This window comes from Hesperophylax consimilis, chromosome 9, assembly GCF_061612785.1.
Source record: "Hesperophylax consimilis isolate HC1 chromosome 9, BYU_Hcon_1.0, whole genome shotgun sequence".
Taxonomy (NCBI): Eukaryota; Metazoa; Arthropoda; class Insecta; order Trichoptera; family Limnephilidae; genus Hesperophylax; species Hesperophylax consimilis.
The window spans coordinates 5,488,997-5,777,354 of record NC_142844.1 but is presented as its reverse complement, the minus strand read 5'-3'; the positions used below and the strand labels follow the sequence as shown (position 1 = coordinate 5,777,354).

The 288,358-nt window shown below is 34.0% G+C and overlaps 1 protein-coding gene across 1 annotated transcript; it reads left to right on the top strand.

The window, feature by feature from the left end:
- The first annotated feature begins 143,797 nt into the window (after positions 1–143,797).
- LOC149420840 (pyrokinin-1 receptor-like) lies at positions 143,798–288,068 on the top strand. Its single transcript, XM_089635130.1, has 4 exons — positions 143,798–144,488; positions 237,694–237,800; positions 269,967–270,074; positions 288,060–288,068. Exons 1-4 carry the CDS (start codon positions 143,798–143,800, stop codon positions 288,066–288,068), a joined length of 915 nt encoding a protein of 304 aa, XP_089491256.1.
- Positions 288,069–288,358: the final 290 nt, after the last annotated feature.

The window sequence follows — 288,358 nt, the reverse complement described above, 5'->3', positions numbered from 1 at the left end:
TTTCAATAAAATAAATTTATTTGCATACACTACTAATTAATCAAAATAATCGACATGTTTTGAAACCAAAGGTGTCTTTGTCAGGATAAACGTATTATCAAAATTATTAAAAGTAGACAAATAATTACCTATAAACAAGAAAATATTACAGTTAACCGTCATGAGTTAGTTATTGTTATAAATAATCATCAAAATTTCTGATTATAAAAGTTTATTGCGATATTTCATTTGTACATATTTATAGCATTATTCTTCTACATAATATTATACGCATTCTTTAAACATATACAAGATGTCAAGGTGCAAGGGTATACGACTAAGTTCAACCAATGACTTCTGACACTAGTTTCAGTTTGAATACTTTTTTTTCAACCAAAAATAATTTTAAAACGTAAAAATAGGACAGTTAGGGTCAGTGTGGGGGGTTAGGCGATTATTTGGCCGAGTGACCAGTAACGACAAGTGAAATTTTTTTATATGTTTTTAATAAGAAACTAAAAGTAACCAAACAACAATTTCATCGGAGACCAAAATTTAATTTAAAATTTCTACTCCAAATGATGGAAGGAATCATTGGTTAAGCCAGGCGTTTCTTTCAACACCCTGATAAAATATTATTAGTTTAATTTTTATGTTTCTTTATTCGTCAAGTGCCCGGTTTTATGAGGATCGGGAGACATTGGTTGACGGAGAACCTTTGACCTCTTAAACGGGACTCAATCGTCCTATCGCCTTGCAATGCGATGGGAGAAAATGATTCATATATTTTTTTTATTTTTTTTTTATTAGGTAATTTCAAGTTATGATGAAGTTCAAATATAACATTAAATTTACAATTACATGTTATTACATTACATTGAGTTTGTTTTCTTTTTAGTACAACTTGATACACCTTTTTTTAGAGAAAATGCTCGTGTTGAAAAGGCGGAAAAAAACGCGTGTAAATAATAATTTAACATAGATATAACATAATTATATCAAATAGAAAAGAGAAAAGGATGTAAAAGAAGGAAAGAGATAAGAATAAGAAATAAGAATAAGAAATAATAAAATAAGAATAAGAAATAGGAGAAAAGGATTTAAATATAGTAATAAAATGAGAGATTATATTGTGTTTTTAAGTATAAACGATTTTTATATGTCCGTCACTCCCGGACAAACTGACCCCCAGATGCCAACCACCCCCATAGCTGTTTCCTTCCCAGATTTTCTCTTTTTTATTTCATTTAAAAGGACCTCATCCCCCAACACAGCATCCCAAAATATAACATTTGACATTATATTCTTAAAGGCTATCTTTGTGGAGCCAATGCAAAAAAATGTTATAATTGAATTACTTTAACTGTACAATAAATAGAAACGCAAATCTAAATTAAAAAAGTGTAAGTTTTCACCATCCACAAACAAATTTTGTCGAATCCTTTCAACCGTACAATCTTAGATTACATTCCGCATTCAACCATTGAGTTATATACATACTTTGTTCTTCCTAGAAATGAGCAAGTAACGACGGTAATACTTAAGTATTTTTTCAATCAAGTTTCTTTGGCTGTTACAAAAAGAACGCGCTGCTTGAACTTAACACCGAAATACATTAGAGGTCAAATATTTTTATCGTAACTATAAATACTAGTATCAAAGTACGACCGTTAAATAATAGTATTCAATCTACTATTACTTGATATTCAACAGAGTTCCTCGGAAACTACACAAAATATCATTGCCTTGGACTCTAAATATTTTTTTAACAGTGGCGTCTCATAACTGTTTTGTGTGATAGAGTACTAACTAAATAACTAAACATCATATATCCTCCGTACACTTCTATCTTCGCTCATTCGCTCTACATGCCCAAACCATCTAAGCGTCCCTTTCTTAATCTTACTCATTACGCCTACATCAGCATTGCACTCTTTGCGGATCTCCACATTCCTCACACGATCAAACATGGTTTTACCACACATACGCCTCAGGGATCTCATTTCAACAGCATTCAATCTACTTTCATCCTATCTTTTCCAGTTATATGCCTCACTTCCATACATCAGGGTAGGTACCAGCCCTCCATTGTGAAAAAATATAAAAAAATATTTTTTAAAGTTAAACTGCTACGACAGCGCCGCGAAATATGAATTATTCACTATTGCTATTTTTTGTATTTTTTAAATTTTGATTTTTCCTCAATCAATGTCAATTTTCCTCAATTGAATGTGTTCCTAGATTATACGTAGTAAAGACACTTTCGGCGGAGTAAACATATTTTGACAATAAAAGGTTGGTGTCTCCGCTGCGATAAAAAATATATTGTCCATATCAGGTAATGAAAAAACTGTTTTTTTTCAAATACTTATTTCGACCAAAATCTCATGTTTTTTCCTTAACTAATTAAATAAGCGGCAGCAATTAAATAAATGTTAGCCACGTAACAAAACCTTACAGCCAAACACAGGACATATTTCAAATTCCAGTTCGTTCAGCATCATGAAGCAAAAAACAAGTATTGTTTTAGATTGTAGATAAATTCGTATTCACCAATAGATTTACTGAAAATTTTCATACAAAAATCCGATTTTTCAAAAAAAAGCGTTACTAATGATGTGATTTTTTTATGTAAGCACTCCAGTACACAGAAAAGTCACGAGCCGCCTACTTAAGTACCCACGGAAAACACTTATTTTTTCATCTAATTGTATGAATTGGCAATAAAACACTATCATTAGACTCTGACCGTACAGAGCTTGTATACAAAACGTGAACCTGGTACATAATTTGCGAGGAACGATGTGTTTACAGTTTGTGATAAACAAAACATAATTCACTCAATGGACAAACGAACTACTCGCATTATTATTATTACAAAGTGAGCTAGCTTCGAAACGCTTTATAACAATATTTTAAAACGGATCATTTATTTACTTAGCTTTCAATATCCTATGATACACAGAATAGATTATGCAAACATCTTCAAATAGAAATGCCTTCCATGTAGACGCAAATGGAAACCGATGTCTTCACTGACTTATTACTTTCATATTTCGACTATTAGATCGAAGCAGTTAATCAACAGCACTCGGTCTCTCTCACACTGCCTTACATCGTAATTTAAATTTAATAGACCGTTATGTTTCTTAAAGATGCTGCCAGGAAGTTGAAGAATTTATGCATATTTCTGATTGGCAATGAAACCCAAATAAAAGGGATATGTCTGAACGTATGACAGTAAGAGCGACACTACAATTTACACAAGATAATATGAGTTGTTACCAAAACCGAACAAATCAACTGTACGGGTAATAGATGATTCGCAAAAATGAACTAATTATTCTGAGGGGTTAAGCCCCCATATTCCCAATTTATTCAGATCATAATTAGTTTCCCTTTACATCTTAGTTTATAAGTTCCAAAAAATGTTTCTTTCGAAGATAATAGCTGTACATTTGTTATACCGAAACGATAATTATATGAAATTCCCCGGTTTGAAAAAAATGCCAAAATAAGCTTCGAAAATTATTAAAAACACGTTTCGATCTGTTATTTAACATTTTATAGGCATGAAAAAATTCACAGTGTATCTTTAAATGCAACTAAAGCATGAATCTAGAGATTTTTGATGTATCTCAAACAAGTCGTGTTTTATTAAATATTTTCACCATTTTCGCTTAATTGTTATCGTTTTTTAATATTAGCGCACTCCCTCTAACGTTAGTATTTACATATCTCCATTTCAAACTGTTGTGTTCGTACAAACAGGCCTCCAACTCGTCTTGGAAGGAGTTAATGAATAATTGGTTCTTTTAGGTTAAACAGGATTTATTATTACTCCTATGATAGTCGACCTAACTAGAAGCCTGCTACTTGGAATCTGAAACAGTAAGTTTCTCCAAGAGCCTTCGCACTGGCCCTGGCGACTACTGGCCACTGGCTCCATCTTGCGGACTTTCACGTAAACTCTATGCACTGCCATCTGTGCGACCATCTATGAAGCTCTTACTTCCCAACACAAACCAACTTTGAACTCTTACCACGGGGCCTTAAAGTCAAATTTAACCATGAATAAGAAACACACGCATATCGCTATTCTTGTGTCCTTTATTCATTCTCTAAATAAATGTAATATAAAAAATCTTCGCCTTTATTACAAATTCAAATATTGTGCTAACCGTGTGACAGTTTAATTTGGAAAATTTATTTTTTTCGGAAAACGATTTCTTTCATCATTTGAAATAATTAGTGGCATCCAGTTTTTTTTTTTAAATTTTGGTATACGAATGTTCATCTTCTAAATTACCTACATACCAGCATTTTTAAAGTTTATTTATAAATTTCGATTTAACAGATTAATTAATTCAAAGCCCGCCAGTTCTTTTACATTATGTATTTTATAAATCTTTTATAGAGTTTGAATAAATAAATACGATGGAAATCTGACGAGGTACGCGTGACGTCATATGTACCTCAATTTGTCGGTTAACAGTAACGTCAATCCCACTCGGGACTCGGGTGTGAAAACAAAAAAACTTTATTTAATAATTTTTTTAAATAGCAAGATTTCTAAGAAATATTAATTCTTTTGAAATAATTTATAAAACACAGTAGTGACCTGTGTGCAAGTATACGCATTATTATTTTTTGCTCAAGTTCTCTATTCAAAATGTTCGTCGGTATGGATTATTTGCTTAAAATGGTCACCGTTCAATATGAATATGATACACATAGAATTGAGAGTGTAAATTATTAATCGATTTCAAAATGTTCATAAATTAGAATATACTTCAATATAACAATATCAGTACAGGAATTTTTAAGAGAATTAAAACTAAAAAATGAGCAATAAGAAAAACACTCGCAGGTACGTAAATTAATTAACACTTTAAATATTGACCACTCCAACTGCTCTATTGACTAATTGTCTTGCGCCACAGCGGAAAGGATATATTCATATGTCCGCCATTCCTGGACACATTTATGCCTAGATTCACCCCTTATACATTTTCCTTCCAAGAACTTCTTTTCCTTTCTTTTCTTAAAAAGACCCACCACACAGCATCCCCAAAGATGACATAGGCTTTGAGGGAAGTTGTTGTAGAGGAAATTATTTTATAGGGCCTTTTGCGTGGAGTTGATGTAAAAAAAAGGAAAAAAAATTTTTTTTTTATTTTTTTTTTTTTAAAAGAAAGACAAACATTCCCAGGTTACGAATAACCCAACAATGTTTGAAAATCTCCTACTACCACCACAGAAAGCCGAAAATGTTGCTTGTGTTGTGATGGAGGACTTAGCCAGCCGAGGAATCGAACACGCGACGCTCGGGTGAGACCCAAGCGCTATGCCCACTCAACCACTGACCGGTCAAAATGCTTGTTAAACATTATTTATATTTCATTTATAATTTTACCAACTCTCCTGTTTTGTATATGAGCACCAACGTTTCTTGGTGAATTATTTTGTATTATACTGATCACAATTTGGTACAATTACGATGAATTATTCATGTCGTATTAAATACACAACAGCAGCCCTTTTCAACTCAGCTTAAAATAGTAATTTGACAAAATGTTTTATTAGTTACCTACTTTGTTCAAGAGTTGAATAATAGTTAGTTGAATAATAATTCTAGTGAGCTTTAAATATAAATAGCGTTTGAATGCTAGTACAGAAAGTAAATGGGTCAAAAGTAATAAGAAATAAAAAAGGTACACGTACTGACTTATGTATTTGATAACATACGTATTTTTAGCAGTAACTCAAAACAAAGCGTAAAAGTATATTTTATTAGATTAACTAATGAAATCCCCGTTTTCGATATAAAATGTAAGCATTTACCATTCTGTTGTTCAGAAAATATACAGAAAATCAGTACACGGTTAATACGCACTCTTAATAAAAAAAACCATTGCGTATCCGTAAAATAACAATGAAAAGTAAGTATTTCAGTTTCTGAACATGGAAAATCATGTATTTTTTTTAAATTTTATATATACCTATAAATTACAAACAATACAAAATAAAATGTCTTGTATTGTTTGTAATTTATATAACTCTCCTTTGTCTGTTCAACTGGGAAGGATTCCCGTTTCAGGACAGCCAAATTGTGTATTTAGTACATAATATTCTTACAATGGAATGGCGATGCTGTCAAAACAAATTTTGAGAACATTGTTGATTGCATTCGAAGTGACAGAATGATTCTTTATCCTTGAAAGAATCGCAAAGATGTAATTTATTACCAGGGTCGATTTGGAAAACATTAATAATTGCATTCAGGACAGATGAATGGTTTCTCTCGGGACATCACAAGTCTGAGATTCTTTCCAGGGCATTTTGGAGAACATTTATATACAAGATATTAGAAAAATGTATAAAAAAACGAATCATCGATTTTCTGGAATCTCATGCACTCCTATCAGCTAACCAATATGGCTTTAGAACCAAACTCGGCACTGACGATGCTATATTTAATTTAACCAATAGAATTTATTCTAACCTAGACTCAAATATTAAAACCCTAACAATTTTTTTAGATTTGAAGAAAGCCTTTGACACAGTCAACCATAGTACTCTCATAAATAAAATATCCAACATTGGAATTAAAAATAAATGTCTCATGCTTTTACAAAATTACATTTCGAATCGACAACAATGTACAAAAATTGGAATGTGTTTGAGCAATTTTGATACAGTAAAACACGGTGTTCCACAAGGGACTGTATTAGGGCCGCTACTCTTTTTAATCTATATAAATGATTTATGTAACATTGTTATACCTGGTAATATTTTCTCATTTGCTGACGATACTGCAATAACAGTCCAAGGAAATACATGGGAAGACACAACTAATAAGGCTAACAAATGTATTACTATTGTCAAAGAGTGGCTAGATAGAAACCTTCTTTCTTTAAATTATGAAAAAACTCTCTGTATTCCTTTCTATAACACACTGAAGTCAGCTCCCAAAACTAATCTTAATTTAAGATTTCATAATGTAAATTGTAACCCTACCGCATGCACAAACTGTAAAGAGATGAAATCAGGAAAAAATATTAAGTACTTAGGTGTAACCATAGATTCTCAACTAAAATGGACCAGCCATATAGAAAAAACTGTTAACAAACTGAGATATTTAAATTATATTTTTAAAAGAATGTGTAATATAGTTAATATAAAAACCATAAAATTAGTTTATGATGCACTAGTTCATTCATCTATTTCCTATGGAATAATTGGTTGGGGAGGAAGTTACAATAATCATCTCAAACCATTAGAAATTGCCCAAAAATCAATAATTAAGATTATGTACCAGAAAAGTAAATCTTATCCCTCCAAACAATTGTTTAGGGAAACCTATATTTTGGACCTTAGACAAACCTATAGTTTTCAATGTCTTAAATTTATCTATAAGCACCCAAACAATTTTATTAAAAATTCTAATCGTTCCAGTCGAAGATGTGGCGCCTGTGAGTATGTTGTACCCCACTGTAAAACTAGACAGGCCCAGAGACACATCAGTTTTATTGCTCCAAAAATCTATAATTCAGTATGTTCAACCCTTAAAGAGACCACTCGTCAAAATCTTCATTCATATAAAAAATATATCAAAACTTGGCTCAAAACAGCCAAAATAGATATTTTTTTCTTATAAGTTATTAACAAAGCCATTAATTATACTTACAACTAATTAGCTTTAAGAGTAGATATATAATAAAGTCTGCTATGTGTTTGTTGTATCAATTAATACTTGTTGTACCAATTGATATTCATTGAGCACTTAAATATTTTTGGAATTTTAGTAAAAAGTAACTGAAATTACGGTAAAATCAATCACCATGTACAATATTTTATTTTTATTTAAACCACTGTTTTAAATATCCACATACAAATAATAATGCCCACGCACAGGCCTCGCCTTTGTGGGATTTTTTTTTGTTACTCTCTTTTATTTTTTGTTATTATATATGTACCTATATATATATGTATCAAAAAAAAATTTCAATAAAAAAAAAAAAAAATAAAAAAAAAATTTACAATTTCATAGTTAGAATTTCCACATTAATAAATCAGTATAAGAAAAGTAGCTATTTCGTAAAAAGATGGATAGTTAGACGTATTTTATTCACCCCTTATTTTTACATATAATTGTTTTTTTAAGGCATTTTTTAAATTTATTTGTGTTTTAATTAAACCAAGGGTTTTTAAAAAATAGTGTGATTATAACTTAACAAGTATATTGTATTTCATGCTTTATTTTTTAAATCTTATTTATTTATGTTATTCTGTAGTTATCAATTTAAGAAAATTTAATTTTTATAAATAATTCATTTTTATAAAGGTTATTTAAAAGCCCATTATGATTTTACTAAATAAAATAATATAATAAGATTAGTTTGTTTAGCTCCAAAAAAGTACTTGTTGAGAAATTGGCAAACAACTGATGTTTTTCTAGCTGTTTTTTATACTTCTAATATTTGAAAACATTTTTTTATAGGTTTGGTTGTTGAACTTTTTTGCTCAGTTTTGAAAGAAACGCGATATGAATATTTCAATAAATAAAAAAATTGATGTTAAATAATGAAAAATGGAGATTTTTATACCCTTTTAGGTGTACTAAGGAATATACTAAGTAAAAGTCTGTGGGAGTCAAAACAAAATGGGGAGTAATATTAATGACACGTCTGTTTAGGAGCTCGTTCATTTATTGACTGAGGTTGCTAGTGGTTACTGGTAAGTTGCTGTAAAAACAATGTTTATGTAGTTTTTAAAAGAAAAGCAAACATTTCCGGTTATAAATAACCAGACAATTTTCGAAAATCTCCTGCTACCACCACTGTAAGCGGAAAATGTTACATATCTCGTGATGGAATTGAAATCTTGACACCTGGATCGGAGCAAGACGAGACACTAACTCAGCCACTGACCAGTCAAAATATAATATAATATCATAGACTAAATTTACATCAATGTATAATGTAGAATATATGCGGCACGTTCTGGAGTGGTAACTGTTTTTGGTATTGTCCCGTTGAAAGACCACCGTTTAGAATTGAAATATTACTTTAAATGGCATTAGCCGTATTTGGTGACCAGATCTGAAAGCTAGTTACTTCCTTACCTCCCTCTTCTTATCTCCTTCCCCTCCCAGTACCTTCAGCATCGCAAAATACCCAGTTGGGGATGCCATAGTCTCACTAGCTTCAGACGGTTGGGATGGAGTAGTTATAAATCTGATGTGGTTGGTACTCAAATTAAAATTAAAATACGTAGCTCAGAAAAATTGTTCAAGGTCTATGTCGTCTTTGGGGACTGCACATAATCAGTTACTTCAGTCAAGGGGCACCCAACTCTTTTCCGAACAATAGGACCAATTTTTTGACAGTTCTGTATTCCCCGACCACTCCACTACAGCAATAATATACACAACATAAATTTCGTAGATATTTATACTATTTAATATACAACTTAACGTTTTTAATTGACTGAGCGTTGAAAAGTCCAGTTTAAACTGGACTATTCTGCATTTCGTCTGCTTTTAAATTTGTATTTGTAGGTTCCGTAAACGTTTCAAGACGATGGCCATTTTAACGTTTAAGTAATGTTGTTTATTTGGAATTTTTTATTCGCATTTTTCTTCAATATTATAGTACCTATCTACTTACTTGAAGAAAGTCTCGAAAAATAATTGTCGTTGTGATAGTGACGTTTCTTCGGATAAAGTTTATTATTTCGTATTTGAAAAAAAAGAGATATAATAAAATATTATGGTTAATAATTAAGTGGGCATAAATATACCTACTTACGAAGCTTGTAATGTTGGATGTGAGGTCTACTGTTGAAAGCTAATGGTGCCATATTGTATTATAAAACATCAATATTGATAGAAAATTTAACTATTGTAATACAAAACATAGTTATTGTATTATAAAACAATAAAATATAAATTTGAATTGCCAAAAATTGTATTTTCTAAAAAAAAAAATTTACTGCTGGCCATGAATATTTTAAACGTATTATAACGTATCTGTTATTTTCTAGTCAGTCAGTCTAGTTAATTAGTATTAAGAGTTTTGAGGTGAATCTTTACAATTCTGCGTTTTATGTATTAAATATTATTATTATAAATTTTGTGTCAGATAAAGAAAAGTTTCAATTCTTGTGTTTAAAAAAAACGAGATCTGGTATTTACAGACGTCGTGAACTGACAACTGTCACTAATTAGGGTATATCGTCGATCCAGCGGGTTTTTGGGGTGGACTTGATCACACAGATATCTCTCGGGGTTTCATAATGACGAGATTTGTCCTTCGTTCGTTCGTCCCGCCAGCAATGGGTCCTGCCCCTTGCCACAAACGTTTCGGGGGTTTAGGATCGCAGGGGCCTATCTTCAAAAACATAGTTTTAAGATAAACGTAAATAAAGATTAAAATGCTCATATGTCCAACTGATATGCTCAACCGTATCTTTTAAACGGCTGTGTGTACGAGGTAGAGCTTCATGTCGCGAATAAATATATTAATGGCTTTACCGACACCAAGCTTTAATCAAAACACCGGTTTTTGTAGTTAGGCCCCTGTGATCCTGAGTCCCCGGTTTTTTGTCGAATTCCATAATGTAGCTTACTTTTGTTTGCCCCGTTAGAAGCAGCCGAAGTATAGAACCCTTGAATAGGGGGTGTTGTGAGGCGAAGAGAAATAGGGCACTTGGAAACGTGAAAATACAGAATGTATGATAAAACCTGGTAAATTGACCTGTTCACCTAATAAATATGGCCTGCGTACAAGTTTAAAATCGATTGTTTCATTCTTTTTTTTAATAATTACTTCCAGGTACATCTTTTATTGATTTTATTTCATATTCTTTCTAATCGTCATTAAAAATATGCTTACATGCTGCGAGATTTAATGTTTATTTCTGATTTTAATAGCATAAATACCGTGCAATTTGGGTGGCAGGTTTTGGTACCGCCGCCCCAGGAGCCTTTAATTGTATAACAAACACCTCTGCCATATGTCACCCTATTTGGTTGGCTACGTATGATAACTTAGCGAGGGTGCCCGGGTTTATGGGGTGAGGATTGTCTAGGTCTTGGCGGCGATCCTGAAGGAGATATTTTTACCTACACAGCAGGACTCCCTCGACCCATCACCTTGCACCGCAGTGAGAATTCACTCCTGGACTCACTGACACCCAGATTCCTACCCACCTACATGTTCATACATGTTCATTCCCAGATCTTTATCTCCTTCCTTTCAGCTTCCTTTTTTTTGATTTGGGAGGCAAGTAAAGTTACCGCCGCGGAATTCATATATTGGATAACCAACACCATAGGCCACTTCAAGTGGTTCACTACTTTTGGTGACTTAGCAGGGGTTCCCGGTTCATCTGGGTCTTGGTGGCGGATTTGTCTATCCACCAACTACATAGCAGGCCGGAATAGGGAGAAATTGGTTAAGAGAGACTTTTTGACTTCTCCAACAGGACTTTCTCGAAACATCGCCTTACGCCGCAGTTGGAGAGATAGTTTCATACGTCTGTCACTCCAGGAATCACTAACTCCCAGATTCCTACCCACCCCTTATATGAACCTTTTTCCTCTCCGAAAGTTCCCATCCTTCATTTCCTAAAAATACCCTCCACAAGGCATCCCCAAAGATGACAAAGGCTCAGAGGGAAATTATTTTCCCCAGGGCCTTCTGTGTGGAGTTGATTGAAATTGTATATTTGCGTAAAAATCAAATTCGATTCTTTGTTATATAAATAAATAAATAAAGATATAGATTAGGTATGTAAACATTTTAAAAATACATTTAAAATAAGGTAAGCACAAACAAAATAGTATTTACACTGGGTTTTTACACGGAGAAAAAATAACCTGTTAGAAAAGTGTCATTCAGAATATATCGAGAACATGTGTTCTTTTCCGAATAGATATCATGACGGCATGCTACAATATAAGTATGTCAGTATCAATATAAGTATTTGTATGAACAAGTGTTCAGCCGTCCTCATAAAACATTTCCTTTGGGCTGATACTTCGTCCTTCATTATGATATTCTAATACTTCTTTTCTATGGAAGCGTCAGCTTGTTGTTATATTGTATTATTATCTCCCTGTTTTAATATTTTCAAGGGCATAAATAAAGGTATTATAATTTTACATACAACAATCAGGGGTGAATCGTCACTTAACTGTGTTTAATATGTGCATTTTTAAAGTTAAATTAAATGCAATTAGTTAAATTTTCAAATTCATTACGAATTTCGTGATCCTTTATGGTGATACTAAAAGTGTTATTCTTGCTGTTGGTATCTTTTTATGAGAATACTTTACTAGAAATCCAGCTTCTTCCCACAGTCTGAATCATTGTTTATGAAGTGAAGGAACTATTTTAAAGAATGCCTGACATCATTAAATTAAGTTCATTTGCTATATTATTCTTTTTTTTTAAATTTAAATTCTGTTTAAACTTTCTTTTTAAAATAATTTATTAATTTATCTTTATTTTTATCTCTTTCTTATTTTCAGTTAAAGTATTACATATTTTACAAATACATTGCATTTCACAAAATAATATATTAACAAATGAACATGTATTACATTTATATAATTATACACAACTTTCGACTACCATAATACGGACATGTGTCTAGTGTGGTAGTCGAAAAGTATGTAAAAAACTGTATTCAAATATATTTTATGAATAAAGAAAAAAAAATATGGCATCCCCAATTGGTATATGTTGTAGGGTAATGAAGAGAGGAAAGAGATGGGAAAGTACTTGACCGAAAGTACTTGAAAGTATGTACCTACCTTAAATAACTGTGCAACCTGTGTTAAAATGTATTCATTTCAATAATTAAATTAAAACATGTCGTATTTTCACATTTTAGAACATAATATATGTTTGAACACGTTTCCTCTTAATTCATTCGTTAAAGGCCAGCAATCCCATCTTTAATCGGATTACCAATAATTTGAAGAAATTCTTAAAACTATAGGAATACTGAATTTTCTCCGTGTAACTACTTTGCAAAGATTGCGTTAGTTGTATTATTGGTTGAGTTTCAATAGTGAGTGTCATCATCGATCCAAATTCAGTATTTAAAGGATTTCAGGTACAAAAGGTAGATAAACACTTATTAATGTCTTACCTACGAGTATTCATATATTTAAAATTAAGTAAGCCTTTATCATAAATTACGAGTAATAATGATTTAATTCATTAAGCCTCTTTCTTAAACAAAACCCATTTTGACCTTTTTTTGACCATTGTAAAATACGTCATCCCTTGCTTGGTAAATAAAAAATTAAGATAATTAATCATTGAAATGTTTTTTTAACGAAATATCTTTTGACCCTTACTTTTTATTGTAAAAACGTTGTAAATTATTGTTATTTGGAAGAATTATATAATTATGATTTGCTTTGTTTAATCCCGTTTACATAATTTTTTTCAGAGATCAAAAGAGATTTTCTTTACAAAGGCGCAGATTAAGGACGGGTTGTTTCGGAGAATTTGAACAATTCATCAAATTTCAACGTTCATTTTCAAGTTCTGTGAAAGATTTTTTCAAGTTCTGTTTTTATTTCAGTTTTGTCAAGCAACTAGCCTACAATGATATAATAACAGAACATGAATAAGTCTTTCACAGAACCCGAAAATGAACGTTGAAATTTGATGAATTGTTCAAATTCTCCGAAACAACCCGTCCTAAGTGATTAATAACAATGTTGTAATTCAAATGAAAATGTTGACACGTACTCCCCTGTGGGTGAGTACTATACTATCCGTTTTACTAATTAGAGTCTTACACGCCCGTTCAACTTTGGTGTCGAAAAACCGAGCCTGGTTTTACTGAGCCGTTTTAAGACGTTTCAAACTCAATGTTAATAAGGTTTTCACTGTTACCCTGTTGCCTTACGCGCCGCGTAATATTTAAACCACGTTTTTTAGTAAGGCTGTAAGTATTAGGCAAAATCAAATCAAAGTGGTAGTTTGGGCTAAATGGATAGTTGGTTGTTAAGTTTAGGCTTATTATTACTTTGAGTAGATATGTTAATGTTTTTAATGATATACAAATGATTAAGAGACAAAGTTTTTTGTGCTTTGCGTACTTTTAATAATCCTTCGTTCGTTCATTCATTTATATTATATAAATAAGGTACCAATGTAATGAATGCCGTTTACATTATATGCTAATAAAGAAAGATCTTTCAAAAGAACATCTCCTTTAGTAGGTCAAAATGCCATTATTTTTTAGAAATGATGGCAATTCCTAATTCTTATTTCAAAATAACCAATGCCCAATAAATCAGATATTGAACAGTGACACCACTTTTTTTAAACTATCTGTGTCTTACCACCAGAGATGTGCGAAATCGGTACCCAAAACCATTTGAAATGCAAAATGGAAATGGGTCAAAACTTTTCCATTTTAAAATGCAAAATGCAAAATGGTTTTTAGAAAAGCATTTCAAATGCAAAATGCAAAATACCTATTTTCAAAATGGATTTAAAATGCAAAATGGTTTCTCAGGTCAAACAATTAAAATAATTATAGAACTTTTAAACAATATTGTCATTTAATAATGGACATCAATGTAGAACAAACATATTACATGATGGTAAATCAAAAAACACCACGACTACAGATTATGAAACCACAAAAAAATTGCGCGGGACTAATGTTGCCAACGTAAAAACGTAGAAACTGCTATCTATGATTTAATATTACAGCGTCATGGCCCCATGTTCAGTATTTGAATCAGTATTTTTTGTAATGGTATCACTCAATTGCCAGGGCTCCTACCAGGGAGCAACGTTACAAATGTAAATTATCTCTCGTAGCGAGGTTGAGGACCGACTGATATTTGGGGCTTATGAAAAAAAGATGAGTGGAGATAGTAGGAAGAATGTAGCGAAAAAGCATTCAAAATGGAAAATGCATTGAGAAAAGCATTTAAAATGCAAAATGCCAAATGGTTTTTAGAAAAGCATTTAAAATGCAAAATGGAAAATACCCATTTTGCATTTTGCATTTCCATTTGAAATGGATTTATTTGAAATAAGGCACATCTCTGCTTACCACGCGTTGCTTTAGATAAGTCTGTCTATGCAGATAGAGAAAAAAATAGCACGTGTTGCTTTTACGTTCAACAGATAGCGCTGTTTTACAAATTAAGAATAATTGTTCAACAGATGGTGGTGTTTAAAAAAATCTTGTTGGGGAGACACCACCATTTATATATTTATTTTCTTATTTTTATTTGTTGCTAGAGCAATCCCGATGAGTAAAAATACTCATTGTTGGACGAGAGGAACTTACATTAAATATATGGGAGTTAAAACGTACATTTTTACATTGGTATTTTGATATCAAAATTATAAGTTTCACATATAAAACAGTACAAAAATAGAGAAATATCGTAATTATAAGTTTCACATACAAAGCAGTACACAAATAGAAAAAGGGAGGTTTAGTAGAGCAAACAAAAAATGAAACCTACAGGGATATACACATAAGCACAGAGCCAAGGTAGGAATTTAGAAGAAGGTACTTACCCACTAATACATTGGTAAAAATAGATAATGCTCTATTACAAATACAAGGGATAGAAAAGGAGAGAGGAACAAACTACAAATAATAATTTTATGATTTGAGATTTTCATGACCAAGTATTTTAGTGATATTTTGGGGGTATTGTGCCGTGTTACGCTACCTCCGTCTTTAACAGCAATGCGTTTTAGACAGCATTACAGTGTCCATTAAGTGCAGATGTTTATAAATTATAAAGTAATAGATAAGATTGTAAAAAAAAATTATATGTATGTTTATATTTTTTAAATTTATAAAATTAATTTTCAAATATATGTAATTTATGTTTTAAATATGTTTATATATTTCATCTCTCTTATATAATCCTCTGAGAGTTGACAACCGTGTTGTCAACTCTCAGAGGATTGGAGTTGACAACACGGTAACACATTTACATACATAAACGCACACTTCACTATAATTTTTACACTTCTTCTATGATTATGTACATTGTAATGCTTTCCGAAATATTATTTTTTTATGACAATTTTTTTCACAAATCTGAAAATATATTTTGTGTGTGAAATCGATGAAGTTTAATGACCAATCAAAAGTAATTTTAACACTCATGCATAATCAAGTCATGTTAAAGTACATGAAATGAATTAATTTAAAAATGAAAACATTATATAACCCAAAACAAGTTTAGAATTAATCAAAGAGGAATATTCAGATAATAAACACCAAGTTGAAATGTTGATGCACGGAAGTACCTACATTGTTTTGAGGCCAATTTTGGGTTATCAACAGTTTATCAAATAATTTAGTCGATTAGTGTTTCAAATATAATTCAGTCCTTAAGTACGAGTGTTAGTGATTACTAAAAGAAGATGTAGAAAACCTGTTCCTTTAAAATGTATGAAACCAGTTTTGAAGGTCTGTTCAAAGTTGTGCCTAATTATGGGTTTGTTCAAAGGTCGAAAAATTTCGTCGAACAAAATGCATGTTTACGGAAGTGGCGCTGTTGGTTGGGTCAGTCATTTGTTTCTAAAATACTGGTAGGTATAGGACTGTTAATTAATCCTAAGTTCGAAACACTGGCATTAAACATATGCCTTATATGGTGACCTAATGACAGAGATGATACAAGCCTCAAGCCCTTATGCAATGCGTACATTGTACAATGAAACACTATGATTAGAAGCCAATTGTATTTTAAGATTGCTATCGAGATACCAAGTTTTATGGAACAATCAAATGCATAATTCAAAATTACCACACCAATTCTACATCTGTATCATTTTTTGTCGTTTTTCATCACCTTCTTTGATTTTTCTTCCTTTTTCGTTCCATTTCATTAATGGTATATTTCTTCATCTATTTTTTAAAAATTAATTATCCATTTCCATTTTTGGTCATTATCCATTTGATCAAGATCATTTACCAACGGAATCGCAATCCGAAGAACGTATGAAGCACTTGTTCGCAGTATCTTGGAATATAGCTCCATTATTTGGGCCCCTTCTGAGCAAAACCATATTCTCGAAATAGAAAAAGTACAAAAGAGATTCATGCGTTACCTATATATGAGGGAATATATGTACTACCCTTTCCTGTATCCATCCTTATTCTTAGCAGGAATGCTCGATCTTAATACATTAGAAGCCCACCGAAAAATATTTTTAGGAAATTTTTTTTTTAAGATAATCTCTGGAACTATATATAATCCACCTATTTTGAAAGAGATTAACTTATATGTCCCAGACAAGTATACTCGTGGAAGGTCCCATACCCTTTTTTATGCTCCAAAAGCGAAGACTTCTGCCTATCAGAACGCCCCAGTCAACAGAGCGACTGAACTGCTCAACGAGTCTGCATTGACCATCGACATTTTTAACGTAACCTACAGGCAGTTTAACAATTATCTTTTGACGTATGTCACAAAGTAGTGAAACTGACCTTTTTATGTGTTTTGCTATACTTTTTGTCTAATTTGTAATCTTCTCCATAATGTATTGGTGAATAACCGTTTTACGGAGAATATGAAAAATAAATAAATAAATTTGTTATCTGTTTGTACTTCTTGGTAATATATTAATTATTCTATTAAATTATTTTTTCTTTAAAAATGAGTACAGCTTTTTATCAAGATACTGTTAAAATATTTCTGCATGACCATTTTTTAGTAAAATATTAGTCATTCAGAATATATTTGAACACGTGTTCAATCAACGCAGGTGGCCTTGTCCAAATAAATACAATTTATTTATTTATTTATTTATTATAAGAACTTTTTGAACATTTATACATATTTTTGATAATTCATCCGCCATGCTAGGGATGTCCCTGTGTTATGGCGGGTGATATTTACAGATTGGATTTATAAAATAAGTTAATTATAAGTTATAAAGTTATGCAATTTAGATTAAAATATAAGTTAATTAGATTATACAATTAAATAATAAGTAAGTAATAAAACTATACAAATTAAATTAAATTAAAAGTTATTAAATTATACAAATTTAATTGCATTACAAATATTAAAATCATGGTTTCTAAATGTATTTATAGTAATAAAAATAGTATTAAATATTAATAATAATTGATAATTAGTTGATAAAATTATAATATAATTTAATTTATGTACCAATTTTTATATATTGTGGTCTCCAAGTGAACTTATCCATTTTGATATTAGTTTTTTAAATTTATGGGGTTGGGTTTCGGTTTTTAAGTTTTCAGGGAGAAGGTTAAATATTTTGGGAGCTAGGTACATGAAATGTCTTCGAGCTGACGTGGTATGTAGTGTAGGTACGTTGTAGTGTCGGTTTGTTATTGTTCTGGTGGTGTAATTGTGGTGTACGAGGGTTTTTTTTCTTATATTTGTACAAAAAATGAATTAGAGTAAATTTTATGTGGAGTTGCCGTATGTTTAAGACATTGTATTCAGTGAAGAGTCGAGTGGAGGAGTATCTTGTCGGTCGGTCGGTCGTTTGAACCGTGATGTTTAGTAAGTTATCGATAGGGTTATTTGGGTCCATTATGGACCATTATATTACAATGGACAAGATGCAAAAATATTACACATTTGAAGAACGCGTTTTCCAACTTCCTCATAACATATTCGTGCTTAACTGATGGTTAGTTATGAAATTTTTCAAAACATTCGTTATAGGCCTCTAGTCTCGTTTTTAATAGGAAAACTGAAACTTGGACAGATTTTTAATAAATTAACAATACTTGATATCAGTTTGTTTTCTCCGTGTAATTTTGATAGTTCGTGTAGTGGCTGTTCCTTCTCAACGGTCTTGAATTGTTTTTTGTTCTTTCATAATACAATCCTATCTTTTGTATCGTTTTTTTTAACATGTTATCAAAGAACCTACTTCCAGAAAGTATCCTTGGGTGCTTACTAAATAAATCACAGTAATAATGGTTTTATGCAAGCAGCAATAATGGATTAGTGGCATAGTTATGTATGGTAGCTTGTCTAATAAAGAATACATAAACTCCGTTTAACCGCATATTCTGTGGGTAATATAACGAATCGTATTTAGCAGGTTAGTAGTCTATAACGTGATGTTTGAAGTGAGTTCCTATTAAAGTTCAGTAGGAATCCGACGGATTCTAGTTTGATTGCAAACAATTCCAAGGTAAATCCTTTGTCAACGATCTTTGATAATTTAAATAAGCCCAATTGAGATTGTCTGCCCATCCTGAATCTGGATTGAGCTTGGATTTGATAACAGAACCATGCTGATTCACGCAGTTTGTTTCGAAGTACAAACATGTTATTCATAATCTCAGATGTATTACTAAAAGAGTGTAAGGAGAATATTTGAAAGTAGAAGAACGGGGGCATCCGAGGAAGACATGACACGATCAAAGGAATCACATACTAGAGACGGGTCACGTCATAAGTCAGAATTACAGGAGTATGAGGCGATGTATGAATGTGAATGAAATGAGGAGTTTATTATGCCAAAACACAGAACTTTGCGCTACGGTCCATCCTCTCTGCCTATCCTTGCGGAGAAATGGCGTGGTGGTATGTTCATTAGCTATTCATGTTTCAATAGATGAATACTTGCGCAATATCTATTCGATCACTATAAACATTCGTAATAACTAATAAATTTGTTTGCTTGTGTTTGGTGTACTTACAGCCTCACAACAAGCCATAGTCTCACATGATCCAGATGGTTGGGAGCAGTTAGTACTCTTGTGCCTTCTCACATAAAAATAATCATCGGAGAAAGTAACATAACTATCAATTATTTAACGTTTTTTTCAATAAATTATTGAAGAAGTAAAATACCTATTTATGTTCAAATTAATTATTCGCAGAACAAAATGTGTTTTGAGAACTGTATTTATAACCTTACGGTATTAATATTATTTCTTGGCAAATATGTCATTAAATATAAATTATATAATATTATTTATATAAGTATAATTATTCAAATCAAACACATCATTCTGCTAACTATAATAATTAATATTCCCCTCGTTTAGACTTCTGACGAGAATATTTCCAACAAAACACATTGAAATTCTGCACCGCATTGGCTTTGAATTTGCAGGTAAGCATAAATTTAATTAATATGCGGGTTTCTCATAAAGTCATGAATAAAACAAATGATTTAATGATCAAAATTCATTAATTAATTAACATTTCAGTTGGATACCTATTTCCGTTACATTCAGCTTGCCTGCTGGATTTTGGGTAAACACTTCGTAAATATTATAGCATTAGCATAGCATTACTATTTTAATGACTGTACAGTTTAGGATTATTGTAAATGGAATTAGTGCCCTCTGTTATTTTCTAAAAGAACCGTTTAAGTTTTCGAAACGCGGCAGTGGGTTTTGACAAACATTGATTCAAGAAAACAAGAGTACCTCGGACACTATTGCCGCTGTCACAGATTTCATTGTTAAACGCCTTGATAAAGGGAAAAAATATATTTCAATCTTTTTAGACCTTTCCAAAGCCTTTGATACAATATCATACAGAAAATTAATAAACAAAAATTTTCTAATCGGTATGACGGGAAACGAACTTAACTTTTTAAAAGCTACATTAAGGCAAAGCTTAATGCTAAATCACTATTTTAATTAATCTTTATAACAAATTGGTGTACATTATTAAAACCGAAAAATATGTTATAGATAAATTAAAAGTTTTCCTATCGTTTCGCTTGAGTAGAATACAAATAAAAAAATAAATTAACCAATTAAAAATATAAATGTAAACTAATAAAATAAACGTAAATAAAGTAAACGAATTGTATGAACTCGTAAAGGAAACAACTTAAAAAAAATACAGTATTAAAGCTAACATTATCTGTGACAGTTTCACTTGATTAACTTTTTTGCTTTCTTATAAAATAATTTACAAAATAAATAAATAAAACAGTTTTGTGCTTGAAATCGAACGATTCTAGACTCCGTTTGTCAAGCGATTTTAATGCCTATTATCTACAATATAAAGTATACTAAGAATATATACAATTTTGGGTTGTAGCTTTCTCCTAATGGAGGCAAGCAACAAGTTAAAATAAATAACAAACTTAGCAACACTTGTTCGTCTAACTACGGTGTACCACAAGGAAGCATATTAGGTCCGTCTTTGTTCATGTTATAAATTTACGATTTATGCAACATTAATATTCAGGGGAAAATCGTTAGTTTTGCCGATGACACCATCTTACTGTTTGAAGCTGACACTTGGCTAGCTATTTATAAAATAGCTAAAACGGACATAAGCATGGTAAAAAAGTAGTTGTATATAAATACGCTCACACTGACCACCGAGAAAACAATAACAATATGTCACATCAAGCATTAATATTACTGGTATTACTCTTGACGATGCCTCCATTAGAATACACTCATGTTTGAATTCCGATGAATGTTGTCAGTGCCCCTACATTGAGCGCTCTACTCAGATGAAGTACCTCGGCCTCACCATTGATCCATATTTCAAATGGAATCTACATACTCAAATAATTGCAAAGAAAATAAGAAGAACCATGCAATTTATCAGAATCATACGATATTTTCTCGGCTTGCAACCCCTGAAAATGATTTATTTTTCAGTCTGTCAATCTATTATTGAGTATGGTATCAAAGCATGGGGAGGCGGCACTTCATCTGCACTAGACCCAATAATAAAGGCTCAGAAAACAATTTAAAAAATAATTATTAGGCTACCTATATTCACAGACTCGAACCTAATCTTTAATGTGTTCGATGTTTGGCAGCTAAATGCAAAACTATCTTAATTCATCTGCGCACAAACATACATAATTACTACAAAAAAAGTTCAAATACACGATGTACTCGAAGCAACAACAAAAACTTACTACAAATACCGATAACGCATACTAACTTGGTGCAACGATACTTTAAATACTTTGCGACAAGACTCTACAACATTCCTCCAGACAGTACAAAACCATGTGATTTACAAAAAAAATCAAACACAGTGTAAAAACTTGGATCAAAAATAAGAAAAGGGCCCTTACCGGTGCATTCACCCAAATTCGCAGTTATTGAAGTAACCGCATTATTGAGCTAATATAATCATAACACAAATATAGGTATGTTCAAAGGCATTAGAAAGTAACTTGAAAAATTCTGCCTCAACACAGGCTAGCCTAGTGAGGCGGTATTCAAGAAACCTTAACTAAATGTATTTTAATTATTTTTATAAGCAATAATTGTTATCCTTTGTGCTATGCATAAATAAAATCTTGTCTTAAAAACATTAATTTATCAAAAAAATAATAATTAAATGTATTTTATTTTCTTTTTTACCTTAATTATATTATTTTTGTATTTTTTTGATTTTATAAACTCAAAAAAAGTTATAAATCAATGTAATATGAATTTTTAGTTGTAATATGCAAAATTTCTTAAATAAAGATATAAATTATTTTTCCGACTTTATGTCCGGGTTAAATCTTCCCCACAGGAAAAACAAAACCCTTCCACACACTTTTCCACAAATGATCATCTAGTCAATCCATATTATGCAAGTGCATTATATAATCATTATACATGAATTATAATGTGTTATATGTGTTATGTTATGTTATGTTAATGTGTTATATGTGTTATATAATGTGTTATTATTATTGTAATATTTTGTTTTATTATTGCGCAAGTCATTTTAATGGATCCAACTGCATCTTTTTTGAAATGTTGTGATAGTTTGAACAAGGTAGCATATATTTTGAACCTTGTTCTAGTAACTCATAGAGTTTATAAAGTTCTTTCAGGGATGTCTCTAGTATAGATTTGCCTTTCCATATTCAGAACGAAAATCGGCTAGCAGGTGGGTTTCTAGCATAAGAGCGATTTTTAAAGCACAAGAGAGACGATGTTGAACCCCAGGCCGTTCTATACACTTGTTCCAGATTATTGATTAAGCGTAGCGAAATCTTGTGTTGACTCGACCACTTTGATATCGTCTGTACGTAAATTTCTTTGTATGTTTCGTATCCGGTTAATACTGCCTAGATGGTAGCCATGTTTGATAATACCATTTTATTCCACCAGAGCGCATGAACGTTGCGGTTGTTGTGAGCTGTCAACTAATATTAAAACAGTAACAACAAATATATTTAAAAAAAACCTGTAACATGATCTTAACCTCACCAAAAAGAAAAACGTAGTCTCATAAACCATTATAAAAAATACCCTCAATTTTCAGACTACACAAAATGCCCGAGACTTCGGTACATAATTTGCAGCACACAAAAAAACTAAAAGAAAAAATGATCCCACTAATTGGTTATTTGGTAGAATAGTTTATCTTCTACCAGTTTAATCCAGTTTCATCTAAATTATCTAATAGGGAAACACACACACCACATTTTAAACGACTTAAAAATAATAGAGAATAAAGCGATAACAAAAAACTGTTCAACTATAACCTCGATACCCCCTTAAAAAACGTATACAAAGAAACGACCTAACTGAAAATCATAAAATTGCAAGAACATAACATGTGCCTATTAATCCATAAAATCCAAAACGGATTTCGGAACAAATCATTTATAAAACATCACTAATACAATACAACATAATGAGTCATACACAAATTCAGTAAAGACTAAAAGTGGTAAAAGAAGAACAGAGCATGAGGATGTACACAGGTACGATCTTCTTCCCGATAGCCTGAAAACAGAGTTTTTTTTACTTGAGTCAGCCTGCCAAGAGTCAGAAAAACATAAGAGTATATATGAATGTGAATAAAGCATGAATTGTGTGCCAAGACCGAGTTATTTGGCTATTTATCCTCTCTGATTACCTCTGCAGTGGAGCGACGTGATGTTTAGTTAGTTAATTGGTCTCTTTAGACCACTTGCAAAGTTATCTATGTTAAGCTGCATTTATACACAAAACAGCTACGTCGCATCGTGTGGTGTTTTTTAAATTGTGGAATATAAAAGATTAAGACATTTGAGTGAGTAAAGTTCTTGGGTATAGGATATTTTGCGTTAACCTAGATCAGAGGTTCCCAAAGTGGTATATATGGACCCCCAGGGGTCGATATAGGCTTGCTGGGGGTCTATGTCAGCGAGAATAAAACTTGGGGGTCCACGATTTTCAAATGGGGATACATAGGAGCGGACCCAAATACCAACACAAATATAATAGACTGAGAAATTACTTATTTGATATGAGTATTTTTATATTTCGTAAGGTTGTCAATTGAGGTATATAAATATAGTCTACGTTTCTTTTCTCGTCAGAATTAATATATTCAAGCAAAACATTGTACATTTGAAGCCTCGATTTTCCTAGTTCCCCGACTTGTTTTTGAAAAACGTCCAGGGTAATAATGACGTTCAACATTTAAATGCACTTCAAACAGACTTCAAAACTAAGTTAAAGGACATTTTGACTAAATGACTGGAAATGGAACCTTAAAGAATCGGATATCAAGTGACAAGAAGAACTGACCGGAATAAGCACCGACAAAGAACTTAAGGAGCAGTTCTGTAGGGCCAGCTACAGAAAGAAATTCCCGGTTCTTATCCTGCTTCATTTTCATTTGGTGTAATACCTCACAAGGGCACCCCTGTCTGCACAGTGTAAAGATAGAGGAACTATACCGCCACCCAGTTGTTGAACAGGCAAGGGAAGGGGATCTTCTTACGAAAAAGAGAAATGATTATCACATGGGACGTTAATAGTTTTTGGAAAATTCAATATTCGGCAGACGGGGGGGTCTATGGAAAAAAATATATTTGGCAAGTGGTCTACGGGGCAAAAAAGTTTGAGAACCTCTGACCTAGATCAATATGGATTTCTAAGAATTTTTTGATGTATTTTTGTTTTTTGTCAAAGCTCTTATTAAAAAAAACAATGATGGAAACAATTAAAATTCCTGCCCGTAGTTAAGCTTAAAAATAATGGTTACCTGTATTTTAATCTCAGAAGATTTTTGTTTTTGTTTGGTTTTGGATTTACTTATAAATGCTATTATATTGGTATCTATCTCCTCAACCCAAGTTAATGCTTTTTTTAAATAAATATTAAAGGTGGTGTAAGGTTATTACTAAGGGCGCTTTAAGCTCGCGATAAATATAAGATATAGCATTATCGTTTCCCTGTTGAAAATTGATAAAACATTATAATGTATGCTTTAAAGATAGTACGTGATTACCAAAAGATGATAAAAATAACTGTGTTAATGATATGATATCGACCGAAAGCGTAACACGATTTTCGATAATATTTGCTTCGTATTTTTGAAGTTTGTACCTGGTTCCGATTTTTTCCCAAAAGAAAAGAAACAATCGCACCGAGATTTATAAATCAGAGCATTGGAAAAGTGTCAATAAAAGAAATAATAAATCCGAATACACTGCCTACTTAATTTAAAAAGAGAAACAGTAAATTCAAATAGGAAAACTTTGAAATTGTCAATCATCTCTTGTACAAGAATAAAAAGAATGATTGTTTATTGAAACATAAAACACTGTTCTAGATAGTCTGGGATTTGAATAGTTCGTCATTAAACTTGATACTTTTAATTTTATTTATCTTTCCGGAAAATATACTTTAACGGGATGTTCATTCTTATTTTCATGTTATGTTGTGTCTTGGGTTATGTTGAGAGATTGATAGCCAAGAGGAAGAGACAACGATGGGAAATAAGAAGATTATGTATAACCTACGTAACTAGATTAGCCCAAAACATATTAATTTCGAAGAAACCATGTTGCGTTAAAACATTAACTATTATAAAAAACATGAAATTTTGGCTGATATACATTGAAGTAGACAAATTTTTATAAGTCAACTGTAGTAGTATTTACAGTTGTGCAATGCCATAAATTCTTGCCCTTGTTTGAATGATATTCAATTCAAATTGGAACAACTTTGCTTTAATATTTTAAGCTTATACCCACCAAATATTCAGTGATATAGTTATGTTATCTTCAAAGAAAATTTACACGGTGATTTTATGTTTTATTCTAAAATGCCTTAAATTATTCGCTTAAAAACGGAATTGCAGGCTTTTAACGAATGAATTTGACAGGTTTCCTATTAAATTTTTCGCATTTCAAAAATTATATAATATCAGCACAAACGCAACTCCATAAAAACATGTTTCGATATGTTATGAATGTACTTAAAGTTTTTTAGGAAACGGCCTGCAGTCCCGTTTTTAACAGGATTTAAATAAATCAGCAATTTTTTTCTCCGTGGAGAAATGTGAAAATAATTAGTATAATACCCACGCACAGGCTTTGCCTTTGTGGGATTTATGGTTACATATAACATAGTAATTCTATTTTTAAAACTCCTTCCAACTATATTGATATCACACCTGTGATAGGCAAAGCATGCTTTTTTTCTGTTCGACAAACACGCTTTTTTTAAGAACAGCGCCATCTGTTGGACGTAAAATAATCATTTGGATACGCGTGTGTTTTATGTACTTATATTATATACCGGTAAAAAAATATTATTGCGCTATTGTTTCTTCATCTGCACAAACAAACAGAGCCGTAGTAACGCATGGTGGGTACAGCTAGTAAAAAAATAACATTTTGATTGTGAACGTTCGGTTTTCACCAAGGTGAAACTGGCAGTATCTACTGCTCAGATGATATAAATAAACTTGCACTAAATTGTGACTTTGAATATTTATGGGCAGATGCCAGCTTAGGATAAGTTAGGTATAATAATTTATTATTCTTCAGTAAGAATATTTTGTAATTCCGACGGGCCCAGGCGCTAAAACCGAAAATGAGTTTTTCAATCGCCAAAGTTCGGCTTTTATAACTCCAAATTTTATGTTTTCAATATTTTCGGGTGAGGCGCAAATTTACGTTCGTTGGTTTTCTTTGTTCCTGAAACTTTTCCTTCGTGATGGTCGATTACTGCAGTTTTAATCTTGGAAATTCTAATAAAAATAAATATACCCACTTAAGTTGGGGTGTTCTAAATTTTTTAGCTATATACGGCGCAATATTATCTTTACATTATTTTTAGAGTGGAATTTCTTTCGGATATTGAAGGTCACCATTATAGTACTTATTTTTAGGATTAAATAACAAGTAATAACCTTAAATATACTTAAAATGTTGGGGAAGCGTTGTTTTACCTGTAACTAAAAAAGTAAATCCACCCTAAATGCTGTGTACTCAAAACATAGTTTAAGGGATAACTGTTCCAGTCTGAAAATGACCAAGATCGCCTGAATGATTTTGTTTTTTCTAATTCTATAACCAACATAAGGCATCGTCAACCATTTCAGTTAAAATGATGAAGTGTTTTGAATATCCCTGCACCACAGTGGGAGAAATGGATTCATACGTCTGTCACTCTTGGACAGACTGATTGCTTTATTCCTACCCACCCCTCATACCTGTTTTCTTCTCAGAGCTTCCTATCCTTTATTTCCTTAAAAGATCCTCCACACAGCATAACCAAAGATAACATAGGCCATGAAGAAAATTATTTTCCTCAAGGCCTACTGTGTGGAACTATTTTTTTTGGAAATCCATTTAAGTTAAAATATTAAACTTTTGTATTATTAGATTTTTTTTCGTTATTTTGTTCATTTGCATAATTCTAGCAAGGTAGTCGATGCGGCAAAGCAATTTCATCCTTGCGATCGCGCACAATGTACCATCCTGTATTTTCCATTTTCGCATTTCAAAATTAAATCTTATTAAAACATAAAAGTTAAAAAACATTTATTTGACTTACTTTCAATCACCTTTTACCTGAGTCCTTATGTATTTTTAAACAATCTTCTAGATTGCAAATAAAATTATTGCACGGCACCATGACACTGTATTATTCGGTCTTGTGCCAGTACGAATCCATGGTTATCTTGATTAGGATTCCGGCGGAACCCTATTTCAAGGTAGGGACTTTTGACTTGTTCGTTGTTAGAGAGACGACATGTTTTTGGTAATTCCTTTGTACCTATAGAAAATGTACGGTGTGTTGTCGAGCTCGCAAAATGTGTTTTCATCAAATGGCAAAGCTCTTCAAAGGGTGCATGAATTTTGATTGAATAATCCAAGAAACATCTTATATTTTACCGTATATACAGTAGAAACGTATGACAGTACGTATTTTTCCAGGAAAAGACTACTGTATGTTTTTTTATCCTGTCTGGTTGCGTACAAAAACAAAACCTTCATTATATCGACCAACTTTATAGAATTCATTTGTTTAATGAAACAGGATGATAGAGGAGGTCAGCATGATTAAAATTGTGTTGTGAATCGTTCTGTAAACTTAATGTTTATTAATTATAAATGTTCAAAACGAGCCAACTTTTGGGATTGTATTTAATTTTTTCATTTATTAAAAAAATAGAAAAAAGGGAATTCTGGGGACTTGTGCAGCTTCGTATTTATAATAAATAATAAAAAAAATCATGTGAAATCTCTCATTCAGATCTATTTCGAAAATTTTCCCAGTCTCCACACCATCTGTCTCTCTCCCACCCCAAATATTATCCCTCCCAGTCGTACTCGTAATTCAACTTCAACGCCTAATGTGTTGACCACATTGATGTATTATACTAGATTGGCCCTGTCTATATTAAATCCATTTTAAAAATGACCCCACATAGCGCGTACGTCACAAATATGGAGATGAACTTAACAACCCAACTCTGTTTAAACTCTTTGTACAACCGTTCAAACTCGTAAGCGAAACCACGGAGAATTTGTTGTCAGAGGTGTTGTAATATGGACATAAAACCAAAAAGAAACTAACACTTACAGCAAATTTTATGTGCTGAATAAGGGCTGAATCAGGAAAAGAATTGATAAAAAACACAAAATGATTTTAATTTATTTTATTTGTGTTTTTGAATTTTATACAGGTCCTATAGAACCAAAAACGTTTATATTTTTATTACTGTGCATAGGTTTTTTTTTTAATTTACCATAGTTTTTATATAGAATGGTATATAAATATTGAAGAAAGCAATCACTTTGTGACTTGACATCATTTTATTTTCTTTGGTTTTATTCCCAGTCGGGCTTTTGCATGCATTTTAATACAGAATATATCTAGTAAGCTATCGAAAATTATACAAAATAATTAAAGCTGATGAATATAAAATAATATTAGTAAAACGTTTAACAGTAACATAAAAATTATAGAGACTAGAACAACACTATGTAGCATTAAATAATTATACCACTATCATTCAATTAAAAGTTATTTTGTCTTCAACCACTTTGTTAGAATTGAGACATTGTGTCAAATAGTCTATCAACCTTCTTCAAGATAGCATTATTGAAAACTAACCTAAGTACTAAACGACTTTTCATTAAACATAATGTAAGATTAACATAAAGAGAGAGATAAATCATATAATGTTGCGTGTTCACAAGTGAGCTGAACCACGACTTATTAAGAAATATAAGATTGCTTCGTTCCTTTCCCATAATTCGTAGTTCGGCTCGCGTTCCGGTTCGCAAATGAATAAGCAGCAATGATGAGGACAGAGCTTCAGGGATCGTATGGGAGAGGGGTAAGGGGGGAGGGGGTGGAGGTTACATGATTACAATACATACTTATTTATTTATTTACGCCCGTTAAATAGAATTTTACGTGTTATTTACGGCATTCACGCACATCGGTTGTTGCAATTCTGGTAGAGGAACAACCGGCTTGTCGATTACAGAAGAAGTTTCAGCAGGATCCAGAACCAGTCCTGTTCGAGAAGAAACAATGACGGTATCTCCTTTCGCAGGACCTGTGGCCATGGTGGACAGCAACTGTCCAATAAACAACGACATTATCAATTAAAACCTGTTTAAAAAAAAAACTTAAAAATTAAAATCAATCAATACATAATAAACTTGCTTAAGTTTTCACACGAAAATCAAACCAAATAATTACCGGAATAACAGGCAAAGCTTTTCAGTCTACACGTCGGAAGCCGCTTGCAGTTGAATAAATATGTTTGGCGTGAAAATTATTAGAGCAAACGCGGTTTCCTGCTGATGGTACCCAGTTATTGTCACATAATTGAATGCGGATTGCTTCTAACCATTTCTCCATTTTTTTCCGGTTTATGTGGAAACCTAAGCTAAAATACACAAAAAATAAATGAAGTTATTAAATGACGCAATTTTATTTCTATCAATTCTTCTGCAAAAAATCGAAAAGGCGAAGCCCGAAAGGCAATGACGACTTAATACAACCCTGATTAGCAAAATGCACGGACCAAATAAATCACACATACACATGAGTTGTCGCGCCTCTCAATGCGTGTCAACGCTAGACGACTAATACATCCATAAGTATCACGCGTTGGTTGCGTGATTTTCGTATGCTCACCATGTGATAATAATTAACTTGAATCACCCTATTGGTCGAATCACTTGGAGGTGTGTTATGCATGTGACGTCACAAATTTGCCGGAAATAAATCTAATCTCGTTGAATTTTTCACATTTGTTAATACGCTGCCCTCAATCGATCTGTAAGGTACTGATATATTTTTGTATTCAGATAGCTGATTACATTTTCTAAAATAAAGTCCGTGATATGTACAATCTAAAATATTTGGAACTGGGTTATTTTTGTGATTGAAAAAATGAACTTGCCCAGCATAGCTGACAAGCAAAATAGCTTAGCTCTAGACCAACAAAAGGTAAAACGCAATGCACAGTTGCAATTTCGCATTGCGACACAATGCGTGCGCCTTTTCATAAATGTGCACGTGAACCAAAACAAAATTGAGTTGGTGTTATTTTTCACTGGTTACACCTAGTCTAGTTGTATTTAGTCTATGGTTGACCATGATTATGTAATAATGTAAAGTCGGTAAATATTTAGCCCTGATGAAGGGACGGAGATTCCGAAATTCTCTTCAAAAATTGGTGTTTTAATAAGACCCAGTAGCTTCGCAAAAATTTGTGTTTTAATAAGACCCAGTAGCTTCGCAAAAATTTGTGTGTTCCATTCAGCGCCACTTTTTTTGACAGTTGAAAGATTGTCATTAAATTTCGATTCTAACAAAAAATTCATCAAATTCAAAATCAAGTGTAAAAGTTCATTCTGTGAAAGTTCTATCGAATTTCTGTCAATATATCATCATGGGCCTATTACTAGTTTCACTGTACTTGGATAAGTACAGAACTCGAATAGGACTTTCACAGAACTTGAATATTGACTTTAAAATTTGATGAATCGTTCAAATTCTGTGAAACAACCTGCCCTCCGTTTCAGTTTTTGAACAAATTGTGATCAGTAGAAGAGAACAACTATTATTTTGTTAAGCTTGTCAGCTTATTACAATTTGATGGAAAGCTGAAACGGATCTAGAATCAGCATTTAGCGGGGACCTTTCAAATATTTAAAAAAAGCTGCAGAATGGCTATTCGACGATAATGTTACTAAAACTGTATTTATTTTATTACTGTGATTTGTACTATTCATTTTTAGATGGTATCTAGTATAAGACTGATTACAAGTGACTTCAAATTTTCAGTCAGCATACTCACTCAATATCAATGAATTATTCAATATTTTGCACTGGTCTATTATCTGTATCTTTTCTATATCGATATCTTCCCTCGAGCAAGTCTGGCTTGTTTATATGTAAATATAAGCAAGCATCATCTCACCGCACAAGGCCAGATATCACATGGGGGAATTCCTGCTTATGTTGTTTATATCCAAACTTTTCACCACCATATTATTCTTCCGAATGCCCGTGGAACGAATATTTCTTTTCATTTCACTTTGGAAACAACGCACGTCCAAATATAGTTTTAAGGCCAGTAAATCCATTTGGCCTAAAACTTGTGTATGTTTTCTGATTTGAATAAATCATAATAATCTAGAGGCCTGTCTGCGGATACTATTTGATTAAAATTCGAAGAATTCCCCTCGGCACTATTTCTTATGATATCAAAGTTTTCTGAAATTACTTACAAATATCTAATGAAAATGTATGATATGAATAGTTTTGACAAACCACTGTCGTGTACAACGTTTATTGAACAAAATAGATCATATTTTTATCAACGCAAGTTTTTACGAATGGATGATTCCGTCAACACGGCGCTCACTGAGCCGCTCCCAAGTAACAAATGAATATTCAAACAGTGAAAAGGACAAAATAAAGCGTAGGAAATCAATTGTAACAACAATATTGTATTTGGGCGGTCTCTTCAATTTTTAATTAATTTTTTTTGTGAAACAACATTAAACGTAATCGACGACGAATTAAAATTTTATTTATTTATTTATTTATTTATTATAAGAACTTTTTGAACATTTATACATATTTTTGATAATTCATCCGCCATGCTAGGGATGTCCCTGTGTTATGGCGGGTGATATTTACAGATTGGATTTATAAAATAAGTTAATTATAAGTTATAAAGTTATGCAATTTAGATTAAAATATAAGTTAATTAGATTATACAATTAGATTATACAATTAAATAATAAGTAAGTAATAAAACTATACAAATTAAATTAAATTAAAAGTTATTAAATTATACAAATTTAATTGCATTACAAATATTAAAATCATGGTTTCTAAATGTATTTATAGTAATAAAAATAGTATTAAATATTAATAATAATTGATGATTAGTTGATAAAATTATAATATAATTTAATTTATGTACCAATTTTTATATATTGTGGTCTCCAAGTGAACTTATCCATTTTGATATTAGTTTTTGAAATTTATGGGGTTGTGTTTCGGTTTTTAAGTTTTCAGGGAGAAGGTTAAATATTTTGGGAGCTAGGTACATGAAATGTCTTTGAGCTGACGTGGTATGTAGTGTAGGTACGTTGTAGTGTCGGTTGGTTATTGTTCTGGTGGTGTAATTGTGGTGTACGAGGGTTTTTTTCTTATATTTGTACAAAAAATGCATAAGAGTAAATTTTATGTGGAGTTGCCGTATGTTTAAGACATTGTATTCAGTGAAGAGTCGAGTGGAGGAGTATCTTGTCGGTCGCTTGTTGATAGTACGTATTATCGTTTTTTGAGCTTTTTGTAATGGATCAATAAGATAATGTGCACAACCGCCCCAAATTATGATGCCATATGCTAATTGGGATTGGCAGAGAGCATAGTAGACTGTTTTCATTATTTTAGGAGTAAAGATATTTCTTAATGTTCGAAAAACATAGCAGAGCTTGCAAATTTGGGGAGTTAGGCTGGCTAAGTGCTGATCCCAACGAAGATGATGATCAATTAGGACCCCTAGGTATTTTATATGGGATACTTTTTCTAAGTTTGGGCAAGTACAGGAAGAATAAGGTCTTGGACAAGAGTGAATTGTTATTTTCTGATTGTTAGTAGGTTGGGTTGCAACAGATAGACTGAAGGTTAGGAATTTTGTTTTACCAGCGTTGAGTGTCAGGAGATTGTCATCTAACCAATTCTTTACAAGGCCTATGTCGTGTTGAGCTATGTCAAATGCTCCTTTCCAGTTTTTATGACGAGCTATGAGCACAGTGTCATCTGCAAAGGATATTAGTTTTCCGGTTATGGGTAGGTTACAGAGTTTGTTGATGTAAATGAGGAACAAAATAGGGCCTAGGACACTCCCTTGTGGGACTCCGAATTGAATTGGTAGAGGGTTACTTTCAGCTGTGTTGTTAATTTTTACAGTTTGTGATCTACCAGTTAGGTATGAGGAGAACCAGTTAAGAGTTGAGTCCCGGATGCCTATTTGAGATAGCCTTTCTAGGAGTATGGGATGGGAAACCGTGTCGAATGCTTTGGCTAAGTCTAAGAATATGGCTAGACAGGAATCGCCTTCATCCAGGCTATTAGAGATGTTCTCAGTCAAATCTAAGATTGCAGATTCTGTACTAATTTTTTTTTGGAAGCCAAACTGATTGGGCGAGAGAATCTTCTGTGTTTCCAAATGGGAGATAAGTCTACTTTTGACAATTTTTTCGATGATTTTTGATAGGACACTTAGCAAAGAAATGGGTCTGTAGTTTTCGATATTTGTTTTGTCGCCACTCTTATAGATTGGGATAACCGTAGCATGTTTTAGTTGGTTGGGGAAGGTGCCACTTTTGAAACTTCAATGTGTTTTAACGGTGTGGTAATGAAGTGAGCTATGTGTTTTAGTATGTAAGGTGAAATTTTGTCATTACCTGCAGCACTATTTGTTTTTATAGAGAGTATAGTGTCAACAATTTCTTTGGTGGATGTGGGGGCTAGGATAAGTGTGAGATGTAGAAAGTTCTGTTGTCTTACCCTTGAAGCTAGAAAATTTTGTGTTTTATTTGTGGCTTTCAGAATTTTGTTGGCTAAGTTTGTGCCGATATTACTAAAATAATGGTTGGCGTGATCAGCTAAGGTTTCTGGGTCTTCGTGAACTTGGATATTTTTCCCATTTATAACTAGTGATTGAATGTTGAGTGAGGTTTTTTTTATTTTCTGATATGTCGTTGACTACGTTCCAAATTACTTTGCTGTCATATCCTGATTCTTCAATTTTTTTCTTATAATATTTTTGTTTGGTTATTATTATCAGGTTATTGCAAATGTTACGATACTTTTTATAGAATCGTGAGAATTGGGGGTCAGGGTTATTTAGTGCTTGTTTATGGAGTCTGTCTCTTTTACGTATGCAGAAGATAAGGCCGTTCGTAATCCAAGGTTTCAACTTCTTGTTTTTGTTGGAGGCTGTTTTGGTGGGGAAAGACGCGTAATTAATGTGGGCAGTTAGTGATGCAGAAAACGTTTCAAGAGCTGTGTTGACATTTTCAGAAAGCAGGGTAGACTCCCATTTTTTAAGTTCTACTGCCTTTATCAGATGATCCATATTTACAATTTTATGAGTAGGATTACTGGGCTTAGGGGGAGGAGATTTTGAATTATGTAATTCTAGGATGGTTGAGTAGTGGTCTGTTACAGTAGATTCGAACACAATTGATTTAGCAGATCGCTTTGTTCTAACCATGATGTGATCTATGCATGTCTTAGTAGTGAGTGTGACTCGGGTAGGTATGTTGATGTATGGTATAAGGCCATGCAGGCCCATTCGGTTTAGGTATTTTGATGTATGAGGGCTGGCTTCGTTTAGTATGTCTATGTTGATATCACCTATTATGATTAGATCTTTAGTTAAGTCTTCGATTTTTTTTTCGAGTGAGTAGAGAAAAGGGGAGACATTATTGAGCTTAGGGGAGCGATATATGGCGAAGACATTTAAGTTGTCAATAGTAACTTTGAGGCAATTTGCATGGTCAACTGAAATTTCAGACACTATAGGGTTTAAGTAAGATTTGACATAAACTATGACCCCATCGGATTGGGACATGTGCCGAGTTGTATTGAACACGGAGTAGTTGTTGATTATTTTCGGGATATAATTTGCATTTATCCAGCACTCTGACAGCACAATTATATCAAATTCATTCCCTAATTCAGTTAGGAGTACAAGCAAATTGTCAAAGTTTTTATTGAGGCTGCGGATATTCATGGCAAATATTTTTAGTACTTTAGGTGTGGAGATAATTTTTTTATATTCATTTATATCATTTGTCTTTTGAACCGTGATGTTTAGTAGGTTATCGATAGGGTTATTTGGGTCCATTATAAGCGTCTGTGTATGGTGGGGGCTCGAATTCATCAGTAACATTGTGAGTTAAGTGGATGTATAAAGATAAAGGAAAAGGAAAACCATAGAAATTGATAATTAAGATGTATTTTTGCAGATGTTTAGTTACTCTAGTGCTTAGTAGAATTATATGAATTAACGGAATTAGAACAATAGGAAGAGTGTTAAAACAGATATATATAAAAATAAAAATGGAACAATTTAAGTTCATCGAAAAGTAAAAGACACTGAGATAATCAAAATAGTTAAAACAGGTATTTATAAAAATAAAAATGGCACAATTTAAATTCATTAAAAAAAATATGAGGCATTGAGATAATCAAAATGGTTAAAACAGATGTATATAAAAATAAAAATGGAACAATTAAAATTCATCGAAAAATAAAAGACAATGAGATAATGAAAATAGTTAAAACAGTTATTTATAAAGATAAAAATGGAACAATTTAAATCAATTGTAAAATAAGAGACAAATAGATAATCTAAATTGTTAAAACAGATATTTGTAAAAATAAAAATGGGACAATTTAAATTCATCAAAAAATATGAGACATTGAGATAATCAAAATAGTTAAAAGAGATGTATATACAAATTAAGATGGAATAATTTAAGTTCATCGACAAATAAGAGACATTGAGATAATCGAAAAAATTAAAACAGATATTTATAAAAATAGAAATGGAACAATTTAAATTCAACGAAAAATAAAAGACATTGAGATAATTGAAAAAATTAAAACAGGTATATATAAAAATAAAATTGGTATAATTTAAATTCATCGAAAAATAAGAGACATTGAGATAAACAAAATAATTAAAACAGATGTGTATAAAAATAAAAATGAAACAATTTAAATTCATTGAAAGATAAGAAAAATAAGTGACACAATAATCAAAATAGTTAAAACAGATATCACGATTTAAAATAATAATGCATAGGAAATGGTTGAAACAATTGTTATAATTATAGTTCATGCGACAGTTAAGAGAATTATAGAAGACTTTAGTTATTTGGAGAAGTAGAGTTTTTAAAATTAATAGTATAATAATTACCAAGGGATGTAAACAAATTAATAAATATACCACATTTAAGAGCATTAGCAAAATTAAAATTATTAGGAAAAGTGAAAAAAGTGCAAGAATAAAAACAATCACTAGGATAGACGGAATCAAGTGGTTCGAAATTATGAAATTAATTAGAATAGTTTCCAATTTTAGAATAGCATTATTAAGAGAAGTTAAGTGAGGTAATTGATTTAAGTAAGATAATTTTATTTGATGATATGATAGGATTAGGATTATCATGGAAATATAAGGAGTTAATTTAGTTGAAATTATTTTATAATTTAAAACAATTGAATGTATCACATGTATCATATGACATAAAGTAATTGAGAAATTAAAAATATTTAAGTAAATTAAGTTTGGTATAATAATTCGATAAATTAGCACAGTGGAAATAAATGGATGAATTGGAATAATTGTAGAATAGAATATAGAATAGAACATAGAATATATATAGAAAAGAATATTTGAGTGATTTAATATGATCAGATAAAGGGGAATTATGGAGCAAGTTACGATAAATATTTGAAGCAAGTTGATACGTTTAGTAAGATTATTAATAATTATAGATAGATTTGTGATGTGAGCAAAGTTGACTGAGAAAAGAAAATAAATAAAAATTATTGAATTATTACAGATAAGCAGATTAGTTAATGGATTTTTTTTGTTGACTTCCAGTCAAATTTTTTTAATGTCCGATTCATACGAGATTCTAAGGATTTTAGAGTCCTCAGACTTACGAACATACACCTGACCATTTTTTGTCCATGTGAATTTATAGTTTTTTTTATTTTTGCCTGTCGTTTTGTTTGAGCCAGGAGGAATTTTTTTCTTGAAGTTAGGTGGTCGGATATATAGATGGGTGTACTGTGACCCATCTGAGTATGTGGTAGTCCTATGGATGAAGCAGTAATTCGGCCTTTGGTTTTAATGTGTTCTTTTAGTTTAGCCAGGAATAAATCTCGCATTAGTTTAGAGCTGAGGGTGATTATTATATCTCTTGGTTTTGAACGAGAATCATCGGAGCGGTTTCTGCCTCCCACCCGCACCACAGAGGTCGCGTCTTCGGGCTGTACTACCGATTTTATGACGTTTGTGGATAGGTTGTGAAATATAGTAACTAGATTTTCATGTGGATTTTCCGGGAAGTTGCGCAATTCTAGGTTGTTCGGCTGAGACTCGTATTCCTGATTATCAATTTTATTCTCCAGGTACTCCACTGTTTTTTTGAGGTCTTGTTGTTCTTTTTTGAATTTTTCGAATTCAGTTTCAATTTTTTTGTTTTGGATTATGGTTAGATCGATTTTTTTTATTAGGTCATCGTATTGTTTGCTGATGAAATCAATACTTTTTTGCGTTTCTCCCTTGAATAATTCGATTTGTGTTAAGATTTCTTTTTTAATGTTATCCATTTTTTTATCGATGTGTTGAGTTATTTTTTCAATTTTTATTTCATCGAGTTCAAGCGCACTTTTACCTCTGGTTGTCATTGTTATATTAGGTAATGTGAAGTTGATTTAAATTTTAAGTGAGTTATTTATTGGAATAGGTTATTTATAATTTTTATTTGAATAATTTATGCTTTTGTTGATTTATTTATTAACTTGTAGTGACATCTGTGGTTAAGACTTTGCAGTAGTGCTTTTGATTATAAATAAAATAAAAATAAAAATCCTTTTGGTTTGGTTGGGTTTCGAACGTCCGCCCTCCCCGTCGATTTTAATTTCAACTGGTGTGACCGATTTATCCACCGGACTACTCCCGAGTTGAGATTTAGCGACAGTATAGTTCTTTATATATTATAAATCGCCTTTGGAAGATGACAATGTTATTTTAGATTTTTAGTTTTCACTGTTCAACTGTTTTTCATAAACAATTAACTATTGTTTTTTGTTTGTTTTATATGATATTCACTTTCACTGTATTCTTCACATCCACTAATTTCTTTGACTAATCGAGGTTACGACAGTTTATTAGTAGAACTTTAGTGTTGGTAATAAAAACAAAGATTTTAAATTATTAAACTAAACAACTGAGTCTAAAAACATCAATTTCAAACTGAAATAACACTTCCACAGAATAAATCGTGGACGATTAATCCAATAGTATCACTTTTCACTTGTTAATTTGCGTTTTTTGTTGTTTTTTAGATATTTTAAACAGAAGTTTTGACAGAATACGTCGTGATTGTTATTGTTGTAGAACAAACGCCTCCGACTATAAAAAAAAATATATATATTAGCTACACTTTTTTATTAAGTATCTTAAAATAGGCGTATGCTTATGCTTCTTTATCAACTGTTGCGATCTTCAGAGTCTAGTCAATTTAAGAGTACGTTATCGACACAGTAGGTATAAGAACCAAACAAATAATTCAGCAAACTCGCCACTTCCTCGAAAAGAAGTGATAAATAATATTAAATTGATTTAGGACATATTTTTGGATTTTCAAAGGGCATTCGAAACTATAGGTAGAGAAATACTGATAAGAAAGCTCGAATAAATTGGTTTCCCAGCTATATCCATTAAATTAATAAAGAGAGTATTTGAAAAACCGAAAACATGTAGCACAAATAAATAAACAACTTTCTAAGCCAATGTAGAATAAAATAGAAGTACCACACGGAACGGTCTTTGGGCCTCTATTGTTCATAATCTACATTAACGACCTGTTAAAAATATTGTCATAGTGAAAACTCGATTTTTTGCGGACGATAGACTTATATTTATCAATGGAAACGAAAACAAATGAAAATTTTATAAATATTTTTAATAACGAACAGAATAATGTATAAAACAGGCTAAAAATTAATGACTGAAATTAATTATTATAATGCGCTGCCGGAAACCATAAAGTCTGCACTAAATGATTCAAGTTGGACTGTATCAACCATATATTTAAAAATATAATGCTATGGATACTAAAAATCCATTTAAATTCTCTAAATAGTATTAAAAAAAGTCACTGTCTCTCTGTTAAACTATGCAACATAATTTGATAGGCTCTTCACTATAATTTAGAGAAATTTTTCAGGAAGGCTTATTATACATATGGATATTATATTTACTGACAGTAAAAAACTGTCAAGCAACGCCGGATGCACGTCAGCTAGTTATAAATAAAAAAATGTTGCCTTCAATGTACAAAAGTTAAAATAAAAATAAATAAAAGAATTTATTAAATTACTTGCAAGTTGGGAGCGGCTAACTGGGTTATGCAAATGGCGTGTGGACGGATCTATTGATGACAATCAACGACTGAAAAAAGGTTAAAGGTAGATATTTTTGTGGTAAATTCTACTTAAAGGCTGAGAATACAGATTTTCCATGATTTCAACATTTCAAAATTGAAAATTTCTTTAGGATTCTGAACTAATCATTATACTTTGTGTGCACCTTGTATAGGTGATGACGATGACCTCTCTCTCTGGTTTCAATCCTGGGATTGGTTTGCAGCAATTTTATCTAATCTCCTCTTCCATTCTTCCCTGTGATGATGACCTAGGGAACGATTAATATTATGTTCATGTGATACATTACGACAAATATTAAACCCATCAAACTGCATAATCTGATAGTATTATTATCTAATGACTGTGCAGTTGAGAATTGTTTTAAACGGAAGTGGCGCCCTCTGTTATTTTCAAAAAGAACCGTTGAAATTTTCGAACCGCGACAGCGGGTTTGTATCTGCTACTATACAAATAATTACATTAAAAAATTACTTCAACACAATTTATCTATTTCATTCCAATTATTCATTAGGTGGATCCTTATGTGATTGAAAATTGACCAATAAATAAATTATCACAACTTAAAAAGTTTGCTTATCCGTCTTAATTCCTTTTCACTGCCAGTTTTTCTGTCTTACGCTATTGGGAAATATTTGTTCAAAATTATGTATTTAAGTAAAGGGTTTTAAAGGCGACACAAGTCTCTTGACGGGGTTTGCTCGAGGCTTACATTTTAATTAATTCCGACAAATTCATAGAGATATTTCTTTAGACCGATGCCTTCAGATGTAAAAGATTATATTTAAGATTTTACACCAGATTTTATTTTTCTAGACAGTGAAATAGTACCAGAGGTTTTTGTCTAGAAACATCCGAGATTCGAGTAATAATGAAAAACGTCAATTTTCTAGGCCTGCTAGGGCAAATTCGACCGTAGGTCCGCCCATTACGCTGGGCCGGGAGTCACATATTTTTGTGCATGACTTCTTCACTTACGTCGTTAAGATTCCGACTTTATTTTAAGGTATTGTCTCGTCTGAAGACATATTCGAATGAGCGTAAAACAATTGAGCATGAACGAGCTTGGATAAGCCATAGTTAAGATTTCCACTTTATTTTAAAGACATATACTGTAGTAAATTCAACCGTAGGTCTGTTCAATACATCATGGCTTATTCACTAACGTTGTAAAGATTCCGACTTTATTTTATTGTATTGACCCGTCTTAAAAAAACAAAACTGGTGTAAATAAAACAACTAATACTAACCAAAAAAAATAAACGAATATCGAAACAAGTTATTATAAGCAATAATTAGTCGCTTGAAATATCAATATAAATTGAAAATATCTCCCGCGTAAAAATAAATGCCGCCGACGGGAATTGAACCCGTACATTCTGATCTCCAGTCAGGTGCTCTGGACTACTGAGCTACGTCGGCTTATTTCCAACACGCCAAATAATTGAATATGTACTAGTACTTCAATCAACAATTACTGCTTATTTTATTTTTTTCACCTGTGAACAACCAACTTTATTTTTATACGAAAGGCTTTGTTATTGCTAAATTTCCCAGTAGATGGCCTCGAGACATATTATATCTACATTTTTAATGTATATAATAATTTGTTATTCTTTGTGATACGCATAAAAAACCTTGTTTTATAAACATTATTTTTGTATATCATTAAAAAAATAAGAATATAGAAAAATTTATTTGTAGGATATTATATAAATAATCGATTTCAATGAAAGTCAAAAACTAACTGTAGTGCATTAATTTACAGAAACGTAGTTTAGAAAATACAAGTATGTATTTTTATTTTCGTACGTGCCTTTATGAGATAGGTAAATAACTTACAAATAAAGTAAATCGTGCAAGCCCTTTGTTTTCGTGAATACAAGTAAAAAGATAAACACGCGAACCGTTATGGCATGTAAAAGATGTGGACATTATTGAAATATTAAATCAAACTGATGCCTAGAACATTTCTCGAACATCTGGCTCATCTTGGGTGAGAGTCAGGGCTGTGCTAAAAAGCTAAATTATATATATTTTTTAAATATTTTTAATAAGAAAACTTACCTACAGGTTTTTTAAGAGATTTATTTGTGAAAGACCTTTAAAATATCGTTGAAGAAATCCTTTTTATCGATGCATGTCAAATGAAGAGATTTTACAACGGGGCTATAGTTTTTATTGAGCTATATTTTTGTAGGTACGATAGTATTATTAAGTTTAAATTATAATTCAAAATGAGCAGGTAGTATTAAATCGGAAAAGTTAGGGTCCACAAAAACCCTGTAAATATTAATAAGGACAGCACATAATGTTTTCAGTGTGCTGGCTGTATCATTACTTATATATCCACAGTCCACTTTAATGGGATAGCAAAAATGCATTGCTAATGCAATATTAAATTACTATGCTACTAAAGTTATTTCATTTGTATTTGAAAAATACACAGGAAAAGGTTAATTCCACTTTTGGGATTCGATTGTCAGAACCTTCCCGGACATTTTTTTATCTTTATTTTGAATGGTTATACTTGCTTAAATAGGAAATTTGCGAATCTCGCATTGGCGCAGCCATCAAATTGCTAAATCACTTTGGCATTGATAAGCATCACATCGATAAATTACCAACCATTCTTGAAAAAAAGTATTTTAACTAGCTTTTCCTGAGCATATTAGGTGTAAAAAATAAGGATGTCATTTTGCTGTCCGATATACTTTTTGTTTAAATTAAATTTAAAAAAATTCCATTGGACCCAAAATGTTATCTACGTTGTTCACATCAAATGTGCGCAGGAGTTGCTGGTTAAAATCCTGTCTTATCATGAATGTTTGGTAATTTCTATGCCTTCCTTATCAATGCCCAAGTGTCCAAGTTATTGGAAAATTGATGGCTGCGACATTTCAGTATTTCTAAAGTTGCTGTTTAAGGCAGTATTAAAATTATTCAACGTTTATTAAGTGACGTAAACCGAAGAAGATATGAGATAAGATAAGAGATAATATATGATCTACCAATAAATGCCTTTATAATATATTTTACTACTCGCATATTTTCTCGCCTGCACATATCTTCTTAGGTATATACTAATTACAATCGCCCATATTCTAAATTATCTGGTGTCAGAGATTTACAAAATCCAAAGTAAAAGGTAAAAATTACAAGAACAAGGTCGTCAATCCCTTTTTCCACGCCCCTGAATATGATATCATAAATCTTAAGTGCTATCTCGGTTTCTTGCCCGAAATCTGATGGCGACAGAAACCATTAGTTATAAAACACAACGTCACATTCCAAAACTAATGGCATTTTCCAATCGCGAAAAGAACACGTAAACACTAAACAAAATGTAGCCAATATTACAAGTAATTGGGTCAAGTAAACATGGAGGAACGCCACAATCAGATTTTTTGTAATAGGTCAGAGCAATGAAAAGACAATTCCTAGAAAGATGTTATTATATTATATACCTAACAATTTGAAAAAAAATTACTAACATTATAATAAATAAGACCTTTCGGTTCTCGTAGGATAATGCTACGCTGTATTTCTCACGATTAAAGTACAACTTAGCATTCAAAATAAATACTATGGTTCTATTGATGTCAATTCATTCAATAAATCATAGTTTCACCGTTTATTCACTGAATAGGTTAAAAAAATATTTTTAGTTAAGAATGTTGTTATAATTCAAAATTAAACGTGAAATAACGTGCTATTTTTACAAAAGAGTTAGACCTTTGCTGTTTTTCTTCAAAATATGAAGAGAATATACAATGAAAGGAGGAATAAAAATAACAATTATTCACCAACGTCAAACGGTGATTGATTATAGCATACAGCGCTAAAAAGACATTTGCGCCAATTTGAGGCTCTTAAAAAAAATCTCGTGGACAAAAATTGTTGTTTTCGACAGTAAGAAAGACATCGTTTTTTTAGAAATATATTGCTCACCGTAGCAAGGACCTATAGACACCAAAAAATAACAAAATACTTTTTTTGGAAAAACGTAGACCTATGAGGTTTTTTTCCCAAGTTCTTCACCAAGAAGCGACAAGTCTTGGTCAACTTTTCGTATGGTATGTGCTATATTATAAGAAAAAGTTTATTTTACGAAGGTATTTGTTTTGTAAAACGATGTAAATGTATCTTATTTTTATTGTATCTTTATATTTTTTACTGTATTTTATATATTTTTCTACTAGATGTACAAAAAAAACTTTGATCAATTTTAGCAGATTTAATTTTAAGTCAGGAAATTGAGTTTATTTCTGACACACCGACACGCCCATAACACGCCTCAATCTATTCGGCTGATGATAACAACTTTTATCGACGTGCGTTTGATAAATCAAAATCAATTAATTGTCGATACACATCGATTACTTTACCGGTCTGCGACCTATTTAGGGTAAGCATCAAGATTAAAAGTATACATTCTCATTAACACATGTACTCACGAATATTGGAATCGTGCCTTTTATGACTCAGCTAATTATAACTAGTAGCACCAGAGGTAAAACTGAATAATCCATTTTTAAAAATGAACATTTCTGAATACAAATTCTTAGTTACCATTGAATAACGAGTGGAAGCCAAAAAAATATTAAAAATAAAAATAAAAAATCAAATAAATTTAAAAAAATCAAATAAATTTAAAAAAATTGAATAAAAGAAGATTTATTATAGTTTCAGTGGGCTTATATTTTCTGATTAACATTACAAAAAATAAATGTAAATATTCGAAGGTCTGGTAAGTTTTTGTTGTTGAAATCTCTGCTATTTTTTTTCTCTTTTTATTTCATTTGAATTATTAATTATCTTACTAATTTATTGTTATTGAATTTTATTCGTAGAGCTCATTCAATTTATTTTAAAAATTTATATACCTAAGTCAAATTAAATATTTATTAAAAAGTGTAATATTGGTTGTCTATCTGCATGCAACTCCGGATAAATGAGCTCTTGTTATTGAGTTTAATTCGTAGAACACATTTAATTTATTTTTATAATTTAAATAAGTCAAATTAAATATTTATTAAAAACGTCTAATTTTGGTTATCTATCTGCATGCAACTCCGGGTAAATGAGATATTGAACTAGTCTTGGCCCTGAAGGTATCAAGAGTCATTTTAGGCAAGGACTCTTAAATATATTATTGTCAAATATTTAACTTATCTGAAACGTATTGTAATGGGATTATATGAATCTGTAATAACGTTTTTCAAAAATAATAAAAAAGTGTCATAATCATCGAAATTGATAGTGTTTATTTGGAGAATTCAGAAAAGCGAGAAAGTTACTACCTTCTTATTATAATGTAATATTTTTAACAATTGCATTTTTTTTAAATGGTACTGATTTATCAAGAATTATTCAGACTGTTCAAGGTTTTTCATGGGACTTCGCTAGTGTTTTTATTAAGCTCTCCACTTCTTTTAGTTTTTTTTTATTATTGTGACAGCTATTTCGGCATTCATAAATATCAAAAACATAAATAATAAAAAATATTTTTAGATTTATCTAATTTAAAAAAAAATAATTATAAATATCGTAGCCGGGCAACTTCCGAAAGTGGCAAATCAACACCCTTAAAAAAATTAATATAAAGTCATGAAAAGTGATGAAAAAAACTTAGTGTAGGTATGTAAGGTATACATATAGGCCATTTATTTCACTTTAAATGACTTAATATCACTTTTCAAAAGTGTGTTGAATTGCCATTGTCCCGAGTTGCCATTGAGCCAAAATTATCTTGTATTGTGTTATTTGTATTACGTATTTTTCATCAAGTTTTTAAACCTTTTATAATACATGAGTTGACGTGTACCCAGCATTGCTCGGGGAGGCTGTAAATTCTAGTGAACCTGTGAACTGGGCGCATCAAAAAGTGAAAATACAATTATTGATTAAAATAAGTATTTGTTTGACTTGATCGTGCCATGTCTTCCTCGGGCGTCCTTGACTTCTTCAACCATTCCCTTCCACCTACATCTCTACACTTTACACCTCTTTCTTCGTTCATCACGTTAGTATCAATTTACCACGAATAATTATTTGATTCGTCTCTTTTCTGCCATTCACTTCATGTAATAAAATGAAATCCATTTATCATAACAGTGCAAAAATAAGAACTAAGTTTTTCTCGGGCGTCCTATTTTCCACCATTCTATACTGTATACCTCATTGTTACTTAAGAAAATCTACATTACATCATATTAATATTTTTTTGGTAAACTAATGTTTAAGACAAGATTTTTTATGCATAGCACAAAGGGTAACAATTATTTTACAAGCAATAATTATTCGCCTGAAACACTCATCCACATGAATGAAACACTAGTATATATTGAATTATTTCGCGGATAAGAAATAAGCCGCCATAGCTCAGTGGTCAAAGCTGTCGACCGGAAATCGAAGGGACACGGGTTTGAGTCCCGTTGGCGTCATGTTTATTTTATCAGGAGATTTTTCAATGTGGATGAGTGTTTCAGGCGAATAATTATTGCTTGTAAAATAATTGTTACATTACATCAACTTGAAATCGACTCCGTATCTCATAACCGTGTAAAGATAATGATTAAAGTTTTCATCGGGCGTCCCCTCCTTCTTCTACAATTCAAAATACTCTCTAAATACTTCTGGCACTAATGAGAACAAACTTGAAATTTTCATCGAAATCGATTCAGTAGTTTTGGAGTCTATAGGGGGCAAACAAAGAAACATTCATTTTTATATATAGAGATATGTAATAAATAGATTATTTAATCTCATTCTCACGTGAAAAAAATTTGTGATAAAACCTTAAAAACAATAATAAATAACCTTCTTATTTTGGTAGTACCACGTCTAAGAGGATAATGGCAACAAGATGTATATGTAAATACCGCCTGAATCTGTGAAGGAACGTAACACTCAGCTTAGTTCTTCATGATCGTAAACTCTCGGTAAATAACTCATTCCGGTTCAAAAATTTTCCTTCAATATTTACTTATCGTAATATATTTTGGGGAAACGTATTTTCAACACTGGGGTTATGAGTTATGATCATGATATGCAGTTTGCCATTTCCTGACAGGATTTTCTTTTCACTTTTATAAAAAGGAAATTTTTTATTAAAACACAAATAACTTAGTTTACATCACTTTATTTCGATACAAAATCTCAACATGTTTCGTGAACCAAGTTCAAATCATCAGGAGCACAAGTATACTAAAGTTATAATTAAAAATTAGGTCTAGAAAGAAGAGGTAGAAGGAGCGGGAGGGGTAAGAGTGGGGTGAATATGGAGTGAATAATGCCATCACAAAATGAAAAACAGTTAGAAGAAGTTTTCTTCGAAAAAGGAAATCCTTTTTTTATTTCCCGCAAAATCGACCTTTCGTAAATTAATAAAACCCACAAAAACAAGAATAAAATAAAGTGTAAAAAATGTATGTACAACGTTAGTGTAACCGCAAAACTCAACACAATGACAATTCAACACACCTTTAAAAAGTGATGAAACAAAAATAAGGTATATACTCGTATAATAGGTTACGTAGGTTAGGTTTAGGCTTATGCTTACGCTTAGGCTTAGGTTAAGTTAGTTTGTCATTGTTAATGACTTTATATCACTTCTAGAGGTGTTTTGAATTGAAACTGTGTTGAGTTATCATGGAACACACTCCCCACTAGCGCGATTTCACCTAACTGCTAAAACATTGCTAACATATGGTTAAACCGGAATCGAACCAGGTAATTAGTTGGCTAAGCTCAGATAAAAAGGTAGGCAGATGAAACTCGTGTACTATCAGGGGTAGGCAGTTCCTTTGGTCATCAGCTCGTCCGTCGGTTAGGAGGTCGGACAGGTTTACACACAATAATAACACATGAGTAGAAAGGCACAAGGTATATTAATCATCTCGAGAAATACAGGGGTGACATAGATCACTCTACTCTCTTCTCTAAATTGACGACAGGGTGGAACGTGGATTCTACATGAAGTTACAAGAATTGAACACAAGAAAGGGGATAGGTTGAAAGCTTACGATTTGCCTTGAGATGCGGTACAACATGTTGACTCAGGTTTCCCGCGCTCAAAAGCAGCGGTACTGTTGATGTGGTGATATGCACTCGGGATTTTACACGGGAACGGGACTCCATTGAGTTTAGTTTGAGCCGAGATAATAATCATGATTGGTGATTGATAGCGAAAAGCGTGTTGTTTTAACCAAGGTCGGTTCTGCACTGAGGAAGCGCGCCGAGGCCGGCCCGTGTTGGCTGCCAGCAGCCTGGGTGGTCCGTGCCGATCACGTATTTGACCATCTGGCCGCGTGTGTTTGAACACGCCGACTAGCTGTGAGGGGAAGTTGGGGCAACTATGCCTTATTCAACTTAATAGGGAGACTGTATTACGTAACACATTCCCCCTCCGCCAGTAAAAGGCGACGTGGTAATGAAGCTTTAGGCGCTAAAAATCCTCTTCACCTTGTCGTGAGGGGAGTAGAGAGAGAAAAAAGTGTTGATTTACAAAAAAAACAAGGAAGAAAAAATACATGGTTATGCAATGGTGAAAAGACAACATACAAGGTTATGCAGTGATGAAAAGACAAACATACAAGGTTATGCAGTGATGACAAGAACAACATACAAGTTTATGCAGTGATGACAAGAACAACATACAAGTTTATGCAGTGATGACAAGAACAACATACAAGGTTATGCAGTGATGAAAAGACAAACATACAAGTTTATGCAGTGATGAAAAGACAACAACCTGACTCTAAAATTTCATTGGTCTGTAAGCTAAGTTTGAAGAGCGTAGTGTTTCGTTGAGTACCAAGTAGACGTAATTTCACTGAAGTTATTAAAGTTACATTTTCACTGTAACTTGACCCATTTGAGATTGCACTCAAGTATCACTAGGGCCATAGAAATTGAACTGTGCTTCTTGGTTGTGGTTGAGAGATGGTGATGCTGAGGGCCAGAAGTATCCGGGTTCTGTTGTTGTACCAGCGTGAATTCCATTATGCTGATGTGGTGGAGCAGTGGTTGTCAAGGTGAAATGAAGTTGGTAATATCATGGAGTAATACCAGTAAGTTGATTGATGATTGATGCGTGTGATGGCTATTATGTTGAGTTTGCGCATCGGCAAGTGGTTGATTTGTACAAACGGCAGGTAGTTGATTGTACAATGGCAAGTGGTTGATTTGTACAATCGGCAAGTAGTTGATTGCACAATGGCAAGTAGTTGATTGCACAACGGCAAGTAGTTGATTGCACGACGGCAAGTGGTTGATTTGTACAAACGGCAGGTAGTTGATTGTACAATGGCAAGTGGTTGATTTGTACAATCGGCAAGTAGTTGATTGCACAATGGCAAGTAGTTGATTGCACAACGGCAAGTAGTTGATTGCACGACGGCATGTGGTTGATTGCACAAATGGCAAGTGGTTGATTTGTACAAACGGCAGGTAGTTGATTGTACAATGGCAAGTGGTTGATTTGTACAAACGGCAAGTGGTTGATTTGCACAATGGCAAGTGGATGATTTGCACAATGGTAAGTGGATGATTTGCAGGAACATAACTAACCTTGAACTGGCATGCTCTGAGGTTGGTTCTTTTGAATGTGGTTTGAATGATGAGACAACTTGATTTGCAACTGCACGCACGACTCACACCTAATTTGGGTGCGGTCGGGTGTTTTTGGTACGCAGAGATTGGAGAGAAGTGAGTGATGGAAGTGAAGGCGGCAAAGAAGTGAAGCTCAGCTTGCAGGTGATGAGGAGGGCTGCTGGTCTTTTTTTTTTTAATCCGGGAATTGGTTATTATTATAGTCAAAATTCTTGAAGTTTACCTGCCTGGTAGACCAATGATGAAAAAACGTTTGGAGAGAAACAAATTGTGTTCAAGAGAAAAGACAAAAAGACAAAAAAAACGTTGTTGGTTAGAGAGGAGAGAGTAGAGAGAGATCTAATATGCTGACTATACCATGAGTATCCCGAGATTGGGGAGACAAAAACTATCACGACTAGCGTGAGGTTACCTATTTGATTTACAAGGAATAGGTAGGTGGTTGTACCGTAGTAACACCAAGTTTCTGGAAGAAGTTGGCCTTCCATGGCCGGTGTTAGCGCTTGAGCGATAACAACTTACGACTTTCAAAATTACAAGAAATGTGTTGATAACCTAGGAATGGGGTGAAAAAGGAAGTTTTTGAAGCAAATTTCATGGATAAAGATTGTCTTATAGACAGACGATACGCTATGTGCGTAGGGTACACCTTCCAGATTCATGAAATTAACCTCAAAGATAATGAGGGATGAGAAAAAAAGGTTGAGCGAGAAGGTCTGCTGGTGATGGAGCTGATTCTCCGTTCGATCTCTTTCAGAGAACGAAATGTGGTCAGCCAGCAGGTTTCCTAACTTTTTATAAATGTACATGAGGTTTGATGGAAGGGTGAAGGATGGAGGGTTTGAGCAGCGAAAATTGATAGTGACTGAGCTAATTCTCAATTCGATCTCTATGTGAGGACGAAATATATCAACCAGCAAATTTCCTAACTCTTTACACATATACATGAATTTGATGAAAAGGTGAAGGAGAATACACAGTAATAACAATCTAATCTTTCACGTGTATTTGGTGAAAGATTAGGGGTCGTTTTAAATCTTCTACAGTTTGTGAGAACATGACAGACCCTTGCTCAAGCTTCACAAACCTGGGAGTTTTTCTTATTCGTCTCCCAGACAACGAGTTAGGTGGTTTTGTGTCACTGTCTCAATTAACTCCCACGACACGATACCTCATAACCAACAGTAAGGCTGATGGCTAGTCCATGGTCAATGGATAGTGGATGGTTCTTGGGTCCGCTTGACAAGAAGTCCACAGGTATCAGTTAGCGTAAAAAATTGCTGAATGCACAGCTTTATGTTTGTTTGAATAGAACAAAAAAAATCTCACTACAGTGAAGGACATTTCCCTCAGTGTCATGAGTTATACGAAAGGGTCCCAATTAAGGGCGACAAGTCAGGGTAAAATGATCTACGTCCGGTAGAACAAGTACATAGTGTCAACTTATTTAAAGAAAACAACGACAAGATATTGTATCGTTCGCACGAATCATGGTAAGTATTATAACGTCTCCACGTCTCATGTAGAAATTGAACGAATTACGAAAGAACCCTAGTATTGAAAGGACGGTACAACATAGATATTTATAACCATTTATGGAACAAATTATCTCTTTGGCCACAGTGTATGTGAGCCAGTAAAAAAAGTAATTATAACGAACTTCTCGTATCATGGTAGATATTATAACATTCTCATGTATAATGTTAGATTTTATAACGATCCCTCGTCTCATGGTGGATATTGTAACATTCTCATGTATCATGAAAATAACATATCAACGTTCAATAATAAAAAAGTACCATTTCAATACCGGAAAAAAGATACATACACAATGTCAAAAACAATAAAGTAGTGGCTATTGGTATTATCAAAAATGACGATGGCATAACCTTTGGTTGGGTTTATGCGTTTAGTTGGCAATAATACAAGACATATGCCTATAAGGATGTCTTAAACAAGACATACATATAGCAAAAGAGACCTACTCGGTTTTACTTACTCTTTGCTTACAAAAAAGGTTTGTAGTGGTTTATTTAAGACCTTTTAGGGTTTTACTTACTTAAAATGACCAAACAAAAACGGGAAACACACTTGGTGTTGCCAAAATTGCCACAAACACGAATGTTGTGAACTTTATGATACAAATTGATACAAGAGGCACCTAGAGACACAGGATGACTTAATATAAGTGACCTGGCTCGGTGTATTTGACAAGGCAAATTAATGCTATTTAAGTCAAAATATAGTACATAATATAAAAAATTGGGGTCAGAAAGTTGAGATCTTAAGATTTTACATACTCAATGTGACCGAAAGGTGTTATGTGCGATACATTGTTATTGATGAGGGGGGCAAAACGGTGTTTGTTTTCCTTTACAACAACCTTTTTCAGAATTGACGTGTCAATATCAAATTCTGAAAAACAGCAAATTAGAGCAAATGGGAATGTTGAGCGCCATTCAATTTTTTAGACAAAACTGAAAAAACTTTAAAAAAAAAGGTAATTGTAACTTTTATTTGTTACACCTATGTAAACTTGAATCAAATGACGATACCAAACTGGAATTTACACACGCATTATGATTACAAGTTACAGGGGTAGAATATTCACCTCAATTGGGTGTATGTTGCAAAGGGTCATTGTTTTATGTACGATGGAGCCCAATGAAACAAATGTGACGAACAAATGTGAAAGAACAATGTGAAAAAACAATGTGGATAACAGAGAACATGAAAGAATTAAAAACATTTACATACAATGTTGTACGTGACTTTTGTGGTAGTTATGACAAAAAATAGTTATGTATTTAGTGTCGTAAGTGTCAGAATGGTGACGACTAACAATTAATGTCCAGGGTCATGACTCCGGGAGCATCAACTGTTTGGGAAGCAGAAAAGTCTCTTGACTAGAATGATCAGTTCCAGAGAAGAATACGTACAAAATATGAGTACAATTTATATACATTACACGGTGAGGTGTGACAAAGAAACAAAAATAACAAAAGGTTTATACAAAAGAGCATAGTAGTACATGTATGGGTGAGAAATGATTAAAAACCACAGTTGACACTTCTGTGTTTTTAGAAAAATGAGAAGGTTACCTTGCAGAGGTCGAAATGCGAGTTTTTATATGAAACTTACGCGATAGGACATGCTGTTTGTCTGCACAAGGGCCAAATCTCGTAGGACAAAGGTAGAGCCAAAAGTTTGTTAGTTATGAGTGTAGTGTCCTAGTGAAGGTGGTGTCCATTGTGTCCACACTTCCTAGTTTGACAATATCTTTCACGTGGTAGTTACCGATGTGTTTACCAGAGGCGTCCGATAGGGTATATACTACATCTGAGATTTTTCTCAGCACTTTTGCTTTAACAAAGCGAGGAGCTAGTTTTGCGGAGAAGTACAAAGCACCTTGTGAGAGTGTGTTGTTGCGTCTCCAAACTGTGTCGTTTTCCTTAAAGGTAACATGTTTCCTGCGTAGATTGTGTCTGTTTGTGTGAGCAAATATACTGCCGGGTTGAAATTGCAGCCCTTTTATGTATTTCCTGTTGTAAAAGGCTGCGTGCTTAATCAGGACGTTTTTGGTTTTGTTGAAAGGAGAAATATTCCTGTCTTTTAATTCCTTTTCTAAGCTTTGAGTACTTTGAGAGCAGATGTTGGCTATTATGCCTAAGGTGTTGTTTTGAGGATTCATTTTGTGGAAGTTGATTTAGACTTTGTGAGAAGAAAAAGAATTGTCTGAGTGTGTGGCTGGTTGTTTTTTTAAAAAAAATACCAGGAGTTTGCTTGTGGTGGTAGGTGGAGAATTTTGTGAAATTTTTCAAAGTCCCAGTATGGAAAAAAAAAAATGGCCAGCGGTTTCCTTGTGTTTTTGATGGAAAAGTCCCTGAGATGTGTGTTTTTGAAAAATTTCGGAAAAAAAATTTCAAAGTTCTAATTTTGGAAAAAAAATGGCCAGCGGTTTCCTTGTGTTTTTGATGGAAAAGTCCCTGAGATGTGTGTTTTTGAAAAATTTCCGAGAAAATTTCTAAGTTTCAATTTTGGGAAAAAAGAAAAAAAAAATGGCCAGCGGTTTCCTTGTGTTTTTGATGGAAAAGTCCCTGAGATTGTGCGTTTTTGAAAAATTTCCGAAAAATTTTCAAAGTTCTAGATGAGTGAAGAAAATTTTGAAAAAAAATTACCAAGTCTTTGATTTGTGAAAACAAAACGGCCAGGGGTCTCCTTGCAATTTTAGTGGAAAAGTCCCTGAGATGTGAGTTTTTGAAAAATTTCCGAAAAAAATTCAAAGTCCTTGGTTTCGAAGAAAAAATTTTGAAAAAATTTCTTCCGAAAAAAAACAAAAATTCAAAGTGCAGATTTTGAGAGAGTATTGTTTGTTTTTTCAACAATTATTGGAGGGTTTGTTTGTGATTCGTGACCAATTGTCTGAATTTAAGCAGAACCAATGTTTGGTTATTTACTCGTAAAATTCCCTTTCACTGGAAAAACGACTGGCCCATTTGCGCAGAAGTGCCGAACGTCAGGGTTTACGTCAATCGCGAATCTCAATTATATGTAAAGGGTAAGTCGGCTTTCAAGACTTTTCTTTCGAAAAGGATACTCTACCCACCTTTATTACATATAAAGCGGAATTATCAAATGACAGAAGGGCTTTAGTTTCCTTGGTTGTGTATTTTGCAGAACGATGCTGGCTTATGGTTCCACGAACAAGGAATTTATTTTGTATCATGTACAAGATTTGAAACTGTTGAATTGTAGATTATTGTAGCTCATTTTCTCTAATAGTTGCACTTGGAAAGTAAACCATTGTGGTTTTGGATCACTATGTGATGTTTGAGATGTCCGAAAAGAAGTAAATGTTGGTTGCGCACCTTGTGATAGAATACCGGTACTTAAAATTTTGTCGAGTGACGATTCGTAAAACTTGTAATTTAACACCGAATTGTTTTAATGTGACACGGTTGTTTTAGATTTGACGCGATGGTTTGTAGAACAGCTATGATTTATTGGAAGAAAACATTGTTATACAAAGGTTAATACAAAACAAGGCATGAAAACAGAGTGAAGGAGTACAAGATTATTTCCAATTTGACCTCCCGATGGACGATTAATTAACCAAAGAAAACCCACGTTTTTGCGCCAGTGCTAACATATGGTTAAACCGGAATCGAACCAGGTAATTAGTTGGCTAAGCTCAGATAAAAAGGTAGGCAGATGAAACTCGTGTACTATCAGGGGTAGGCAGTTCCTTTGGTCATCAGCTCGTCCGTCGGTTAGGAGGTCGGACAGGTTTACACACAATAATAACACATGAGTAGAAAGGCACAAGGTATATTAATCATCTCGAGAAATACAGGGGTGACATAGATCACTCTACTCTCTTCTCTAAATTGACGACAGGGTGGAACGTGGATTCTACATGAAGTTACAAGAATTGAACACAAGAAAGGGGATAGGTTGAAAGCTTACGATTTGCCTTGAGATGCGGTACAACATGTTGACTCAGGTTTCCCGCGCTCAAAAGCAGCGGTACTGTTGATGTGGTGATATGCACTCGGGATTTTACACGGGAACGGGACTCCATTGAGTTTAGTTTGAGCCGAGATAATAATCATGATTGGTGATTGATAGCGAAATGCATCTAGTTAGGAAACTGGAACGAGATCGCGTCCGTTATTGCGTAATTATGCAAGTCATGTCCGCGAGTAGATTTGCCATCGCGAGCGACCGTGTTGTTTTAACCAAGGTCGGTTCTGCACTGAGGAAGCGCGCCGAGGCCGGCCCGTGTTGGCTGCCAGCAGCCTGGGTGGTCCGTGCCGATCACGTATTTGACCATCTGGCCGCGTGTGTTTGAACACGCCGACTAGCTGTGAGGGGAAGTTGGGGCAACTATGCCTTATTCAACTTAATAGGGAGACTGTATTACGTAACAACATATACAGACATTGTCGATATTTAAAACCTCTCTGTTGTACATCATATGAATGTAAAATGATAAGTATTTACTGTACTGATATGTTATTTCTAATTTTCGATATGTATTATGTGTGGAAAAACACTACGGGTGTTCAACTAATAAATAAAATGACAACCCTGGATAGTTTTGAAAAGGCACTGCTGTCAAAGGCGAAACTTTGAATATATCCCAACAGGCAGCTAGCCTTATACTTAATGCTTACAGCAGCTACGTACCGCCTAGGAATCATTTGTATTAGTTTTACGACTGGCAAGCAGCTTAAAATGAAAAGTGCTTACGTTTGATTATATATAATATGAAGTTTAAAAACACGAAAAGAGTTCGTAGTATTTAATTGTAAAAACGTGGATCTACACAAGCCCTTTAAATATTAACAGGGAAGACGTACAAGAAATTTTGAAGCTTTGATTATGTAGGAAACACAATATTGCATAATGTCCCAAAAATCTCTTGGATATTATTTCCTGTGTAGAGTAAATGTAAAAAATAAAATTTTACGTGTAAATTGTAATTCTTGTAATTTTTTTTGTTACCTCCTACAGTATTCTTTATCGTCAGATATTTTGATGGATCTATGAATTGCTTTTTTTTGCTAGGTCAAAAATCTCTGGTGCATTGTCATGGTGAGATTCCGTTAGATCTCGACTCAAATATATGTTACATCGAAAAACATTTTTGGGATTTTTCCGTTATTTTATACTCCGATTAAACCTCCTATAAAATAGGTCACGAACTGCAACTGCTTGCAACCACAAGTGTTTCAATATCTAAGTTTTGACAAATATAATCTACTTCCGGGGTATAGTATATCCGGTACACTGTGATATAACTGCGTTTGGCTTCGGACCTGACTGCAAATCTCTCCCCCGTAGCAGATTGCACTACGTTTTGAATTTTCATAGAGCCTCATTCCGGCGCATCAGTGGAGTATTATGGAGGATAGCGGATAATAAGGTAGGCTGTGCTGCCATCTATTTAACATAATTGAACAATGGATTAGAAAATAGGTTTACCTTTGAGTTCCTAAAATGCCCTCATTCTCTAGGTCTGGTTTGTACGGTGGTTAGACTTTTGTGTGCCGTAATATATATCAAGTTTCTGATCAATTAAAAAATGACATGAGGCCCTGCTAACACATAATGTTTTTAAAACCTTTATGCATAACCAATTCGTGAGTACGTAATTCTTTATTTTATTTCTTTGCACTTTTCTACATCCTTCTCTACACACACTTTCTTTCTTGTTATTATTATTTCTCACCAAAATTAAGATGTTGTATAGAAATGGATATAATAAGGAATAGGTAACTACTCTAGGTATGTAAATAAATTATATCTCCTAAATGGTATTACAATAAATCAATGAGTCGGTAACATGAATTTACGATTTTCAAGGTGGGTTTGGGTACCTTCGCCCCGGAATCCATTTATTGGATAGCCAACATCCCTGCCGTAGGTCAGTTCAAATGTTTTGCTACGTTTGGTGAGTTAGCATGGATTAACTTGTTCGTGGGGTGAGGTTTGCCTAGGTCTTGGCGGCGAATGTGTTTGTCCACCTGGGTGGTGGACCGGATCGGGAGAGATTGGTTGAGGGATACTTTATGAACTCTCCAGCAGGACGCTCTCAACCCATCGCCTTTCACCGTGGTGGAAGGTATTTATTAACACCTTTCATACCTTTTCCCTCACCAGAACTTACTGTCCTTCCTTTCCATAAAAAGACACTCCACACAACATCCCCAAAGATCACAGAGGCCCTAAGGTAATTTTTTTTCTCAGGGCTTCCTGTGTGGAGCTATTGTAAAAAAAACTTTATTCAAACTGTTTTGGTTCACCAAACACATGAAAACGAAAAATCTTTTCTTGTGTTAAGCATTTTTTTAGTAAATAAGTCTGGCATCAATAAATCGATGCAAAGGAGTTATCTTGAGTTCCAGTTTGAGTTTGCGTCTGTTTGTTTTAACGGAAGTCTGTTGAAAGAGTTGCAAGAGCGAGAAACAATAGTCCAACACTTGCCACCATAAATTAATATAATCAAAGTTACTTTAAATGCGCAATGCGAGGATCTCTAGTAATGTGTAAAACATTAGTTCTTTGTAAATTTAAGGTTAACTGCGCCACCTGAAGATGTCATCGCAAGTCCAAAAAACTCTGTGATTTTTCTCATATAGTACAGGATCATTCGTTAGTCAAATAGGGATTAGAAATTTTAAAAATATTATCATTTTTCATGTATGTTAAAGATAGATTTTCAATGAATATGTGTGTATGAACGAAATAGATATTGAACCGGTCGGCTTTTCGTATTTGAAAGTTGCGTATCTGAGAGACTTACTTACATGCTGCAACGTTCGCTATATCGCTTCCTCTGTTAGCTCTTTAAATCTTCTGGAAACACTCGAAATGATTGTATTTTTATAATTATAAATAATTGGCGTGTAAATACAATTAATTAATTAATTCGTAAATACGAATAAAATGTAATTCTTATTTTTCGGAATGACTTTATTGAGTAAAACCTCTAATTGTAATATTTAAATATTGAAGACAATATTAGTGATTTCTAAACGAAAATCTGAAACAGAAAAATCAGAAAAAGAAACGGTCACATCTGGGACTCGAACCCAGGACCCTTGACTTTCCGTGACAGTGCTCTACCAACTGAGCTAATGGGACCCTATTCCCCTCGGTCATTTTTAACTGTATCATACTTCGAATAGTTCGGGTTGAATCTTGCGATCATACATAAAGATAGTTGCCAATAAAAATGTGCGGTGAAAAAATGAAGACAATGTTGGTGGTTCTTATTCGAAGTATGATACAGTTAAAAATGACCGAGGGGAATAGGGTCCCATTAGCTCAGTTGGTAGAGCACTGTCACGGAAAGACAAGGGTCCTGGGTTCGAGTCCCAGATGTGACCGTTTCTTTTTCTGATTTTTCTGTTTCAGATTTTCGTTTAAAAATCACTAATATTGTCTTCAATATTTAAAAATGTAATTCCTTGGCTTTTACTAGTGTTTGACTTGTAATGGAAACATTTTCTCATTTACGGAATTTGGTTATAATTCTGATGAATTATATGTCAAAAATACGACAATACGACATACGTGTTTCTCGCATGTCACTTTTGAGATCTCTACAAGTCTAGCATAATAAGTTGTAATAGTGAAGATAGTGTATACATCAAAATGAATTAAAAAGTCAGGTTTTGTCTCTTCACTTCACAACAAATCCTTATTAGCAATTTTGATCTATTAACCATTTTTGAGTTCAGTGGTGAGATTTGATTCGCCATATGCATTGGCATCATATCAAATACAGTAGGTACAAGCTATGTGAATGTTCGTTGCCCGCATTTGTTAGTAATTTTTAGAATGGGTTATAAGTTATTGTTAGTTTCACCGTTAAACTTTCTAAAATCGTTTTTCTTAAGCTACATGTAAGACTAGAAAACTTTTTTTTGTCTAATTTTCGAATAATTGAAATAAGCGGGTAATCAGAATATTAAAAGGAAGTACGTAAAACGAGCACGAAAGGCGAACATCCAATAAATTACTTTAGTTCTTCCAATAAGTTTAATTAAATTGCTCGAAAACACCTGTATTTCCACTTTGGCCAATAAACACTTTGAAAGTATGCGCTTGGTGTAGAATTTACAGTAGATGATTAAGACAAAACTTTAGGTATCTGAAAACCATCATCTTATCATGTAAATAAAAAGATTTTAATATTAAATTAATTTGTTCAAATCCCGGCGTGCGCAAGGAAATTTTATTCGATTTATTTGTGTTATTTCACAACTTATTAATTTAAATTAGTATAAAGTATACTTGTGGCATGTTCCAGAGTGGAAGATACTCTCAGTATCGCCCTGGTGTAAGACTACCATTCAGAATTGAAACGTTGCTTGAAATGGCTTTAGCCGTGTTTTGTGACCATATCTCAATATTCAGAAACTGTTCCATCATCCTTTTCTCCATCTCCTTCCCCTCCCCACTACCATCAGCCTCGCAATACCCCAATTGGGAATGCCATAGTCTTACAGGATCTAGACAATTTCGTGGCAGTTGGGACTATTGTGTGATATTCACATTCAAACTTATTCTTTCAAATTTGGATAAGCTATCGGAAGAAATGTTTCAAATTCCATCTCTTCAAAATCAATTAACCACACACAGGAAAATAATTTCCCTCAGGGTATATGTCATCTTTAGGAATGCTATGTGGAGAGTTTTTTCGGGGAAAAGAAGGAGAGGAAGTTCTAGGAAGGAAAATGGCATGAAGGTGGATAGGAATCTAGGGATCAGTGTGTCCAGGAGTCACGGAATTATGAAACTATCCCCTATCAAGGCGATGAATCGAGAGACCTGTTGGAGAGATCAAAGGATTTAAGGAGAAAAAACAAAATACATTTATAAATCAAACAGAAATAAATATTAAACTGAACGTATAAATTAATATTAAACTGAGTGTTTAAATAAATATAAAACTGAACCTATAAATAAATATTAAACTGAACGTATAAATAAAATAAAACTGAATTTAAAAGAAAATATTAATTTACACGTTTAAATAAATAAACTGAATGTTTAAATAAATGTAAAACTGAATGTTTAAATAAATATTAAACGAATGTCTATATATATAAAAATGAATGTTTCATAAAATAAGAATCAGAATATTACAAATTTAAATTAAAATAAAACATGTAAAATTACACCAATTATTTCATATTCAAAGATAAATGAGTATTGCTGATTTATTAAAATTCTTACTAAATGTCAGTACTTTCAGAATATATCGGAAAACGTGTTCATGAACCTGCGTTTGCCATGTTAATATATTATGACGAAATGCGAAAATATAATGATTTATTTGAACTCGTGTTCCGACTTCACGTTAGTACTTTCCTTTTTTACTAAAAGTTTAACATGAAACCAATCAATTCATTCGTTTAGGTCCTTCAGTCCCGTTTTAAACAGGCTTCGAATAAATTGAAGATATTCTTAATAAACTAGCAATAATTAATATAATTAAGTTTTCTCCTTGCATGAGACAAACATTTTGACGCAGGTTAATCGTGGTAGGTACCTCCTACCTATCTAAAAGAGTACCAAAATGTTCATACTTTGTATTCACATTGTCATTTAGGACGGGTTGTTTCGGAGAATTTGTAAAATGTATCAAATTTCAACGCTTACTTTCGGGTTCTGTGAAAGTTCTGTTATTAAATTATTATAGGCTAGTTGCTTGAGAGAACTGAAATAAAAACCGAAAAACTGAAAAATTTTTCACGGAACTAGAAAATTAACTTTGAAATTTGAAGAATTGTTCGAATTCTCCGAAACAACCCGTCCTAAATGACAATGTGAATACGAAGTATGAACATTTTGGTACCTAGATAGGTAGGAGGTACCTACCACGATCAACCTGCGTTAAAATTTTTGTCTTATTCAAGGAGAAAACTTAATTATATTAATTGTTGCTAATTTATTAAGAATCTCTTCAAATTATTCATAACCTGTTTAAAACGGGACTGCAGGACCTAGGATTATGATTATTTTTTAAATAATGTTAGTTACTCATGTATTTTTAAATCCCGTGATAAATAAGAATCTTCAGCCAATATTCTACGACTCCAATTAAGATCGCTGTCTTCAAAATCAATTTGTATTTTCTGTACATCTGTAGGGGTCTTACATGGCATTCACCCCACTTCTAGCTTTTAGCTATCGGTGGTCATGTCCGGAAATTCAGAAATAAGTTCATTTGACGTTCATGGGGCATGTTTAACGTGACCAGATTCTTTTTACCATAAAACGAGACATACGTGATAATAGAAATTATTGACATTGTTGATTCACCCTACATCTGAGAATTTTTGTGTTTTCGCGGTAGGGGGTGTTGTTGTTTTATTACGTTTAAGAAACATTTTATAACTACTAGTTGACGTGTACCCAGCGTTGCGGGAGTTTCCTAGGAGATATTTCAGAACACCCTCGTAACCTTCACTAGCCCTGAAATAATCCAGTGCAAACTGTGCTGGATGGTGTTTAAATCCATCAATGAAATGGCCCCACCCTACATCTCTGAACTGTGCGTCCCGGAAAACACTGGTCTGAGGCAGTCAACTCTTAGATCAGCAACATCGTCAGCTGTAGGCAGACTGAAAGAACCTAAGCGCAAGCCAAATACTAAGTTTGATGATCGCGCTTTCGGAGTATCTGGGCCGAAGGCTTGGAATAAACTCCCTCCGGAACTAAGATCCATAACAAGTCCAACATAATTCAGGTCTAAACTAAAAACTTACCTTTTTAAGCTGTTAACCCTTAAATTAAATAAACCATTCCTAAGAAAAAGTCCAGTTATATTCAATTTTCCAATTATGTCCTCAATCCCGTATCTAAATTTCGCTAATAAACAATTAGATAATGTTCATTAAGTGCAAATCTCAAGTGACCTACCAGGTAAGTATTGTACTGTATATTATCTACATAAATAGTTATTAATAACATAGATTACTGTAGAAATGTATTTTAAGTTTGTACAGCGCCCTTAAAGTGATTTTTTTCCAAAAACGGCGCTATACAAGTCATCCAATTATTTTATTTTATTTTATAAACTTCCGATTTTATGTTCGGTTTAAATCTTCCCCATAGGAAAAACTAAACCCTTCCACACACTTTTCCACAAATGATCATCTAGTCAATCAACATTATGCAAGTACATTATATAAGCAAAATAAATACAAAAAATACAAGAACAACACGTCAACTCACCAGAGATCAAATGGGAAAATAATTCACCGACTCCAGATATTTTTATATCAGAGGGTTCGGCTCGGTAGAACTTCTAACAGGGTCTATAAATCCTACTGATCCCTCAACATAAATATTTGAAAAATCTTTCGTTATCCTACATGTATTCAAAATACATGTATTCAAAATACGGACAGTAAAATATGCATGTATTATATATATGCTTCTGAAAAAAATCTTATATACTATTTAGCCATAATTAGATCCCATTTAAATATCCAAGAAAGTCGTTCTAACTTCTCGCTCAAGTTTTCGATTCAATAAAGCCGTGTATCAAAATTCAACCAATTAAGCTCTAATTAAATTAATTTATTCCATAAATACTGAAGCGGAGAGTATTATTTTCCTGTTTTCACAGAGTTAAGGTGGCTCCATTTAAAACTTACCAATTCCGGGGATACTCTCAAATTATCCCCCGGATTCCGGGACGTCTTTTTATCAAACTAATTGCGTTCTAGTAATTACGAAAGAATTTCCTAATGGTCTTATTCCTGCATATTGTATTTTAGCCTTTGACAAAGTTTCACAGATGTTTCCAAGCTCGAATAATAATAATTGTACATCGAACATAATTTTATACAATTTAGCTAATTATATTGGTGAAAATTTATCAGAGAGAATACTAATGATATTAAATATATGGACTCCATTAGGATGATTGGTTTCAAATGATGCTTCGACGATTTAATTGAATTAAAATTTCATTTATAACTAGCTGTACCCCGCCACGTTTCTGTGGTTCATTCCAACTGTGCAAATAGAGAAACAATAGCTCGTGTTGCTTTTACGTCCAACAGATGGCGCTATTTTTCAAAATACGCCTGTTTTACCTGTCACAGGTGAGATTTATATAATTTAGGCATATAAAAACATACGCGTATTTGAATGCAACGTTTATCAACATTTCAAAGCAATCAGTGAAGATCTTTCTGAGATTAAGGATTTTGAACAATCAAACATTTGTATTTTTATTTATATAGATGATTTAAAGACTCAATTTGAATTATGATACTACAACACTTTTAATCGATAAATCACAAATATTTTGTTTTAATTGACTTAAGATGTAATTAATCTAGCCCGATTGTATGCTTAGTCAGATTAAATTGTTGAAAATTTTTAATACTCTATAAATGAAAGTGTTATCATACCTAGCTCTCTAATTAAAAATTTAGGCGTATTAGATCTATCAAAAAATTTATATATAAAGATGCAAAAGTCGGTCATTTTGAATACATGTAGGATAACAAAAGATTTTTTAAATATTTATGTTGAGGGATCAGTAGGATTTATAGGCCCTGTTAGAAGTTCTACCGAGCCGAACCCTCTGATATGAAAATATCTGGAGACGGTGAATTTTTTTTCCCATTTGATATCTGGTGATTTGACGTGTTGTTGTTCTTGTATTGTTTTGTATTTATTTTACTTATATAATGCACTTACATAGTGTTGATTGACTAGCTGATCATTTGTGGAAAAGTGAGTGGAAGGGTTAAGTTTTTCCTTTGGGGAAGACTTAACCCGGACAACTAAATCGGAAGTTTAAAAAAAAAAAAAAAAAATCTATTATAAAGCTATCTAGTTGTTTATGTGAATAACGCTGCCCGCACGGAGATATATACGGTTTTTTTTTATCAAGATACTCCTATATGTTCCTAATAAAACATTAAACTAGTCTTTCAGAACATACCTGAACACATGTTCACGCAGGTCCCCATTGCCCGAATAGGAATATATTCGGTTTATGGGTGAAATTCCTAAAAATTAAAACTAGTTATTTTTATACTAACTTTGGGCCGGGGAATCCGAATCTGGAAGAATTAGGTGGCGGCAAGCAATATTAACTGAATTACACGACTTTAAAATTTCGACGCACAAAAAATTTAACTGGCCATTTTGAACGCTTTCTGACAATAAAACTAGTTATCTTTATACTAACTTTGGGACGGGGAATCCGAATCCGAAAGAATTAGGTTGGGGCAAGCAATATAAACTGAAATATACGACTTAAAAATTTTAGATGCAAACAATATACAACGGCATTGCCGATGCGTTTTTTTGACAGTAAATCCATAGAAAAATAACCAAAGATATATAAAATTAAGTGTTGCTAGTAAGCAATAATATCAATAACGTAAAATAACATGTTTATAATTTCAGTAATATTTCATATTCAAACAGTTAGATTTAGGTTTATTATCACGAAAGGTGAGTTTTTATGTCGGGGGAGACGAAAAAATATGCATTTTATATTTTAATTTTGCTAACATTATTTCAATTACGTAAGTATTTACGTATTTCAGTTTTCAAGTAGTTTAGCGGCTACGCTAGGTTTGTGTAACATGGTTTGTGATAGAAAAGAAAGTGCCCCCTTCGTAGCGCCTACTCGCGTCAAGGCAAGAAAACATCCCAGTTTTCAAGTAGTTTAGCGGCTACGCTAGGTTTGTGTAACATGGTTTGTGATAGAAAAGAAAGTGCCCCCTTCGTAGCGCCTACTCGCGTCAAGGCAGGAAAACATCCCAGTTTTCAAGTAGTTTAGCGGCTACGCTAGGTTTGTGTAACATGGTTTGTGATAGAAAAGAAAGTGCCCCCTTCGTAGCGCCTACTCGCGTCAAGGCAAGAAAACATCCCAGTTTTCAAGTAGTTTAGCGGCTACGCTAGGTTTGTGTAACATGGTTTGTGATACAAAAGTGAATAAAATGTATCTGAATACTTTACGTAAATGAAATAATGTTAGCAAAATTAAAATATAAAATGCATATATTTTCGTCTCCCCCGACATAAAAACTCACCTTTCGTGATAATAAACCTAAATCTAACTGTTTGAATATGAAATATTACTGAAATTATAAACATGTTATTTTACGTTATTGATATTATTGCTTACTAGCAACACTTAATTTTATATATCTTTGGTTATTTTTCTATGGATTTACTGTCAAAAAAACGCATCGGCAATGCCGTTGTATATTGTTTGCATCTAAAATTTTTAAGTCGTATATTTCAGTTTATATTGCTTGCCCCAACCTAATTCTTTCGGATTCGGATTCCCCGTCCCAAAGTTAGTATAAAGATAACTAGTTTTATTGTCAGAAAGCGTTCAAAATGGCCAGTTAAATTTTTTGTGCGTCGAAATTTTAAAGTCGTGTAATTCAGTTAATATTGCTTGCCGCCACCTAATTCTTCCAGATTCGGATTCCCCGGCCCAAAGTTAGTATAAAAATAACTAGTTTTAATTTTTAGGAATTTCACCCATAAACCGAAGCTTACCCCCCGAATAGATAAAATGTACGAGATGCGAAAATATTATCGCTTTGAAGAACACGTTTTCCGACATCCTCATAACATATTCGTGCATTAATGATAATTTGTTCTAAAATTAAACAAATTATTCCTTATAGGCCTCTAGTCCCGTTTTTAACAGTAAAACGATTAAATTGACCAGATTTTTAGTAAATTAACAATATATAGGCTGAATAAGTGAATATTGGATTGTTGGAAAGTAACTGGCTGTTCAAATCTGGCCACTTAACACGTCTTAGGCCATTTCACATAGTGCAAGTTACGAGTGTTGTCATGAATAACTATGGGTGCATACACACAGTGAAACATAAACCAAATCGAATTCTTTATTTGCGTATATGATTTTATAAACACCACAAAATGTGAAATCTACGTAAATCATAGCGAATTCTTTATCCGCCTCTATGAGTGCATGAACACCACAAAAAGTGAGAATTACTTAAACTTAAGAGAAGTCTTCTTCCGCGTGTTGATAAATTCCTGCCGATATAGTGATTTTTTGATTACTTGTTGATAATTAGTTTTCTCTCTCCATTTTCCTGAGTGTTTTAAATTATGAACACTTAATTTTCCGACCTACAGCATTAAAACGTTGACACTTTATTTCATCACGCCCGCATCACGCCTTTTGAACGTGATGTTCTCTGATATACTACCTACGTGGCAACGTGGCCTCTACCTTCCCTCTCAAACACCACCTCCAAGGCTATATTAAAGTGGCAATTTCTATTTTGATCAACTTGATGCTACCGCTGCCTTTCCACTCACGTCAATTAGTTTTATTTCTACCTTCCTTTTATAACTCAAAGACAAGAGCACAGGGTAAAAATATTTATGTATTCATATTTTTATTTAACTATCCGTGAAAAATCACGTGATAGATATTATAATTGTAGAATTTTTGAGGCTTTAAATGTCGAAATTGTAAGGTTATAATTGTAAAATTTGCGAGGAAAGTATTTAAAAAATATTTCATTAAATAAACCTTATCGGAAATATACTATGTACCAAACAAAATGTAAATATAAAAGCCAAATAAAGCAGCGACCCTTAAAAATCGCTTGGCAAAATTAATTAATCGAATGGAGATGAGAAATAGGGAAATACTACCAAACAGTGATTTTTTTAGGATGCTTGAGTACTTTAGGATCAATAGACTCTAAGACACACGGAAATTTGGCAGCCGGGGATCAGGAATTTCTCCTTTCGATCCTGAAAAAGTTCTTCGCAAAATTCCCCACAGAGAAGATAACTCTGAAACGAGTGGCATAGACCAATCTTAGACAGAAGCTTTCACATCTCTGCTGGAGGGTGCTAGATCAACTAAGTCTTAAATTCACGAAATCTGTAAAAAAAATCATTTTCCGTATTCACGCCATCAAAATTTGAAATTTTCTAAGCGAATTTGAGTTCTAGAGTTAATAGAACTAAAGTTATAAACAGACATAACCTATGTGTAATACTAGTAGTTTTTTGATACCCACAGATGTGTCTGCCTAGCTTATAATATGTCTGCCTAGGAAATCCTTCGTTTGGAAGTTTGCTTCACAATTTTACAAAAATACTTTCACACTTTCCGGAATTTAGGTAAGCTACATAATTTTATTCCCCCTTTAATCTGGGTTGGTTGGCCGAAATGGCCACCGGACAGTAAGCCCACCTTTATAAAACAGTGAATAAGAGTAAGTATTTGAATAATTAACCAATCACGTATTCACTCGTTTGTATGGTTATAAAGTGTTGTTTAAACTAATGAATTAATTAATTAGTTAATTCACAATTTGGACCCCAAAATTTAGAACCAGTGAGACTGTTTTTGCCGCCACTATATTCAATTACTCCAATTATGAATACAACAATGTTAAATTAAATTGAAGTAAAAATACAAAAAAAAAGCCGGACTGTTCGGGCATATAACCAATTGTTATTTCCAATAATTATTCACTACCTTCCCGTCCTTGTAACCTTGTCATCAGGAGACGGGAAGTACCAACAGTACAATTTCAGCTCTCTGTTAACAGGTTGTTAGGTTGCAATTCCGAGTTAAGTGCAATACGCGGTGGAGTTCTTTTTTACGTTCTGGCATAAATAAGGAACATTAAGGACACCAGGACCAAAGGTAGAACTTTTATTATTCTGGTGGCATCCTCTCATAGTTTCATTTCGTTCTCCTTTCGATATTCTATATTTTACGAAAAAACTCGCGGCCGGAAATATTTCCGGTAATTTCCAAGAGCTATCGAAACACGGACTGAACTCTTTAGTGTTCTGACCCTTAGGGCGGCTTGCACCATAAGTTAAATTTGGTTTAAATATCATTTTAAACACATTATTTGATTTAAGTCGACTTGGCGTCTTGCACCACAAAATTTAAGTCGTTAAATGCGTTTAAAGAACTGTCAAAGTTAAATACCCAAAAGGGGCTGTTTAACCGAGTTAAACGTGTTTAGCCCTACTCATAAAGCAGTAATGTCAAATTGTTTTAGGTTATCCCTTCGATTTCTGACTGTGGTTAAAATCTATCTCATTTTAATTTGTATTCACAATGAACATTTGGGATTTGTATTCTCACGATGATGAAGAAATTATAAAATTTTAAATAAATTATACTTATATAAGTAGACCGTTTATAGTCAGATAAGTAAACACAAGAACAAATTTATTTGAAACACTCAGTGCAAAGAAGTTTCAAAGAAGATTTCGTCTCAGTAAAGAAACGACATCATTATTAGTGCAAGAAATTGAACCTTAGTTAAAATTCAACACCAATAAAAACATCAGCGAGGTGCTCGTAACTTGGAGCTAACACTCCTTATCGAGGAGTACTTTGCAAGGTTGTAAACTTCTAATCATACCTACAGCATTCTTATAATACTTTAAAACAATATAATATGTAAAAGAAATAAAAAAACAAAATTACTCAGATAATTGTTTTATTTTTAATTCCAACAACAGAAGCTCTTTTTGTCTAATTTCATCATTATGTCTATTTGCTTTAACTTTTTCTTCATAAAATAAATGAACACACTATTAAATCACACACTACCACAAAATACTTTGACACTTCAAGTAAAATGAAACATCGTAGCTGTTTATCGACTCGTTAATGGCAGTAACCACGCGGTAACTGTTTTACCGACGCGTTAATGACGTTTAACTAAAATTGCCACCGAACTGCGTGGTGCAGGACGCAACTAAACGCATTTAAGTTAAATGTATTTAAGGTCTTAAATTCGTTTAGTTAAATAAAATTTAAGATAAAATTTGCCATAGTTGGTGCAAGCCGCCCTTAGTATCGTTTATTATGAAATTTACTTAAAATAAATTATTTTTTATCGCCTGCGTGAAAAATAGAGACATTAAACAGAAAATAATACATCTGTCATGTATTTCTATTATTATTAATCTTACAATGATTGTGTATTTTCCTCCACGCTAGGAGTTCAACGGTATTGTGGAATTTTTATGAAAACATGTTACGACATCATAATAATACATTCCTCCTACTAAAAGTTCAACACCTATCAATTTATTCGTAAAGGGCCTGCAATTCCAGGTTTAACCGAATTACGAATAATTTGAAGAGATTCTTAATAAATTAGCAATACTGATTTTTCTCCGTGTGTACTTCAAGATAATAATAAAAAAAACAAATAAAAATAAAACTTGAGAACAGTACAATTTCAACACATTAAAATATCACGATTTTTTAAGGATACATTATAATTAATGATTTAAAGTTTCTTAATGCATACTGGTAAAAATATAAATCGTTTCCATTTCTTTAGTTCCACCGGGAAGCTATTTAATTTAATACTTTAATCTACACCTTATAAATTGAATCGAGGTGTGCGATTTTACAGCAAGCACTATAATATAACAGTAGTTTGTGTGCGTAAAGCGAAATATTGAGAAATAACGAATAAATCATATTTATTACGTGTGTAAGAGTTGCAATCGCGTAGTATTGATGCTAACGATTGTACAAGTACGTTACTTTACTCAAGGTTGCATTTGCCTTTTATGCAAAATCCTATAATCTTTAATACCTGTAGGTGTGTACTACATATTTATTTATAAGTGTAATGAGTTAATCGTACCAAACAGTAAAGTTTTCCTAAGTCCAAAGCTTATGAAAATATGGCACTCTTTCAAATTATACTATTTTCTTTACATTGAAAATCCACATAAGACATTGGATTAGTTGTAAGTCCATCTACTCAAAAAAGGTCGCAGGTATGATTCTTTGCACAAAACTCGAACTGGTGCTTAAAAAACTTACTAGTCACTAGCCAAGACAGTACAAACATTAAAGATGAACGTCTACTATGTAGGTCACCAACCAAGACAGTACAAACATCAATGATGAGCGTCTACTATGTAGGTCACCAGACAAGACAGTACGAACATCAAAGTTAAACATCTACCATGTAGATCACCAGCAAAGACAGTAAAAACATCAAAGATTAACGTCTAATTTGTAGGTCACTATCCAAGACAGTACAAACATTAAAGATGAACGTCTACTATGTGTGTCACCAGCTAAGTCAGCACAAACATCAAAGATGAACGTCTACTATGTAGGTCACCAGCCAAGACAGTACAAACATCAAAGATGAACGTCTACTATGTGTGTCCCCAGCTACAGCACAAACATCAAAGATAAACATCTACCACCAGCAAAAACAGTACAAACGTCTACTATGTAAGTCACCAGCCAATACAGTACAAGCATTAAAGATTTGTTTAACGTCCTTATAAGAAATACTAATGGTGGGGAAGATATTGATTGTTTTTAAATACATATATTTTAATTTCACATTTGTTTTTGTGAATGAATGCAAATCTTGGATGTGGAAACTAACCCGACTTCCGATCGAGCTGAAACTCGGCATATAACTTCGTTATCGATGTTAATGCAATGCAATGCATTGTATCGGCTATTGGTGGTAATCATGCAAACCCATGCTGACATACACGCCTTTCTCTGAAATTGGATGACATTACAGTAGGTAGTTAAAATACGTGTTAAAATAAATGTCGATCTCAACTAACGGTATTTAGCTCGTTGGCAGAGTTGTCGACTCTACTTCCTGTGAAAGAAGATTCTTGATATTATAGTAAAGATACTTTCTTTTATATTGTTCTGGTTGTTTTTTTTTTGTAAGCCGTAAAATGATTTCATGTAATATTTGGTCATAAAGTGCGCCTGCTCTCAACTTAAGATTTTCTAGCAAGACAAGCACATAACCAAATAATATGTTGAAACAAAGTTGAGAAAATAAAATAAAAGAATAAAAAGGGTACAACACAATTCAGCCCACGAAAGTGTAACAAGGTTAAAATTTTTGTGTTCACGTGATTATTTTTACAATAATATTATATTATTTATCAAATTTCTAGCATAATAAATGCAAAGCATTAAATAAAAACATGATTTTCCATTAAAATGTTTTTATATTCAGATTTCGTGCTCAAACTCCCAATAAATGAAAACAGTAATCACGGAAACAAAAAATCGTCGAAAAAGTGTGAGATTTATTAAGTCCCAAAGTGTGGCTTTTTATGGAGAGGCGACACAATCGGATTATTTATGGTACCTTTGAACCGTGACTCGTCTGGCTCCGCTGATTGAATCCGAATTATTACGGACGTTTTATATTAAATGCGTACTTGAAAATAATAAAGCTTCAAACGTGCAAACATTACTGATTTCGATTGCTCTTACCTTAAATTATACAGTGTTTTCCAATAAGAGGTGTTATTTTGAATAGCCCGCTATTTCGGTAGATGTTACTTTTGAAGCTGATATTTTTTGACAATTGACAATAAGAAACTACGCCATTAATAAAAATGGAACGATACACGCTTCAAAAATGCATTGAAATTATTAAAATTCACTTGAGTGAATCAAATGCAAATCATCTTGAGTGATGAGGCCCATTTCCACCTCGGTGGCTTCGTCAACAAGTAAAATTGTTGCATCTGGGGCTCGGAAAACCCAAGACTTATTGTTGTAAAGCCTTTCTATCCTCAACGTGTGACTGTTTGGTGCGGTTAATGGTCCGGCGGAGTCATAGAACCTTACTTTTTTTAAATGAGGCTGGAGCAACAGTTAAGGTGAATGGATTGCTCTATCGAGAGAAGATTAATGATTTCTTATTGCCGGAATTGGATGGTATTGATTTGAAAAACGTTTATTTTCAACAAAACGGCGCTACGTGCCACACAAGCAACGAAACCATTGATCTTTTACGATTATACAATACCGGCCATAAAAAATCATTAATCATCTCTCGATAGCGCAATCCATTCACCGTAACTGTTGCTCCAGCCTCATGTTCTAAAAAGTAAGGTCCAATGACTCCGCCGGACCATAAACCGCACCAAAACAGTCACACGTTGAGGATAAAGAGGTTTTTCAATAATAATTCTTGGGTTTTCCGAGCCCCAGATGGGACAATTTTGCTTGTTGACGAAGCCATTAAGGTGGAAATGGGCCTCATCACTCAAGATGATTTGCATTTGCTTCATTCAAGTGAATTTTAATAATTTCAATGCGTTGTTGAAGCGTGTATCGTTCCATTTTTAAAAATAACGTAGTTTTTACTTGTCAAATGTCAAAAAATGACAGCTTTAAAAGAAACATCTTCCGAAATAGCGGGCTATTCAAAATAACACCTCTTATTGGAAAACCCTGTATGTCAGGTCACTTTTCCATCAGAATTTTGGCAAAGTTGAGTGACGTCAAAAATTTATCGCGGTGTACTGTTCGGCTGGTATAGCGACACTTGTTAACTAAATCCAACATCACTCGTGCACCTTGACTCACTTCACAATCAGCACCTGGAATTTTTCCTGTGTAAATTTGACCTCTGACCGGGTAGTTGGTATCCGAATCGCAGACCCACCAGACCTTGATGCCGTACGCGTTGGCTTATCCATGCCATGTGGTACAGTCCTTGAGTTTTTTAATTAATTTTTAATCCTACCAACTAAATGCAAACTAAATAGCACCATTCAACGCAGCTCACCGAATTATATAGAGCCAAAAAGTAAAAAAAAAAAATTGTAATAATCCAAATGGCCTGACCAGGCCAGATTGCCATCGGAGATTTAAGGGCACTGTACAATGTTTTCAATTATATAATACATTTCTACAATTCTCTATCATATTACTAACCTACTAATAAACGCATTTTAATATTAAATGACTGATAAACAACTATTAATGTATTTTAAAAGATTGTTTATCCGTTGTGTAAAATTTAAAACGGGCTTTTCAGTAGAGAGTTTAAGATATACTAACTAATTATTGTAAGTATAAGCTTAATTTTTTGGAAGTAGACACTGATAACATTTAAATTAATATGTTTACAATTAAATATAAATTATTATAATAAAATATTGCATACACGTATTTTATTATTTGACTAAGCAGTATTTTAAATCATATAAAAATGTTTGCAAAGGTAATAAACATTTTTTGATCTCATAAATTAGTGCAGTAGATAATATTGTACGAAAGAAGGCAAGTGGTCTACGGCAAAAAAGTTTGGGAACCTCTGATATAGATCAACAAACGCTGATTCTGAATATATAAGTTTCGTTATATATAAATACGTAGCATTCAAATCGTCAATTAAAAATGACTAAAACCGCAAGAGATTTAAATGCCATGTAATTGGTCGGCGGGTAGGTACTGACAACTTAAAACGCTACCTCAAAGTTCAAACTTCCGTGTGCATTGGATGTGGACAATTTTGTGCAAAGTTGCGCCGCATATACTTGCACACAATTCTCCACTGAGGTACACAAAGTATTTAAAAAGCAATATTTTGAAAATCTTGCTAAATATTTAATTCAGATTTTTTGATTTCATACCAAACCGATTGGAATTGAAGTTTATGTTAACCGACAAAATTGAGGTACGTATGACGTCACGCTAACCCTTCCAGATTTGGATCGTTTTGGCGCGCTTTGAAAAATGCAAACTTTATAAATAATTTAAACCATGAAATCGTCATTTGTAAAAAAAAAAAAATTAATAATTATTTTCATGATAGAAGGAGAACATTCAAATATATATTTTTTTAAGTTGACCTGAATTTTTATTTTAATATTCTTTGATTTTTCACAAGTCTACGATAGTATACAATAATAATGTTCATAAATGAATAAGGTGGATGGCTGGTTGAGTATTTGACAGGACAATGGCTTGAAGCTTCGTGTTATCCAATACTCACTGATAAATGGGGTAGCTGTATAATAGTTAATTCAAAAATGGTTCGTTATCTCGAAATAATTAAATTCATTAATTTTAAATTTAAATATAAATTGTGACGAAGACAGAAAACGAAATGTTACGTCTATTTGCGTCACAAAATTCAACATGTTAGTAGTTATGGAGTGAGAGTGCCCATTGGGATTTACTATAGGGAAATGTAAAGTAATACCACTGTATGATAGCTCACTGATACGCCCCTACGTGATTTATATAATTTAGTATCGTATTCATCAACGTCAGAAGTCACCGTTTTAAACCGAACCAAGATAAAACATTAAAAATGATTTAAACAAAATTTATTTTTGTAGTAATATAATTGTATGCTCAATATTTATTACATCACACTTCAATTAAACTAAATTACTGACTATAATTAAAATACAACTACTCTACGTTGAGAAAGGTGGAAAATACTGCATTTAGGTTCTTTTTTTTCAATTAAAAGGTCAAATATGTTTTGACAGTTTTTGCCACCACGCTTTTGATTTGTGTTTGTCGTAGGTTAAGTTTGATGGTTAAAAAATACGCATAAATTATTTAAATCTTTCTATCTTTTTGCACAGTACACCAATACTCTATTACTGTTTTTGTATACAGTACAGTTTAAAGTAAGCCAAATGTAATATTTCTGTATGAAATTGTGTTTTAATTTTTAGTTTGAAAATTGGCCTGAACTCCGCAACAGCTGCCACAATATCTTTAGTACACGAATATACTTGCAGCACTTAATAGTTATTTAATTTGATTAACTATACATTCATTAAAGTGAAATAAATTGTATTGTAGATACCAACAATGATTTTGAAACATGTCAATCCGTTTTGATTAAATACTGGTGATCACAAAGTTATTTATTTTGCTTAATGATTATTGAAGAAATGTTAATGAATTAAAAAATAATTTATATGAAGTTCTATAAAACAGAAAATAAGTCAGAAAATGGGAGAATTTTCTATGTCTTCACAATTTTGCAACTTAACCAAAATCCACAACTTGGTAACTAAACCAAAATTCACAAATCGACAATAAAACAAATTAACAATTTGGTAACTAAACCAAAAATCACAATTCGACATGTAAACAGATTCACAATTTGAAAACTAAACAAATTCACAATTTGGCAACTTAACCAAATATCACAATTTGTTATATAAACAAATTCACAATTTGACAACTACACAAATTCACAATTTGGCAACTACACCAAAAATCACAATTTGACTTCTAAACCCAAAAATCACAATTTCACAACTAAACATATTCTCAATTTGGCAACTAAACTAAAAATCACAATTAGACATCTTAATAAATTTCCAATTTGACATCTAAACAAATTCACAATTTTACATCTAAACAAATTCACAATTTGGCAATTAAAATAAATTTCACAATTTAACATCTAAATTAAAATTTTGACAACTAAACAAATTTTGAAAAGACTGTGTGAGGCTTTGTATATCAAAACTATTTTTGTATTAAACTGCGACCAATTTAATAATAATATTTTTTGTTTTTAATGAGTTTTTATTATTCACAATGTACATTTGTTACGTATAATTTTTTTATAAAGTTAGCTAATTTTATAAAAAAATTATACCTAACAAATGTACATTGTGAATAATAAAAACTCATTAAAAACAAAAAATGTCTAGAAATTGTTACATAGTGAATGCCAAAGAAATACAAAAAATTAATAATAATAATTGGATAATTTATGTGGCGCCGTTTTGTAAAGAATCACCTCAAGGGCGCTCGCTGATCTAAGGCGGTGTCTAGAACGTTATTTTGGAGATGATTTTTAGCATTTAATAATTTAAAAACTATTCCTTTTTCGTTTTTGAAAATTATTACGCATTAAAAATATCTATTAACATATTAAATTTATCATTCAAAAAGTGAACAAATTTTATTGACATTATTGTTTTTTATGTGTGAATACAACAGTATACAGAAAACACTCGTCATTGGCAAACATTCGAACAAAAGTTTTACCAGGCATTCGACCATAAACTATTTTTTTATAAAAAAATGAGGCATGCGACATTTTTTTAAATTTTTCCTCAATTTTTAAGCTTATTGATAAAAATGGTATCGACGTAAATAAACATTTTACTATATTTGAGCTCAATCAGGCAACTGCTTATCGAAATATCGTGTTTGCCAATTTTAAAACACGGTAAGAAAACTGCGTTAAAACATTTTGATATCTCAGTTCCAAAGTGTAACAACTTAAAAAGCACATTTCTCTCATAATTTCATTTACACCTTTACCGTGTTAGCATATTTCAGGCCTTTCTGGGAATCTTGAACTGTATTTCAACAATCACGCAAAAACATTACGCATGCTAGTTGAAATAAGTTACCGCATTTTTTTGGTAAATTTCATGTTTTTATTTGTTATTTTGCAGTGATGGAATATTTGTAATCCATCCGTGCCATTGATGTATTATACTTTAGTCTATGATCCGTGCAAATAAATCAATAGTCGATACAAACAATTCAGTAAATCAAGTGATTTTCTGCCTGTAAAACATTCTAATTTCAGTGGTGAATCTGTCTGTGAGTGATTGTAAATCTGGTTCAATGAACTCCGAATTGTTTTAAATTCAAGTGCCTACAAATTATACCACACATATATGTATATGTATAGATTGTATAAGTGTGTTTGTCGGAAGTGACTTGCCAGGTAAGTATGTTCTGGTATATTTTCTAAATTACAAATGTAGATTCTAGGAAATAAATTTTACAGCGCCCTTGAGGTGATTTTTCACAAAAACGGCGCTCTAAAAATTATCAAATTATTATTATTATAACATTTTAACAGAAAATTACTTTAACGCTTTAAATATTAGGAAACAAAATTCATATGATGTTTGTGGCCAAATTTGGTATCCTAATAATGGTTCCATGATAACTCAACACAGTGACAATTCAACACACTTTTAAAAAGTGATATAAAGTCATTAGAAACAATGAAAAAAATATTTTAACCTAACCTAACCTAACCTACTTAACCCAGTTAATAGAGTTTTGTTTCATCACTTTCTCGACGCTACAGATGTGATGAATTATCATTGTGATGATTTATCCGGTCACCCCTAATAATTAACGGGTTAAAAGTCAATTTAATAATATAAAATGATGTCTCTAGAATTCCGAAAGCGATAAACTACCTATTATATGACATTTTAAGTGTTTACTTTGATACAAAGAGCTTGTAATTTTTTTAGTAAAGTCCACTAGGGCGTGTAATAAATAAAATATAATAACTAGCTTTAAATGGTGACCGGATAAATCGTCACAATGATAATTCATCACATTTTTAAAAAGTTATATAAAGTCATGGAAAGTGATGAAACAAAAACTTTATTAACTGGGTTAAGTAGATTAGGTTAGGTAAGGATATGTTAGGTTAGGTTAGGTTAAAAAAAGTTCATCGTTTCTTATTACTTTATGTCACTTTTTAAAAGTGTGTTGAATTGTCAATGTGTTGAGTTATCATGGAATCCTTAAAATAGTATGAAACTACTCGGCTACCCGCGTCTGTCTGTTTGTTTCGCTTAGTTCTTCTAAATTACATGTATGTTATATTTAAAGAAAAGTCGGTGTTTTGTAATGAAGTTGAATGAAAATATTTTCGGGCGCTTACATTGATAACGCTGGCTAAACCTTACGAGATACATCAAAATAATATACTACGGATTTGTATATCTTAAAAAAGACTACAGAAAAATCAGCGATTGTATATGTCTATCTTCTAAGGATTACCCTCAGCAACTTTGGGTAAACGTCAGCTAGTAAAATAATAAAATAAAGTGGATTTTTTTAATAAAAGTGGAGTGATGGTAAAGAATATTCATGTAATCTATCTGAAATAGCGTGGTAATTAGTTAACTCAATAACAGCGAAGCTATTTTAGCAATCTCTCATCTTGTTTAAAACATTCAATGTTCAACAATCATTTTCAATTTTTCAATAATATTTACGGTTCACCTATTGCAGAGCAATCGAGTCATCGCCTTATTATTCCCATGACGTAGGTTTCCGGAATATTATGAAAATAATTTTTTGCACAATGAATGGGCATATTATGTTTAAATTGTGATACGGCGCTGTATAAACTTCACTACTGTTACAATACGCAGAGTAAAATATTTAATACGGTTGAATGAAGCTGCGTACGGTACGATAATTGAAAGAAGTATTTGTTCGGCAGAATTCCAAGGTGACTATGTTTTACTTTGACGCGTCGTGATGAAATTCTTTTAATGCACTAGTTTATGACTTTTGGGAGAATTTTTTAGTGTATTTCATCGGGCGTCATATTGACCTCACTCAAACGTCAAAAATAATCAAACGTCACGGTATGGGTTTATAAACTAACTAGCTGATATGTAACTCGGCGTTGCTAGAGGTTTTAATTAGGAGAAAGATCATATACGATCACGTACTTTTCTGCAGGCTTTTTTAAGATAGACATTTCCATAGTACATCATTTTGATGTATCTCATAAGGTTTAGCCAGCGTTATCAATGTAAGCGCCTGAAAATATTTTTGCGACTTGATTACAAACATCGACCTTTCTTTACTTTCCAAAATATACTATGCATGTATTATATACAGGGTGTATCGGCAAGTACCCGACAAACTTTAACCAGCTATTCCTTAGCACATTTGGAGTAAAAAATGTTATAGGCACTTTGCTCTCCGGTAACATTTTTTTTAATAAAAAAATCATATTTATTTATTGTTTTTGTGTTTAATTCGTAGAACTCCATTTAATTTTTTTTATAAATTTAATTTAGATTAAATTTGATAATATTATTATTAAGTTCTGCAAGTGTTTTAGTTTTTTATTATTGTGACAGCTGTTTCGGCTTACAAGGCCATTTTCAAACTGTGGTTAGTCCACATTGAGACGACGTATTTATACTATTTCAAATGTAAATTTTGAAAGTGCATACATTGATTTATTACTGGTTAAACCGATGACATGATCTATTGTTGGTTAAACCAATCTATGTTTTCCCCTCAGTAAATGGTAATGAGTTCTTAATTATTTACTAATGACTTTATTGCTATGAATTATTTGGGTGCATTATACTGCTTGGGTTTTGTGAAAATACTGAGAAGTGGTGAGTAAATTATTTTCCGCACTTTATTAATTAGTGTTAAATTTGGGTCATTCGTTCGTTTATTGATTTCTAATTGTTCAAGTAAATTTAATCTAATGCCCTTTTTTCTATATGCAATGGTTTAGGACCCTTGTTGTTAAGTGGGGCATTCTCAACTAGATTCAAAGAACATATACGATGTTATAATAATAAAAACACATCCTCAAAATTCGCAGAACATCTCTTGGTGAATAATCATACCCCACTTAACACCACATGCCAACAATGCTTTATCCTTTGTCAAAGTTTTAAAACCCGTCTGAAAATATTTTATTCGAGTTTCGTTGAATAATGTACGTACGTACGTACATTGGCGCGTTTTTGCAATCACAATGAAATGGCATGGCACCATTCGTATCATTTTTAACTATTATTATTTAGTGTGTATGAAAGAGCGAGGACGCTTTTTGACACACTTGCTAATAACAGCTGTTGAACACGAGAAACAATGCCAATGACAGTGACGGAGTGTGGATTTTTTTTTTGGAAAAAAATGTTACCGGACAGCAAAGTGCCCATAACATTTTTTACTCCAAATGTGCTGAGGAATAGCTGGTTTAAGTTTGTCGGGTACGTGCCGATACACTCTGTATATAAACGTTCCAGAAAAAAATCTTTAATTTAGTGAAAACCCTATTAGAACTAATCGCACAAACAGACCAGGATACTGACTTTTCAATTTCAGACAAAACAATTTTTTATATTATTTCTAAATACTTCGAAAGAGTCCCAACTGCGTGGACCAGCAAAGAATTCTGGTTATAGCTAATGACGTGTTCAAAATTCAAGAAACGTTTTATTCATTGGTAGTAAGCGAACAAAAATGTAATGCCGCTTATGAAAAGGAGAGCCATTTAAAGAATATGTACATTGAACGGGCCGTTAAAGTATGTCCACTGGACCTAGTTCAATGAAACTACGCACGTTGTCTCAGTAACAAATCTTCAGACTATTAATTCATCCATGTTATTATAAGGTTATTATTTGGAATATTTTATGAGGCTGAACGTGGAGAAAAGTGGAGGAGTACCTGGCTATTCACATCTGGTGACCAAACATGGATAAAGCCATTTCAATGAAAGTTTTTTTTCTGAATGGTAATATTTTACCAGAATGATATCCAGGGTCTCTAGAACTATCTAATGACTCCAGAGCTAAAAACATTAAAGAGCTTTCGCGGCTTTAAATTTTGAACATCTTTTTTATGTACCTAAATACCGCACAAAAGACCCAATCGTCTGAAGTCAGTGAGACTACGGCATCCCCAATTGTGGTATGTTCTGAGGATGAAGGTAGTTAGGAGGTAAAGGAGATGGAAAGAAGGTGAAGAACCTGGCTATTCAGATCTGGTAACCAAACTCGGCTAAAGCCATTTCCAGCATCTTTCCAATTCTGAATGGTGAGCGGTGCACCCGGGTAATACTGAAATTATATTCTTCTCTGGAACGTGCCGCAAGTATACTACATATAAATTTAAATTAATAAATTATGAAATGACACAAATTCTGACCTTCGAATTGCAAGTAGAGAACCTTATTCCTCGACCACGGAGGCTGACTTGTTTAAATTTTATCATTTTCTGTGTCGGAAACGAAAATCTTTATTTAGTTTTATTCTCTCTGTAGACAGAATTAATATTAATCTATTTGATAAACTCTATCCGATCCGATGAATTGGCACAAATTTCACATGACATTTTCTTTTCTGCAAAAGAAATGTCTCCAGTATTCGTTTTGCTGTCGTCACGGGCCTATCCTACTTCTTACAATATACAGGCATTACCTTTTGTATGTCTTTTAGTATATTCTGGTATCTTTATTGATAGCTTGGCATCTCGGGCTATAAGCTGTTTACTGTATCAATCGGTCCTCTTCCCTTCCTTGTGGAGATAAGCAGCTTGATTATATCCAATCTTCTGTTGATGTCGCAGCAATGGCAATATTGAAAGTTACGCCTTCGCATCTGCAAAAATGAATGCTTTTAGGATTTTCACTGAACTTTAATATTATCTCAGTAAAAGACAAAGCATCATTAAGTGAGCATGATTCATGAGTTCATAGTCAAGATTAATGATGTTTATGAAACCTTCTAGACAACCAATAAAACGGAGCATTAATTATTTTACTACATGCCGATCTTTGCATACTAAAATAGTAAGTTCGTATTTAAAATCCCATTTTTAATAATTTATTCTTATTTTTATAGCGGAACTAGATTATGTTTACCCGGCGTTGCTCGGGGTTATGAATGGTGCGGAGTAAAGTTTTGAAGTATTGAATTCCAGTGTACTTGAAATCTGGGTGCATTTTTAAGGTGTAAATAATATTATTGTAAAAAATTTAAGAGATTTTTTTAAATATTTTATTCCGTTGATGGTGCCATGTCTTTCTCGTCTTCTACTTCATCTACCATTTACTTCGTGTAGTAGTATAATGAAACCAAAATAGTTACTTTTAAAAGGTACATTAAATTGACGCCGTACCTCATTTCTTCAAGCGTCCCCGAATTGCTCTACCATTCTCTGCTGTACACCACAGTGCTATTATTGTATAATTCGTAACTCTGTGGTGTACAGTAGAGAATGGTAGAGAATTTTTTCAAGCGTCCCCGAATTTCTCTACCATTTTCTACCGTCCACCGCAGTGTTGCTATTGTATTATAATAATATTGATAATGATTTATTGTCTTCTTTTCTGTGTAACATATAGAGATAATGATATCCTCACTGGGATCTACCGTGTTGAGGATTTCATTTACATATTATAATTTAATTATAAGAAGTTAATATTACAACAAAGTAACATATGAACTTAATTATAAACATATATCATGTAGTATATAAATATTTTTTTAAATAATTTTAAAATAAGTAAGATGGTGTTTTTTTGTAAAGTTCAGTTTAGTAGATTCGGTTTTATTCTGTGTTTGATAACAGTATATTTTCAATTTCAGATCTCCTTATATTAAGTATCCAGCTTTTTATTTGAGATTTAAATTTAAAAATTTTGAGGTTTTTGAGTGAGAGTGATATTTTACTGTAGAGTTTAATACTATGATGTAAGAAGCTTCTTTGCCCAAAAGTTGTATTAGTAGTTATTTGTTGGATAAGTTTTTGACTATGAGATCTAGTGTTTCTATTGTACGTGTTTGTTGTTATTACATTATGTTGACTGTTGACTCATTCCAGTGCATAAATAATGCATCAAGTCTTCTTCGAGCGTCCCCGACTTCTTGTACCATGCAAACTACTATCTAAAGATTTCTGGCACTAATAACAGCAAGCTTTGAAATTTTCTGCGAAATCGGTCGATTAATTTAGTCTTAATTGAGTCTATATGGCACAAACAAATTCATTCCTTCATTTTTTTAAAATATATTAGTAGAACCCGCAATGCTCCGCTATTGCTAATGTCTTTCTCTGGCGTCTCTGACTTTTTCCACCATTCACTACTGTGTATCACAATGTTACCGTTAAAAACCTATATTACATAGAGTTTAATTCGACTCAATAGTCAATAACTCATTCGAGTGCAGATATAGAGATATTTATATATATATATATATATATATATATTTATCCCCTCTCGTACTATGTTGATCTCGCGCGACGGTACGCCAGGTATATGTTGATCCGTTTGCATTTGTTGATCCACCCCGGATATGTTGATCCACTACCCAAGCTGGCATACATATGTAAATCCCTACAGATCAACTTGTGTCATCGAGATTTTGCTGTAAGCCACGCCCATTTTTCGGTCGCATATACATTTTACACGATTTATTTTGTTGATCCATATATTTCTGACAAACTTGACCGCTTGCATGTGTTGTAACTTGTAACCGCCAATTTCGCGCGCGTTGTGGTACTTTTTAGATTCCGTTAGAACATCCATATTCTATGAAAATGACTCTGTACTTAAAGAGGATAGACTGCCTCACGCGTATTTATATTGAAATGGAACTTTCAAAAACGTCAAATCCATGCTTAAAAAATCTTTTGAACTTGACTAAACAAAAATGTAATTTTAATGCATCATTTACTACGTTTCGTGACTTAGCAGGGGTGCCCGGGTTCATGGGGTGAGATTTGTCTAAGTCATTTTATAAGAGAAATTTTGAACATTGATTGAATAAAATTTTATTTTAATGTATCTTTTACCATCTCTCCCGACGTAAGTTTCTTGTAATGATTAAGTTGAAACAAAGCGTAATATCCATAATATGTGCCTATTAAAATTGCGGTGATTAGATTGGTGAGAATTTAATTTTTCAAATTTTAAATTGAAATTGCTGAAAAATTTATTCCAATTTGTTTTTTACTAAACATGGCTAAAGTCATTTCAAGCACCGATTCCAACCAACGATGTTTTAGTATATGTTCGTCAATCAACAGGAGCCATAATGTCTGTACATCAGAGCCCTCGAGAATTATTACAATTATGTGTACCGCCGCCCGGGAGCCATTTATTAGATAACCAATACACCTACCATTAGTCACCGCCAACGATTTAGCGAGATAGTTGTTTATTTTTTGTATTTTTTTACATCGTCTCCACACAGGAGGCCCTAAGGAAAATCGTAACCCTCAAGGCCTATGTCATCTTTGTGAATGCTGTGTTGGGGTATTTTGAAAGAAAGGAAGGTCAGTGAGTTCTGGGAAGGAAATAGGTATGGATGGGTGGGTAGTATTCTGGGGGTCAGTGTGTTCGAGTGATAAACATAAGATTCCAACTCTCCTACTGCGTTGCAAGGCGATGCGTTGAAAGAGGATTAATCGATCCGGCCCACCACGCATTTGGTAGGCAAGCGCATCCGCCGCCAAGAACCGAACAAACCTCACCCCATAAACCCGGGCACTCCTGCTAAGTCACCAAACATATCAAACTACTTGAGGTGGCTCTCGACTAGCAATCCGTAGGTCGCGGGTCCAAATAAATTTTATTAAAATTAATTTGCACTATTTTACAATTAGTGTTTGGTTATATCTGAATAGCCAGGTACTCTCCCACCTTCCTCCTCGTTATCTCCTTTGAGGTCTCCTTTGAGGATGCCATAGTCTCACTGGCTCCAGACGGAAGTTTTTGTAAGTCTCCATATTCAAATTCGGCGGTATGATTTTTTTATGTGACACCTCTCACTAGAGCGCCCCTGTCTTTACACGTTAAATACATAGAAACTATGTCGCCAACCGGTTGGGCAGCGTTATGAGGCGGGTTAAGGTAGGGGCTGTAGGAATGAATTTATTAATGCGGGTCTTAAAGAGGCCCGGATTATATTGATAGCTCGTTCCACATGCGAGCCGACTTACGATAAAACGAGTCGGAGAAACGACCCGTTCATATATGTATAGATAACATCAACTTAACTGTGAACGTGTATTCCGCTCGGTCCGTCGAGTATCAAGCACGTGCACGGTGCACCGGGGATCAATGCTGCTAGCTCCTTTTAACAGGCTCTAATAAAATATCTGTAGAATAGACACAGCATACGCACATTTCGTCATACATGATTTTATCGCACATATGCCTCAGGGATCTCATTTCTACAGTATTCTGTCTACTTTCAGCCTTCTTCTGCCAATTCCATGCCTCATTTCCATATATTAGGGTAGGTACCAGCACTCCATTGTGGACTGCTAGCTTCGCTTCTTTGGACAGTTTTTAGTTAGCTCCAACCTCGTCCAATCATCCATTAATTACCCATTATAACCAAGAACCCGGCCTCCCCTACTAAGTCACGAAGCGTAATCAGGAGAGATGGTAAAAGATACAAGTTCAAAATTTTCTACATAACATTATTCCTTTTGCCGCCATTTTGGATTTTTATGGTCGAAAGGTATCCCTCAACCAGTTTCTTTCGATCCGGCCCGCCACGCAGTAGATGGGCAAACGCATCCGCCGCCAGGACTTAGACAAACCTCACCCTATGAACCCGTGTACCCCTGCTAAGTTACGATTTTTTTATGGATTTGTTTTTGCGAAATTTTCGTTTCAATCTAAATACGCATACATTTCTTATAAACAATTCAAGAAACACACGTCATTTTGATTTGAAACGGTACCATCTCACAGTCATTTCATGCGATATTCGACTCTAGAGACTAATACTTTGAGTTCAATATCACAAAAGATTACGGAATCACATAAAACCTTGTGATGAACAGTCCACCGATTGCCCCCTTGATTGGTTCATTTAGTAAAACCATATATAGGGACACAGATCAACTTTGTCTAATAACTTCTAACCTGGATCAACATACTACGGGAATAGATCAATATATATGAGATCAACAAAATCTTTTGAACTTGATTAAACAAAAATGTAACTTTAATGCATCATTTACTACGTTTCGTGACTTAGCAGGGGTGCCCGGGTTCATGGGGTGAGATTTGTCTAAGTCATTTTATAAGAGAAATTTTGAACATTGATTGAATAAAATTTTATTTTAATGTATCTTTTACCATCTCTCCCGACGTAAGTTTCTTGTAATGATTAAGTTGAAACAAAGCGTAATATCCATAATATGTGCCTATTAAAATTGCGGTGATTAGATTGGTGAGAATTTAATTTTTCAAATTTTAAATTGAAATTGCTGAAAAATTTATTCCAATTTGTTTTTTACTAAACATGGCTAAAGTCATTTCAAGCACCGATTCCAACCAACGATGTTTTAGTATATGTTCGTCAATCAACAGGAGCCATAATGTCTGTACATCAGAGCCCTCGAGAAGTATTACAATTATGTGTACCGCCGCCCGGGAGCCATTTATTAGATAACCAATACACCTACCATTAGTCACCGCCAACGATTTAGCGAGATAGTTGTTGTTTATTTTTTGTATTTTTTTACATCGTCTCCACACAGGAGGCCCTAAGGAAAATCGTAACCCTCAAGGCCTATGTCATCTTTGTGAATGCTGTGTTGGGGATATTTTGAAAGAAAGGAAGGTCAGTGAGTTCTGGGAAGGAAATAGGTATGGATGGGTGGGTAGTATTCTGGGGGTCAGTGTGTTCGAGTGATAAACATAAGATTCCAACTCTCCTACTGCGTTGCAAGGCGATGCGTTGAAAGAGGATTAATCGATCCGGCCCACCACGCATTTGGTAGGCAAGCGCATCCGCCGCCAAGAACCGAACAAACCTCACCCCATAAACCCGGGCACTCCTGCTAAGTCACCAAACATATCAAACTACTTGAGGTGGCTCTCGACTAGCAATCCGTAGGTCGCGGGTCCAAATAAATTTTATTAAAATTAATTTGCACTATTTTACAATTAGTGTTTGGTTATATCTGAATAGCCAGGTACTCTCCCACCTTCCTCCTCGTCATCTCCTTTGAGGTCTCCTTTGAGGATGCCATAGTCTCACTGGCTCCAGACGGAAGTTTTTGTAAGTCTCCATATTCAAATTCGGCGGTATGATTTTTTTATGTGACACCTCTCACTAGAGCGCCCCTGTCTTTACACGTTAAATACTTAGAAACTATGTCGCCAACCGGTTGGGCAGCGTTATGAGGCGGGTTAAGGTAGGGGCTGTAGGAATGAATTTATTAATGCGGGTCTTAAAGAGGCCCGGATTATATTGATAGCTCGTTCCACATGCGAGCCGACTTACGATAAAACGAGTCGGAGAAACGACCCGTTCATATATGTATAGATAACATCAACTTAACTGTGAACGTGTATTCCGCTCGGTCCGTCGAGTATCAAGCACGTGCACGGTGCACCGGGGATCAATGCTGCTAGCTCCTTTTAACAGGCTCTAATAAAATATCTGTAGAATAGACACAGCATACGCACATTTTGTCATACATGATTTTACCGTACATATGCCTCAGGGATCTCATTTCTACAGTATTCAGTCTACTTTCAGCCTTCTTCTGCCAGTTCCATGCCTCACTTCCGTATATTAGGGTAGGTACCAGCACTCCATTGTGGACTGCTAGCTTCGCTTCTTTGGACAGTTTTTTGTTAGCTCCAACCTCGTCCAATCATCCATTAATTACCCATTATAACCAAGAACCCGGCCACCCCTACTAAGTCACGAAGCGTAATCAGGAGAGATGGTAATAGATGCAAGTTCAAAATTTCCCATATAACATTATGCCTTTTGCCGCCATTTTGGATTTTGATGGTCAAAAGGTATCCCTCAACCAGTCTCTTTCGATCCGGCCCGCCACGCAGTAGGTATTTTTTATGGATTTGATTTTTGCGAAAGTTTCGTTTCAATCTAAATACGCATACATTTCTTATAAACAATTCAAGCAACATATATTAGGGTAGGTACCAGCACTCCATTGTGGACTGCTAGCTTCGCTTCTTTGGACAGTTTTTAGTTAGCTCCAACCGCGTCCAATCATCCATTAATTACCCATTATAACCAAGAACCCGGCCTCCCCTACTAAGTCACGAAGCGTAATCAGGAGAGATGGTAAAAGATACAGGTTCAAAATTTCCTACATAACATTATTCCTTTTGCCGCCATTTTGGATTTTTATGGTCGAAAGGTATCCCTCAACCAGTTTCTTTCGATCCGGCCCGCCACGCAGTAGATGGGAAAACGCATCCGCCGCCAGGACCTAGACAAACCTCACCCTATGAACCCGTGTACCCCTGCTAAGTTATGATTTTTTTATGGATTTGTTTTTGCGAAATTTTCGTTTCGATCTAAATACGCATACATTTCTTATAAACAATTCAAGCAACACACGTCATTTTGATTTGAAACGGTACCATCTCACAGTCATTTCATGCGATATCCGACTCTAGAGACTAATACTTTGAGTTCAATATCACAAAAGATTACGGAATCAGATAAAACCTTGTGATGAACAGTCCACCGATTGCTCTTGATTGGTTCATTTAGTAAAACCATATATAGGGACACAGATCAACTTTGTCCAATAACTTCTTACCTGGATCAACATACTACGGGAATAGATCAATATATATGAGATCAACATAAGTATGCCAATTTAGGTAGATCAACATAAATTATGCATCCGATTTCCATACAAATTTAGAAAATTTTATGAACAGTATATCAAATGGTTTTTCTGGCAAACTGGCAACATTGAAAATTATTGTACCACTGTTGTCAATTCATTCAGATGTATTCCACAATAGCCAAGTTATATGGTGTTAAAGGTGGATCAACATAGTCTAACAACTTCTTACTGGATCAACATACTACGGGAAGAGGTCAATATATATAGATATATATATATATATATATATATTGACCTCTTCCCGTAGTATGTTGATCCAGTAAGAAGTTGTTAGACTATGTTGATCCACCTTTAACACCATATAACTTGGCTATTGTCGAATACATCTGAATGAATTGACAACAGTGGTACAATAATTATCAATGTTGCCAGTTTGCCAGAAAAACCATTTGATATACTGTTCATAAAATTTTCTAAATTTGTATGGAAATCGGATGCATAATTTATGTTGATCTACCTAAATTGGCATACTTATGTTGATCTCATATATATTGATCTATTCCCGTAGTATGTTGATCCAGGTAAGAAGTTATTGGACAAAGTTGATCTGTGTCCCTATATATGGTTTTACTAAATGAACCAATCAAGAGCAATGGGTGGACTGTTCATCACAAGGTTTTATCTGATTCCGTAATCTTTTGTGATATTGAACTCAAAGTATTAGTCTCTAGAGTCGGATATCGCATGAAATGACTGTGAGATGGTACCGTTTCAAATCAAAATGACGTGTTCATTCGACTGTTTGTTGCTTGAATTGTTTATAAGAAATGTATGCGTATTTAGATTGAAACGAAACTTTCGCAAAAATCAAATCCATTAAAAAAATACCTACTGCGTGGCGGGCCGGATCGAAAGAGACTGGTTGAGGGATACCTTTTGACCATCAAAATCCAAAATGACGGCAAAAGGCATAATGTTATATGGGAAATATTGAACTTGCATCTATTACCATCTCTCCTGATTACGCTTCGTGACTTAGTAGGGGTGGCCGGGTTCTTGGTTATAATGGGTAATTAATGGATGATTGGACGAGGTTGGAGCTAAGAAAAAACTGTCCAAAGAAGCGAAGCTAGCAGTCCACAATGGAGTGCTGGTACCTACCCTAATATATGGAAGTGAGGCATGGAACTGGCAGAAGAAGGCTGAAAGTAGACTGAATACTGTAGAAATGAGATCCCTGAGGCATATGTACGGTAAAATCATGTATGACGAAATGTGCGTATGCTGTGTCTATTCTACAGATATTTTATTAGAGCCTGTTAAAAGGAGCTAGCAGCATTGATCCCCAGTGCACCGTGCACGTGCTTGATACTCGACAACTGCTTGATACTCGACAACTCGACGGACACGAGCGGATTGATGTTATCGTTACATATATGAACGGGTCGTTTCTCCGACTCGTTTTATCGTAAGTCGGCTCGTATGTGGAACGAGCTATCGGCATCTGTTTTTCTTCCTCAATATAATCCGGGCCTCTTTAAGACCCGCATTAATAAATTCATTCCTACAGACCCTATCTTAATCCGCCCCATAACGCTGCCCAACTGGGTGGAGACATAGTTTCTATGTATTTAACGTATAAAGACAAGGGCACTCTTGTGAGAGGTGTCACATAAAAAAGTCATACCTCCGAATTTGAATATAGAGACATACAAAATGATCTATATTATAAGCAATGAATCCACCCATCTTTTATCGATTATCACATTATTTTAGAATTTAAAAAAACATATATATATATATATATTGACCTCTTCCCGTAGTATGTTGATCCAGTAAGAAGTTGTTAGACTATGTTGATCCACCTTTAACACCATATAACTTGGCTATTGTCGAATACATCTGAATGAATTGACAACAGTGGTACAATAATTATCAATGTTGCCAGTTTGCCAGAAAAACCATTTGATATACTGTTCATAAAATTTTCTAAATTTGTATGGAAATCGGATGCATAATTTATGTTGATCTACCTAAATTGGCATACTTATGTTGATCTCATATATATTGATCTATTCCCGTAGTATGTTGATCCAGGTAAGAAGTTATTGGACAAAGTTGATCTGTGTCCCTATATATGGTTTTACTAAATGAACCAATCAAGAGCAATGGGTGGACTGTTCATCACAAGGTTTTATCTGATTCCGTAATCTTTTGTGATATTGAACTCAAAGTATTAGTCTCTAGAGTCGGATATCGCATGAAATGACTGTGAGATGGTACCGTTTCAAATCAAAATGACGTGTTCATTCGACTGTTTGTTGCTTGAATTGTTTATAAGAAATGTATGCGTATTTAGATTGAAACGAAACTTTCGCAAAAATCAAATCCATTAAAAAAATACCTACTGCGTGGCGGGCCGGATCGAAAGAGACTGGTTGAGGGATACCTTTTGACCATCAAAATCCAAAATGACGGCAAAAGGCATAATGTTATATGGGAAATATTGAACTTGCATCTATTACCATCTCTCCTGATTACGCTTCGTGACTTAGTAGGGGTGGCCGGGTTCTTGGTTATAATGGGTAATTAATGGATGATTGGACGAGGTTGGAGCTAAGAAAAAACTGTCCAAAGAAGCGAAGCTAGCAGTCCACAATGGAGTGCTGGTACCTACCCTAATATATGGAAGTGAGGCATGGAACTGGCAGAAGAAGGCTGAAAGTAGACTGAATACTGTAGAAATGAGATCCCTGAGGCATATGTACGGTAAAATCATGTATGACGAAATGTGCGTATGCTGTGTCTATTCTACAGATATTTTATTAGAGCCTGTTAAAAGGAGCTAGCAGCATTGATCCCCAGTGCACCGTGCACGTGCTTGATACTCGACAACTGCTTGATACTCGACAACTCGACGGACACGAGCGGATTGATGTTATCGTTACATATATGAACGGGTCGTTTCTCCGACTCGTTTTATCGTAAGTCGGCTCGTATGTGGAACGAGCTATCGGCATCTGTTTTTCTTCCTCAATATAATCCGGGCCTCTTTAAGACCCGCATTAATAAATTCATTCCTACAGACCCTATCTTAATCCGCCCCATAACGCTGCCCAACTGGGTGGAGACATAGTTTCTATGTATTTAACGTATAAAGACAAGGGCACTCTTGTGAGAGGTGTCACATAAAAAAGTCATACCTCCGAATTTGAATATAGAGACATACAAAATGATCTATATTATAAGCAATGAATCCACCCATCTTTTATCGATTATCACATTATTTTAGAATTTAAAAAAACTCGTAAGCTTAATAATCGCAGAACTCAACTCAACTTCAAATATTAATATTCTGTATAAACGATTGTTACATCTTACCGGAGATGACCAGATAAATCATCAAAATGATAATTCATCACATCTTTAAAAAGTTATGTAAAGTCATGGAAAGTGATGAAACAAAAACATTATTAACTGGGTTAAGTAGGTTAGGTTCGGTTAGGTTTAAATTTTGTATTCATCGTTTCTAATGACTTTACATCACTTTTTAAAGGTGTGTTGAATTGTCACTGTGTTGAGTTATCATGGAACCCTTACCGGAAATGTTTATATTTTAAAGTTCTCTAAATAAAATGAAATGCTCTTAAAAGAAACATCTCATATTTAATATTATACAACAATATGACCGGAAGTCGGCATCTTTCTTTGAAATAAATAAATCATAAACTAAAAAACAGCTACAAGGTGGTTACAAATGCAATTATATTTAATCAATTTGTTCGATTATATTTTATATGAAGTTTTTTTTACAGTGGGCCAAATGAATTCTATATGTGGCCAATTGAACCAATTCAACCAAAGTTGTCCAATTTTAATAACTTCGACGAGGAAAAGAAGTTTTTTAATTAGTTGAATAATAATTTTTCAAAATTTCAATTATGTTTAACGTAATACACTATCTGGCATCAAGAAAATCAGTCTAGTCACGAACCGTAACTATTTAGTGTAATAAAATAAAAAAATAAAATTATGTTTATATCATAGTTTGCTTTAATCTCAATAAAAAAGAAGGAAAAAAGTTTTTTTTTTATGAATGAGATAAAACTTTCCCCCAAACAACGTGTATATTTAACTAACTAACTAATTAACGATCACGCCGTTTCCCCGAAGGGGTAGACAGAGAGGACGGACCGCCAAACAACTCGGTCTTGGCACACACTTCTTGCCTCATTCACATTCATACATCGTCTCATAATACTCTTCTATTATTCTGACTCTTGACATGACCCGACTCGAGTATCTGATTCACTTGATCGTGCCATGTCTTCCTCGGGCTTCCCCGACTTCTGCTACCATTCACATTTGCATCATATATCCTCTTTACACACTCCTATCTTCGCTCATTCGCTCTACATGCCCAAACCATCTAAGCGTCCCTTTCTTAATCTTAACCACACATACGCCTCAGGGATCTCATTTATGAATTAAAATTAAAATAGCAACTTCACATTAGGAACGAACAAATAAGTACATTGACTAAGTGTTACGGACGGACATGCACTTGAGCAAGACTTGGGAGCTGTATTCACAGAAACTTTAAAAAAATAACTGACGTTTAGTTGTAGTACTGGGTCAATTGTACTGGTATCCCCCGAAAACATAAAAACATAAACAATATAAACTAATTTTTGAAAAGAAAGACAAACATTCCCGGGTTAAGAATAACCTGGCAATATTTGAAAATCTCCTACTACCACCACAGTCAGCTGAAAATGTTGCTTGTGTTGTGATGGGGGACTTAGCCAGCCCAGGAATTGAACACACTATGCCTGGGTGGGACCCAAACGCGATGTCAACTCGGCCACCGACCGGTCTAAAATATGGCAGAAATCGCTCCAGTGGATAAATAATAAAATGTAGTTTATAGGCACTTTATAAAAAAAAATCGTCAAAAGAAACAGAAAATTTTTTAAAACAGTAATAAATAAAATACATTCTGGAATCGTTAATAAGTCGTTATGAAATATTTAGCCGTGTTAAGTAATCAATAGTATCGCGGTGGCAAAACGTGGAATTCCATAGCCGTTTTTAATTTATTAAAAATATTTATGATATCAAAGACAAAACAATTAAATGTATTCTAATCAGGGTGTCGTTATATCCCGGCCGGCGGCTAGAGACGGACGCTTCGAGTCCTTTGACTCGGGCGCATTTACCGACAACAATCGGAAGTCGGGCGACGCGAAGCGAAGATGCCCGAAGCGAAGCGAAGTTCGTGCCCACACTATCGTATTAGGTCAACTTCGATCAATTGTTTATAAGAAATGTATGCGTATTTAGATTGAAACGAAAATTTCGCAAAAACAAAATCCATAAAAAAATCATAACTTAGCAGGGGTACACGGGTTCATAGGGTGAGGTTTGTCTAGGTCCTGGCGGCGGATGCGTTTGCCCATCTACTGCGTGGCGGGCCGGATCGAAAGAAACTGGTTGAGGGATACCTTTCGACCATAAAAATCCGAAATGGCGGCAAAAGGAATAATGTTATGTAGGAAATTTTGAACCTGTATCTTTTACCATCTCCCCTGATTACGCTTCGTGACTTAGTAGGGGAGGCCGGGTTCTTGATTATAATGGGTAATTAATGGATGATTGGACGCGGATGGAGCTAACTAAAAACTGTCCAAAGAAGCGAAGCTAGCAGTCCACAATGTAGTGCTGGTACATACCCTAATATATGGAAATGAGGCATGGAATTGGCAGAAGAAGGCTGAAAGTAGACAGAATACTGTAGAAATGAAATCCCTGAGGCATATGTGCAGTAAAATCATGTATGACGAAATGTGCGTATGCTGTGTCTATTCTACAGATATTTTATTAGAGCCTGTTAAAAGGAGCTAGCAGCATTGATCCCCGTTGCACTGTGCACGTGCTTGATACTCGACGGTCCGAGCGGAATACACGTTCACAGTTAAGTTGATGTTATCTATACATATATGAACGGGTCGTTTCTCCGACTCGTTTTACCGTAAGTCGGCTCGCATGTGGAACGAGCTATCAGCATCTGTTTTTCCTCCTCCATATAATTCGCGCCTATTTAAGACCAGCATTAATAAATTCATTCCTACAGCCCCTACCTTAACCCGCCTCATAACGCTGCCCAACCGGTTGGCGACATAGTTTCTCTGTATTTAACGTGTAAAGATAGGGGCGCTCTATCGAGAGGTGTCACATAAAAAAATCATACCGCCGAATTTGAATATGGAATAATTTCCTTTTGCCGCCATTTTAGATTTTTATGGCCAAAAGGTATCCCTCAACCAGTCTCTTTCGATCCGGCCCGCCACGTAGTAGCTGAGCAAACGCAACAGTGTACCCCTGCTAAGTTATGATTTTTTTATGGATTTGATTTTTGCGAATGTTTCGAATAGCTCTAAAGATGATTCTTTTAAAATCATCCCATATTTAATATTATAAAACAATATGACCGGAAATCAGCTGAACTAAAAAAACAGCTACAAGGTGGTTACAAATACTATTATATTAAATCAATTTTGTCATTTAATTCCCAAACAATGTGTATATATATATTCCTTTAAATTAAAATAGCAACTTCACATTAGAAAAGAGAGGACAACGAACAAATAAGTACATTGACTAAGTGTTACGGACGGACATGCACTTGAGTTTATAAAACTTGGGAGCTGTACTCACAGAAACTGGAGTTTAGTTGTAATACGGGGTCAATTGTACCGGTATAATCATCCCCCAAAAACATTAACACAGAAACCATATAAACTACTAAATGCGGTTTAAAGCTAACGAATCCACCTAGATTTAATCAATAATCCCATATTTCTAGATTCCATAAGTACCCACTCTATTGTGTACCTAGAGGTAAAACTAAGATATTGCACAATATTGGCAAAATATGGCAGAAATCGCTCCAGTGGATAAGTGATAAAACGAAGTTTATAGGCACTTTATAAAAAAAAATGTCTAAAGAAACAGATAAATTTTTAAAACAATTATGAATAAAGTACATTCTGGAATCGTTAATAAGTCATTTTGAAATATTTCGCCGTGTTTAGTAATCAATAGTATCGGGAAACGCGGTGGCAAGACGTAGAATTCCATAGCCGTTGATTATCAAAGACAAAACAATTAAATATATGAAATTCTCTGTATGAAATTAGTTTTCATACAGAGAATATCCAAATAACCCTTTTTTGTGTATAAAAACATATCGGCTTTTTGGTTAAGATGTGGTGTGATATGATTTGTATTTTTTTATGAAACACTAATATGAGGCATGAAGGAATTACAAAATTTAAATAAAATATATTGAAGTGCTTTTAGTTGGTATTACTATAAACTGCACGTGTTAGTTCATCTTCTGCCATGTTTGTGCTAAAAATACTTTATTCAACTTCTCGAAGCAAGCTGTAGCTTTTTGTAGGAAATATGATATCTGATTATAATATTGTCAATATTTCTTTTTTCATTTTTTACAAATAAAAACTTGTGTGAATACCGCACCAGAGTCATACAGTCCTAACCGCTCCCGTCTGGAGCCAGTGAGACTATGGCATCCTCAAAGGAGACCTCAAAGGAGATGACGAGGAGGAAGGTGGGAGAGTACCTAGCTATTCAGATATAACCAAACACTAATTGTAAAATAGTGCAAATTAATTTTAGTAAAATTTATTTGAACCCGCGACCTTCGGATTGCTAGTCGAGAGCCACCTCAAGTAGTTTGATATGTTTGGTGACTTAGCAGGAGTGCCCGGGTTTATGGGGTGAGGTTTGTTCGGTTCTTGGCGGCGGATGCGCTTGCCTACCAAATGCGTGGTGGGCCGGATCGATTAATCCTCTTTCAACGCATCGCCTTGCAACGCAGTAGGAGACTTGGATTCTTATGTTTATCACTCGAACACACTGAACCCCAGATTACTACCCACCCATCATACCTATTTCCTTCCCAGAACTCACTCTCATTCCTTTCTTTCAAAATACCCCCAACACAGCATTCACAAAGATGACATAGGCCTTGAGGGTTACGATTTTCCTTAGGGCCTCCTGTGTGGAGACGATGTAAAAAAATACAAAAAATAAACAACTTTCTCGCTAAATCGTTGGCGGTGACTAATGGTAGGGGTATTGGTTATCTAATAAATGGTTCCCGGGGCGGCGGTACACATAATTGTAATAGTTCTCGAGGGCTCTGATGTACAGACATTATGGCTCCTGTTGATTGACGAACATATACTAAAACATCGTTGGTTGGAATCGGTGCTTGAAATGACTTTAGCCATGTTTAGTAAAAAACAAATTGGAATTAATTTTTCAGCAATTTCAATTTAAAATTTGAAAGATTAAATTCTCACCAATCTAATCGCCGCAATTTTAATAGGCACATATTATGGATATTACGCTTTGTTTCAACTTAATCATTACAAGAAACTTACGTCGGGAGAGATGGTAAAAGATACATTATAATAAAATTTGATTCAATCAATGTTCAAAACTTCTCTTATAAAATGACTTACACAAATCTCACCCCATGAACCCGGGCACCCCTGCTAAGTCACGAAACGTAGTAAATGATGCATTAAAGTTACATTTTTGTTTAATCAAGTTCAAAAGGTTTTTTAAGCATGGATTTGACGTTTGCGAAAGTTCCATTTCAATATAAATACGCGTGAGGCAGTCTATCCTCTTTAAGTACAGAGTCATTTTCATAGAATATGGATGTTCTAACGGAATCTAAAAAGTACCACAACGCGCGCGAAATTGGCGGTTACAAGTTACAACACATACAAGCGGTCAAGTTTGTCTGAAATATATGGATCAACAAAATAAATCGTGTAAAATGTATATGCGACCGAAAAATGGGCGTGGCTTACAGCTAAATCTCGATGACACAAGTTGATCTGTAGGGATTTACATATGTATGCCAGCTTGGGTAATGGATCAACATATCCGGGGTGGATCAACAAATGCAAACGGATCAACATATACCTGGCGTACCGTCGCGCGAGATCAACATAGTACGAGAGGGGATAAATATATATATATATATATATATATAGATATATATATATATATATATATATATATATATATATATATATATATATATATATATATATATATATATATATATATATATATATATATATATATATATATATATATTGACCTCTTCCCGTAGTATGTTGATCCAGTAAGAAGTTGTTAGACTAAGTTGATCCACCTTTAACACCATATAACTTGGCAATTTTGGAATACATCTGAATGAATTGACAACAGTGGTACAATAATTATCAATGTTGCCAGTTTGCCAGAAAAACCATTTGATGTACTGTTCATAAAATTTTCAAAATTTGTATGGAAATCGGATGCATAATTTATGTTGATCTACCCAAATTGGCATTCTTATGTTGATCTCATATATATTGATCTATTCCCGTAGTTTGTTGATCCAGGTAAGAAGTTATTGGACAAAGTTGATCTGTGTCCCTATATATGGTTTTACTAAATGAACCAATCAAGGGGGCAGTCGGTGGACTGTTCATCACAAGGTTTTATGTGATTCCGTAATCTTTTGTGATATTGAACTCAAAGTATTAGTCTCTAGAGTCGAATATCGCATGAAATGACTGTGAGATGGTACCGTTTCAAATCAAAATGACGTGTGTTGCTTGAATTGTTTATAAGAAATGTATGCGTATTTAGATTGAAACGAAACTTTCGCAAAAATCAAATCCATAAAAAAATACCTACTGCGTGGCGGGCCGGATCGAAAGAGACTGGTTGAGGGATACCTTTTGACCATCAAAATCCAAAATGGCGGCAAAAGGCATAATGTTATATGGGAAATTTTGAACTTGCATCTATTACCATCTCTCCTGATTACGCTTCGTGACTTAGTAGGGGTGGCCGGGTTCTTGGTTATAATGGGTAATTAACGGATGATTGGACGAGGTTGGAGCTAACAAAAAAACTGTCCAAAGAAGCGAAGCTAGCAGTCCACAATGGAGTGCTGGTACCTACCCTAATATATGGAAGTGAGGCATGGAACTGGCAGAAGAAGGCTGAAAGTAGACTGAATACTGTAGAAATGAGATCCCTGAGGCATTTGTACGGTAAAATCATGTATGACGAAATGTGCGTATGCTGTGTCTATTCTACAGATATTTTATTAGAGCCAGTTAAAAGGAGCTAGCAGCATTGATCCCCGGTGCACCGGTGCACGTGCGCGAAACTCGACGGACACGAACTGAACACCCGTTCACGGTTGACGTTGGCTTCATGAGAACGGGCCGTTTTTACGACTCGTTTTTGTGTAAGTCGGCTCGTATGTGGAACGAGCTACCGGCATCTGTTTTGCCTCCCTCCTATAATCCGAGCCTCTTCAAGGCCCGCATTAACAAATCCCTTCCTACAGCCCCTACCTTACTCCGCCTCACAACGCCGCCCAACCGGGTGGTGACATAGTTCCCCTGTCTGTGCACTGCACAGGCAGGGACACTCTTGTGAGGTGTCACATAATAAAAAATAAAAAAAAGATGACGAGGAGGAAGTTGGTAGAGTACCTGGCTATTCAGATCTGGTTGCCAAACACTAATTGTAAAATAGTAACAATTTATTTTAGTAAAATTTATTTGAGCCCGCGACCTTCGGATTGCTAGTCGATAGCCTTACCCCTCGATAACGGAGGCCGTCATTTAGGTACGTTTTAAATTATGTTTTACATTTGAAAGTAGAAGTTTATCACAATTTGGGAGGAGGGTATGTGTACCGCCGCCCCGGGAACCATTTATTGGATAACCCACACTTCTGCCATAGGTCTCCCCAAGTTGTTTGATATGTTTGGTGACTTATCAGGAGTGCCCGGGTTTATAGGGTGAGGTTTGTTCGGTTCTTGGCGGCCGATGCGCTTGCCTACCAAATGCGTGGTGGGCCGGATCGATTAGTCCTCTTCCAACGCATCGCCTTGCAACGCAGTAGGAGAGTTAGATTTTTTTATAATTTTTTTTTTATAGTGAATACCTCACAAGAGTCCCAACTGCTCCCGTCTGGAGCCAGTGAGACTATGGCATCCCCAATTGGGGGATGTTGTGAGGCTGAAGGTAAGTGGGGAAGGGAAAGAGGAAGGTGGGGAAGTACCTGGCTATTCAGATCTAGTCACTAAACACGGCTAAAGCCATTTGGAGCAACGTTTCAATTCTGAATGGTGGTCTTACACCAGGGCGATACTGGTAGTATCTTCCACTCTGGAACGTGCCGCAAATATACTATATATTATTTTAATTAATTAATTGTGAAATAACACAAATTAATCAAATAAAATTTATTTGCGCACGCCGGGTTTGAACCCGCGACCTTCGGAATGGCAGTCCAATGCGTTACCACTGGACTATGCCGGCATACATTATTATGTATATCACTCGAACACACTGAACCCCAGATTACTACCCACCCATCAAACCTATTTACTTCCCAGAACTCACCCTCCTTCCTTTCCTTCAAAATTCCCCCAACACAGCATTCACAAAGATGACATAGGCCCTGAGGGTTACGATTTTCCTCAGGGCCTCCTGTGTGGATATGATGTAAAAAATATAAGAAATAAACAACAATCTCGCTAAACGTTGGCGGTGACCTATGGTAGGGGTGTTGGTTATCTAATAAATGGTTCCCGGGGCGGCGGTACACATAATTGTAATAGTTCTCGAGGGCTCTGATGTACAGACATTATGGCTCATGTTGATTGACGAACATATACTAAAACATCGTTGGTTGGAATCGTAGCTTGAAATGACTTTAGCCATGTTTAGTAATTAACAAATTAGAATAATTTTTTTAGCAATCATAATTTAAAATTTGAAAATTTTAATTCTCACCAATCTATTCGCCGCAATTTTAATAGGCACATATGATGGATATTACGTTTTGTTTCAACTTAATCATTACAAGAAACTTACGTCGGGAGAGATGGTAAAAGATACATTAAAATAAAATTTTATTCAATCAATGTTCAAAATTTCTCTTATAAAATGACTTAGACAAATCTCACCCCATGAACCCGGGCACCCCTGCTAAGTCACGAAACGTAGTAAATGATGCATTAAAGTTTCATTTTTGGATAGTCAAGTTCAAAAGATTTTGTTGATCTCATATATATTGATCTATTCCCGTAGTATGTTGATCCAGGTAAGAAGTTATTAGACAAAGTTGATCTGTGTCCCTATATATGGTTTTACTAAATGAACCAATCAAGGGGGCAATCGGTGAACTGTTCATCACAAGGTTTTATGTGATTCCGTAATCTTTTGTGATATTGAACTCAAAGTATTAGTCTCTAGAGTCGAATATCGCATGAAATGACTGTGAGATGGTACCGTTTCAAATCAAAATGACGTGTGTTGCTTGAATTGTTTATAAGAAATGTATGCGTGTTTAGATTGAAACGAAAATTTCGCAAAAACAAATCCATAAAAAAATCATAACTTAGCAGGGGTACACAGGTTCATAGGGTGAGGTTTGTCTAGGTCCTGGCGGCGGATGCGTTTGCCCATCTACTGCGTGGCGGGCCGGATCGAAAGAAACTGGTTGAGGGATACCTTTCGACCATAAAAATCCAAAATGGCGGCAAAAGGAATAATGTTATGTAGGAAATTTTGAACCTGTATCTTTTACCATCTCTCCTGATTACGCTTCGTGACTTAGTAGGGGAGGCCGGGTTCTTGATTATAATGGGTAATTAATGGATGATTGGACGCGGTTGGAGCTAACAAAAAAACTGTCCAAAGAAGCGAAGCTAGCAGTCCACAATGGAGTGCTGGTACCTACCCTAATATATGGAAGTGAGGCATGGAACTGGCAGAAGAAGGCTGAAAGTAGACTGAATACTGTAGAAATGAGATCCCTGAGGCATTTGTACGGTAAAATCATGTATGACGAAATGTGCGTATGCTGTGTCTATTCTACAATCCCCAATTGGGGTTGTTGTGACTGTTGTGAGACTGAAGATATTGTGAACCTAGAAGGAGATGACGAGGAGGAAGTTGGTAGAGTACCTGGCTATTCAGATCTGGTTGCCAAACACTAATTGTAAAATAGTAACAATTTATTTTAGTAAAATTTATTTGAGCCCGCGACCTTCGGATTGCTAGTCGATAGCCTTACCCCTCGATAACGGAGGCCGTCATTTAGGTACGTTTTAAATTATGTTTTACATTTGAAAGTAGAAGTTTATCACAATTTGGGAGGAGGGTATGTGTACCGCCGCCCCGGGAACCATTTATTGGATAACCCACACTTCTGCCATAGGTCTCCCCAAGTTGTTTGATATGTTTGGTGACTTATCAGGAGTGCCCGGGTTTATAGGGTGAGGTTTGTTCGGTTCTTGGCGGCCGATGCGCTTGCCTACCAAATGCGTGGTGGGCCGGATCGATTAGTCCTCTTCCAACGCATCGCCTTGCAACGCAGTAGGAGAGTTAGATTTTTTTATTATTTTTTTTTTTATAGTGAATACCTCACAAGAGTCCCAACTGCTCCCGTCTGGAGCCAGTGAGACTATGGCATCCCCAATTGGGGGATGTTGTGAGGCTGAAGGTAAGTGGGGAAGGGAAAGAGGAAGGTGGGGAAGTACCTGGCTATTCAGATCTAGTCACTAAACACGGCTAAAGCCATTTGGAGCAACGTTTCAATTCTGAATGGTGGTCTTACACCAGGGCGATACTGGTAGTATCTTCCACTCTGGAACGTGCCGCAAATATACTATATATTATTTTAATTAATTAATTGTGAAATAACACAAATTAATCAAATACAATTTATTTGCGCACGCCGGGTTTGAACCCGCGACCTTCGGAATGGCAGTCCAATGCGTTACCACTGGACTATGCCGGCATACATTATTATGTATATCACTCGAACACACTGAACCCCAGATTACTACCCACCCATCAAACCTATTTACTTCCCAGAACTCACCCTCCTTCCTTTCCTTCAAAATTCCCCCAACACAGCATTCACAAAGATGACATAGGCCCTGAGGGTTACGATTTTCCTCAGGGCCTCCTGTGTGGATATGATGTAAAAAATATAAGAAATAAACAACAATCTCGCTAAACGTTGGCGGTGACCTATGGTAGGGGTGTTGGTTATCTAATAAATGGTTCCCGGGGCGGCGGTACACATAATTGTAATAGTTCTCGAGGGCTCTGATGTACAGACATTATGGCTCATGTTGATTGACGAACATGTACTAAAACATCGTTGGTTGGAATCGTAGCTTGAAATGACTTTAGCCATGTTTAGTAATAAACAAATTAGAATAAATTTTTTAGCAATCATAATTTTTAAATTTGAAAAATTTAATTCTTACCAATCTAATCGCCGCAATTTTAATAGGCACATATTATGGATATTACGCTTTGTTTCAACTTAATCATTACAAGAAACTTACGTCGGGAGAGATGGTAAAAGATACATTAAAATAAAATTTTATTCAATCAAAGTTCAAAATTTCTCTTATAAAATGACCCAGACAAACCTCACCCCATGAACCCGGGCACCCCTGCTAAGTCACGAAACGTAGTAAATGATGTATTAAATTTACAATTTTTGTTTAATCAAGTTCAAAAGATTTTTTTAGCATGGATTTGACGTTTGCGAAAGTTCCATTTCAATATAAATACTCGTGAGGCAGTCTATCCTCTGTAAGTATAAAGTCTTTTTCATTGAATATGGATGTACTAACAGGATATAAAAAGTACGACAACGCGCGCGAAATTGGCGGTTAAGTTACAACGCATGCAAGCCGTCAAGTTTGTCAGAAATATATAGATCAACAAAATAAATCGTGTAAAATGTATATGCGACCGAAAAATGGGCGTGGCTTACAGCTATATCTCGATGACACAAGTTGATCTGTAGGGATTTACATATGTATGCCAGCTTGGGTAATGGATCAACATATCCGGGGTGGATCAACAAATGCAAACGGATCAACATATACCTGGCGTACCGTCGCACGAGATCAACATAGTACGAGAGGGGATAAATATATATACAGAGATATATATATATATATATATTTTTTAAGTGTTTTATTATCTTTTTTTTTAACAAATAGATATAATGATATCCTCATATATATTGCGTTTGCTATTCGACGGGCGTCCCCGAATGCAACTATTCAAACCACTTTATATACACTCCTGTCACTAATAAGAACAAACTTTGAAATTTTCTTTGTTGTCTTCAATGATTGAATTATTTTTACATAATTAATTTTAAACAAACAATAATGCGTTTTTGTTATTTGTTTTTGGGGTGTTATGCCGTGTTGCGCTAACTTCTTCTTTAGCCAACGTTTCGGACAGCATTGCAGTGTCCATCATCTGTTATGATAACACATCTACCCTGAACAATAATGCGAACTATATTTTTTGGATTGCCATTCTTATTTCAGCTGTCTGTGGTCTGCGTTAGTTATTCCTGTGTAAGATCTGGTTCAATAATAAACTTTCAACAATTGAAGTGTTATTTTCGAAATTGATACTGCTTGTGTGAAGAAAAAATCAGTTAAGCGATGAAGTTACGTACCTACCGATATTATATTATTTTGTTAGAAAATTATATGAAATTGTAATCATAATATCCCATGTTTTTTCGCGGGTCTGTGTTAGTACATTACTAAACTCCATGAGTGAATAAAAACTAATTTAAAAGGAGAGAGGAAACTTGAGTGGCAATCGGCCGACGTGAGAAATGCTCAACTCGTGCACGACCCCACTGAGAGACAGCCTGGATTCTCTGGTCCGCCATCAATATGACAAGGTCATCCCATAGCCACTGTGCCCACATGATGCAACGGTGGGGTCTTAAAGAGTCGGCGATGTGTGAATGCGGTGCAGTGCATACCACCGAACATGTGATCAAAGAACTCCCTTAGATAAATTATCTTTTTAGCTGAAATATGTGCATAAATCTGAAGAAAATAGGTAGAAGAAAATTTTCAGTTGTCTGTGTTGTATATTTGCCAGTCTTGCATGAAATCTAGTTCAATGAACTCAAATTTTCAATGCTTCACACCACTAAAATAAATTAATTTGCTTTATTATACACATTTGTTTATTAATTAAACTTTTTTATCTTTTATTGTTTTCCTACTGTTATTTTGAATGAAATAATATATGCAAATTTTACCTACCGTAATATGACATGCGTCTAGTGTGGTAGTTGAAAAGCATGTAAAACGTACTCTGCACAAAAAACTTATGTCAGTAAAGAAAATTTTTAAAATATATTGTTTTATGAATTCCGACGAAAGATTCAGTACTTATTTATAATATAATATTTTTAACACCAAGTTATTTTAATTGCCATTTTTAAAATTGAAACTGAATTATGTTTTGAGGAGAAAACATTTGGATTGATCAAAAGATCACGAAGAGAAAGATATATGTTCAAATTCACGATGCCATATTTCTCACATTGCGCATATTTTGCTGAGACAAAAAAAAATTTTTGCTACATTAAAAATAAAAATATATAAATAAAAATGTTCATTCGTTCAAAATCTTAAATCTTCTTAAAAGGTCTTCACCGATTGCTTTGAAATTTTGACACACCGTTGCAATCGAATACGCGTGTGACAGGTAAAAACAGAGCTATTTGTTGGACGTAAAAGCAACACGCGCCATTTTGTATCTATCTGCACAAACAGAGTTACCCACAGCAAAGCGTGGCGGGGTACAGCTAGTTAATAATAAAAACAATCTAATTCTTTCAAAAATACAGAAATAGAAGGATTTATGCTTGCCATTCAGGATAGAGTCATTAATACTAAAAATTATAGAAAGCATATAATCAAAGATACAAATCAAATTGATGATTTGTGTAGAAAATGTTTGACTTTTCCGGAAACTATAGAACATATTATATCGGGATGTTCTATATTAGCACCGTCCGAGTATACATTTAGGCACAATCAAGTTTTAAAAATAATTCACCAAAATTTGGTAATTAAACATAACTTGATTGACTGCCGTAATGTAGTACCATATTATGAATACGAACCAAATTCATTTTTAGAAAACGAATTTTATAAAATATATTATGATAAAACTATACTGACAGACCGAGCGATTAGTCATAATAGACCCGATATAGTTTTACATGACAAAATTAAAAAAAATAACTTATATCATTGATGTTGCTATTCCAAATTCCTGTAATATTCAAAAATCTTTTAGTGAAAAAATAAGAAAATACACAGATTTAGGAAATGAAATAAAAAGAATTTGGCATTCTCAGACTATAAAAATATTACCATTCGTTATTTCGGCTACTGGCATTATACCTAGCTCTCTAATTAAAAATTTAGGCGTATTAGATCTATCAAAAAATTTATATATAAAGATGCAAAAGTCGGTCATTTTGAATACATGTAGGATAACAAAAGATTTTTTTAAATATTTATGTTGAGTGATCAGTAGGATTTATAGGCCCTGTTAGAAGTTCTACCGAGCCGAACCCTCTGATATGAAAATATCTGGAGACGGTGAATTATTTTCCCATTTGATCTCTGGTGATTTGACATGTTGTTCTTGTATTGTTTTGTATTTATTTTGCTTATATAATGCACTTACATAATGTTGATTGACTAGATGATCATTTGTGGAAAAGTGAGTTGAAGGGTTAAGTTTTTCCTTTGGGGAAGATTTAACCCGGACAACTAAATCGGAAGTTTAAAAAATTAATTGATTTGTTTTTCAATATTTCTACTTTATAGTCGTTCTTTGGTCTCATCATACTTTATAATCTCCGTGATGAAATAAAATGCCTTTTTATTAGAAAATATTCAGCAAAAACGTTACAAAATATAAACGCGTCCCACAATTCTCCGAAAATGTTTTTAAAAATATTTTCAATCTTTCTTAGCATTACCTAAATGTTGTCTCTAATATCTAGTATTAAATTAAAATAATATATGCGTAACGTCCTTATACAGGGTTTTCCAATAAGAGGTGTTATTTTGAATAGCCCGCTATTTCAGTAGAACAGAAACATTTTTTGACATTTGACAAGTAGAAACTACGCCATTATTAAAAATGGAACGCTTCAACAACGCAAATTATTAAAATTCACATGAGTGAATCAAATGCAATCATCTTGAGTGATGAGGCCCATTTCCACCTCGGTGGCTTCGTCAAAACGCAAAATTGTCGCATCTGGGGCTCGGAAAACCAAATAATTATTGTTGAAAAGCCTCTTTATCCTCAACGTGTGACTGTTTGGTGCGGTTTATGGTCCGGCGAAGTCATTAGACCTTACTTTTTTGAAAATGAGGCTGGAGCAACAGTTACGATGAATGGATTGCGTTATCGAGAGATGATTAATGATTTTTTATTGCCAAAATTGGATGATATTGATCTGGACAACGTTTACTTTCAACAAAACGGCGCTACGTGCCACACAAACATCGAAGCCATTGATCTTTTACGATTGAATAATAAAATAACACCTCTTATTGGAAAACCTTGTATCTGCGAGGGATATACATTGTAACATTATTTCTATATCGACATTTTATTTTCGACAAAAACAGCATATTTATAAAATTGTGTAAACATCTTAGACGGCCGGCATAGTCCAGTGGTAACGCATTGGACTGCCATTCCGAAGGTCGCGGGTTCGAACCCGGCGTGCGCAAATAAATTTTATTTGATTAATTTGTGTTATTTCACAATTAATTAATTAAAATAATATATAGTATATTTGCGGCACGTTCCAGAGTGGAAGATACTACCAGTATCGCCCTGGTGTAAGACCACCATTCAGAATTGAAACGTTGCTCCAAATGGCTTTAGCCGTGTTTAGTGACTAGATCTGAATAGCCAGGTACTTCCCCACCTTCCTATTTCCCTTCCCCACCTACCTTCAGCCTCACAACATCCCCCAATTGGGGATGCCATAGTCTCACTGGCTCCAGACGGGAGCAGTTGGGACTCTTGTGAGGTATTCACTATAAAAAATAAAAAAAATAAAAAAGATGTTTTGTAAATATTTTCTAGGATCCGGTCGGTACCAACGACATCTATATGAAATATCTGGAGTGATTACATAAATTTTACCGGACAGGGTTAGTATATAGATTAACGATATATAAAAAAAAACGTGGGGTGTCGATGTATTTACGTGAACATGTGTGAATATGTATATGAATTGTGTCAGTTGTGAGTATGCATTGATTAAGTTACCAGTAATGTTTTTCTTCAAATATTTTTCGATTATAATATGATTAGCTACCTACTTTTTACATAAATAATGAATTGAAACAAATATTTTTTAGTGTGAGTTTGCCCTTCTAAAGATAACATCATCACTATCATCAGATACAATGTATCATTTTCATTCGTTAAGTTTGGCAAGGTTCCAAGAGCATGTCTGTTTTAAATCGGTTCGCCTGGATCGTATAATTTTCACCGTCATTGACTATTCCACTTTTCAATAACGTCACTATCCATTGTCGTCTAAGTCTACTATTTGTCTTTCCTCTTTCAATATTCCTTTCAAGCTGAAACTAAGCTTTTTGAGTCTTAGACTGATGATGGTTTGTTTCACAGAATTTGAAAAATTCATCGAATTTATTAATTTTCAGTTTCCGTGAAAGTTTAATTCAAATTCTGATATTATATCAGTATGGGCCAGTTGCTACACATAACTTAAATAATAACAGAACTGGAATAGAAGTTTTACGAAACATGAAAATGAACATGAAATCAATTTGACGAATTTTAAAATTCTGTGAAACAATCCACCCTTAATATTTATATGTGTCAGTAATATGGAGCTTTTATAATTTATAAAAAAACTGCGGTATTAGACCTGTCGTATTCATTATTTTATTATTACATAATATTTGTCTTAAGAACTTTGCGAATTTCACTGAATTTTTAACGCCTTTAGTATGTTTATGACCTTCATTTTGAGATGTGATTTTTCAACAAAGTGCGGAAAAGCTTGATGTTTTTCATACTCTATCTAATAGGTTCATTTCGGTGAGATATTATTTTTCGTACCAAGAAGTTTTTTTTTCAACAATTCTTAAAAAACATTTTTTGATAAAATCTTTATCAAGATTGAACAGATCTGATTCCGTAAACTAATTAGAAAAACCAAAGTAATCTAAGATTTTTTTTTTTACATAATTGTTTTTCGTTTACTATTAGTTAATTTGTTGACATTACAAGTATTGCATCGTGCAATCTTGCAATAATACTAAATTTAACTAACTGACCACGCCGTGCCATGTCGTCCTCAGGCGTCCCTGGCTTCTGCTACCATTCACATTTGCATCATATATTCTGTTTACACTCTTTTCTTGATCTAAATGCCCAAATAATCTGAGTGTTCCTTTCTTTATCTTACTCATTACGCTTACAGCAGCGATGTATTCTTTTCGGATCTCCACATTTCTCACACGATCATTCATCACAGCGTTCAGTCTAACACATTATTTCACAATTACTTTGTTTCAAGAATCAAGTTTAAAAAAAATGTTTATATACCAGTTTCGAAATAACCATTTCTTTGGTACGATAAAAGCAAGCAAAATTGAAAACGTATGCATAAAGAAGTGGGTGAGAAATAAGAAGTTGTGGATTGGTGAGGTGTGCAGTAGAAACAGCTGTTTACCGAGTCAAGAGAACTTAAAAATGGGGCAAATACTTTATTTCACATTTTATTGACTATGCTTACTTACAATTTAGGGAATTATATGATTTGTTACATACCTAATATTTTCTTTGTCGAAATATTTTTTAACTGACAGACGAAGAAAATCTACTCATTGGTGAAATTGCTTTTCACGTTATCTTCAGACAGAAGACCCTGAAGAAAATAATTTCCCTAAAAACCTTTGTCATCTTTGAGGCTGCTGTTTTGGAAGGTCTTTATTAGGAGGGGGAGGTGTGAACATGGTCTTGAAGAGATCCATACTTTGGGAGGGAGGAAACACAGAGACCGACAAATCGTTCCACACCCATGCTCTAGAACTCAATCAAGAAAGAGTCGTAGAAAACCGTGCACAAATATTGGGAGTGCGTTTAACGTGTTTCCAGACTATGCACCGGTACTAATTCCCCACAGCATCTTCCATTAAAATACCTGTAGAATAGGTAGCATATCCACGTGATGCCAGTGCTCTAAAGATTGCAAGTCGTTTGTTAACAAAATCTTAATCAATATAGTAATAATAATAACTCTCGCAACTTTATTAAAACTGTGATGAGAGACTACAATTGAATGAATGTTGTTGGAAATGGGTTTAGCCATCTTTTGTGACCAAATCTAAAAAACATGGTACTTCATAACTTTTCTCAATTCTGTATCTTTCTTCTACCACACTTTTACTGTCAATATTAATAAAATAGCAATTTCATAGTTCCGACGCAATTGGGCGACCATCAAGTATCACATTAAAAAGTTTGTCTTGACGAATGAGGATTCAAAAGTACGGCCAGTTAAATCTGCAGTATTTTAAATTAACATCATACTGAAGCATTCCGGTTGCCGAAGACTGCATTTCGGAAGAGTGCGACTGTTCGTGCAATCATCGAGATTGATGACAGTAATCAACACCGGCAAACACGGACAGATCACCGCTCCACCAGATGTACACAGTTTGATGTCGCGTGACGCGTGACGGCTGACGGCTGACGACTGACGACTGACGACTGACAAGGGCGCCAATACAGTTAATCACTAAACAGTCCATGTATTATTATTTACCCAATTGCTGCCTGTATCAAGCACTAATTGATGGTTAAAGCATATCAGACAATCAATACAGTTCCGATAATCGCGTATAAATTTACATAAAGCGTGTTTGGAATAAGTAATCAATTTTGAATCAATGTCTAGAATTCAAGATAACTAGACAAACTTTATTCAGAATTAGTACACAGTAACTGCTGTCACTTTTGATAGAGGGAAAAGGCTCTTGTCTAGAAAGCCGGAGGTCACGGTTTCAAATACCAGCGTAATAAAATAAGTGAATTTCATTTGATTATTTCACAATTCATTTAAAATGATTTATGGAGTATTTGCGGCACGTTCCAAAGTAAAAGGTACTCTTAGTATCGCTCCGGTGTAAGATTTTGAATTAAAACGTTGCTTTTAATGGCTTTAGCCGTATTTGGTGACCATATCTGAATGGCCAGCTACTTATCCACCTTTCCCTTTCCCATCTCCTTCCTCTCTCCACTATCTTCAGTCCGACAACATACCCTCTTGGGGATGTCATAGTCTCACTGGCTCCAGACTTTTGTGAGGTTTTACTTAAAAACAAAAACAAAAACAAAAAAATTAGGTAATTGATAGATTGATATAAAATATTTCATCGTTTTGTGAAAGTTATAAATAAGTTTGGTTTTGACATAGAGTTGTTTGAGTGACTTGGGTAAAGTTGTTATTATTATTATTATTCGAATGACCCGCCTCACTACGCTGCCCAACCGGGTGGCGACATAGCTCCCCTGCCTAACACTGTACATACAGACGCTCTTATGAGATGACACATAAAAACCTATCTGTAGCTTTGTTCCTTTCCCATAATTCGACGTTAGGCTCTTTTGAAGAAATTTTGTCTTGTTTATACGAACCCTAAGATAGCAGCCGAAGCCCCGGGGGCGTTAACCGGGTTAACAGGATTTTTTCACATAATAATGTGACTCTCCTCTTGTTTTAAAGGTCATGTATGAAAAATTTCAGCAACCTCAAAACTTAAACTGTAGATTTGTATAAAAATCAAATCCACGCGCTGCCCCCGTCCGGTGTTCACCTTCCCGCCCGCACGCCCGTCCAACCATTATACAGGGTGGCGCAGATGGATCGGGTGGTTTTAAAATACTTGTCAAACTGTCAATTTTAAAGGTATTGGATTGAAATAAAGTGCAAAACGTGTAGTTACAATGGAAGTTTATTAAAAAAAAAATAGTAAAGTTAGTTTTTAAAAATTACATCCATCAAATGCCCTCCTTCTCGAGCGACGCATTCTTGGAGTCGGTCCTTAACATTCCGCATTGCCCGCTCAAGCACATCACCAGGAATTAATGTGATTTCATTGTGAATTGCTGCTTTCAACTCCATATTATATATAGAAACTAACTGACGTGTACCCCGCGTTGCTGGGGGTAATCCTTAGGAAATAGACATACACCAGCGTGGACTTTTCTGTTGGCCTTTTTAATATATACAATTCCGTAGTGCATTATTTTGTTGTATCTTATAAGGTTAAGCCATCTTCAGAAAAAAATACGTTTGCGACTCTAATATCAAACTTTTCTCTACTTTCTATAAATACAATATGCATGTTTTATGTATTTGTAACTCCCGTTAAAAATTCTAAATTATAATGAAAATTCTACGAATATCCATTGCGTAGTTTATAAGAACTACAGACAGACGATTTAGAGAATTATACATACTATTTAGAGAAGAGATAATAAATGTACATGAGAGTTAATACTGTGTTGAAATCTTACAGTACCACATTTGAAATATATTACAAAGTGTTCAAAAATATTGAAATATAAGTTCAAAAGTGTTGTAATTCTTCTCTTAAAAAAGTATTTTTTGCATTTATTTGTTAGTAAACTGTGTACCATTTGTACTTTCTTCCCATACAAGTCCCACGGGGTTCACGTGTGAACACGTACCTAATACATCAAAATAAATAGTGGAGTTTTCATCATAATTTTTATAGGTCCTACGTTACGAGGATATAGAATTATTTTAGAGATAAATTCCTCTTTTAAAAGAGAACAATTTAACTCAAAGAAATTCGAATAAAAACCACCATTTTTACTATGGTTTTCATTTTTCTCATCACGAGCTTCAGAAAGCGAAAATAAGAAATTATCCTTATAATTTTCAAATAACTTTGAGGCAATTTTTTTACAGCAAGACACCGCGGTGTGTCCATAACTTGTAAGCTTCAATCCCTAAAGCTAACCAAAAATCCATGCTCATAGAAACATCGGAAAATTGATATGTTTAATCTTTATCGTATCGAAAGTATCCCAACTACATACATTAGACTAATCGTTCCAACTGCTCCCAACCGTCTGGAGCCAGTGAGATTAAGACATCCCAATTGGGGTATGTTGTGTGCCTGAAGGCAGTGAGTGGGGAAGTACCTGGCTATTCACATCTGATCACCAAACTCGGCTGAAGCCTGGTCTTTCACCAGGCCAATCCTGAAAGTCTCTTCCTCTCGGAATTATTTTTATTTGCAACAAAAATATCAGGACTGAGTCATTTAGATTCTCGCTTTTACCTAGATTGCATGCAGTTGAGAATGTTTTCTCAGAAGTAGTAGATGTGTTCAGCTGCATGGAATATAGTTATAAAAAGGCTATAATCTATAATAACATACCTCTAACACAATAATCAATGTCAAGAATGATAATATTCTTCTGCATGGCTCCAATATCATATTTTACTACATCTAAACTATTTACTTCAGATATCCTATAGTGTTAGCTAACATATAAATTATTTTATTAAAAAAAAAAATTTCTTATCCATGAGTATCATTAAATCGCTGACAGCCCTGAATTGTCAATGCCTTCTCAGCTATTCCAAGTACAATTAATTTTGTGGGTAACATTAAACTCATTACTGACTATTATCATATTTCGACTAATGACAGGTCTTATACAAGCCTAGTATGGATTAGTTCAACTATTGTGACACTGGTTTATAATTCTTTTGAATTATGCAATATGCATTGCCTTACTGCACTTATATTAATAACTGCATCACTTGCAATAGTGTTTTTGTGTACACATTAATTGTTCTTTAATTTGTTGCTATTATTATCATATTTACCACTCGACGCTTGTAATTCGATTATCACTGTATTTTAGAAACCATTTTATGGCGTTCGAATGAATAAATAAATAAATATACTATATATCATATAAAATTAATTATTTGCGAAACAAGATAAGTTAATTTACTTGCGCACGCCGGTATTTGAAGCCACGATCTCCGAATTCGTAATCTAAACAATATGTCAACCACGGAGACACATTTTTTTTTAAATTTACTCTACCGGGCAGGTACCTACTCAACTGAAACTGAATATAAAAACGTCAGACCGATCAATCAATCAATCGCATCCTATTAGAATCAATCTCAACAGGATGGGAATCGCATATTATAATTGTAAGCAGTCACAATCTTAACGTGTTTGTTTACTTTTAAATTTTTATTATTATTCAAAGATTGTCTTTGATTTCTTCAATACAATATTTTTACGGGGCGTCGTGTGTGATAAAATGAATACACATAAAAAGCTTGCAAAACAGTTTAATCAATACTTTTATTACCCCAGTCTCAAACAAGCTATGAATTATTTTTTAAACATACAGCCAATAAAACATAAGAAGATCAATAATTTACAAATGTCTGAGTTCTTACTAGCATTTTTGATGACGCTAACTAACTAATTTACTAACCATCAAGCCGTTTTCCGCAGGCGCGGAACAAACAAAACGGTCTTAGCAAACACACCTTGCCTCTTTCACATATTGCCTCATACATATTCTTCTGTTGTGCTGGCTCTTGACATGTTCCGATTCATGTACCTGATTCACTTGATTGTGTTATGTCTTCCTCGGGCGTCCCCGACTTCTGTTACCATTCTCGTTTGCGTCATACTGTTCATTTGCTAAACATGCCCAAACCATCTAAGTGTTCCTTTACCTTAATTTTACTCACTACGCTTCCATCAGCCTTTGCATTCTTTGCAGATCTCCACATTTCTCACACGATCATACATGGTTTTAACATTTACCATACGTACGCCTCAACGATCTCGGTTCTACAGCATTCAATTCACTTTCATTCTTCCTCTGCCAGTTCTACGCATCACTGCCGTACAACAAGGTAGGTACTAGCACTTTAATGACGAAATGTAGGTAAACACAACGAGTAAATTACGACACAAGTTTTTATGAAAGGAAAGGTGTTTTAAGTTATTCAGTCCCACAGAGTTTCGTTCTAAGCAAAACTTCGTTTGCAAAGATCAGGGATTTCTTAAAAGGAGGTTGGTTAGGTCATATCGATCTATTGTATCAAGGGTGCTCTAGAAACCAAGTTGTCGTGAGTGTTTAGATGAAAGACAGGCCATGATTGAAACCCTTAACCACATTATACCATGCAGTCTTGTTATTTGAGAGCCTCCTCTGAGTTCTAGCAAACACTTTGAGAATTAATTCGCCTTACGAAATACCTTTTACACGTGACACGCATTACGTTGACTGAACCTTCTCTCATGGGTTATGAGAAGATACACACTCTAATTTAGTATGTTTCTTGTAGGGGAAACATTTCTAAAACAAGACTGCAAAGATAATATATTATTTTAGGTGACCGGATAAATCATCACAATGATAATTATTCATCACAACTTTAAAAAGTTATATAAAGTCATGGAAAGTGATGAAACAAAAACTTTATTAACTGGGTTAAATAGGTTAGGTTAAAAACTTTTTTTCAATCGTTTCTAATGACTTTATATATTTTTTTTTAAAGTGTGTTGAATTGTCACTGTGTTGAGTTATCACGGAACCATTATTTTAAGGTCTTGACTCCAAACTACGAAACTACGTAACTTATGACATAACCAATCTCAAGTCACATGATCTCATTTGACCCAATTTGTATTAGTTGTTTTTATATACGTTCGTATTTTATTTTTTTACTAAGATTTAAAACAGATATAAGGTTATTACTTCTAAAATAGTATTTGTTTATTTATTTATTAATTAATTAACGGACTTACGTCCAATATATTACAAAACGACACGAGATTTGGGACAATGTACAATGCAAAAGTAAAGGATGGTATATAAAAGCAGAGACAAACAGGGAAAATATAAGAAAATAAGAATGAAATAGAAGTGTCGAGTCTCAAGACCTTGATAAAACTAAAATGATACAAAATATCCTCAATTGCGTAGTGAGCGACCAAAAACATTCTGACTTATACCAAAAAAATCAAAGTCTTGACGTGAGTTGACATTTCTACATATTCTGGACAGTGGTGAATTATAAGCATAATTAGTCGAGTGTTGATTGCGGAAGAGCAGTTTGTTATTTATGAGTCTACGAGAAGGTATATTGTATGAGATGAGTTCAAGTAATGTGGGTGAGTCAATAAAATCGTTTTTTATATAACATGGTGTTTGTACATATTGTGAGATTTGAATACTATTCTTCTATGCAAGCGTTAGCTTGTGTTTAGAAGAAGAGTGCACAGTACATTATTGTACTTATTTGTAAGTAATTATGAATAAAGTATTATTTTGAAATGTAGTTCCAGTACATTCCAGTGAGAAAGTTAAAAAAAAAATTGTATTACATGGTGTTAAATATGAAATAAACGTAGGTAGCTATAACGTATCCAAAATAATGTAAATAGTAATAAAGACATTATAATATTATGTATATATTTGGAGAAGAAATTGTCACTAATGGGAAAATAACGAATTTCAGATTATTTTAATTTAATGAAACAGTTTTTTTTAAATTGTCTTTAAAATATTTTTTCACCGTTTTCAATTTATGGATTTCATGTTTACATTATTTTTATAGATTTCTACACCGTTATTCAACGTTTTTTTTTTTCAATTTTTTATGTCAACTCTCTGTCGTGTACATCATAATAAAAAAGTTAATATATTAACATATATTTTTTATATGACGTACAAAGTTTTATGCATATTGTTTTCGTTCAGTAAATAAGTTAGGTTATTAATTCTTTACAATTTATCGAAGGACAGATAACAAGGGAACCATCGTGAACAATTGTTTTGTGTCGAAATATTGTTATAGCGGTAAATTAAACGATATTAGGTATTTTATTATTTTTTACTATTATCGTAATGACAACTTGCAATGGAATACAAAAACTTTTCCAGTTAACATAATAATGTAAAATTATCTTCCTACACCATTAATTTCAAATAAGTTTACCTTTTTTTGGCATATTGTGACTAAAATTGCACTCTGAAAGGATGAAAAAAGAAACAATAAATTGAATTACAATAAATAATAGCAAAAATAGTAATACGAAAGAAAAACAAAAAATAATAATTATAATGAAATACTAGTAAATATTGAATTATTTGGCGGTTAAAAATAACCCGATGTAGCACAGTAGTTCCGTGCACCTGACCGGCGATCAGAAGGTGTGGTAATTCCCGTCGGCGGCATTTTTTTTTCTTGGTAGATTATTTCAGTTGTATTTGTGTTCCAGACTAATAATTATTGCTTATACATTCTAAAATTTCTATTAAAATGTAAACGTGTTTACCGGGTAAATTCTAGGTTAAAGAATAAACCCAAATTTAAACACATTATTACTTAAATTTTATATTTTTATGACAAGATAATTTATTTTTTATTATACTTTTACACTTCGAGTCACGTAGGTTTGTAATTTCCCGTGTAATTGAGATATTAAGAGACGTTATTACGTTAATATTTTGTTCTTTCGCAATAAATATATTATAATGGCGTCATTTAAAAAACCATCACAATTTGGAAGAACGTGGTAAAATTGCAGGAGACCGGATAACAAAACGAAACGGATTTCAGAGCGCGATTTTTTAATTTAATTTTATTACTGTTTATAAAAGGCATTTTTATGTTAGTCTTGTAGAATGCGCTGATTTTAGTTTATAATTACGCAAATTAACAGCCGTTTTTTCAGCAACAATTTCGCAGATAGAATTGTAATTAAATGCATTGCAGTGGTCATTATTATGCACTAGGCACGCTGTATAAAGATTTCTACAATTAAGAAAAATATTTTATTTAAAATAGTCGTGATTTACCGTATTATTTTTTTAATGATAAACTAATGTTTATAAGACAAGGTTTTTTATGCATAGCACAAAGGATAATAAATTATTATAAGCAATATTTAGTCGCCTGTAATATTTTTTTATACTTTATGCATTTATTTTGAAAAGATACATTACCTTATATGGAAGGAAACTTTTGATTGTCCAACTAGGAAGGTTTCCCGTTTTAGGACAGTAAAATTAACTTACCCCACGAGTCCAAGACAAAACACTTATTTTCCCTCAAACGAAATTTTAACCCGTGATTTGGGTGAAATGTTTTTACAGTATTCAAAATAATTACGGTAAATCACAATAAATTATTATAAGCAATAATTAGTATGTATGTAACGTTAGTATGTTTCAATGAGAACTATAAAACATAATAATTTCGGTTGTCGCATTTTGCAGGAATACGTTGGAAAATTTTACACGACGCTTGCACATAGCGACCACCAAAATTGGTATGTTTTATAGTTCTCATTGAAACATACTTATTTCGGTTGACGCTATGTTCATGCGTCGTGTAAAATTTTCCAACGTAAACCTGCAAAATGCGACAACCGAAATTAGTATGTTTTATAGTTTCCATTGAAACATACTAATTTTGGTTGTCGCTATGTACTGTACATGCGTCGTGTAAAATTTTCCAACCTATTCCTGCAAAATGCGTAAAATTATTCATGTTTAATGAAATTTAAATTTTAATAATTGTAACTGGTAAGTATTAAATCATATCAGAAGCGACGAAGTGGATACATATAAATTATATTTTATGTGTTTATATTGTATTTGAAATATGTACTACTTTTGTTCATATTTTTGACAGATTGACAATCTGAGTAATGATTTTTAAAGTTTACTTACAGTTTTCATTTGAATAGTAAAATTCTGATCGCCTCTGATTAGTTTTTGATAGGAAATGGTCCTGATGCAAACCTATATATATAAATGAATGTTTCTGAGTTTGTCCCGTACGATTTATTACACCATTTATCCGATTTCCCTGAAAATTTCAAAGCTTGTTCTTATTAGTGCAATGAGTATTTTAAGAGTGGTTTCAATGGTAAAAGAAATTGGGAACGCTCGAGAAATACTTAACCAATTATCCATTCACTGGAATGAGATAAGTTGAATTAAAGTAATATCATTATGGTTTTTTTAACAATTACTTTGTGGATTTTACGATATTATGTGGAGTGAATGGTAGTAAAAGTCGGGGACGCCCGATGTAGACATGAATCAAATAATAATTTGTTGTAAAATGATTCGTCAGCGACGAATGAAGAAAGAGGTTTAAGGAAAATGTATGAATTGCAAGAGAATGGTTAAAGAGGTTGAGGACGCCCAAGGAAGACATGGCACGATAAATTGAAATTAATACTTAGTACAATACAATAATATTATTTCCACCTCAAAAATGCACCTTATTTGTACAGAATTCACAACCTCAAACTATTTATTAGTCCCGAGCAATGCCAGGTACACGCCAGCTATTATTTAATAAATCATACTTTCAGCTTAAAAAATCATGCAAATTATTATATCCCGCGATTTCACGGGTCTGCGCTAGTATATTATAATGTCTGGACAAAATACAATCACTTTGTTCAATATGTTAAGAATTTACTTATTTTTTATGCTTCCACTATTTGTACATATTTAGAAAATAATTTTCTGTTTATAATACTAAAAAATAAAGGATCTTTCTTAAAGAAAAAACAATCAACCGCTTCCACTAAACACTTTGCGGTTTTTACTGCGCAGCTTTCCACGGATTTGTTCTTCAAAGCCTCTACGGAAATTGCTATGTAGTTTAGGAAATTGATGGAAACTGCGGTAAATTCTCCATAAAACTGACGATCACAGACTTTCTGCTTACTCCCAATGCTTTGTTAACATCGCATAGCGGAACAAAGTGGGAAAACAAAGTAATCCGTGCTGTCACGCCTTTTTCCAGCGGCATTTCCTGAGCAACTATCCCGGGCTTAAGTGAAACTCAACAATGTCACTTTTGTAGAAAGTTGTGTGGTTGTTACCATAAAATATATCTACCTAATTTCCTGAAAACTAAAATACATGCTTTGTGTTTGACAAACTTTGTGTTACGGTTCTATAATGTCATACAGCAGTTTCAACCGGAGCAAATACAGCTATTGCACCACGGGTAGATTATATATATAAAGAATTATATCCGATCAAATATTTATGTTCAGACTGTAAATGGTTGTATAGTCAGCCCTCATTTAACTAGCCTTATCGAATTTCATATTTCTATGAGAGCTTATCGTTCCAAAATCCTGATTAAATTTTATATTACATGAAGTTAGAAATAGATACACTAATGTGAAGGATCTATTCAACAGTAGGAAGATAGGTATAAGAAACCTTTACTATCATATCTTTTCAATGATAATTTTTTAAACCTATGCCTTCTTATGCTTGATTATTAAATTTTGTATATACTTATATCTCCTAATTGTGTATGCTTCTAGAGCTTGTATTAATTTTATGTTTTACTCGTATGTCGTCATTTTATGATCCAATGCCACATTTAATTGTTATTTCTGTTTGAATTATTTCTAGTGTTTGAATATGTTTGTATACTGTGACATGCAGTTATTGTGTACGGAATATTTATAATATGGATATTAAAAAATATATTATATTGCAGAGATTTACCGATCACTCAAGGTCCCTGAAATATTTTTTAATTATTCGGGGATTTGCCAAATGCCATCCAATTTGTTTTCGTAACCGGGCAGTAAGAAATGGCTGATGACTTAAGATTCTGAGATTTTGTTTTAATTCTCAATCAATAAAAATCAAAGTTTTTTTTTTCTACAGTAAATTTATTTTCAATTTTTTACCTACTTACGCCTGACCGGCTAGTAACCAATTAAAAGATTTTTTTGTTTGACTGAGGATTGGAACTTCTTCCCCAGCGACTGGAGTCAACTGGGCTAACACTTGCAGTAACACCTACGCTAACAACTGCGCAAAATACCGATTGGGTAGAACCGATAATTATTTTGTATATTAACTGCTAAATTCGTACATGTCCGCAAATGTGTGCGTCGTAGCCACCAAAAGTTGATACAATGCATTGTCATCGACAGTGAGTTTCAGCTAGATCAAATGTCGGGAAGTAGGTTAATTTCCGCTTGCAAGACTTACATTCTTTCATTCCCGAACTCAAAAGTCAAATTTATTTTTTTATTCACGCGATTTGAATGGGTGGGTAGGAATTAGACGTGATGGATTTGAATCGGCCTTAGGTATGTTTGGGGATAAAAGAACGAATGACAACGGGAACAGAATACTTGAAGTATGTTTAGAGTGGAACCTGTTTGTGTCCAATACTTTTTCGATCATAAAAGTATCCACCAATATACGTGGGAAAGAGGAAATGAGAGATCAATTATCGATTTTGTAGTAATTGACTCTAGGTTGAGAGCTGTTACCGGGGACACGAGAGTTTTCAGAGGGGCAGAGGTTGAAACTGACCACTTTTTGGTGGTGTCGAGAGTAAACCTCTTTCGCGGTTGGCGCTCTAAAGTGAAAACGGTACTAACTCCAACAAGAGTCAAAATAGAAAAACTACAAAACGATAATGAGAGAAGTAAGTATGTGAATTGTGCAGAGATGAGATTGAATGAGAAGAAAATGGACGGTCTAAGCATAGACGAAACATGGAACCACATAAAAGTGAGTCTTTGTGAATCTGCTAGAGAGGTTTGTGGATTAAGTACGCAAGGTAGGAAGAAAGGTGATGCATGGTGGGATGATGAGATTAAAGCACTGGTCTCAGAGAAGAAGAAAGCATGGTTATGTCTGATTGCGGCTGGCAGTGCTTCCAGCGAAGAGAAGGATCGAGCGAAAGAAGTATATAAGGAATGGAAGAAAATAGTAAGAGTTTTTTTTTTATATTTTTTTTTATAGTGTAATACCTCACAAGAGTCCCAACTGCTCCCGTCTGGAGCCAGTGAGACTATGGCATCCCCAATTGGGGGATGTTGTGAGGCTGAAGGTAAGTGGGGAAGGGAAAGAGGAAGGTGGGGAAGTACCTGGCTATTCAGATCTAGTCACTAAACACGGCTAAAGCCATTTGGAGCAACGTTTCAATTCTGAATGGTGGTCTTACACCAGGGTGATACTGGTAGTATCTTCCACTCTGGAACGTGCCGGAAATATACTATATATTATTTTAATTAATTAATTGTGAAATAACACAAATTAATCAAATAAAATTTATTTGCGCACGCCGGGTTCGAACCCGCGACCTTCGGAATGGCAGTCCAATGCGTTACCACTGGACTATGCCGGCCGTCAAAGGAGTTGGAGTGAAAGAACGAAAGAAACGCCTGGAAGAGGAAGAAGGAATGAAAATGACAAACCATTTCCAAGAAAACATTAAGTTGTTTTGGAAGGAAGTCAAAAGGTCCCGGTGTGGCCCAGAAACCGGAAGCATGAAAGTGATAAAATAGAAAGATGGAAAAATGTTGACGAATGAGGAAAAAATAAAAGAGAGATGGATGAAGTATTTTGAGGAAGTCTTTGAAAGCAAAGTGAGTGACAGTGTCACTTTTCACAAATGTGCCTCTAGAAGACTCCATGACAATGCTCAAGGAGATATATGAGGAAGACATTTGCAAACTTTTTGAACACTGCCTCAAAACGGGATACTTTGCGTTTCAGGGTGAACTATTTGAGCAATTGGAGGGAGTTGCGATGGGGAGTCCGTTATCGCCAGTACTAGCCAACTTTTTTATGGAGAAGTTTGAAGAAGTGGCACTCGACACAGCTTCGGCTGTCCCTAAAGTATGGTGGCGCTACGTCGACGATGTCTTCGCCATTTGGCCTCATGGAACGGAGAAACTAAACGAATTCCTGGACCATCTTAATTCTCTCCACAGCAAAATTAAATTCACAATGGAACTGGAAAACGAAGATAAAATCCTGCCCTTTCTAGATGTGGAGGTGATGCGGAAACACGATGGTAGCCTAGGGCATACTGTATATAGGAAACCAACCCATACGAATCGGTACTTACACGCTGATTCGCACCACCACCCAGCGCAGAAGAGAGGACTTATCCATACATTGGTGACCCGAGCGACCAGAATATGCGAAGAACATAAAATCGGAGCGGAACTTACGAAGCTGACCGATGCACTGGAGCGTAACGGCTACCCAGCAAGTCAGACAAGGCAAATCATAAGAGCCAAATCTGCACCAAACGAAGACAGAGTTAAACAAGAGTCGAAAGGCTGTGCCTTCCTGCCTTATGTGCACAATGTGACAGACAAAATTGCCAGGCTTTTGAGAAAGGAAAATATCAAGACTGTCTTCGGAACAACAAAAAAGATACAGGACTTACTGAGGTCTGCAAAGACTAAGTTTCCTCTGGAAACAGATGGAGTGTATAAACTCAGCTGTTCCGGATGTGACAAGGTCTATGTAGGCCAGACAGAACGGACTATCTCCAAAAGAATTTCAGAACACTTCAGAGCTTGTAAACTCGGCCACCCTGACAAATCGGCAATTGCCGAGCATTTGATTGACACCGGGCATTACTTTGGATTTGTTCCTGAAATCCTGGGGAGACCGAAAACTTATAGAGCACGGCTGATTACGGAGGCCATTGAAATTCATAAAAATCCCGTAAACATTAATAGAGACGATGGAGCTAAGCTTAATAGTTCTTGGTATCCGGTAATTGACGGATACACCAGAGCTAAAACGAAGAAAACCACTTTAAATAAAAAATGATACGTTAATGTTAGCTCAGAGGGTTGAAGCTGGCAACACGGTAGCACAACCTCATACTTAAGCTCACATTTTAACACAACCTCGAATAAGACATCTGCCCTGATGATGGACACTGCAATGCTGTCCGAAACGTTGGCTAAAGAAGGAGTTAGCGCAACACGGCATAATACCCCAAAAACAAATAACAAAAATACTTTTGGCCGTGAAAATCTTAAATCATATTTGAGTGACAGTGATTCTAGCGGCGAATCAGATATGAATGATGATGGACTGAATGTTACCGAAATTAGCATAGATGAGATAGAAAGATCAATTAAGTGTATGAAGAATGGTAAGGCTGTCGGTTTCGACAATATTGCTGCTGAATATTTTAAGGGAGGTAGCCGTATAATTCTCACATGGTTGTGCAATCTTTTTAACCAATGTTTAAAGGAAGGTTACACGCCTTTAGATTGGAAAAGGGCAGTGATCATGCCAGTATACAAAGGTAAAGGGTCACGTATGGAATGTGGGAATCATAGGGCTATTAGTCTGCTAAGTTCAGTTGGCAAGCTGTATGGTAGAATTTTGATTGAAAGGGTAAGAAAAGAAACAAAGGATAAAATATGGGATGTGCAAGGTGCCTTTATGAGTGGAAGGGGGTGCATGGACCAGATCTTCTCTTTGCTTATGCTCACCGAGAAGTTTCTGGCAAAAAACCAGAAACTTTTCTGTGCCTTTGTAGATCTACAAAAAGCATACGACCGAGTCGACAGGAAAAAGCTATGGAAGGTGTTGTCCAAGTATGGAGTGAATGCGAATCTGACTCAGGCAATTGCGTCTCTATATGAAGGAAGCGTTGCATGTGTTAGGGTGAACGGTGGTTTTACGGGGTGGTTTGATATCACAAAAGGTGTTAAACAAGGCTGCGTAATGTCACCGTGGTTATTCAATCTATACATGGATAATTGTATGCAAGAATTGAAAGAGGTGGGATTGGGCGCGAATTTGAATAATCTGAAAGTATGTTGCCTGTTGTATGCTGATGATGCGGTGCTGATTGCTAATAGTATGGATGATCTGCAGTCTCTCGTGTCTAGGATGAACGAAGTATGCGTGAAGAATGAGTTAATGATGAATGTAAGTAAGTCTAAAGTAATGGTGTTTGAAAGAGAAAGTACGAAAACAGTGTGCAATATAGCTGTGAATGAGGAATACTTGGAGCAGGTGGATGAATTTGTGTATTTAGGAAGCATGTTTACGAGAGATGGGAAGGCTGACAGAGATATTGAAAGAAGAGTAAATGCAGGTAACTCCATTAATGGAGGACTGAACGCAGTTGGCGCTAACAAAAAATTGTCCAAAGAAGCGAAGTTAGCAGTCCACAATGGAGTGCTGGTACCTACCCTGATGTATGGAAGTGAGGCATGGAACTGGCAAAGAAAGGATGAAAGTAGATTGAATGCTGTTGAAATGAGATCCCTGAGGCGTATGTGTGGTAAAACCATGTATGATCGTGTGAGGAATGTGGATATCCGCAAAGAGTGCAAGGCTGATGTAAGCGTAATGAGTAAGATCAAGAAAGGGACGCTTAGATAGTTTGGGCATGTAGAGCGAATGAGCGAAGAAAGGAGTGTAAGGAGAATATACAATGCAAATGTGAATGGTAACAGAAGTCGGGGACGCCCGAGGAAGACATGGCATGACCAAGTGAATCAGATACTTGAGTCGGGCCATGTCAAGAGTCAGAACAATAGAAGAGTATGTATGAGACGATGTATGAATGTGAATGAGGCAAGGAGTGTGTGCCAAGACCGAGTTGTTTGGCGGTCCGTCCTCTCTGCCTACCCCTGCGGAGAAACGGCGTGATGGTTAGTTAGTTAGTGAATACTAGAACTACTGACTTAAAACTATTGACTTACCTCAAAAACTTATATCAAGTGACTTACTACTAAGGCCTATAACTACTGTCTCACGACTAAAGCCTATAACTACTATCTTAATGATACATATATTTACATATGTAGAAACTTACAACTAACATTAACATTAACAATCTAATTCTACTGGCGTCAGAAGAATAAGGAAGTTCTAATATATTAGGGTGTTTTTCATAATTAATTTTAGAACACGGGTGCATAAATGAAGTAAAAAAATAATTAATTTAAGGTACTATGAAAGAAGTTACAAAGCAATGTGTAGCAACTCTTTTAATATTGATAATACGGACATGTGTCTAGTGTGGTAGTCGAAAAGCATGCAAAAAACTGTATTCAAATATATTTTTATGAATAAAGAAAAAAAAAAAAAAAAAAAAAAAAACAAACAAACAAACAAACAAATCATAAAAAAACATGTGCAACTCGTCGGAGAGCATTAAATTAGATTAATTAATTAAATTCAAATAGACGTATTGAAAAAGGGGGAAATCCAAAGTTTTAACAGTAAGTGTCTCACACAGTTGATTTTCTAGTTCGTCGGTTTTTACTATCGATATACTGTTGGTCTACAATTTTTACCGGAAATATTATTACAACATGGTAGGCGTAAATAAAATCATATAGATAAGTCTTTTCAATTTGTCCTAACAACAATTTTATAATGATAATAATAACTAAAATACTTTGTTTTCCCAAAAGGTTTTTGTAAATTATTTTAACAATTTTTCGATAAATATAATCGTAATTGTTCAATTAGATTTTTTTGTTTTATAATACTGTAATTTATTTTTAAAAAAGGGAAAACCAACTATAAAATGGAGTTCTACAAATTTAACATGACTTTTTTAATTAATGTTAAAGGAGAATCGTTAATCAATTATTTCTCTTTTGAAGCGTGATGGTCAATTTATTTTTAGTAGCTACCACATTCCGGGATTACACAAGCAAAGTATGTTTTAAGTTTACGTTGTAATGCTTCTGTTATACATATTTTAATAAAGTTTCTCGAAAAATCGCGTGGTTTTCTATTATAATTATACCACGATCTTTAACATCTTATAAAAGGCTTTCATATTTTAAGGCAAAGTCGAAAGTAATCAATTTCAATTAAAAAGTTTGGTAATAAAGATGGATGTCGATCTAATACGACCTTATTAAGGCAGCAAGCATCGGCGTAGTAACTTTTATAATCTAGTTTTTCTTCAAGTTAATTGAATAAGTAACAAAGATAGCCTTTTTTGTTTTCGTGATACCTACTGCACGATGATCCGTAGCCAGTGGGACTAAAGCGGGTAACAGACAGCTGCGCACGGCTACGTTTCACATTTGGCTTTAGCTGCCATACGCGCACGCTACACACGGCTGTGTGGGTATGTGACGTCGGAGTCGCCGGCCAAGCGAAACTTACTGGGCCCACGGCGAAAACGCCGGCTACGGTAGGCACGTTTCTCCCATCGCACTCCGCTCTCGCCTTGACTGCTGAGATAAAACTGTGCGTTTTCGTGGCGTAGCTCAGCTTGCAATATGTGACCATATCGCTGTGTCAAGCCACGTAGTTTCGTATGAATCGTGGCCGTGGACTTAGGCATCTCGATTGATGATTGATTAGGTATTGTCTCTCTAATAAGTAAATAAATAAATATCCTCTTAACATCCTTGTAACTAGTCATTTCTAGCAATGTCTCAGGAGATTCTCACTGTTTTCCCACTTTTTCCTTTAAAAGTATTACAAACTTTCAGTCACATTTACCTTTTATTTGGTTTCCTCTTTTTAATACTTTTGATTTGTAAAATTTAAAAATGAATAAAATCAATTTTTTGATTTATGAAAATCTAGAAACCCTCTTATGAATGTAATACATTTATTAATGAACACTCTTTTAGATTTGAACCTGTGGCTTCCTGGCTTCCACTAAAATGCCTGTTTTGTGTCTAACTAGATATTAATTTTAATAAAAAAACATCTGTGATATTATGTCTTTTCTAAACATCAAGATGTTCTTTCCCAATAACAATCTGCATATCCTGAAAGACATTAACGTCCATTAGCTATAAGCGCCTTTTGTGTAGGCAATTTAATTTTTTTTGTAAGTTTGTATCTTGTAGTAATTTTGTATTCGCAAAAAACTGCAGAAGCAACTTCTGTCGCCATTTAACATAATTTTTGCATAACTAAAAATGTTATTTGCGCAACATTTTTTCAAAAAAAAAACTAAATTTCCTTTATGTTAATCTTTACCATCGTGATATATTTCAAGATATTTGCCCCCATTTTGGCAGCACATCGTGAAAAATACACTTCTATAGAAAAAATGTTATAATACTAACAATTTCATGACGTCCAACGATCCGTTTTTTGTTATCACTGTTGGAATCAATTCATGTCTGAGCGGACTGTAATGGATTACCCTCATATTTTTCGTCACATTTTATATATTTTAACCCAGTTGCTGAATCTTCAATATTGGATTCGAATGGTATAAAGCGGCTAGTAAAAAATATTGGTGAACGTATTATCATGGTCTAGTGTAGTAAAAATGGACTAAAAATCAAAAGTTTTTATTTTTTCAGATCATCCAGGAAAGATCAAATAAAACAGTTTTCCGATACAGCTATTTATTAATCCATTGCATTTGTGCGATAGTTACGTAGCATAGCTCTAGTGCTAGTAGCTCATGGTGTTTTTATTACAATTCTTCAAGAAACGCCTTTAAAATATAGGTTTACCTCCCCAGTTCAGAAGAAAGGTGAGCTAGCAGTTAGGTTTTTGCCAACATAGAGATTTTGTGAGCAAAACAAAAAGGAACATTAGTTTCCGACTGTCTTCACATTCGCTCTTAACTATAAGTACGGGTTGTTTCGGAAAATTTGAACAATTCATCAAATTTCAACGTTCATTTACGGGTTCTGTGAAAGTCCTATTCAAATTCTGTTATTATATCATTATAGGCTAGTTGCTTGACAGAACTAAAATAAAAACAGAACTTAAAAATATCTTTCACAGAACTTGAAAATTAACTTTGAAATTTGAAGAATTGTTCAAGTTCTCCGAAACAATCCTTCCTAAGAGTATCTAGTCTAAAGGACAAGAAACAAACAACAAACTGGCACAGCTGGTAGGATTAGGCTAAGATAGCGATCTACTACTATACAAAAGTGATTCACACCAACTATGCGTTTATTGTCTGTGTAGCAGACTGCTGATAATGGAAGATGAAATTCTTCTACCAACAGTAACTATTGAAGATGAAGAAAACATAAAGAAGAAGAAAACATAATATTTGAGTAAAAAATCCTCTGATCAATGATATTGATTATTTATTGTTTCAGAAAAAACACAAAGATTTGTGAACTTAGTATTAGTATGCAAAAACTGAGAATTCGATTATTTTTTTAATGAGAATGTGATGTATCTTTGGACCTTCAGCAATAATATTTTCTATCTCTGACATCGTAGATACCCTACAAAACACTGGAAATTATTTGCGTGAAGCAATAAAATCGTTTCAACATCAACTAAGCACGGTCGACCGATGATCGCGCGTCTGAAAACTGTACCGATTACTGCGGCCAGTCGCAGGACGCGTTCGGTTTGAACAGTAAAATTATTGCAGTAACTCAACGCCACCGCGGCCGCAAGCTGGACGCTTTGGTTTTGACCTTCTCTCAGTGCTATTATCCATTAATACCCGGCATAAAACATGCACTGAGAAATAACAGAAATAAGAAAAAAAAAATGTTACAAACCAATTACATATGAATATAGTAATGACCGATTGCACAAAAAAGTACTAAATCGGGAAAAAAATTTCAGAATAAAGACAAAAGAAATAATCTATATATTTTGTAAGCACTCTTACTATATCCACGGTATAATATATGGTCATACCTATGAGAGTAGAATAAAAATAAACTGAGCATATTAGGAAGGTTTTAATCAAAGTTAAGCCACTCGGGTCATAAGTGTCGGCTTGGGTCATGATGATTTTGAAATGACAACTATGGACGGCGGAAAACCAAAATCATTTTTACATTGTCTGCGGCCCACTGAGACTAAACCAAGCTTAACTTCACTTAGTTCTAAGCCAGTTGACCCATTGTCGTAACTAGACAACCGCTTTTAGGGTTGCTGTTCTTTGTAATAATTTGACGCTTGCTCGGTTCCTATTCGCTTACACATAGAGAAAAGCGGAATTATGGTTCCTACGAATTCCTGCGAATGAACGTGAACAGTAAGTCGCAAATATTATTTAAAGTTACCCGAGGGGAGGCTAGCATCTCACAATGAAGTTATAATACCAAATCTGATGTAGAATATTCTCTGTATAAGACAGAGGAAGAATAGAAATAGAATGATTGTAGTCGATTGAATGTTTAGATAGTGAAATTATATCTGAACAATTTAAGAATTAGGACAATACTTTGATATATGTAATAATATTATCAACTGCTGAAGTTCCCGGTGCTTACACAGAGTTCTTCTAAATACAATGTAGAGAGTTACCTTTTTTTGAAGGTCAAGTGTGCAAAATTTCATCAATATTAGAATAAAATGTAGATTTTAGTAAAAATTTAAAAAATGCGCCCCTCAGACTCTCCTTTATTAAAATAGTTAATTACAAAAAAATTTGATTGAAATATCGATTTTGCAACGATCAATTTTAAATTTCGGAGGCGGGTTTGGGTATCACCTCCCCGGAAACCTTCAATTGGGTTCACCTCGTTCCGTGATTTAGTAGGGGTGCCTGGGTTCATCGGGTGAGGTGTGTTCAGGATGCGCCTGCCCACCAACTGCGTGGCGTGCCAGATCGGTAGAGACTGGTTTGGGGAGACCCTTGACCATTCCAACTAGTCTCTCTTGACCCATGGTCTTGCACCGCAGTGGGAGGGATAGATCATTCGTCTTCAAATCAGTCGAATGTAAAATAAATCACTGAAGAAGATAAGACTGATATATCAAAACAGCAACATGAAACAGAACAAGACACAGAAAAAATAAAAAAGGTAACCGTCGCAAATGGGAATACAAAATCTAACCCAGGATCTCTGTCTTATAAGAACAACGTCTCAACAAAATGACGAAAAATAAATAGATCATAGTAGGACATTAAAAGGTTCCTACCTAATTTAAGAAAAAAATTATCAAGCTCTGTGAATTTTTCAAAAATTATTTTTAAATGAAACGACAAAAAGTGAGGTGGCAGTAATGTTCATAAAACATCTGTCTAATAAAATGTGTATTTTTAGTTATCTGAGCCATTTTTAAAAACTCCTTAATGTTTTCATTTAAAAAAAATCGAAAAACATTTATTTTTCTGCCATAAAATTCGAAAACTTATTGTATGAACTTTCAAAAACAGTTTTTAGTTTTTATTGGAAAACGAAAATACAGTCGATTGCTCTTACTTTCTGACAGCGTTTTTAAGAAATATAATGGTCAATATGCCTCAATCCTGAGATATTAATAACCATCCATAGTCTCTACACATTATGGTTTCGTAAACAAATGACAGACGACATAATGTCCGCCATCTTGAAAATTTCGAAAGTCGGTACCATAATTAAACATCTCCCTTTTCATCCTGAATCCATATGAAAAGACAAAGAGCATTTGTAAAATGCCAATTACTTATGCCACAATCCTGAGATGTTAATAACCATCCAGAGTTTCTACACATTATGGTTTCGTAAAAAAATGACAGACGACATAATGTCCGCCATCTTGAAAATTTCGAATGTCGATACCATAATTAAACATCTCCTTTTTCATCCTGAATCTATATGAAAAGACAAAGAGCATCCTGTAAAATGTCAATTACTTAGCAGAGGATCGTACCCACGGCATCTGGTGGGAAACAGAAACTTTGGACCACTTGGTCTGGGTATCAATTCTACAATCCAGCCCGCTCGCAATTGTTGTCGAAAGTACATACATTGATCTACGTTCTTATTTAAGATTCTCGTCGAAGGTACATACGGCAAACCTTGACAGTCATTGACTCAAACAACGAGTGGGTCGAACTTTTCGTCGTTCAAATGGAATGACTTCGTCGAGAATCAGGGCATTTTAACCTGTCTGCAGTTCGTAACCTTTATATTTCACATGTTAACAATATGCAATATCAAAATGAAAATAATGGTGAGCGAAATTTCGTTTAGTTACAAAATCCTATTCATCCCATTCCCCTCGATTTAACCTCACGCTGCATTAGTTTATCGCAATCAGACGAATAACCGAACCCTGCGGATATATACACCAGTGGATTTCACGTCTGTAATATTTTGAATAATTTTGCGATAAATATGTCGCCCTCCCAAGTATATATGCATATATTAAAAATATAAAAACCTTCCCATGCTGTACATTTTCAAATGTGGTGTTACTTACATCGTGAGTGAATTACCAAAATTAATTAATTATAAATTAAGTAATAAATTAAAATATCTTAGCTGTATCCCTTAACTAAACGAAATTATTCATTAGTATTTTACATGCAGACCAGGATCCAATAATAGTTCTACCCAAAACGTATCAAGACATTTTTCTATTAATTTTTCCGACTTTATGTCCCACACACTTTTCCACAAATGATCATCTAGTCAATCCACATTATGCAAGTGCATTTTATAAGCATAATAAATACAAAATAATATAAAAACAACACTTCAAATCGCGAAAGATCAAATGGGAAAATAATTCACCGACTACAGAAATTTTCATTTCAGAGGGTTCGTCTCAGTAGAACTTCTAATTGGACCTATAAATGCTACTGATCCCTAAATATAAATATTTAAAAAATCTTTCGTTATCCTACTTGTATTTAAAATGACTGATTTTTGCATTTTTATGTATAAATTTTTTCGATAGATCTAATACGCCTAAATTTTTAATGAGAGAGCTAGGTATAATGCCAGTAGCCGAAATTACAAATGGTAATATTTTTATAGTCTGAGAATGCCAAATTCTTTTTATCCCATTTCTTAAATCTGTGTTTTTTCTTATTTTTTCATTAACAAATTTTTGAATATTACAGGAATTTGGAATAGCGACATTAATGATATAAGTTAATTTTTTAATTTTGTCATGTAAAACCATATCGGGTCTATTATGACTAGTCGTTCGGTCTGTTAGTATAGTTTTATCATAATATATTTTATAAAATTGGTTTTCTAAAAATGAATTTGGTTCGTATTCATAGTATGGTATTATATTACGGCAAACAATCAAGTTATGTTAAATTAACAAACTTGAAACTGGTGAAAATATAAAAAAAAAAACTGTAGATTCATTGAAACTACTCAAAAAAATTGTAAGAAATCCATATTGGCTGAGCCCCATATTCGATGTGATCAATATGTGTATTTGTTGTTTTATTTCGTTATTTGATTGAATATAATTGTAAAGCTGTACATCTCGACACATGAAATCCTTAGTGAGATGAGCAGCGGAGGAAAACAAATTACACGAATACTGTTTATGTATAGTAAAATTCTACTTACAGATTAAAGAGTTTACCATTGCTCTCCCTATATTTTCCATCACGACTTGTACAATATCTCAGCGGCATTTCGGCATTTTGAAATTATCGCCAGAGACCAGTGCCTGGCGAGCGCTTGGAACCGACTGATGCCCGTAATATCTTACATCGGACAATGATCCTATATGCGTTGCCCATACTTCGAACGCCAAAGCTGGCTCTATCTATATACCTCAATGGAAATAACAAATTTAATAATATAAAATTAATTTACTTGAGTACGCCGGTATTTGAAATCGCGACTTTAGGATTACCAGTCGAAGGGTGGCTAAAACTAAGCGCTTAATATTTATAATGAATAATAGTGACACAGAGTACTTTTACAATTATTTAAGAAGACTAAAATATTATTTGCTTTCTATGAAAAAATATTATATTAGTTCTAATTTTAATTAATGTTTGCTTGGTATGAAAATATAATTAAAAATAACTTCTAGAACGATCATAAATATTTAAATATACCACGCTTAAATAACTTATAGATTTAGCCGTGAAAATTATTCACAACACGTTTTATGGGGTCACCTTTCGGTCCCGTATGAAATTGCGTTTATGCCGAGAACTTTTCATGATATCTCATTACAAAAGTTTTGTTTTGCGTACGTGCAATGGAAATATAGATTTACTGTGATTACATTGGCGGTATTTTTTCCTAAATAATCCGCTTACCTAAATTATGCAAATAGTATCAAAGGTCGATGGGGCGTTAGAATGACGACGTGGGGTTTTAAAATTATAATAATTATTCGTTTTAAGGAAAAAAAAATCATTTCAGGTTACGTAATTTTGTTCAAATTAAATCATAATTTTTTTTAGTAAGTCTGTCGGTCTGTTTAAAACCGTCGGTAATTTCCAAAACATGTGTTGATTATTATACATATTTGACGGCCTCCTTGGTCGAGGGGTAAAGTTCTTGACTAGCAATCCAGATGTATTTTTTAATTTATGGTATTTCTCTACTTCATTTAAAATAATATATATATAGTATATTTACAGCACGTTCCCGAGTGGAAGATATTTTCCATATAGCCATGATGTAAGACCACCGTTCAGATTATAAATGTTGCTTGAAATGGCTTTAGCCGTGTTTGATTACCAAATCTGAATAGCCAGGTACTTCCTTACTTTTCTCTTCCCATCTCCTTCATTTTCCACAACCTTCACCCTCACAACATACCTTAATTGGGGTTGCCATAGTGTCGCAGACAGTTGGGACCCCTGTGCGGTATTCAAATCAAAAAAGGTACTGTTAAAGTCCTAATTGTTCTGAATCTTTGGAACTATAAACTCATTCTCCTCATTTAGGATATATTCTTAGACTGAAGGAAGTCAGTGGGCAGTTGGGATAGGTTAGGTTATTTGTTAGTTAGGACGGGTTGTTTCAGAATTTAACAATTCATCATATTTCAAAGTTGATTTTCAAATTCTATGAACGTTCTACTCAAGTTCTATTATTATATCATTATAGACCAGTTGTTTCACAAAACTGAAATGATGGAAGAAATTGCATAAAACTTTCACAGAACTTGAAAATCAACTTAAAATTCTATGAAACAACCAGTCATTGGTGTTTTTGTTACTTGTTTAATCAATTAAACCTTACCTTAAAGACCAGACCAGACGATATGCAGCTACATCCCGTTGCGTCATCAAAATGTTTTCCAAATATTTTTAAATTATTGTTTAGTATATATTAAGTGAATTTATTTCTTGCTCTTGGCGGTACGAACATTAATGACAGGTTGTATCACATAATTTGAACAATTGATCGAATTTCAAAGTTAATAATCAAGTTATGTGTAAATTCTGTTCAAGCTCAACTGGCCTATTATTATATAAAACTACAGAATTTGAGTAGAATTTTCATAGAACTAGAAAATTAACATTTAAATTTTATGAATTATTCAAATTCTGTGGAACAACCCGTCTGAAATATTTCTATAAGCATAGACAAAATCATCTATCTTGCTTACAAAAGTGCTTTAATGTGCAACATCTTCTTCTTACGAACTTTTTTTCGAGTCTGGTTATGACAAGTTTAGTTATTTAGTTTATGATAAGAAAAAAATTAATGCCTGAAGTTCACAAAATAAAATAAAATTTCCATTTTGGCGAGGTTTTTTTTGCATTATTTATCAAAACAATTTACCATGTGCGTAATGCGTGATTTCACTCGATTCCGGATGTTACAGTCATCTTAGCGATTAAAGGAAGTATTTTTTAAATCCAAAGATTTATCTGCATCTTCATTGAAAAAATCTTAACGTGTAACGCCATCGACTGCAAAGTTAACTGTGTTAAGCTCAAAGTCCTTTGTAGTGTTTATTTCGAGTGTGACAATAATAATTATTTATTAACGTTTTTCATGTAAGCGCACTTGAACCAGGACACCCTGTATTTTCATATTCTGTCATATTTTTACAATAAGATATTTTGTCCTAATATGACATATTCTGTTATTACCATCAGAATAATTTCCGCAAATGTTTTTCTTTAGCGATTTTTTGTTTAACATGATTTTTTTGTGAGTTTCCTTATGTTTCATTTTTACAGTATAGAAAGAAGAAAAAAAAAGATAAATTGAAAAAAAAAAAAAAAAAACTCTTATGCAGTGGTCTCGTTAAAATATCCACCGCTAAAATATATGATTAGCACAGCTTTATAATTAAAGACAGGCATTTTAAAAACATCAGCCAACATAGCATAAGAGTTACCAATGGTGTGTAATCTCTTTATAACAGAATGGTGAATGAATTTATAAATAAATATGTAACAAAAATTTTGACTTCTTTTGAGCACACTGATACCAGACACGTCTGCAACACAGTTCTATCATTTGATATCTTCAGTGTTTACCCAATCTCATGACCAGAGAGACCAAGACAATGATGTCGTATTTAAATGATGCAATTTCGTTAAAATAGAAAAGCAAGTTGGCTCGTTGGGAGCCCGCATGATACGGGTTAGTATCAAGGGTTAACGGGTCAACATGTTATGGTCTCAGTGTTAGAAGCAAGTAGGCATTTACTTACATGCTGGTAATTCACGTCAGAAACAGAATGTAATTTATGCTTTCAGTTTGGGCTGTATATTAGAAGACTACGTTGAGTGGATGGTTCCAAGGCGTGAAGGAACCATACACTTACACAACTGAAGTTATAATACACACGCGTAATATAGTAGCTGATATCTACTGTAACATTATTATATAACATTATATACAAGAAAATTGTGTAGACAGGTATTATCGTGAAAACTGTTTCACTGAATAATCAAAATTCTAAGACGAAATCCAATTCAATCATCAGTCTTAATTGAGGCTTATTATTAGATCAGCCTTTCTCTCCGTCCCAAGGCCAGCTTTTGTCCATAAATTTCATTAATAAAATTTAATTTAACTATTAAAGTGATTAATAGATTGTATTTGATACAAAATATGTACTTAGTTTGAAGCACCTTTCCGAGATAGTAGATACTGTCGTAGTACTTCATAGTGAAAGACCACCATTCCGATTAGAAAAGATGCTTGAAATGACTTTATCAATGCTTGCTGACTAGGTTCGAATAGCCAAGTACTTCCCCACCTCCCTCTTCCCCATATCCTTCTCCTCCCCATCCTTCAGCCTCACAACATATCCCAATTGGGGAGATGCCGTTGGCTTTCGGGCAGTTGGGACTTTTGTGAGGTTTCATCTTTAAAATAATGTGAGAATTGAATAAAACTGCTTACATAATCTGATAATATTATTACTCCAGCGTCTGGACGGTGTAGGCCCTGTGATTGGTCAAATTCAAATTGTGTTTAAATAAGACTTTAAAGATTAAGACACCATTTCATACTGAAATAGAATCGCCACATGTAATACGATATTTCTTAAAAAATATCGTTTCTGCTTATACAATTTTTGGATAATATCGAAGAAAATATGTCTTAGAAAGTTCATAATCCATTGGATTAATTACATTACAGTGAAAATTATCCACAATTACGTGATTACGTTTGACGTTTGACAAAAAAAGCACGCGTTAATTCAATATGGCCGATACCCGAATACGCATCGCGGCTAGGTGGCCGACAGAGCGCCCCTCTGGCGGTGAAGAAACGAATCAAATGACTGGCGCGTATATTTAAATATGCAAAATTACTTGAACATCAAGTGTTTAATAATAAGATTTCTTCTGGAAGTTTAGTTCTACTTTGCAATGGCATTTTTCATTATTATTTATAATTTTTTTTTGCTTATTAATTACATCTGATTTTATATTGACATGTTTTCTAATTTCTAAAATTTCTAAATTATTTATTTGCGATGCTTTAATCCTGAGTGAAGTATTTTAAGACCTGAATTTTTATCGAAAGTGTGATTCAAAAGATGATTTGCAAACTCATATTCACTATTTCCATTTAGAACCCTGAGATGTTTTTTAGTTCTGACTTCAAAGTTCTGACTTCTATTGGTTCTACCTTTGTAAAATAAATTACAATCCAGCCCAATTGAGTTTATAAACTCCTGATTTTTTTGTTTGATTTTCGCAATCTATATTACTTATATATCTATATCTATATTACTTATTAATCTATATTAATTATTAAGAATATATTTATTCATTCTGTTATTAGTGTAAAACGCCGGTTGAATAGTACCAGGAATGTTTATATACATATATAATTTTAGAAGTGTCGTTATCCACAAACAGAATTCTACGCCATTGTTTATTTATATCTTAAGAACTAGGGTAAAAATACCGTTTGAAGATAATATGTTTAATTATTTTATTTAGTATTTCAACTATCAATTTATTAGAATAACCGTTATTAAATGTTATTTGTCTTATGAATATATTGTTTTATGGTTATATGCAAAAAAAAATTTCAGGTCTTAAAATACTTCACACAGGATATAAAGCATCACAAATAAATAATTTCGAAATTTTAGAAATAAGAGAACATGTTTATAAAAGTAGATGTAATTAACAAGAATTTTTTTTTATAAACTCTCTTTTAAATATTTTCCCACTTAACTGGTCTTTCATATTGTAATTCCTAATTCTTATAAACCCAGCCTACTCTTACCCCTCCCCCCTCCTTCCACTTCTTTTTTCCAATTGTAATCTATATTTAATTTTTGACTTCGGTGTATACTTCGTTCATGAAACATGTATTGGTTGTATATAATAAAGTGAAGTTAAAAAAGTTATTTGTTTTTTAATAAAATAAAGTTTAATCGGATAACATTATTTTATCTATTTCCATTGTATATCAATGCATACGTACATAATAAAATGTAAACATTATATTTATTTATTAATTGGACAATTTGCATGGCGCCGCTTTTGTGAGATATCACCTCAGGGGCGCTATATTGTAATAATCTACCTTTATATATAGATTTTTACTCTCCTGATGAAGGTGTATATATAATCTAACTTTAAACTTTATTAGATACAGTAACAGTTTTAGGAAAAGAATTACCACCAGTTGGAGTAAAATTCACACCTTTTAATTAAACCGACTGCTAATCACATTGCACAATTACCCTCCTTTTATCCATAAACACGGGTACAATTAATCAATATGTAATAATGTATTATTTCAGTCAACTTTGTTGTAACTATCTTTAATTGTTGTGACAAACTATACGATATTGATTCAACTTATAGACATTGACGGTTGTAACACATATTTAAGCACTGCAAGTCTCCTATGAGCAAATTATATTAGGTACCATAACAGTTAATATCAGTTGTAGACATGTAGTCAATAATAGTGTTTCATTTGAAATAATCCATCACAAATACGTAAAATTTCATTTATTCAAACAACTGTCATTCTTATTATGCCTAAATTGAGCATGTTATTATTCATTAACTCCTTCCTGTTCCGTGTTTTAACAATATATACTCACCCTCTCTCTGTGAATGACCTAATATCTATCTATTAAATGTAACTGTTGTTAATATCACTTAAACTGGGCGCAGCCGAAGCAAGTGCCGCCCGCAGGGCCTAGCAGCAAAAACCCGCGGAGCGGGTTTTTAACTGCTAGTCTATCTATATTACAAAAATGTTGTAAAGAACACTGTTAAACCAATATATGTATACACGGTGTCCGGAAACTCGTAGTACAAGCGGGAAACTGGAGAATCTACACCACATGGGGAACCATAATAAACATAAAGTTTTTTGATTTGAGGATTTACAAAAAAAAAAAAAAACCAAAAAAAAATATTTTTCGGCTATTTTAGGGTTAAAGTTTTTTCTGGTGTTTAGGGTTGAACAACAGATGTTTTAACCCTGCAGAGGAGAAATATTTTATGATTACACCGGATTAAATGAAGGGTGATTTCAAAATAATGCTTCAAATCCGAGTTTCTTCATTTGTTTTACTTTCAAATAGTTGTAATCAGTTGGGTACTTTGATCTTCAGTAATAATTTATAAGAATTTGATTTTTTTAAAAAAAATCAACTTTTAACTCGATTTACTCGATAACGAAAGCTCAAATCAAAAAAAATATACTACAAAATCGACTCCAAATGTGATGTAGATTCACCAGTTTCCCGCTTGTACTACGAGTTTCCGGACACCCTTTATATGTGAGGGACAACGAAATTAAATTTTGAATTAGCAAAATAAATTGTTTTTTTAAATATTTTTTTCCAACTTACTAGATCGTAATTGAATCTAATTGACTTCCTGGCAATTAAATTCATCGCGTGATCTATTCTCCAACTCAACCATAAAATTCAATCAAATGTCGATGTTTACTATTTAAAAAAATAATCCATGAATTTGGACTTGTTACTGATATTTTTCTTTTCGTGTCTACTTTATGATCAGGTTAAGTCCCCGGTATTGCCCGGGCTTTACTCATAATTTTTCGAAATCACATCGAGACTGTATTTTCCTTTTGTTTTGAATGTCAAATAACGCAAAATATAATCAAGCGGCAACCAAATTCTGCTTTAATGGGTTGGAAAAGGAGATGGGGTATGTTTTCTAAATTTCATGTAGACAGCGACCTTTTTCGTGTTTTGAAAGTGAAGTGTGCGAAATTTCATCAATCTCGGAATAAAACCGTACATTTATATAAAAATCAAATCTAATTTATTTTATGAAATACATATAGATAGATAGATTTAATTAATTATTTTTGATCCAGTACTGTTTAGTGCGGTTCCATGATAACTCAACTCAGTGACAATTCAACGATATAAAGTCATTAGAAACGATGAAATTTTTTTTATATTTAGCCTAACCTTACCTACATAACCCATTTAATAAAGTTTTTGTTTCATCACTTTCCATGACTTTATATAAATTTTTAAAGGTGTGATGAATTATCATTGTGATGATTTATCAGGTTACCATTTAGTACGTTTGCACGATGAAAACATTTCATAAATAGATTGATCACCTTATTTTTGTTTTATTCATTCAATATGTTTAATTTATTTTCAATCTGTTAAATATTCCCGATAAACAATTGTTGTTTATCGTTTCTTTACATTGCATCATTTTTTACATTTGAATTTATAACTTCACTAGCTCAAGCCTGTGTTGAGGTAAATAATTTTATACAATAATAAAATAACACAAAACAATATATTAAAAGAAAAATAAATAGTATTATTGTCTACCTCGACAGTTTACGTTTCATTGTTTTGGTTTACTTCCGTGAAAAAACGTGATTCTATAACATCCAAAATATAATAAATTTTGTATAATACCTACACAATTTCCATCGCAAAAATATTGTATTGTTAAAGAAATTCTTTTATTCATTATTCAGATACAAAATATTTTAATTACTTACACCTTTTTCTTGTAGTCCATCACACTTAATACTATTGAGATAAATTGTAGTATTGGACGGTGCGGTGCAGTTGTTCTTGGAATGTGTGAGAAAGTTATCCCAGATCTTGGATAATTTCATTTTCTAAAAATATGTAAATGTCATTTCACTATCATTTTTATTCCGTGATAATATTTATTTATTTATTTATATATATACGCCTAAAAAGGCTTTTACATATAAGTGATACATGATGCAGTGTACAATGTGTACATAGGAGAATATCAATATTATACAGGAGATACTGACAGTAAATAGATGTAATCCATTGTAAAGAAGATACAAAATACACAATTGTAAAATTGTGATTACAAGTATAATGAGAAAATATTAAGAAATAATTAAAAGAAAAACTAAATAAAAACAACAAAAAAATATATGAAGCAATATTAGTAAAACGTAAGAATAACATAAAGTAAAAAAGAAACTACAACAACACTACATATAAGACAACTCATTAATCGCTACTCTGATTTGTTGGATTTGACAAAGTGTTGGTATAGATTATGCTTTTTTTATTGTTATTAAGTTTAATTTGCAGAACTTCATTTTATTTTTTTATATTTAAACAAGTTCTGCTGTGTAATTATTACTACGCGTGACAGCTTTTTCGCCCTCTGAAGACATTATGACTGTGGGTAGCCCACTTATAGACGATACATTTATATTATTTGTAGATAAGTATTTTAATTTCAATTACTGATTTCTTAATTGATTTCTGAGTAAAATGTTAGAAATTATTATTTTTTATTACCCCAGTAAAGTTTCCCCAATCACTGTAATGTTTAAATTTGACTGAATGTCTTTATGTTAGTATTCCCAAACGATGACTCATAGATTAATGGAGTCAATAAATAAATCAATAACACCCCCATACTTGTTGCCCAGATCATGCATCCTATTGGTCAGTGAGTTTGTCTGATAGTTGGTCGTGTATGTATTGCAGAATAATGTTGTATTTTGTCTTGTATTCGTAGTCGGCACATGAACAATAGTGGCAAGGATGGCAGGACTATCAATTAAGTTATTAATGACTCAGTGTAACACAACCAGGTTTGAAATAATTCTCCTGTCAGACAGTGTTATTAGACATAATACATTATTAATAAACATTTTTCCGATTTTATGTCCGGGTTAAATATTCCCCATAGGAAAAACTAAACCCTTCCACACACTTTTCCACAAATGATTATCTAGTCAATCAACATTATGCAAGTGCATTATATAAGCAAAATAAATACAAAACAATACAAAAACAACACGTCAAACACCCGAGATCAAATGGGAAAATAATTCACCGACTCCAGATATTTTCATATCAGAGGGTTCGGCTCGGTAGAACTTCTACCAGGGCCTATAAATCCTACTGATCCCTCAACATAAATATTTAAAAAATCTTTCGTTATCCTACATGTATTTAAAATGACAGATTTTTGCATTTTTATGTATAATTTTTTTGATAGATCTAATACGCCTACATTTTTAATGAGAGAGTTAGGTATAATGCCAGTAGCCAATAATAACAATATACATTATTAATATGACAAAATTACTTTGTTATCCAATTATGGGAGACAGTATAATAAGAGACATCAAAAAATTAAACCTCTAGTGTACTCTACCAAAAACAATTATTAAATCGTTGTGCGTTCAAAAACTAGTTTAAAGTAGGTACCTACAGCAAAATTTTATTACCTTGAAAACGGCTAGTCTTGGTTCTGTAAAAACATATTTTTACAGGTTACAGTTTTCGTCTTGTATTCTCATATATAATTTGCAGTTATCACACAGTAAAGAACTTTTTTCAATTGTTCACCGGAAGAAATTAAAAGCATTAATAACAAAATGCAAACATTGAGCACTGTAAAAAATATTTTAAAGACAATTTTAAAATAAACTATATCCACCTGAATTGATCTCAAAAATGATTAATTTATTAATTAATTCTTCAGAACTAACAATTTTTTCTCTAAGTTTATACATAATATAATAATAGGTTTGTTAATAATGTTTATGTCTCTATTGTTTATATCTTTATTATGATTTGATTTATATCTACGACCTCTCTCCATGGCTATAAATGTATTGTTTTGTAAATTTTTCGTTTTATATAATCTTTTAATTCATATTCCTTTCTTAGAAATTTAAATTATGCTATCTCAGTTAAAGTCACAAGGAGGAAATCCATAATTGGTTTTATTTTACTAAATAACACTTATATACAAACTGATTAAATGTAAACTGTCAATTTCCCAAAAATGAATAAATAAATAAAATAAATAATATTATTTTTATACACCACACACATTTATTTAAAATTTACCAAACATGTAATATAATTATTTTTACTTTCTCGCTGCAATGTATTTACCACAGTATACATATACAATAATATTATTAGTTACTGATAATAAACTACAGTAATGAACTAAGAGTAGTATTTAAATCCCATGATACGTAGAAACCTAATGTATATACTATTTTATATGTACTTACTAAATTTCTTTAAAAAAATCCTTGTATATGTCTGCCAATAAACTGATATATACATGATTCTTTATATATAATGATCAAAAAAGGCATTAGTATTTCTCCAATTAAATGTTACCGATAACGTCCAAGAATGTAAAATTACACACACGCTATTGCGAAATTCTTTCAAATATCCAAAGAATGTCGTAGAAAACACATTATGAGGTTGTGTTTTTTTGTGACATTTAAATACATTCACGAAACATTATTACTTATTTCGACGGGAATGTTTTTCTTTGACGTCACTAAGAAGTTTTTCATGTTCAATTAAAAAGAAGCAATAAAAATGTATTTTATTTTTGTTTCAGCAAAACAACACAGCGCAGTCTAATCGAGTGCAAATCGGACTTGATGGAAACAATAAACCGAAAGACGTAATATAAGAACGTACATTTATCTTCTAGTACAGGTGGATATTGGGTAAAGCTGTTACACAATGAATAAACCAACATTACCAGGCTTGCGGTACGGAAGGTGCGACAGTATTTAATTGACACGTGACCAGTGACGTGATTTATCCCACAAACGGATTTAGTCCACAAACGGCCCGTGTTCCGAATTGAGCTCGTCGGAATTATCGGAAGAAATTCTGATAATCAATTGTATTAAATTAACTACAACAAATCACTATTTATTGCATTGTAAATAATAGCATTGCGCCTGTTTAAGACACTGTTCATTGAACAAACAGTATAAACAAGTGATGGTCATGATAGTCAATCGCGACCATTCAATGCCAATCGGTTCATCGAATTTGTCACCAATACTGACCTATTTTGGAACAAAATGGAACATCATCACAACTGTAACGACGCATTAAAATTTCATAAAATCTATTTGCAACAGAAGCGGAGAGGATCAATTACAGAGATCAAATAAACATGATTGATGTCCTCGCATATCACTTCGTGATTTCGGAATGAAAAATGTAACTTGTAGAAAGCAAGATTAATCACTTTAACATCAGATCTTCGAAATCAAGTAAGATGCTTGTCAACATGAGTGATTTTGCATCCCTCTACTTTGGGGGAGTAGTTCCGTTGAATTTCAGCCTGGATCTTGACTATGACATGATACAACGACTGAATGCTACAGCAAACGCCTTTTTGCTATCAGAAAACAATACGGAAATTCCAATCAGGGATTCCTTATACTTGGTGATACCGATGACGATACTCTACGGGTTGATATTTCTGGCTGGAATAATTGGCAATGTAAGCACTTGCATTGTGATTGTGCAAAACCGATGTATGCACACAGCAACGAACTATTACTTGTTCAGTTTAGCAATATCTGACTTACTGCTGCTTCTTAGTGGATTACCCCCCGATGTATGCAGAATATGGTACCCCGACATTTACGTGTTTGGTGAAGTGTCTTGTGTATTTTTAGGGCTTTCTTCGGAGACCTCGGCAAACGCGACAGTGTTGACGATAACTGCCTTTACTGTTGAACGGTACATCGCGATATGCCATCCGTTCCTCTCGCATACGATGTCGAAACTTTCAAGAGTGGTAAAGTTTATAATAGCGATTTGGTTGTTGGCTTTATGTTTGGCTATTCCTCAAGCTATCCAGTTTGGTGTGGTGTACACGATGGAGCAGGAACGAATGGCCAGTTCTTGCACGGTAAAATGGCAGATGGTGGAACACGCTTTTGAGATTTCTGGTTTTGTGTTTTTCGTAGGACCAATGACAGTGATCACCGTGTTGTATGTGCTGATTGGTGTCAAACTTAGGAATTCGAGACTTCTTCAGCCAGCTAAGACATCTTCTTTCAACAGCAGTGTTGAGCCAAATGGAGGTGCCAGAAGCTACAAGAATGGCGTTTCTCAAAGCAGAGCCATTAAGATGCTCGGTGAGTTACACATTTTATACTAACTGTGAAGATAGGAAGCAGTCCATCTTAAAGGTCATTCTTCTTGAATGCTTCCTTATCATTGCAATTTTGGTTTGTTTTGCTTTGTTTTTTTATTATGTCTGATATCGAGTTTAATTTATAGAACTCTATTTTAATTTAATGTTTTTCTTTTATGAATTCAATAATATATTTACTTAATTTATATAAAACAGTCTATAAATGAGTTTTGATGCATAATTATTATTATTACGCGTGACAGTTATTTTGTCTTCTATCATTGATAATGAATCTGTGGTGAAGCCACTTACAGACGATAAATTTATATTACTTCTAAATCAATACTTCTAATGAAAACCAAATTGATATTACTTTCATCACCTATACCATTATTGATTTCCGAGTAAACATTTAAATCGTATAATATAATCATTATTTGTCAACGCCTGATATTCTGAACGTTTCGAAAACTAAATACATAATACAAATCTTAAATTTTTTAAAGAATGTACTCATGTATTGTTTATTTTTCTTTTAAATCCAAAAAAATCAAGAACGTTCTGCCAATAATGTGGATATGTTTTTTGTACTTAATGTAAACTGTACTTATAAGATGCTTTATAAAAAAGAATTAAGTTAAGAAGAAAGAAGTTTCAAGAACGTTTTGCCAATAATGTGGGAAGGTCTCTCATTTTTACTATAAACTGTACTTACAACATGCTTCATAACAAAGAATTAAGATAAGAAGAAAGAGGTTTCACGAACGTTCTGCCAATACTGTGGAAAGGTCTCTCATACTTACTGTAAATTGTACATCAAGATGCTTTATACAAAGAATTAAATTAAGAAAAAAATGTTTGCAAAGTAAGGTTTTAGAAAAAACAGCGACTTCCAAAGAATGTTGACGATTCTTCTACAGATTCTTGCCCCTAGGTTCCCATATTTAATCAGAAAGCATTTAAAATTTACAGGCGGTATTAGGAATTCCGTGATTTTTGCAAAATGTTATGATAATTTTAATGTTGGTTTTGATATATCATTTCCGAAAATACTTCAGGCTGATGGATGGGTATTTAACATTTTGACAAAATATTTCACGCAAGTCAGAAGTTGTAAAGTTACGTGATGTCATTTTTTTGAATTAATACAACGCACACTGTTTACTTAGTTCACATGAACACATCAGCCGTCTCCCTTTTTACATGATTTTTTTATAGTGACCCGGTCCCTTTGATAAATTTCTCCAGGGTTATCATTATATATTCGGCTATGTCTCGTGGTTTCACTGCGTGTCTTCTCAGATAGCTGAACGGTGTTCCAATCATGGAGTTACATTGGCTCCATAGGCGAATTGGATTGAATCCTTTTTTGTTGTTTGTTTTTGGGGTGTTATGCCGTGTTGCGCTAACTCCTTCTTTAGCCGACGTTTCGGACAACATTGCAGTGTCCATCATCAGGGCAGATCCGGTAGATCCGAAGATGTGTAATTGTTGGTTGTCGAGTTTGTGCTTATTTACTTGGAAGCGATACCGTGCCGCCAGCTTCGATCCACTACGAGCTTGTAGGTATTACAGTACAAGGGAACTTCCCTATAACACCCATAGGGAAATAGGGGGCATAACACCCCAAAAACAAACAACAAAAATGCTTTTGGCCGTGAAAATCTAAAAACTTACCTGGATTGAATCCTCTACACGTCTCCTGAATCTTTTGGTATTCTAAACTCCCAACAGCTGCATATGTTTCCTGAGGTGAGTGTCCCGTTAGTAGTAGTTCTAGGGGTTCCCTTAGTGTGTTTTTATCACGTTGAATATTTTTAACACGGCGCTGATTTTTTTTCCTTCTCATAGCTATTTTTCATGTAGTGTTTATATTTAAAATTACAAATTCTAATGGTTTGTTAGCTTCTACAAGGTTTCAGCGTACCACTAGCTCACGCGATTGTGCTGCATAGGATTTTTTTTTAATGTGGTGGGTTTTATCATAAGATTAGAGCGTTTGTAAAGCTTTATTGCCCTTGGGTCAATTGCAAGACAAGCTTGAAAATCCACGTGCCTACTTCAGAAATTACATCAACAAGGACGACACAAACCAAAAAGTTTTATGATTGACACAGTAAAATTAAGTGGGCAGTTAATTTGCAGTAATAGCCACCCTAGTGAATCCTCCATAAGTTTATCTCTTGAACTTTTGGTTATTACATTAATTAGGGTAGAACTTCGACAGTATTTGATTTGGCGACTAATTGCCACCTAAAACTTCAACCACAAAGGGATGCATTTTGCAATACAGGATTAACTAGGGAGTTCCTTTATACACTTAATAGAACTCGTATATTAAGGGGATGAAGTTCCAATGACCATCAATACTATCCTCAATAATTATTTTGCTGCAAAGTTGCAAAACATCTCATTTAAATAAAATAAAATTGTGAATACCTCACAAGAGTCTCAACTGCTCTCAAATGTCTGGAGCCAGTGAAATTATGGCTTCCCCAATTAGGGTTATGTTGTGAAGCTGAAAGTAATGGTGAGGGAACAGAGATGAAAAAGAAGATAGAGATGAAATGTGCCGGAAAAGTACTAAATATAGGTAATTTTTAATTAATAAATTGTGAAATAACATAAATTAATCAAATAAAATTTACTTGCGCACACCGGGATTTGAACCCGCTACTTTCTGCTTACTTGTCAAGAGCCTTACTCCTCGACCACGGAGACCGTCAAGTTTTATTTATTGCAGTCGATCTTGTTTTTGGTTAGTGATAAGGTTTACATTGTATGAATAGTTATAATAATTATTACTAACCTTGGATGCATGACTTCGATTTCAAAGGAGTTCAAAACTATAACAAGTAATTTGCCGCGATGTAATATTAATTAGTGATTGGCCTATTATTCCAAACACAACCGTGTGAAGTTTGATTATAGGTATTATTGCCTTGTGAATTCGAAGATGATTATCTCTCTGTTTAGACACGAAGAGAAATCGATTTTGCTCTAATGATGAATTAACAGGCCTTATTGATAAAATGTTGTCAAGGCGATACAAATAATTTTCATTGTATTGCAAACATATTCGAAATTTTATGAACACTTGTTCCGACATCACGATGGTATATTCTTAATTAACCAAAAGTTTCTCTGCAAACCTGTTTATTCATTCGTAAGACCTGCAATCCCATTTTTAACACCAATTACTAATAATTTGAAAAGATTCTTAATAAATTAGCGACTGTCATTTTTCTCCCTTTAAGTTTTGCTTTAAAGTTTATAAAATGTTAACTATAAAATATAATACTGTTTCTCTGAATTTACTGATTGTCTCTACGGTCGCAATAGAAAATTATTTTTTTTCAGTTATATACATTGATAATATATGTGGTTTATCAACACAAACAAAAAATTGGATAGTGTTAACTAAAACCGAAAAATTTAAGTTCTGGCGTCACGAATTTATTTTACAGATTTTTCATCCCTTATTTTCTAATTCAACTGAAATATAGAAAATTGTTTATATATAATATAAATATATATATATGCTTACTCAACAAAGTGACTATTCAACACATTTTAAAGAAGTGATATAAAGTCATTAAAAACGATAATTTTTTTTTCACCTAACCTAACCTAACCTATTTAATTCAGTTAATAAAGATTTTCTTTCATCACTTTCCATGACTTTATATAACTTTTTAAAGATGTGATGAATCATCATTTTGATGATTTATCCGGTCACCTATATACATATATATGCATATAAAAATAAATATATAACCGTATTTCTACTATGAACATTGAATGGAGTTTTTTCTCTCTATTTCCATGTTAAAAACATGGAAACTTGTTTTTCAATAAATTCTTTTAAATAAAACAGTTTTTTTTTTCTTTCGGCAAAGCCGTATAGTGAAGCTCTCAGGATAAAAAAATTAACTCGAAAGAAAATCCGAATTTATTTATTAAAATCGCCTCTCTTGATGGAAGTATGACATGCCATAATTAAAAGCAACGCTTATTTTTAAATGCCTTGTTTCCATAGGCAAATACCGACTTTAATTTTTTAAATTCTTTCTAGGAAATTTATATTTTTCCGGTTTCCTTCCGGACTTCCAAAAAAGCGCGCGGGTAAACAATATATAAAAGCAAAAGTATTTTATTTTTTTAAAACATTTTACTTGTTTCAATCCTACATCGGGGTATAATCATAAAATGGCTGAAACAGTCGACTGAGAAAATACCTAACCTACTGTTCACCAAAGGAGTGATGGCTCCTTTTGATATAAAGAAAAGAGTACAAAAAACGCAGGTTTGGCAAGTCTAAAAGCATAAACTTCTAATGGATGTAAAATGCACTAACTTCGGGAGGTAATTCTACATGTTGTTTTTTCCCACACAAACATGTTTGTGTAGTTTGTAAAATTTTTTTTTTTCAAATTTGACTTTTACCTGAAAACTATCTTAAAACGTTGGAATTTCAAAAATTATTATTTATCTTTTTTACTTGAACTTTCACGTATATATCCGAAGTTAGTGCAATCTACCCTCAGATACATAACAAAATGTTACTTTTAAACTCAGTTTTCGCAAATCTGGTGAATTTACAACATATTTGGTGTTGATTTAAAAGTAAAACTTTATCTGGACTTTCGTTTTCGGGTAAGTCTATACCGAAGTTGGAATTTTTATCAAATTTATAAAAATTTCGGTTGTCAGGGGGTTAATATAAGCCAGCTATTTTTTTGAGTACTATGTTTGAAAAATTCGACATTATTGATGTTGTTTAGTTCAAAACGATTTTTTTTAGAAAATTCTGTTTATTGCTACAAAATTATCAGGAAATGTCTGTTTGGCAGTGCACTGCAAATTTCCACCAATTTCCTAGAAATCTTCATACAAAAAACCAAATTTTCGAGATATTTTTTTTTTACTACAGCATCAATTACGTATTTTTTTTTTATTTTAGCACTCTAATACACCCAAAAGTCAAGAACCGCCACTAATATCAGTTGCTTAAATCTTTTTAAATGCGTCGAAGCGTAGACCCAGCTTCGATTTTTTTTAAATCTTTAGTTGCTGAAAAAAAAACAAAAAAGAAATTGAAATGCTCAGATCGAAAAAATTAGAGTTTTTATGTGATGAAGATTCACCAGTTTCCTGCTTGTACTACGAGTTCCGGACACGGTGTATGAAGGGGTTCAATAAATCAACACTTCGACAATTCAACACACATTTAAAAAGTGACTGTCATTAGCCTAACCTAACTTAACCTACTTAACCCAGCTAATAAAGTTTTCGTTTCATCACTTTCCATGACTTTATATAAGTTTTTAAAGATGTGATGAATTATTATTTTGATAATTTATCCGGTCACCGTATGGAGGAAATGTGACATTCCATAATAGCAATGCCATTTATTTTTTAGATTTTTTTTTTATTTATTATAACTTGCAAGATAAAATTATCCAAATCAACATAATAAATACATATTTAAAATTATAATTAAAACATATTTACCTTTACGAGAGTCTAACTAAGTCTACTCGTATATAGTCTAGTATTAAAATAAAATGTTAACAGTTACAAACTATTATCGTGCTCTTGTTTATTGAGTGGTTTAAAACGATTGGGTTCGATTGTAAATTAAGTTTAGTGAAGACTTCATTTTGTAGAGCAAAATTATTTCATTTGTATTTTTCTAATCTTTTTCTGAAACAATCTAAACCACCTTTTTTTAACCTTGTTCCTAAACAACTAAAACAATTGTTTTTTTAACGATCATTAACACTTTATCGCAACATGTACCGCCACTTTTTATAGAATAAATACAGTTTATATTCCTTCCCACGGTAAAATGTAGGTTTTAACATTGTTGTTACGTTTTTTTTTACATTTTACAAAGTAAATCACCACTTTTGAAAACAGTACTACCATACTTCCTTACGATTGCGGCACTAAGTTACGATGAGATAAGGACTGGCAAATATAGTGCCAGGATTAAGAGCTTGACCTTAGCACCATTGTCCTATCTAGTACCACTGCCATAGACCCTTCTAGCATCATTTCAGACACTATACAGATTGGCCCCGATATTTACTGCCGACCATAACAGGGCTTTGTGTAACTAAATATTAACAAACGATATGAAACAATGCCCCACTAATCGAATATAAGGGCTATTAAATTAATATAGGAGCTTATGGTTAATTGTATAATATTGTACAAAAGGAAACATATTAGAGTATTTTATTATTGTGCCCTACTCCAAAATTGTTTGATTACATAGTCAAAAACATTCCGTACACATTATATCTTAAGTGTAATGAACACGAATGGTAGACTTTTTATGGTTTGACAATGTCAAGAGGGCAGACAAAGAAAGGAATATCAGACGATTTTACTGGCTTTTTTCATTTGATTACCGCCCGACACTCCCGCTGTTTGGAGCCTGTGTCCTACAGCATCCTCAATCTGTGTCCTATGGCATCCTCAATTGGGCTATACTGAACTATTAACGAAGTTCAAACGGATTGAGATTGGGTGTAAGTGAAACGGACTAAATGGAACATTCGTTTCCATTAAAATTTGTATGGAAGGCACTTCCAGTGTAATTATTTATTCTATGCACAAAACTTTCGGTTTCGAAAAATGTTTTTTTCTATTTTATTTTATAGATTAACTCCGCACAGGTTACCCTTAAGAAAATAATTTCTCTCATGACCTATATCATATTTGGGGATGCTGTGTAGTAATTTTTTTAGGAGAATTTATCGGTCTTGAAGAAACCTTTGTTGTAGAAGGGAGGAAAAACAGAGGCCAGAAAATTGTTCTAGTAAGTCCTAGATGCGACCCGTGTAAGTAAATGTAGTGTATCGTATAGGCGATCGTGCACGGCCGGAGACAGCCGAGGTTTGACGAACGCTTCCGACTCTGCTCGGGGGACACGGGCAGGGGACGGACGGCGGGCATTCTACTCGATTCCTTCCATGCAGTTGGACTGGATTGTACTTTTTAACAACTGAGTTAATAATAAACAATACTTCGTATAATAGAACCTTTTTTTATTAAAACAGCAAGAACATTACAGTAAATATTCTTGACACGTTTGGCGTGTGTCTCGACTATGCACCGGTGTCAAAGGGATCAATGAAGATAGTTCCTCGGAGTAACTTCCATTGTAATACAGATAGAACATGGACAGCATACCTAACTGACGACTGTGCATTAAGGATTGCTACCCATTTGTTAAGAGAGGGGAATCTATCAAACGAACCGATCGTTTCTGTATAGAGTCAAGGATTGTTGGTAGTTAGTAATAAAAATAGTGGTTTTAACAAAGTTGTTTATATAGTTGAAATTTGATGAATTGTTCAAATTCTCCGAAACAACCCGTCCTAAGGAAACCTTTGAAGAACTTAGATTTGACATTTTCTGTTATATATACATTTTTGTCATTTCTATTTGCATAAATATGTGCTCTCTTTTCGCAGGTACATCAGTTTTTTCCATGTTTTATTGTTAACTGTCAATGTTTCCGTAAAACGTTAAATGATGAATGCATAAATGTGTATGAAGCAAGAAGACTGTGACAAGAGAGATATTTATTGTGTTCAATCCTTTCCGCATTCTCTACAAAGAACCATTTTCATAAATGTAAATGTAATGAGTATTCCGTTTCATTTTATATCCACAAAAAGTTTACTTAGAATACATTACTGTGTGTGTACATTATCCTTGAAAGGTATTATATCCTTTGAAGCTAGAGAATAAACTTAATCTGTTTTGTGTAAACAAAAACTTTCCCTAACTTGGGCTTATACGGGTAGAACAGATACATTCATTACATTATTATTATCACTCAGCAATTAATAACACTCCACTGAGAGCTTTATGAATAAATTTCCGTACTTATAATGGCATTCTTATTATTAGTTGAAATATAATTGTTTGTTCTTGATACAATTACCAAAATTATTAATACATTAGTTTACTTAATCATAAAATAGATTTTTGGGTTATTATTACCCTTATTTAGCCGACGTTTCAGACGGCGTTACAGTCACCATCATCCGGACAGATGTGTATTGTTTTTTCTTAGATTCATATTGTCTATGAAGTGATGAACCATTTAAAGTTATTGGCTCAGAATTACTTGCCCAAGAAAATGGGACATAGGTTGAAATTCGCATTACAATCTTCATATTTTTTGAGAGATTAAAATTTTATATTGCTATAATAGACTTGTAGGTCTTGTGTTTCATAAATTCCTCAGCTGACTTAGTCCTCCATAACGAAAGAAGCAATATTTTTCGCTTTCTGTGATGGTACTTAGAGAAATCTTACTGATATAAAATATTTCTTATTTATTAAAAATCTCTTTAAATTATTCGTCTTCCGGTTAAAACGGGACTGCATGCCTTAAACGAATTATTTGACAGGTAAACTATCAGTAAAATACCAACTTGTTATGGAAATGTCGGAACACGTATTCGTATACTTGCGCACGCCCGGGTTTGAACCCGTGACCTCCGGATTCGTAGCTAAACAACGTAACCATTCAACCATGGAGGCTGTCTAAAAACCAACTAATTCCGGTATGCAATCTGCATGGTGAAATTATCATGATGATAGCCGACCTTCGACAGGAGAAGATACTAGACAAAAGCCTAGATAAATTATTGCGTATTTCAAAGTGTTAAAAAGTTATATAGGAATAAAGTTCTTCAGATCTTTTTTGTTGTTATTTGTTTTCATTTATATTTTTGCAATATTTCAATAAAATTTTTTGAAATCTGTGTACTTACAGAAACTTAAGCAAAAGTCAAGGAAAGATCAAATATAAATGATTTTAATGGTTTAACGAATGATCTACGAATCCTAAGTAAACAAACAAATATTTAAAGTTTTCCAATCCAATCTAAAAAGTAAACAGAAAATCTGTAAAAATAAATTTCTTGAAAGAATGTCTGAAAAGGAAAACAAGGAAGCGGAACGGAAATCCTTTATCGATTTTAAGATAATTTTAAATTAAGAACCTCAAACAAAAGTTATGGAAGTATTTTTGCACAAAAAATGGCGATTGGAACCATAATTTTATAATTCGCTTCCGAAAAATACTTTCCCAAGGATCAGGGATGACAAAACAAAAATGTAAGGCCAATGTTCGAATTTTGTATAATAATTTGAATAAGATGCTTTTTAACGTTCTGCTCATTGTTTTAACGTCGCAGAATGGTCGCAGATGGTTCTTTTGTTTGGTGAATTTGTCTCCGCCTTCATTGCTTCGCCAGCTGATATAAACAAGTAAAATCATCAATCAGAAAGCAAAAAATAAAAAGAAATAAAAGAAAACCATGTTTGTCAAAAAATAATTATCTTTCAATAATCAATTGACTAAAAATAGGGTAGGAGTAAATGGAGTCGGATAAATAAGTCTTCTCAATGTGGCATTACTACTGTGAGGATGGGGGTACGTCCGTTCTTTATCGTATCCATTTCTTCACCCGCTAGTATTCTAGATAGATACAATAGGAATCCCGAATTTTGCGTTATCGTTGAACATTTCATTACAATACATCCTTTAATCTCGATGTCTTTTTTTACATCTTGCACGGAGTAAAATGAATATTGCTAATTTATTACGAATCTCTTCAAATTATTTATTAGTAATTCTGGTTAAAAACAGGATCGCAGGCGTTACGAATAAATTAACAGGTTTCCTGATAAACTTTATTTATACTATCAAGAATATCCGAATATTTTTGAAAATTTCTTGGATATTATCATTATAAATCGATAAAACATTTTAAAATAAATGTTTTATCAATGAGGCCTGTTAATTAATCGTGAAAGCAAAAATCGATTTCTCTCCGTGTGTGTTTTATGTCTTGACAACAATAACTGAAGACCTTTTAAATACAATTTTGCATTTTCTTAAACACACCTGTAGAAAATGTTTGGCCATCCCTGATATAGATGAATCCCCTTTTTATCTTTGTACATAAACCTTGTCACAAATAACTACTTACTTTTTCCCTCGGAACTAAGTTGTTTAAAAGTATCAATTTGGCAGTTCTGAAAGTGAAATAAATTCCTATAGGAAGTAAAGCGAATCGCATTATTAAAGATCGAAATAAAGAAAGTCACGTGGTACTTAACTCATTCTTCCTGAATTGTTTTTTTGTTTGACACAGTTCAAGAAAACGAGGTTAAAAGTTTATAAGTGAATTCTGATACTTGATTGTTTGGCAAAGAGGCAAGGAACTAACAAAGGAAGAGTGAAATTAGATTAAATGAAGCAGAAATGATTTGCCAACGTTTCGTACAGCATTACAGCGTCCATCATCAGGGCAGATATATATAGATTAAAAATTTAAGGTTCCTCACCTATTCAGGTTGCTTGTTTTACCAATAGAATATCAGAACTCTTTCGATCATGTACACTCGGACACCCTGACAAATCGGCGAATGCCTGGCATCTAATTAAAACCGGCCATTACTTGGATTCGTCCGTAAAACACATAGAGCACACCTTATTGAAATTCATAAAAATCCTATAAATATCAATAAAGACGACGGAACTAAGATCAATAGTTCTTGGTATCCAATAATTGACGGCTACACCAAAACTAATCACAAAAAAACCATCTTAAATTTCAATTTATTAACAGCTCTTAGAGGATTAAAGTTGGCGACATGGTGTCACATCTACATACTTAGGAACACATTTCACCACAATATTTACACATCTGCCCCGACGATGGACGCTGTAATGCAGTGTTGGGTTGGCTTTTTATGGAGGTAGCGAAACACGGCATAATACCCCAAAAAATAAATCACCATAATACTTTTGGCTGTGAAAATTTCAAATCATATCCGAAGTAGATATGAGATAGCTTGTAATGAAACGATGTAACTACTATGACAGTGTATTAGAAAATAATGCAAGGCAGATGAAAGAACAGAACAGAAAGGCAGATGTGATAATGGGCAGAAGAAGGAGTTTCTGGAGAAGACATACACATTTGTATAAGAGAATAAATTATGGACACCTAAGAAAGTCATAGAACTATGAAGGGAATCAAGTAATTGAGTCAAGTCAGCCAACGGTTGGTATAACAGAAGAAATTTGAGACAATGTGAGGTAAATGAAGCAATACAGAATTGTTGTGAGATGTGTAAACTGTAAACCTCTGCAAGGTAGTTAGTAAGATCGTTTAGTGTCCTATTCAACTTTTCGTTTTCAAGTGTTTCAACGTGTCCCGTGTATACACAAAAGAGTGGCATAAATTACCTACTAAATAATTTATCATGTGGATGTGATGTTTTCATTTCGTGAAAGTTTGAAACGTTTACACGGTGTTTTCGTGCAATCGTAAAATCTTGATCTGCCTTCAGCTCACGTAGTCTAACGTAGCGATGTATTCTTGTCAGGCAATAAATTCTCCGAGTCCTGGAATAAACTTAGAAAATTATGGATGAAATTATTAGTTATTTCTGACATTTGTTACTTAAGAATTTGCTTTGAGTTTGAAATGTGAAGTTCAGTAGGTTAATAGCTTACAAAGTTCTAGATTAACAATCCATATAATTTAGTTAGTGTTCGGAGTATTTTCGTTTTGGAGCGTATCTTCCTATTTCTTAGGAAAACATCTTTGATTGAGAGTAAATATTTTCGTTTTTGGTAAATTCATCATTTTCTTGTCCATCGATATTACATTTTGTCGTTAAATTTGGGACATTTTTAAAAGTTATCAAAGTAATTTTAACATCTTATTATACATTACAAACACAGAATACATACAATTTAGCAGTATAATCCATTTGAATAACTGTACAAAAATCGAAAAAAACTTTAAATGGAAATTAAAAAGTAGATAAAAAGTTGTCTCTTTATTTACAATTGAAAGATTTCGTTTCCAGCACCATTGACACTAATTTTTTAAAATAAGTATTTATTGTTAAAAATACTCAATCCCAATTGTTAAAATTTCTCAATCTCAATCTTTCTTCAGACCTAATCGTTGCATTAGAGTATTTTTTTATATACTTCTGTTTCACACAAAATTTTTCATTTCCAAAAAATCATTTGACACAAAATCTAGTCAATTTATTGTTTTTTTTCAGGTGAGAACTATACTATATATTTTAACATATTTTTATATGCATCAAAAGATTCAACGACAATTATAAACTTTAGGCCTCTTGCGGGAGACCTAAATATTTAAAACCAATTTTTTGTGATACGTGTGGTTTCATAGAGACAACTTTTTTAACTTGAAATTTGAATTACCAAAAAACGTTATTTTTACACTCTACCGCACACAAGAGGTTTCCCTCGGGGTTTTGATCATCACTGAGGATAAAATAAAATAAAGAGTAAGCTAAGGTATTCACGATACTTATTTCGTGGCAGAGATTATTAAAAAAAAAAAACGAAATGATTTCAAAGACTAACTGCTGAGCACCAAAACTATACACGGTGTCCGGAAACTCGTAGTACAAGCGGGAAACTGGAGAATCTACACCACATGGGGAACCCAAAAAAACATAAAGTTTTTTGATTTGAGCATTTTCAAAAAAAAAAAAAAAAAACCAAAAAAAAATATTTTTCGGCTATTTTAGGGTTAAAGTTTTTTCTGGTGTTTAGGGTTGAATAACAGATGTTTTAACCCTGCAGAGCAGAAATATTTTATGATTACACCGGGTTAAATGAAGGGTGATTTCAAAATAATGCTTCAAATCCGAGTTTCTTCATTTGTTTTACTTTCAAATAGTTTTAATTAGTTGGGTACTTTGATCTTCAGTAATAATTTATAAGAATTTGATTTAAAAAAAAAAAAAAAAAAAAAAAAAAATCAAATTCAAACTCGATTTACTCGATAACGAAAGCTCAAATAAAAAAAAATACTACAAAATCGACTCCAAATGTGATGTAGATTCACCAGTTTCCCGCTTTTACTACGAGTTTCCGGACAGCCTGTATAGTTAAAAGTTAAAAGGAAACTGTTTTCAAAATGGAACAAAGTTCTAAATGGCGCAAAGTAATTCAGCGCAGGTGGAAATACTGATATCTGCATCTGATTGTAATAATGGAAGCTTGCGTGTAATTATGATCCTGTCCGCTTTAAACTTTCTGTTTGAAGTTGGTTTTTTTACTTTCTCAAACACATTTTATTTATTCAGTAGTTTTAATATAAATAACCGCTGAGAGGTTGATACTGTTCGTACGAAAAACTATTCATCTAGGGCGATAAATAATGATACTATAGTAATAACTGATAGTGTTCCGAATTGTTCCGTATTTAGTATTAATTTAGCCCTGGTAAAAGACCTCTAATAAAAAAATAGCAAAATAATGAACTTTTTAACCCTGCCTTTATTGAGCCCTTTTCGTTATAAACATCTCGAAAGTCTTCCGAACTTTACCAAAGAACGTTGCACAATAATTGAAATTTTCAATTTGCCTAAGAATTTATAATATCTAAGGAATGATTGGGTAGGTACCTATACCAAGAACCGAGAAACATGAACTTTTTTACGATGCTAAATTATTTAAAATTCCTCTTAACATTTTAAGATTGGGGCGGCATATCTTAACGCCGGTAGACACGAAGCGACGCAACGATAAAAATATGTTAATGTCAAGATTATGAATGCAAACATAGAATTATCTTAATTAACTGCCAAGGAATATGATAAAGCTGTCTCAACTTACAAAGTTGAGAGATATTTTGAAAGAAAGTTATTACAGTAACATACTCTTACATGTAGGTATGGAAATTATAATATATTATGAATATTGGCAAGGTTACTTAGCGCAAACCATCACCTGTGGCTAGTATTATTGTTTACAAATTCTTCAGTAATAGTATTTCAGTATAGTAATTCAGTAACAGTTAGCGTACAAAGTAATTTAACTGCCGCTCAATCATCCACTTTGTTTATAAACATCCACTTTGTTTATAAACGTTTAGTTATTTAGGTTTACACATAATTCAACGGTTTACTATCAATTTCTTGGCATACGTTCAGGAGTGAGCGAAATATAGCTATCCGATAGACATACATTGGATAGTTATTGAATAAACAGGATGTTATCCTGTTTCGTTTGATGTTTTATTATTAAAGCCTTACTCAATGTAGGTACACAATAACACGCTTCCCGTGTAGGTTATTTGTTTTACTGGTTATTTTTTTCCGTTTTATCTCTTTATTTTTATTACTTATGACTTTTTTTGTTGGGTCTTAAAAATAATTATCGGAGAGCAAAACTTTGACAAAAATCAGATAATTTGACGGAATTATTTATTTATTTTGCGATCGATTCGATTTGGTAATGGAATTTCGCCAATTATTTGTCAAATATGTAACTATAAATTAAAGAGTAAAAACTGGATTATTTTAAGTTTAAAAGGAATCAATCATAACATAATTATATTTAATTTTGATACAGATCTGTATTTCATTTTAATATTAGAAAATAATTAACTTATTCATGAACGTTTACATCGGAATATAATGTTAGTAATCTTGTCATTACCTACCAACATATTCCATTGACAGTCTTTTGAGTTTTGTAAAAAAATTTGAAAAAAGATTATTTTTTTTATTTTTAATGTAAATGTCGTACAAGGGTTCCAACTGCTCCCAACCGTCTGGAGCCAGTATCCACAATAATTGGGCTTTAAACGTAAAGTTTCAATTCTGAATCGTGGTCGTACGTCAGGGCGATACTGAAAGTATCGTGCCGCAAATATGCTATGTATTATTTTAAATGAATAAACTGGGAAATAAGACACGCACGCCGGTATTTTAATCCGCATCTTCCGGATTGCTAGTAGAGAGCCTTACCACTCTACAATAAAGGCCGTATGTATAAATGCTAAGAAAAATAAAATGTAACTCCAAAATCACAATAATCGATTCTTATGAAATGGAGACTAAACTTGCAAAATGATTCAATAATCTAGAAGTTCTAGATTAAAAATAAACAATAAAATTAATTATTATTTCGTAAATTTCATAAATGTAATAATGTTATAATATCTACTTTCCATTGGTAGGAATTCCGTTTAAACTTCTAGAATAAAATTGTTGAAGAATTATTTGGATCATCATTTTAACTCTCCTTTAACAAATTGTAGCCAAACTTTTGTTATTTTCTGAACTACAAATAAGTTGGTTGTTTTTTAAATGTTCCCATAAAGAGATTGTGTTTCTAACTTGTAAGTAGTCGATAAAAAAAACTATTTTTCCGAAGGATGACAATATCATAGAATAACGGGCACGTTATTTTTTATTGCTTTGGCCAGATTATCCCAATTTAGAGTTCCGATTCATTCAATATGTTGTTCCTACTGAGATACCCACTTTATTTTATAGAAGCAATCGTTCAAGATAAGGAAGGGCATGAGGTGTTTGTCAATAAATCACTTTGTGTGTAATTGACCGGTTGGCATTATCTAGATTCGGTCGAGGAAATTCAATCACTGGGTATTAAATGAAATAGCTGGGCAATTGGCTGTAATTTGAAATAACGTTCGAATAGGATTTAAGAAATGACAGAAAATCAGGAGAAAAAAATTAATAACTTTTACCATACTGTACCGCATCAGCGTGTCCGTTAGGGTGGTTACAAAAAATCAATGTTGGAATTTTTTGTGCTGAGCCCCTTTAAAGCTGTCAATTGGCTAAAAAATGACATTGGTGAAGTTTCAGCTCAATTGGATAAGGTTAAACCGTGCCTCATCAATGTTGAAATTTAACTTTCTATAAGAATTTTTTTTTTATAAAATACCTAACAATAGTGCAAGATTTAATTACATGTGCTGTCCAGATTTTTTTTTATTTATTTCCTCAATTGGTACATAAAAAAGGGTGTGGTTAAAACTGTTTTCAAAGTAAATACAGCCCAATCCAAATTGAAAATGATGGATTTACGAGAAAAGAAATGCAAAAAGGTATAAAAAACAAGAAGAAATAATGTTCAAAGTTTTATTATTTAAAATATACAAAAGAAAGCATTATGGAAGAAAGAATTTATTCTTATTATTATTAACATTTTCAATTAATTATCAGATTAAGGTGGTAATGGCTTAGATAACGTGGCTTTTGAAGAGTCAGGGAAAAAATTTCGACATTCCGATACAACTTGTAACAGAAACTGTCGTTGTTCTTCGTCTTTTGTCAAACAGGAATTGAAGTCTTGGATTAATTTTACTCCTCTTTCAGCTGTGTCATTGACAATCTTGAAACCGTTCAATATTTTTTTTGCTTTTCAATAATGTGCATTTTCACATCATATATCAGGATCCGTATTTAAAAATTCTGTATCAATTTCAAATCTTTTGAAAAAATTTAGAGTTTGATGAGAAACAAAAAAATCGATATCTTTGTCCAATAAATTATTCACTTGATGAGACTGAGTTTTGCTTTCAAATGTTTGTTCTTCAATTGGAATTAATTGTGAACTTTTTACAGCCATGCTTGTTTTGACACTTTTTTCTAAATCGAAGAAAGAAAATGCGACTTGCTCCGAATTGAGGTACCACAGATGATATATCATTTTAGACAGTGCCATATCTGCAAGTTCTTTATCGATTTCTCTATATTTTACAAGAGATTTTAAAAATTGTAGGTCTTTGTTGGGGGCCAAAGTGGGTTTGGGGGCGTTAAACCACGCTTTTACATAAATTTTTATTAAAAATAAACAAATTTCAGTGATTTTTTAAATTTTTTTAATGTTAATTGATCCCTGAAAAGATGTATTTTGATACAATAAATGGCCTTTGCCATCCATTTAGCGTGATCAATGGCACCAGGAACTTTGAAAAAAGTATCTTTTGGGGGAGTACGTCCTAACACAACTAACGAAAGTTGAATTAATTCTTTGTAATCATCCCTTGACTGTTAGTTTTTTAATTGTTATATTTCATCTGAAATCCCTATTTTACGTCTAATATTTTTTGTCTTCAATAGCAGTTTTGTATTTTGTCTCGTCTAGCTTCGACCACCCAGTCTGAAAGTTTTTAAAAATATTTGAGTGGGGTCCAGTAGTTGTGCCCATTTGTAAATAAAAAAACTGATTTGACAATAATTTCTAAAATATGGTGGCGACATGCTAAATAAAGAAGATTTTGCTCTAATAATTGCTCCAACAAAACGCAGGTTCCGTTGAAGCGATCAGTATTTACCGCAGTGGTATCAAAACACATTGCCTGGATTTTCTCAACTGCCCCCCACTCTTCAACTGCTGAAAATACCTTTCAAGGGATAACTAAAACCAATAACTATAAACCAGTTAATAACCATTAACTTGCAATTCCTAAAAACATTTATAAAGTTGAAAAAATGTTTGTTTTATATTTGATTATATTATTTTATTAAATATAATGTTGTTTATTATATTGTTTAATAATGTATAATGTTCAAAGGAAACAAAATTTGATCAGAAGTGATTAAATTAAGTATTTTTTTTTGCAAAAAATCGTTTTTTCATATTTAATCTCGATGAGGCACAGGTTAACATTATCCGATTGAGCTAAAACTTTCCAAATCTTATTTTCTAGAAAATATTTTCATATTGTCTAGACAAATGGCAAATATTAGGGGGGTCAGACCGGCATTACGACGAAAATATTTTTTCACCTTATACCTTGTAACCACCCTAGTGTCCGTCCATGATACAGTGTGGGAAATAAAGGTAGACCAAACATGTACTTAAGGCAACATTAGGCACATTTTAATTATTTATGTTGAACGTCTTACTAAAATTTCAAATATTTCTAGAGGAATCCATCGGAAATTTACTAATTCAACGTTTAGAAAAATAAAATTTGGTGCTTACCCCTAATTTTATAGTTTAAAAACGTTTTACAAAATTTTAAAACCGTTTTACTAAAATATTTTATTTTTTTATTTATTTCTATATAATATTTACAGTGTTCACATAATTATTTATATTTGTACATGATATATTTCAAACTTATGACTATAATATGGTGTGTGTAAGGTAGGTTTGAGAGGGTGAAAATGTATGTGAGTAATATTGTATGTTTCGTGAACACCTCACTAGGAGAACCTGTGCTGAGGTGTTTACGTGGGTATGTATAGGTGTGACAAGTATTGTGTTGTAGAAGAAAGTTTTTTATTTTTTATAAGTTTTAATTTTAGTTTTTTTTTTTTTTTGGTAATTGTAAATTGAATATTCATAATATTTTAATGGTTTTTGTAAATTGAAAATTCATAAGATTTTAATGGTTTTTGTAAATTGTATATTCATAATAAATATGTAAAAAATATATATTAACATATATGTAAATGCATATATTTGTATTGTAAGTGTGAGTATAGTTGGTAAAATCTCGAAAAACCTGTTTATTTACTATACACTTTTTATGGTTTAGTTATGTTTGGTTTGGAGTTATTATATTTTGAAAAAATAAAATATCTTGATTTTTGATCTAGATCTTTTTGTTGTTTTGTTTTGTTGTTGTAAGGTTGTTTTTATTAATCTTAAATATAGATTACTTACATCCGTAACTTCCCGAGGGATCCCTCTAGAAACATTTGAGATTTTGGTAATCAGAAATAATTAAAATAAGCCCCCAGGGAAAGATCGGTTTTCTAGGCCTGTTAGGGCAAAGCTGACCGTAGGTCCGTCCATTAGGCCGGACCGCGCGCCGAATATTGTTTAAACACGACTTTATCACTTACGTAGTTAAGATTCCCACTTTATTTTCGTGATTTGATCTGGCAAATTCAACCGCAGGTCTGTCCAATACACCAGAGCCGCGCTTCGCATATTTTTGTGCACGGCTGCTCTACTTATGTCGTTAAGATTCTGGCTTTATTTTAGTATATTGTCTCGTCTTAAGGCTCGGAAGGACATTACTAGCCACAAACATCATATTCCACTATAGCCCCTGAAAGACAGATCTGACCGGGGCGTCAATAAATTATAAAAGTATTTTTAATATTTTTTTCCATAATGCGTAGATATGTGATATGTTTGTCATTGGAAAGACAAATAATTATTCTTCAGAGATTTTATCAAGTATTTATATATTATTAAATGGATAAAATTTTAAAAATTTGTCAAAGTGCATGAAAAAAGTGTAACTCTTTTAAAATAACTTAATTTTATATTTGATATAGTATCTCCACTTAAACCATGGAAATAAGATAAAAATACTTATAATACCCACACTCAGACTTCGCCTTCGTGAGATTTTTTTTTAATTACGTACATTTATTACAATATTTTTTAAACAATTTTCATTATTTTATGTAACTATCCACGTATGTATAAAAAAATCAATAATAAATAAAAAATAATGACTGTTTTACTACTTATTACATAGACAAAAGGGATGTTTTTTAAGAATATCGAATTATTTCAAAATAATTAATTAACATTTAACAGTTAAAATTTTCATTTTTTGTACTAAAGGTTTATTTTTTAGAAAGGACAATGTTTTTTTCAGATGCAAACATTTCAAAGATAATTTAATCTTGTTTCTAAAATAGTATTTCTTTTAACGACAACTTCAAAAATAAGTAATATGTACAGTTCAGATACTACGGGAGCATTCTGACATTAAAAGGAAATTCACCATGTCGTTGGGACTTGTAGGTAAAAATATTTAAAAACCTGAAGGGTTAAGATACTTTATTGCTACATGTATATAGGCTGGTATGAATATAAAAGCCACACCTATGTACATAGCAACTAGTTTAGGGATACCTTTTTACACAGTTTACTAAAAGTGAGATACTTAAAACTAACCCCATGAATTAAACAGAAGAGGATCTATAAATAATGTATAAAATTCAAACCTCGGCTTTAACTTGCGGAGCTCGCTCATAAAGTGAGACCTTTCAACAAACATAGATAGTCTCGAGGCGGATATTCCCAGAGGACCAGGATGTGGGGAAAAAGATGGAGAATGAATTCATATTATATATAAAATTACCTTTTGCAATCTGTTGTAAGTATTATTGCTTTGGCATTACAACTTGGCAACTATATACGAAATGATAATATAATAAAAACAGTAATTGGATCTTGCTTCTATTGTAAAAACCTACTCATGGGCTTTTTTATGTGAACACAACACAATAATCGAAACTGCTCCCAACCGTCTGGAGCCAATGAAACTATGGCATACTCAAATTAGGGTAGTGAGGGAGGAAAATAAATCGGAAAGGAAGGTGGGAGAATACCTGGCTATTCAGATCTGGTCACCCAACATGGCCAAATCCATTTCAATTAACTGATGGTGTATGGTGGTCTTACAACATGGCGATACTGATAGTATCTCCCGCTCTAGAATTTGCCGCAAATATAAAATATATTATTTATAATTAGGAAATATCACAAATTAATCAAATAAAATTTACTTACGCATGTAGAGATTTGAACCCGCGACCTCCAGCTTGCTAGACGAGAGCCTTACCCATCGACCACGGAGGCCGTCATAATAATTAGTACTTTACTTCGGGATGCAGTACCGGTACAGGTACCGCCGCACGGGAACCATTAATCGGTTATTTAACACCCCTTCCTTAGCTCAGCCCAAGTGGTTCACTATGCATGGTTAGCAGGGGTGCCCGGGTTCATGGGGTAAGCTTTGTCCATGTCTTAGCAGCGGAGCCCACCAACTGCGTTGTGGAGCGGATTGTAAGAGGGAGACCCTTCGTCCTCTCCACTGTCTCCATCCTGGCAGTCACTCCTGAACACACTGACCCTCAGATTCCTACCCACCCCTCAAACCTTTTTCATTCCCAGAATCTCCTCTACTTCATTGCTTAAAAAAACCCTCTTCTAAAAAAAACCTACAATATAATTATTTTACCCAAGGCCTCCTGTGTGGACCTAATTTAAAACAATACAAAAGTTTATAAAAGGGAATGATGTCTTCCACACTAGAAATTAGTTGTGTTGTGTTTTTTTATACCTTTTAAAAGCCAATTTAATACGAACTTCAATAACGACATGAACATGTCATCACCAGTAAAAAATGTGCATGCAAGTATTTGATTAAATAGTGGAATCTAGCAACACAACATATATTATTAATATGCTATTCATGTATTATTATGTTAAGCAGATCGTTTATGGACGCTGAGATTGAATAACATTCATTACCTTATTCTTCGCAAAAGGTATGATACACGCACGCATTGCATTATGTGTTTGAAGATCATAAATTTTATTTTACAGCGATATAAATATGAATGATAAATGTTATACTGATGCATAAACATTCATACAAAAATAGATGTCAGAACCATCCGGGTTGTATTAATGTATCAAAATAACATAAACAAACTTTATAAGGGACTAACTGACATGTACCCGGCGTTGCTCGGAGGTATGAATGGTTTCAAGCACAGACATAGGAATTAATAGACGAGAAGATAATGGCGAGGGGTAAAATCAACTGTTGAAGAACGAAGGGGGTTAAGCTGACTGTGATTCGTCAATAAATCAATCTGACAGTAAATAGGCATCTCGCATTATAATATCACCATTTACTTCTTAAAAGTAAAATCTGCTTTTGAATGAATAGACATTTTTACATGGGAGCGCAAATTACTCGCTACGTTATGAACTAATTTGCGAAGTCCAAATTCGGCAAAGTAAATTTCTTCTGTTTGCAGAGTCGTAGTTAGTTTCAGAGTATTTAGTTAAGACACTTTTACAAATGTTTCATAATTTACTTACCCCAGAAAACAACGATGAGCACACTTGAGAATCGCTACATTGTGATGTGATAGTATATGTTTCTAAAACTGATCCATATAATACGGTGTGAATAAGCTTAAAATAAAGTAAAATAATGCTTATTTATGGAATGTAATACGACAATTGGGTTTATTCTCTTTTTCACATCTATTTTTACAAGTTTTCATATCACAAGTCAACATTTTGCCATGTTATTTCGTAAAATGAACCGATGATGCCTCGACCATAGTTCGCACAAGAATGATGACGTCACGTTTTCAAATTTCACTTGAGGCCATACGCGAGCCCAGCCGGCTCCAATGAAACCGGTATGGGGAGTGGGGATAATACGCTTTTAATTACTTAGGGCAGGTCTACTAATATTCATATGTCTATGGTTTCAAGTAAAGTTTTATCTAAGCATAAGTATTTTACCGTGCATATTTGTTTTACTTGATCGTTCCGTGCCTTACTCGGATATCTCCGACTTCTTCCACCATTCTCTTCCCCATAATATATTCTTCTCACACCTTTTTTTTATATATTACTAGCTGTACCCCGCCACGCGTTTCTGTGGCTCAGTCTGTCTGTGCAGATAGAAAAAGAACAGTGCGTGTTGCTTTTACGTCCAAAAGATGGCGTTGTTTAAAAAATATATTTTTATATGTCACAGGTCACATATATCACGCGTATGCGAATGCAACGCTGTGTCAAAATTTAAAATTAATCGGATAATGAAGAACTTTCGGAGATTTAAGATTTTGAACAAACATTAACATTTTTATTTATATTTTTTAATTTATATTATAAAAAGAGTATTATGTTACAGCGCCGAACGCTCGTAAATTACCGAACCAGGTCCCCGCGTATTGCTATTTGCGTGATAATAGTGAAACACGTTTCGACGAGATATTCGTACGTAGTAGCGTCATTGTAATTATGCCGTGATTTTTTACCGGGATTTTCACATTCTAATTTTCGTGTTACATTTGATTTGTTTCCAAATTCAAATTCAAGTTTTCGTAAAAAGAGGAGTTTTCTAATTTTGTCATTTTTTATTTGACAAGTCCAAAGCTATTCGTATTTCTTTATTTCATTTTAAGAAAATAAAGATCACGTCTTCCAAAATAAGGTGTACTAAAGGAAATATAAACGTCGCCTTGCGCCTCGCTAAAAGCTTTCTTGTATTGTTGGCTATTTATTTTCATGGAGTTTCAAATAATGTAAGGCAGAAAAATCAGGTTGTAAATATTTTTACATTCAAGCAGAATATTTCATAAAATTAAAACTAAAAAAATGAAGTACTTCAATACCCAACCTACAAAGTGGCTTGTCAATATTGGTCCAGGAAAATCTTCTGTTATTATTAAAAAATTCTGACGTCGAAAAAATTGCATTAAAGATTAACGTGTCCCACCATTTGGAAATATTGTGAAACTGAGAAAAATGAGAAAGAGGGAGGAGATACGGGAGAATATGGGAGATTGGGGTAACTTCGAACAGATTAGCAAGAATACGTTTTTTGGTTCAACAAAGAAACATTTTAAATAAATAAAGTAAGTTTAATAAAATGCGCATGAACTGATTAAGGTTTTTTTAAACTCTTTTATTTATTTATTTCATATCGCTCAATTCAAATGTGACGATGTGACCGTAAATAGGTACATATCTAGATGAGTACATAGCACAATTTACCTGTATTAAAGAGGAAAAAAAATAATTCGGTAAATTTTACATTTCATTTTAACTATCGTTTTTATATTTTTAATTTTATTCTCTTTAAAATATATTTTTATCAATCAGTTTAATCTTTATTTTTACTTCTAATATAGTTTCTAAAATATATATTTTTTAAATTTTTGTTTTATAAGATTGTTATTCTTACATAAATCATATACAACTACCATAATACGGGCATGAGCCTAATATGGTAGTTAAGAAAATGACCAAAATAGTAATATTTTAAAATTTAAAAAATAAAAAAGTTAGTAAATGTAAACATGGACTAGCAATAACTCGCATAGCTTATTGGAAATATAAAAGTGGAGAAATTCGTAGTTATACCGCGGTGTCGGGTAAGTCCAAATAAGGTTTGGGGTAAGCCCAAAATAATGATAAATAAATTAATAACTTCTTTTAAATGTTTCTTCATGTCATCAACTGCATATGGTGTTGTATTATTTCTGGCATAATTTCTTGGTGTCTGAAAAATAATACTAAGGTGTATATCATCAGGCATCAGGCGTGTATCATTAGGTAATAATTAAATCTGACATCCCACCCCTCGACTTCCACCTACTTTCTTCCGACCCACAGGCACTTGTATAACAAAGCGGTTAAGTTTGAAAATTCGTCACTACCCCTTTTTGAGAATTCGGAATATCACACGGACCTTAAATGTTACGTGGGATTCGCGTGATCATTTGGATTTACCCGCCTTTTGGAGTACCCCCCCCCCCCACTCTTCCATCCTCTCACCTTTAATCCTTTTGAAACTACCGTGGTTTCTTAGAATGAGGTGCAAGTGAATCATTTGCTTATATTTTATATGTAAACAAATTCAATTCAATCCCATAAAACCTAGCCGGATCATAATCCTAAAACTTCGATATTCAGAATCCAAGAGTTTACCTCTCAACTATGAGTTCATCTGAATTTAAATTCGTCCTCTACTAGTCCGGGTTTTGAGCCCGTTTTTGGCTCAGTGCCAAGGACCTTACCGCTATGCCGTTCAGGTCTTTCGTAAAGTTGAATGAAATTATCTTACCATTTCAGTGTAAATATCCTTTAAGACCGAATTTCTTTACGCTCTCTTTGTTTTACACATTTCGTTTCCGAATTAATATAAAAATATGAGTCAGCTCAAATTAAAGCTCGTTTTGGGAGAAAGAAATGACATCTAGAATTCCTTTTCACTCTCATAGAATACCACATACACACGCACAAAGACCATTACACAAACAAAACACTCAACACACACAGACTGTGAATAGTTTGGTTATATAACATAATATTATATATTATTCCACCTACATGTAAGAATTCCATTAGGAATATGATGCCTATGTAAATATTGTAAATTTGAATTTCGACGAGTCGAGGATTTTTCGTAAATTCCGGAAAATTGAACGTTCTATCATGGATATGAAAATTTACTTTCTCGTGCATTAGGTTTTGCGGGAACACTCAGTTTCGATGGAGCGGGCTGAAAACAAAGTCTGTTTGCATAAAAAAATACTTTCTCACGTAAGCTGGAGCGCCTAAAATATTTACCGGAATGTGATGTAACCGTATTATACTGTTTCCTTCACAATATCACCCCTGCTATATTTTGCAGCTCGACATCCGACACATTTGCACACAAAATTATTTCCTTAATTTTCTAATGGTTTTCACGGAGGTACGATCGCCAGACTGGTAAAAGAACGTCCCGATATCAAATCCCAGACAGGACAGATAAAAATTTGATTTGCTTTACTTTGTTCATTAAAAACAAAACAGAGTTAATTCCATTAAAAACATAATAAACACAATTTTGGCGAATTGCTTGATCAATAATTCTGGTCAAGTTATATGCCATTACTGTCATTATTGTTTTATCATCAATAAAAAATTCAAATTAATGGGATGGCGATATACGATGGCAGACAAATGTGGAGATATTCCTTCAGTTGCAGCATATTAGCACTTAATTTCGGTGTGGAACAGCTCTCTGATGAGAGTTCACAATTCGAAGTACTTATAAGTGTGAATGAGTTACGTTAAGTCATCGTTACAACCGTTTTATTTATCCTATTTCCACCCCTCCCTTTATTCAGTTAATCAAAATGTTACCTAATTGAGAGAGCTTCTTGGATAACAGATCTTCTATGTTTTCTTACCCATACATACTTTTCATCAAACATCAACCTTCTTGTTATTTAGCCTCACACGACCTCATGAAATTGAATGTTTATTTTCATATATTTTTTTATTTCTAACAGAAGATAACAAATAATACATATTGATAGATGTAAGTAAGTTAGTTTATAGCAGGCAGAGGTCTAATCACGGTGTACAACAGTATGTTATTGCAAATGATCTATAAGTACATAATATAATATATGTTCCAAGCTGTTAATTAATACCCTCTAATTGAGAATAACTCGTGTTCCATGGAGGGAGATGCTATAGTCCTACTGTTAACGGTCAGTTCAAACGTGCGACGTCGTAGTATTAACAAGAATGTTTAAAACATTAATGGAATTATTTCTCGTTCAAAAGTGAATTTTGAAAGGTTCGTGTTTTAAATCTCTAACCGAAGCCGAAATCGAACTAAACTCTCTTCCCATCCTACATAATCAGGGGAGGACTTCAACCGGAAGGAAATAAAAAGGGTAAAAGAGAAGGCAGCCTACGTCACGTTATGGTCTATGTATTTGACTTTGAGTCGGGAGGTTGCGTGTTCGATTTGACGTGTGGGCGCTTCCAGCTGAAATTAAGATTGTTAATTTTGATAGAACATATTTACAAGTAGGTGGTTATTCATATATACTTCATTACTTAAAGTAGCCACAGCATACTGAATAAATAATCGATACATACTAGAAATGCCTTACACGTAGATTTTACTAGAAACCTATGTCACCACTGACTTTATTCCATTTGGTTCTAGTCATCGAAGAAAGAACACAAGGAAATTGATGTTAGCATAATTTCCAATACAAAACCGGGTTTCGCCATCGTTATTATATTTGGTGACCGGTTAACTCAACAAAATGATAATTCAACACACCTATAAAAAGTTATGAAAAATGCTGAATCAAAAACAAGGTTAAATACTTTACATATGTAACTATTTAATCTAGTTTTTGTTTCATCACTTTTAATGACTTTATATCACCTTTTAATGGTGTGTTGAATTGTCATTTTGAGGAGTTATCATGGAACCATTAAATTCAAATGCGATAGCGACATACAATGTAAGGCAAGTGTAAGACAGACAGAGCGCGTGCTAAATGGTATAGAACCAACAGGTGTTAAGTCAGTGGTGACATTGGTTTTCTTTCAAATATACATGGAAGGCTTTTCTTATCTATGGAGAGGTTTTCTTATGTGAATATACCGCACAAGAGTCCCTACTGCTCCCACTTCCTAGAGCCATTGGGGTATTTTGTGTCACTGAAGGTAGTGAGGAGGGGAAATCGATGGGTAAGAGGAAGTTGGTTAACAAAAACGGCTTAAGCCATTTCAAGCAACGTTTCAATTTTAAATGGTGGTCTTACACCAGGGTGATACTGAGAATATCTTCCACTCAGGAACTGCTGCAAATGTACCTTATATTATTTTCAATTATTAGATTGTGAAATTACACAATTCAATAAAATAATATTTACTTGCGCACGCCGGAATTTGAACCCATGACCTCTGAATTGCTTCTTAAGAGCCTTCGACCACGCCCATTTAGTACCTGCTATATCTCGCTTACACTATTTGCATTCCATAATGATGATGAAAAATGAATCACAGTTCTGTATTGGAAATTTAAGGTCTGATTGGCCAGACTTTTGGATCACGAAACACTCCCACATCACATTTCTGTTTTTTTTCTTAGTTCTATGTAATAGCCCCGTAAGCTAACTAAAGACTTGTAGATATTATACTGAGAGAAAAACATCTTCTGAACCGACATATTATAAAATATTATCTTATTGTGTCAGTTTGTTTACGTGCACAAAATAATTTGTATTTATTTACGCCCTTAATACAATGGGTACAATCACGTATAAAAATAGGTTCCATGATAACTCAACACAGTGACAATTCAACCCACTTTTAAAAAATGATATAAAGTCATTAGAAACGATGAAAAAATTTTTTTTTTACCTAACCTAACCTAACCTAACCTAACCAAACCTAATCTAACCTAACCTAACCTAACCTAACCTAACCTACATAGCCCAGTTAATAAAGTTTTTGTTTCATCACTTTCCATGACTTTATATAACCTTTTAAAGATGTGATGAATTATCATTGAAATGATTTATCCGGTTGGCATAAAAATAAGCATTGAAATATAATATAATATAATGTACTATAATATAATGTACTATAATATAAAGTAATGGTTCGTATTATATCTACTAGTGACTGGTGGTACGAAATGTTAGAGATATATAACTTTTATTTTATGTGGAATAATAATTTTATTCCAGAATGTGGGGAGGTTAGTGCAATCCCACACGTCCCATATAGATATACATTTTTTTTGTATAATAGATATAATAAATTAACAAATAAGGACAACTATGCAGGGTGTGGTCTTGAGTGCGCTTGGGCCCAGCGCTCACTCAGGAGTGGCGCTTGGTGCTGGTAGGCTGCGGCCACCAACGTGTTGGCGGAGGCCATTAGCCGCATCCTGACTCCAGTGACCCGGTGTCTCATCAGTCTCATTTTCGATCCGCTGCTGTATCTTCGGTATCCAAATATGATTTTACAGGCGTCATTATATTGAATTCGGATTCGTTCCATCGAGCAAGTTCGGTAGTGACGTCTCACACGTATACATTGGAGGGGACCCACCCTTTCCCGACGGCTGTGTGAGGAAACTGATTGTTTAACCTCCTTAGCCGCACACGTCAGGACTCTAATTTTTTTTTTGTAAAAAGAAGCTAAATTTATTTTTTAACGATTCTAGACCCTCCAATGTCCCTGCATGCATGATTGTTAGTACGAAATAATGTATGCATACTTACATTAATAGTAAAACAAAATAAGAACACATCTGAAATGTGTTCGCTTGGTGGTTGGGCATCTAAAATTAGATAATAAATAAGGAGAACAATATTTACCAGTGGAAGTATGATTGAAACATAAAATTATACAAGCCGCGTATCGAGGGCAGTTTACCCCACTATCACGGGGCAGTCCCGGCAAAAATGAGCGTGGCAAGCGGATGGCCACCACGATCCCAAGCACCCGCGTCCCTTAGCCAGTTTTCCGAGAGTACCCTCAAAGAAATGTAAATGGGGGGAGGGGAGGGAGATACTCCCAAAGACCCTAGGGAATGAAGTGAGCCTCAGGTCACCGGAGGCAGGACGGAAGGGGACCGGGCTCGCGCAAACATTCCCCAGGCCCGCTCATGTGGGACAGCCGCACCGGATTAATGTCATCTTACTGGATGCAGGAACAGGGTCTATCCGCCCCCATGGTGGGAAATGAACAACACAGTACGATAGAGTTCAGTTCGACAACCTAATCATAAACCAATTTGTTAGTAACAAATAAAAAGGAAACACGTATACAGGCCAGTAGATACAGAATGCGTAAAACAGTATTTTTTTACATTAGCTCTACACAGGAGACCTTGAGGAAAATAGATTCCCTCAGGGCCTGTGACATCTTTAGGGAAGCGATTCGGAGGTTTTTTTTTAAGGAAAGGAAGAAGAGAAAGTTCTGGGAAGGAAAAGAGTATAAGGGGTGGGTAGTAACCTGGAGTCCGTGTATTCAAGAGTGATGGATGTTTGAAATTATCCCTCCCGATGGGTCGGGAGAGTCTTGCCGGAGAGGTGAAAAGATCTTTCAACCTGTTATCAGGTGGGCAGACGCGTCCGCCGCCAAGACCTAGACAATCCTCACCACATGAACCCAGACACCCCTGCTAAGTCACCAAATGTAGCGAACTACTTGGGGTGACCTATGGCAGAGCTGTTGTAACCAACAGCTCCATTGATAACTCCAATGAATGGTTCCCGGGGCGGCGCTGCCCATACTATGAGTATGAGTACCCAAATTGATTCCCGTTTGCCTCGATACGAGAATGTCGCTTTAAGTTAGACAGGCATAGGACAATAAATCTTTGAATAGTATAAAACAAAGTCGCTACCGCGTCTATCTGTGCGCTTAGTTCTTCTAAACTTCGATAAATTCTAAGATTTCGATTGGATTTTCACTCAGAATTTCTTGCATGAGGTTTATATACATTATTCATATTTATTACATTTATAGAAAGTAGAGAAAAGTCTCCGAGCAACGCCGAGTATATTTCAGCTAGTAATTTATTATAATAATGTTTTATCTTGTAAGTAAATAAATAAAAATTCAAAATAAGTTTCTTATTCTATGTGATCTTTAGACTGGTTATTGAATTATATATCTTCTAAAACTAATCAAAAGAATAACTCTGAACGATAACTGAAAGATTCGTGCTTTCATTTGATACTGGGAATTAGAATATCGTCAATTGTTGCATCGATTGAGACAATCGAAATAAATCAATCACCTGCTCAAATTTGTTCCGCTAGATAATTCGTGAAATCAAGAAACTACCTTCAATAAACTAATAATTATTTAATATCATTTAAGGAAAGGTTAATACTAACTAAACGTGAAACAAAACAAGCAAGTAAAGAGATAACGGTCTCAAAATAAGTTAAAGAAAAGTTGTTCCAATTAAAATTAAATATTAATTTAAGCTTTTAGAAAAAGGCAGTAGATATCCCATGTAATTAAAAATCAGATATGTTTATCCGAGACACTATCTAGGTTACAAACCAATTCTTTACAACTTTGTGATCATTTAAAAATATAGCTGCTTAAAAGATGGGAAAATGTATTCGTAACATATTATTGTTAATTCTGAATTTACATATGAGATCGACAAATTTGACGTATAATAATTAGATCCAAATGATCGAGTGGATAAAGACATTGTCCCGGTAAGACAGCTATCCTGGTTGTGATTCCCAGTTGAGACCGTTATTTTTTTGACTTTCTGTGTCTTGTTCTGTTTCGTTTTCCGTTTATATTTGTTAGTATTATCTTCTTGATGGGTATGACTTTCAATGTTAGAGTAAAGTTGGTTCAATAAAAAATGAATCATCTCATACTAAAGTCTATTTAATTGATTTTAACCGGCGTTCATTGAACCCATTGCCAAACGCTGTAATGATAAAATAAAGGAAGGCCATAAAAACATAGCATGAAACATTTGTTCAGAAAAACGACTTTAAAAAAGTCTTCTCTAAGCAATCTGTCATAAAAAAAAGAGTATGAGTTGTATGACGAAGGATTTTCGCTCAAACTTGACGATTTATTGTCTTTAAAGGAAATGCTTGGCAATAAAAAGGGAATAGAATGTGTCACAAAGGATTTAAGGGAAACGAACGCTTCTCAAGTTAACTGATTTATTTCTCTGATAGCAATTATACCCTTCAACGTAAAACCCTTTATTAAGGCACAACGGAAATATATAACTCGAGTTAATTTGTCATTGCGATGGAAAAAAGTATTAAAGTTGTACAGGTATATTGCTTTTTGATCATTTCTTGCTAATAACGCAATTCGTAGGCGTAAGCAAGTTGCTTGTTAACAATGTTCAGCACAGACATCAATCGATTATTGACGGAAGCGTATACACTATGCAGAGCAACACAAAATAGTGTGTACAACTGAAACTATATGAAAAATGGATTATCATGAAAATAGCAGTGCATTTATGAGTAAACAAATACGCCGAGATAAAAAGGCTGATGAGACGTTGAAAGGAGGGTAAATGCAGGAATCTCTATTAATGGAGGGCTGAACGCGGTTAGCGCGAACAAAAAATTGTCCAGTCCAAAATACTGTACTGGTACTGGTACCCACCCTGATGGAGTTATGGAACTAGCAGAGAAAGGATGAATCAAATTAAATGCCGCATAAAAGAGATCCTTGAGGCGTATGTGTGGTAAAATCATGTATGATCGTGTGAGAAATTCAAGGTTGATGTAAACGTAGTGAGTAAAGATTAAGAATGGGACACTTATATGGTTTGGGCATGAAGAGCAAATGGAGTGTAATGAGAATATATGACGAGAATGTGAATGGTGGTCGTGGACGCTAAAGAAAGACATGATCTATTGAACCAGATGATTGAGTCGGAACAACAGAAGAGTATGTACGAATGTGAATGAAGCAAGGAGTGTGTGCCAAGACTGAGTTGTTTGGCGGTCCGTCCTCTCTGCCTACTCTTGTAGAGAAAAAGGTGTGATGGTTAGTTAGTTAGTCAAATACGTCAGGAAAATGATACAATACCATTTTTTTAAAATTTCATTATGTCTTTTCGCATGGACAAAGGCCGAACGTAATTATTTAAAAAAAGTTGTAGATTTTGTACTTTTTAATTACACCACATCTGCGTCGGCCCACACGGCGCTTTCTATTGTATATATAATATAATTTAATTCTACTAATTCCAGCACATAAACGTAACGCATATGTGAGCCGCACTATGTAGAGGGGTGTCTCTGGAGATAAGGGACCTTTTATCCCGACTTGTTTGAGGATTCAGAAGATTACACCATGGATATAAAATATACAAGTGTTTATTTTTCGGAATAACTTTATTGTGTAAAACCTCGAATTGTAATATTTAATTATCGAAGACAATATTAGCGATTTCTAAACGATAACCTGAAACAGAAAAATCAGAAAAGGATACGGTCACATCTAGGACTGTGACCGTATCCTTTTCTGATTTTTCTGTTTCAGATTATCGTTTAGAAATCGCTAATATTTTCTTCAATAATTATATACAAGTGTTGTTTTGCGGAAGCAGAAATTAACTCATAATATCATTGTCATACAGTGGTAAAGTGCGCTTACTTCGTAAGGTGATTCTAATTGATAAAATAACATTAAAAAAAATTCCCATTCAAACAATTCAACTTCTTAAACTAAAAACTTCCATGCCAGAGGCCTAAAGAGTTAAATACACAAATAATATTGAAAACTAAAATATTAATTTCTTCTTCAAATTTTGCAATTTCACTTTGTGGCACCATTTTATTAATAAAATAATTAAAACACTTTGTTTTTACCACGATAATCTTTATTTTTTATATAAAGTCAACATGTTTCGAGAACGATGTTCTCTTCATCAGGACAATTAAATTTTACACACTAATGTTAGTGGTTTTCAGTTAGACCTTTTAGAAATATTAGAAATTAGGAAAAATGTCAATAGAAATTTAAATATTATTAATAATCAAACTAATTTTGTGAATAACCCTGTCTTAAACATATTTCCATTGTAATTTTTTGTCTTTGATCTTCTAAGCACCTCCCCTTTCCACCTCTCACCCCTCCCCACAACCCCCCCCCCCCCCCACACTACTTTCTTTTCTACCCACACCTGTCTCTATATACTTGACAATTTAGTTTTTCGTACATTAATTGTCCTGATGAAGAGAACATCGTTCTCGAAACATGTTGACTTTATATAAAAATAATGATTATCGTGGTAAAAACAAAGTGTTTTAATTATTTTATTAATAAAATATTAATGTTTTCCACGTGAGCGAATGTTACAAGATTTATTACCTAGTAGCTTCTGCGCCGGTGGAAGCGTGCCTTATACCAATCTGATAAAACGAAAGGTGAAAGGTCCTGAAATTCCTGTTCTCGGGAAGGTAATATTTTATCAGCATTCATTAACGAAGGGTCGCCGGCACATTCGATGTTCTATCACTACCTGGTTTAATTCTATTGATGAATATAATTATAGTTTAAAAGATATATATAAAAAATTATATATAAAGATGCAAAAGTCGGTCATTTTGAATACATGTAGGATAACAAAAGATTTTTTAAATATTTATGTTGAGGGATCAGTAGGATTTATAGGCCCTGTTAGAAGTTCTACCGAGCCGAACCCTCTGATATGAAAATATCTGGAGACGGTGAATTATTTTCCCATTTGATCTCTGGTGATTTGACGTGTTGTTCTTGTATTGTTTTGTATTTATTTTGCTTATATAATGCACTTACATAATGTTGATTGACTAGATGATCATTTGTGGAAAAGTGAGTGGAAGGGTTAAGTTTTTCCTTTGGGGAAGACTTAACCCGGACAACTAAATCGGAAGTTTAAAAAAAAAATGTTTGTAAACTTTTAATGTAAGGAGGAGCTAGTTGAGCAATTTTTTTAATAAAAGTGACATTGGTTTGTCGTAGAATTATTTTACGTAATGCGTTGAGACTCACCTATCACTGGGCTTTATTGTAATACTTACTTTAACTTACTCTGTTTCAAATCAATGCATTAAAATAAACTCGGATGTTAAAAGTGTATGAAACAGCAATAAACTATGTGATTTTTGAATGGAAAACAGTTGTAAATAGGAAGAAGCACAATAGCAGTGTTCTTGGATTTTAGACGTGCTTTTGAAACGATAGACAGAGAAAGACTTATAGTGAAATGGAAGGACAAAAGAATTCATAGCAATGAACTGCAGTGGTCTATTGATTACCTAAAAAATAGAAAACAAAGAACAAAAATTGGAGATGATGTCTCTGAATAACAAGAAGTAAGAATTGGAGTTCCCGAAGGATCTGTTTTGAGACCACTTCTTTATGTTGTATTCATTTATGATATAGTGAAGTGCCTAAAGTACTGTTCAATTTTTTTTTTGTTGATGACACACTTTTATATATTACAGCAAATCATGTTGAAGATGTCATGTCAATTATACAAAGTGAATTTTATGAAATATCTTAATGGTTAAATAAAAATAAAATTAATCTTAGCAAAGTTACTACCCTAAACATAGAGAGTCAAAATATTTAAGAAGTAGAACCTAAGAATTTTAACTAAGATAATTGCAAAAAAAATTAAACTCTTAACTAGGATAAGGGGAAAATAAGACATCAAAACAAGGAAATTTTCCTACAACACCACTGTAGCATCCCACCTGAAATACTGCACAAGTATAATTATTCTGAGCAATAAACCAATGAAAAGAATAGAAATAATTCAGAACGGAAGAATGAGGTCTATATTGTGCTAAACCAGATATAATAGGATAAAAACAATGCAACGCCAACTCAATATTTTAAGTATGTGGCAACTTTGGTCTATTAATATATATTTGGTAGTATTTAAATATAAGTTGAAAAATATTTTTTTATCAGATTACATTGTAAATATGTTAGCATTAAAAGTACAGTCCATGGCTATCCTACGAGAAGTTACAACGATTTAAGGCTTCCCATGACAAATTTATCGTCAACACAAAACAATATTTATAAAGGTTTTAAAATGTTCAAAGAACTCCCCGTAATTGAAAGAAGCTAAACGTCTTCCAGCTTTTCGTGCGTCATTTCTCAATGTTTTGAAGTCCAAGTACGTAGGTAATAGAATATTATTATAGTAGTCCCAGAATAGGTTTGTACTAGACATTAAATATTAAATTTTATAGATAAAAAAATATTTAAAAAAATTAAAGTATTCATCCAAGTACAGGATTTTTATTTTATAAAAATAAAACATAAAATAAAAATAGGATATCGGGGGATTAAGTGCACACAATTCGATAGGTGATTTTTAAACAAAAACAAACATTCCCGGGTTACGAATAACCTTACAATATTTTGAAATCTCCTACTGCCACCACAGTACGCGGAAAATGTTGCTTGAAGACTTAGCCAGCCTAGGAATTGAACGCACGATGTCTGGGTGGGATCCAAACGCGATGCCAACTCAGCCATTGACCGGTCAAAGTGAAAAAGATTAATAACTTTTTTTCTAAATTCCGTTGTTTTTTTTGTATTTCCTGTTTTGGGCTTTAAGAAGGTATTCTTTGCCCGTCTAAAGGATAAATGGCAATTTTCACATTTTGTAGGCCAATAAAAAATAACCTCGTTAATCCAGTTAGCCTTATTAGTATTAGTCCAGGAAGATTAAGAAATTAGGTCAGATTAATTTTGAACACTTTCCCATATGATATAATTGGCAGAAAGAAATCTTATTATATAATTGACCCCAATTTAGTGTAAATGTTATTTCATCTTACGATCTAATTTCTTCCTAATGGCTAACAGACTGCATCCACTGGTTCGTCGATTGGTAATACAAATTAAATGAACGCGATGCTGCGTCAGAATGTACGAGGTACATATATTATTATTTATTTACATTATGTACAGGTAGGTGACATTCGAGACCGTTCGTATACAGGAGGTCACTTAAGATCAACATTGCTTATTGTTTATTATAGACATTTAATACAGATCGCACGCAGAGGACAAAGTTGGGAACACATATATGGTATTGGGAATTGAACACATGTAATTGGAAATGGGTTTAATAATTCTGGTATTTATTTGAATAAAACAAAAAATATATGTTCTTTATTGAGAATGTTTAGGAAAGGAAAAGATAATCTTATGGTGGGTAGCAGAACAGGATTTGATTATAATTTATCTCCCTAAATGTGATTCATCCCTCGGTATAATAATGTAAATCCAAAAAGAGTGATTAGGAATATTAGGATATGTAATAAGCAATACAAGAATACTACTCTCAAGTAGGTATATTTAATTTGAGTGTGTGAGAGATTAAAAAGGTAAGTTTTTTAGTTTGGACCTGAATTGGGTTTGTAATGCATCTATGTTCCGGATGGAATTTATTCCAAGCCTTAAGTACAGATACTTCGAAAGCTCGATCTGCAATACTAATATTTGACTAGCGCTTAGGTTCCATCAGTCTGCCTATAACTAATGATGTTGCTGATCTAGAAGTTGACTGCCTCAGACCAGTGTTTTCCGGGAATAGTTCAAAGATGTAGGGTGGGGTCATTTCAGTGTTGGATTTAAACAAAATCAAGCATAAATTGTGCTGAATTCTTTCAGAGAGCACTTAAGCCAATGAAGGTTTCGAAGGTGTTCTGAAATGTGTGAATATTTTAGGACCCCGGTTATGAACAGTGCCGTTGCATTTAACGTGGAATGAAGTTTGTCATTTGGAAGGCTATAAATAGGCGCATATTCTAATAATACTCGAAACCTTTGATCTGTAATCAAATACGTAAACGATAACGCAACAGGGTCTACCAGGTCGATAAATAAGAAATACGCTCCTTAATCAGAGATCCACACGAGGCGCCGCGACGCTAGATAAAAACTAACGGCGAACATATAATCAATACGGATTAGCTACTTTGTGACCGTGAAAGTTAAGTAAAATGAATTGGCGTTCGAGTGTTTTATCAGTTATTGCCACACTAGTCGACTAAAATAGTACCAATTCAAGGAGTTCTAAAAAACATAGAACCATTTGTACAGATTTAATGAGTTAGCTATGCAGTGTCGGGCATGTCTATTGTAGATATTGTATACGAAAAAAGGCGGAATAAAAAAAATAGAATTCAATTGTTTTTAATTAATATTCGCATAGTTTTATGAAAAAATTAACATTTCAACATCAGTCACCTACTTATTTAGACTCAACTTAACCTATAATTTGTGGTGGAATTCCATTTTCACATGATTTCATGTTTTAAAACACCTTTTTCATTTTTATTATAAAGGGCATCTTTACATGATAAGTTTCGAATTGTTAAACTTATAACTGATTTATCCTTAGCATATTTGTATGTAACAAGCTGTTTCTTAAATTTTAAGACTAGTCCAAGAAAACATTTAAATGGCGTACAAGATTTTAAAATATTTTCATATATGGTCGACATTTCATTCCTAAGATACGCCACAGACAGCCTTAAGAGAAACGGCTGGGCGTTATTTTTCACACGAATTTTAAATTTGAATTTGAGGCAGCAAAATACCCAACCAAAACTTAAAAAAATAATTTTTATTGTGACGCTGCGAGGCTATCAGAAATTTTGGCTAAATGAATAGGGGTATCGATTAAACAGACCACCCATTTCTCAAGGGTCAACGGATTTTTTCAGGTATTTTGGAGTTCGAGACAAAGGGTGGCTGCCAAAGTCAACAGAGAGGCGTACTTGCTATTTGCACATGCTAAGTAGCTGTATACTATTGAAGTATCTGCGGGCCTTATACAGTCCACCCAGCTTCTGAGAGGCTAACTTCATTCCGTGTCTGAGCTGATCTGAAGATTGCTTCGGTTGAACGAGACTAAATTGTCATTTCGATCCCTTTACACAATCAAACATGATTGGGTTTTTGAAATATTAAATTCGACTAGGTTTTTCTTACACCGAGAGAAAATCCTCTCGAGGTAAGCGTTAATTCTCTGTTTCAAAGCACACCGAGCTGTTGAAGTTTGTGCATCCTTTAGGGGCTTGTCAAATAAAAAGCTATCATGGACTGTACTGTCATCTGCATAACAATGAATTGGTGCACACGACAAAAGGTCACTGATGTGCAACGAAACAAAGTCTGAAATAGAACAAAACCCTGTGAGAAACAAGCGATTACTGAGTAAAAGGAAGAGGAGACACCGTTGGCAACCGTCTTAATCGACCGTCAAAGTCCTCGATGCCAAACCCGTTCAAAGGCCTTTAAAATATCCAGTGCAACTGTTTGGGTTTCGCCGTAACGTTCCAGGCACCGCCCCCAAACATGCGGTCCATGAAGATCATCGCACGATCGGCTCCACCGTAACCCGTATCGAATTTGGTCATTAATAATTTTATTCTTTACGAGGTATGTGAGCAGTTTTTCGTTGATCAAACGTTCCATCACCTTGGATAAAATAGAAGTGATCGCTATGGGGCAGTAGTTGACCGGTTTGGAGCGGCCTTCTTTGGAATAGCTATTTTTGCTGCGCACTTCTACAATACCAGGGCAGGAATTACGTTTAGCCCTCTAGCCATACTAATATTAACCCCCTCATACGACCTGGAGTACATTCATCCCGTTGTCGGATATTTGGCTTTTTCATAAAGAAACCTCAGTGACGAATCGACGTAGAACGGTACCCCGATCATCGAGGGTCGAGTTTTACGCAAACATTTTCTAATAAGTTGACCTTTTTATTTGAAAGCCCGCAAGCGACCAGGACGCTCTGCTGCCATGCGGGCAGGAAGCCAGTTTTTGCGTATATACTTGCTTTCAACGAAATGGGTCCAACGTGCTGCGCTTACGAATGGGGGGATATGTTTGTACTTTTCCTAGATACGCCAGGAATGACTAGAGTACTCATAAAGCTCAGAAATCGTGTTATTACAGATAACAGTAATAAAGCATTAATCATTCGTACTCAACGCAATATTGAATTAGTATATACGTACGTAATTACATATTATGGTAACTATACTACTGTATTAGTATAATAAGAAAGATATGCAAAGCTAGAATCACTGACAATATTTTAATGTTTTCATCGAACATTTACAAAACTGTCGCAAAAGTTTAATAATTTGAATTCAATCTCTTGTTTTGCTAAACTTTATGAAGTTCGATGTTTTCAATAATAATCTCCATTTCAGTTAATAAACGACATGACATTGTTTGCCAATCCGTGCTCTCAAGTTTGCCCTGGTTATATGAAATCCTGCAATATATGGGCAACAACGAACTTTTCTCTGACAGAACAGAACTCTAGTTTGTATGCATAGAAAACATGACACTGGGTAAAGACCAGTATGATGAATGGTTGATAATATTTTCCCTTAGGTTTGAATAAATTCACTGGAAAGGTAAAGAAATAAAGAATGTTTTCCATAACAACAAAGTTGTTTTCCAACGTGTGTTACATAATTTTTTAATGTGGAATAATTTCAAGAATGTAATTTTACTAAAACGATGAAATATTTGAAAAGCATGGGAATATTGTTACACGATTCTAAATAGGTACCCTTCAAACGGAGTGTTTTTCAACAAAAAAATTAATTCACAAAATTGTGTAATTATGTGAAAAAAACCTGAAAAATTCATTCTGTGGATATTGCTTAAATTTGAAAATAATTGTGTAAATATGTGTGGATAATGTTTTTTTAAATAGTCCGCTTTATTTAAGAGTAAAGCTCATGTCTACCTAGTTGATTTCAGTCGTTACATTTTTCAGTTGAAAACAATTTATTTGTTTTTCTACTTTTTGTAATAAAATCCATAAAGGTATCATTGTTTTATCGGCCAATAAATATACACGGTTGTGATCAATATCTTCATAAATATCGCATGTCAATTAATGATGTTATCATGATAAAAAATATTATCCATAATACATATTGTAGAGCATCGCTCATGGTCATGGTATTTTAATACCTACATACTTTTTTAATTATTTTTGTTTTTGTTTTACCTACATGTATTATTTATTAGCTAGCGCTGCTAGCGTATATCCGGAATTGCTCGGGGTTATGATATTTTGGAATAAAGTTTTGACGTTGAACCCTTAAATGCATGATTCATTTATTTTTCTGGAAAAAAAAATATTTTGTAGATATTTACATGCACATGCAAGGAAAAATAAAGAATATTTTTATTTTTTAAATTTTTAATGATATTTGATTAAAAAAACAATTCTTTGATTTACAACACCATGTATTTAATAGAAATTAATATGAACAATTTGCCTATGAAAAAAATAAAAAAACCTAATAAGTAATAAGTGTACCGGAAAAAATTCGAGTTATTACATATAAGTATTATATTATTGTATCTACTTACCTAAGCAAATCAAAATAATAACAGTAAAACCAAACTGTAATTCTAACCTCCAAGCAATTTTCGAGAATCTTCACTTTGTTATAGAAAAAGTGACATTTGACATTCGCGAAAGAAAAAAGGTGATGCCACTCGATAAAATATATTACCGTGAAATTGATAATTTTAAAACGGCATGCATTAAGTATACACCAGAGAGTTAAAGGTGTTTCGAACGGTGTGTTGCCGTTTTGCAACAGTATGCATTTAAGGGTTAATGAATTAAAAAATAATTTATTTGAAGTTCTATAAAACAGAAGATAAGTCAGAAAATGGGAGAATTTTCTATGTCTTCACAATTTTGCAACTTAACCAATATCCACAACTTGGTAACTAAACCAAAATTCACAATTCAACAAATCCACAATTTCGCAACTAAACCAAAAATCACAATTCGACACGTAAACAGATTCACAATTTGACAACTAAACAAATTCACAATTTGGCAACTACACCAAAAATCACAATTTGACATCTAAACAAATTCACAATTTGGTAACTTAACCAAAAATCACAATTTGACAACTAAACAAATTCATAATTTGGCATCTAAACCAAAAATCACAATTCTAAAACGGCATGCATTAAGTATACACCAAAGAGTTAAAGGAGTTTTGAACGGTATGTTGCAGTTTTGCAACAGTATGCATTTAAGGGTTCTAGTGCTGGGTATCTGTTAAAGGTGGATATAATATTAGTGTAAAGAATTGAAAAAGTTTAATCATTACTTACTGACTTCACTTGATCGTGCAATGTCTTTCTTGGGCATTCGCGACTTCTTTTACCATTCACCTTCATGTTATAGATTATCCTTACACCCCTTGCTTTGTTCGTCCCATCCTAATTTTATTAAGCATAACTGTTTTATTCACTCTGTTGTGCCATATCTTCCGCAAGTTTCCCAAACTTCTTCAATCATTAGTTTCCACATCGTACATTCTTTTTACACATCTTTCTTCGTTCATCAAGTAGGTACGCCTTATTTTACCACAAATAATTATTTGCTTCATGTCTTTCTCGGGCGTCTCTGATTCTTCATTCCATTCACTTTAATTCTTTCAAGACCTTAATTCAACTCCGTATCTCATTCTAGTGCATAGATAATACGTTTCCTCTTAAGTCTTCCACGGGCGTCCCCGACTTCTACCACTTACCATATACCATATTGTTACTGTTAAAAAACTGCATTATACCGACTTTAATTCAACCACTTATCTCATTCCAGTACAGAGATCCTAAGTAAAATAAGTAAAATAAACGAACTGGAATCAAAATAATGATTATTAAATTTTTCTGGAACTGTCTTTCTTGGCGTAGATACATAGTTCCATAGCGTTAGTACGGTGACTAGTTAAGAAGAAGTAAGGATACAGGGTGTTTATTTTTAATTTAATAATTATTAATTTCTACACATTATTTAGTTGTTTTTTGTGTAAGGAATCATCTACCCAAAATATATCATTCAAAATCGGTTGTTTGAAAAAAAAACTAACTTGCTTGATCTTTCAAATCGTAAAAATAAATTTAAAAAATGCTTTTTATCACATAGTTAAATTATTTTTTCGTATTTTTTCCCGCAAGCCTGTAATTGTTGGAGCCGATTTTTTATGGTCTCTTGCGTAACAGGGGACATTTAAGTATAGCAACCATAGAATAAAAAGTAACACAAGAAGTGCCTTGTAGACGTGTTTCGTGATGTTTGCCAAATTATGTTTCTTTGCCAATTTGACCCATACTTCACATACAAAACTGTGTTCAGGCAAGTGCAAGAGAGATTAATGATCTAGAACCAAAAGGTATTTTGTCAGTTGCACATTTGTATTTATTCAAATTTGAATATGAGGCCTGCTAATTTTCGATATCGAAAAACGAAATTAAAATGCCTATCAGATTTGTTGACTAAATAAATAGACAGGGTATTTATAAATATATTTATCTGACAGACCTTAACGAGCGATTCCTGAGCTTATATGGAGTAGATTGCATTTTGATCTCCGGTGACATTTATTTCGGTTTTTTTTATTACTTTTTTTAAAGCACACTTCAAATTAAAATCTTGAACATTTCGTCATTCGTCACACAGACGACTAATCGCCGAAGCCCGTGCCCGATCCTAACTTTACAATACCTTATAACGGTTGTTCTATGTTTTAGGTGAATACAACAAAAAAGTTACCGGATACCAAAATGCAATATTCGTCTTTAATTCAATTTCAACTGAGAAATAGAATCGTTGGTTAAATTTCATCAGGTATATCCTTAAACCTTAAACAGCCTGTTCATAACGAATGAATTATTTTACCAGTTTACCTTACATTATTTGGAGTAAAAGTGATTTTTTTTTCAAAATGGTCACTCAGCCGATTAATCACCCTACCCTTCACACTGACAATAGATGTCCAATTCCTTTTGATTTTCAATACGTTTTGTTGAAAGCAAAAAAAAATTTGGATACGAAAATTTAATTAACAATTTTTACTCCAAATAATGTAAGGAATCACTGTTAGTAAGTAAGTGAGTCAAATACATCCTTTAACACCCTGTATAGTGAGTATAGTCTCGCAAATCACACGATATGTGAAGAGGAACTAAAAGTCAATAAAAAGAATGTTTGTTTATTTGAATAAATATTTTCAACTCGGAGGTTACTAATTAATTACATCAACGGTGATGGTATAATTTGACAAAAAGGGAAAGATTATTAAATGAAATTTGTTTTTCATTTTAGCCAAAAGAGTTTAACTGCATATAAAAAAAATGGTAGAAAGGTACACCCTGTATCGTGTAATAAACCCAAGACGGTAACATAATATTATGAACTTTTCCAGACCATTAGGAACAAATCGCTCGTAGAAACGACGCAACGGGTCGGTCAGCTCCATCAAAACGACTGCAAAACAATGATACAAATTTCTAGAATTTTGCTTGCACAATGGCTTTAATGGCATTTTTAAATTATGAGATACCGTTATGGCATAAGAAGAATATGATGGAAAATGTCTGTAAGTGCACGCTCCATGACTTGGAAACTTTCCATGGGATAACTTTTGATTATATTGCAGTTCCAGAAGTACTTCTAGCCTACGCAAAGATATGACATATTATTTTGATTAAATATAACGTTATTGTGAATGAACCGAGTGTCAGTTTCCCAAAACTTTATTCAGATGGGGATGGTTGGAATTTTTTTTTTCTTCAGATATGATTACATACTTACTACATGAATATTCACACTATATCGAATTAATATTGGTACACCTTGCCCAGAATAATGTTGTATCCAACAATACTGTCATTGTTGAGTTATTGATAAAATTATGTTTGTTGTGTTATTATGCATCATTTAAAGTAGGAACTACGGTAATGTATAAGTATTTGGGCCTGTAGTAACATTTTAAAGAAATTGGTTTGTGGAAGAACGTTTTATGTGTTGCTTGTCAAAATCACGTAGCGTGGTTTAATTCATGGGAATAAAAGGAGAAAAAGGGAATATTTTAAACTGGAAAGTAAGACATCAAAGCCAGGAAGCTGAAAAATGCAGGCAAGGAGTAATTGCTCAGATAACATTGTTAAGCCTGCTTTTAACCCATGGAAATAAATTTGTGGAAAAATGTTGTAAGTTATTTTTATGACATTATCTTGAATGTAAACCGTTTGATAAATTAATTTTGTTATTTGGCTGTGTGAATTTATGTTACATGAGCTTTTTGAAATTGATGAGTCACTATTGCATGCAGTAGAGAATAAAAAAATGTGGAATCATTATAATGTGTGTGAAATCTTTATATAAAACCATTTTCCACAAAATTTCGCATAAATTTTTAAATTTAGATAAAATTTTATTGCTTTTTTTCCTTAACACATTTCATTTAAAATTTGTATTAAGAGTAGTATATAACGTTATTCCGAGCAAGGGCTCAATTACTTATTTAGAAATATTTAGCGGAGAATATACATCAACGATCCAAACATAAGTTTTTTAAAGAACTTTTTTTGTGTTTTTCAAGGAAAGTAGGAGTCTAAGTTCCAATTAAAAAAAATTCTGTTAGATAATAACAATTGTACTTTTAGATACGAGGCAGCGAATTGAAGTTGAATGGAATTTTAAACAATATCACTATCCCGTTGTGTACTAAAATGTCAAAGGGAGTTTTCTTTGTAATTCTGCGAACATTGAAACTTGGAAAATGTCTCCAACATTGTTTGTCTTGTTGACATTTAATTTACACATTTTACGCTGAATGGACTTACTGCTTAAATTACGCTAAATTTTGTTTAAATTTTGTGTAGATACACAAAAAGTACATGTTAGTCGATTAGATTACACGGAAAAATACAAGCGCATAACATTATGAAGATTGTATGGGCACAAAGTATTCAGTAATGTTTGTAATTAAAGGAAAAATGAATGAACCACAGAAAAATGCAAAATTTTCATGTCGACCGGTATTTTTTCAATAGGATTTTTGTTAAAAATCGTTGTAACGCGAATGCAGAATGAAGTTGATTATATAAAATAGATAAGCGTAGTCATTCTCCAGTTGGTGAAATCTGGATGCTTGGGAACGGGAATCTAATGCATTTGGTATAATACTAAAGCCCTGTAATATAGGTGTTTACTTAAAAAAGCAATTGTAATGTACAAAGCATATACAAAGCATATATAAAGCATACCAGGCAAAATTTCAATCCACTGGCAACCCCATAAATTATTCAGCAATGATACGGCTTTTACGCAAACTCAACTACTATCAGAAAAAAATCATAAATTGTTCGCCTCTGAAGTTTTGTATCTAAATTGCATTAGTATTTCAATGTAGTCAAAATAAATATACATTCAACATGACGGATAACGATATCTCTACAGCAAAGCAACTTTTTCATTAAATCTAAAGATACCCCAAATACAATATTTTTGTCGCCTAACCAAAAATTCTTTCATTAGTAAAATATTTGTAAGTATTAACCTTTCCCTTACTGTGATAAAAAATATCCACGCGTTTCGGTGCTGTGTAGTCAATACACATATCAAAATAAGCGATTTAATATCGGAAAAATATAAATATTCATAGCTAATCGCTCATGATTATTATATTTTATATCAAAAATGATAATAATTGTAATTTAATTGCTGAAAACATGAAAAAACCATCGGCAGATGCTAAAAAAACGTGCGAGGAGTCTACATCTAACGACGGTCAGCGACTGACTGGGTAGCGGCTATGACAGCTATGCGGTCGTAGGTATCGATGGTCTAAATCAAAATACAACTGCGGACGTGTGGATTTCTCATGTTCCCGCATAGCGAACTAAAGCGGGACATCAATAGCGTGTCATTTCCTCGCACACTCTTCGCGTAACAGCCTCACACGGTTGATTGTATTGGTGAATTTGTTCCCGATTTTTAACAAAATTCTCTGATTTTTAATTGAATTTGAAAAAAAATGTAAAAATTTATTTTTTAATTCAGTGCATAAATGTATAACAGGGGAATAACTTAAATCTGAACCCAGAATTTATTATATTTATAGAGTTATTAAAGTTATTAGAAGCAATGTGTAGTAAACACACACCATAGATAAGGAAAGGTTAAAAAACATCACGGAGGAAATTTTTTTTTTGTTTTTAAAAAATTATTTTTTGTTTTTAAAAAATTATTTTTTGTTTTTAAAAAATTATTTTTTGTTTTACCGTTTTACCAGATATTAATTACATATTTATAAAAATTGTGTATAATATACCACTAGTAGTTTCCCAGACTAGCTAGTTATATTCAGAGATTTATTTATTTGAATATATCGTTAATGATATGTTAGCACAAAAGAGATTACGAAAACATTTGTGCTACCTATAAACAGATACCCGAACCATCGAAGTAACAAGTATTATAGAATACAGACTCTCAGAAAATGTATAATCTACTCAACTTTTTGTCAATTAGACAACTTTATGCTAGAGCGTTGTCACCTAAATACACACTACATATTCCCTTACGATCTCAGTCCTCGGTAATTGCCAGGTCTTCAACAAATTTAACCCTTAACATCCCACTAAAACACCAACTCACGGACAAAGATCCTTTAAGTACTACTTCATTAAACTGTATAACTGCATGCCACCTACTTTAAAAAGCCTGTTAATAATTCACCAATTATGAATATGTTTTTTCCTTTATAACACAGAATGGATAAATATTAAGAGTACACAATTTTTCAAAAACTTATTCATCGCAAACCAAACATAACACCAACATTTAATTTGCAATTGTATTGTATTGATATTGATAGCGTAATAAAACTTAGACAATTGTATAATATAGGTCCCAAATGGGACCCTTGAGGCACTCCGATCCCCGATACGAATTCATCTGAAAAGTTGATCTATCTGAACTGTTCGGTTCTCAACCTCTTTCCCGCGTTTCCGATGTAAATAGATTAAGGGGCGTGCGTGGCACTCAATTCGACAGACATTTACTTTTAAAATGAACACTTATTCGCAAAGCGCTGGAGGCATTCATTTTATTTCTCGCACAAAATAAAATGTACTTGGTGGCGCATGAGTTAAGAGTTTTCAGTCAACTTCAAATATGTTTTTTTAATTTTTAGTAGGTATTTTTTTCGAATTTTGAAAAACAAAGAAGTAAACATTTATAATCTTAAAATAGTGTTTTGTTAATGTGAATACTACACAAGATTTTCAACTGCTCCCAACTGCAACCAGGGTGACACTGAGAGTATCTTCCACTCTGGAACGAGCCGAAATATTATTTATTAGTTATATTATTTTACAGTAAATTGTAAAATGACACCATTGAATCAAATAAAATTTATTTGAGCAGGCCGAGATTTGAACACACGACCTTCGCATTGCTAGTCGAGAGCCTTACTTCTCGATCGTGGATTCCGTACCTTTCTGAAATATAATCTGGGGTAGATTTAAAATTGATTATTTCTTATTTTAAAATCGTTGAAACTCGGGCAATGTCGAGTATTAAAACTAGTGAGGAATAAATCGAATGTCATACCTATTTTCATTTACTCAAGCACTTGTGTTCGGATCACAAATAAAATGGAATTTTCAATTTGAAGGCACGCTTTTATCGAGTTGAGAAACGATTTCCTCATTCAAATTTGGCGGCTTTTATAAATGATAAGCTTAGCTCTCATCACAATTCCAAATAAACGACATAAGCCTAGATAATAAGCTGGTTTCACTCTGATGCTTAAAGGGATCTCAATAACGAAAAAAACCAAAATATAAAACGTTAAGCTTTGACTTTAAAAAATGTAAAAATAAATACGTAGATAAGGTTCGATTTCCCGGCGTTCAATATAAAAAAGGTTTGTAGTCTGAAAACCCTGGTCAGATTATGAAAAAAAATCTCTACGAGGAGATAAAGTTCAAATGTAAAGTTTTCATTTCTCTTCAATATTTGGGGTGATTAAATCCCTTGTTTATATTTTCGGTTTAAATATTACATTTATTTATACTGAGTTTTTACAGAAGATCTCACTTACGTGAGAACAATCCAGTTATAAAAACTCAGTATACAAATAGGTATAACAATTACCAAAATCTACTCAGCCATAGGACACATTAATTTTCATATAACTAAATAAAGATTAAAATATAAAACAAATAAAAACTCAAAATTAAAAATATATATGAAACACTAATATTACAGAAAAGTAAGAGACGCAAGTAATACATAATATAATCAGTGCAACATACTTTTTAGATAGATGCCCATCGAAAATATTATAATGAATTTGTAGTGTCTGTGGTACTTGTTTCGAAGTATTAACCCATTAATTGGGGATAAGATTCGCAACATTAACTTTTTTATTTGTTTAAATTTATTTATTTATGTTAAAAATAAGTGAGTTGGAGACATTTTCAGTGTTTTGAATCATCCTTAATATCAAAATTTCAATTCATAAAAAATATCTTTCCTTATAATGCGATGGCAAGAATTTATTTCAATATGATTAATTGCAATTTGTTAATTCTAAAATGAATGTAATCATGCTGCATATTTGGCAGTAAAATATCGTTTTAGAAGACACGTGTTCAAAGAAAGCAGCTCATATAGACCATGTATTGTTTTTCTACCTTGACGGAAAATTGTTATTGTTTTTTTACATGGCGTGCCTGTCTCACAAATCAGCTAAATAACGGAATTATTCCATTTGGGAGATGGGTATAGGTACGGCCGACGTGTAAACGATTTATTAGATTACCAACAACACTGCCAAAGGTGACCACTAGTGGTTTGCTACGTTTGGTTACTTAAGAGGTGTGCTCGGGTTTATTGGGTGACGTGTGTTCACTGTTCAGGTCTCAGTGGTGGATAAGTCTGTCCACCGGCTGCGTGATAGGTCAGATCAGGAGAGACAAGTTTGGGGATACCCTTTGGGCTCTCGCCTTATATCTCTCATTTTGCACCGCAGAGGGAAAGATGATTTCATACGTCCGTCACTCTTGGACACACTGATCCCAATATTTCTAACCACCCATCATGCAGTTTACACATCCAGAATATCCTCACCTTCATTTCCTTAAAAAGACCCTTCACACAATGGCCCCAAAGATGACATAGGTCCTAAGATCTCTGTGAAATAAGCTGTTTCTGACGTGAAGTCACCAATAAGTAAGTTTGTACCCCAGCAAGACAAGGGTCCTGGGTTCGAGTCCTAGATGTGACCGTATCCTTTTCTATTTTTTCTTTTTCAGATTTTCGCTAAGAAATCGCTAATATTGTCTTCAATAATTAATTAATAAGTAAGTTGTTAAGTTCGTTTTTATTCGAATGCTGGACCCAGGAGAGACCAAAAAAATGATTTTCTGTTTGATATGTGAAAAAATTTAATATGTAAGGGAAAAGTGACCTTACTGACTCTCACCAGACACGCCCCACAAAACATTTAAATCGGTTTTTCTTCTCAGTGCATCAACGTCCTACTGTTAAACCTTTTCATTTTTCGGAAAATGTTTTCCTTCAATAACAAAACAGCTGGTTCAACAAGAACACAATCACTATTAATAATCAGTTTTTATTAATGCAATTTTTTTTAAGGAGAGGATATTTGACAAAATTGGGCGAAAATTGTGATATCTTCTCTACCCAAAGTTCAGGTTTACTATGCCTATAAATCAGCAACGCAATCAGAGAACCTTTTATTTAACAATGTATTAAGCCCAGACTATTTTCCGCGTAGCACTACACAATGAGAATTGTTACCATTATTTCTCTTCCGGGAAGATGCGAAGAGGAAATTCGTAAAATAATACAGGAATATGACAGAAGTAGACGAAATTTTGTCCTTAGGGAGATTCGCTGCCAGGAATTCTGAGTAATCAACTAAAATAAATAAAATATTGCCGGGACAAAGGAACGACAGGAAATAATGCATAACAATTTAGCGTAAGACGCGTTCTGAATGATAATTTAATATAATATTATTAGATGCCATTAATAATTGTGTGGAAATATAATAGGCAATTCTCTTTATCAACCCTCGTGACGTCAATGAAGTCGTGGAGAATGTTGATACGCTATGCATGTACTGATATTAAAATGAGTGAAAGAAACATAAAACAGTTCTACATTATTAACGAGTGTTGACCTGATACTCGTTAAATATCGCATGACTATTGAAAATCGAAGCGTTGCTTTAAATGGCAAGAGTCGTGTATGTTGACCAGATTTGGAGATTCGATAGTCCCATTCATTGGCTTCTGGCCATTGGGAGCAGTTTTGATTTCGATATTCACGTAACCCCTCAGTTCTCTGGAATAGTGACAGTTATATTCATCAGATGGTCAGAGAATTTGTTTGCATTTCCACTTTGGAATAAAATCCAAATAAAGGAAATATTTTTGAACGGTTCTAAAAATAAAATTAAAAAAAAAACTGTTTATAAAAGGTGATAAAATATGTTTACAATTTTTTTTATTAGAAATAAACGTATAATTTTCGAGAGATAAACATAAAAAAAGTGAAAAATGTATTTTTGTCTAAAATTATTACTCGATTACAAAAAATACACTTTTTATTAGAAAAATTAATCTCATCTTACTTTTTTATCGTTTCGTATTAAAATATTTCATAGTTTGTTCAGAAATTGCGGTCAGAACCTTTGGTTTTATAGAGGTGTAAATTTCAATTATGTTGTTGTTAACTTCTAGATTTGAATATAAAGCGTGGTGTTTTCTCTTTCTAACACCCTTTGACTGACATCTTAGAAAGGCTCTCTGCATAAAAGTGTCCTCGACTCCGCGAATAATAAGCAGAGTTTTGAGAATTTGAGTTACCATAGTTTGACTGCCTCCAGATAGTCAGGAGTGGTGGGGAATTATTTTAGTGAAAATTGTACTAATTAATAAAATAAACAAATTCACGAATTTGGGTTTCATTTATAATGTTAAGCAAAAAACTGTTTGCTTTCAAAGAAAACTTAGTTCTGAACTAATTAATGTCTGTGCAAAATTCACACCCCACACAACAGCGCTGAAAAAAATTGTTTTATTTTTATTATTTACTAGCTGACGTGAACTCGGCGTTGCTCGGTGACTTATCAATGGTCTGAGTTAATTTTAGGTAAGGGTGGATTTAAAAAGTGAAAATTTTAAAATACTATTATTAAGTATTCGTTTCACTTGATCATGCCATGTCTTCTTTGGGCGTCATCAGCTTCTTCAACCATTCACTTCCAAATCATACATTGTACTCACACCTCTTTCTTAGTTTACCACGTACGCCACATTGTAAAACAAATAATTATTTGATTCTTGTTTTTTCTACCATTTACTTACTGTAAAATGAAATGCAGATTTTAACTGCTAAAAAACTACATTATATTGACTCTATAATTCGACACAATATCTCATTGCAGTGAAGAAAGTTAAGTCTTTCTCGGGCGTCCTGGACTTTTTATATCGTTTATTACTGTACACTCTCTCTCTCTGGTTTCAATCCTGGGATTGGTTTGCAGCAATTTCATCTAATCTCCTCTTCCATTCTTCGCTGTCTTGTGCGGCTCTTTTGACTTGTGCATATTATGAGCAGCGCACGTCCACCAGCAGGTCCTCCAGGTACTCTCGGCGTGGGCGTCCCCTAGAGTTGGTCCCCTCTGTAATATTATATTATATTCCCACTGTACACTACATTGCTACTATTAAATGAAAATACATTATGTCGGCTTTTATTTGATTTCGCATCTCATTCTAGTGCAGAGATATTGCGTAAAGTATTACTCGGGCCTCTAAGACTTCTTCTACATTGCAAACTACTCTCTAAACATTCCTGGAACTAATAAGAAGAAATTCTGAAATTTTCAGCAAAATCAGTCTTGTAGTTCTAGAGTCTATAGGGCTCAAACAAAGAAACATTCATTTTACTTATATTGAATATTAAAGGTTTATGCCACTTTTCATTTACTTATGCGAAGTCCAAATATGTATACATATGAAAGAGACGAAAAATCTTTTTTTTTTACCTAATTTTTAACTTCAGAGATATTCACTCACATCACTCCATGAAATGTGTGTTTATCTCCGGTTCATCGGGAGAAATGTTTCCCCAAGTCATAGATCATTGGGGAATGAGTGGAAGTTTCCAGAAAGATTAATACCATCCAATATCCCATAGCAACGAGAAGCCGGGACAGTTGGACCTCGATAAATATTCTCAATTCGAAACCGATGCCATTGTGTCCGAATTCTAAGCCAAACCGCAAATTGTGCGAACGATACAAATTGCTCACCTCGATACAAACATTGATAAAATAATAATAGAGAATAGTTAACCAAACAAGAGACCAAACAGACTGGACCCAGTAGTACAATAACGCAACTAATTTGTGAAAATGTTGTGAGGCGGAATAAAACTAGGGGAATTGAAAGAAAAAAGGATGGGAAAAGTTGGGAGAAGTTAGCTATTTAGTCTACTTACGTCTGCTTATTTGATAGCTTACATAAACGAATTTCGAGCGATGCGATCACTTACGAGTACATATTTTGCACCAATCTTCTCTAATTTTTCGAAGAATAGTTTTTCGAATGGCAGGATTTGTGAAATCTGAAGACCAAATATCTTAACACCACTTTATTCGATGAAATATCTAAATTGTTCTCGAAACATCTGAATGGTTAAAATGGTTAAACAGTGAATAATGTTAAAAAAAATTAATAAGTTTCATTTAATTAAATCGTTATTACAAAAGGTTTCTTCGTCAAGATACAAAGTAGAGATAAAGTTAATTATTTCGAAATAGAAGAATCAGAAAAAAAATCGTTCGCATCTACGAATTTAACCTAGGACCTCAGTCTTGCCGGGGAGTTTCTCTACCACTGAACTAATTCGACCCTATTCCCTTCGGTCATATATAACTGTATCATACGTCGACTGATGATTACTAACTATCGCAATTTTTATTTTTTATTGGCTGCTATTTGTATGTATTATTGGAAGATTCTTCCTGAAGTTAAACAATCTAAATTGTATTGGATAAATATATCCATTTTTATTATAATGGGCGACATCTTTTAACTTTTCTACAAGTCTTGGATGAAAATTTATTTAAATATATTACTCTAATGAATAGTTGTACACGACTCATCGTAATGAAGAAAACATTGTTTTTGTTTGATACCCGATTGGTATTTAAAATGGACTATTTTTAAATGAAAAGAAAAGATCAATCAGCCATGTGATTATTACAAGGAGATACAAGGATAGAGGAGAGAAGGACTTTAAAACGACAAAAAAAAACACATTTTGAATAGGAACTGGGATGTGGAATAATCATAAAACTGTTTCAATATTAAACATTTCGCAAAACTTGTAGTAAAGTGGAGTGTACGGGACGTGTTCTCCTGCACAAGAAAAAACTATAAAATATAAGCACCGGCACACATTTACCTTTGTCCTGTGTAATGATTCAAATAAGCACTTGAGGTATTTCATTTGAACCATTACAGAGTTATTTAAAATATCATAAAAATGCAGGGAATATCGACTATTGTAATATGTTTGCCTCAATGAATGCGTCTTGAGAAAGACGATATATTCGAAATTTGTAATTTGCTTTTGAAAGGAACGCTTTTATAAAAGCGGTTGGTTTTTATTGCGGGTGCAACTTCTTGTATCCCTCCAGGCTCAGTCAGTAACGGCTCTGTGACATCGGGGCCAGTGAGCAGGACCGCACGCTGGAGGGAAGGCTCTCCGGGACTGGCTGGCAGGCGGGCTGGCAGGCGGGCTGGCAGGCGGGCTGGCAGGCGGGCTGGCTCAGTCGGCAACGTTCAGTCCCCTCGATCCAGGGAATATCGACTCTTGTATGTTTGCATAAATGAATGCGTCTTGAGAAAGACGATATATTCGACATTTGTAATTTGCATATTGAAAAGAACGCTTTTATAAAAGCGGTTGGTTTTTATTGCGGGTGCAACTTCTTGTATCCTTCCAGGCTCAGTCGGTAACGGCTCTGCGGGGCGCTGGCTGGTTCAGTAGGCAGTGGCAGATCCCCTCTCCGAGGCTGGCTGTTGGGAAGGCTCAGTGAAGCCCGAGGCAGAGGCGCCGCGACGTCGGGGCGTCGTTGGCTTGTCGGTGAGCAGCGAGCTCAGCAGCAGGCAGTTGCAGTAGACAGCGGAAGTGGAGCGGGGGGGGGGGGAACCGGGTTGAAATCAAACGCAGCGTGTTGGTCTCAGGTAGCGAAGCGGGTCAGGCAGAGCGGACAGCGGTAGGTGTTGCTCGGTCCAGGGCTTATGGCGGAATGGGCAGGGACCGGTTTTTGCGGCGCTTTTATAAGATTCTATAGGACCGCGCCTCCGACCCTTGATTGTATTATGAAATTCCCGTAACGAGCTTGCTTTTTTCTTGCTATGAAGCTCGCCACGTTTGTAGGATAAAATCTGTTTATCTCAGAAATATAGGAATATTTTATAATATTAGACCTTATCTGCCTCTGTCGCCCTGCCAAAACCACATCGTCGCAATATTGTTTATTTAGTTATAATAAGACATATTCTACAAGATAAGTGGTCAAATCTCTGTAACATTTTCAGAGTTTCGCTGATTACATAATTATCTTACGTGTAACATATTTTATTTCTATTCGAGCTTATTTAATTAACATATAAGTATCTTTGTATATAATTATTTAGTTAACATTGTTTCCTATTATTACAGGAAGGGCTTGCAAATTTGTATTTTTTTACAAATTTCTTGGATACACGTGGGCCGTTCAAGCAGGTTTTGTGCTTAGCCAATCAGCGGCTGCCTAGCCAGAGTAAGATGGTTGCTTGAGTTGAAGCGAGACAACTGCCTTTTAGGTCCGAGCGATAAAATTTACCGTTAAACGGCAGGGCAGGTTTTTAAACATGATTTACCTATATGTAAGGCAGGTTTATCAACATTAGTTTTATGGAAGGTTTTACATAGTTTTCGACAGTGGTAAATATGATGGCATTTTGTTGTGTTTTTTATAATTGATGTACATTTTATATTGATGATGCTGATGACGTTCGATACACTCCTTCCCGTGCAGTAGTGGCTGCACCGAGCTATTTTTTCGAACGTGTCAGTCTTCGGTGGTGGTTGCTGCATCCGAATCCAGTGATTGAGTGCGTGGTCACTCCTCCCATCTGGCCGTGGTGATTACTCTTGGGGCTTGCTTGTAAGTTCTCGGTTCCGGGGAGCGGCTGCAGGGTGACGCGCGTGGGATTTGGGCGCGCTCGCAGGTTTTGAATGGCGGTGAACTGGTATCCTTTTGTGTCGGGGTATCGGTCGTGCATTTTTGAGTTGTTGCGTATCCGGGGGAGGGGGGCATTTCAGGCCGGATGTGCGCTTAGGTGCGCGCTGGAACTGTGAAGGGGCCAGAGTTGAATCCGGCTAGCTTGCTGCTGCAATTTTGATGACAAGCCGGACATCATGTAGTCACGGGGATTACTTTGCGGCATATCCAGAGCCGGCATTCGAAGCCGGTACGGTCACTACAAACTTGTGGGTGACAGGCTAGCCATCATGTAGTCACGGTTCACTGCATATCCGGGACCGGCATTCGAGGCCGGGACGGTCGCAGCAAACACGTGATTGACAGGATGGCCAACATTTAGTCACAGTTTGCAGCATATCCGCAACGATTCGAGGCCGGGACGGTCGCCGCAAACTTGTGAGTGACCATTATATGGTTGCGGTTTGCTGCATATCCGGGACCGGCATTCGAGGCCGGGACGGTCGCAGCAAACACGTAGGTGACTGGCTGGCCGCAGTCGAATCGGGCTGCGCTCCGGATGGTGTCGGCTCTCGAGATGTTACGTATCCGGGGGGCCGGCATTCGAGGTCGGGCCGGTCGCTTCAAGCTCGTGGGTAGACGTAGCCATCATACGCGCATCAGGGGGCTCTGGAGGTGATGGTGGCCCAGTGTAGTAGGGGGCCTGTCCAACAAGGCGGGCTGCGGTACTGCGAACTCGGCAGCTTGGCGGCGAGATGTTTATTTTTATAGGTCTGCAATCTGTTTTGCGTGCCAGTTAGCATTCATCCCCCGGCAAAGCGCACGTAATGATCCCCAGTGTACTCGAATTGTATTGTCGTCATCTTATCGGAGTCCTGGGGGTGCGGGTCACTGTACGGCTGGCACATCGTATAAGGTAGTAGGGTACTCCGTCTGTAGGCGGTGTCACTGGTTGCATAGGTTTCTGGCCGCCAGCGCGCTCGGGGTGCATGTTATACCTCGGCTGAGTAGATATTCTGGCTGTCTGGCGGGCAGGCTGACACCTCTCACGGCTCTGCGGGCTAGTGCGTGCAGTGTGAGCGTTGTTTGGTTGCTCACCCGGGCAATGTCACCGGCAATGTTACTGATTATCAACGGCGGTGTCACCGGTTGCGCAGGACCCATGCGCATTATACCGCGGCTGGTTAGATATACTGGTTGGCTGTCGGGCTGTCCACTGTAGAATTTGAGTAGGTACGACACCGCATCCGGGATGTCACCGGCAATGTCACTGGTTGGCACTGGTGATGTACTGGTTGTCACCGGCGATGTACTGTTTGTCACCGGCGCACAGGACTCGTTCGCATTGTAGCTCGGCTATTTAGGTATACTGGTTGGCTGTCGGGCTGTCTACTGTAGAATTTTAGTATGTAAGGCACCGCATCCGGGATGTCACAGGCAATGTCACTGGTGATGTACTGGTTGTCACCGGCGATGGATGGTTGTCACCGGCTACACAGGACTCGTGCGCATTATATCTCGGCTGTTTATGTATACTGGTTGGCTGTCCGATGTAGAGTTTGACAGGCAGTGGCTCATCGTGCCGCTCTGAGTATGTAAGACACTGCATCCGGGATGTCACCGGCAATGTCACTGGTGATGTACTGGTTGTCACCGGCGATGGATGGTTGTCACCGGCTACACAGGACTCGTGCGCATTATATCTCGGCTGTTTATGTATACTGGTTGGCTGTCCGATGTAGAGTTTGACAGGCAGTGGCTCATCGTGCCGCTCTGAGTATGTAAGACACTGCATCCGGGATGTCACCGGCAATGTCACTGGTTGTCACCGGCGATGTACTGGTTGTCACCGGCGGCGTCACTGGTTGCGCAGGCCTCGTGCGCGTTATACATTGGCTGAGTTTGTATACTGGCTGGCTGTCCAATGTAAAAAAATGGCTGTCCATCTGTTCTCCTAGGGTCTTCGAGCATAATCACGCCTCGGCGTGGGGTGGGCGGTGATGGAAACTCATCTGTGGGCTGATCGGCGACCGGTCGCACGCCTTTGGGACTGCTGAGGACCTGATCACTCCTAATATATCTTCGTCTATATATATTTATTTTGTGCTACTAACACGCATGTGCATGTCTAACACAACTAACTCGAGCATCCTCTGCATAGTGCTCGCTAACACAATATGCAGGGACATTTAAAGGTCTAGAGTCTTTTATTGATAATTCGAATCCTTTAATATAAAAAATTAGCTTCTTGCGAGAGTCCCGAAGGGGTGACAATAAGTCACCTATACCGGGATGGGACAGTGGTGGGTGCCTTTAAATGTCCAATGTAGAGTTTGACAGGCAGTGGCAAGCCGTGTGGGCGTTGTTTGCTCACTGGAGCGGTGACTGTGTGTAATCACCGCCGCCGGGATGTCACTGGTTGCGCAGGCCTCTGCTCTATATACCTCGGTAAGCGACAGCAAGCTCAAATGAACCCGAGCCATGTGGGGCCCGGGGCCGAGGTGCTGCGACATCGGGAGCAGCGAGCACAGGAAAGCACGTGGGCCCGGGGAAAAGGCGCTGCGACAACGGGGCCTTGGTCTCCGGCAAGCCCGGTGAAGAGGCGCCGCGACGTTGGGGCGTCAGTCACCGGCAAGCTCAGGGAAGCCCGGGGGTAGAGGCGCCGCGACGTCAGGGCGTCGTTGGCCTGTGGGTGGAGCCCGAGCCAAGAGGGCTCAGGGCATGAGGGAGCCCGAGCCGTGAGGGCTCAGGGCTCGGTGGGAGGGGGGTGCCCCTGGACTGCTCTGACATCGGCTGGTGTTCCAGCGAGCAGAACCGCACGCTGGCGGGAAGGCGGTCGGGAGCCGGCGTGTGTCTGCTTTCAGGGCGGGAAACCGGCATCTTAGATGACTTCCGGGTCTCTCAGCCACTGCAAGGTGATGACATCTCCACCGGGGCAGGACTGAAGGCGTGATGTGTGGTTCCGGCTCGAATGGACCACTTTGTACGGGACGTGTTCTCCTGCACAAGAAAAAACTATAAAATATAAGCACCGGCACACATTTACCTTTGTCCTGTGTAATGATTCAAATAAGCACTTGAGGTATTTCATTTGAACCATTACAGAGTTATTTAAAATATCATAAAAATGCAGGGAATATCGACTATTGTAATATGTTTGCCTCAATGAATGCGTCTTGAGAAAGACGATATATTCGAAATTTGTAATTTGCTTTTGAAAGGAACGCTTTTATAAAAGCGGTTGGTTTTTATTGCGGGTGCAACTTCTTGTATCCCTCCAGGCTCAGTCAGTAACGGCTCTGTGACATCGGGGCCAGTGAGCAGGACCGCACGCTGGAGGGAAGGCTCTCCGGGACTGGCTGGCAGGCGGGCTGGCAGGCGGGCTGGCAGGCGGGCTGGCAGGCGGGCTGGCTCAGTCGCCAACGTTCAGTCCCCTCGATCCAGGGAATATCGACTCTTGTATGTTTGCATAAATGAATGCGTCTTGAGAAAGACGATATATTCGACATTTGTAATTTGCATATTGAAAAGAACGCTTTTATAAAAGCGGTTGGTTTTTATTGCGGGTGCAACTTCTTGTATCCTTCCAGGCTCAGTCGGTAACGGCTCTGCGGGGCGCTGGCTGGTTCAGTAGGCAGTGGCAGATCCCCTCTCCGAGGCTGGCTGTTGGGAAGGCTCAGTGAAGCCCGAGGCAGAGGCGCCGCGACGTCGGGGCGTCGTTGGCTTGTCGGTGAGCAGCGAGCTCAGCAGCAGGCAGTTGCAGTAGACAGCGGAAGTGGAGCGGGGGGGGGGAACCGGGTTGAAATCAAACGCAGCGTGTTGGTCTCAGGTAGCGAAGCGGGTCAGGCAGAGCGGACAGCGGTAGGTGTTGCTCGGTCCAGGGCTTATGGCGGAATGGGCAGGGACCGGTTTTTGCGGCGCTTTTATAAGATTCTATAGGACCGCGCCTCCGACCCTTGATTGTATTATGAAATTCCCGTAACGAGCTTGCTTTTTTCTTGCTATGAAGCTCGCCACGTTTGTAGGATAAAATCTGTTTATCTCAGAAATATAGGAATATTTTATAATATTAGACCTTATCTGCCTCTGTCGCCCTGCCAAAACCACATCGTCGCAATATTGTTTATTTAGTTATAATAAGACATATTCTACAAGATAAGTGGTCAAATCTCTGTAACATTTTCAGAGTTTCGCTGATTACATAATTATCTTACGTGTAACATATTTTATTTCTATTCGAGCTTATTTAATTAACATATAAGTATCTTTGTATATAATTATTTAGTTAACATTGTTTCCTATTATTACAGGAAGGGCTTGCAAATTTGTATTTTTTTACAAATTTCTTGGATACACGTGGGCCGTTCAAGCAGGTTTTGTGCTTAGCCAATCAGCGGCTGCCTAGCCAGAGTAAGATGGTTGCTTGAGTTGAAGCGAGACAACTGCCTTTTAGGTCCGAGCGATAAAATTTACCGTTAAACGGCAGGGCAGGTTTTTAAACATGAGTTACCTATATGTAAGGCAGGTTTATCAACATTAGTTTTATGGAAGGTTTTACATAGTTTTCAACAGTGGTAAATATGATGGCATTTTGTTGTGTTTTTTATAATTGATGTACATTTTATATTGATGATGCTGATGACGTTCGATACAGTGGAGTAACCTAAGTAATTTGACTTTAATAATTCTTCAAACTTCTCTAGTTACGGAGTAGTCCAAAGGATTGTGTGCTCACCTAGGCGTTACATTTCAAATCATCTGTTAGCCCTCCATCATTTGATAAAAGATATTCCCTTCATATAATGATGATTGCTAAAGAAAATAAATTAGGATTTTCCTACAACTTCTTACGTTTTTTATCAACCTAGGTAAAATAATCGATTTTGTTTTACGAAAATGTTTTTGTTGATTGTTTTTCGATAAGTGTATGCAATAATATAAACATCACACATGAAAAAGGTGTACAAAAAATTTGTTTGCGTCTTCCACATTGGTATCATCGAAGTTCTCAAGCGATCCTCTATCGAATCTTTCAGAGCTTTTGTTGAATGCGCTCATAGAATAATTAATTGAGTCGAAAATGATTGTGCTACAAAAACTATCACACTTTCAAATAGAATACACAAGTGTCGTAAATATATTTTTAATGAAATTACTTCATCAAGTTTACCGCACCTTCCAAATCGCCCTTTGAATATTTCATAATACTATCGCACGATACGTGTTGTGTTTGCATGACTTTTTTCAAATGAGAAAAATCCATCATATAATCATAAAGCTCCATGCTAACCTTATTTAATCAGCGGGCAAATTAAAAAGCTGTCTTTTTGGTGGTTCCATGATAACTCAACAAAGTGACAATTCAACACACTTTTAAAAAGTGACATAAAGTCATTAGAAACGATGAAAAATTTTTTTTTTAACCTAACCTACATAACCCAGTTGACAAATGTTTTTTTTTCATCACTTTCCATGACTTTATATAACTTTTTAAAGATGTGATGAATTATCATTGTGATGATTTATCCGGTTACCCTTTTTGGTATATTCCTATAGGGTCGAAATTCGTCACCGTTGCTTTTAAACAATAAATTATTAATGTTTGACAAAGGAAAAACTCTGACGTCATGTAAATTGCACATCTTCGTTATAAGGCCTCTACCAATATGGCCCGCCACGTAGCTGGTGCACAGGCCCATCCGCCGCCAAGATCTGAACAAACATTACCCCAAATACCCCTTGCTAAGTCAAGTCTAAGTCAATGTATAGAACCACTGGGGGTGATCATAGGCTGAGGTGTTCATTTCTGAAAAGTTGTGTTTTCCGAAAAGAAAATTTCAATAAAAATGTAAAAGCTCATTTCAATTGTATGATAAAAATACCTTAAAAATATAACTTTTGGGAAAACTGTATTTTCTATTCAAATAGTAAGTATAAGCCTATTTACTGAGGCTTTGTTTCAATGATTTTTCGCAAGGACATCCCTGTATTGTTTACCTACGAAAGAACCATTACCCACAATTCTATTTATGTTGTTTTGGTAAACTATAATTACATGACCTATAAAATGGTTGAAATATTAGACAAAGTTAAAATAAGAAAGACAAAGACAAAAACGACCAAAATGAGGTTTTTTCTTTTAGATCACGAGTTGTTTGTATTTCTTAAGAATGCAGAACCGTTCATGTTGGTGATTTGATGTTCAATATTTCTTTCTTGTAAATGTAGACCCATTCTTTCTTACGTTCATAAATTACAGATAAAGGTTTTCCACGTGACCTTGATTTATTACTCTTGGATAAGCTGTTACCACTACTATACCCCACTTTTCCGCCCCCGCTCGCTCGTTTGTTTATTCCGTGTATAAAAATAGACACATTGTGCAGTTGATGACACATATTACAGAAAAAAAAATATTATTCGATAAATAACCTGTTTTAAGTATTGTAGAGAGATAGAGTATTAGAGAAAAAAACTAACAGAGAGGTTGTTAAAAACTTGTTTTTCATTTTGTAGATGCAGAAAAACGTCTTTAGTGAGGGCTTCAAATAATATATCTTATTTTAAATCAACATAATACTAGATATTTTGAGGTCTCCCTTAGGGGAAATGTCATCGCTAGGAAAGTTGTGCGATTTTCAAGGAAAATCGATATCGTAAGAGAGTCACAATTGCCCGGGGGCGGTGAAACTGGAAAATATGGCATCCTTAGTGGGGATTATTGCGAGCATGTGGGAAGTAGTTGCAATGAACGGTAGAGTGGTAAAACATGTGGAAAACTAAAGGGCACTGAGACGAACCTGACTTACTCTACCAATGATTCCTAACTTTATTTGGACTAAAAAATATTAAAATATTGAAGACAATATTAGTGATTTCTAAACGAAAATCTGAAACAGAAAAATCAGAAAAGGAAACCGTCACATCTGGGACTCGAACCCAGGACCCTTGTCTTTCCGGGACAGTGCTCTACCAACTGAGCTAATGGAACCCTATTCCCCTCGGTCACTTTTAACTGTATCATACTTCGAATAAGAACTACTAACATTGTCTTCATTTTTTTCACCGCACATTTTTATTGGCAACTATCTTTATGTATGATCGCAAGATTCAACCCGAACTTAATGCAATCCAGACAGCGTCTTTTTAGATAAACCTATATTATTTTTTTTTATTTTTAATGTGCGACATCTGTTGACTTTTCTGCAAGTCTAGAATGAATATTTATTTTCGGAATAACTTTATTGAGTAAAACCTCAAATTGTAATATTTAAATATTGAAGACAAATAAATAAATAAAAAAATATTACTTAAATTTTGATCTTCGATGACAATTTTGATGATTTTAAATTTTAATTTAATTTTTTTTTTTGAAATACGAACAAAAAAGAATATGTCAAATGTCGTCACCCCGACCTTAATTGTTCAATACCTACCTATTTTGCTTATTATGGTATAATGTTTTTCGATGAAAAGTATTTTTTTTAACTCACCGGAGACCAATTTACAAAATTTATTTTATACAGTGATTTAGTTTTGGTGTATTATGCCGTATTGCGCTATCTCCTTCTTTAGCCAACGTTTTGGACAGCACTACAGTTTCCATCATCAGGGCAGATGTGTAAAGATTGTGAAACTTTATTTATACTCCGAATAGGTCAGCAATTACTGGTTAAAATGAGTCAATTACGTATCTCAATACCCCGTATATATTGTATAACTCTAGTAATTTGATAGCTAAAGGTTCTTTGCATATTGAAGGGTATCTGCTTATTTTGTCCTAACATAAAATAAAGTTTCATTTTTCGAATTTCTTTGTACTAATGAAATCAATTGGTGATATATTATATCGATAAACCCGTCAATTAATCTCTTATCTTTGCAATACACCATTTTTCATACGAAAACTGAAATAAAGCATTTTCTTTTCATGAAACGTCTTTCAAAAATACAGCGATTGCCTTTTTATGGAGATTTTTTGCGTTATTCACAGATATTTTGCTTACAAATCGCATTTTATCCTTAATAGAAACACTGCAGATAACATCATTTAAGTCAAGATATACAATATTACCAGTAAAGAGTCTGGAAAACTCTTTCAACGGTATTTTTTTACCACGATGTATGTTAAGTTCATTATATTGATAAGTTCATTCGAAAAGTTAAATTTAGCTGTTTTTGAGTTAAATCAGGCTAGCAATTCGGAAAAAAGTTCTGATACCAGCCTTATTTTATATATATATAAAATAATGACTTGTAATTAAAGATACGTAGAATAATAAAAAAGTATTTTAGGAGAACTTTTACTGTAGGTTGTTGTGTAGGTGAAATTATATCCATTAGAGCCGATGTCATATTTGGGGATACTGCGTGGAAGGTTTTATCGTGGAAAGGAAAGACTGAACCCGGGGCTGACCTAAGTTAGAGGAGGGAAGAAACACAGAGGCCGGCAAAGTATTCAACAAACGCCTCGACACGTTTTCAAGTGGCAAATGTCAACTGTACTTAGTACTTTATATTTTTAATGTTTTTCTCAACGATTTTTTTTTAAATCTCCATGGGATTTTAAATTTTATTTGGAAGGCCATTATATAATTTTGTAGTTTGGAATTACTAATATTTTTTACAGTCAAAAGATGGATTTTATTTTGGGATTTTTAGAAGACTTGAGGTTTTCATTCTTAAATCTGACTATTCTGTATTATTATAATAGTGCAGCATGGAACCAGTTGATGTGGTGTGTATCTACGTAAATTGTACAACCATAATATAAGTTACAAATCCAATGCAATTAAAATGCTAGGAAAGTTAAATAATGAAAAACCAAATTTGTATGGTAACTTCCATAGACTGATAAGATTTTTAAACATGAAGATTTAGTCTTCCGAGACAAAAAAGAATATTTAATTCTAAAACTTGGAAAAATGAAATTTATTTAAAAGCCTGTAAAATTGAATAAAGTGTTATTTTGTCACATTATGCTACGTATAATTCGTTATACTACAACATGTTCGAAAAAATAGAAAGTAATTATAATCTTCTCAGTGACAAAAATATCTTAATATTAGGTGATTTGAACCTCCCTTCCTGTAACTCCAATATATATAAGTGTATACCCATTTCCACACCTCGCACTACGGCACACAGAGTATATCCTAAGTGGTACACAGATAGTATTATTTCAAATATTAAAATTAAACATATTTTTCATAAGCGATGGAAAAAAACACGTCACAACTTGGACTATGCTAGTTTTTCAGCCTATCGCTCCATCGTAAAACATGAAATCAGTGAAGCTTTTAAAAATCATTTAACTTCAATGGAAGAAAAATTATCTATCGATCCCAAACAGTTTTGGAAGTACATTAAGGATCTAAAAAAATCCAACAACTCATTTAAGTCTATGATTCTTGACGGAGAGGAATTGACTACTGATGATGAAATCGCAAATAGTTTTGCGACCTTTTTTTCATCTGTTTACAAAAATGTCCAACTAACTCTCAATATTGACTCTACCCTTCACACTGTACAGATTGGGCCCTCATTCGACCTGGTCAGTATTTCAGAAAAAGATGTTAAGGATGCACTCTCAAATTTAAAGAAACCTCACTCCATCGGTCCTGACAATATTCCAACATTTATACTAAAGGGTTGTTCCGACCTTTTAATACCACCATTATGTAATCTCTTCAATGTTTGCCTAAAAAACGGGATTCTCCCAGACATCTGGAGATTAACTAAAATAACCCCTATCTACAAGAAGGGAGACAAACGCGATATCCGGAATTATCGACCAGTTGCCGTTCTATGTTCCATCATGAAAATATTCGAGAAAATTCTACATAAATATATACTTAATCACGTTAATCCAATTCTTGATGACCGTCAATATGGTTTTAGACCCCAGATGTCAGTAACATCAAACCTCTTATGCATCTCAGATTTCTTATCACAAACTCTCGACAATCGGGGACAGGTGGATGTTGCTTATTTCGACCTGGAAAAAGCATTCGACAAGGTTGACATCGACATTCTTCTAAATAAGCTAGCTTCATTTGGTTTTTCCAAAAGACTACTCTGTTTTTTTGCTTCATATTTTCGAAATCGTAGACAGTTTGTTTATTATAAGGGTTCCAGTTCTTTGGAATTCACAGTTTTTTCTGGAGTTCCTCAGGGGTCTATCCTTGGACCACTTCTGTTTCTGATTTTTATCAACGATATTGGTTCAGTCATCACACATTCGCTGTATTTACTATTTGCAGATGACTTGAAACTATATCGTTCAATAAAAAACCATCTTGACTGTATTCTCCTTCAACGTGATATCGACTGCGTCTCAAACTGGGCCAAAATAAATGGCTTAAACTTCAGTACACCCAAGTGCAATATCGTCTCGTATACAAGATCAAAGAAACCGCATGTATTTGAATATACAATCAATGAAATTATTCTCCAACACCTAAATCAAATCAAAGATCTAGGAGTTATTTACGACAGCAAACTAACCTTTCACCAACACATCGATGATTTAATAAGCAGAGGATACAGGCTTCTCGGCTTCGTAATTAGAAACTCATATCCGTTTCGTAACACAAAAACACTGACGTTATTATATAACACACTAGTCCTAAGTGTACTTGAATCAAACTCGATCATCTGGGCTCCACATGAATTAACATACACTTTACGCATTGAAAGAGTCCATAAAATTTTTTTAAGGTTTTTATTCTCGCGGCTCTATGGACGTTACCCTTGGCTTTACCCATCGATTAATATATTAGGCATGACCAATTACCACTCCCTAGAGACACGTAGAGGTATTGCTTTGCTTAAATATTTTTTCCAACTAATAAACGGTCACTTATCTAATAATGAGATACTGGCCCAATTAAATTTTTTTGTACCAGAGTCTCACTCTCGAGGACGTCATCACAATCTTCTATATAGTAGAGCAAGCCGCACTAATTTATTAATGAACTCACCTGTGGGGAGAGCTACGTGCTTTTTGAATGCGGTAGATAAGAAATTAGATTTATTTTTTGTGTCCTATAGCGCATTTGCGAGATTTTTGGCATTGCATATACACTGCATAAATGGTACAATTATAACGTCTTAGGCTTTATTACCTGTAATTGTTATAAATAAATGTACTAATTATACATAAATAAAAAATAAAAATAAATAAATAAATAAAAAGTATAAACACGTATAAAATCTACGCCAGCCGCCGCTCGAAACGTCGCTTTGTTCCTTTCCTGTAATTCGTTGCTCGGCTCGCGGAAATATTGTCCTGTTTATACGGACTCTTACATTGAATTTGTTTTTATATCGTAATAGATATGAATTCTCGAGTCTGACTGGAAAATTCCAAAAAGGTTTACGTTAAATAAATTGAATGTGAACGAAATTTTTTGTTGTACTTTGATTTACATCCTATTTTTTTTTCGTTACGTTGTGTGTGATTTGTAATTTACTTACATTATTATAATATACACCTACCTACAACATGAACACGTCCAGCTTAGGCGGGAACTCTCATTGAGTTTGACCGAGTTATTTATGCAAATTTGTGTAATCTCCATTATGACCCCTTACCCTCATATTTCAAGTCCTTTTTCACTAGATCTTGTTTAGTAAATGTGAGAACACTAAATATGTCCAGAGAAGGACTTTTGCGAGTAGATTGGTCTAAAGTTTACACATATATTAATCATTATTTTGTTGATATTTTCACATAACCGCATTTTTTGACATTTTGGTTCTTTGAACTGTGAAAAATAGAAAAAAAAATAAAACTAATGTAACTAAAAATATGAAATAAATAAATATCAAGAAATTTTAATTTAATAACAGAAAAAAGAACACTGCATTTTCACTTATTTAAACTAGAATGGCCTACATACCTTAATAAGGTACGATCTATTTAAGTGAGTAAGAATTTCTGTGGCGGGTGGGTGGTGTGGGTATAATCTTCACACCAAGCAACAGTTTTACTCCAGCATTGATGAAATTTTGAACACTTGACCTTCAAAACAAGAGAAAGGTCACTGTACATTTCTAAAAATTCCCCTCATCGCCATTTCCCACTGCTTTAAGCAGAATTTTGAAACTTCTTGATAAAGTTTTACATACTTGACGTTCAAAATAAGAGGAAAATTTCTGTCTAAATCGGATGTCAAAAAATATTATATTTTAATTATTTTTTCATTTAATTTCAGAGGTTATATTTTTTTAATGATAATCACCTTCATGACAGAGCTATCGTTAGCTCCTCGCCGCTGGATACGAATGTACAACTTTAAAATATATGTAGATTATACATACTTTGACCGGTCGGTGGCCGAGTTGACATCGCGTTTGGGTCCCACCCAGGCGTATGTTCAATTCCTCGGCTGGCTAAGTCCTCCGTCACAACACAAGCAACATTTTCAGCTTACTGTGGTAGTATTAGGAGATGTTCAAATATTGTCAGGTTATTCGTGACCCGGGAATGTTTGTCTTTCTTTAAAAAAAAAATATGTGTGGCTATATACCTGCGTACATATTAAATATTATATTTGCATCCACTAAATGAATCGAAATTTTGATTAAAATGACTTTATCCATGTTTTGTAACCAAATCTGAATAATCTGGTACGTCCAAATTTAATCTTCCCGTTCTTCTTACCCTATATGTATACTTTTCTAATTAAAACTTCTAATTGACGGCCGGCATAGTCCAGTGGTAACGCATTGGACTGCCATTCCGAAGGTCGCGGGTTCGAACCCGGCGTGCGCAAATAAATTTTATTTGATTGATTTGTGTTATTTCACAATTAATTAATTAAAATAATATATAGTATATTTGCGGCACGTTCCAGAGTGGAAGATACTACCAGTATTGCCCTGGTGTAAGACCACCATTCAGAATTGAAACGTTGCTCCAAATGGCTTTAGCCGTGTTTAGTGACTAGATCTGAATAGCCAGGTACTTCCCCACCTTCCTCTTTCCCTTCCCCACTTACCTTCAGCCTCACAACATCCCCCAATTGGGGATGCCATAGTCTCACTGGCTCCAGACGGGAGCAGTTGGGACTCTTGTGAGGTATTCACTATAAAAAAAAAAAAAAAATTTACAACATGCTCTAGTTTCCCTCGCCGTGGACGCTTGGAAATTTCTCAGTGCGGTATTGCAATAAAAATAAAAACGTTTTCTTAACGCAACGTTTCGCTTAAATTTATTCGATTAACTAATCGATAATTCAATTTTCCTTAAGTAGGCAGGTACACATTCAATTTCTTATTTAAAAAAAATCAAGAAAACGAATATGACAAAATTCATACAAACTTTTTATTTACGTTAAATGCACTGTAGAAGTAGAATCAGTGGCAAACATTCTAGGGGAGTCTAAAAATAACACTCGTTTCTCTAGAAACCTTGCAACGACTTATGGCCCTTCAGTATACGTATTCTGCAAAGGAATTTATCTGGCGTTCATTACTCGTGAAAGGTCATTTATCTAAGGGATACGGAAGCAGCAATCTGAAACAGTAAATTCGTGGTTCAAAGTTGAATATTAGGATGTTTGCGATTTACTTTGCTGTATATTTCAATTAATTCAAATTTACTGCACTATTAAAAGCCATTGTAATATCATTTTCAGGAATATTATGTTATTCTAGGCCGTTTTCATTTCATACGATAGTTTTAGAGACAAAACAAAGGTTTTGAGCTGGTTCCTTGTTTCCTGTTGTAATTTGTTACAATCTTTGAGGTTTAGGAAACGGATATATACTGTAATATCTTGAATAATATTCACAATATGGCTTCACCCGATATTTTTTTTAAAAATCGAACAATAAATAAAATGTATGGAACATTAACGTCGGCATCTAGTCTTATTTTTTATAGATAAATTATTGATAGTTCCATGCTTTATAGCTACTGATGGAATTGATGTTGCCAGTTGAAAATTATTTTTTTAGCAGATTTATGAATTTGTCTAGTATAAATAAAATCACAATACTGTGTTTCTCAACGGTAGATCACTGTTTGCTCAGTATGGCTGTTTGTTATTTCTTAAGAAAAGGTTTATTTTTTTAATGAGAAAATAACAGGTTTTATGACAGTTTTAATACAAATTTTGTATCAAAGTCCTACCTTGGACGCCAATCTAAAAGATGATATTGAGTCTTGGTATCACTGATTGGTTCAATGCTGTGCACTTGCTTTTATAGGCCATCGGTAGGTAGCGGGAAGGCGAGCCAGTAATTAAATAACCTCCTTTTGTTGATAAGTATGCCGTATCAGGTGAGAGGCGAGAAAGTATTCGAGCTACTCCAGTTTCGTTACAGTTTTTACTTGATACTAAATGCCAGAATATTGATTTTTTTATTTTCATTACATTATTTTAACTTCCAAGTACCACGTCATAAATGAATTTAATACTTCTATTTGAACTTATTAGAAAGTTTGTTGCAAAAGGGTAAAATAGTATCTCCATAATACTGTTTACATTATTATAAAGCGGAAAGCTAACTCCTGTATCAGAAAAGGGTTAAATTCAAAGTTAAGGATATTCTTTAGCTAATGAACCAAGACGGGTTTGTTATTGAATATTATTATTATGTTTTATCTTAGGTTAACCATAACGAAATCGTTTTAGAGGGTGTTGAAACCAATTGCTTACTTAAGCGAAACAATATTATAGCCGGCGATCGTAACTCTTACCCTAAAATAAACCTCCGAGTTTATTTATCCCTTTATACCACGAATATTTCAATTTAATCTACTTTCAAAATTTGGACAAGCTAACGGAAGTCTTACCAACAATTTCTGATATTGTTTAGTAAAAATATCTCCGAAGACACATATTAATAACATGTTTTATTTCAATATCAAATGGCTGTTTGTTTTCAATAACAACAACAAGAAGTTGTTTACCTTTGTATCAGCTACGTTTCGCAAATATAATTACTATGATATTAATATTTCAGATAAAAAATATATGAAATATGAAGAAAAACATGTTATATGTTACCCTTAGTTATTTGAAATAATAAATATAATCTTGATATTTTATTATAAGATTTTTTTACTTTCTTACGTGCTAGAAATCGATCTTAAAAATGTTATTATGTTTATTTATTATTCAATATGTTATAGTAAGATCCGAACGGTCAATGTTTTCAGCTAAGAATCTTTAAAAAAAAATATATAGGTATATATATATATTTTTTATTTATTTATATATTTTAGGAAAAGTTGACAGCAAATCTTTAATTATACAACGATACAATAATAATATAATTAATTATGCCAATTATCAACTTTCCACTGATGAATAGTTAATGGTAAGGTGTACAATGTCATGGAGATATTCTCTTAAATTAATTTCTTGTTTAGTTAGAAAATATTAAAATAAAGGGGGTGGGGGGGGAAGAGGAAATAAAGGATAAGGATTAAGAAGCAAATGACGGGAATATATAAGAATTGAACTTCTAGTTTGAGTTTTGTTGATTATTGAGTTTTTGTTTTATGTCGCGTAAAGTCGAGTTAAAAATGTCAATATGGTAATAATTTAAGTTAAATGAATGTGTGGATCTGTAGATAAATGAGTTTTGTTTGGAATTGGTCTTACAATGAGGGAGATTAAAAGTAAGCGACTGTCTGCTGTTGCGATTGGGAACATGGAATAATAGGCGTTGAAGAAGATCAGGACTATCTATTAAATTGTGTGTAATTTTAAATTACATTACCGAATCTGCTATATTTCTTCGGAAAGTTAACGTCTGTATATTGAAAAACTTTGTAGATTCTTCATTACTAATATGAGATCGAAAAGAGCGGAAATTAAGGTACCTTAAAAATCTATTTTGAACACTTTCAATTCTATTTTTATGTATTGCATAGCCTGGGTTCCACACTTGTGATCCGTATTCAAGGATACTACGAACGTATGAAAAATACAATATTTAATATTTGAATTGTTTACAGGAACGGATTATGAAATCCAGCCTAGAAGATGCGTTAGTAACTACGTGGTCAATATGTTTATTGAAATTCAGTTTACTATCAAGTATAACCCCAAGGTCCTTAATTTCTGATTTGGTAGATAAAGGTTGATGATTAATTGAGTATTCGTGTATAAAGATATGTTTTTGTTTCTTATAAAACGTACGATGAAGCGTTTGGCTATATTTAATTCCAGACAATGGGCATTAACATACACGCTTAAACGTTGTAAATCCTTTTGCAGCTTGTGACGTTTATAGGTGAGAAGATTTTCATGTTATCTGCATATAGGATGGTCTGCGAGTATAAAAAGCAGTGACCAATATCATTGATATAGATATTAAATAGTAATGGTCCCAACAGGCTGCCTTGAGGAATTACCGATGTAGAGCAACAGAGTCGGATTTAAATCCAGCAACCACTATTTGACTACGGTTGGAGATATAAGAAGAGAGCCAACGATAAAGATTGCCGTGAATACCAATCTTTAAAAGTTTGTTCAACAAGGTAGAGTGTTGAGTTGAATATTATACTAATTTACTTAATTGATATCGTGTTAGGTAAGTACTCTCATAATCGCACAGGCGAAAGACCACCATGTTTGGTGACAAGATCTGACTTCCTATCTCAACTCCTTTCAACCACACAACATACCCCTATTGGAGATGCCATAGTACCACAGTCTCTTTTTTCGCTAACTCTACATAGGAGTTAGCGAAAATTTCTGTCATCTTTAGGGTTGCTCTGTGGGGGTTCTCCTTGAGGAAAGGAAGTTCAAGTATGAAAAAGGTATAAGAGGTTGGTAAGAATCTGGGGGTAAGTGTGTCCAGGACTGACGTATAAATCCATCCCTCCCACTGCAGTGCAAGGCGTTGGGTCGAGAGAGCATGGTTAGAGAGGTCAAAGGGGATTTATTAATACTTCGCGTATTACAATGGTGACTCAATATTCGACCTAACTAGAAGCTGGCAAATTGAGATCTGAAACACTAAGTTTGTCTGGAAGCATTCTAACTGATCCTGGCGACTACTGGCTACTAGCTGCCATCTTGCGGATATCCACGCAAGCTCTATGCACTACCCTCTATGAGTGCATTTGTGAGGTCTTACTTCCCAAAAGAGTGTTAAACAATTCAGTAGATATCCAATATCTGTGTCATAAGTGAAAGAGGTGTTGGAAATCTAATAAATAGTTCCCGGAGCGGCCGCTATCTATCCATTTCAGACTAATAAATTGAATAAAAACTATACATATAAAAAATTCTTAAAATGCTTTTGGTCAAAAAAATTAAAGGCCCAATTAGATTCCTACCATATCCAACAGCATTTCAAAAGAATGTGTAAATTTAAAGGTGAAACCGTAAACGACTTGTAAAAAAACGTGGTTTAATTCCCTCTTTTATAAATCACCTTTCATTATTTGAAGCCATGTATTGTTTCATAATCTATTTTTGATGTCGGCGCGGCATTGTCAATATACCTTATTGAGAGCAATAACACTTAAATCCTTCCATCCTAATTGCCGGTACCATTCTCTACGCAACTCAGCGTTTTTAACTACTTTCCCTTATTGCTACCAGAGGTGGTTAAATTCTCCACCCCCCTTACCCAAAGGAAGGTTTTATGCGCCCCTCGTATGTTGGCAATAAAAGTGTTCTCCCAGATCGAATAGAATACGTTTTCTCGTGTTTGCAGTCCGTGTAATAAGTCGTATTGGTTCTGAAATTATTGTGTTGGCATCGTTGAATACAAAGCCCGGGTTCTAGTGAAAACTTAAAGTTTTATGTTTTATCTTTAAGTATAAAAGTTTTAATGAAGTATTATTTGTAAAGATTTCCTAAACATTATTTTGGAAATTACCATAAACTATCTTTCCGAATTTTGTCTGTTTTAAAGTTGTTGAAAATGCTTCAGCTGTCGGTCCGTTCTTCGGGGACCATATCTGCCAGGTTTTTCCAACTTTCTACCATCTACTAACTTACTAAACATCACGCTGTTTAATTCGCAAGGGGGAGGCAGAGAGGACGGACCGTAACACAACTCGGTCTTGACACACACTCCTTGCCTAATTCAAAGTCATACATCGTCTAACACATCCTCTTCTATTATGCTGACTCTTTACATGGCCAGACTCAAGTATCTGATTCACTTTTTCATACCATGTCTTCCTCAGGCATCCCCGATTTCTTCTACCATTCTCATTTGCGTCATTTATGGTCGAAGATCGATAAAATCTCGCATACTTGACCATTAATACTAAAGGTCAATGTCGACAAACGCGTGGTTTTGTAAAACTCAACGCCGGGGACTAGGGCTAGTTAATAGTATACATGCCCCTTTTTGTCACTTTTGTGCAGTCATGTCTCTTTTTACGACTTGTGTGTGTTCAATAGTAGTTAAATCATAAAATAATGTTGGTACTTTTTGTATCGCTTGTCTGTTATGATAAGTCGTTCCAATTTCAAAAATTAAAAGTTCTATGAACTTAAATATTGGAATATTTCACATAACTAATAAACTTACCTATGCATCAACAACAGAGATAAGTGCGCTTAATTGTCTTAATATTTTTTAAATCTATGTCATAGCTAGTGAGTTCACCCAAACAGTAATTCTGGCATATTTCGCAGTACTACGTGGTCACAATCCCCTGTGACACAAATAATATATCGCCGGTATGTTGTATGTCCAAACCTATAAATCTTCGTGCGATAAAAATATCCATTGCGTTTTCATAACGCTGTCCAGCCGAGACTTTACTGCTATTTTCCGGTAGAGTCTTATTGAAGCTAACCTTTGGTTGCTGACCGCCTTAAATCTTCCCGGCCAAATAACTAAAAAGGTCTGATGTGAGATTCCAAGTTATACCAAAATGGAAGTTTTCTCACTTTCCGATGTAGGTACATATACAAATTTAATTTGAAATATGTTTTTCACGTTTTACCGGGTGATTCAGAATGATAGAATTCATGTTTTATTTATTTCTGAATAAGGAAATAAATGTATAAATTAAGCAGTCAGTGTGGCAAAATAACGGTTATGAAATCAATTTTATCTATAATAACGTATTTGGGTCTTCCATTCTGTTTCATATATCTCGTTATGCTTTTGTTTCTTTGAAGAGAAAGGTAATACTAATAAATCTAAAAAAAAAATTAAAAAGGTGACGTTCTCAACTGGGAATTGAACCCAGGACAGAGGTCCTACCGGGATAACTAGTTAGTTTCTTAGGTGAGACCGTTATCTTTTTTATTTTTCTGTGTATTGTTCTGTTTCACGTTAAAAATACCGAGCTGCGTTAATGATAAAAATTATTCCATGCGCCAAGCGTCTACCTGCGCATTTATAAAAAAAGCAAACGAATATATTATCACAAATCATTTCAGACATTCTTTTGACCTTTTGCTGCAAACGCAAACCGTGCGGCAAGCATCATCGAAAGGGCTTAGTATTAGCTCTTTCAAAAGAGCTACATACGTTTGCAGCAAAAGGTCAAATGATTATATGAAATGATTTGTGCCCATAATGTTATCATTGTTCTTTTTTTATAAGTGCGCAAGTAATTTGCTTGGCGCATGGAATTATTGTTGTTATTAAGGCGACACAATACCCCGATAACGGGGATTTGCCCCGACGCTCACATTTTAATTATTTCTGATGAGCTTATTACTAAAATCTTAAATGTTTCTAGAGGGATTCGAAGGGATGCAAATTATTTATATTTAAGATTAATAAAAACAGGACCTTACAATTAAATATATTATGTAAAACGATAAGTACATTTTATTAAATGTAAAATGTTGTAAGATAAGCGGCAAGTACCAGATTTTATTTTTCTAGACGATGAATTAGTAACTTCCCGACGACTCCCTCACAAAAGATTAGAGATTTTATTAATGTATTCATAAGAATTAATTAAAATAAAAACACTCGCGAAAATCCAATTTCTGGCCAGATACACGAAAAACGACCGCCAGTACTTCAAAACTCTCTATTGTGCGTAGTATATTTGTGTGCGGGTTGACAAGGAGTTACTACGTATTGATTCAGACGCCGCGAAAGTTCCGGCCTGTAAGGTTGTGTGTCACCCGGCCGGTCGCTCCGGTCATTTCTTTTACGTATTTTTTTATTTAATCAAACGATTACTTTGAAATCTATTAGTGAAATTTTCTGTTTTTTATAATTTAACTTCTTCCTCAAGTGAGTAAAGGTTTTTTATATAAATAATAAATATAAATATAAATAATAACCAATACAAAAGAATACATTGTTAAATGCGTAAATGTGTAGGCACTTGAGAAAACAGATGACACTAAAGTATTGTCGTTATGTTATTATGTATCATTTCTAGCCCAAGTAGACTTTTTTACTATTAATCTTTTTTTTCACGCGACGCGGCTGTCTGTCCGGTTGTCACAACCAGCGGCACAGAATGTTATAGAGTGCCCCTTCACTAGAATCGTTTTCCTAGTTTTATTTATTTACGCCCTACTGGGCTTTTACATTAATTTCTAATTATACAGTCATGTTAGTTGTAACAATGGAATATCTAATAAATTATGGTAAAATAAAAGGAGTTTTTTTACTAAGGAGTGGTATTCTCTTATATTTCAATAAAGTGTTTGTGAAGAGTTCGTTTCATTACTAATACTCCAGGGCAATTACCGATTCGCGATCGTAATTATTCCGGTAGTCCCAATTTTTTTATATGTTTTATAAACTGGTCCCCTGATGTAAAATCTGAGTTTCCGACCTTGGCACACCTGTGCTCGCGCCGCCATTTTGAAAAAAACCGGCCGAAATCGCTCCAAAATCTAGTTTTTCCAAAATATCTCATTCCCAATGCAAATTTCGGCTAAATTAGCTAAACAATTAAAGTAGAACATAAAATTACTTACTACTTTTGTGAAAACAATTTTCTTCAATCTCTAATAGGTACCGAGGTAGAAAGTCGTAAAGGTGCGTATATTTTTGAAAAAAACAAGTTTTTTGCGCGACTAGCTTTTGTTTTTTGTAAATATCTCGTTTCCAGTACAATTTTGTAAAAAAATTATTGATACTAATTTTGTAGAAAATAAAATTTCATAAAATAAATAGGTATTTAATTTATGTGTTTTAACTCTAATATGTATCCAAGCTCTTATCCACAAAAACCAGTTAAATTACCCAACAACAAATTTTTGAAATTCGAAAGTTTTTTTTCCATAAAACAAAAACTCTACATCGAAAGTTTTTCTCCATACAGACAATTAGACATATGTCACCTATAAAGTACCTAAAGTCATTCGAATATTAAAAAGAGTCATTAATCTTTTAAGTTTAGATTGTTAGATCATTTGTTGTAGATAGAATTGTGCAATTATCTCCCCAAGTTACTGCACTTACTTACGTTGAAATGATTTTCAAATTTAAGGTAAAATTGAACCAATTTATAATAAATCTCTTGGCTAATATATACTTACGTTTCAGTTAAATATGGGAAAACAGAAGACAAAAGGAGTTTTATCCCGAACAAAATTACGGCACCAAGGAAAATGTTTAACGGAATGGAGAAGGTACTACTTAAATACACACATAAAAATAGATCTTTGGGATACGTTTTTTACAGAACATAATTGTACAATGTCAGCTTAAATAATTTTATATATGTAGATATATACATATATACGCAGTCGATAAACTTCTGAGCATATTGAATTTGGAATATAAGAAGTAAATTAATTTTGATTTCCGGTGACATATTTTTATTTTTACCGAAATGCATTTTTTACACCAAATAAGCTCAGGAATTGTTGGTGAAAGTTTGTCGGGCATGTCTTAATACATCTCTAAATAATTAAGGAATAGAGACAGTATAAATAATTAACAATATTTCTAATTTTAGGAAAAATTCCGCAAGACTTCATCCAGATAATATTGCAAATAATAAAGAAAATACGAGTATTGTGTTAAACACTATACCGACACTCAACATGGTAATTTTTTCACAATTTCTGTAAATATAAAGTAAATAATATTAATTTTATATGATTAAATAAGCGCTCTAAAAAAATTAACAAAAACTGACATTATTTTTCAGCACGGACCAGAGATGAATGAACCTGAAAAGTTTTCACTATTTGCTGGCTCTAGTTCTTATGACACTAACGTGCATGCCGTTTCCAGCCCCTTATAGCTAGGTCTGACGCAGGCATGACGATTGTTGTCAACTGATATGTTCTCACAACAATAATTGTTGAAGAAAAATAAAATTAAGGAATGAAATTTAAAACACTTTACCTCTGTTTCAATTTTTGGCCTGGTTTTGGTGGATTAGAGCTTGGATACGTATTAGAATTAAAACACATAAATTATATACCTATTTATTTTTATGAAATTTTATTTTCTACAAAATTAGTATCAATAATTTTTACACAAAATTGTACTGGAAACGAGATATTTACAAAAAATCAAAGCTAGTCGCGCAAAAAACTTGTTTTTTTCAAAAATATACGCACCTTTACGACTTTCTACCTCGGTACCTATCAGAGATTGAAGAAAATTGTTTTCACAAAAGTTGTAGGTAATTTTATGTTTTACTTTAATTATCTAGCTAATTTAGCCAAAATTTCCATTGAGAATGAGATATTTTGGAAAAACTAGATTTTGGCGCGATTACAGCCGGTTTTTTTTTAAATGGTGGCGCGAGCACAGGTGCGCCATGGTCGGAAATTCAGATTATACATCATGGGATCAGTTTATAAAACATATAAAAAAATTGGGACTACCGGAATAATTACGATCGCAACCCCCTTTTTGGCGCTATGTGTACTGGCCTATAATACGGAATCCCCAAATATATCGACAACATTCTCACATTTATAACCCAGATAACATGTAGGTACGTTTATCATCAACAAATCAATACAAAAACCGACCAATATCATATAACAACAAAGGCAAAGGCATATGGCAACAAAGAAAAAAAGAACAGGTATCCGCTAGTAAGCAGGGTGAAAAAAATCAAAGGCAGAATAAAGAACACAGAAAAAATGTGCAATTAATGCTTGCTTCTAGACTCAGCAATATACCACCTCTATCTATATTACAGCAGGTAATTTATACACTTGTATATACCCGTCTATACGTACTTATACGCTCGTGTGTATAATTCCAAAATTTGATTGAAAAGTGAATTAACATAATGTTTCTAATATTGTTTTTATTTAATCACGAAAATACTTAATATATCAATAATCCGATGCCGAAAGGACCGATTTCACCGGAGAAAAATTCTGAGCAAGTAATAACTGATTTAAACATATAATTTTATTATGAACGTATTGAAGTCGTAATAAATTTTCAAATACATATTTCCCATACTTATTGTTTTCAATTATATATCCGTAATAGAAATTTTAAACCGTTAAATATTTATGTTATATAAACAGAAAGCCTACCTCAAACATTAACGAATTCTTAATGTATCATGAATCTATTTTAAATAACTGTACAGATGATACCCTTATCTTTGGTGATTTCAACATTGACATTCTTCAAAAAAATAATACATCTCTTAAATACATCAACACGCTAGACTCATACAACTGTTTCATATGTAACACATCCTATCCTACACGAGTAACAGATACCTCTACTTCTCTAATAGACCATATCATCTCAAACAGACAAAATATTTCCTCAACTACTGCAAATATAGATGCCTACCTAAGTGATCATAACATTTTGATATTAGATTACCAAAACAGCTTGAAACATCACACTAATAATAGAATACATTCTTTTTCAAACAACACTAAAACCGATAAAAACATGTTAAAAACATATGTAGAATCCCACAACTTTCCACACGAAACCACCAGTAATGCCAATGAAATCTATAATAATTTTAATGAATACATCAAAACAGCAATAAAATCATCCCAACATAAATCTGAGTTACGCATAGGAGACCAACGGAAGGGTAATACTCCATGGTTTGATGCAAAATTAAATGCACTTATCAAACAGCGCAACAATGCGTTTAAAATCTGGAAAAAAAATCAGCAAAGTGATATATTCACAGCACTGAGAAATAAAACAAGAAATCAAGTTACCAACAACTATATAAGATATGCTAAAACCAAATACTACACGACTATATTTAAAGAAAACCTGCGTAATCCGCGACAGACATGGAAAATAATAAATGCAATTCTAACAAATAGCTCGACACCCCAGAAAGATGAAATTAAATGTCTTCTCATTAAGAATGAAGAAATAACATGCCCAACATAGATAGCTTCAACTTTTAACAACTTCTTTATATCAGTTGGGGAAAACTTAGCAGCTACAATTGCATCATATCCAGATGATTCTATCACTATAAACACGGATCGAAAAGCAATCCAGTCCTTATACATGGCCAAAAAAAATAAAACAGAAGTTCTCAGTATCATCTCTCAACTAAAGTCTAATGCATCTCCAGGTTTAGATGGAATTACACCAGTGTACCTGAACTTTTGCAAAGATATATTAGCTGACCACCTTGTTTTTCTTATTAATCAATCCCTGAATAGTGGAATCTTCCCAGATCAACTAAAGATAGCAAAAATAATTCCGATTTACAAAGATGATTGCAAAAAAAATCCTTCTAATTACCGTCCTATATCCATCCTCTTTGTCGTCTCTAAAGTTTTTGAAAAGGTTATTAAGCTTAGGCTCACTAAATATCTCCTATCAAACAATTTACTCGCATCCCAACAGTATGGATTCAGAAACCAATCTAACACAAAATGTGCTGCCTTCGATTTTGTATACGCCCTCCAAAAGCATATAGACCAGGGTAAGCATGCTGCAGGCTTATTTATAGATTTAAAAAAGGCTTTCGATACGGTTGACCATGGGATACTACTAAAGAAGCTAGAACACCTAGGCATAGTAGGCACTCCCCTGAAGTTACTGTGTAGCTACCTCTCTAACCGACACTGTCAGACCTTTGTTGGAAAGGGGACAAGCAGTATGGGAACGATAAAATGTGGCGTGCCTCAGGGCTCCGTACTTGGACCATTACTATTTTTAATATATATAAATGATATTGCTAAATGGGGACTTAAGGGTACAATACAACTCTATGCAGATGATACAGTGATTCTTTATCACAATAATGATTTAAACGAACTTGAAAAGGAAATGGAAAGTGATGTAGCTTGCCTGGCAAACTGGCTGCGATTAAACAAACTTAGCCTAAACATAAAAAAACACATTACATACTGTTTGCAAATAAAAAAATGTATGTCTTAATATAAGTCTTGATAATAACCGCCTTGAAAGGGCTGATGTTACAAAATATCTTGGCCTTTTCATTGATTCACAACTCACATGGAATCACCAATTTAAACATGTTCTATCCAAAATTACTCATATAACTGGTGTTTTATATAGACTTCGCGGGTTACTTCCTCCCTCTCTATTAAAATCGATTTACCATGCTATGATTCACTCACATCTAATATATCTCGCCGGAATCTGGGGATTTGCTACAAAAAAAATGATTTCAGAAGTCCAAGTCGTCCAAAATAGAGCCCTGCGAAATATTTTCAGTTTACCTTGGGACACACATGTCAAAGACATCTACAGAAACACCCAAATACTTCATTTTAATACCATTCCCACTTTTGAAATAACGAAAACTATATTAAAAGTAATTCAACACTCGGCACATTCCAACACTACACTCTATTACAATTACGACGTACACCAACACAACACAAGAAATCACAACAAACTACATATACCAAAAATCAAATCAACAAAATATGGACTAAGATCCCTGGAATACATAGCTCACACAAAATATAATCAACTACCCAACGAGTTAAAATGTGCAAGTCAATGTAAAAAGACCCAAACTAACATGCTCAAACTTCATCTTATTAATGACTATCTGAAATAATAATGTTGTGTATGTCCCATCATATGTCCATTTAATACATACAGCTATATGTTTCATGTAATGCGTATCATTCCCGCAATGAGTTTATTAACTCCTGGGAGTACAATGCTTTATATAATATACTATATTCTGTATTGTATACTTTTAATAAAAAAAATTAAAAAAAAAAAAAATTGACGTAAATAAAGTAAAAGTTTTGTTTACACAGGAAGAGAAGAAACCCGTTATTCTGGAAGGAAGGAGAATAGAAGACATATTTTTTCTTTAACTGTATTAAATAGAATTTCGCAGCACGACTCTTTTTATGATTGTAATTATCTAACTTAGAGATAGTTGAGCGTATACTTCGAGATGACAAGTTCTGGGAAGAAAAAATGCTTATTAAATTAACTAATTTTTAAATGGATTGCATTCTTGTCGAGCTTATCGATCCTGGAGTCACAAGGTCTATGAATGTTCGTGATCCTCCACATATCTTAGATATTGTATGTAAAGAACGTCAATTTGGAAATCGTCGTTTAGATTTCGACGAAATGCTATTTATTGAATAATTATTTTCGTTTTTTATATAAAATTATTTTTACTATTTCTAACTTATATTATAATAAATGATGGCCTTTATACAAAAAAAGTTGCATCTTATGCTTTTTACATTACATAATTATTTGTTTTATGTAACTTTTTGTAAACGATAATAATAAATATTGAAAATGACTGATATTTTATTTATCTTGTCAATATATTCAGATATAATTATGATCAGATATTATGAAAATGATTCGTGATTGAATACCGTATTGCTTTGACATCTGTCAATGAAGAACACGTCGGTTACGAGTCATAAGTTACTGCCTACCGTCTAGCAGTATGGTTACAGAAATCTGATAAGAATCATAAAATCATGAGCTCCTTCTGCAATAGGTAACGTTTCTATCGAAATTTGCCTAAAACATGCACATTCAACTTAATATTACTATTCACATAGTTTGAAAGACGCCCATTATTAAGCATTTCATGTTCAAACCTTACTCATGGGTACCATCTAGTGGATTTCATCGCTGCTCTGACTTCGAACTGTTCGTGGTGTCGGGTGTTCCCCATTGCAACGTACTTCATTTCTCTGCACCCCGAAATATTATAATATTTAATTCGAGCGGAGCGCGTGTGAAACTAATTTGCTTCGCCCACTTAAATCGCGTTCACGCCCATAACTGATATTTTTTTAGGATCTTATTTCGTCTTAACACAGCTCGGTATTTCAAACGGAATTAATAATATCATTATTTTAAACCGAGTGATTTCGTCAAAAGAACTAATCATTTGATAGGAAGGCCCAGGTTACAATAATAATTGATTTCATTAAGTTTATTTTGTTCTTTTACTACTTATAATTATTTATTTGCTAGTTGGAAACGACTCGGTGCGTTGTGTGGACTAATGTGAACGGAGCAATAGATGTAACTTAAAGCCATTGTTCTGAAGTAGTAAAAAACCTTCATGAAAAATCCACAAGAACTTTGGATCAGAAATTTCTGGGTAAAGCACCTCTCTTCAAATCGTAAATAAATTTCCCTGAGCTGTCCATATAACTGAAAAGAAGTGGGTCATAATATTGTTATAGTTCTAAACAGGTAGGTACTAATAAAAAAAAAATAATTTCTTAGTTTCCTTTTAGAAAAAATGTCGTTTTGATGCTTAAAAACTTTTAGATTATATTATACTAAATATTATAGTCGTGTATTTAAAGGTTTATATTATGCCGTGTCGTATTACCTCCTTCTTTAGCCAGCATTACACTGTCCATAATCAGGGCAGACGTGCAGGTAGTGCAACATGGCATAATACCCGAAAAATTAACCACTTTAATACTTTGGCCGTGAAAATCTCAAATCATTATACACAATACTATTTTCGATAAACACTTGATACGTGTAAATATTTAATTAAAAAAATACAACATTTTCCAGCAATAATACAAATACGTGCTTTGAAATGGATTAGAAATTTAAATCTGATTTAAGGACTACTTTATATTATTTCCTGAATTATATTACAAAAAAACAATTATTTTGTTTTTTTTTTCACTAAATCTTAAAATAATTATCATCAATTTCACAATAAAGAGTCTCGTTTATTCAAAATAAAATATTTAGTAATTTTGGGAAAAAATAGATGCGTTAGGATGTTTATTACACTAAATATTATTCACGGAAAAATGTTTAAAAATCCGCAGCCACTGTTCTAGTTTCGTTAACTGTAATAAAACTACCCTTAATGAAAAATTTCAGGCATTGAAATAAGTACAGTCGTGGCCGTAGGTATATAATAATTTGAAGGGTGCTTACTGCTTACGTGCGGCGACTGCTCTAATAAACATAACTTCGTGGCCTCCCTCGGGGAGAGAACACTGGAAAATATGTTGGAAGGCTTAGACGTCGCTATTTTAAGGCCTGACGTCTACTCGTAAACGTTAACAAAGCCCATATTCTGAAGGTACAAATGAAATTTTAGACGTTTACAGCGGAAGTAAGAAATCATAAGGTTATTTACGATGTTAATATAAAATGTACCTTCGTATGTGGAATTTATTGGATATTCTTCTAATTTGTTTCCTGCCTTTGAAATAATTTTAAAAACCGATCTCTAATAAGAGTGATCGAATTATTATGTTCGCCCGAGTTGAAACTTATTTTTTTATTTATTTGTATACATGAATTTTTTATTATTTTTACTTTTAAAATTTATTTTCTAACTATCTATGCGTTGCTGTGGCTCAGTCTGTCTATGCAGATAGAGAAACAATAGCTAGTGTTACTTTTAAGTCCAACAGGTGACGCTGTTTGTAAAAAAAAAAACATGCTTGTCCAACCCTTGTTTTTAAAAAAAGTATGTTTTTACCTGTCACAGATGTAATATATAATTTAGGTATATACGCGTATTCGAATGCGACGTTGTGTCGAAATTTCAAAACAATCGATGAAGAACTTTTTAGACATTAAGGACAGTTTGATTCGGAGAACTTGAATAATTCTTCAAATTTAAAAGTAAATTTTCAAGTTCTGTGAAGAATAAATTCAAGTTCTGTTATTATTTCAGTTCTGTCAAGCAACTAGCCTATGATGATATAATAACAGAACTTGAATAGGACTTTCACAGAACCCAAAAATGAACGTTGAAATTTAATGAATTGTTTAAATTCTCCGAAACAGCCCGTCGTTAATATTTTGAACAAACAAACATTAACATTTTTATTTATGTAGATAGATAAAAAAATAGAAAATTTCAGAAATTAAAACTCCTTTATTCACCGTGAGCCAGAAAGTACTTCTCTATTTTTTATATAACAGAAATGTTACGCTTTTTTATAATCACGCAATACTTAAAAATATAATAAAACCACATACAAAATAATGCGGTGTGCGTCGAATTGAACCTTTTTTTAAAATATGTAACTTAGAAAATAATATTTTTAATTACATTTGGTTTGGAAAATGGCAAATCTTAAGCAGGAGAAAATTGAGTGCTGCAGGGGTGACATTCTTACTTCGTCTTTAGGTTTTTTGCTTTAGGACATGGTGTTCATTTATATATGTGTGTTATATCAGGATGGGGTTTGATAATCATCATGAAACATTGTAAAAAAATGTTATCGGAACGTAATTGAAACATACTTACCGATAATTTTTTTTATTAAGTAAATAAAAAACAATTTGTACCAATTTAGGGTAGTCCCACAAAGCTGTTATATGGCAGCTTGTCTGTAGGTTCTACCATTTAAACATTCTACTAATAACAAGATATGTAGGCAGATACATTAGGAAATTCAAGGATATATGAGATTTTCATCAATTAGCTACAGCTTTACCATTTTAGGGAATAGTCTCTCATTTTTTTTTCAAATCTTTTTTTTTTATTGAAAATAACTGGAATTATGTATTCAAGTAAATGGCTTCCATATTTATTTAGTATTCGAGGAGTTTTTAGGCCCTTTCCTTCTTTAAATCGTGTGGTATGTTTGTGTACCAGTGGGTGTTTGTATGAACTTCCCATTTTATCCATAATAGTAGTGAACCAAAGGAGACCTTTTATTGTAAGTAGGCTCTCTGATCCATGTAGTACTTTTAAGTTGTCTCTGATTCTAAACATTAGATGCGACATTTTTTTTACTATGGCAGTTAGTAAATTTTTAATATATTTAATGTACATAGTACTTGCGTGTCCCCAAGTTCAAATTCCGTATCTAAGGATGGATTCGACCATAGAAAAATATAAGAGTTTAAGAGTGCAATGAGGCAAAATAAATTTTAGATTGTAAAAGTTACAAGCTAAGGATCTGAGCTGGTCACAAATTTGTGCCACTTGTTTATCCCACAATAAAGTGATTATCATCAATTATTCCCAGATAAGTATATTCATTTATGAAATAAATTTTTTTACAATCGCAAACATTAACAATTTATCTATGTATACAGTCAAAACTAAAAGCGGTTATTTTAGGTATATTCCACATTTTCAAACTCGGTGATCTTATATACACGCATTTAGTTTTTTTTAACATTAATAATTAGTCCTACATCATGGGTTCATTTGAAAAGCTCGTTAAAGTCTCTTTGTAAAGCTTGAATAGCTATTAAGAGATTTTCATAGCTATTAAGGTTTTTTAAATTAATTGTGCTTCAGGATTATTTATGGTTAGGTTAGGTTAGGTTAGTCCCATAGACATTGTGAATATTGCAAATCTTAAACAAACAATAAAAATAAACAACAAACACTGCTACAAGAAAACGTAATAAAAAAATGACAGCTACTTACAAAATATCTACTTCGTATGCCTGGTAGGGTGTGTGAGACCCACGCAGACTTTGACGACCTTTGCTTCCGAGGGCAGCGTGGATAAAAATAACTTCTCTTCACATAATGGTGGAGTGACTTATTAGCGGCAATATTTGCACACAAAATGTAAATAGTTAGACCTGGTTTAATATGCTCTGGGTCTGTCAGACCTTACCAGGCGTGTGAAGGGTTAAAAAGTCGGGACGTTGGCACTGTCATCTACATAAATGTGATATCATGATATTTATGAAAATTTCTTGAATGTAGTTTGGTTATTAAGATTTTTTATTAATTTTTTTTCTGTATATGATACGTAAAAAAATTCTCGCTTCCCAAATAAGTGAAAATGTGTAGTATGAAAGTTTATGATAAAAATGTAAAGGAGCTCTTTGAAACGGTATAATGTTGCAATCCAGATCGGATATTTAAATTAAAGTTATAACCATTTAAAGTCATCTAGTTTGAGGTATGCAAATATAGTGAGGTTATTCGTAACCCGGTAACGTTTGTCTGATGAATGGAGGTCATAAATGGCTTTCATATTTTACAAACCTCATAAAACCAACCATTAACACATTGATCAGGTGAAATAGATTGTTTTATAGTTCAACACAAGAGGCCCTTAGGATGAAAATTAAATCAGGGCCAATTTCACTTTTGGGAGTGCTGTGTGAAGAGGTTTTTTCATACGGGCACCCCTGCAAAGTTACCAAACGTTGCAAACCACTTGAGGTGACCTGTGGAAAATGTGTTGGTTATCCAATAAATTTTCTTTTGGAGTAGAAAAATGATAACATTTTAAATGAGTAAATTAAATTTTTAATTAAGTGTCACCTGATAAAGTTCCCTCAATCTTTTGAATTTTAAAAAAGGGTTTCAAAAGACGTTGTCATTTGACATCAACTTGAAGCCCAACTTTTTAAAATAATAAATAATGTTGTCAACAAACTTTAAAAAAATACTTGTCAGAACTTCAGCTTCTCGGAGACCTTGTTTTTATTATTTAACAGGTCAATTGTTATTTTTGTTGGGAAAACCATTTACATATTTTCATATTTTATAAAAATGGTTTATAAAAAGATCTCAAAGTTTTAAGACTCTTCTTGTAAACTAGGAGTAAAAAGTATTAACTTGATTATACTGAATATAAAGAACTTTATATAATTTGGTTTCAAATTGCTTAATTATCATGGTAGATAAACTGCTAAACAGTTTTATGAATCATCTTATTTAAATGTTTGTTTTGATGGACACTTAGGCGTGACAGCAGGGCGTAAGTATTCAAAAGAAAATGGCTTTGAAAGGGAAAAAACAATGTTAAAAACCAAGCGACACGTTAAACAACAATTAATAAAGTTTTCCAAACAACATTCAATACATAATAAATATTTAGACATACTAATATAATAATGATTTAAGGGGGTGGCAGATTACGCTACAAGCTCAAAGCGTTTTATATAACTCCATATCGTTCGCCAAACAATTCCATACAGACCTGTCGCACCTAAAAAGATGATGTGTTATAAGTGTGGGCGTGGCGACGATATGCGCCGTGATCTGCTAGCCAGGCATATTTGAAAATTTTGCGACCCTCTCTCTAGCCATACGCAGGAGATGGGGTCGGAAAAATTTACGTATGTAATTACGCGGCTGTCATCTGTCAATATGACAGATCCCATACAAAGAAATGATATTCCTCGGCAGTTCCCCAATTTATCTGACACCCTCTTCTGAGGAAGATTATAGCGTAGTGTGTCACACCTACATATAATACTATATGCCACCCCAAAGTTTGCACGTATAATATAGCGTAATGTGTCTAAGGCTTTATTTTCATTTTAAAATTTGACCAAATGGTAAACTCTTCTTAATATTAATTGCAGGTAATGTCATATTTGGAAGCTTTTTCAGATATGACGGAGACGATATTGTTACCCAAAAATAGTTGCGTCAACATTAAACTGAGAAAAATCTTTTACAAACTACATTGACCCAAACTTATTATAAATACAAAGGCGTGTTATGTTCATACCAATCGAAGAATAAATATAGCACATTCCTGTTTCTAGATTTTGAATGGAAAGATACATCAGATTTGGTTTTTGATTGATAATGATATGTGCACATCTCAAAAGTATAGGAACGCATTTTTTTCACAAAATAGAGTCTAAAGTGACATGTTTGTTGCGGTGCGGGCGTGTTTGACTGACGGACTTAAGGGCGATATTAAACGCAGTAAATCTTAAGTATGTTCACTGGACTTAGTTCAGTGAAACCACGTGCGATGTCGCAGTAAAAAATCTTCTTTTTTTAATTCATCTAAAGACGTGAAAGCGTTTGATGAGATACTAAAGAAATTGTTACGTTAACAATATTTAATAATTGTTGAATTGGAGAAGCCCGTTCTATTTTAAAATACTTGATTTTGCAGATCTTTGTGTTGCCAACCCAATATATCAGGGCACACAGCCAAAATAATTTTCAAAAGAATTTGAGGTAACATTTTTCTGACTTCTTCTAATCTTACATCTTCAATGAAAACATGAATTCTTTTCCAGTCTCGCATTATGAATAAACATAGGTATGTAGGATATATGTAAGTACAGTTTGCTGGAATTGGTTGTTGGCTGCAAGACCTAAGAATAACGGAGATTTGGCCTTGCACATCTTGAACGGAAAATACGCTTTTAGGACTTTAATATCTTTACAAGAGATCTCCGAGAGCCAGAGAAGAAATCACTTCTTGTTTTGTTGGTACTCCCCAACTCAAGCACGAGAGTTGGTTTTTTTATTAATAATTTTGAATTATAATAATAATTTACTTGATAAATATTGACAGCCCTGTCATCGTCACCAATATAAAATTACATGTACTGACTAGAAACACAAGATAAAAATTTGGTTTATTTACGCAGCGCCGTTTTCGTGAAAAATTACCTCAAGGGCATTCAAAATTCAAATTTCAAAATTCAATCAAAATATTTTTATTAAAAAATAAATACAGCTGACTTCATAATAACTAGTGACTTACATTTATGCAATACATACACAACTTTAAGTCTAATGCATAACTTTCTTCTGTAATACATACACAACGAACTCTCAGACACTCACTAACCAATAGGTTGCATGATCTAGGCAACAAGTTTGGGAGTATATTTTTTTTTCGTAGCAGTTTGTCTAACGAGTTTTTTACATTATAAATCTTATTATAGTGAGTTTACAGTTACATTTTTACAATTATATAAAACAAAAAAAAATACAGAAATACAGTAAAAGAAAATTATGAAAACATAAATAACAATTATAAAAGTCTTTTAATTCGTTCAGTAAGCGAATTCTTCAGTAGGTTCACCAATTTTTTGTTTTGGGCACAGTTTTTAATATCAGAGGGTAACATATTAAAACAACTGGGAATCATATAGTTTAACGTTCTTTTGTTCATTCGTTCATATATATTTGTATGCTTAGGTACTATAAGTCCTTTGATATTGATATATTTAATGACACAATTTATAAAATTAAGCGTAAATGAAATCTACAAATTACAGTAGCATTGGTAATGTAGAATTATTTTTTCTTACTTATTTATAGTATTGTTCTACTTTCTACTTAAATTTGTGTAACTCTTACATTTTACTATGATTATTTTTCTATAATTGAAATCATAGTATATTGGTGTATTCGTGGATCTATTTTGTACTGATTATAATGGATTACATCTACACACATACTGTTATTATTTTCTATATATGTAATAGAGATTTTCTCCTATGTACATTGCATCATGTATTGCTTTGATTTAGGCCTCTTTAATCTCATAAATAAATATGATTTTAAAATAATGGTATGGGATATTGATGAAATGATAAAGCATATAGATAATAAATTATAAAGGCTATGGATAGACCTATGGATAATAATATTACAAAGAATTGTGTTTTCAAAATGGATGAAAGATTTTCAAAGGATGTCTTTTTTGATATTATGAAAATATGTAAAGAGCGATGTATTTAGTTTATCGAGAGTTTATTTATGTTACAGTAAAAAATTATATATATCAAAACACTTTATTTGCGTTTGAAAATATTCATATTTTATTTGTTCTTTTACTAATTTGTTATTAAATAATATTTTATTTCCAAATCGGATTATTTCAAATTGGTTATCAATTTACTTCAACCGTAATACAAGTTTCGTCGTAGTTTCATTTCATAATTTTTATTTTTCACAATCAGAAGGTGAGTCGGGGTTGAATTTCGACAGTCTAAAATGTGTAATCCTCAAGCTACGTACAGTAGCTTGAGGATTACAAAATAATTTCCCAGCACCAAAAACACAATGGAAACAATACAAGCAAACGAAACGTACGGATATATTTAATATTCCAAATCTTTCTACAAAAGATAATAAACAATATTTTTATTGGCGCTTTATGATAAAAAGCTTTTTCATTTATGTCATGTATGATTTTTGCGTTAGTACCGATAACTTTCCTTAATATTTTGAGGGTTTTACAAAAAAGGCAAAAACGAGTTTTAAATGAGATCAAAAATGCTCAAGGTTATTTTTGCGTACCGAATCAATTGTACCCCACAAATAGACTGTAATTTTTAAAGACAAAATTAGAATGAACAATCGTGTTTATCACAAGGAACAAATAGGCATGAGAAGGAGGTCGTTGAGAATATTGTGGCTTCAATTGGAAGTTTTGATGTTAGTCTTGAATGTTGGCACTATAGTCTAAAGATGTACATCGAATATTTTTTCACGATATTAACGATTTTTGTATTACAAATAGTTATTGTTTTACAACATGAACGATCTCTTGATCACTCTCGATAATATACAGCACTTATTCAATGTATGATGATTGGGCTGATAAATTTGAAAGATTTTCGACAATTATTACAAGGGACGATAAATATGCAACGACGAAAATAACTTCAATCAACAGAAGACACTTGTTTTCTGCCTTCTATATTTTTCTTTTTTCGATGGTAAGACCTTTGAGAGGAATAAAAAACAAGGAAAAGAGCAATTTAGGTAGGAACCGGATTGCAATAATTATAAAAGTGTTTTAATATTAAACATTTCTAATAATGTAATAGTTTTTTTCTGGTTTTTACCTTATAAGTTAGTGACAAGTTAACGTTTCTTTTATAAAAAATACCTGTCAGAAGCAAGGCGACCGCTAAGTTAATTTATAAACTCTCAGTGCTTTAGAAAGTGGCAAACTTTGAAGTTGTCGCACTAACAAAGATGTGTTGACGTGAGTTGTGGTTTGAAGCCGGAAAACTATTTTCAAACATTTTGTACTTATTAATATTTGCAGAACGCTACTTTCTCAATTGGTTGAAAATAAACATTATTTATTTTGGGAATTAAATATTAATCTGCAAAGTGTTGCAGCTATTTCACCTCGAGAAGGCGTTGTCAAACAGTGTTAAAACATTTATAGACAAACTTCCCGTAGTCTGTTAAAAAATGTGTTCATTATATCATTCTAGAACGTTTTTACTAATTTTTAAAATATATTATCGAATGTCAGGTTTTAATGATAACTAATTACATTCCCTTCAAAGGTGTCCCTTTGAATTGCTTGCCTATAAGCTTTGAAGCATATTATTTACGTTGTTATTTCCAGTGGGTAATTGATTGAGTCATAATCATTCAACGACACTGAGAGTTTTCCTGATTTATTTTAAATAACGTAGGATAGTAAATATGTAATTATCATCGAAGGAGATGATAATGCCAATTAATTTAAACGAAACAGAACAAGACACATAAAAATGAACGGTGTCAACTAGGAATTAAAGAAATTTTCGTCTTGCCGAGACATCGCCTTTAACTACTCGACCATCGGGATCTAATTATTATACGTCATTTTTGTCGACCTCATATTTAAAATTCCAAAATAAGAATATTATCTTGCAATATTTTGGCATCTTTTTGAATAAATCCAAAGTTCTTTTGTTACTTAGATAGTGTCACGGATAAAAATATCCGATTTTTATTTATATGGGATACGTCATTCATTCATTTATACTTTTTCTAAAAGTCTAAATGAATATCCAGTTTTTAGTGTATCAACTTTTCTTTTTAAAACATTTAAAGATTATTCCAATCAATGTAATAAATAATTGGAGAATAATAATTGAATACTAATAATGCTAAATGAAAAATGAAACAGAACAAGACAAAACATAAAATAACGGTCTCTATTTTACTGCGTCTTGTTTTGTTTTATGTTTCGCTTAGATTTATTTGTATTATCTTTTTATTTAATTCTATATTTCATTGATGGGTATAACCTTCAAAAATTATTAAAAGAAAAGTAATTCCAATACAAATTGAATAATAAAGTATATTTTTAAAATGAAAAATTATATTTGGTTAAAATAACTAAATATATATATTTATCAGAAATTTTATCTTTTGCATAGTTTTTCCCCTTTAGAAATTTCGAACAACTTTCACAACGTTCAGTACAGTAGAGTCAGTATTATGTTAATATTTGAAATATCTAGTGTTATATTTTGCTTTTGTGTTGAGGAATATATTTTTCCCTTAGGAAATCAGCTTTTCAAAAGTAACATTCCATTAAAACCCTTTTTGATAACTTCAACAGAATTGGGATAAATTTACCTTTCGAATGCGTACCTTCTGGTGCAAATTCACCCACACAATTAGCCTAAGTGAAATATCATACACTGTATTTAACTGACAGAAATTTCTTTTTACTCGATTAAAAATGGTTGTAACTGTGTTTCCCTTTATTGTACTCGTATTTTAAAAAAATGTGTTAATATTCATTGTTCACCGGAGCCGAAATATCAATATTAAAATGTTAGAAAAGAGAGAGGTGCTATCGTAATTTAAAAGAGATTTTTAAAATGGTTTTAACAATTATTATTTTAAACATATCTTTTATCACTAAGACATAATAAATATTGTGTCATCGGGATTTGCAAATATTGCAAAGTATTCTGTAAGCGAATTATATCTTCCTCTATATAAATAGGTAGGTTTTTTGTTTGAAAAACGCTCCTTGATCTTTAAAGATAAGAAATGTTGAAATATTTCAGTGATAAAATGATTGAAACAATGAAATAGAAAACTACATAGAACCTCTTCAAATTATCCAGTTAAAAACGGGATTGCAGGCCTTTAACGTGTGAATTGATGTGCTGTCTGATAAACTTTTAGTAAAATACCAATGCATTATCACGATTTCGGAACATGTGTTCATAAAAATAAATTTTCGCATTTTGTCAATATAAATTATAAAGACCAACGCAAGTGCATGAATACAAGTTCCGATATTATTAGGAAACGGCCTTCAATCACGTTTTAAACTGGATTACCAATAATTTGAAGAGATTCTTTAAAAAATTGCAATACTAATTTTTCTCGATGAACAAAAGTATACTAAGCTATCTGGCGTCTTAAAATGTCATATTCATAATCTCTCGGACATACCTAAGAACATTTTTTCTTTCAGCGGTACGAATTCGTTTTATCAAATAATTGTGACATTTTTTGTCTTTTTCAGTTGCAGTGGCAGTATCTTTCTTCCTCTGTTGGGCGCCATTCCACGCACAGAGACTCCTGGCTGTCTATGGAAAGAACACAGATGAGCATAGTCAAACCTTCATGGAGGTAAATCATTTTTTTTAAATCATCAAGAATGAAAACGAGTGCAAACATCATTATTTATTTATTTTCGGGAAATCGACAGTTTACATTTAATCAGTTTGTATATAAGTATTATATAGCTAAAATAAAACCAATTATGAATTTCCTCCTAGTGACTTTACCTCTACTGAGACAGCATAATATGGAATAAGTAAATAAAATTTTTGAGAAAGGAATATGAATTAAAAAATTTATACAAAACAAAAGATTATATAAAACGAAAAATCAACAAAACAATACATTTATAGCCATGGAGAGAGGTTGTAGGTATAAATCAAATCATAATAGAGATATAAACAATAGAGACAAACATTATTCACAAACCATCAGAGAAATATTATTTTATGGACATCTTGTATTTGGTAAGTTCACAACTGAAAATATCATCCTTGGATAATACGCTATTAGTAATTATTGCATAATCTGTTCAGGCAAGAATGTAAGTTGTTTTTATTTTTAAAAACAATTGTGAAAAAATAGTTTTAGTATTGATAATGTATTAAGAATCTTTTCAATTTATTAATATCCCAAAGAGACAAGAAGGGGCTATAAGACGTAAGAATTTTACAGGGTGAGAAGAAACGAGCAAAGGGGCGAGAAAATGCAAAAATATGTAAGAAGATCAAAAGGCGAGCCAAGAAGAGACAACATAAACTGGAAGGAGCAAAAAGATACGAGAAAAACGAGGAAAGGCCAAAAAGAGGCAACGAAATGTAAAAAGACGCAAGAAGAACAAAGGCATAAAAAATTTAAAAAAAAAAACGAAAAATAACGAAGAAGAGCCAACAATAGACAAGAAGATCTAAGAAGAGCTGAGAAGAGGCAAGCAAGGGAAGACATAGAGAAAGAGTTGCTTGTATACCAGTCGATTAAACTTAAACCTTCTTTCTATCCTCAGAGCACATGTTCCAAGTATTAACAAATCAGTGCCACCTGGTGTGCCAGTCGCACCGGGATGGGCGTGCTCCTGGCTGGGGTGGTATAATCGTACACGCCGGAATTTGAATCTGCGACCTCCAGTTTACTAGTCAATAGTCTAACCCCCCTACCACGGAGGCCAAAAAAATTTATTGAAGGAATTACGAATTAATGAACAGGTTTCCTGATAAACGAAAATTGACAAAATGCGAAAATATTCGGATTTCAGTGAACACGTGTTCTGATATCGTGATAATATATTCGTAATTTATTAAAAGTTCATTAAGACACCTGTTGATTCATTCAAAATTACTGCAATCCCGTTTTTAATCGAAACCAATAATTTGAAGAGATCCTTTACTAATAAGCAATACTCATTTTTTATCCATGTGATAAAAATTTTATTTCGATAAAGATGCATTGCGCATTATGTAATATGCAAAAAGTTGGTTTCAGCTTCATTACTACGAGAGAAGACTATTTATATCGTGGGAGATGGAAAAAGAAGCACCTATTTTTATACAACAAAACTCAAAGTTTACCGTGTCAAAAGATAAAGTGCCGTCAGTTACTCTGTAGTGTCGTTTTTTCTCAGGGTTCTGTTTTAATTTAAATTCTCGTAAATTATTTAAATAACCCAATCTAAGAACCTCAAAATCCATTTTCTGCATGCCTCTCGATAAAAATAATTTGCGTTTTTTATATTAACGGCATAAATAAACCATATCCAATAATTACTTGCCACAGAATAACAAGTTATTGTGGCATTTGATCATAAAATGACGACCGAAATTATAAAATAAATACAAGCTTTAGAAGGAGATACAAGTACAAACAAAATATTATCAACAATTATTAGTAGACTAGCCTTGATAGTATAGCCTTCTTGTACGTAGTTTCTGTGCAGTTAAACAGATCCGCTACATCTTCGTACCTAACTAATTACTAATTTCATGTAATCTAGGTACAAGCGAGTGTTTGAAATGCTCAGTCGTGGAATTGTTACAATTAAACAGGGTTTTAGAACGAATAGCTCTTATGGGTATATGAAATTCAATACGATTAATTAAATCATGGCTGTCTTACACTACAATTTACAATTTTGTATCTGAGAGTTTTAATAACTTTATTTTTTTATTAAGTGATTATAGTATGTACTTTCAATGTGTGTTGACTCGACCTCCTAATTGTTCCTAACTCGCTTGAATGAGGTTTTTATACCTCCTTCTCTCCAGCGTTCAGTTTCGCTTTTGCAAAACGATATCGTGCTGGGCCTAGCTAACTCTGAATATTCCCCGCCCCTGTGGTATCGCACACAGTAAAATAAGGCCTACGCTTTGGGGTTGATCTACAATAAATCCCTTAACTTCACGTTGTGTGATTTGTTAATTCGAAGCCCCCCCGCTATGGGGTGGTAGGTATTTAATGTCTCCTTTCTGTGGTAACTCCCGGTTCTTTTTAGCCAAAGCGTGGGGAAAACGTCCATCGACCCTCAGCGAGTTCTACAAGGAACGAGTACGTGTCTCACCTAACTTTCGAATACTGGACCCTATTACTAATCGACCTAACAGCTTATATCATATCTTTAGAATTTCCTTGTATCCCCGCCCTTACCTAATGTCCCCGTGTTTATAAATTCTAGATTGTGACATAGAACCGTACCCCCCCCCCCCCCTCTTGTGTACGGGCTATTAAACCCTTCGTTGAATAGTGTGTTGTTTCCGCATAAGTACTGGGACTCTCTCGTCGGCCTCTGTAACGATGTACTGAAACTAGATAAATGGATTTAGCTGTGGTTAGTAAACTTTGGGTGTTGCGGATGGAAGTGGAAACGAGAGAAAAGGAGATGGGAACGGATTAAATGACGAGAAAAAAAAGGTTTTTTTTTGCAAACTGGGTCGGCACCTCACTGCCCCAAATGAAATGGTCGCTATTCTTCCAAATGCAAAACCCCAAGAACCAATACGTGTCTGGCTTTCCCCGAGGTCTGGTCTAACTTCTTCTTATAGTCGCCTTGACACCTCCGGACCGCTCACGTCAGAGGGAGAGATAATGCACCTGTTGGAATATCCCAAATCACCCCGCCCCGCTTCCTCCAACGGACTACTTTACTGACTGTAAAAGGGGAATTTTCATTGCGTCCCTTATCATGATGCTAAACGCGTGCATGTTTCAAATAGGTTTGTTCTGGTGAGGCTTTCAACGTCCACTAGCCGCCAGGCCTACTATCCACCTCACGAAGGTTGCTGCAAAGGATCTCGAGGGTTTTCCAGTCGAGTTGCATCAACCTCCGGGTAAACCCCGCTTTAGTATGTGTTCGTCCTCCGATTTTGAACCCTCGTTCATCACGCCGACGTCCCCTCCACGCGATTTTGAAAGACTTGGAGCCCGTTCAATTAAACGCCTTCGCAGCGAACCAAGGCCCAAACATTCCAACTTGACATTAATTTTCATACTGCCTCTCGTGTCCTCTCATCCGACCCGGTCCCGCGAAAAGGGATGACCTTCCGAACTCTTCGTGATTCTCCATACAACGTTGACGCCCCGAAATCGCGTGATGAGGAAAGTAGAAAAACTTCTGAGCTGAGGAAGTTGTGTGCTTTCTCAAGACAGCTTACGAACAACATACTCCAACGGTGAGTTCTAAGCCGAGGCCAAAGGTATTCGGGAATTTGTTAGTGAACATATAAGGTTATACAAATATTATTAATTTGATTTTTTTATTTGTTTTGAGCATGAGTTGGTTGCAGCTAGTCGCTTCCATGTTGATTTGAGGTGCCTCTGCGCGGCTGCCAACTCGGTAGAATGTACGACTTTTGTCGTCAGGCACGGACGTCGAGTGATTTATGGGGTCCCTTTCCTTCCTTTTGGGTCGTGTGTCGCCACTAACTGCTTACAAATAAGTAGGTCATTGGCCTCGTGCTAAACACAGCTGTTAGAAGCAAGCAAACAGTTCTAAATGTGATACTATTTTATCAGTTGCAGCCCCATCTTCGTCGCAATTTTAACGTTCTGGAAATATATATTCATGCAAGATCACTCACCCAAAATCGTTATATTACCAGTCCAGTCGGGATATCGACGACATGTACATTAATCCACGTCCAGGGGCTGTAGGTAGGATGTAGAAGCCCCTAAGCCGTTAAGGGTTCGTATTAAATTCGAAATCGATTATCTATGTCACCCGTCTACTCGCCAGTAGGAACTATAACCATATTGAATCTAATTTTTCTAGCTAAAATCCCTACTTCCATACGCCGCCCCGTAGATAGCACATAAATTACCGAATACTAGATTTCGGAATGTTTAAGCGGATCATTTCTTTCAATAGAATATCTCTTCCTCCCTAACCGTAAGTTGATAGTTGACATGCATAGGTATTTGTTGGCCTCCACTGTACCTAGTCTAGATATCTCTCCCTATCGACTATTTTAGAGTATCTAAGTAAGTATTTGCCGAGATCTACCCAAAACCCCCTCCCCCTCCCTAGAACCTTTCATATATTATTTGCCACGTTCACTTCGATTTTTTCACTAAATTCTTATATCGTGTAAACCGTTAAAATCCTTCCCGTGCTCGCAAGGAAAACACTGTCTCTTCAATTTCACAATAAATTTAGAACTTTGTCTTAGCCGTTTTTGTCAGGTCATTTGATAATTATTATGGTTCTCTATTTTTTTTCTCCTCTAATGGCACACGCGTTATTATTAAACGTTACTGCAGTTGAGTTTCATCGTTCTAAATTAGTCCAAACCAAGAGACTCCAACCCGTGAATTTAGTATTGTCTAATTATGAGTCTACCCTTTTTTTTTGGTTGAATCTAATTAAATTTAAAACACTTCAATTATTTCAATTAATATTAAAACCACAACTTCACTATATTTAAAACTCTATCAGTTTAGTTTAAAGATAGCACACCAAACTGTCGCGACGTTAAGTTCTCGAAGCCCGACTCCAACCAAGTTAGAACGAAAAAAGCCCTGATTTCCTCCAAACAACGCTATTTAATAATGTTCTTTCGAATAAATCGACTTAAAATTTGTGCGACTTTCGCCTTTATGAATTCAAGGTTTCACTTCCCGTTAAGTTTAGAATTGCATAACCCCGTTTCAGGATTTTTGGCCCCCGCCTGCCGAGTTGAGGTAGACACCTACCCCCCTGCCGAGACGGGTACAGGCGCGTACTCGGTGGCCTGACTTCCGAGCGCCCTCTCGTAAATGATATACGGCGATGTAGATTATTGCGTAAAATTATTTGATTATTTTTTCTCGTACACGTGTTGTGTCCGTAATATTGGTTGATTTCCGGCCTATAGACTAGGTGTAGCTCATTTCTATATCGTTGTTTTCGAAATCTTTCCGAGAAATTCGCTATTGATATCGATAATATAATCGATAAATTATCCCAACTAACGGAAGCTTTTCACCTATTATGTCCAGCGCTTGCGCAATCCAGTATCCTTCCTTGTGTGCTGCCTTCTAGCATTTGATTGGTGTCTACACGATCCGTGGGTGATCCCAGGACACATATACCTTCCTCTCGGTGATGACATACGTAGGCATTCGTTCCAAAATTTGATTCGACACGTTTTTTGTAATTTCGCCTACCTGTTTTGACTCTTTTCGTGATATCCGCCGCATATCTTCTGGTAATTTTTCGTAACCCATCGCTGTCCACTACCCGAGTCGGTGACACCTCTTCCATCATGAGCTAAACTACCTTTCGGGTTTCTTTTCGATTCCTGGTCCTTCCTTTTCGGTGATCTACGCCCAGTACATCCCTGTTTTTACAGTTTTTTTGCGTCTAGTTTTAGCCCAACCCATATACCCCTTTCTCGCTCCATCCAGGAATTTCAATATATTATCCTCGTAACTTTGTTTACGCGCAAAAAAAGGTCGTAAAATTTTGATCGTTAATCAAAGACTTCGTGACCCATTAACTTTTATGTCTTTTCTTAATTACCCAACTTGCATCTCCCCCGTGTTAATATAATTAGGCAATTTCGGCCAAACATCCCATCTTAAGTTAAAATTCGTGTCCATTGTCAACACTTGAAATAGCACTCAGAACCTCAGCGATCGTAAACAATTCTCTCTATGAGGATCACCTCGTAATATGTCTTCTGGACCGAAACATTCTAAAAAACCATCTTCTTTCGCCAAACCGTCACCCCCCTGTTTCGTTATCGCTGGTTGGGTATCGCTTCGTTTCTACCTTAGAATGCAAATTTATCGTCGTTCTCCAAGTGCCCTTACACGCATCGTGAGACCGGATCCCAAGGTTAGCTCAACAGTAAATCAACCTAGAGTGTTTCGTGTCTTTAGACCGCCCTTAGTCTCCGTGATTGGCGAAAAATTATTTAATTGATTTTGGGAATGATCTGATTCGTTGAGCTCCATCACGCCTCTTTTCAATTATTACGTGGTTAACACCTATTACCGACGTAGGTTTCTATAATAAAGCTTCTAGTATGTCCCAGAGATGTCCATAGTCTGTTCGTTTCTCCCTATTCTCTGAACGTATTTTAATTTATGAAAAAAAAAAAATTCTTTACGTTCCTTTACCCCAAACAGGTCCATTACAGCCTCCCTTTAGTAAGGATTACAGCGGATAGACACGTTTTGGTGTTTAGTTGGTGAAATCATTACTAACAATAGTTTTAGATGACTCATTTTTCTTCCTTTTCAAATTTTTTTTTTTCGTACTCCAAAGGTTGCGTACCCCTTACCTCCCTAAGAGGAGATGTTCCTATTTTCCCTAAATGCAAAATAAATTCTAGAATGGGTCTTTCCCTTTTTTTTTTCTTTCCAATCTTCCGTTAATTTTTGGCTTATCTGCTTCTCACGAAGTTCGCCCCTGTACGTGTCTTAACTCAAATGCCTTTAAACAAAACGTAAGGCACAATGCCATTCATAAATCTGCCGCCTCCTACCACTCGTGATTTCATTAAGACGAAACACGGTTTCATTTGTCACAAAACTCGTAACTTTGCCTTTTATTCTAGGCGCTTCGTCAGTAAACGTGTTTCCTCTTAACTACACATTTATGGCTAAGTTTTTGTTGCACCCCCAAAGGGTCGAAGCAAAGTTCTATGGGTACCTGACTGAAGTTTTGGTTGTATGTTTTTTTTTTCCACTTTTATATGCACGCAACTTGAATCTATTTAAAACGCGTAGCTATTTTGCATGTGGTTTTTTTTTCTGTTTTTTTTTTTTTTCCTCGCGTGACTTCATTCATTTCCTTTAATAAATAATAATCTGTATGTGCGGCTGGTTATCAATAAGCATTGACAACACTTGAATTGGATTAAATCTGGTTTATTGAATTGGACACGCAACCTCCCTAAAACTGCACTTACGTGTCCTAGATGTTCATCGAAATTTCCGCACGAATATATGACTAAGTCATCCAAGTAGTAGCTTTGCGAGACTACCTATCTTTTGTTTTAATATTCGTATTGTACTGAACGTGTTTTGTTTACTTGTTGAACTAATTGAAATGGATTTATTTATTCTTATTCACAGAATTTAGTCACTATTTCACGCTGTAGTTTTCTCATAATATCACTGTTTTCACTTTATTCAAATATTAAGTTAGATTATATCCAATGGTTGTAACTATTCACTTCACAAGAACACTGCATTTATTTCACCGAAAACATCCGTTACGTAACGAACTTAAGTATTTTGATAGTAATCACCGGTAATGTTCACTGTAGGTTCAATGAACTCGTCGTGGTACGCAAACGTATTGTGTCCTTGCTCGTACTCACTACGTTTAGTTTAAACCTTTACGAAAACACAACAAAATAATTATTATCTTCCCTCTCTCACACTTTCTCCCTTTTTATTTTGCTTGCTAGGTATCAAAAACCCGTTATCTACCGACCATTTTGTAATATACACATTCCAAGACTACCGAAATCTGCACGCATAACGTTTCCAAACTTCGTTCAACGAATTTAACGGCACTCAAAGACCCCAACCTACGTCGTACAAAAGCGCATACAATGTCTGTTATCTGCTATCACCATCCATCGCAAAGTTTAACTCTATATTAAGAGGATAGACGGATCCCTTTTGTATGAAAGCTTGTATTTTCGAAGCTGTTTCCTTCAAAATGTCCACCGGTTAGGTTTCCCCTTAATATCACGCTATCCAAAGATAACAAACCGTTTTTATGTACTACAAATCGTCTCGCAAATGCTCGGTGGATATTTTTTTCTTTCTAAGATTTATGACCCGACCGTTGTAAATCATGAAAAGGTCTATTAGTTCCTTTTAGCTTGCAATAATTTTCAAGTGACCATCGATAGGTCTCTTCGAAACGACAAACCGATATTAGTACGGTTTTTACCCACTTTCGTAAGGCATTTAAAATGTTTGAATAATATTCATTTCATATTATTTTTTTTTTCAAGCGGTCTACAAAATACTAGTCAGATGCTTTACGTTTCACCATCTAAATGCGAGCCCTTCTCAAATTATGATCATTTAACTGATTTGTATATTTTTTCCTTATCGAAGGTTGGCGTACATTTCGCAATATCAACTAATACAAACCTCCACTCAAATAAAGATTCCGTAATTAACTTGTCTATTTATTTATTTTCTCTTTTTTTTTCTCATGAAATGTTGATTAACATCAGCTTACGTTTTTTTTTTCCATTTAACTGTGTAACCTTTCCCTTTTATTATTAGTCTCGTGAAAGTACTCAATTTATATTATTCATTACTAACTACCGTATTGTGTATTAATTCTCTTTATTCATTTGTACGGCGCGCCTGAGGCGACTTTACCCAAAACGGCGCCACACGAGTCCCAACAAACAGCCGACCGACATCCCTGCCGTGTTCAGAGCGATAAATCTACCACCGGCTGTAGATACGTAAGAGTAGGTAACCTTTTTTTTTTCCACTATTGTCCGGCGCCTCGCCGTCTCCATCGTAAGTAATTAAATCACAAATGACACTAGAGTCTAACAGTGCGTCCAGCTTAATTTTTGTTCACCTGTCTAGACTATTTTACAACTGACCCACATTCGTTTCGACCTATTTTTTTTCTATTCGCTCCTGACATGTTTTTTTTTCTTGAGACACCATACTCGTACCTCTATCGCTTATAAGGTCAATGAAGCCACCCCAACTTGTAAAACTCTCGGCTCCTGGTTCTCAAGGCACCAAATGTGTTGACTCGACCTCCTAATTGTTCCTAACTCGCTTGAATGAGGTTTTTATACCTCCTTCTCTCCAGCGTTCAGTTTCGCTTTTGCAAAACGATATCGTGCTGGGCCTAGCTAACTCTGAATATTCCCCGCCCCTGTGGTATCGCACACAGTAAAATAAGGCCTACGCTTTGGGGTTGATCTACAATAAATCCCTTAACTTCACGTTGTGTGATTTGTTAATTCGAAGCCCCCCCGCTATGGGGTGGTAGGTATTTAATGTCTCCTTTCTGTGGTAACTCCCGGTTCTTTTTAGCCAAAGCGTGGGGAAAACGTCCATCGACCCTCAGCGAGTTCTACAAGGAACGAGTACGTGTCTCACCTAACTTTCGAATACTGGACCCTATTACTAATCGACCTAACAGCTTATATCATATCTTTAGAATTTCCTTGTATCCCCGCCCTTACCTAATGTCCCCGTGTTTATAAATTCTAGATTGTGACATAGAACCGTACCCCCCCCCCCCCCCTCTTGTGTACGGGCTATTAAACCCTTCGTTGAATAGTGTGTTGTTTCCGCATAAGTACTGGGACTCTCTCGTCGGCCTCTGTAACGATGTACTGAAACTAGATAAATGGATTTAGCTGTGGTTAGTAAACTTTGGGTGTTGCGGATGGAAGTGGAAACGAGAGAAAAGGAGATGGGAACGGATTAAATGACGAGAAAAAAAAGGTTTTTTTTTGCAAACTGGGTCGGCACCTCACTGCCCCAAATGAAATGGTCGCTATTCTTCCAAATGCAAAACCCCAAGAACCAATACGTGTCTGGCTTTCCCCGAGGTCTGGTCTAACTTCTTCTTATAGTCGCCTTGACACCTCCGGACCGCTCACGTCAGAGGGAGAGATAATGCACCTGTTGGAATATCCCAAATCACCCCGCCCCGCTTCCTCCAACGGACTACTTTACTGACTGTAAAAGGGGAATTTTCATTGCGTCCCTTATCATGATGCTAAACGCGTGCATGTTTCAAATAGGTTTGTTCTGGTGAGGCTTTCAACGTCCACTAGCCGCCAGGCCTACTATCCACCTCACGAAGGTTGCTGCAAAGGATCTCGAGGGTTTTCCAGTCGAGTTGCATCAACCTCCGGGTAAACCCCGCTTTAGTATGTGTTCGTCCTCCGATTTTGAACCCTCGTTCATCACGCCGACGTCCCCTCCACGCGATTTTGAAAGACTTGGAGCCCGTTCAATTAAACGCCTTCGCAGCGAACCAAGGCCCAAACATTCCAACTTGACATTAATTTTCATACTGCCTCTCGTGTCCTCTCATCCGACCCGGTCCCGCGAAAAGGGATGACCTTCCGAACTCTTCGTGATTCTCCATACAACGTTGACGCCCCGAAATCGCGTGATGAGGAAAGTAGAAAAACTTCTGAGCTGAGGAAGTTGTGTGCTTTCTCAAGACAGCTTACGAACAACATACTCCAACGGTGAGTTCTAAGCCGAGGCCAAAGGTATTCGGGAATTTGTTAGTGAACATATAAGGTTATACAAATATTATTAATTTGATTTTTTTATTTGTTTTGAGCATGAGTTGGTTGCAGCTAGTCGCTTCCATGTTGATTTGAGGTGCCTCTGCGCGGCTGCCAACTCGGTAGAATGTACGACTTTTGTCGTCAGGCACGGACGTCGAGTGATTTATGGGGTCCCTTTCCTTCCTTTTGGGTCGTGTGTCGCCACTAACTGCTTACAAATAAGTAGGTCATTGGCCTCGTGCTAAACACAGCTGTTAGAAGCAAGCAAACAGTTCTAAATGTGATACTATTTTATCAGTTGCAGCCCCATCTTCGTCGCAATTTTAACGTTCTGGAAATATATATTCATGCAAGATCACTCACCCAAAATCGTTATATTACCAGTCCAGTCGGGATATCGACGACATGTACATTAATCCACGTCCAGGGGCTGTAGGTAGGATGTAGAAGCCCCTAAGCCGTTAAGGGTTCGTATTAAATTCGAAATCGATTATCTATGTCACCCGTCTACTCGCCAGTAGGAACTATAACCATATTGAATCTAATTTTTCTAGCTAAAATCCCTACTTCCATACGCCGCCCCGTAGATAGCACATAAATTACCGAATACTAGATTTCGGAATGTTTAAGCGGATCATTTCTTTCAATAGAATATCTCTTCCTCCCTAACCGTAAGTTGATAGTTGACATGCATAGGTATTTGTTGGCCTCCACTGTACCTAGTCTAGATATCTCTCCCTATCGACTATTTTAGAGTATCTAAGTAAGTATTTGCCGAGATCTACCCAAAACCCCCTCCCCCTCCCTAGAACCTTTCATATATTATTTGCCACGTTCACTTCGATTTTTTCACTAAATTCTTATATCGTGTAAACCGTTAAAATCCTTCCCGTGCTCGCAAGGAAAACACTGTCTCTTCAATTTCACAATAAATTTAGAACTTTGTCTTAGCCGTTTTTGTCAGGTCATTTGATAATTATTATGGTTCTCTATTTTTTTTCTCCTCTAATGGCACACGCGTTATTATTAAACGTTACTGCAGTTGAGTTTCATCGTTCTAAATTAGTCCAAACCAAGAGACTCCAACCCGTGAATTTAGTATTGTCTAATTATGAGTCTACCCTTTTTTTTTGGTTGAATCTAATTAAATTTAAAACACTTCAATTATTTCAATTAATATTAAAACCACAACTTCACTATATTTAAAACTCTATCAGTTTAGTTTAAAGATAGCACACCAAACTGTCGCGACGTTAAGTTCTCGAAGCCCGACTCCAACCAAGTTAGAACGAAAAAAGCCCTGATTTCCTCCAAACAACGCTATTTAATAATGTTCTTTCGAATAAATCGACTTAAAATTTGTGCGACTTTCGCCTTTATGAATTCAAGGTTTCACTTCCCGTTAAGTTTAGAATTGCATAACCCCGTTTCAGGATTTTTGGCCCCCGCCTGCCGAGTTGAGGTAGACACCTACCCCCCTGCCGAGACGGGTACAGGCGCGTACTCGGTGGCCTGACTTCCGAGCGCCCTCTCGTAAATGATATACGGCGATGTAGATTATTGCGTAAAATTATTTGATTATTTTTTCTCGTACACGTGTTGTGTCCGTAATATTGGTTGATTTCCGGCCTATAGACTAGGTGTAGCTCATTTCTATATCGTTGTTTTCGAAATCTTTCCGAGAAATTCGCTATTGATATCGATAATATAATCGATAAATTATCCCAACTAACGGAAGCTTTTCACCTATTATGTCCAGCGCTTGCGCAATCCAGTATCCTTCCTTGTGTGCTGCCTTCTAGCATTTGATTGGTGTCTACACGATCCGTGGGTGATCCCAGGACACATATACCTTCCTCTCGGTGATGACATACGTAGGCATTCGTTCCAAAATTTGATTCGACACGTTTTTTGTAATTTCGCCTACCTGTTTTGACTCTTTTCGTGATATCCGCCGCATATCTTCTGGTAATTTTTCGTAACCCATCGCTGTCCACTACCCGAGTCGGTGACACCTCTTCCATCATGAGCTAAACTACCTTTCGGGTTTCTTTTCGATTCCTGGTCCTTCCTTTTCGGTGATCTACGCCCAGTACATCCCTGTTTTTACAGTTTTTTTGCGTCTAGTTTTAGCCCAACCCATATACCCCTTTCTCGCTCCATCCAGGAATTTCAATATATTATCCTCGTAACTTTGTTTACGCGCAAAAAAAGGTCGTAAAATTTTGATCGTTAATCAAAGACTTCGTGACCCATTAACTTTTATGTCTTTTCTTAATTACCCAACTTGCATCTCCCCCGTGTTAATATAATTAGGCAATTTCGGCCAAACATCCCATCTTAAGTTAAAATTCGTGTCCATTGTCAACACTTGAAATAGCACTCAGAACCTCAGCGATCGTAAACAATTCTCTCTATGAGGATCACCTCGTAATATGTCTTCTGGACCGAAACATTCTAAAAAACCATCTTCTTTCGCCAAACCGTCACCCCCCTGTTTCGTTATCGCTGGTTGGGTATCGCTTCGTTTCTACCTTAGAATGCAAATTTATCGTCGTTCTCCAAGTGCCCTTACACGCATCGTGAGACCGGATCCCAAGGTTAGCTCAACAGTAAATCAACCTAGAGTGTTTCGTGTCTTTAGACCGCCCTTAGTCTCCGTGATTGGCGAAAAATTATTTAATTGATTTTGGGAATGATCTGATTCGTTGAGCTCCATCACGCCTCTTTTCAATTATTACGTGGTTAACACCTATTACCGACGTAGGTTTCTATAATAAAGCTTCTAGTATGTCCCAGAGATGTCCATAGTCTGTTCGTTTCTCCCTATTCTCTGAACGTATTTTAATTTATGAAAAAAAAAAAATTCTTTACGTTCCTTTACCCCAAACAGGTCCATTACAAATGGGAGTACCGAATTTAAAATGAATGTGTCTTCATTAGTTGTTTCTTGTACAAAATTATAAGTTCTTACTCTACTCTAAGTTCCAATGCCTATTTTTTTCAATGCGTATTGATCTTATAAAAATGAGTATGGCAACTAATCCATTCATTTTATTTTTACGTTGACGAATACATTATTTATTCTGATTCTTAGGGTGTAATTTTTTATTGTATGTGCCAACACAGAATACTCGTTTGCGTTTGTGGATTAGGCGTTGTAAACGTCATGCCGACCAACGTGGTTATTTACATCATCATATAGCCTTTTAGAAAGTCTGTTTTTTTATATGAACACCGCCCAAAATTTACAACTGCTCCCGTCTGGAGCCAGTGAGACTAGTGCATCCCGAATTAAGGTATTTTGTGAGGCTGTAGGTAGTGGAGAGGGAAGAAGATGGGGAAGAGCAAGGTGGGGAAGTACCTGGATATTATGGCTCACCAAACACGGCCAAAGCTACTTCAAGCAACCTTTCATTTTTGAATGATGGTCGAAAAAAAATTAAAGAAGAATAACAACACAGCAAAATGTTGTGGTTGTCGGATAGATTAGGAGGGGGATTGATGAATTTGATGTGAAAATGATAAAAAATAAATATTGTTATTGCAACTCAAATTTGGTACATGCCAGTTTAATTGTTTTTAAACGTTTGAACATAATTTAACGTTGCCGCCGCCAACAGGGTTAGTCAAAATCTCTAAAACTTCTATCCTCGATGTATAATTACAAATAAAGATATTTTATTTTTGGTATTTTGTGAATTCCTTAATACCTTTACACAAAAAATTAACCATAAAAATAAACGAAAGTATGAGAATGAAGCACAAACAAATATATTTTTTTAATAGTATCATTCCTTACAAACAATATATCTTGCGTGCTAGAGTTATTAGTGCCAACATCTGAAACCGTTCACCCTGCAGTGGGTGATGATCGCCATCTCACTTATCGCGCTAATACCAAAGCTGCGTGAAAGGGTAAGATACCAAAATGTTACCATACATGCAATAAGTCAGTACCCTCCCCTCAACCCCAGGGGGTCCGCCGGAGGCCACGTTCGTTGAAAAAGAATATTTTTTAATAAAATTTTATACTATACTATTTTTTTCACGAAAACGCTTTACATATAAGCCAAAAGAATAATGTGCACTAAAATTTGTGGATAATTTTTTTTAATATAAATGAGAAGTGCGGGGTACTTGAGTTACCCCTCATGGTAAGACAAGTTTTATTTTGCATCTTGGAATGCCGACAGATAAATAGGTAGTAACTTTGTAATGGGTCATTATTATCAAGTTTTGACTTTGATACCAAAAATAAATCACCTTCGCCACGGCCAAGCTTACAAATACTATGACAAAGGGGTGGTTGTGCCAAAACTTTGTCTTTAATTTATAAATATTTATAACAGCAATGCGCACAATGTTACAATGTTTAGATCAATTGATTTCCGTTAACCAATTACAATCAGGTGGCTTCGAATTTGTTTTCATTGCCACTTGCAAAAATGCTTAGTTTAGGTTTAGACTAATTTCTAACAGAGCCACGTGCTTCTAAACTTTACTGACAGTCTTCAACTTCCTCTTCCCAATTGATTTGACCTTAGAATATCTCCGATTAAGAGAACTAAATACAACCAACTCCAGACATTGACACTGACAAAAATAAAGAATGCTCTTTATTGGATTTCATTTGAAATAAGATAGATTTTATCTTCACCTAGTTATTCGAATCTTTCATTGTAAAATAACTCTCGTAATTTTTCAAGAAACTTTAAAATTGGCAACGAACAAACGATTTCGCATCAAATCTCATCAGTTTCTTATGAAAAAAGCTCTGTGTATTATATTTTTACATTCGACCTCTACAAACTAAAATAAAAATCTAGTTAAGTGGCTACTGCATTCGATGAACAAAGTTCAAAGATTGCTTCCGTTGGTTTGACCCAGTTCTAGTCGTAAGTTGGATATTGGGTGTTCCAGTGTAATAATATCAACATTTTTACGATAAAGTTTCGTAGTAAGATGATGTATACAACTTTGTTATTAATTATAATATGTTTAATGTTGTAATAAAATGTTAACTTGTGCAATAAACCTTAGCGTAATGTCCAGAACGTTTCTAAGATACCTCAATTTATCCGGTAAGGCGTTACGTGTGAGTAAACTGAGTACATAATGGGAGAGATGAGGATTGGGTTGGGGAAGAGTTGGGTTTGGGGGATGTCAATGGCGTCACGTAGTAACAATAATTATAATATACGGAAACACTAACTGCTACATGCGCCCGTGACTGTCTTAACCCCATTTTGCCAGTTCAGGCTGGATTACATGAATGCCGGATACTATTATAATGTCAATAATATCAAATGGAAACTTTAATTAAATAATCAAGTATTGACTATACGTTTATTGTGATTATACGATTATACTTTAATTATACGTTTATTGATTTGTGAGTTTTGATGGTATGATAGTAAGCGCACAGTAAGGCAACGGTTTGCAGCGCAGTCTAGTATAGGGTTTTTGTATGCAGGATCTGAATGTTCGTTTTTAAACGAATCGCCTGGCGTAGCGAAGCTTAAATTGAGTGAAGTGGGTAAATTATTACACATTTGTAAAAGTTCTATATAGTGAAGCAAAATATTACTCGTAAATGAAGCAAAAGAGCCAGACCTTTTGTTTATCTGATTTGGCATGTGTTAAGTTTTTAACGCATCCTGAATTATTGTAAAAAGAGCTGGTAATTCGTAAGCTGATTATATTTTCGTGCACTAAATGGTGATATTACATTGCGACGTGCCTGTTTACTGTCCTGATCACTCCAACTGCTCTTCTCAACTTGGTTTATTTCCCTCGCCCTTATGGGAAGCTCTGTCCATACCTTGCTCTGAGATAATGACGGAGCAAGGAATGCAACCATCACATAGCATAATCATTAGTTATTTATTTCTATGAAACAAGCCGTCCTGAGTGTCGATAACGATGTGGTCGAGAGAATGTGTAGTCATAATACAATAATAGTCATAATATAATGACTATATGTACAAGCAACCAAACAGCAGAGTGGTAGCCAAGTGTGAATGAATGATTTTGTGTATGGGCGGTAAGCCAACCAAATGCTCGAGTAAACAGGTGGTCGAGTGACGAATAACTGGTTGATTGCCCATACCTTCTTACTTCAATTATTTTCCTCAGGGCCTTCGGTGTGGGGCAAATGTAAAAAAAAAACTGAGAATCTATACCTGGATCTCTGTCTTACCGGAACAACCTCTTTAACCACTCGACCATTGAGACCTAATTATCATATGTCATTTCTGTCGATCTCACATTTCAAAATCAGAATTAATTAACAATATTCCATAAATAATAATAATAAATAAATAAATAATTGTTTATTCCAGAATGTGGGGAGGTTAGTGCAATCCCACACAATCCATAAAATATAACTACAATGTTATATACAGAGATACAATTAAGTACAAATAATTTAAAATGTAAGTTTGATAGAGCAAATAAAATATAAGAAAAAGTAAAAGGAACTATATAGAATGGAGAGTGTTAACATAAAACATTTAAATATCTTGTAAGCTTATCATCGGAGCGATAATTATGGGGGCCAATATTTTTCTCCAATGTTTTTCGATGCTCGATCCTGAGGTCTGGCGGGATTCGATGATGAGGATGTTTCTGGAGTTATTGATCCTTCCCCTCGTTCCGGCTACCCTGGATCTCATTAGGGCAGCAAAGCCGGGAACTCTTCCCTCCATGAACATCGAGGAGGCACTGCAGTGCCTTGGAAGTCCGAACATTATGCGGTAGGCATTATTGTATTGAATCCGAAGCCTTTCCATGGTTCGCTTTTTGAAATTGGCCCACAGCTCGAGAAATTAATTAATTAATAAAATAGCCCATAGAAATTAATTTTTCCCATATTTTTGGAAACTATCTTTTTGAATGGTTACAAATTTCTAAAGAATTTATTAGTAATCTAGATAGTGTTATATGCAATTTTAATTTATATGGAATATCTATTGAGTTCTTCTAAAAGTCTAAATCAGTGCTCCGCAACCGGTGTTCCGTGGCACACGGGTGTGCCGTAAGCCCGATACAGGTGTGCCGGGGTCAAATTCAATGTATTTGACATCTTACAATATTTCATTATGTATTTAATACACAATGACAAATTATTTTTCATAATATTGTCTATTTTTTCAAAATGTAGTATAGAATCTTTGGAATGTTCTGTGCTGAAATGGGAGCCAAATATGAATCTCTATTGTTTTATATTGAAATTCGTTGGCTATACCGAGGCAAAGGTTTTGCTGGATTGTTTGAGCTTCGTCACGAAGGGCGTGAGTTTCTTTTAAATCAAAATATGCACGAACTATATCAACGCCTCGATGATGATTACTGATTGATTAAACTTGCATACATGGCTGATATATTCGAGCATTTGAATGAACTTAATAAAAAATGTAAAATACAAATTACAAGGGCTGAAAAAAAAATCTAACTTTAGCAGAAAGAGTTGCAAAAAGGATGTTTAGAAATGTACCAAAAGATAAACCAAAGTACAATAATTGAAAACAAACAATTAATTTTGGATCTGGCCAACAACATTTGAGTATGCTTCAGCACAAATTTGATCTGTATTTTTATTCCGTTAATACGGAACAATACGATTGGATTCGAAATACTTTTGCAACCAATGCAATAAATTTTACGGAAGCACTTCCTCTATATAATTCGGAAGGAATTTACAGATTTATAAAATGACATGATTTTAAAACTTCACTTCTCCGAAGTTCTATTAGATGTTTTCTGGATTTACGTTATCCTATACGAATATCCTCGCATTTTCGACAAAGCAATCCTAACACTTCTTCCATTTTCAACGACATATTGATGTGAGCAAAGTTTTTCAACGTTTGTATTAATTAAAAATGATAAGTGGTCAAAGTCGTGCTGTCAAAAATCGAGCCGAATATAAAACTTTTGTGTTCATTGAAACACGTGCAGTTATCACATTAATTTATTATTATTTTATAATAATTATTAAATAATTAATAAATATGTTATAGTTATATGTATGTATACTTTTCAAATAAAAAACATAGAATTTGTGTATCAATTGAGTTCCAGGAAGAATTTGAGTGTGTCTTAGGTGAGAAAAGGTTGCGGTCTTAATGAATGTACAATTTTTTATTTAAACAACTTTCCTGGTCATACCCATAACGTAATATATCTTTAAAGATGAAGATAATGCCAATAAATCCAAACGAAACACTAAGCAGAAAAATAAAAAGAAAACGATCTCAATAAATTGAGATCGAGAAAAAGGTATAATTATCAGGTCCCAATGGTCGAGTAGTTAAAGACGTTGTCCTCGTAACACAGAGATCAGAGGGTTGATTTCCAGTTGAGACCTTTATTCGTTTATTTTTCCGTGTCTTGTTCTGTCTCATGTTTCTTTTAGATTTATTAGTAATATCTTCCCCCTTAATTTGTTATATACCGGTATTTGGGTATAACCTTCAAAATTTATTAAAAAAAAGTTGTTACAAGTTGACAGCTTCCGTGGTCGGGATGTAAGGCTCTCGACTAGCAAGCCGAAGATCGCAAGTTCGAATCTCTTACATTTTATTTGATTAATTTGTGTTATTTCACAATTTATTAATCAGAAATTATAAATAGTATACTTGCGGCACGTTCCAGAGTGGAAGATACTCTCAGCATTGCCGATGGACCACCATTCATAATTCCACTGTCGCTTGAAAAATAGCCAGATACTCTCCCACCTTCATATTCCCCCGTTTCCTTCCCATCTCCACTACCTTTAGCCTCACAACATACCCCAATTGTGGATTTTATTTATTATTTAACCCCCAAAAGGATATTACAAACATAATACATGTCGAAAAATTACAAACACTATACATAAATGACATTTCAGTACCATAAATACTTCTCATTTTACAAAATTTTAAATGTCAAAAATTTACAAACATTATACAGAAATAACATATCAGTACAATAAATACTTATCATTTTACAAACATAATACGTGACAAATATTTACAAAACATTATACGGAAATAACTAATCAGTACACACATATAGGTAATACACATCAGTACAATAAATACTTCTCATTTTACAAATACAATACATGTCAAAAATTTACCAACAATATACAGAAATAACATGAGTACACACATATAATACATTTCGGTACAATAAATACTTATCATTTTACAAACATAATACAGAAACATATCAGTTTCATTAACAACTAATTATTTTTGCTTTGAAATAGGATGGAGAGGTTTTAAATGTATCGAAAATTTCTATATATAAATTTCTATATAATAATTTCTATATGGCAGTGATGTCACTGGCTCCGGGCGGTTGGGAACATATAGAGGTTATAACAAATCATTTTATGATAATTGATGTTCTTAGTTTATACCTAATATTAAATTAACTGTGTTTATGTTAATCCTATTAAAATTTCATTCTAATAATCATTCAAATACCGTCACCACTTGTTTACGAACTCTACGCCTAAGACCGTAACGCAAACCTCGAATATCGGGCAATAATTATTTATTATGGCAATAATTTTCAACAAAATAGCACTTTGCCGCTTATTAGCACTTTGCTGCTTATTTTGTACACAAGGAGAATGGCGGCAAATAAGAGCATTTTGTGCTCAAAGTTAACATGCGATAGAATACTATTAAGTCGAGCTTTATGGCTGTCTTTCTTTCTAATATCTGTTTGCCTCAGTTATTTTAGCACTACGGAAGAAAACCAAAGCAATGAAAATTATACCTATTAGCTTAAAACACACACAAATTATAATTGATTTTAATTGTGTATTTGTGTACCGGATCATTATGTGCCCAGGCAAAGGCCTAAAATGTGAATCACCAAACATTAATTCATGTGGTTATCGCAAATGTGTGTAAATAGTTGAACACTGAAGAAATAAACCGAAATAAGTTTGAGTGGGCGTGGCGTGTCTTAATGCCCAAAGATAGATATTTTTTCTTATCCTTGGTAAATTTGATCATATTGAAAAATATTCTTGGCAAAAAATTGTCAACTTCATTGGTCTGTGTGTGGCCTTGTAGTTACAAGATCTGTAGTGTTGATAAATAGTTTTAGTATCAATACAGCTAAACAGATGTCGTTTGAGTGTGTAGATTGAAGTTATTGATATGTAGTTGTAAGATATTTCCATAGACGGCAATAGTAACGTCACATGACAGAGACAACATGTTGGCCATACCCGAATTGTTACGAGTACAGCCGATCTCCATGCCAGCAGCTCAGTATGAGTTTCTTCCCTCGCTAGAAAAACTCAGAGCCTCCTATAGAACGGAAGTTAAGTCCTTATAGATATCCATTTTAAATATCTCTTAATAATAAACTAACTTGTCATCTCAAACGACCTGAAGTAATTGTTCTAAACTTCCTATCATCTCGAGTATATTGCTAATTAGAAGAGAATTAACAGTACACTAAAAAATCTTATTTAAATTGGTGACATGAGTTCACTTTCCAATAAGTCTTATTAACAGAGTGTTACACTTAGGTCGTTGGGAAGGTTGGTATAGAGGTATAAATTTCTTGCTTTGACAAGCGTATTCGATATGATATTTCCTAAAGATGAAACCATATAAATTAGTCAAGTATTAATTACTGTTACATTTCCAGGAAATCCCTGGATGGTGATTAGTAGCCAGTAAGGTAATCCTGGGACCAATTTCGAATCCTATATGTACCTAGTACCTAGAGTGTTAAAGGCAATTTCAGAGAAAGCGTCTTAAAGTACAATACTGTAACAAACAGACCTAATGTAGGTGCCTAAGTATTTCAAAACTAAAAGGAAAAGTTCTTCATTTTAGCACACATATTTTCTCGAGAAAAAGCTTTCTCCGTTCTCTGAAGAACACTTGTATCAATTGTTTACGTTTGCCAGTAAGAGTATTATAGGTACGTTTTCGTTAACCGTCGTTCAAGAACAGAAGCTTGACTGTCTTCCATACACATCAAAGCCATCCAAATATTATTATTTGTCATACAAAAGATCGTAAATTTCTCAGAAACAACACTCAAATAAATATTGTTTTGTACTTTTTAAAAGCTAAATACCTTATTGAACAAAAAAAAGATATTTTTATTTATCTCGATAACGTATATTATAGTGGTTGTTGCTATGTGTGAAGCTCGCATAAGATTCCGAGTCACTCAGCACTAACAAAATGAAAAATAAAGTGTACGGACCTTCCCACCAATTATCAAGTATTCATTAACTTACTTATTGGCTCAGTACGTTGTGTGGGCGTCGTGTGTATGGAACTTTTAATTTATAAGTTAATGATTCTACAATATCGCATCTACATGCAATTTGCTCGTATTTCGCCTAACATCCATGAATATGTCAAATATTATAATAAAATTTAATGAGCGTTTTTAAAAATTGTTTACACACATACACAAGAGATCCTATTAACTCAATAATAATACCGTTTTTGGAACAAAAAAATATGTACCCACTTAGGAATTTTTTACTAGGAAATTGCAATATTGTTGTTGGTCTCATAAAACAGCAAATAAATTTTCTTCAGTATTCTAAACACTTGAACACATCAACGGATAAGTTTCGTAAATGGAAGTACTGTTAGCATAAGCAAAATTGGGGTAATCAAGTTCTTTAAGAAGCTAATCACTGCAAAGATTACCGACTTAACTTTGTTTCTTTCCGGTTAATAAATATTTTTATTCTTACCCCATAAGCCTGTTGACGGTCAGCATAATTTTCATTGCTATCGCAATTTCATTTTCTTGATCTAGATCTAGTTGTCATTCAGGATAAAACATGATATTCTTACCCGTTTTACACATGTAGCTACATTGTTTTAACAAAGACAACTCTTCCCAGTGAGACGGAAATAGTATAAATCAATTTCTACAAACTTTATCAAGAATACTCTACTAATATATTACTAATATATACTCCTGAACGATAGCATTGAAATTTATTTAGGTAACTTTTAGTTTTAGTTATTTTAAGAACATATTTGTAAATAGCTTGTGTGCAGACGTAATAATCGTGTGTTATCTTTTCTGAGCTTAAGAATGTTTAGAACTCCATGACATCTCATTTACGTCAGAATTACCACTCAGTATAATGCATGAGATTATTATCAAGACTTGGTCTGCAGGAAAACTTGCCTGTAAAGTGAGCACGAGCATGTTGAACAAGTTTCGAATGAGAATAGGGGAAGAATTTTAATGAGCCCACGTAGGTGAGAGCAATTTTCGTGACTCGTAAAAGCTCTGCCACGTAAGTAAATGGTTCCGCGCTAAAATTTAAGGGTTATAAGTGTTGGCTTAATCTTTCGCCGTGGTGTCAATGGAAAAATTGCATTTGTTTTAAAACACCTTGTTATATAAAGTAAATATTGTGGTATACTGCGCGTTTCGTTCTTAGCAATACACTTGAGATGATAGCGAGATTTCAATAATACTTCGGTTTATCTGAAATTATGAGTATTTTTATTATTGTGAAGAATTTACAAAAAATATCCAACTGGACTAACGTCCGTTCTACGGGATGCTCTTAATTATTCTGAAGCGGGAGAATCGCTTACTGAAGATGCTCGCCTGTAGATCGGCTAACTTCGTAACCATTCGGTTATTGGACCCAAACGTCTGACATTTGTCTCTGTCATGTAGTACTACTACTGACACCTATGGTGACTCCTCAAAACTACATAAATACTATATTTATATTTTCTTACTTAAAACTACACACTCTAACGTTATATATTGAGTGGTATTAAAAATACATATACATATTTATATCTATATATTTATAAACACTATAGTCTATCGTAATATCAAAAGATATTGAAATTTTTTATTTAAGTTTGGCGTTTATTCAATACTAGCAGATGTTTACCCAGCGTTGCTTGAATTTTCTATACTTTCTACAAATACAATATGCATACTTTATATATATATAAGCCCTCCGGAAGAAATTCTCTAAATGATAATGAAAACCCATCAAAATACGTTGCGTGGTTTAGAAGAAATAAGCGCACAAACAGGCAAAACGCGGATAGCGATGTTTTATACTATTAAGAATTACCTTTCGGAATTTATTTTCGTAAAATTTAAATAAATGGGATATTTCTGAACGTATTCAAAAACTTAGGATGGGTTGTTTCACAAAATTTGAAAAATTAAAAATATTTCAAAGCTAATTTTCAAGTTCTGTGAAAGTTCTATTCAAAATTTATGATTATATCAGCATGGGCCTGTTGCTTCACAGAACTGAAATAATAACAAACTTTAATAGAGCTTTCACAAAACTCAAAAATTAGCTTTGGAAATTTGAGAATTTTTAAAATTTTGTGAAACATCCCTGCCTTAAAGTTTTTGAAAAGTGATGTGATACGCTTTAAAAATTTTTTTAAATAAAAATTTTACTGTTTCATTTCTGAAATTTAAATGTTTCAAACAATAAATAAATGTTTCAAACAATAAATAAATAAAATTACTGATATTGAATAAGACATTTTCACTTTTTTTATCGTTTCATGTAAAAATAATTAATGAAAAATTCATAAAGTTTCACATTTTTTTCTCAAATTGTGTACATTTTAATTTTTCTGTTGTCAACTTATTGATTTGAATATAAAGCGAGGTGTTTTTTCTTTTTAATACCGTTAGTACCCGACTAAATATCATGTGCATACAGACTGTAAAAATAGGGGTTAGTTACACGCCGCAAACGACTTTGTAAATGCAAATCAATTGACTTTCGTCCTGAAAAGGACGTTTCTGGTATATAGACGACTTTTTTGCAAAATGCAAATCAATTTACTTTCGTCCTGAAAAGGACGTTTCTGGTATATAGACGACTTTTGTGCAAAATTTTTGTGCAAATAAGTAAAAGATCGCCTTTAAAAAGGCGGTTAAGTATGTCAGGGTCTTAAGCCTCGTGGTTCCCGCCGGAATCTAGTCGATGCAGGATACTTCAGTCAATACGGGAGAAAGGCCAATAAAATTCTCAGAACTCGGCAGAAAGGGGCTGCGGCAGGTAGCTGGTAGATGCGAAGGTCCGAGGCGATGGCGACCCAATGGAGAAAGAGACTTTAAAATTTAAAATTGCTGCTTTTTTTCAAAGTTGCGACTCGACAACGGCACATAAAAAAGGTCGGCCAAGTTCAGGCGGCCCGTTTATGGCTTCTCATTGGTCGGATTTCCATAGCCATTGGAGAGTACGAGCCAGCTTCGGACTACCCACACTTTCTATTCGCTACCCGCCGGCCAATTGTTTATTTTTATTTTTTACAAGTTAAAGTTAAATTAAAGTTCCTCTCCACAAAAAGACCCTCCACACAGCATCCCCAAAGATGACATAGGTCTTGAGGGAAATTATTTTCTTCAGGACCTCCTGTGTGGAGTTAATATAAAAAAAATTTACATTTCAAGGAATTTGACAATCTTAAAGCTAGGTACACAATGCTAGGTTCCGTGAATGTGGACAATTTCAAATAGTTTATTAATATCGCATCCACGGATTAACATTATACACAAAACAATATTTATTTATTTCTTCAAATATAAAATAGTAGCGACAGATATAAACAAAAAAAATATAAAACTCATTCTTAAATTATAATGCACAATCGTCCGATATACCGTTTATATCATATTTCTAACCATTATGGAAGGGGAGATACAACGATTTCTATAAGACCATATGAACTATTCCGAAAAGCAAACAAACTGACTCTACTGGAAATAGCTCTTTGTTTGCTAAACCGAACGAAATGGCGTTAGGGGTTAAATCAAATGATTGATTGAAAACATCACTCAAAAACTTTCACAGAATTATCAAAAGATTCCATAAAATTTTCTCCATGACTTTTACGAAAACGGGAGTATTATAATGCGCTGAAATTCGGGCATGAATCTCTCCCTCCGCCGCAGATATCTTAGCTTTATGACTCCATTTAACTTCGGAGTTGGCAGACTTAAGTACTGAAACTTCCGAATTATTTCCCTAAATTAGCGGTTCACATTATAATACGAGTGGACCAATTGCAACCGTCGCTGGAACTAGAGCTGATAATGAATCGGACTTATTGATTGCAAAATTTGACATACGGTTATATATTTTTTTTTTGGTTTGCAATTTCTCTTTCTTACTGGCATCCGATTAAAGGTATCACAAACTCTTACTTAATTAATCTTTTTTTTTTCAATACATCTAGCTTTACTTTCAAAAAAGTTTTTAAACAATTTTCTTTATTTTTTTATTGGAACAACTTTTGAAAGTTGTACCCATCGATTTAATATATCATGCAAAATACTATTGTAAATCTGAAATTAAATTAAAATAAGGTATAATAATTAGGTTCCAATGTAATAATTACGGCTTTTTGATATCCGTGAAATCATTTTGGTTTTTAACAATTTCGAAGAGATATTTCCATCTTTGTAGATATCCGTGGTATCAGCTCGCAACTGTGAACATTGATTGTCTTTTGTTTTCGAACATTTGAAAATTTAAATATGGTAATTTTTTATCTGAGTGTAATATCATTTAATATGCTAAAACATAAGATGCCCAGTCTATTGAATTGTTGCATTGCTATATCTTTTCAGTTTGTTGTTATGTTGAAGTTTTGGGATTTTTGTGCATTGTCTATAATTGTAAACTATCCGACAATGATTTCTTCCGCAATTGGGTGAATCATTTACTGCCTGTTTAGTGATCATGGTATACAATATTAAAGAATGAAACAAAGTGGTAAAATTTTTGTCAGTGGTTTTATTTTTCTGTGTTTTTTGTTTCATGTTTCGTTTGGATTTATTAGTATTATAATCTTCTTCGATTATTTTTTTAATGATAAACTAACGTTTATGAGACGTTTATTTTTACTCGGGAGATGTTTTCAATTTGTATTTGTATTTCGGATGACTAATTATTGCTTATAATTATTTGTTATCTTCTTCGATGTTGTTTTCGAAATTTTCGTAAATTATTTTATTTCTTCTTGATAGTATTTAAAGATATTGTTAAATATTTATCTTAATGTTTTAATCCATGTTAATATTTTATTGAATCGTACGGTAGCCTATTCAATTGTACAATAGTCTATTAAATTGTACAGTAGCCTATTCAAATGTACAGTAGCCTATGCAAATGTACAGTAGCCTTTTTTTTGTTATTTATTTTTGGGGTACTATGCCGTGTTGCGCTAACTCCTTCTTTAGCCAACGTTTCGGACAGCATTTCAGTGTCCATCATCAGGGCAGATGTGTTATTTGAGGTTGTGTTAAAATGTGAGCTTATGTATGAGGTTGTGATACCGTGTTGCCAGCTCCAACCCTCTGAGCTAACATTAACGTATCATTTTTTAATTAAAGTGGTTTTCTTCGTTTAGCTCTGGTGTATCCGTCAATTACCGGATACCAAGAACTATTGAGCTTAGCTCCATCGTCTCTATTAATGTTTACGGGATTTTTATGAATTTCAATGGCCTCCGTAATCAGCCGTGCTCTATAAGTTTTCGGTCTCCCCAGGATTTCAGGAACAAATCCAAAGTAATGCCCGGTGTCAATCAAATGCTCGGCAATTGCCAATTTGTCAGGGTGGCCGAGCTTACAAGCTCTGAAGTGTTCTGAAATCCTTTTGGAGATAGTCCGCTCTGTCTGGCCTACATAGACCTTGTCACATCCGGAACAGCTGAGTTTATACACTCCATCTGTTTCCAGAGGAAACTTAGTCTTTGCAGACCTCAGTAAGTCCTGTATCTTTGTTGTTGTTCCGAAGACAGTCTTGATATTTTCCTTTCTCATTAGCCTGGCAATTTTGTCTGTCACATTGTGCACATAAGGCAGGAAGGCACAGCCTTTCGACTCTTGTTCAATTCTGTCTTCGTTTGGTGCAGATTTGGCTCTTATGATTTGCCTTGTCTGACTTGCTGGGTAGCCGTTACGCTCCGGTGCATCGGTCAGCTTCGTGAGTTCCGCTCCGATTTTATGTTCTTCACATATTCTGGTCGCTCGGGTCACCAATGTATGGATAAGTCCTCTCTTCTGCGCTGGGTGGTGGTGCGAATCAGCGTGTAAGTACCGATTCGTATGGGTTGGTTTCCTATACACAGTATGCCCTAGGCTACCATCGTGTTTCCGCATCACCTCCACATCTAGAAAGGGCAGGATTTTATCTTCGTTTTCCAATTCCATTGTGAATTTAATTTTTCTGTGGACAGAATTAAGATGGTCCAGGAATTCATTTATTTTCTCCGTTCCATGAGGCCAAATGGCGAAAACATCGTCGACGTAGCTCCACCATACTTTAGGGACAGCCGAAGCTGTGTCGAGTGCCACTTCTTCAAACTTCTCCATAAAAAAGTTGGCTAGTACTGGCGATAATGGACTGCCCATCGCAACTCCCTCCAATTGCTCAAATAGTTCACCCTGAAACGCAAAGTATCCCGTTTTGAGGCAGTGTTCAAAAAGTTTGCAAATGTCTTCCTCATATATCTCCCTGAGCATTGTCATGGAGTCTTCTAGAGGCACATTTGTGAAAAGTGACGCGACGTCAAAGCTGACCAGAATATCTCCTTCCTCAGTCTTAACTTTCTTGAGCTTACTAATCAGATCTGTTGAATCCTTAATCCACGATTCGGTTTTTCCAGTTTGCATCTGCAGTAATCTCGAGAGGTATTGGGAAAGTTTGTATGTAGGAGCACCAATAGCGCTGACAATCGGTTTCATTGGGATTTCCTTTTTGAAGTGAAACTTCTTTAGGCGCGTAATGAATTTTCGGGGACGGAGTAAAACCGAGTCACGATCGAAACGAAAATGCGGGTACCCCCACCACCGATTAAAGTTCATTTGATCTAGTCAAAGTTTTGAAGTAACATATAAATGCTTCTTAGCTCATCCCGACAACTGGCGTTGGTGGTGTAATGGTCAGCATAGTTGCCTTCCAAGCAGTTGATCCGAGTTCGATTCTCGGCCATCGCACATTATTTTTTTGTTTTTAACGCCTTTTTCATTCAATATCTTATTTTTTAGTAGGTCAGAACATTTTTTAAAAGAAAATAATATTGCAAAATAATAAAAACACTTATCTCACTGTGATAAAACATTACTCCGCTAGAGCGCGCTTTGCGTTATTGTGTTGGATTAAAATTATTATCTAATCCGTATATTATGATAATTGTATTACATTTATTTAATTAATTTATTTATTTTGATAATATGTAATAATTTTCAAAGTTTTGAAGTAACATATAAATGCTTCTTAGCTCATCCCGACAACTGGCGTTGGTGGTGTAATGGTCAGCATAGTTGCCTTCCAAGCAGTTGATCCGAGTTCGATTCTCGGCCATCGCACATTATTTTTTTGTTTTTAACGCCTTTTTCATTCAATATCTTATTTTTTAGTAGGTCAGAACATTTTTTAAAAGAAAATAATATTGCAAAATAATAAAAACACTTATCTCACTGTGATAAAACATTACTCCGCTAGAGCGCGCTTTGCGTTATTGTGTTGGATTAAAATTATTATCTAATCCGTATATTATGATAATTGTATTACATTTATTTAATTAATTTATTTATTTTGATAATATGTAATAATTTACAGAAAAAAAAATTAAAACTATCTCCCTCTGATAAAATATCCGTTCGCTAGAGCGCACTACGCGATCTTGTGTGGGATTCTATTTCTGTACATTGTACATTATTTTTAAAAATATATTATATTGAAGTGAAACTTCTTTAGGCGCGTAATTCGGGGACGGAGTAAAACCGAGTCAGGATCGACACGAAAATGCGGGTACCCCCACCACCGCTCACCGTTCACTGTCCCTCTCTCACCATATGCGCTTGTTGAGGTGGGGGAGCCGCTCACGGACGTTCTCTCTCTTCTCTTCTTTCCTCTCTCTCAGACACCAGCGAACTGCGCCACGCCAAGCATCAGCTGCTTGGTTAGTATACTGCGTCGTGAGTGTAATACGAGTGAAATACGTAATTGATTGTGGTTCATACGGTTTAACAAAAGAAGTTTCACTTCTGTCTTGCGTAGGCTTGACACACCCACTTTTTTATGTATTTTTGGGAGATCGTACAGGGCAGGAGTTCTAGAGGCTTTTACAAAAAGATTAGACCAATCCTCTTTCCTGATGCTAGAAGCTTTCACAAGTTCCCTTGTCTTTATGTCAATCTTGTTGGTGGGGTTGTTTTTAATCTTCTTATATGTGCCTGAATCGCACAAGAGGTCTTCCATCTTCTTTGTGTAGTCTGCCGTATTAATCACGACAGTGGCATTTCCTTTATCGGCTGGCAGAACCAAGATTTCTTCATTGGCGCGTAATTCTTTTAGTACCCATACGAATCGGTACTTACACGCTGATTCGCACCACCACCCAGCGCAGAAGAGAGGACTTATCCATACATTGGTGACCCGAGCGACCAGAATATGTGAAGAACATAAAATTGGAGCGGAACTTACGAAGCTGACCGATGCACTGGAGCGTAACGGCTACCCAGCAAGTCAGACAAGGCAAATCATAAGAGCCAAATCTGCACCAAACGAAGACAGAATTAAACAAGAGTCGAAAGGCTGTGTTTTCCTGCCTTATGTGCACAATGTGACAGACAAAATTGCCAGGCTATTAAGAAAGGAAAATATCAAGACTGTCTTCGGAACAACAACAAAGATACAGGACTTACTGAGGTCTGCAAAGACTAAGTTTCCTCTGGAAACAGATGGAGTGTATAAACTCAGCTGTTCCGGATGTGACAAGGTCTGTGCCAGACAGAGCGGACTATCTCCAAAAGGATTTCAGAACACTTCAGAGCTTGTAAACTCGGCCACCCTGACAAATCGGCAATTGCCGAGCATTTGATTGACACCGGGCATTACTTTGGATTTGTTCCTGAAATCCTGGGGAGACCGAAAACTTATAGAGCACGGCTGATTACGGAGGCCATTGAAATTCATAAAAATCCCGTAAACATTAATAGAGACGATGGAGCTAAGCTCAATAGTTCTTGGTATCCGGTAATTGACGGATACACCAGAGCTAAACGAAGAAAACCACTTTAATTAAAAAATGATACGTTAATGTTAGCTCAGAGGGTTGGAGCTGGCAACACGGTATCACAACCTCATACATAAGCTCACATTTTAACACAACCCCTCAAATAACACATTTGCCCTGATGATGGACACTGCAATGCTGTCCGAAACGTTGGCTAAAGAAGGAGTTAGCGCAACACGGCATAATACCCCAAAAACAAATAAAAAAAATACTTTTGGCCGTGAAAATCTTAAATGATATTTGTACAGTAGCCTATTCAAATTTACAGTAGCCTATTCAAATGTACAGTAGCCTACTCAAATGTACAGTAGCCTATAAAATTGTACAGTAGCCTATTAAATTGAAAAGTAGCGTATTAAATTATAATTTAATATTAATAGAGAAACATTTCGGTAGTCGCAGATAGGAATTAATAGCGAAAAACCTTAAAAAATCGATTTATTAACTGCCAACTTCTTAGTTTATCCATTGAATTCAAAAATGTAAAGTTTGAATTCCACAGCGGACACCAGCTTTCTTTTCCAGATACAATTGAAAAAAGTAAAAAATAAATTTCAAATTTTGAATACTTTTTCTTTCGTCAAAAACAAATGACTGATTTTTGTGGTAATTAACAGTGTTAATCTTTCTCCTCATTCTGGAACAAACATTTCGGGAAGCTTTGCAGTCTAAATTATTAGGATAGATGGTCCGATAATACGGCTAATCAACCAAAACATCAATCAACATTATGAGAACATCGTTTAAAAGTGAACAAACCACGTTGAACGTTTGCCTTTGATTCAAGAGTAGCCAGTTTGTTAATTGAATCATTTAAAATATATTTTAAATTTATTTACACCCTATTATGCTTTTACATCACGATTAAAAGTTAAATTGAACACAACTGTTTGGGATTAAAGAAAATGATTTAAATCAAAGAATAAAATCCAATATACTTTTTAAGTCGCTACCACTAACTGCTAGAAATGTATATACGAGTAATAAAAAGGAAAATTTTAATAAGGTATAGTGAATACTTAAGCATATGCACATATAATGATTACTCGTTATTTACATTATTAATCTAGAATGTATATAACTCCTCATATACATTATACTCGTCATATATAATTCTAGATTTTATTTTTTGGGTACCAATTAAAAATCACAGTTTGATAATCTATTCACTACCGTACAAGAAACAACACATAGTGATATTTACGATCATTGAACAAAGATTAAAAAAAAATCCGAAACAACAATCTTATTTGTGTTGTTAACGGTGATCTTATATTAATATTTATTTGTATCGGTGTTTTTTTGATAAAATCACAAGAAAACATATTTTGATATTTTGAATAAATTATTTTGGTTTTTGTCTAAACAAAATATGTAGATGCCGAAATATTCCTGAAATGATAATTTTGTTTACCTTCCAGGTGTACAGGATACTTACCTACCTGTCGGGGGTTCTCTACTTCCTGTCAACAACCATCAACCCCTTCCTCTACAACATCATGTCCAACAAGTTCAGGGAAGCTTTCAAGGTATGCGAACAACCTCATCCCTTTACACTTCTGAATACTCCGGTCGCAAATCACTTAGAGGCTCATTACCACAAAGCAATCAGCAGAATTGTTTTGACGACTGTCGCCAGGCAGACGAATCGGATTACGTGTTTCGAACTCGTGTTCTAAACCTACCCCTAAGATTTGTGAGTATCTTCCTAGGAGGGTAGTTGTTAAATCGGTAGGTTTCCTCCATAAATAACTATTTTGATTAAAAAACCTGTTTTTAGTTAACTGATACGATGTTTTTTTTTTTTTTTTTAAATGTTTGACATTGAGTGGAGGTTGCTGTTTTCGATAGAATTTTAAACTGTTATCTGGTTCTTAAATTCATACAGAATACGTAAAACAGTATGCGAACAAGACAGTTTGTGAGTGAAGACCCAATGAGTAAAACCTCAAATTGTTATATTTATTCATTGAAGACAATATTAAAAACTCTCAAACGAACATGTGAAACCGTTAAAGATTCGGTGACAACTAGGAATTATTTTAATCATAAATGATATTTGTCTAAACTCAAACATTGATATTTTTTCGGACTCACTGCCCAAATTCAAACGTGGCAACATATCAATAATATCAACTATTCAAAGCATATACGTGTACACACACACACTCTCTAACACATATAATACACACACACATAAGTACTATAAACATCACCTGGTTATTAAGGAATAAACATAGAAATTTTCAGACATTACAAGGAAACATATCATAGGTACCAACATGAAATAAATAATTCATGTTTATTGTTTCATCACTATTACTCGTGTACTTTTTGTTTCTAATATATTAAATAAATAAATAAGATTATTCCAATAATAGAAAAAAAATCATTCTAGACTTGTAGAAAAGTCAATAGATGTCTCACATTAAAATAAAAAATGGATATATTTATCAAAGACACTACCTAGATTGCATTTAGTTTGGGAAAAATCTTACAATCACACATAAAGATAGCAGCCAATAAATGTATTAGTTAAAATAGTGTTGGTAGTTTTTATTCGATGTGTGATACAGTTAAAATATAACTGAAGGGGATGGGGTCGAATCAGCTCAGTGGAGAGCAAATCTCCGGCAAGGCTGAGATCCTTCCTGCGTTCAATTCCTACATGCTACCGAATCCTTATCTGTTTAAGAGACTCAAATACTATATTTAATATTAACGTACAGACCTTGAACAGGTCTCGTTGCGGAGGGGAAGAGTCAGGCTACACGTAAGTGTAGCCAACATATCGAAAATAAAATTCACTCGGTCGTGAGAGCCTCAGTACACTTACTTTCTGGATATGCCTCGTATCTTAAATGGTTAAATATAGAATTTGGATATGTATTTATTTATTTAAACGATATAAAATGGCTTATACAACAGAGTGATACAATAGAGTGATTACAGAACAAGTAATGTGTACACAAAAATATTATTGCAAGTGATACAGTTGTAAATAGCAGTGTATTTAAACAATACATAATTAAAATAAATATCTACTAGTGTAGTAATAGTTGAATGAATACTAGGTTTGTATAAGACCTGACATAAATCGAGGAATGAGGTGTTTATGATAATGAATAGTAATTAATATTAAATAGATTCTATTAAGGCCTAGAATGTTATAATAACAGAGAATATTTTATTTGAAAATAATATTAATATGTGTAAAAAAGTGACTTTTTAACATGTATACCTAGCAAACTATTATAATAGAGTAATTAGTAGTGAGTTTATTTTTGCCTTCAAAATTAAATTTACTCGGAATAGAATAATATTTAATATTACTGACTTTGCGAGTATTATTAGCTTTTAAATTATTTAAACATAATAATAATAAATAATAATAATCATAACATAGCTACAAGTAGATATTGCTGATATAAAAACCTAGTGGTAAGGTTTTGCCAGGATGTAAGTGACGTGCAAAATAACGACCTTTTATGAATTTCGACCGAAGAATATTTCAAGATTACGATGAAAAGTGTGCTAAATTAATAAAACTGAAATACCTGACGGATAAAATTTTTAATTAAATCAGGTAGTTTCAAGAACAATTCGTGCGTGTCAAGTCACTATAACTAAAGGAATTCAAAGTTCTATCCCAAATCCTACGTTAAACGATTTTTTATCATAATTTACCGTTGAACAAAGGGTGTCATTTTCAAGAAAATGTAGCTAATTTATTCTGTTTAAGAATACAGTTTTTCAGTGTAATTTATTCGGTAAAACTGGTAAATTTCGTCGTTAATTTATTACGATTACCGAAAAAAAATCATACATAATATTTAAAGTTAAATTTATTTTTTAATGCTTCACTTTTTTCCTTACCTAATTTTCCACAAAAAATGATTTATATTTTATGTTATATTAAATCAGGCACGTTCTTAACTGGCTTTGATATTTATTAGGGTAAGCTTTATTCCGGATGATGTAATTACTATAGGTTAATAGAATGATACACATTAAATGAAACCTTAAAAGAATTCTTTAACTAAAGTGATTGCTTTTATTGCGGTAAGGCATTTTCTGTGCGAGAACTATTCAGAAATATCTGCTCTATAAGTTTTTGGATTTTCAATCTTTAGAATTAAAAAACCTCATAAAATATTATTAATTTATTGAGCTTTTTAAGTCATTTTTATTTGGAAAAATACAACATTTTAATTTTCTTTTTTGTATTTTGTTAAAGTAAACCTGCCCAATTTTCAAATGTTTGGTCTTTTTGTTTTGACGTGTTCATTTCAATCCTATCACACACTATTTGTCATAATCTTATGTAACACTCTCTCTTGCATATTTAGTTTTATTTTAACAATTCTTTTCCTTGACATGTACATATAGGTGTAACCATCGTCTCTCTTGTGATCAATAACGTCACTGTGTTTACCGTTACCTGTTATTTATTTATTTGTCTTTTCCATGTCCGGTCAATCCTTTCAAGATGGTAGCCGTGCTTGATAATACCTTTTTATTCCGTCATATCGCGTGAGCGGTGCGATTATTGTGAGCTGATTATCAAGTCAGAGTAATCAATTTTAGGCGGAAGTCTAGTGTTCACGGAAATACTTATTTATTCATGTTTGAAAATGATTTAATAACAGTTTGCAGGTCTTCAGGGTTAGATTATCTATCCTATTACCAAGTAACGATACCCTCTTTCAGACATTGACTTAAAACATAGTTAGAAACTTTCTATTACAGTTTCTCCTCTTTATTTCCGTAATTTGATTTGGATTCAAAAAGACCACACGAGTTTTCAAAGACCTCGTTGCATTTTTAATGTCCTCTTTAGTTAATCCTGGCTGTACTCCAATCCCGCATTAATTACTTTATTAAGTTATTTGGGTTAGTTTTGAATGTAGTTTGGCTTTATCTCTAGTGGTGTATCGCAACTGGTATTTCAGTACTATAGTAATGTCAGTAGGAGTTATCTCTGAAACTATTCAGGTCTTATTAGATTCTATAATATTTTCAAGTTACATTTATCGGTTTGATGATCATTTTGGCACGTTTCTGACCTCTAAGTCTGAAGTTGATTTTGATTAGCAGATATCAGCAAATAGTTGCATAATATCCGATTCAATAGCCTTCTAGAATACTTGGTTAATATTTTTAATTTGAAAACAAGAGTTTTTCTAAAACGATGAATTGTGTTTGCTACATACCCAATAATTAGAAAATTTATTAATTATTTATTGTTATATTTAGGTTTATTGGCAGATTTTTATCCCATAATCTGTTTTTCACAATGTTTTTATTTTAAAAAAGTTTGTTTTAACTTGGTACCTTTTACAAAATTTGAAGGTTACTTTGTACTACAGCAGAAATATTAATTAAATAGCTATTTAAGGGCTAAAAAACGATTTAATTATTAAAATAATTTTTAATTGTTCACAGCAAAGTTTTGCGAGAAAATATTTTAATCAATAAATTGTTTGAGCAGCTTAATTAAGAAATGTACGTTTGCCAAATAACATTCCCATTTGGCATTAAAATTCCCATTAGGATTCCCGATAGATACCGTTAACTTTTATATTTTCTGTGTCTTGTTCTGTTTCATATTTCGTTTGGATTTATTAGTTTTTATCTTCTTCTTCAATAAAACTTATAAATGTTTGCAATTGATGGTCTTATTATATGGAACCACATTATTGTATTTACTTAGTCAAATTGAAACTCTGATGTATAATTTATATTACACTAAAACCTTATATGTTAATATAAAAATTGAAACAATACCTATATAAGCTCTTTATATACCTTCCATGAATAAATTGTCGATACGACCAATCATTATTTGAAAGATATCAGTATTTATAAATTCTTTCGAAGTAATTACTTTCTTTTTTATCTAAGAGTAGATAAGGAGGGGATAAGGATGCTAATTTGAGTTCCTTTGAATAAGGAAGCTGTCCATCCAAATGAAAAATTATGTATTTTTAAAATCCTCCAATTTTTTCAAATTATCGGTCCATTCAATTTTTAACCGCTACATCTTCAAGTTTTACGCGAATGATGATGAAGTGCAAATTTATACAAGAACCCCGTCAGCGCAGGGCGCGGCTCGGAAACATTAAATATTGTTGTAATCGAATCTTTCTTGACGAGGGGTTTGTTTGCGAATACACCCTTCAAACAACGAACAATGCAGCTTTCGATCTTTAAAAAACTCCTACCCTTTAGTCTCCGAAGGCTCAGCGAGGAAACCATTGAAACTATTTTTATGGTCATAATAAAAGTATTAGTATTTGTGTGGAAATAAAACGGCCTTAGAAAAGTGTCACACGAACTTATTTTTATGAGTATTTTATTCATTTAATGCTTTGTGGTTAAATGGATTGAAAATGTCTTACGACGTTTACTCGGAATATCAACTGGTTTTTGCATTTCCGTAGTTTTATTGCCATACTTGAGTCTTGTGAGAACTTGAAAATTTACATTAATAAAATCTTATTTTTTACAATTTTTTAATATTTCCTTAAAACGCGTGCTTTTGCTTGATATTCCTCATAATGACGAAATAAACTTCATCTCTTCATTTCCGCACGTTTTCCTTTTTCGCGAAACGGACCAAAATAAAATTTGAAAACTTTTTGTTGTGATTTATTTCCTAGGGTGTGTTGCGTAAGTGATGGGCTAATTTTAATAAAAATATATTCCGGGCTGTAAAACCCTTACTCGCCTAAACAGAAAGTTTCACTCCGCCATACACTTAGTTTCTATCCTAAATTAGAAATAAACATTGGTTGTGTTCAGCTATATTTTTCTACAATAAGAAGAATTTGTGCATATAATAAGAAAGAGGGTTTAGCAAGGGATCATAATTAGGCCTTCTCTTAGTTTAATTTACGTTCTTTAAAAAATATCAGCGTTATTTTCTTCCTAATTGTGTAAACATCCATTCGTCTCAATAAAGTTCCTCTATCCCCCAAGACCCAAAACCTAACAATTCATCACTTCAAGGTAATTTGTCCATTTCAAGCTTCTTTCTCTATTAACCTTTCCTTATCTATGGAGTGTATTTATTACACATTGCTTCTAATAACTTTAATAACTCATAATAAATATAATAAATTCTGGGTTCAAATTTAAGGTATTCCCCCGTTATACATTTATGTACTGAATTGAAAAATAACTTTTTATATCGTTTTCAAATTCAATTAAAAATCAGAGATTTTGGTAAAAAATCGTGAACAAATTCACCAATATAATCAACCGTGTGACGCTGTTACGCAAAGAGTGTGCGAGGAAATGACACGCTATTGATGTCCCGCTTTAGTTTGCTATGCGGGAACATGAGAAATCTACACGTCCGCAGTTGTGTTTTGATTTAGACCATCGATACCTACGACCGCATAGCTGTGTGTGTGCCAGCCGCCGAGCCGCCAGCCAGTCGGTCGTGGACCGTCGTTAGATGTGGACTCCTCGCACGTTTTTTTAGCATCTGTCGATGGTTTTTTTCATGTTTTCAGCAATTAAATTACAATTATTATCACTTTTGATATAAAATATAATAAACATAAGCGAAAATAATATTAAATCGCTTATTTTGATATGTGTATTGACTACACAGCACCGGAACGCGTGGATTTTTTTTATCACAGTAAGGGAAAGGTTAAAAGCTCTGTATGAGTATTCATTTATAGGAAAGTAAAAGTATCACAAAATTATCTGAAATAGTTCTCATAATTTTAAATGAAAAAAACTATTGTTCTAAAAATATAAAAAATTCAAAAAGAAGAGAGAAATAACTTAGTGGCATGAATTTTTTTTTAAACCACTTTATTAAAATGTATACATCATGTCAACTCAGCTATATCCTTATATTCTTCAGGACACATATTACAAAAAAATATTTTTTTACGAATCAGCTGAACATAATTTTTTTTAATTTCTCTTACATGTTTTATTATTTTAGTAGCATCTCATTTCCTTATTCGATATTCATGTTCTTTTCCCTAAACAATACTCCGTTACTTTAGTATTAGAAACATCGTGGCTTAATTTAAATTAACGTCGTATGCACAGATCTTTGATGACATAAGTTGTTTGTTTCTTACAAATAAACATAAATAAATAAATTCTTTTTTTTTTTAAAGTTATAGTAAAAAGTTGGAGGACTTAACTAGCAGAGAATTAGTCCGCAACGCGTGAGTGCATTTGTCCATTTAGATAAAACTAGCAAACTAATAATTGTAATTGAAATTTTCGAAGCAATCTATGTATAATATTTCTGGAAAGCAAAACTGCTCACTTTCTATAAACTTATTTTATATCATCCCTTAATACCGCCAGTGAAACTTAACGTAAATCCGAAAAGGTAATCAAAGTGTAGATATTATTTTATTTCAACGATAAAAAAGGCTTTAGTTTGTCCATTAAAAGGTTTTGCCGTGATAGAAATAGCCCCTTTTCAGCGAGGCTCTTAAGGCACGCACCTGGCGGAGTACCTCAGGAGAGAGAACATTAAATTTATAGAAGAATTACTTGGACAGAACGATTATTCTCTACTTTACAATAAGAGGCTTCCCTAATATACAGGGTCATTGAGAAAATATGTAGGTTTTAAATTATTGTACCCCGCGAAGAATGAAGGCCTAATTTCACAATTTGAGCTAAATTAATAATTTTTAGTTCATTGACTTATAATATATATATAATAATAACAATAATTTTGATAAATTTTACAATAGGCATAAATGAAAAAAAATGGTTTCTGGCAAAAAAATTCAAATTTGCGCAATCTTGCCGAATAGCAGATAATTTGATTTTTGGAGTCATAAAAACGTGAGGAAAAAAATCAACCTTTTCACACATCTTCAACTCACCCAGAAAACATATACTAGTCCCAGAAGGAGGTCGTACGTGACGTCATGACTCAAGTATCTTCTTTTATTCATTTTCATATAAGGGAGATTTTCATGTGAGAAGGGAGATTTTGATGTAAGCATTTTAGGACCATAGTCGATGACGTCACGTGTATATATAACTTACAAAAGTTTTTTTTCGTAAAATAATTAAATTAGCGCCACTTATGAACCCATAGATTATAACGTGTGTTCCGTTTACCCTAAAGGATAAACATTGTGAATTATTGTGTTAGTATATAACTTGAATTTTCTATGTACGTTTATTTTGTTTTTCAAGTATCTATATAATAATTATTTAATTATTTTTGCACGTTGTGAACATTGCTTAATGGGGTTACCTGTATTTTTTTTAAATATTATTCTGCCAGCAGCAATAGCTTTGTTTTCTTAGTCATCTACGTTAGTATTCCTTATTTATTGTAAACTCCAAACTTTTATTTGTTTGCTCAGGAACAATTTACAGTACCTATATTGTCTCGTATAGCGTAGAGGGCCGTGTGGTGCAGACAGGGTACCCCAGCGCTACTAAAATAGCTCCACAACTCGGTGGCTGGCAGATATATCAATCTGTGGTTACCCCCTTCGTGGTGGCATTAATTAAATAGATGATTCAAGCCCGCCCTTATTTATCTTGGAGTCTTACAAAACTTCCTCCGAATCCTCACAATTTTTGTATAAAGTTTCATTGAAAATGAAACTAGCTCCATCCACAATAAGGTGGGTGGCGTGACGGTAAGCGGTAGGCGATAAGCATGCGCTCACTTCAAGAAATGTCGCGAAACGTCCGAACTTTTAATATAGGAGTAAAAGAGGTGATATTTTAAATAGTCCGCTATTTCGGTAGATCTTACTTTTAAGGCTGTCATTTTTGACATTTGACAAGTAGAAACTATGCCATTAATAAAAATAGAATGGAAAAAGGCTTCAAAAACGCATTTAAATTATTAAAATTCACTTAAGTGAATCAAATGCAAATCATCTTTAGTGATGAGGCCCATTTCCACCTCGGTGGCTTCGTTAACAAGCAAAGTTGTTGCATCTGGGGCTCGGAAAACCCAAGAATTATTGTTGAAAAGCCTCTTTATTCTCAACGTGTGACTGTTTGGTGCGGTTTATGGTCCGGCGGAGTCATTGGACCTTACTTTTTCGAAAATGAGGCTGTAGAAACAGTTGCGGTGAATGGATTGCACTATTGAGAGATGATTAATGATTTTTTATGGCTGAAATTGGATGGTATTGATCTGGACAACGTTTACTTTCAACAAGACGGCGTAACGTGCCACACAAGCAACGAAACTATTGATCTTTTACGATTGAATATCAAAATAACACCTCTTATTGGAAAACCCTGTACAAACGTTTTGGAAAAAATCTTTAAACGTAGGTCACAGATACGCTTCTTATTAATTAGGTATTAATAAAATTTTCTAATTGTGTATCTAATATATGGATTTAATATTGTTAGTAAATATACCTTTTTTGTTTTTAACCAATATATTTTACAAAGTGCACCCAGGAAATAACTATATAATTGTGGTTAGGAAATCATATAAGCTAGGATTCGCCTAAAACGGTAACCGGATAACACAATGACAATTCAATACACCTTTAAAAAATGAAATAATTCATGAAAAGTGAAGAAACAAAAACTTGGTTAAATACGTTACGTAGGTAAGGTTTATATGTTAGTTTTTATGTGTGACTTTTAATGATTTTGTCTCTATCACTTATAGTAATGTGTTGAATTGTCATTTTGTTGTGTTTTCAAGAAACCGCCTAAAACAGGTATTTGTGAAAAATTGAAAATAAACCATTACAAAAAATAATATATAAAGAAAATAATGAAAGTATTTAAATCATTATTTTAAAATTCACACTTTCCTTTTAAACGGTAGTTTAAACCCAAGCCTTGAAGGTTTTCCAGAAAATAAATAGGTACCTCTACAAGTCTCTAGCAGAAGTTCTAAAGCAATTCTCCGCCAATCGATCGTGATTAACTTCTGACCCTGGAGCAATCAATTTGTAATTTTAAGCTTTAATGGTGATACCTTTAATGTAGATAACATCTAGTCGGATGAAATTGACAATTTGGCCATTGTATTCAAGGATTCTGAAGTACTTTAATTATGTGCTGGATTACAATTTTAAATACAAAATAAACATAAATATTTAGTATTTTTAATGACAAACTAATAGATATAAGACAAGGTTTTTTTATGTATAGCACATAGGATAACACATTATTATAAGCAATAATTATTCTCATGAGAAATTCAGCACTAACAAAGCCTTTCCTACAAAAATTAAATTGGTTGATTTTAAGTGAAAAAATGTAAATAAGCAATATTTTGCTGACTAAAATAGTAGTACATGTTAAATTGTTTGGCGGGTTGGGAATAATCCAACGTAACTTAGTGGTCTAGAGCACCTGACCGGTAATGAGAATATTTTCAATTTGTACGCGTATTCAGATGATTATTGCTTATAATATTTTGTTATAAATATTTAGTACTTAGCTTCCGGGAAAAACCAAAAATATTTTTTGGATGCTGATCTTTATGGTGAAGTTCTTCGGGTGAGGTGAGTGCGGGATGCGCCTGCCCACCATCTGCGTGGCGTGCCAGATCGGTAGAGGCTGGTTTGGAAAAACCCAACTTGCACCGCAGTGGTAGGGATATATTCATATTTCTGTCACTCCTGCTACACTAATCACTAGATGCCTACCTACCCCTCGTACCTTTTACCTTCCTAAAACTTCCACAACTTCAAAATAAAGAAGATTACATGTGTTTTTTTAAATAATTCATTGAGGAAATTGACTTAATTTTATCTAAATCTTCCTAGAAAAACATGTTATAACATCTGTTAACACATATTTTGACCGGTCAGTGGCTGAGTTGGCATCGCGTTCGGATCCCATCCAGGGGCTGCGGTCGTGAGTTCGATTCCTCAGCTGGCTAAGTCCTCCATCACAACACAAGCAACCTTTTCCCCATACTGAGTTGATAGTAGGTGAATTTCAAATATTATCAAATTTTAGTATTTCTCTGAAATAAATGAAAAAAAAACATTAAAATAAAAAAATATATATATCCTCTTATGAAATTATTTTTAGATATTACAAAACAGAGATTAAAATCATGCTCGACCCCCGTGGTCATCATTCATCATACAAATAATTTGCCTCTTTCTATGGAGTTGATTTGAGCATCATGTGTTTTCTGTTATTACTGGATATTTGGAAAACAAATTAATTTGTTCACTAAAAAGCCGCAAACTGAATATCAATGTAACATCAATTAAAATAAAACTAAGATAAACAAATGATTATTTTCGTCAAATTAAACTCTTAAAAGATTTTAACCGATATCTTCCATTATTAAAATCATGCTCGTCTTTATAAATATACCCTATAAACTCCAAATCTACTCTGGATAACATTTTTTTTATATAAAAGGCCCCTTTCTCTTTCATCACGAGTTTAAATTATGGTTGTTGGAAAATATTTGATTAACTTTATGTAAAAAATTATATGGATAACATTGTGGGTTTCATGATAGTATAAGGCGAGCGTATGACCTGTTTGTGAATGGTAGAAGAAATTGAGGATGCCCGAGGAAGACACGATTAAGTAAAACAAATGCTTACAAAAAGTAAACTTTTTCAATTGTTTATAATAACATTATTTCCATCTCAAAATGCAGTTTTTAGATACATTAGAATTCGCAACCTGAAAACTTTATTCCAAACCATTAATAACCCCGAGCAACACCGGGTGCACATTTATTTAATAATAAAAATGAGTTTTCACCATTCGAATCATTTTTGACTTCCTAAGCAACAGTGCTTAGTTTGTTTTTTTTATTGACCACGTCTTGAGTGTTTCAAGTCGTAAAAACGTTGTGTTAACTGTTTGCTAATGAACACGGAAAGCCTTGTACAAAAAATGATCATTTCGTTAGTATAAAGAACCAAGTGTTAAGTAACAAACGAAAGAAACTTTGGCTTGAGTTTTATCGAGGAGTTTGGGGATCGGAGGTTGCTAGAACCACGTTTGCCATTTATATCAGACTTTTTACATTACGGATCGGTCGGTGGGTAAATTCATACTCACCTGTGACAATCTCCAGGGGATCACCTTCTTATCTTTGTGCTTTTCAAAAATGTCTTCACTATTTCTTTACCTCCAAATCACAGAATTTGTTCTGGAGTGAAAGCAGAAAATTGTTATATAGATGACTCAAGATATTAGTTGCCGTTAGTAAAAAAAAATCCACATTTAATTTTGGTGGACCATACAAAAATTGTGTGAGATAGTGCTATCGTTATTATTTCAAACGAACGAAGGTAAATAAAAACTTATGACATATCTGAGAACAATTACATTTTTCTCGTTTTTGGTCACCAACATAATAAAAACCTCAATATGACAAGTATTGTTGTTCCGTTAACGTGTTTTGTTCAATAAATTATCATAAACAATAATAAGTCGCCTTTAATATAAATTCAAGTTGATAATATCTCCTGAGTAAAAATAAATGCCGCCGACGCGAATTGAACCCACGCCTTTTGATGTCTGGTCAGACGCTCTAGATCAGGGGTCTCCAAACTACGGCCCGCGGGCCGTATCCGGCCCGCCAGTGTCTTCCATCCGGCCCGCGACATCTTATGACCAGTCTGATCAAGAACCCGCGACAGCTAATGGCTAAGACCTTGCTCGGAAGGGGCGAAAACTCCGCGAATTTTTTCGTGCGCTAAATAAATATGCTCGTTGGCGAGGTACTTGGCACCAATACATTGCGTCCACAAGTATTGCGCGAATATATCGAGAGGATTTTTTTGAAAAATCTTTATTTGATTCGCAATGATATCAAGTTCTGAGAAACGAGTATCAAAAAATATCTTCAAAGCTACGTTATCTAAAGTTATATTTTCATCCCTGAAAATTCTATTGTCTACCCCCCCCCCCCCCCCCCCCTAGGACAGAAAATATGGGTGTCTAGAAATTAAAACGGTTTTGGCCCTCTGAACTCACTGGAGTAGTCAATGTGGCCCTCCGGCTGAAAAGTTTGGAGACCCCTGCTCTAGATCACTGAGCCACGTCGCGTCGGTTTATTTCCAACCCGCCAAATAATTCAATAGGTACTAGTACTTCAATCAACAATTACTGTTTATTATTTATTTTTTAATAATTTTCTTATCCTTTGTGCTTTGCATAAAAACATTGTCTTATAAACATTAAAAAGTGTTTTGTTCACATTAATATCATCACAATTACTAATTTCAGTTGTGTTTCCGGGTGTGCTTGATTTTAACTCTGGTTCAATGAACTCAAATTTGCTAAGAATTAAGGTGTCATTTTCAAAATTGTAACTGATCGTATGAAAAATTCAGACAAGCGATAAAGTACCTACCTACAATGTAATATTTTATAAGTAAATTATTTGAATTGATATTAATTTTCAAAATTGGAACTGATATGTGAATATTGTAGTATTTTTGGACAAAAAATATTTTAATTCTGCATTTCTTTTGTTTAAATTTATCAGGTTCAACCTTAAAAAGTGGTCAGTTTTCTTGATTTTTTGTGGATTTACACTAGCATATAATAAAAACGCTACGAACTGATATTAACTTAATAGTTTGCTGACAGTAGTACGTGAACAGAGTGGGTTAAGACTTCAAAAATATTTTTTTTGTAAACTTGAAATCAGTTTCTTCAGAGGACGGCGACCTCTAAATCCATCTAAACGAATCACGTCAGCTTTAATAGTATTATAGCATAGGTCAAAGTTATCATCCCCAGGCTAAACCGTTCCAACCCTTGACATATTATTGCGTACTTGGACCAGACGTTACATCTTTGGAGGAGTTAAATAAATAGCTGAATTTCTAATTCGTTTTCTAGGGGCCTGTTTCAGAAAGTCAAATACTAGGCTTTTATTATTAAAGTTTCAGCCAAGTTACACAGCAATCTCAAGGTGGGATTACAGAACAGAAAGAGGTTTTAGGTGTTGAAACTGATATCTTTTTCAAACTTTTTTATACAGGATAATAAATGGACCTGTTCGATCATGTGACAAAATCTAATTTACTTGGGATCCTGAAGAAGGGTTAAAAAATAAGTTTGTAGAATTTTTATTTCTACGAATGGATTGAAGTTAAAAGTGATATTTTAAAAGTGTTGATATTTTTTATAAGATAACCGCATAAGAGTCTCAACCGCATAGAGCAAGTGAGACTATGGCATCCTCTATTGAATATATTGGGAGCCTAAAGGTATTGGGGAGAAGAAAGAGTTAGGTGAGAGGAAGGTGGGGAATTAAAAAGTGTGTCTTGATGAAAAGTGATATAAAATGCACTCGCAAAGGCAGTGAAAGCTTTTTTTTTAATTTTAACAAAAGTATAACGGAAAATTTCCGTCTTTAAATCTCAGCGTGAAAAAATGAGTCTGTTCTACAGGTATTTCAATGAAGTCTGCTCCCGCTGCTCCACGTGCGTGAACACCGGTTCATAGTTGATGTTCAGTTACCGGCATCTGTTTTTCTTCCTTTGTATAAACCGGGCCTCTTCGAGACCCGCATTAATAAATCTCTCCCTACAGCCTACATCTTAATCCGCCTCACGACGCTGCCCAACCGGGTGGCGATATTGTTCCCCTGCCTTTACACTGTACAGTCATGGGAACTGTTATGAGGTGAAACATTTTTCAAACAAAAAATTTCAATGAGATTACAATAATTTTATGTTTTCATATAAAGCAAACATTTCCTTGTTTGAAGTACTTGAAGTTAACTGAAACAAATACTGTGTTTTAACCACTATTTTATTTTTATTTATTCACCAACCGGTTTCGCTTGGCTCAAGTTTCATTTTGGTAGAAAATGAGATAAATAAAAAAAACTCGGTCTATTTTATATATTATCTTTACCCACATGTATCTATGCTTGTTTGTTTGGTTAAAAATATTCCTGATTAATCTTTAGCCGAGCGAAACCGATTGATGAACAAATTTAAATAAATTAGTGGCTAATTCGATAATTTCACATTACCTTTTTTCAGATAATCATTAATCAAATGTGAATATCCAGGTGTACGTACTTTCCGTTTCCTTTCTACTTACTTTTTCTTACTTCCTTCAGCCCAACAAAATTCAATAGCATCATAAATTTCGACTTGCTCCGAAAGTTGAGATTATCGTGCGATAAATATTTTTTATAACACGAATACAAATTAACAATCATCATTACAACATAATAACTGTTGTTTCGCAGAAATTCACATGTGACAAAGGGTTCAATGCTAACTCAACACCGTGACTATTCAACACATTTTTAAAAAGTGATATAAAGTCATTAAAAACGATGAAAAAAATTTTTTTTTTACCTAACCTTACCTAACCTAACCTACTTAACCCAGTTAATAAACTTATTGTTTCATCACTTACCATGACTTTATATAACTTTTTAAAGGTGTGATGAATTATCATTTTGATGATTTATCCGGTCACCGTGACAAAGATAACAAATGGCCATTCAGCGCCATTTTGTTTTTTTGAAATTTGAAAAATCACCAAAACTCCGATTCTTGGTGTGTTTCAGCTTACTATGAAATAAAAGAAACATGCTGAAAAGTTTACCAACATGATAGTTATCCCCTTTCACTGATCAAAATATATTCAAAAATTGAAACGGACTTAGAATCGGCATTTAACGGCGACCAGCTGTAAAAAAATATGTATTTTCGCTGTTAAAAAACATTGCGCTGAATGGCTATTTGACAATGTTACATTTGATAAAAATGTTAAATTTAATGTCAATGTTTAATCTGATGACAATGTTAAATTTGATGACATTGTTACATTTGATGACCGTGTTACATTTGATGACAATCGTACATTTGATGACAATGTTACATTTGATGACAATGTTAATTTTGATTACAATGTTACATTTGATGACAATGTTAAACAGCCCGTCCTATGAGCGCCTCGAAAATACTTTATTTACACAATTATTTTAGGTGTGAGAATCTAACCCGCGTGACTCTACGGACGGGTTGTTTCGGAGAACTTGAACAATTCTTCAAATTTCAAAGTTAATTTTCAAGTTCTGTAAAAGATATTTTTAAGTTGTGTTTTTATTTCAGTTCTTTCAAGCAACTAGCCTATAATGATATAATAACAGAATTTGAATAGGACTTTCACAGAACCCGTAAATGAACGTTGAAGTTTGATGAATTGTTCAAATTCTCCAAAACAACCCGTCCTACGTCTAAGACAAAAGCGTTAAGTAAATCAATAGCATCTAATGATAAAAAATTTTCTATATTACAGTTGAGACATATTCCAACTTGAATTTGATATCCGAAATAAAGATTTTTATTAAAAAAACATCCTATTTCGTTCCACAAAACAAAATTCTGTGAGTGTTTTTACAATACATCCCATGAAAGCATTAAATGTTTTTATGCCTACAGCATTAAACTTAATATCATCAAGTAAAATAAGGGTGGGTTCATTTATTTATGAAAACGTGATTTAATTTAACCACTTCTAGGCTCCCCAAAGGTTCTCAAGAATTTGCCTTGGATTTAAAAGTAAAACGTTTTTACCGTTTGATTCAATTTAGTCGTTTTCATATCTTATAAATTATTCAAAAGACAATCGAAGAAAGACTTTGGATTTCTGATAATTTTATTTGGATTGATAATAAAGTCTTTGATACAGTAAAAATACTGAACCAAAAAAAACAGAAATAAGAAATCAATGCTCCCAGCAGGAACAGAAAGTGGTTTTACGGGTATAATAACGTTTACAGATTCATTGTATTGGTATCAATATTATTACTATTTTTTTAATATTCAAACCAAATAGATCTTAGTGAAGATTATTTAAAATATGTTTGCATATTTCCCAACCTTCAAACTTAACCTCTAACAAACTTCAGATCAAAAACATGGTGGTCGAAACTGTCACAAAAACACGTGAAATTTTGAATTCTGATTGAAAAAAAAACATCCCTTAAAAATAGTTTTTGCTATAATATATGTACTTTAATTAATATATGTCTTTAAAAAAATACGTTTTTTTTTATTTGACTAAGGATTGAACCTAGGTAGGACCTACATTAATTTCGTAACTGCTGTAATTTTATCCGATTTCAGATAAATGCAAAAATGTCCGTGTGTGTTTATGTGATTGCCACAGTTGAAAAAAACCAATTGTCACTAACGACGAGTCTATTTAAAGATCGACCAGATGTAGGGAAGTGGATTCATTTCCTCTTTCAACATTTGCATTAATTCATTAATTCGTGCAATCCAAATTAAAATATAAATAGATATTTTTAAAAAAGAACTTTAATGCACTATTTTCCATCTCCCCGACGAAAATAGTTATCTGATTATGTTAAATCAAAGTTTCATTTCAAAAATTGTTTGATAACATCAAGAAACGTTACAAAAAAAAATTAAAAAAACATTTATTATTTATCATCAAAGTAGATTTATTCACTGTTTTTGTAGAAAACTAAAAAAAGTATCCTAAAACATTTCTTTTTCCAAAAAAATCATGTTTTTAAATACGCTATAAAATGATTTATAGACACAACAAACGAAAATTGAATATATTTTATTTAAAACAATAAAATCAGAGAACCCACAAAACAGAAGAAGTAAGAAAGCAAGAATATTTTTGGATGAGCAATTTAGGATGTGACACAGAAAATAACGGCGGATAGATCGATTCAACCCGAAATAAGTTGTACCGCAAACTATGTGATTACCAGACGGCTACTGAAATTGAACAAAACACCTAGTTTGTTCAGCAAATAGTTCCAAAGCAAAGGCGTAGTTTGTTTCTTGGCCTAATCTTGTGAAAGTTCTGTTATTCAATATGACTATGGTACAATTAGATACAGTTTGACATTTTCGCATGCGAATAAAGTAATTGTTTTAGCACGTCTATAAAGTTTTCCAGCCAACGGTTAATTCTAACTGAAAGAATTTTAATTAATAATTTTTATATTTTGAGTTGAAAATGTATACGAAATAGCTGTAACTTTTTTAATCTTTTATTTGTAAACATTTTTTACGAAACTTCCACTTTTGGTAACTCAGCGGATTAACCGCCAAACCCTTCACATCGACCCCAATCAAACCCCATCGACTTTCCAATACCTACTATGTTTCTACAGTGGGTTGCCATATTAATAGGGACAGTTCCTATATTTCCTGATTTTTATGTTTACGTTGTCTCTACTTCTAAATAACTTGGATATGATGGCCATTCCTTCGTTATTTTTGTTGCTGGTATCACCACTGACACTTTTAAGAAGTGGCAACACTCGAAAAGTGCCACATCCCTCGAAAATTAGAGGTTTTTTCCACGTGGCAAGCATTTTTGTGAAAATTCGTGATTGAAGTTCTGGTAAATAAATATATATAATAATTACATTTACGAGTTTTAACAGTTTAGCTGTACAAAAATGTAAGAAATAATTAATTATCTATTAATTTTTAAAAATTTTTTTCATATCTTTCGAGTGTTTCAGTGAATAGTTTTTCCATATTGAGTCCAATGTTTTGTTTTTTCAGTATGGCTAGGTCTTAAGACACGTCCCCAAGAAAATGTCTGGAAGTGAAGCCACTATTGTTAAACACTCAACATTTCCAAAGGGAAATAGCAGCCATTACATGTATTTAAAGTCTGTGGTTAACAGGATAAATTAGAAAATCAATCAAAACCTGCCCTTTGAATTGGATCGCAATGGGAAATGTGGCAGAAAACGAATCACTACACCTCGTACTGACCGCAAAATCATAGAGTTCTGTCTCCAAAACCGCAAAAAAAGTGTGGCTCGTCTGATTTTGATGATCAACGAAGATGATATCGA

Coding starts and splice junctions, on each gene's coding strand:
- LOC149420840 (XM_089635130.1), top strand. CDS start 143,798: ATGACGATACTCTACGGGTTGATATTTCTGGCTGGAATAATTGGCAAT. Junction 144,489..237,693: donor CAGAGCCATTAAGATGCTCG/GTGAGTTACACA, acceptor TGTCTTTTTCAG/TTGCAGTGGCAGTATCTTTC. Junction 237,801..269,966: donor ATAGTCAAACCTTCATGGAG/GTAAATCATTTT, acceptor TTTACCTTCCAG/GTGTACAGGATACTTACCTA.